Source organism: Artibeus jamaicensis, unplaced genomic scaffold (genome assembly GCF_021234435.1).
Source record: "Artibeus jamaicensis isolate MK-2021 breed Jamaican fruit bat unplaced genomic scaffold, CSHL_Jam_final contig_354, whole genome shotgun sequence".
NCBI lineage: Eukaryota > Metazoa > Chordata > Mammalia > Chiroptera > Phyllostomidae > Artibeus > Artibeus jamaicensis.
Genome location: NW_026521803.1, coordinates 12021855 through 12265647, shown reverse-complemented (window position 1 = coordinate 12265647; position 243793 = coordinate 12021855). Strand labels below are relative to the sequence as shown.

Genomic DNA, 243793 nt, shown 5'->3' with positions numbered 1-243793 from the left:
CATCAGCGCAGTGTCTCACTATAAATTAGAATTGACCATGGAGTCAATGAGTGTGCTCCACAGACACCCACCCTTGGCCAAAAGAGTAGGAAGGGGTCTAACGGTCTCTGTGTTGGGAGCTGCTAGGCACTAGGACACTGTGAATTAAAACTATGTAAATGCAGGAAAGAGCAGGTAGAAATATTTAGTTTGCTTCCATATTAAACCCTGCAAAAGTCATTCCCAAATACTAGTTCCTGCGAATCCCAGTCACATGGACACTGAATACAGTGAGTGTCCCAGTAGATTCCCAGGCCCCACTCTTGCTGATTCTGTTAATTGTGCATTAAATTATCTCATTCGTTTGGGTGCCTTAATCAACCTGATTATTCACCAGCTCACTGTTTCACTTTGTGCACAGAGCATATCAGAGCTCCTGGGAACAATGTCCTTGGTCCTAACTCCTCTCTTCTTTCCTAAACGCTAAGACTGTCTCCCCTCTCACCTTCAGCAGTGCCCCTGCCCAAAACCTCAGGCTCGTGATGCTTTGTGCCTTTGTTATTGGGTTTATGTTTTTTTTTCTAAAAGCAAAAATTTCTGATTTTTCTTACCTATGTGGGGGAGAGATGATTTGGGGGAGAGTTGGTGAGGTGACCGAACAAAACCAGTTGAACGGTTAATGCTTTAACCTTGCGTATAATTTATACAATAAACAAAGTCACATGCTCCCCTAATAATTTAGATGTAAGCAAATGTTGATTTATTCAGGAAGGCTACTGCCAGAAGCACAGCCTGCAGCACTAAAATTTGAATTAAACTAGGACAGAAGCAGGCTAGTCTATAATAACATTTGTATAATTTTATTTTTGCCCTTGGCTCAGTTCATTTCCTCATACAGTAGATGCATGAAATTGGTTCTTCAGCCACCTTTAGCTGATGTTCATTGATACCCGGGCAGGCAAGAAAGCAAGAGAACGCACCTTTCTAAGCTTTGTGTTTTCAATCACAAGGCCTGGAATTCTGAGGTCATTTCTGACAATGATTATCTTTTCTCTGAATTGTGTTTTTGACAAATATCTCAGAATAGCTTCATTTAACCTCCAGACACAGCTTTCCCCTCTCCCTGTGAGGGTGCTCTTGGAACCGAGACTGCTAAATAGATGCAAATGTTGTGCTGTTTTTATTCCTTTATTTGAGCCTGAGCCCAAGCCCTGGGGGCATGAAATCTGAGTTCTCTTACTCTGCTTTCAGCAGTGAAAGAAGGGCCTGGGAGGAAAGTCTTTAAAAGATGGTGAAAATAAACATTAACTTGAAACAGTGAGGGCCCAACCCCCCTTCTACTATTAACCTTTGACTTAAATAAAAATTAGGAACTCTGTCTTACAACTGACCCTTTGGGTTAGGGACTGAGGCTCCTCTAGAGGAACCAGGTTTAAGCCAGTAAATAATGTGCAAAAGCTTCTGAAAAGTCGGAGTTTTCCATCCTAACAGAGCAAAATTCAGATTCTCATAGTGTTCCCCTGCGGTCCCACACCCACCGACACTCACGGTGCACAAAAGAAAGTATTCTCAAAACCCACAACCACTTCAAATGCCCTAGAATTTTTATTCAATCTCCTCCGTACTTTCATTTCAGGCAGAGTTACAACTCTTAGGGGGTCAGAAGGTCTGAAATAAAGAATTTCTTCCCTTAGGTCAGGAAATCAAATATGCTAAAAATTCTCCCTTGCCTTTTGTTTAGAGGGGGGTTAAGAAGAAGGAAAAAAATCTTGAAACTAAGAAAGAAAAGAATCGGTATTTGAATTTAATGTGAAATATGTATTTATCATTCACTTCTTCCAGCTGAGATGGTAACTAGCGGCCTTAGTGTTTTGGAGGCAAATATTGTTCTGTCCTATTCTTGGTAACAAAATCTGCTCTCAGGCCTTCTCCATCCTGTCTGATTGTGCCCTGGGGCTATTGCAGGCAGCCAAAGGGAGCCTTTCAGAAAATCCAGGCCGTGTTTTGACTTCATTACAAATTCCAAATAGAACAAGTTTTCGCCTGGCTTAGGCTTGCTTGTGAAAGTTTCCCACAGCTCTTGAAAATATACAGAATAATAAATGGCTGGGCAGAGAAATAGAAAGCAATAGTAATTCCATCAAAGGTTTCTAGTCACATCATAAACCACCAATGCAGAGCCTGAGGAGCTGATGTCACTAGGACCCAGAGAGAAAATGTTTTGCCTTGGGCCCCGAGGTCACACGCCGGGGCAGGAGCTTTGAGGTTCTGTCCTTTGTTCACAGGCTGGCGGGGAGAAGGGCAGTTGATCCCGGACTAGAAGGGAAAGGACGTGTCTCTCCCCTACCCTGTGGCCCCCTGGCCTTCCCTGAGGACACGCCTGCCACCCTGAGGCTCCGTGGGCATTGTGAACCCTCCCCCCAAGGGATGGCTGTGAAGCTTCAAATGTTTGTGGGCATGTCCAGCGTAACAGCAAAAAACAATGAGTTTCAGTGGGATAAGCTATGAGGCGCAAAGTAAAAATCCCTAAGGCAGTGGGTATGAGGAGGAAACTTTATTGTCTTGCTGTGGATTCCTTCTTTCATTTTTCTTTGTTTCCTTTTGCTAGTCTCTTTATTAAATAAGATGTTATATGAATGTACCAGTTAAATATTATATGCAAATTCTTCAGGGAATCTTTCCTCTCTGTTTACAGATGAGACTCCAGTTTGGCCATATCTCTGTTCTCCACCCTCTTTCCCCCTCCCAGCTCCTTCATTCTGGGTTCTCCCTTCATTCACCCTTTCGGGGAGGGGGGAGCAGGACACATAATGCAATGCTTTAATAACAAATTCTAGAAGGCCATATATTTTCTTATTTTAAAGATTTTATTTATTTATCTTTAGAGGGGAAGGGAAGGAGAGAGGGAGAGAAATATCAATGTATGGTTGCCCCTTGTGAGTCCCCTGATGGGAACTGGCCTGCAACCCAGGCATGTGCCCTGACTGGTAATCGAACCGTGATTGCTTGGTTCCCAGGCCCGCGCTCAATCCACTGAGCTATACCAGCCAGGGCATAGAAGGCCATATCTTGTGAGAACTCTAGTTTTGGGTCCTACCAGCTTCCACAGCCTGCCCTTCTTTTCACACACATTTCTATTGTAGAAAACATGCATAAAATACTCAAAATATCTCCAACAATGGGGCATTTACATTAACTGCTTTTCCAAAATAAAAGTCCATTAACATATATGTCCCTCCCTTGTCAATGGCAGACATCACTGACAAGGATTCCTTACTTTTTAAAAGCCAATATCTCCTAGCCTGACAATTCCTAATCCATCACGCTGACATCAGAGTGTGGTGGCCCATGGTTTATGACATCAAAGCAATTGATTATGGCTTTTTTCATATGTGGTTTTCAAAGCAGTGGTTCCCATTATCCATACATTATACCCTAGCTTTTTGGAAGCGATGTGATGAGACAGACATGCTGTGGTTAGTGATTAAAGACTGGACCAGAAAAAAAGGGAAAGAATTTTAAAAATGAAGAAAAAAAAAGACAAAGACTGGACACAAAATTGTCCCAAAACCCACTTTTGAAGTTTTTGGATGTGACAAAAATTTTATTATGAGCTTTGTCTGGGAAGAACACTACTGTGTCTCTATCTGTTTTCCACACTTAGTCAAACTTGCAAAACTCATCCTCTAGATGGTTTCCCTTAGTAGCCATAGACAACAGAAGTATTAGATAGAATCTATATGAAAGCGTTTATTCCTTTTCTATTTATACATCACCTGGTAGAGAATATACACCTTCAATATAAATAACAGTTAAGTAAATATTTCTAATTCGACTCAACGGGAATGTGAAGAGAAGGTGTTTTATTGGGAAACCTACCGTTTGCAGGGGACAGTCTGCAGAACCGTGTGCCCGGGTGCAGGTTCCTACATTGATTAGATGATGGAGGAAAGGCAGCCAGAAAAAAGGTGAAAAGAAGTTCATCTACTGTCTCAAAGAATAAAGATTTCAGACTTTTAAAATGAAAATATACCATTGGCATCAGATACTAGTCACAGGTAATTATTTTGAAACAGTTTCCTGAGTAAGACACACATACCCAGGACACCCTCAGGCTAAATGTGCACCTAGAGACTAAATTTGCCCTTGGTTGTATGTGAGTTGGTTGTCCTTACAGTGAATAAAAGCTGCTTTTCATAGTACTCTACTCTCCTGTTAAAAAAAATTTTTTTTAAGCCCTGGCTGGTGTAGCTCAGTGGATGGCGCACAGGCCTGCGAACCAAATGGTTGCTGGTTTGTTTCCCAGTCAGGGCACATGCCTGGGTTGCAGGCCAGGTCCCCAGTAGGGGACGCACAAGAGGCAACTACACATTGATGTTTCTCTGTCTCCTACCTTTCCTCTCTAAAAATAATTAAATAAAATCTTTTAAAATTTAAAAAAAACACTTCTGAAGATATGAATAAAAATGCATCAGATTTAAAATACTCCTGGGGGGAATCTGAATGGAAAGCTAAGCTGGGCGACATCAAATTAAGCCCCTTCTTGTAAAATACATCAAATTCAAAAAAGTACCTTTCTTAAGTCCTTCAAAAAAAGTACTAATCTTTCTAATGAACCTCCGACTCCATCAGTCAAACTACTTTTTTTTGGCAAGAACAGATTCTATCTATATAAAAGTCATCAAGGACTGGTTTAACAGAAAGCACCCAAAACATTAATCACAAGGTAAAATACTTTTCTATTCTTTGTCCAATGAAAAGTCATTGTTCAAAGAATTCTGAGCGAATACAACTCCCACACTAGAGAGGATGGTCCCTGTCAATCCTTGTTAGTGTAGGTCTCACTCCTGGACAAGTCATCGGCAGGCACCCTGAGAGTCCCTCAGTGCATCCCCTGTATCTTCAATAGAATGAGGGGCCATACCAGGTCACGTCCCCAAGACCCTTTCAACAAGCCAGCAAACTAACAAGGGCAATAGTTTCAGGAAATGATTAGAGACACAGCAATAAACGAACGTGGTGATACAGAAAGAGCTCATGTGAATGGAAAGGCCTCACTGGGGTAGGTGAAGATGTTGAGCTGAAACCTGAATGCCAAGAAAGAGCCAGTTGTTGTGAATCTAGAAAAATGAATTCTGCCTGTTTTCTTCATTGTGACATTTACTCATATTATTGTATAGAGCACAGGTGGCAAACACAAGGCCCCCAGGCTGAATCCCGCCCTCTGCCTCGTTCTGTCCAGCCTGGCACCTTGTTTCTACCCAGTGACAATGCTGAACTCTCATTTAACTGTTAAAAAGTAGATACATTTATACAGTCCTAAAATTACATTCAGCCCTTTGAAGGCAACCTTGAGGCTGATGTGGCCCCTGGTGAAAATGAGTTTGACACCCTAGATAGAGTATATACCCTCACAATGGTGTCTCAGAAAACTCATGTGATTGCAATCAGGAATTTTAAATCCCAGGCATAGAAGAACACTTACCTGTTACTTATAAGCAGGACAACCCCGGGCATTATTTCTCAGCTGAGGGCGCATTTCATTACCAAATGTTCTGCAAATGTCTTCTAAATCATATAGATAAGGCCATCTAAATGGTTGACTTTCAAGAGTATATGCTTCTTCTTTTATCATAGAAATGCCCATATTCCCTAATGAATTCGCATCCTCAAGGATCCATCATTAGTTCTAATTTACAATTATTTTCCTCACTTCCTCTAAACAACCAGGGACCCACAGAGTAGGCTTCCTTTACATTGTGAGATAACCAACTCCATTGCTACCTGAGCAGTGCTATGTGCTCAAGGTTCAGCACATAACAGCAGTTCAGGCGGCATACTCACCGTACCAGCCAGATTCAGAAAGGATTACTTGAGCTTGTGGCACACAAGAAAAGACTTTCTATCACATATTAATTTTTTTAATGTTTTCTTAAGCCCCTTTCAGCCTTTAAGGCTAACCCAAAAGCCAGGTAAAAAATGAATTAGTATATTATGGTTTTATTTGAAGACGTGCAAGTTTACCATTGCTTTTTTCCCCATGTCACATTTGGACACCTCCATTATGGTTACTTAGGTGTCTGATGGTTTGTCAGAAAGCTGGCCATAACTTAGGCGGAAAACTGGACTCCATTAAAAAAACATTAAAAGCTGAGAGGCAGGCAAGTCGATGGGGCATGGCTCCCAGCAATAAGGAAGCAAGAGTGCGTGCTGCAGCTTAGAAATAGAAAGTGATGTCCTCATAAAAACATAGCTCGAGGCTGGTGTGCCACTAGAAATTCTTCTGTCAGTTTAGAATATTTAGCTCTGAGGGATTTCGACTTTCAAATGTATCTTTGGATGCAAAACAGGCTGCACAGGAGGAGACAGCATTGAAGAAGGAAAAGAAGCATTTGCTCCCAATTATGATCGGTTTACATTAAATGGCAGATTTTTTTTCCAGATAGAATATTTGAGCAGAACGTGTGCAGGTGGGTTAGATCAGCTATGTCTCTGACATCAAGCGACCCACTGGCCTTTGTAACTAGAAAACCTTGCTGATAACCGATAGAGCTGAACAATATTAAAAGCTTCAGCACTACTGGTTATCAAGGGAAACTTTCAGCCTAATTGGAAAGCTCAAAGCTTCAGGCATCTAAAAGTTTTGGTTTTGGGCTCTTCTAGGGCATTCCAATGCAGTTTTTCCAATCAATAGCGTGATGCTATGCACAGCACCATTGCGAGGCTTATTACCTCCCCTGAGTTTTGTATTTGACTTGTTAAACTGTAAAAAGAGAGAAACAAACAGAAAGAGAAATATCTTGGTCCCTAGTTGCCGAAATATAAAACAATCAAATAAACAAACTCTAGTGTTCAAAGAAAACTGAAAAGGGAAATGGGAAACAAGTAGATGTGTACTTTCATGCACAAAACATGAGCATCTTGGTGACCTGCCTTAGTGGAATCTGTTCTTCTGGGTCATCTGTCCAAAGAAGACTGAATGATGTGTTAAGATTGCGTTATGACAATGTAGATTCCTGCCCTGAAACCTACAAACATGAGGGGTTTTATCCACAACAGAAGGTGATATTTTTCAGCCCAATTTAGCTACAAGCTGTGGGTTATGGATGCCACAGTTACAGCATCACAAGGAAGTCGGCACAATCAGTTCCTCAGAGAGACAGTCATTGGCACCTGAAATACTTCACAGTTTTCTTCACCACTCTCCTTGCACAAAATCTAACAGCAGACTCTCCATATTCTGGCAACTTGGATATTTATGGAATTGGGTGCTCCAGAGAACTTCCACTGGAATCATTGATCGGGGAGTGTTCAAACTGGAACAAGACAGGAACAAGGTCTTTCCTGGGTTTTGAATTTTCCCTTAGCCCCGAAGGTTCACCAAGTTGCCTTCATCAGAAGTTTCAAAAGGAATATAAGAGATATTAGTAGTTGAGTGAGAAATAAGGAGAGGAAGAAGGTGAAGTACAGATCAAGGCCAGCACCAGCTCTGCCCTTTGGTGTGAAACATCGACTTCTGGGACCAGAGGACAGAAACCTCCTCTGTGTCTAAGAGACAGATCTCAATTTGAACCTAAAGACACCCGTTTACTCACATTTCAGTGTTTCTGAAATCAGAATATATATTACGATCACTGTCGGCCAGCAAGAGTCAGCCGTAGTTGTCACTACCTGTGCACAGCATCAGACTCATGGAACGGTTCTGGAGGGAACCCAGCGGAGCCATCTTTCGGAACCGCCGCATCAGCAATGCTCCTGCTGGCCTGGCGGGTGAACCTGTGCAGCAAAATGTGAACATCGCTGACTCTGAGTTGTAAAATAGTTTCTGAGATTCACACTCTAAGTGTGAAGTTTTACAGATAACTAACCAATGTATTTCATTTACATTTTTCTTGTACATATGCACACATGAGAAAAAATCAATGTGAAAATCAGTTCAAGAACCAATAAGCATATAATGAAAACTCTAAGGCAGTAAGAAATTGGCACGCTACAGTTGCAGGAACATTTCTTGCTTTCTCAGTGGTACATAAAACATGGTGCATCCAACAACTGATGACATCTAAAATATAATGAAATAAAAAGTTTGTATGAGCTAGGATAGTTTACTCATAGCTCTGAACTTCAGATTTCTCTCTCTCTCTCTCTTTTTCTTAGTCCTCCCACTGAGGATATGTTAATTGATTTTAGAAAAAGAGAGAAACATCAATATGAGAGAGAAACATTCATTAGTTGCCTCCACTGGATGCCCCAACCAGGGATTGAACCCATAACCTTTTGGTGTATAGGACGAAGCTCCAACCAACTGAGCCACCTGGCCAGGACAGATTTATTTCCTGGAAATGGAGAGCCACATCCTAGAGAGAGGGGAGTTGACAGAGCTACTTTATGTGGCACATTATCTGTTCCAGGTCAATGGCAGTAAATATCCCTCTCTAATTATTTATCTGCTTCAACCAGGCCACAGAACAAATACCACAGACGAACTCATTTACTTACCCTGGTGTGCTTTTCTTTGTTTGTTTTACTCAGCAACCCTGCACCGGTGGACTAAAAAACGCCAGTCAGGCCTTGATGACAAGTGTGTTTTTTGGTGATCTTCTATGAAGCAAATAAAATGAATAATTATTTGGATCTAGTGTTATAATGATAGAATGATGGTGGCATCAAATCAGATATTTTTAAATGTCAGTCCAGAAGAATAGAAAAGAATGCATCGATCTCCCAGTGGGTGGAGAGAATCGTTTGGGTTTTTTATTTTTATTTTATTTCTTTTTAATTACATTTATTGGGGTGACATTGGTTAATAACACACTTTTAGGTGTACAACTTTATAATGTGACATTTGTAGACTCCATTGTGTGCTCGCCACCCAAAGTCTAATTTCCTTCTGTTCCCTTATATTTGACACCCTTTACCCTCTTCATTGTCCCCCTACCCTTTCCTCTGTGGCAACCGCAATTCTATTGTCTGTATCTATAAGTTCATCTGTTTGTTTGTTTTTTTAAATGACAGGGAATGAGCCAACTAAAAAGGTAAATGTTTTTAAGTTAAAAGGTTAAGCTATAGCTACTTTTCTTTGATTCTAAAAGTCTGTCTTTAAAAAATAAAAAAGAATGAACAAATGAGCAATCTCAACCTAAATTTTTAAAAATTTAAACTAGCTTTTATTTTCACTTGATTTTTCCTGTTTGAAAATCTGTTTTTAAGTGGCTATTTCTTTGTCAATGGATAAACAGAGAACCAGTGAACTTCCAGTGCTATTTTCTTTCCTCATCAGTATTCTCCTGCACGAATCCTGTCCAAGATACTGTGGAGACCTTCTTCCTGCTTGGTTAAGGTCACCACGGTGGGATCATAATACAGAAGAGAACAAATTAGCCAATTTACACCTTAACAAACATGCAACACTACGCTTTTAAAGGGCTGGGTGGCTTTTCAGGAAGATAGAAAGAAACCAAAATAGATAATATCTGGACAAGTCAGCAATAGTTAATGTATTCTTAAATGTATAGAATTTATTACCAAATTATAATCCCATTATTTAGGTGAATGTAAACCTCGAACAAAGAAAATAATCCATTTCTAACACTCAGGAAGGAAAAAGATAATATAAAATGTAACACCAGAAGAAATAATTATACATGACAGAGACCCACGGAAGAGTGAACTGAATAAAAAAAACAGGTGATCATCAGAATATTCAGCCTAAATTCATGATCTTTCCTTTCCCAGGGTTCTTGATGACCCTATTCAGAGAGAGCGATGTGGAACAGGAAACACCCAAAGACTGTAATTTAGGTCTTATACACCTCATAGTCTGTCACAGTACGCCCCCGGATATTTCTGGACTGAGTGTAAGAAAGTATCGGTAGAAGAATCAATGAGATGAGATGGATAGCCATACTCTCAAAGCCCCAGGCGCCCGGGACAAGAACTGGTACAGAGAAGGCTCTCTGGGATCCGTGTTCCGAGACCATTGCTGGTCCTGGGAGCGGGAACCTCCGGTTGACTTTAGGATAGAGGATCAGGGTCTGGCTCACGACTACAATAGTGGACCAAAAGACTCAAGATCTCCAGAATGTTCTGAGGCCCTAAGAACTCCAGGGAAATCCTGAATACTTTGTATATATTTGAAATAGGCTGAAAGATGGAGAGCTAAGGAGAAAGAAAGCCTAACAGTGATTAAAACTCTTTCATGTCCACTTGAAAGGAAATTGGGAGCAACTGTCACATTTCTAAAAAAGGAAATGAGAGGAGGAAGGGGGAGAGGGAGGGGAAACGGAGAGAAAGAGGGACGGGGAATGGTGGATGGGATGAGAGGAAGGGAGGGGATGGGAGGGGGAGATCCCCATGGAATAAAGACTGTTTAAGATGGGACACGCTAACTTTTGCTACCCAAGAACCAGCATCCAGAATCCCCTTTACCATGTTGCCAAACCTCAATAGCCCAAGTTGTATGTGTCTCAGAGGGGGAAGTAACTTACAGAAATTTTTTAAACCAAAACACTGGGTTTCCAAGCCTAATCACCCAAAAGACTCTTATTGTAAATATCAAAATACACATACCCTTAGTCACTGAATAGAAACTTGAGTTGTTAAAACAATAATAGTCATTAGAACAACAAAGACTCCCTGGGGTTCTTCCTGTGAAGCATTCTGGGTGTTTTCAGCGGAGGTGATATCCCAATGCTTTATAAACGACCCCTTCTTAACCTGACGTGTGTGTGTGTGTGTGTGTGTGTGTGTGTGTGCGTGTGCGTGTGCGTGTGCGTGTGTGTACGCGCACGTGCGCGTCAGTGAGTGAGGAAAGAATTCATCGCCTTGCATCACAGGTGGAAATCTGAGTGTGGAGATGCAGTGGGCAGCTAGATCACCACGAGAACCAGGCTCAATACTATGATTGAGGGTGGCTCCCGAGGAAGAATGTCTGTAACAGTGAACTTGAGGAAAAAGGGCAAAATCCGGGAATAAGAAGAAAATGGTTAATAGGAAGCGGAAGGGCAAAGACAAGCTCCACCCTCGGAATCAGCTGGAGGCTGGTTAAGGGACCATGTAGAGGTGGTTGAGGTCTCTGTGCCTCTGAGCACAAAACCAGCGTCTGAAAGAGGGAGGTAAATTGGAGACTGTTGAACAGAAAAATGTGTAGATTTATGAAAGCAGCCTTTTAAAACTGTACACTTTATCAGAAACTAATGAAACGGATCCTCTCCCATCTCCCTTCTATTCCTTTACCATTGCTAATCAAAAGGGCTGACCAATAAAATAAAAGATCTTGAAAATTGGAAGAGGGAGAAAGGCAGACAGGGAGGGGAGGATTCTATACACATTTGAAGACAAAAATCCTACCGGGGAGACTGGCGGCAAGAGTTTCCAATTACAAGGGAGGGTGAAGATGGCAGAGAAGATATGAAATATCATATTTGTGTTTGTTCTATACCAAAATTGAGGATCTTCCTACCTCAAGGACAATTTTCACAGAAAGCAAAATGAATTGTGCAGGGGGTAGGGACTCTCTACCTGTCCATTGTGCAGCCCAAACAGGGCTGATCCACCCGCCCACTGTGGTCAGTGCACACCAGGTGCCCAAACCCGAAGAGGCTTGGCCGTGGCCCTTATGGGTCCTTCACTCCAACAGCATGCACTGTTGGGACTGAAGATCCCACCACAAGCACAAACACATACAGCCACAAAGGCGTCTCCTTTTTTGTCAGAAGCTATTACAGTTCTTCTGACTGCTCTTCCCTGCTCACTCCAGTGCCTGACATTCTGATAAATCTGAAAACGATGGATCTTCTTTGCCCTTTCTACCACCCCAGGGAGGCTTCAAACTGCCTCTAAGGTTAACTTGGAATTACTGCACTTGAACTTAACATGGGTTTCAGAGAATATTACACTGGAGAATTGTGGGATGGGGTGGAGGGCTAAGGTGAGTCACTTAAAAAGCTTTATTGAAATATTTTTCACATACTGTAGAGTTCACTCATTTAAAGTGTACAGTTCAAAAAGATAAAGTGTACAGTTCAGTGGCATTTCACACATTTGCAGTGTGGTGCAACCATCACCACTATCTAATTCCAGAACATTTTCACCCCCAAAAGACCTCAAATTCATTAGCAGTTACTCCTCTTCCCTCCACTACCCACCCCATCCTCAGGTAACATGTTCCCACTTTCACTCTCTATGGATGATTTGCCTATTCTAGACATTTCACATAAATTAAATCATATAATTTATAATCTTTTGTGACTGACTGGCTTCTTTTACTTCGTTTTCAACGTTCACCCATGTATAGTATATATCAGCACTTCATTCTTTTCTATTGCCATATAATATTCCACTGTGTGAATCACCACATTTTTTATCCATTCATCAGCTGATGGACATTTGGGTTGTTTCCACATTTTGGTTATTATGAATAATGCTGCTGTAAATATTTATGTACAAGTTTTATGTATATACGTTTTCATTTCTCTTGGAATAGAATAGCTGGGTCATACAGTAGCTCATGTTTAATATTTTCAGGAACTGTTGAACTGTTTTCGGCATCCTTTTGCATGTCCATGAGCAGTATATGAGGGTTTCAATTTCTCCAACACTTGTTTTTGCCTAGGATTCACTTTGAAAAACATCTAGCCAATTTGTTTAACTTTTACTCTACACCAACATCTTTGCTCAGTGCTCTGTATTTGTTATCTTGCTTAATATTCAGAATACCCTAAGAAGTAAATGTCATTTTCTCCCCTTCACAAAGTGAGCAAGGATTAGAATTTAATGACTGGACAAAAACACCAGTGGTAGAGTGGGCACACATTTCCATCTCTGCTTCCAAAACCTGCTTTCAAATACGACCCTAGGTAACCTCCCAAGATGCCTTTCCAGGCCAACCCCACCCCCCAGGATCATTTCTTCTTTTAAAATGAGAGCTAGTTGGTAATGGTTTGTGTACCACTTGGTATTGTTCTCTGGTTGCTGCCTGTATAAAATGTTATTTTCCCAACCAGACAATCAACACTGTTGGCTGGAGTCACTCTTCCTTCATTTGGTACTGGAGAAATAAAACATTTAATGAGCTGACAACATTTTTGGTGAGTTTGACATGTCTACTTCTTTTTTCTAGGATGTGGGGGGTAAGTGAAGACATAATTTCCCTTTCAGCTTGTTTCCATGGTGTATGTGTGAAGCAAGAAGGAACAGACCGTGGCAATGCTTCCACTCAAACTCACATAACCCCCACAAAACTCTAGGAATGTGTGTTTCAGAGAGTGTTGCTTGGGATTTTTTAAAAGCAAGACTTTCTAATAGAAAGCTTTGGCTCTTCCTTTGGAATCCAAGATACACACATGCACCATACATACACAATATATACATATGTGCATACACTTGAGCGTTTTTTGCATGTGTATTATATACCAGGCCTTTTATATATGTCATCTCTTTTCCCTCTAACACAACTATGAAATAGGTATGAATTACCCATATTGTATACATAAGCAAACTCGCAATGCTCACAAGGTCACTTAAACAAGGTTACAGAGCAAGTAAATGACATTTAATGTTGGCCCTTCAGCTGACGTTCTTTTCACTACACTGCACAGCCTCTCTCAGATGTCCAGGAAGGAGCCATATAGCCTGGCCGTGGGGCTCTATCAGTTTGTCCTCTTATCTTCTCTCAGCACCTGCCCTGTGGCCACCGCCACCTGTCCCACATCGTCCAGCTCAATGTAATCCAGTGCCCTACTCCTATCACCACGCCCTGTGCACCCAAACATCCTGCTCAAACCCTGGAGATTTACATAAAAGCATTCTGGAATCAGAAGAAAGCGCAATTTGTGCTCATAGGCCTGGGTCTTCAAGTTCTGAAATGCTGTGCTAGGACTGGATGTTTTCAAATAAACTCCTAAAAACATGTTTAACCTCAGTAGATTCCAAAATGTTACCCAATAAATCCTATAAGTGTATGCGTGTTTGGGGGATGGGGATAATAGGTCCCACAAGTTAAAATGAGGTCAACTTGATCATGTTCTCATTAGTTATATCTCCTAGACAAAATACGAATGAGCATCATTAAAGAACATTCAACTGAACCTACATAGCTTGGTTTTAATCCAGTGTGACGTTAGTCACTTAATTTCCTTTTGCCTCTGTTTCTTCTACTATTTAAAAAGTAAACACTATTTGCCCTAGCTGGTATGGCTCAGTGGACTGAGTGCTGGCCTGTGAACCAAAAGGTCATCAGGTCAATTCCCATTCAGGGCATATGCCTGGGTTGCAGGCCAGGTCTCCAGTAAGGGGCGCATAAGAGGCAACTGCACATTGATGTTTCTGTCCCTCTCTTTCTCCTTCCCTTCTCCTCTCTCTAAAAATAACTAAATAAGGAACAACCATAAAAGACACATAGACAAAACCAAGGTGGTGGGGTGGAAGGAGAGGAGGGAGGGAGGGATGGCTGGGGGGGGGGAGGTGGGAGGGTAAACACAGACAACTGTACTTGAATGACAATAAAATAATTTAAAATAAATAAATGAAGTCTTTCTAAAAAAAACATTTGATTGAGTTACATGATCCCCCAAATCTCCTTTACTTGTGAAATTATATGATTCTTTCATAATGAAGAAAGGGCCTCTCTGGGAAGAAGAGGGTTGAAAAGAGGGTAGTGTATCTGGACTCTAAGAGGTGCTTCAGAGGGACAAGAACCCCCTGGAAGGAACATGGAAAAGTTTGCAAGATGATGTAGGATGAGGGAGGATTCACGGTTTCCTTGGGTTGTCAATAAAATTAGTAACTCCCCCAATTTGCCAGTGAGTGGCTCTACATTAGAATCGAACAGTGGTTGTGAAGAATTGTTTTCCACAGCAGACTGACTGAATACAGATGGTGGCATTCTTAAGGCCTTCTCTTTATCTCCTACAATTAGTACAATACAAAATATTTAGACAAAAAATACTGACTTAGCTGAGCTCTCTACGGTTTCTTTCCCTAAGGTAGAGAATGGGGCACATCAGTGTTTCTCGGTGTGTAATGAGGTTCACCTGCATCGAGATATTCTTAAGGGACAGTCTGAGATGCAGATTTTCACTATCATGGGCCAAATTTGCTGGGTGAGCTTTCCAGGGCTAGGGTCCTGGAAATCTACAGGGAATTTTTGCCCACACTCAACATGATCATTCTTTTTTTAAAAATAGTTTATTTATTTATTTGTAGAGAGAGGGGAAGGAAAAGAGAAAGAGTGGGAGAGAAACATTAATCTGTGGTTGCCTCTCATGTGTCGCCTGCTGGGGACCTGGCCTGCAACCCAGGCATGTGCCCTGACTGGGAATTGAACCAGTGACCCTTTGGTTCACAGCCCGTGCTCAATCCACTGAGCTACACCAGCCAGGGCAAGATGATCATTCTTCACTGGTGAACCAACATTAGAGATTCATGTATCACCCATAGTCCTTTGGGCACAATCTTAAAGAAGGTCTGGATTTCACCTTAAACCGTAATTGTCTCTTGGATTTGTTGATCTCTATAGATAAATGATGGATTACATCTGAGAGCCAATTAAACATACAAATTCAGAGAAAGTATTAAAATAGGACTATTGGTTTCTCCTAGAGATATTTCTAATTTGAAACAGCTTAACTATGATAGTTTAAATGGGATCAAAGAAGTTCCAGCCAAGATGGAGACATAGGTAGAAACCCTTTGCTTCCTTGCACAACCAATCTAAAATCAATAAGCAACCAAAAGTGCCAGAAAATCAAACTGTATCAAACTCTGACGACTACAGAATTACAGAAACAGTCAAACAGAACAACCAGACCAGTAAGGAATCGAGACGGACCAGCCAACTCAGAAAAACCACTGTGGACACTGGGAACAGAGCTGGCTGCCCGGCTGGGGGGCAGCTTCGCAGGAGGGGCTGACATAAGGAGACTCAGAGCTGACTGTGGGCTTCTGCTGGGGTTGCCGCAGTAGAAGTTTCTGTCAGTCTTACGGGAGAGGTGGTTGAAAAGTGCACTAGAGAAGAGCAGGCGAGCTGCATTGTTCCCTCTCTGGCCCCTCAGTTCTTCTCCACTCTCAATTCTTTTGGGTAGGAATCGTAGATTTGAGGATAGTTCTTTGAGATCTTGGAAACCTATGACAAAAAAAAAAAAAAAAAAAACCCTACTGCCAGATTTACAAAATCACCAACTCCCAAGTGAACTTATTCCACCCCTTACCTACCTGCTGACAATCTCAGTCTTTTTTCTCTTTCAGTGGTCTTTCTACTGTCTTTTCTATCATATTCATTCACTTATCATTAATTTCTTACCTTCATGAACAAGTACTTATTGGACAACGACTGTGTGCCAAGCACTATGTTAGGCCCTGGAAACAACTCATAAGAAAAAGCATATCTGGCTCCTATTTTACGGAAAGAGATGGTAATCAAATAATAAACAAATACACAATTGCAAACTGATTACTACCCTAAAGGAAAAGCCCAGAGAACTACGAGGACTTATAACGTAGAACACTGAGCTGGTCTTGAGGGGAAGTGAGGGTTCCCCCCACTTGAGGGGAAGTGATATTTGAGCTGAAGGATGCACAGAAGTCACTAGTGTAGAAGAGGGAAAAAGCATCCTATGTACAGGAGTTTCCTCCTGTGCAAAGGCCTTGGGGCAGTGAGCTGAGTGGAATGAGCTAAAGAAGACCCAGAGTATTAAGGGACAAGCCAGAGTGGAGAGAGAGAAGTCTCTTATGGGTGCGGAGGGAAACAGTTCAGATCGAGCAGAGCTTAGAGAAATTTTGGTCTTTACTTCAAGAGCAGGGAGAAAAAGTTGAAGAGATTTGCCTGTTTACTGAGAGTCTTCTGAAAGCCAGACCCTCTCTAGCAATGAGAGAAATCTATATCCTCAGAAAACACAGGTAAAGGAGGGTCCCTGTCTCTCTATACTGCGGCACGCACCCAAGTGTGAAGGGGAGAAGCAACCCCTCTGCATAACACCATGGCTATGGGGATAGTGGTTGACTGGCTTGTTTTCAGTAGTAGGAGTTGGTGGCTTGGACTCATACTCTTTTGAAACTTCTCTTGTTATTGTCCAGGCAACTAACTACTATAGCTGTGAGCATGGAGTTTAGAATTCCACATCAGCCAGGCCTTTTGTTGCCTACCAAGGACATGTGGAATTAAGCAAGCCAAGGGTAATCAATTCTGATGCTTCAGGCTATGAGACCACCCATGGGGCTTGGGACAGATATTTCCTTTTTATATAAAATGGTACAACTGGCTTTGTGTGTGAGGCACTCTCCTCTCCCTCACCCTGACATATTTATTACGCTGTGGCCTCCGCCAGAGGCAAGGTACCTGACTACCCAGATCAGGGTCCTATTCGGTTTGGGAAACCTTAGATTCATTAAAAAAAATAATGGAATTTGTTTCCATTTGCAGGAACCATTTCTTTTTCCTTCTTCAAAAGGAAAGGTGAATATCTCTACCTATGATTTTTATGAAATTGCACACACAGACACAGTACAGACAGAGAAAAGAAAACTAGCAGACTCAGAGAACTTTAAAGTTAAGCTTAGGCTTCTGCTGCATTTTTCTGTGATCTGATGCATGGGGGGGGGGGTGCAAGACCTTCATCTTGTAAAAAGTTCCATTGTAACTGAAGCTGGAGTTGGGTATAGTAATTACAGAGACAAGGAGCCATGGTTTCCTTTGGCTGGTAGCTGTTCTGTGCACACAGCTTGCTGCAGGGGAGGCAGTGTCAGGGCTCCCGTTAGGTTTATTCTCGTCTGATTAGGAAACATACACAGTCAAGTTTCTCAGAAATGAAGAGCCCTCTAATTAGGCTATGAAGATGTTCGGCTAGATCTTTCTTTGCTTGGGAAACACCTTTCGATTTATTTGTTACTGACAGAGATGAGGGGAGGTGCCAAGAAAGAGATGTGATGCAAGTTAGAAGTAAATGGGGATCAAGTATGAATGGAGTAGTCAACAAATGGAGACCTTATGTTCTGTCCTCTCAAGTCCTAGCTGTATCCACTCAGGCCTCCGGACATCCCCACATTGGACCCTGGAAGCTGAGCCAAGCTACAGGGATTATACCGTAGCACGGTTTTGCAGAGGTATGTATCGGCATAGCAACACGGGGAAGATATTTTCTGCTACTTGACTACGTGCCTGACTCCTTTGTTATTTCAAAAAATGAGGGTGGGCATAGGCTATTGAAAAACTCAACCACACCATTAATATACAGTTTCTCTTCCTTCAAAGCAAAGTCGGCCCTTTCCTGCTCACCCACAGGACAGAAAGGTCTTACTGAAGGTCATAAAGATAGCTGCACCTTGTCTGATGGTCTGAGATGTGGGTTTGACTAGCCCACCAATGCATCAGGGCATATACATTCCTCCCAGAAACCAGGCTCTGTAAAGAGATCATTATAGTATTTCAAGGGGATGATATTAGAACAACTCCAAGAGTCAAAGGCTTCATAGAAAGAGAAGGAATAAAAAGGAGGATGGGGAAGGATAGGAGGGAGATGTCACTTTCCTGTTTCGTCACTCAAACTAGGAGCTTGATATCCTATGGACACAGAAATTGGCTAACTGGATTCCTTTTGTTTTACTTACTAAATATTGTGGCATAGAACAAAAAAAGTTCATTCACTATGTCATTTTACATATGCTTCCTACAAGACTGCTCTTGTCTAAGCCAAAGATGAGTACATAGTAGGCATAACTGGGAGCAAACCACTGTTTAGAACTAATATGAATGCGAGTTCTCATTTAGTGAAAAAAAAGCCCCGGTCTTGGAATCAGAAGAAGGCTCTGACTTTTGTTGCCCCACTGTGGGGGATTGCTCTTTCTTTTTCCTCATATTCAATACAATTGGGATAACAGCCCTGCCTGGAAAACCCAAATGAAGCAATGGAGGTGACAGTGTTTGGTAAATTGTACAAATATAACTTTTCATTGTCTCAGTCTGAATAAGGAAAGCTAGAAAAGAAGAAAATCATAACAAGACTAGGTAGAATTGTGGCAGAGCTAGTCAAAGCCAAATTTATCATATATATTAAAATTTATCATATATTTAATAAATTTATCATATATTAAAACATGGGCTCAAATCTGTGTCAAGATGCTCCAAAATTCAACATGTTGCCTAAAAATGGAGATTGGCATTATCATCTTTCTTCTTTCTAGTTCTTCAGGGCATGGCCACGAGAACTTGTGACTTCTAAGAGTCCAAAGAAGGAAAGGGGGAAGCACATTTATTCATTCTCCACCACCCAACTCCACTCCTACTCCCCATGAACCTGCGGAGAAGTGGGGGGCTTGAGTTCGATCTTTCCCTTAATTTATTTGTTACCCATTTAATATATTTTCTTAAGTTTCTATTATAGCTTAATTTTTTTCCAGCTCAAACTTCTTTTGTTTCAGCTTCTCCATTTTGCTTATAATGAGCTTCTATGAGATCCAAGAAACGACTCTGGGAGGACAATTTGAATAATACCAACTTATCGAATAATGCCAACTTATCTAATGTTATCATAGTGAGCCACCCTGCCATTAGCCCAACCTTCCTTACAGAGAAACCAAAAGAAATAACAAAATACAAGTTCTGACCAAGATGGAAGTGTAGGTAAAGAGAGACCCTTCGCCTCCTGGCACAGCCAGAAGAGGACAACAACCTACCTGAAATCAATAAACAACCAAAAGTGCCAGAAAATCAAACTGCATGAAACTCCAACAACCAAGGAATTAAAGAAAAAATCAACCCGAACAACCAGACTGGTAAGGCAGTGGGACCAGCCAGCCAACTCAGAAAAACTGCTGCGTAGGTGACTGTAATTATGATGTGCCTTGGTTTGTTCCTTCTTGGGTCCAACTTCTTTGGGACTCTCTGAGCTTCCTGGATTTCCTGGAAGTCTATTTCCTTTGCCAGAATGGGGAAGTTCTCTTTTATTATTTGTTCAAGTTAAAGGGACTTACCTAAGAAAAAGAAGATAAAAAAGATGAACAGTGAAAGGACAGCAAACTCACAGTTATCAACAACCACACCTAAAACAAAAGCAAACTAACAGGACAGCTAGATCAGGAGCAGAACCATAGAAATGAAGATCACGTGGAGGATTAGCAACAAGGGAGTGTGAGATGGAGAAGGGGGGAGAAGGTACAGAAAATAAGTAGCATAGATGGTAGGTAGAAAATAGATGGGGGGAGGGTAAGAATAGTAGAGGAAATACAGAATCTAAAGAACTTCAGACAAGTGTTCATGAACTAAAGGAGGGGAATGGTGGGGGAGGGGTGTGCAGGGTGGAGGGGAACGGAGGAGGGAAATAGAACAAATGTAATGGCATAATCAATAAAATTAAAAAATATATTTAAAAAAAGAAAAGAAAAACGGCTGCGGACACTGGGAACAGAGCTGGCTGCCCAGCTGGGGGGCAGCTTCGCAGGAGGGGCTGACTTAAGGAGACTCAGAGCTGACTGTGGGCTTCTGCTGGGGTTGCCGCAGTGGGAGTTTCTACCACTCTTACAGCAAAGTTGGTTGAAAAGTGCTCTAGAGAAGAGCAGGCGAGCTGCATTGTTCCCTCTCTGGCCCCTCCTCCACAGGCAGCCCTGCAGCCCTGCCAGGAGGGCTCCCCTGCCCAGGTGAATTCCTAAGGCCCAGCCCCCTTACAACTTAACTGGCATGCTGAGACAAAAAAAAACATGGCCCAAATGAAAGAACAGAGCAAAACCTCAGAAAGAGAACTAGGAGAGGAGGAGATCACCAACCCATCTGATGGAGGATTTAAAGCCCTGGTAATCAACATGCTCACAGAACTGATTGAGCTCAGTTGTAAAATGAGAAAATGAATGAAGGATACCCAAAGTGAAATAAGGCAGAATGTTCAGGGAACCAACAGCTGACAGGAAGGAAACCAGGACTTAAAGCAACAATTTGGAACAAAAGGAAAATATAAACATCCACCCAGAACAAAATGAAGAAACAAGAATTCAAAAAAGTGAAAAAAGAGTTTTACAAACCTCTGGGACAACCTGAAATGTTCCAGTATCTGAATCATAGGCGTGCCAGAAGGAGAAGAACAACGGCAAGAAATTGAAAACTTATTTGAACAAATAATGAAGGAAAACTTCCCCAATCTGGTGAAGGAAATAGACTTCCAGAAAGTCCAGGAAGCCCAGACAGTCCCAAAGAAGTTGGACCCAAAGAGGAACACACCAAGGCACATCATCATTAAGTTACCCAAGATTAAAGACAAAGGGAGAATCTTAAAAGCTGCATGAAAAAAGGAAAGAGTTACTCACAGAGGAGTTCCCACTAGACTATCAGCTGAGTTCTCAAAAGAAACCATGCAGGCAAGAAGGGGCTGGAAAGAAGTATTTGAAGTGGTGAAAGGCAAGGATCTACATCCAAGATTACTCTACTCAGCAAAGCTTTCATTTGGAATTAAAGGGCAGATAAAGTGCTTCCCAGACGAGGTCAAGTTAAAGGAGTTCATCATCACCAAGCCATTATTATATGAAATGTTAAAGGGACTTATCTGAGAAAGAGAAGACAAAAATATGAACAGTGAAATGACAACAAACTCACAACTATCAACAAATGAACCTAAAAGAAAAGAAAAACAATGGAAACAAAAACTAAGCAAAAAAACAGAACAGGAACAGAATCAGAGAAATGGACATCACATGGAGGGATTTCAGTGGGGAGAGGGAAGGAAGAAATAGCGGGGAAAATGTATAGGGGAGAAGAAGCATGGTTAGTAGGCATAAAATAGACAGGGAGAGATAAAAATGGTATAGGAAAAACAGGACTCAAAGAACTTATGTGTACAACCCATGGACATGAACTACAGAGGTGCTAGAGGGTTGAGGGGGCAGGGCAGAAGGGGGTAAAGGGGGGAAATTGGGAAAACTGTAATAGCACAATAAATAAAAAAATATTTAAAAATTTTTAAAAGTAACAAACCATAATAAAGGCCAGTTTTTAGGTTAAATAGGTTTAAAAACAAGAGAGGAAATGGGGGGTGAAATGTGTTCTTACTCTTTAAAATCTAAAGATTTCTCTTTCTATTGTATGAGAATTAAAAATAATCAATTTCTGTGAAATAAAAGGATACCAAAAAATCTATGACAAGTTGTTGCTATGAAGCCAAAGAAACTGGGTATTTAGGCTGAATGAATGGATCTAAGCACCTTGAGTGACATGAGAAGTTATGCAGGAAAACTAAAGCTGTGGTTATAGGCGGTTGATCCAATTCAACCCAAACCCCGGGAAGAATTAAAAACTAAAAACAGATATCCAGTTTCATGAATTCTAAAAGGCATCCAGTTCTCTGATTCCCTTCTTAATGTGGCAAATGATTCAGTTTAATTATTTTACTAATCTACAAGCTGCTTTAGCTGTTGCATTTTTAGGTACAAGTCCCTGTCTACACAATGACAAGCACAGAGGGCACATCAAAAATATCGTGAGCTCTGGCCAGTGTGGCTCAGTTAGCTGGACACCATCCTGCACACCAGAAGGTCCCCAGTTTGGTTCCCAGTCAGGGCACATGCTTGGGTTGCAGGTTCGGTCCCCTGTAGTGTCTACAAAGGCAACCAATCGATGTTTTTCTCTCACATTGATGTTTCTTGCCTTCTCTTTCACCCTCACGTCCCTTCTCTCTAAAATCTAAAATAAAATAAAATATTTCAAAATAATATAAAATAACATATCGTGAAACAACTAGCTATTGGCACACATAATTCCAAGTATCCAGACAATTGGAAAGATGCTTTCTTTCTGATATCTCTTTACTACATAACGATGTTTTAAATGATATATTCATTGCAAACTGAAGATTTAACCTTTTCCACCCCCCAGAAAAATTTCTTTTTACAGACTTTACCATAGGAGGAAAAACTGGGAAATTTCACTAATTTCCAGGGATTTGACCTGACTCAGAATATTCAAGTTCTTATAACCCACTGAAGGAATCGTCAATGAATGGGGCATTTAGCTGATCTGGATACAGAATGGTGAAATGGCCTGTCTGAGCTCACTACTCAAGTTGGGTCTTCATTGCAGTGCATGGCCCAAAGAGAGAGCTGGGTTTTCTGCCTGCTTCTTGATAAGCAGCCACAATCAGTTGCAACTTGTTTGCCAAGTGTTATGGATGGAACACAAGTTAAGAAGATTGGAGAACTGAATACCTTGTTTTGGTTCGGTTTTTACCCCATTGTATCCACCCATTATATTTTTTAGAGATATTCGTATAGTTTTATTATCTTTTTTGTTGTGGTGGCGGTAGTAAAATATAGATATGAAAAGAAACTAGCCTTTGCTGGTGTGGCTCAGTGGATTGAGCACCGGCCTGTGGACCAATTTGACTCCTAGTTTAAGGCACATGCCTGGGTTGCTGGCCAAAGTCCCCAGTAGGGGGCGCACAAGAAGCAACCACAAATTGATGCTTCTGTCTCTTTCTCCCTCCTATCCCCCCTGTCTAAAAATAAATAAATTCTTTAAAAAAGAAAAAACTACCATTTTAATCATTTTAATTATATAGTTCAGTGGTATTCAGCACATTCAAGCTGTGTGTAACTTCTCAGATCGAAGATATGCACCAATTAAACAATACCGCCCATTCCTTTCTCTCCCACAGCCCCAGTAACTACGGATCTACTTTCTGTCTGTATAAATCTGACTACTCTAGGTATCTTATATAAATGGAATCAGACAATTTTTGTGATCTTGTCCCCATTATACTTTGACATGGCCAGAGAATCTAAAAAGTAGAAATAGCTAATCCCCAGAAATAATAAATAAAACTAAAATGACCTATCTACTACTGTCCATTTTCCAGGTTCTGAGTGAGATGTTTGCTTTTTGATATTTCTCATTACTACATAAAGGTAAATTTTAAGTGATATATTTGCTGTAGACCAAAAATCTAGGCCCTCCCGACCCCTCAAATTTTATTTCAGTAGGCTTTATTATAAGGAGAAACCCTGGGGAAATTCTTGCCCCCGACTTGGGTAAATGAGGATTAAGAGTATTACGATAATGTCTTACCTATCAAAAATCTCCTGAAGCAATAAAAATAAAATAAAGTAAAAGGCAGATAAGCTACGATCATTAACTTACAAGCTCTTCCACAGAGCTTTTGTTTGGTTTAGGAGTAACAACAATTAGGAAGGAAACAGACACACAAGCTTTGTTTTCTCAGCGGGAGCTGCTATACGTTCGGCACAATGGACATGCTTTTCAGTCTTTTAAAAAATTAAGATATCCATTATCTACAAAGCAACCTTACAGGGACAGATTGAGGATTTCATTTCAGAGTTTTATGTCTGATTCTCACTGCCAGATGGTCTTTACACAATGGAAACTCCCCACCATCCTTCATAACTGTTTCTTATCACTGCTATCATTAATGTTATTATTAAGAACAATCTCAAAACCATTTAAACGCCCATGTTTAATAGTCTTGATGATTTGTTCCCCTCCTCCCAGTGCCCATTTTAACTGATCAGGCTTATGCTCATTAAGACCCTAGAAACTGCTCTCTCTCTCAACAACTTTAAAGAAAACACACAGAGTCTTGCTTCCTGCAGCAGTTTGTTGATAGTGGCTCTTAATACAATTTGAAGAGTAATACATTTGTTTCTTGTTTAATTATTATTTTTTTGACCAGATATTTTTTCTTCTTGGCTTTGTTTGTTTTTAATTAGAGCATTTCATGATTCTTTTCCTTTTAAGCAAACCTTATGTTTTTAACCGCAGGATGATTCCACTGGATACGTTTTACAGGGTTGTTTTTTTTTCAGGAGTGGAGGAGGGAAAGGTTTTTTAAAAATTGAAATATGACATCCATATCATTAGAGTCTTAAAGTTAGTAATATGCTCAAGGCAGATATTTTATGGTTAGCAAAGCTGAGAGGTTCTGACACCCAAAGGATGCACGAGGAGATAACTTACATAAATGTATATGGTGCCCCTGAGGGACCTCAATTGTATTACGGGGATTCTCGTGAACAGCCTTGGTTCGGACAGAAGAACAGTGAAGTGCAGCTAAGTGGTTCTCTACCAATGGGCCGTGCCTGGGATGCATTACACTGCAGACTGAAGTATCTTTCCACGCCAGCTGGTTACTATGAGGCACTAAAATATGAAATAGAACAAAATGGCTAATGAAATGCATGTCTTATTAAAAATATTTCCTTACATTAACTATTGCATAACTTTAAAATGGATGGCCTACCAGATAACAGGAAACAATCTTGAAAATAATAAGATCTAAAGTTTGGGAAAGAAGAAGTTGCATAACTGGAGAAGGTAGAAAATTGGGGAATATAATGATCGATCGATTGATTAACTGAATTATTCCTTTGAAATCTGAATCTGCCTTGAACTTCATTTCTTTCGATTTTCAGATACACTTGTTTGTACCGATTCTATAATTCTTGAAAGGCAAAAAGCAAATAATTATGATGAAAGAAGTTCAGGGCAGAATTCTACTTGAGTCCCATTTCTTGTACCAGCAATTTATGTAAAATGTTTAACTCATTATTTTATATGTGTGAGGCAGCCTTGTCAAAGCCAAGGATCCTCAAAAGAACAAAAAGAGTATTCCCTAGTATGCAACACCACAGACATATAATTTGTCATAGCTAAAATTTACCTTGGAGTAAATCTCATTTTCCCTCATTATTTTACAGGAAAATGTGAGATGTCCATATGATTTCTAGATAAAAGAATAAAATGAGATTTAGTTATTATTCTTAAAACTGATCAGGCACAAAAATTTCAATAAATTAGGTATCTCATTGCATAAATATTTTTCTTCTGTGCTGTTCACTTAAATAGTAACAGTTTGCTAGGGATCATGTTACTCATTCAACAACTTCTATAAACCATAATGACAATAATTGCTACTGTTTGTTGAGAACTCACTGTATGCTAGGCACAATTCTAAATATTTTCTACATGTTTTCACATTTAACCTCAAAATAAGGCTTCATAAGAATTTTCATTCAGGCCTGGCTGATGTGGCTGAGTTGGTTGGAGTGTCGTGCCCTAACCCGAAAGGCCCATGCATTTGACTCCCGGTCAGGGCACACACCTAGGTTGCAGATTTGGTCCCTGGTCTGAGGGCACGTAGGAGAGGCAACCAATCGATATTTCTCTTTCATACCAATGTTTCTGTCTCTCCCTCCCTCCTCTTCTATCTAAAAATCAGGAAGCATGTTCTCAGGTGAAAAAAATTTTGAAGAATTTTTATTCCTGTTATACGCCTAAAGAAACAAAGGATCAGATCACACTGCAACTGAAGATATAATTACTTACACTAAATGTAGAATGTGAATGTCCACCAGAGAATATTAAGTGCCAGTGAGGAATATACGAGATTCACAACTCTTTCTTCACACAACTGTATCGTTGTCAGCGAAGGTATTTCTCTATTAAAGGAGACCACCTAAAATGGGGGGCAGGGTATCTAACCACAATTAAGCTTTATTGCTGGGTTTGCCTTCTATGCTGCTTTATAATGTGCAATTATAACTAGTACTCACATTGTACAAATAGAGGAGAAACTTTGATAAAAGACCCAACTGATTTAAGGGCCTCAGAGTAAGGACGGGGTATCTATTTTTATTCAGATGATGGGTGAGCTGAAATGGATCCCCGTCAGCAGAACCGCCACCTTTGGAGGACCTACCTTTTCCGAATGGGATATATTACAGACCCAACATTGACCGTGATGTACAAACCTAATATGTTTTCCAGAGGCTAATTATAAACAGGGGTGGTCGGAGCCAAACCACCAGAAATCACAAACCCATTCTGATTGAGCTCGTTAATGACGCCAGAGAAATGTGCATGTTCCACAGTATCACAGGAGTCTCAGGTTGGCTGATACAAAACAAGTGATTGTCTCCAAAAAAAAATGACTCAAAAATAAAATGAAACAACAGGATTTGCCTCCCTGTGTTGCAGGGCCTCTCCCGGTAATACTAGTGGGTCCTCCTGGAACAGTGAGGGAACTTCCGTACTGTCATTTGGTGACATGCAGGGAGGAAAGCATGGCAGCCTTGCCGTGGCTGGTGACATCCTTGCACACCCAGGTTGAACCCAAGCACTGAGGCTTCTCACTTTGTCCGATGAGAAGTGCAGTGGAATAGTCAACTTCGATCTGGGTGTCTGGCTTCCTCGGGGAAGAGCTCTTCAATTCCACATTTCACCTCAGCAACTATCATCCACATCTTGCCAAATCGCCACCAAGAATGGGCCACCGGGCTGCCCCTGAACAAAGCTGCGGTGTTCCATGAGAACTTGTGATTCGAGGGTTTAGTGACTAAAATGGTACCAAACCAGCTGTCCCCCCGTTAAAATTAGAAGGGGCTGCTGCTCCCCTTAAAGCACACCCCATTTTCTCTTCTTCGATAGTCATAGTGCTAACCTTTTTTCCACAAGCTCCTCCTTTCAATTCAAAATATCCTCTCATTGTTTTCATACTTTTAAAAATCGGTAGAGCTTATTTTGGTAGTGAGACCCTAGAAGAGCAACAGAGGTCTGTGTTTTCTTTCTGATTGTTTTCTTGCTGACAATCTCCACGTGGCTAATGGTATTTAGGCTGCTGATCTCACTTCAACTATTTAATGAAAGAGAAGGTTAGAAAGATTTTTAATATACTCTGTCCCCCCCAACTTCTTCACGATTGGAGAAAAAAAAGCACTGTAGAAATCACACAATGCAGAAGTTTTGTTGCACGGGTATTAATTAGAGAAAAAGTCCCTGGGGGGAATTTTACAATTGCAGGGGTTGATTGAAGTCAAGTTGGTAAGTGAGGGATCTTCTACTTGGCAAGATGCGGACCCTGCTTTTCACGTGCCATTTCATCAAAAACCTACTCTAAATTTTAAAACATGTTGTCATCACCTTTGATTGGAAGGTTGGGAAGTTTTGTCATTTCTTCATATTGCACGATACAAAATAAGATTCACTCTGAAACCCCACAGTCTCAACTTTCAGTCCCCTTCAAACTGAGAAAATTGAGATCCTCACCACAATGAGACCTCACTCTGCAGTCTATTTGCCAATGGGATCACCACAGATTCCTTGATCAAGTCAGTAGGTTGGGTCCCTTTAAACTGTCAATGACATAAATCTTTAAAAGAGCATCATTTTGTAAGTGTTATCATTCTGAAGTACTAAAAACACCTAACAAATAAACATTTCAAAACTCAATTTGTTCAAATGAACGTTATTCCCTTCAGAGCGGTTGTCTTGGAAAGCGAAGTTCCCATTGCTGATACTTTGAGAATTGTCTTTAGTCCATTTGGGAAATAATGAGAAAACTGGACTCAATGCTTCAAGTCGTATTTTCTTTTTTGACTCTCAATAAGCTAGACCATTTTCATCATTCACCTATATCCAGACCTGGTATTAATTTGGGGTGGAGAGAGGGGGTGTTCCAAAAGTTAAACATCAAAGGACAAAGGTGTGTTGCCCTCTGAGATATTTAAAAGAATGAGCTAACAGGTTTTTAGTACAATTCCAGAAAGGGATTTTGGAAAGTGCGGTTTTTAAGCCATTGTAGCACAATTTAGAACTGTGTGTAGTTCCTCAAGGTGAATGACTTCAGGGCACACCTCCCTCCTTTCTCCTAGTCCTGCCTGTTTGTGGCTTGGCCCTGTCAAGGCGTGCCTGGCTTGTGACCACCGTTAAGCTGCTTTAGTTTCCTCATCTGAAGAGTGATAGGAAAGACTAGATGCCCACAAAGAATCTTTCCAGCTCTATCATGCCAGGACAATGATACAATATTCCACAGACTTTAATTAAAAGTCACTTTAGGCCACCATACCTTCAATGTATGAAGTCATATCAGTAACTGAGGCTATCTCTTCCACCGTCTTTTTTCTTCTCACACTAATATATTAACATTTAGTGCTATTTGGGGGCAAAAACGAAGTTTAAATTCATTTGAATTTGGGGTATTATGGACATTTAAATTTATTACATATGAGGATGTAACTACCTTGTATGTGTGTGGGGAGGCAGAATGTACAAAGGATAACACAACTTTGTTCTGTTATTTTGTAAGCCATTCTTTTTTTATTCCTACAGAAGACTGATATTTTCAAATCAGATACCGTCGTCATATGAACTTGCTATGATAAAAAATCTACCATCGCCTGATTCTTATTCTGACATAAGTCTCTCGTGTCATTACGGCACAGATCTGATGATAATATTCTTCAAGGCTTGGCCTTCCCCGTTCTGCTGGTATTGCAGAAGTTGCTTACTTTAAAGGTAAAATGATGACTAAAAAACACTTCCTGTGAAATGCTGCCTATTGCAGATAGTCACAAGACATGTCTGGTTCTATTAAGGGTGTTCCCCCCCCACCCTTTTTTTTTTTTTTTTTAGTATTTTGGCCTTACAGGCTGGTCTTTTTCATAAGAAATGTCAGCAAAGTCTTTGAATTAATGAACTGTGAAGTGCTCAAAACACATAGCATTTCGAAAAGTATCCTGCAAGGATATAACACTAATGGGAGGTGACCTTTGAGTTACAACCAAACGTCCCACTCTAACTAAAAAGAATTACCAACTGGCTCCGGCACAGTCTCTTTGAACAAAGACCTAGACAGAAAGAAGTGATGAGGAGTGGGGGAGGTCAGAACTGGAGTAGCATCTGGGGAAATGTGTTTATGTTAGAGTCTCTTCAGCCCCGCAGAGCACTTCCGTTAAATAATGGAATTATACAACCCACCCTCCCATAAAAGATACCAGGTGGAGAGAAGCAAAGAGAAGGGAGCTGGGGAGGTATGTTCAGAGGGTTGATTAAACAAACCTAAATTGTAGGTCCCTGGCTACACCTAATGTAGGTTTTGTTGTCTTTAATTTAGCTATTTAAAAAAAAAAGGCAGTGTAAGTCCTTCAATCTTTTTGCAATTCTGCATGGTTGAACATTTGAAATGAGTTTGTGTATCACCCCCAGGCGCTGATTCAGACTTGATTGGGGCAAAGCAGATTGCATGTGCTTATTTTTATCCACGTCATGTGGGACGTTATGTCGCCAAAGGAACCAAAAATGTGCGGCTCTCTTGCCAAATTATCACCTATCCTTTGATCAGACAGGGCGGCGATCCTCCTCAACAAGTTGCGCGACCTTAGTGTAACAGCAGTGTCAGGTCAACTTGAGAAAGTGAAGAGAGAGCCCTAAACACAAATAAAAAGAAACAACCAACAATCCTTATAATTATCATCATCTGCTGCTTTTCCCTCTTTTGGCAAAGAAACACTCCATCCATTTGCAGAAATCGCCCGCGGAAACGTTACATCAAAACTAATCACAACGATTAAAATCAGCTTTTCTGTGCAAGAGGAGGGTAAAAAGCAAGTTGGAGGCTGGAATAAGACTGTTTTTCCACCAAAAAAAAATCTGGAAAAAAATTTCCTATGTATATATTTATCTATACGTATGTGTAGACCTTTATTTTTGAAGGAGATCAATTGTCTGCCCTGTGATCAGTTAATTTGATTTAAGTTTTATTTTGGAGATTGATTTAGACTGGAGGTAGAGGCATGAGCTAATTGTATCCTGATCCTTGCCTTGAGGGGTTTCAAAGCCCTGGAGCAACTCTTCTCTGTATTTTGTTCTGTCTACCTTAGCCAAGCTATTGCATTTCTCTCTGGTGTGGCGAGCCGAGCAGATCGCTGGGAGAGAAATCGGAAAAGGGGGGAGAGGAAAAGGAAAAGGGGACTTGGAGAGAGACTTTGTGCTTCAATGTTTCAGGTAAGATCTGACGGTTTGGGTTTGTTATTATTTGCTAAGGAGGGTATGGCTGGGACTTTGGGCGCAACTCGCTTTTACGCATGTGCCAGGCATGGGGCGAGAGCGCGGCACACTCGCGCACACACAGCCCGCCGCGGCGGCTGGGTATCCGCTCGGACCCGCGGCCGGCTCCTCCGGGGCAGCTCCTGCCGGTTTTCGGCTTTCTTCCTCGAGTGGGAGCGGGAGCGAGCGAGGCGGAATGGGCAGAAGGAGCGGGCGCGGCCGAAGGGGCCTGAGCCCGGGGCCGGGAGCCGACGCGTCGGGGCCCGGCTTCCGGATCCCCGGGCCCGGTTCGGGAACTCGAAGCGGAGCCGCCGCGGCTCTCGGAGCCAGTGCCCGCGCCGCCCGCCCGCCGCCAGCGCGCCAGCCTCCCCGGCGGCCGCCGTGCAGCGGCTCGTCCCCCTCCCGCCCCTGCCTCCTCCCCCCGCGCCCGAACCGCGCGCGTCCCTTTCTTCCCCGGCGCGGAGCTCCGTGTCTGAAAAGCGGCCCCGCCGGGAGCCTCCCAGCGCCGCCGGCGGCCGGAGCGCCCCCGCCGAGCACACCACCCTGCGGGGCGCGCAGGGGCGGCGGCCCCCGGGGCTCCGCTCGCTCGGCGGTCGGGAGGGGACCGCCGCCCCGCGCTCGCAGGCAGCCTCGGCGGCGCCCCGGGACGCCCCGTGAAAGACGCCATTGTGGCTGCCGAGCGGATCGGGCCCCGAGGCGGTTTTCTCTTCCCCTTTTGCTGGGGCCGGACCGCGCCGCTCCCCTTTGTGAGCGGCGGCAGTGCCCGGTGCCGTCCGCCGTCAGTCTCCGGCCGGGCTGATCCGGATTCACCGCCTCCGCCCACCAGGGCGCCTTTAAAGCCCCCACCCACCACCCCTCCCTTTCCTAGCCCCCCCCCCCATACACAGGCTTTAGATGCAAACGTTTCATTTATTTTTAAGAAGCTCTCATTCCTCTTCCTCCCCAGATAAAGGGCTTGGCACATGCTCCGAATTAGAAGTCTCCTTGGGAGGCGGGGACGGGGGAGGGGGCCCCGAGGTGGGGGAAGGACGCGAGCGCTGCAGGTAATGGCTGTGGCTTTGCCGCGCTCGTCTCCACTCCGCGGTGCCTGCAGCGCCAAGTCCGGAGCCCGCCTGCCTCCCCCTCTTCTGGAGGCCAAGGTTTCCTTAAAGGGACAGTTTCCTGGCCGCCACCCGTCTCCGCCGTCTGAACCGGCGCTGGGGGCACTAAGGTGGGCGGGAGGGATGCCGTTTGGCTTCTCGCTGACCTCTTTCCTACCCCCACCTCCACCCGCGCCGTCCCCTTTTATTGAAATGTGAAGTGTGCTTCCTCTCCCGTCCCCAAGAGGGACCTGGCTGGAAAATAAAGAGTCCGCGCCTCCTGGAAACGGAACGGGGTGGGGGGCGCGTTCTGGTGTATTCGCTTTAAAAGTGCGGCCGATCCCCCAAAACGTCCATCCAGGAAGATGAAAGCAGACCTGCGGTGCAGGACTCCCTTACCTGGACGCGAGCTCCCCGCCGCCGCCCGGGCACCGCAACTTCCCAGCTGGCGTGGGTCGGCATTGTCTGCCTTTGTGCTTTCGAACACTTGCACTGTCGTGGAAATGGTTTTCTGGTATCAAAACGTTTTCACTGTTGACTGTGCCTCGGCGGCCGGCTGGGCGGGAGCCAACTAAGTTAGTGAAGTTGGAAGTAGGGCTGTCGGCTTTGTGCGTGGAGGACGGCACGCAGGGACTGGCCAGTACGCCCGTGGCCCTGGCTGAGAGGCGCACCGCAGTGGGCAGAAGTAATTTGGTACAAATGCTACATTATCTTTTAGATCATAGAACTGGCTGCCTTCAGAGCAGATCCTCAACTCGTGTGGGTCTGTGTGTGTCTGTGTGTGCGAACCCTTGGTGGAACTGGGAGAGACATAACAGTTTAACATACTCATTCTTTAAGGAACGTTTGCCTTCTGTTTTCAATCAACTAAGCTGGCAGCTAGAGATACAAGTTTATTTGAGAATACCCTCTGGGTACCAAGCATGCTTGGATTGTTTTAGCAAATTAAAAATGAGCAAAATGCTTTTACCTTCTCAGCAGTAGACTCCTTAAGAGACCTCCTGTTTTGTGGGCATGTGTGTGTTTTTTAGAGAAGCATTTTCTGTGCGTATCTCAAATGTGCTTTTCATGTGGGAAAGGAGAAAATAAAGAATTTTTAAAGACTGAGTCTGATGCCATAGAATGATTTGTTCAGTCTGATTTTACATCAAGGAATTTGCCTGCATAGATGGGAATCTGTGGAAACGAAGAGCTAACTTTCGTGGTGAATTTGAAATAGTAGTGGGTCCATTTGTCTCCTGGATAATGGGCAATGTGCCAGTCAAGTCGTCGGGTTTCTACTTGTGTGACATTTGGCTTACCATGAGGAAGGAGCTGGTGTTCAGGGGACCGGGGACGGACTGCACCAGCCTGCCTGGCTCTGGAGCCTGGCTGCTGCTGGAATGGGAGGAAGTGTTAGCGATTGTTGGGATGGCCGTAGGTTTCCTGTTTACCAATTAGGGTGCAAAGGGGACTGCTGCGTTTTAAAACTTTGCATCCTAGGAAAAACTTTATTGGTTTAGGCCACGTGTTTATTTTAAAAGGTAACTGGTGAAGCAAAAATATTAGACATTTGCTGAGAAGACATTTGAAGTGAATTGAGCGTGAATGATAATTGGCAAAAAAAAAAAGTCTCCCACCACAGTATACAAAATGACTACAGTGATTTTGCTGTATTAATGATGCCCGAAGCACAATATGAAGTTCTCTCACGCACACTAGAGGTCTCTCTTCCAGCTGTAAGATTTTCGAGTCTGTAAATTCTTCACCAGGGCTTACCTACTAGGAATGCACAAGGATAACTTGGTTCATAATTATTGAAGTAATAGTGATTTACTGACCGTCCAGATTACTCTGATGTGAGGTACTTATTTTGGAGAATATGCAGTAATTACAGTGCAGATTGTACTAACTACTAGTAAAGTAACTGCAATAAGACTTCTACTAAATTATGATGCAAATATATTACTCAGCTTGTTAAGTAGTAGTATGGACCTTTTGGCATACAGTTCTTTATCCAAAGCAATCTGTTTCTAAATGTGGAAGTAACTGCTGAAAGATATCAGAAAACTTTCTGAAAATCAAACTTAGCTCTAGATTTTGCGGTCAGTTGCTTGCACAAATGCTTGATGTTTCTAAAATCAAAATAGTTGTTTTCTAGTTTTGGAATGTGGTGTTTTCTGCTAAGGTCTTTTTAAAAATTGACATTGCTTTTGAGTTATTTAAAGGATGTTTGTTTGCAAACCATCATTCATCAAGGCTTTTATTTAGATGAGTCCTCCACTGCATTTCTGAAACTTTGCAGGGGGTGGAGGGGGACTAACATTTATAATTTCCCAGACAAATGGAGCTTTTATTTTCTCTGTCTTTAGAATGAACCTTCTTGGGAATAAAAATGAGATTTCAGATAAAGCATGAATGCTTATTTTAATAGCTTACTCATGCAGAAGTGAGAAACACTTCACTTTTCCTAGGCACTGGAATGATGCAGTGCCTGGCTTTTCATTCATAAAAATGTGCTTGATGTAAATCACATTGTGCTTGTTGGTGAGTTTGGTTTGAGAAAATCGTGCAGAAAACAAAGCAGATTATCCTTTAAGAAAAACAAACCAGTATTTATTAAGTTCATTCAGTCAGTCAGCAAATACTTACTTGTGTCTGCTGTACGCGAGACACTGTACTAGATGCCAGAAACACAATGATGAGAAAAAGCATTCAGGGTCCCCAGTCTGTCAGAGTTTATGATTTAAACCCATAAACTCCAGAGACAGAAATTAACAAAGCCAGTTGAACAATACACAGACTCAGATTAGTGCTTTGAAGGAAAAGGAACAGGGAACTCTGTTAACATTAAGCAGAGAGGGGCAAAATGGTCAAGACTGGGGTCAGGGTTCCAGAGAAAGCGTTGCAAATTGAGATTTAAAGTGAGCGGCAGGAGAAGAAAAGAGAAAACGGAGTAAGTTCCAGGCAAAGGGAAGAGGAAACAGCATTTGCCAAGCCAGGAAAGGCATGGCAAAAGGAGAGAAACTCAAGGGTTAACTAGCTGGGGTTGAGGGAGGGAGGAGCCTGGGATGAGAGAACAGCCTCCAGGGACTGGCCCTTGGTCTTAACCCTGAGAGCAGTGCAGAGGGGTGGCCAGGAGGATTGAGATGGGGGCAGCAGCAGTGACATAATCAGATTTGTGTTTTGAAAAGATAATTATGGTGTCACTATGGGCAGTGAATGGAGGGACCCAGAGTGAACAGAAGCATAGCCCTTGGAAGGCTATTATAGTTCTCCAGGCGAGAGAAGGTATATTTGGGCTTAGGGGAGGGGAGAAGGAAACAGAACAATGAAAGAATTCTCGATCTCTTTAGAAGGTGAGTGGACAGACATAGTGAAGGGTTGGTTATGGGCAAACAAGGAGAAGGAGACAGGAAGTGGAAGCCTACTCAGGTCTCTGACACATTAACAAAACGGACACGAGGATTCTGAAGACTGGGGAGATGTTGTACCTTTCAGTTCATTGTTTGTAGCCAGAATGGGTGCCAGTGATAAGCCTGATTCAATCCTGTGAAACGAAATTCACCAGGGAAACCAAGGTCCTTCTTTTGTCCCTCCCACGCTGCCCAGGCGTGGATGGCGCACCTGTGGAGTGTCAGACACGATGCCTGCTCCTTTATGAACTGCACCGTGACATTTCACTTAACCCAGCTCCAGCTACGTTGGAATTCATCATTTGAATAGGCCTATGTCTAAACTTCTGAAACAAAATCAAGTCTGTGCCTTATAGTGCAAATTAATTGTGCTTAAAAATATTATAACATGCATTCAAAAACCATGAAAATTAACTGTTCGGCCATGCTTTTTTAAAAGGCCATTCACATACAAATCACTGGCACAATTATTGCAAATCACTCTGAAAAACTTTTAAGGACCTGAGCGTGGTCAGGTTTGTTTGGTCTGATTTGAGTTGACTCAGCTCTGCTTCCTCCCAGTCAGATCTCGCTGCTGGGATTTGTCCCTCATGTGTGTCTAACTTTTTGTACCGATCCTTGGAAGGTGTGGTCTCAGTGCAACATTTTCATACGTTTCTTAGGTGGACATTGGTTTTGGTGTTTCAATACCTTGTCTAACTCCATTTGCTGTCATTTCTCCAAAGCCCATTCCCTCATCTCTGACTTCCCAAACGTGTTTTGCCCAATAAATGTGTTATTCTTCCCCCAAATAACATTGGCTAATGGACTGTTAATTTTCAAACAACCTAAAATTAGGCATTAAGTCTCTCTCTCTCCGCATCCAAAGTTCTCAGGAAGTGGAAGACATCTGCCGTGAATGTTTTACAACTTCCCCCTTGGCTCCTTGCTCTCCTTCCAGGAAATTCCAGGTTGGAGCGCCTTCCAAGAAATTTGGTTTCAGTCACTTCCAAGAAAACAATTTAAATTCCACTCTGCATAGGAGTTTGATACGAATAGTCAGCTCCATAGGCTACTTTTCTTGGTGGTTCCTCGCCGGGGTGGACCTAAGGGCAGGCTCTGGCTGGAAAGCCCTTCTCATTTTTGCCAAGTCATGTGGGGATCCATTTCTCCTGTAAATATGGGAGTGATAATATCTCCCCCACCTGCTTTATAGGATTGTTGAGAGGAAAAACAAGTGTACGTGTGGCAAACTGACGTGCACACAGGACCATCAAGAAACCCTGTAGGGCATTTTTTGCCTGAAGAATTCATGGAAATTTGTGGCCCCTGTGGAAGCCAGTCTGGATCACTGAACCCCAAAGCAACACTGTGAGGCAACCCCTTCTTCCAGGTGAAGGAATGAAGGGTTAGAAAGGTTGTGGGACTTGCCTGAAGTCAAAGACGAGACTAGTGGCAGAACAGAGGTCTAGCCCAGCAGGCCGACCACTAATCCCTACAGACTCCTAGTTCTTCATGTCCAGCAGGTACTATTTGAGCACTTTCATTGGCACCTGGCACAGAGCGCTTTTCTTCTCTGCCGCCAGCTTCCACTCAGCCTGCTCTCTCTTCTCCCCCCTCTTCCATCCATCCTTCATGTCTCCCCGTCAACACCAGCATCTTACTCTTATACCAAGAAAGAAAGAAAGAAAAGTGGTTTGAGATTGTTACAGACATCTAAATTGTTCTCAAGCTCTTGCTGAGCAAATCATTCACTTACGTGTGCTCTGTCTTGCTGACCAAAATACGGATTTGTTTTCCACCCGATAAGAACTGACAGTAGTTCAGGCCCTGCTGCCGACACCAAGGCTGCTGTGGAGGAGAGTTATGAACTGAGGAGAATGTTAACTAGATCGATTTCAAATGCTTGCTAGAGAAAGGCATAACCTTCCTGATAAATCTTTCCCAAGCATCTACTGCTGTCATCACTTACTGTTTTGTACCACATTCTCTTTGCTGGAAATTTGTAGCAAATGTGTATTTACAGAAAATGTGTGTACAACAAGAGACCAGACTCTCTCTCTCTCTGTGTACACTGGGGGGTGTGGGGTGGGGAGGAGGACGTCAGTCCATGTTGCCAGCGCCTCTCCCTCCTCCACCTACCCCACCGGGAATACCTACCCCATATTCAGGTCCCATTCCAGTTCTTTCTAACTGTATTATCTTAGTTAAATTACTTAATGTCTCTAAGCTTCACTTTTCTGGGCAGTAAAGGAGGTAAGTCACCATAAGTGAGATATAATCTGAGATCACTATAAATGAGATAATAACAGACCTGAGTGAGGCGGTTCTGAGAACTAAATGGGAAGTAGAAGCCTGGCCCGTCACTTGGGAAACATTCACATGGTATTATTAAGAGCAGGGACTGTGTTCATTCATCCTTGTTTTCTCAGCTCATAATACAGTGCCTGGCTCACAGGACACGTGCTCACTCATTAAATAATTATTGGACACATGAACACAGAATTTCAGAGGACACAAGAATAAAGTCAGATGGTAATTTCACTGCCCTGTAAGCATTTTTGCCATTGACAGGAGGGTCCAAGTCCTTCCAGGTGTCCTTGCCTGATGGTTATGGGCTTTTCCTAACCAGTCAGAGCACACATTGGGAACAGACCAAGTTTAACCTGGGGAACAGCTATTGATGTTAAATGGGACCTTGCTTCAGAGATGTCATCAGTTTACCTTTTGACTATTTTCATGAAGGTGTCCCTGTGCACAGTCGTCATGATGTATCCAAAATATGCTGACATTTAGAACTGATGGTGTGAAATGACGAGCCACTGGGTGGTGAACCCACAGTGGGAATTGGTGAATTTGGTTCTTACACAGCAAAGAAACATTGGAACAGACTGATACCCATTCCATCCAGCAGATGGCAGCGCTATACATTCACGAACAAATTCTCAGAATAGCCTCTGGTCTTAAGTTCTCACTGATGCCCACCCTCAGTGGAAAAGGAAGTCTGAGCCAACTTCAAACCGAACCCCCTACCTGCCACCATCCCTACCCTGGGCTCCTCCTTTGCATGAACAACTGAGGTTCAATAGGGCCACCTGGAAGAATCACTCCTGGGAGTCACCCTCTTCCCCTGTGTGGTGGGGCAGGGCAGGGAGAGAAAGCAGTCACTTTTGTCTGTTAGAATCCACTTCCTGCCAGTTCCCAGAGATGCAAACAATAAGTCAGAGGTCTGTTTTCTTGTGCGCTTAAGCAAATCAACGGAGAAAAGTGATAGGGACCTCCATCCTCTAGGATGTTACCGCATGCTCTGGGTGGAGAGGACTTGATGCCAGTTAGAAACCAGGAGTCCCGGTAAGGATGATAACCTATTTTAGAGAGGCGTGTGATGCCAGGGAACGAACGGTGCCGTGTGTGACTGAAGACCCATCTGCAGCGGGGAAGCGGAATGCGCTTGGTCTTCCTGTTGCATGGAACCGTGCACTCACTATCAGCCGTGTGACCCCAAACCCTGGCTTCATTGTCTGCACGAATAGAGGTCATGACAGCCGCCTTAGAGGGCTGTCATAAGAATTTAAAATGTAACAGTACAGTGGACTTTGCAGTATATTACCTCGTATTGGTGTGCCCATTTTTGAGATGAAGACATCCAGGCACAGAGAGATGTACTGACCTGCCCGGGATCCTATGCTGGCGGGTGATAGAGACAGGATTTGGATGATGTATTCAGGCTTCACGTCTGTGCTCTTAACCTCCAGGCACTGCTGCCTCTTAGAATAATGATTATTACTAATAGCTGATAATTATTAGGCACTTTCCTTGTGCTAGGAACTTCACATATGTTAACTCCTCAAGTCATTCTCAGCCACCCTATAAGGTGGAAGCTATTACTTTCCCCACCTTATCACATGAGGAAAGATTATTTGTTTCTTACTCTGTAAGAAACGCAGAACAAATTAATGTCAAGACTCTAATATATTAAATTGCTAAATGGTGCGTCCCCCTGTAACAGCTGCAGTGACTTAGAGATGAGAGAGCTCGCCAATGAGACTGCAGTATACAGTATATGGAGTATACAGTTATGTCCCGATTAGGGAAGATATGGGAAAAATGTTAGATGTCTTACCCTCTAAAATTTACATTACAGGGTTGGGCAAAAGTAGGTTTACAGTTGCAAATACACAAAACATAAAGTTTATTCTCATGTCATTATTTAGTAATTATTTATTATTTGCCATACGAATAACTTGAAACCCACTTTTGCCCCACCCTGTATTTATAGCTTCAGATCATCTTCAGCAATGGCGAATGGCCAGTGAAAGTTGGGGCTGGTCGCACTGCTGTGTAACGCTGCTCGCCTTTTCTGAGAGTCACCGCTCGTCATTTAATGAGGAGGCAGGAGGAACCAGGTGCTTTGCTAACTGCCATCGCCTTCCTCCCGTACATGAGGGCCAGCTCTTAGTACAGCTGGGAACTCATAGAGTGGCGAAAGAAATTCACCTGCAGTGTGAATGAACTCGGCCTCTCTGATCAAAAATGCCACTCCAAATCTGGGACGGAAGGCAGGTTTTAGAATCTGGAGTCTAGCAACTCTGGAGCCTGCTTTCTACACTGTGCCTCAGTGAGATTTGGGAGGACACACAACTCTCTAAATGAGGAGCAGGTCTTCAGAAAGAAGCCTTCCTCAGAGGCTGACAGCAACTGTAATTCAAAGATTCAAAGCCTCTGAGAAATGGGTCAGTCTAAGGTTGCACAAGTCAAACTAGCTGTACAAGAATGGCAGGTGGTTTTCCATAGGAAAAACATCCTGATAGAAACCGACTTCCAGTGTGGCCTGTCCCCACTGAGCAGAAATAGACACAGGAGTTCATGACCGATGGAGTCTCAGAGACCCTGCTGGTCATGTGTATTGCTGGGAGACAAATGAGGTCTGAGTAATTAAAACCCAGAAGGGAAGTTCTACAAAGTTCCACCTTAAGAAATCAGGAACATTTCCGTCTTTTTTTTTTTTCTCCCAGTTAAGCTTTTGTGCTCATCCAAATCTTGGCACAATGTTAATACGTTCATTTCTGTCTTTTTGTCTAAACGCTTTCAAAATTAATATTTCCAGCTAAAGTACTTTAAGAAGCTCAATCATTTAGCTAGACATAATTGAAGGGGGCCTTCCTTGTTTTATTTTTCCCTGTTAAAGAAAATTCTGAGTCAAATGCATTTGAAGATGACACTTAGACTCAGACTGTACTGTGGAAAGTGTGCACCCCGATTCCTTTTCGAGCCACGTCATTTTTTCAGTTGTATAGTCAGACCATTTGTGTGTCTGGTTTCTTTTTTGACAGCTCTTCTGCAAACTATAAATGTATGATAAACACGTTTCCAAATTCTGCTAAGGAGTAGGACAGATACATTTTTAACACTAGAAAACTGTACTTTTTGATAAATTTGTATTAATGCAATAACCATTTATTATAGAAATGGGTAAAGCACTTCTGAACTGATTGATTTATAAACCTCTTTGCAAATAATTGCTTTTAAAGCCATTTTGTAAATATGAGTCTCTATAGCCACACATATAGTGCAGATACTTTACATCAGTTTTTGGTTACTCCAGAGCTGATGGTATAGTTTCCACACGATCTATTGTCTCTTCTTCTTTCCTCTGTTGTTTACCTTTTGGCCTCATAGTTACTTTTTGTAACTCTGCTAAAGAAGGAAAAGAGAAAAGAAAGGAAATAAATTTCAAGTTCATTACTCTTTCCTTCCCTCCCTCCCCCATATAAGTTGAAGAAATATGTTAGGAAGCTATCTGCTCTTAATTCATGCTAACAGAGGTACCTAACAGTATGAACAATCTAAAAAAATAGATAATCTGAAATAATTTCTGTTACTACTTGGATGAGATTTGTTAATGAGGCGACTATTAAATTTTGCAGTCTTCATTTGCACGTGACTCTTAGACACACATTTTTCTCCACATCAGCTCCTGCCGTCATACCATATGACATTAGCATGAACACAAATGACTTGTGCCACCTCTTAACAGCTAGTCTTTCCCAGGTATGAATGTGATCAGCCTTCTCCAAAGTATTTTCTAGCTCAGTGGTTAACAACTTCAGTATGCAGAGAATCACCTGGAAGTCTTATTAAAACACAGGTTCCTGGCTCTACCCTGAGTTTCTGATTAGATAGGTCTGAGATGGGGCCCGAGAACATGCATTTCTAGCAGGTTCCCAGCGGATGCCGATGCTGCCGCTTCAGGGACCACACTTTGAGAACCTCTGTTCACAGGAAACAATAGGCTTCGAGATGCTCCTGGAAGGACACGAAAAGAATTCATCAGTCAAACACATTTGGGAAACACTGTACCTCCTCTTGAAGTCTTATTAGGTATTTTAAAGAGTTGTGGAAGCCTTGCAGTGCATGAATCAGTTTTCTAACTCGTGTCTTCTAACGTGTTTGACCACAGAGCCCCTTTATTCTGTTGGTACCGATCAACTCTCAGGATGACTATTCCTGGGACACAAGAGGAAAGGCTGCCCCGCCTCGCGGTGCCTTGATGGGGCGAACCTTCAGTGCCTTCCACTTCCTGTTGGCAGCCCCCTGCCATGGACACCATTTGGACGCCTCTCCAGCCCACCAGTCTTCCACCACAGCATTCTCCTATTGACCAGGGCATCTTACTCTGAAACTCATTCCCACTAACCCTGCCTTTGGACTTTTCCTGTTTTCTGTTTTCCCAGCTCTCTGGTCCTTCCTCTTTCCCTCTCTCATCCTCTCTCCCTTCTCATTCAGCCAGGCTCAGTGGACCGCCATTTCCACAGTGCACTCACTAGCATCCTTAATTAACGCCCTTAATTCCTCCCTCATGTGGTCCTCTCTGTCATTCCCACCTTGCCAACGCTCAGTCCCGGGTAACATTTCTTCCTTCACTTTTGAGGGGGCCTGAGTGACACTAGTAGAATGTCACATAACTCATTGTTTTCTCATTGGTGCCATTGCAGCCCTTCATCCATTTACCCAGCTGGGACCCCTGTCTGTGCTGGGCACTACCTAAGCCTTAGAAACGTAGCAACGAGCAAGGCAAAAAGATGCAGGGTCACATGCAGTTTACATCCTAGGGAAGGAATGCAAACTGAATCAAGACACGATTAAGTGCTATGCAGAAAATTGAAACACGGCAGTCAGGTGAGACCCCCATACCATGCTGACATTGAAGCTGACGTCTGGGTGGAATCATGTCAGTTAGCTCTGCTCGCTGGTCCTTTGCTATTGTTTGGCGGTGCCCAGTCCATTTCTTATCCCGTTCTCCACAGAAGCTGCTCAATCTTTTTACTCTCTTTAGGAATCAAGCCCTTTCCCATTTGTCAGATAAGCTGGCCTCGTGGTTTATTGAGACGTTGTCCCGTTCATGGCTCCACTAGTCCTCTCTTGCTTTCCTTGTGTCCCCCTCAGTGTCTCTTCTTCCTCTTTCCATTGGCTTCTTCCCTTTAGTCCTTGACTCTTTGCAAAACAACCCATCTGTTTGCGTCCCCCAAAATCCTATGTTGAAGCCCTAATCCCCACTGTGACTGTGTTTGGAGATGGGGCCTTCGTGACCATAATTAAGGGTGAGTGGGTGATAAGGGTAGGGCCCTGACCTGATAAGATAAGTTTCCTCGTAAGAAAAGGCACCAGAGAGCTTGCTCTCTCCTCTTGGGCACGAAGAAGTAATGAGAGCCCACAGCTGGAAGGCAGCTGTGTACCGGCCAGGGGGAGAGGCCTCGCCAGAAACCAAATCACCAAAACCTTGATCTTGGACATCCCAGCCTCCAGCAGAAATAAGTTTCTGCTGTTTAAGTCACCCTGTCTATGGTATTTTGTTTTGGCAGCCTGAGCCAACAAAGATGCCATCCTTCAACACGAAACAAAACCTCTCTGCCTCCCGCCTCTGCTTCCCTCGCTGCCCCTCACCGCCAGCACACAGCCTCCTGCCCACTGCTTCTCCCGCCTCCCGCCTCTCTCCCCTCCCACGCAGGCCGTACTTTTCAAATCACCTCTTATTTCAGTGTGTGTTCTTATGCCTTTTCAGAATGCAGTAGCATTGAAAACCTGCTAGGGTGTTCTAGAAGCCTTTATTTTTAACTGCTCTTGGGATTGGAACCTCTGCAGTGTTTGAATATTTCATGCCATTTAACTGACCTCAAACATCAAATTTAATGTGTACTTGTCCGTGAATCCAATCATATTTCTCAGTGAAGCTCCTCTGTTTGTTTTCTGGATGTTTTCTCAAACAATTGAGAGGAATAGGGAGCTCTGTTCAGTATGCTTCTACGTCAACACCATTGGCTTCCTACCACTGGCCAACTGAAACGGTAACATCCCTAAGCAGAAGTGGAATTGTAAAAGTCAAGATTGGGAAGATGATTTATTCTTTTTAAGGAAACTCTCGCTCCTAAACTCTGTCTTCTCTGTTGAATTTAATTAGATCCCATCAAGCTTTGCTTATTTAGTGTAATATTGTTACAGACACATGCCCTGTGGGCCCTGAATGTTGAGGGGAAAGTCAAGTGTCATTGCTTCCCCAAGTTCACCTGTAACATCCAGACCCTGGTCACTGTCCCTGAGGGAGAGGTGACAAGAGATCAAGGTGAGGCTGTATCTGGTCACCTCAGTTCATTGCTGCCATGGATTTCCTCCAGACCTTCTGTGCTGATCATGGAAATTTCTCAGGTTGATCCCCAAAATACCCCCAAAAGGAAAACCAAAAGTTCCTACCCAGCATTGCAGTGATTCACTAGCCACCCCGAAACTGCAGGGCATGGAAGAGCAGAAGGCAGGGAAGTGGCAACCAAAGAAGCCATGTCCATAAAGCACTTCGCATGGTGCCTGGTGTGTAGCAAGTTCTTGGCAAATGGTAGTTTTCGTAATTACTACTGTTGCTCTAATATACACATGGACACATAGGTATATACATGTATACACAGGTATATGAGTGACGTTTCTTTCCTGGCTCTACATCGAACCAACAAGGATTGAAAGAACGCACGATGAATCCATGAAGCTCTTGGTGGAGATCTGCCATGGCCATTAGAGCCGCCCAAGGACTGGTGAGACGTTGTCGAGTTCTGTGCTGAAAGAAGGGCCGTGGAACAGACTGGCAGTGAATGTCAACAGAGAGTTAAGTGGACAGGCAAACACAGCACATGGGAAGGGCTGCACCATGGGTTCTAGGTAGGGGTGGTCGTAAACTGGAAGTGAAGGAGATCGGGGGACAACCAGTGTAGAGACCAGTGGGGAAATGAGAAAGAGAAGGTGGACATATGAGTCTCAGCTCCTGGACGGCCTGTGAGACCTTCAAGTAACAAAATGCCAAGCCTACAGGGAAGACTCTGCCATGGGAAGAATTCACAAAGCCGAGACTGAGTTTTAAAAGGCAGAGGAGCTTCTGGTGTGCAGAAAGTAGAGTTATAAAAACTCCAAGTAAAACGATACACTCTGTGCTGAGGCTATAAGCAACAGATTAATCAGCACCTTGTCACTGGGCACACTCGGGCTCCGAGGAGGGCGGAGCCCCTGCCCCAGATGTTTGGAATCTTGGGAGGAGACAAGGTGAGTGACAGACGGGGAGGAGGTCAACAGCCGAAGGCCCAGTGTCCAGCAGGTTGGGAAGACTTGCTGGAGGAGGTTCAGCCAGGCTGGAACAATGAAGCAAACCAGAGAGGAGCCTGTAGAAATGAGCCAGAAAGGGCAGTTTGGGGAGGACAGCAGGGAACCCAGCAATCTCTTCCTGCTCCCGACCTGTCCTGCGCTGCGATCTTTGTGTGACGGCCACCCTGCGAGCTAACTCCCCGACTTTCCCGTCCTGCATCCCTCAGCTCCTGTGCAGGTGCCTCCTCTTTTCCTTCTGTCTGTTCCCAGGGAACCTCCGGCCCCTGGACTCTAGCGTGAACCAGTGTAGCTGACTGTCCTCTTTTTTTCCACCTGCGTGGCTCTGTGGGCGTCCTAGTGAATGCACCCACCTGCGGGCAGCACCCTCTCACCAGGTCTCAGGAGAAGCCATCAGTCCCCCTCTTGGTCCCTCAGATTCTTCTCCCTCCTAGAGTGGCTTTAGAACAGAGCTGTTTAGCACACGGAGTTTTCCGCCTCCTGAAGGTCTCTGGCTTGCCACCTCCTCCCCACCCTCCCTGCCATGGCTCCGCCCCGTTCGACTGCTGTCGCAGCAGCAACTGCGAGGCTTCTCTCCCTCCCACCACCCCTTCCCAGGGCTGCCCACCTACACAGTGCCTTCACGAGTTCACCAGAATTCTTTTTAAAGCCCGCTGTGGAACATTAGGATGCCAAACTCTATTTCAAAGAAAATTTTACTTCTCTTCTCGTATGTTGTGTAGGTTGTGTAACTGTCAAGCAGCAGCGTGGCCTCGGGCTCAGAGGGGGGGACTGGTGCCCAACGATCTGGTCCGAAGCCCAGCTCTGCCACTTGCCAGCTGTGTAGAGCTGCTCAACGCTGGCTCATCTGTAAAAGTGCATAATAACTTTGTCTGCAGCGTAGAGTCGTGAGGATGACATGAGGAGCGCTCTTGCAGCAATGCCCGGCGCATGGTAAGAGCTCACTGCGCAGCGGTGAGGACGAGAGCGTGGGGGAGAGAGTAAGAAATAAATACATTCATGCCATCAGTGTCTATCTCTGGGCCATAGGGTATTTGTTTTCTAATTTTAATTTTCTGTATTTTTCCAGTACTCTGTAATAACCGTAAAATCCTTCTATGACCAATAACCGTAAAATCCTTCTATGACCATTAAACTGATTTTTTCTTTGAAGGTTACCTGATGTAGCATCCTTGCTTAAAAATGTTCAGTGACCTCCCACTGCCTCCAGGCTAAACATAAGTACGGGCTGGCCCAGGAAGCCCACACACCAGCCTGGGCTCCATTGACTCCTGTTGCTTCCCACTGCCCCACTCACGCCCCAGGCTTCAGCTTCTCCGGGCTTCTCTGCCTCCTAATTCTGGGTCCCGCCGTCATCTTCCCTCCATTGGGTCCTTTCTTCCCGGGGACTCTTGTCTGCTCTGACTTGAACGATCCCCAGCCAGATCACTGTTCACAGGGGAGACAGTCTAGACCTCAGCTTCCTGGAGGCATTATGTTTCCCCCTCTGGGTTCCCCTTGTACCCTGGGCCTCATCACGTCCCCTTCCCAAGTCTCCAGGCTGGGCCACAGCCCTTTTGGCCTCTCCAGATATTCGTAGGTTCCTCTAATGCTTGAAGGCAGGTGGAAGGTTGTGGAGGTAAAATAGGGTGAGAAGAGGAAGGGGAGAAATTGGGAAGCTCTTTTCTGCAGGGCTCTAAATGCAAGACGAATCAAGAGGGATTTTTGAAGACTTTTTTGAGTAGAAGGACAACATGATTAAAAAGAAAAACCCCATTTTAGGAACAGAAGTTGGCAAGAGTATGCAAAATGGAGAGCGTGAGGAGGCCAGTTCAGAGGCAGTTTGCAGGAGTTGAGGCAGCAGGAGATGGGCTGGCCAGTGAAGGCAGCTCCCCGGGGCCGCCACCGCTCCAGAGCCTGGGCCCTGCTCTGTGCCACCCCGCCGAGCATTTTTCCCATGGACCCAATGACCCCCACGAACCTAGTGCCAGGCACTAACGTCACACCCACCTTACACATGGCAAGCAGGGGAGATGTGATTCAAACCTAGACCCATGGGACCCCAAAACCAGGGCCTCTAGCTGAGCTTCCCACACCCTAAACAGCCCACAGAACACCTTCAGAACAGCAACACTGAGGGTGAGAAAGAACACAGGGCAGGTGCGGTCAGCCCTGGGACGCTCTGGCAGATGTATCTTTAACCAGTCTTAGAGTTACCGGAAAAACGGTGGGGAGAGATAAATAAAACATTAAAGCGGAAGAAGAAGACATTCGAGTGTCAAGGAAATTATGAAAGTTAGGAATAGTGAACTTGGGCCAATTTGCCCTTAAACTGAGGGAGGGAGCTTTTGCATAAGAAGCTCCTGTTCTACATGCAGGCTGCTTCTCTGAGGCTGCAGAGCTTCTGAACTTTATTCCTTAGGGATGATACAGGCTGAAAATAGAAAACAGGTACAAAAGGTCTGGATGTATTGATAGATTTGCAGCTGATTTTTTTTAAACAGTTGGAATCTGAACATATGTGGGAGAGAGTTCCCTGATGTGTTGAAGTGGCACCAGGGAAAGCCAGCCCGGGACTTCGGACTGCCCTCCGTGGGACAGTCTGAGACACAAAGAATGACAGCCACAGCCACAGTGTGCTCTATCCAGACACTGCACCAGCGCCAGCGCCATCTTACTCAGAACTCACGCTAACCGTGGGATGAAGGCATGATCATTCCCCGCTTTCAGATGAGGAAACTGAGGCAGGGAGTGCTTATGTAACCTTTACAGGCTTGCACAGCTAGTATCCTGACAATGCCGGGATTCCAGTGAGGTCCGTCGACTCCAAAGTCAGTGCTCTTTCCATTACAGACACTGCCTATAAGGTGGATTGACTACCAAACACACACAGAGGAGCCTTCCCAGTACTTTGTGTTCTGGAATCCCACCGTTGCAGGAAACTAATGTGACAAGGCCACCTCCCTCTGCTGAAAGGACACTGGGCCTCTTAGCCACGGCCCACCCTCTCTCTGTTTCTAGCTCTTGAACGCAGCCGGGGGAAGGGTGGCCACACTAGGTGGGCTGCCCTCACTATAGAAGACTTAACACATTTCACTTTCCTGCCCACTTGGAGGCACCTCCTCCTCACAGCTAACCTCAGCACCACCCCCAGCAATCTGGATAGGCCCTGTGGCATTTGAGAGAACACTCTTAGTTGTTCACAGCCTCTGGTGTTCACAGAAAGCCAGCGTTAACGCTCTGGAGTGTTGCCATCATCCTGTGACAAAGCTGGACTGGGGCAGAAGTTTCAGTCCAAAAGACAAAAAGAATCAGGAGGCAGTACGCAAAGAGCAAAGTGGAGATGCATGGCGATGTCCGAGTGCCGTGCAGGAAAAAAGCACATTCAAGACCACTTCATGTGTCTGAAAAGCAAGAGCAGGAACATCAGCGGCATGCAGGGTACAGAGGATGGGGCCTGAGTCACTGCAGGGAGGGTGGGGGGGTGGGAAGGGGCCCTAGGAGCTGGGGCTGGGGACGTGGGAAGGGAGTGAGTGGGCTAGAGCACCAGCCTCAGGAGTCCCAGTCCCTGCTTTACCACCCATGCGCCCTGGAAATGGAATCACTGGGTGGTGGTGGCAGGGGTGGGGGCACTGCTTAACTTCTGTGACCCTCCATTTCCTCTTCCTCACGAGGGGCAGGCGTGATAATACTTGAGAAAGTGAAAAATGCCCCTGGGAGTAGCCAGCTCGGCTGTAATGGGTCCAATCCTTGGAGGTGTTGGGCTCCAGGCAAATATTTTTTATAAGGCGCCGTCTATATAAACAATCTGAGTGGGATCTTAGGAAAAAGTCAAAATCATACAGAGAGTACAAAAGCAGTGGCCAGGCACTGGGGCTCGGCTCATTTGCAGCTGAAAGATGAATGTGGTCTGAGGACCTAGGGCCCAACGTGTGGCCACTGCAGTTGATAACACTGGGCAGGGTCACTGAAATTTGTGAAGAGAGTATAACTTACATGTTTTCTCCGAAAAAATAAAACAGCAAATATGTGACGTGATGGACATGTTAATGAACTAGATGGGAGGAGTCCTTTCACAATGCGTTAACACATCAAATCACCACAATGTACACTTTAAATACCTTACAACTTTGTCAACCATACCTCAAAAAAGCTTGAAAAATTAGTAAAAGTTACAACATGCATTGAAATAAAGCACCACATGTAAGAAAAAAGCAGGAAAACAATCAACGATTTGAGTCACTCCACATCAGTGTGTGGGCACCACCCCGGCAGCTTAGCCTCACACAGTCTGAAGAGGGTCCCGCTTCAGCCCGTGGGACCCTCTGCTGGCCAGGCTGCCCTCCCGGGGTGGGCAGGGGTCCAGACACAAGGCCCCGAATGACCACACGGGCACGAGCCCTCCAGCCGCTCGGGGTGTCGCAGCGACCCCACACTCAGGGCGGAGCTCAGAGAGGGCTCTGAAGGTGAGAAACGGGGTCTGAGACCTTCGTAGGTGGCAGTCCCGGCTCCGTGGGCCCTGGTGTGATGGCCTTGCCAGCCATGGCCAGTCTCGAGCACTGGAGAGGGACACAGACAATCCCGGGGAACTTGCTCCAACACGAGGGCCCTCCTGAGGCACAGGGCCGGGTCCGGACAGCACTGGCTGTGATGTCCCTAAAGGAACGTAAACATCAGTCACAGAATGAAAACAATCATCAGTCAAGGTCATTCCATGACTGTGTTGGGACAAACCAGTCACAAGGCCACCCATGACTATCTATGACACCAAACAAAGAGAAGGGCACTCTGTAGCCACAAGCATAATTAATGACCCCCTCTTTGAACTAACTTGTGTGACTACTGCTTCTCTATCATGGCAGTTCTGTCTGCCCCAAGCCTCCATCTTCCCAGACGACCCCCACAAAAAAAATTACCAAGATGCCCAATCATCAAATTGCCTTGTGCCCAGATGGTACCCAGGCTAGAACTGGTGCCCCACCCCTTAGCCATCCTGAAACTCCCCCAAAACAAGCCCAGATTCCCTAGCAAACCTCTCTAACTCCCTCACATGGCTCCTTGGTCTGTGTTCTCTTGCCGCAAGCTGAATAAATTCAGCTTTGTGTGACTAGAAGTGTGTTCTCCATGGTCTTTGGGTAGTGGGTGGCAACCTAGTAAAACTCACCTACAGGGCTGCTGTGAGGACTAAAATGCCCACAGCGATGCTGGTGCCCTATCCTTATTCTGGTGCATTTTAGTCTTTCTGGCACATTCACCATGTACCTGCCAAGCACCAACCACCTCACTATTCAAAGTGAATGAGGTTAGTGCACCAGTCTTATGAGTGTCACCGGGGAGCAGGTCAGAGATGCAGCCTCTTGTGCCCCAGCCCAAACCAATCGAGTCCAAGTGTGGCATTTAACCAGATCCCCAGTGACCTGGCTGCATATTCAAATTGGAGAAGCACTGCTCTCAGGCACAGGATGGCGTGACTGATGAAGGCTGCAGGCGGCTTCCCAACAGCCCTCCAAACAAAGACTAGAATGACAGGGGGTTTCCAGTGGTGGGTGATGGGGCAGGCCAGGTGTGTGTCAAAGTCCAGGGCATCCAACCCGCTTATCCCGAGCAACTCTGATCGCAAGAATAGGTACATTTTACAAGCAGTATCTTATTCATAGCTTCCTAATTTATTTTGCCTACATGTTTTTAATGTGGTCAGTTGCCGCCTTTCTTTTATAGTCTCTGTGTTTTTCAATCTTGTTAAGGTTTCCTTGTCCCTAGATCGTACACAAACTCTCCCAGATATTGCTGCAATATTTTTTCATTTTGTTGTTTACTGTTAAGGCTTTCATCTCTGGGGAGTGTACTTTTGTATATGGTGTAAAATAGGAGTTTTATTTTATTTCAGATGTATAGCCAGTTTTCCTAGGATCATTTTTGAATAATTTATTTTCCCACTAAGTCGAACTACCATATTTGATATATAGTGTATATTAAACTCTCATCTACAAGACTGTTTCTAGATTCTCTTTCTTTTTACCACTGACTTACTCCTCCTTCTCACACCAATACCGTATCTGTTTCGTAACGGCTGTGTCGTACACGCTGATGTCGGGTAACAATTCCCTTGTCGCTCTTTTTTTTTTGTCCTTTTCCTGGTTATTGTTGAGCATTTATTCTTCTATATGACGTTTAAAATCATGTTATCCAGGCTTCTCTGCCAAAAAAGAAAACTGTGTAATTATTGTAATGGTATCGCATTTATATCTTCCTTTTGGGAGAATTAATAATTTTGTGATATTCCATCTTCCCATTGAAGAGTGTGTTGTATCTCTCTCCCTTTGTTTATACTTTCTTTTATGACCTTTAATAAGATTAGTTTTCTTCATATAAATTTATTATTAACTATATTTCTTAATATTTTTGCTCACTCTTTTATGAACAGAGTATTTTCCCTTTTCAATTTCCATATACTAATTATTAGAATAATTAAAAGCTAGTAATTAATGTGTATTTCTCTTATTTTTTAATTCATAACTTACATTCTTAAATTCTCTCATTAAATCTAGTGACGGCATGGGGGGGGTGGGCTGGGATGGGAGTAAAAACCAGAAAACTGTACTTGAACAATAATTAAGTAAATTTTGGGGAAAAGAAGAGAATTAATAAAATAGCAAAAAAAAATCCAGTGATTTAGAAAAAACACAAGAAGCCCTGTGGTGTGGCTCAGTGGGTTGGGCATCATCCTGCAAACCCAAAGGTCACTGGTTTGATTCCCAGGCAGGGCACATGCCTAGGTTGTGGTCCAGGTCCCTGGTTAAGGGAGTGTGAGAGGCAAACAATTGATGTTTCTCTCTCACATCGATGTTTCTCTCCCTCTCTTTCTCCCTCCCTTCCCCTCTCTCTAAAAAATAAATAAATAAAATCTTAAAGAAAACACAAAGATCTCTTGGATTTTTATATCAGCAAAAATACATAGCATTTATTTCTCTGTTCAAGTGTTTGTTCCAGTTATTCGCTTTCTTTTCTTATTACATTCACTAGAACTCCCCAGATGTAGTCAAATTGTAATGGTTGTAACAGGCTTTCCTGTGTAGATCTTGAGTTTAAATGCAGTGGATTTAGTGTTGCCATTAAAACATTTGATGGAGTATTTCTTGGGAACTATTTTTTATATATTTAAGTGGTTTCCTTACAGTTATATTTTAGCGAGAGTTTTATTAGTCTGCTATATTGAATCAAATGCCTTTTTTGGGGGTAAAAAAAACACATGCCTTTTGAGCATCTATTGATAAAATCATATTTATTTTTTCCTTTAAGTAATATTATGTTTACCAGTTTCCTAATATTTTAATACTTTTGCATTCCTTGAATAAACCCTAATTGCTTTGTTATATGGTGGTTGATTCTAGTCTAATTAGAAGTTTTGTATTTATATTTATAAATAAAATACTTTTTCATAAAGAAGTTTTTGATAAATTTCTGTGAAACAATTAGTGAGTATAATGTCTGACGGGTACCTGAAATATCATCACCATCAATCTTATCAGGAAGTATTTGTTAAATATTGGGAAGATATCAAGATCACCAGTAGCAGATACAAGTTTTCCACAATTCTAAACTTTTCTCTTGAAAGCCTGAATTTTATTTGTCACAACAAAGACTGTCAGTTGTCCTCCTTGACGGGATGGGCATCCTTCATTCATTTTCAAGAAAATGTGTGCCAGTTACCCAAGTCTTATTTACAATACTGCCTGCCAATTTTTCTTTCAAGTAAAAGTGGCCTTCCATGTAAAGGTGGTTAGCACAGCTCCCAGCTCATGCACACAAATGTTTTTCCTTGAGACAACCTTCGTACTTCAGTTTGCGGCAGACATGCTTTGTACATCCCCTCTAGTTAGCAACACAGAATACTAAAAAGGCATGTACTCAAGGGCTGAGATGCAGCGAAGCTAATGAATTTTACCACCTCATCAAGGACGTTGTTGAGTGAACAGGCGTTTTTTAAAACTGGGCGTGCAGCAGTGGAAAACAGCGATGTTTACTATCAGTAAGTCACCCGCAGTTTTACCCACTGTTGCTTTTTCACCATTTGTGTAAACGTCAAGTAATATCTCAGTGTTATTATGAATGTACTTTTGACCCTGCTGACCTCCTAAAAAGGTCTTCAGGACTTTCAGGGTTCTAGGGACCACACTTGGGAACCATTGCTCTAAACAGATTGAGTTCCTTTTCTGTTCCTTGCGAGAGCCACGCTCTTCCTCACCTCGGGGCTCTGTTCGTGCTTGTCTCTCTGACTGGATTGCTGATCCCACAATGCTGCACCAGGTCAACTTTCCTCCTCATCCTTGAGGTTCAAGTTTAAACATCTCTTTCACAGGGAAACTTTCCCTGGGCCCGCTACGAAACCAGGTTCAGTTCTCATGTCCTGTGTCTTCAGTAAACCTTGACAATTCTATCATAGCTCTTATTACAGTGTTAATATAATATTTGTAAGCTTATTGAGTGATGTCTGCTCCCCTAAGAATATAATCTCCTTGGTTCAGCGCATCTTTTCTGCCTCAGTATCCCCTTCACCTAGCACATTGCACTCAACCAAGATTACTGAATGAGTGAGTGAGTGAGTAAATGATCTGTTTTAGCTTAGATCTTGCCTTGAAGGGCTGAGGCCGAGGTCATGGGTGGACCTACCTTAATTCTTTTCCCTTTAGCTACTTCGGTCATCAGCTTCCACCCCCCAAACCCACCTTGCTGATTAACTGGGATGACAGGCACGTGTGAAAAGGCCTAATTCACCCCCATTAGCAGGAAAGGCATTCAGAACTTCCTCCCCAGTCATTCATTGTGGATTTGTTGTCATCGACAAACTCAGAAAGACAACGGCAGCAATTCCTGATCATCTGAGACCTACTTAAACTTCCCTAGACTGTGAAATCTTTCTTATTTCTTCATTTATTGAAAGTCCCCTGGTCCCCCAGCAAATACCCAGGCCCTGCAGAACCTTGAAAAGTCATCGGAAACTTTCTGGCAGTTATGAGCCATAGTTTGAAAATGTCTGAACTAACAAAATTATCATTCCGCCCCAGATTTAAACGGAATTGTGGTGATTATAGCGTATACTCCGCAGTTCTGGTTGAGAGGGCAATTTAATTAGAAGCCTCTATCTTGAGGCTTTTATAACTCTACCCCAGATGCACCCCCCAAAAAAATTCTTTAGGATGAAATTTCTAATGTAGTTTCTCAGCCTAAAGGTATGCTTTCTTATAGAAAGTTGAGTAAGATTCCATGTAGGCTATTTTTAAAACTCAAGGAGCAAAGAGGGGATTTCACCACTTATGAAATCACTCAGATGTTTTTTCACTTTTTTTTTTCCCAAATGCAAACTGTTTCCTTTAGAACTTTCCAGTTGTCCTTGTTAGTACTGCCTTTGGCATGTTTAGAGAAATTTGGCTGAGATATAATGAAGTTGTTCACAAAACGTGTATTGCTCATGTGAAGATTTATTTCTACTCTTTCAAAAGAGCTCTCATGGAGTTTACACATGGGGAATTATAATCAAAAGCAGAGTTCTGAATAAAAATATGTGTCTATAACAGGTATTAACACCTTACCAATGAAAAGTCACTGGTCAGTCATATGGTGTTTGCTAGAAATGACTTTAGAAATTGATTAGTCTGGGTCCTCATTACAGGGGAGAAAACTGAGGTCCAGAGAGTTATCTCAGTGTTTGGGTCCAGATAAAAATGAATGATTAATTCTGAAAATTGTGCCTTTACATAGAGAACCCAGACTCATAAAGCAAAAGTTAAATCTACAGCCACTTTACCATTCTGGAGGGCAAGGAGGACCCCAAGCCCAGGGAAGGTTCTAGATCTTACCACTCCTGGCAGATCCTGTGGTAGGAAATGGGTTGGCAGCCAATGGCATCGTCCCGGCAGCTATGTCCCTTTGGTGTGGTGGGTGTGGGGCAGTGGCAGGGTCTCTTTTGTCCTCTTTCAGTCAGGCACAGGAAGACCGTTCCCCCAGCCGGTTCCTGGGCCCAGAGAGAGGACCCAGGGATTGCCTCCTTTATGGGTAACTGGCTACAGTCATGGCTTCTATCTAAAATGGCCAGTAATTTCAGGTCTAGATAACATATTCACCAAAAGTCATTGCTCTTCTCAAATCATCAGTAATTTAAATGCAACATACAAACCTCTTCAGACAAATACTACATTGCATAGTGGGTTTTATTGTTGTTGTTGTTATTGTTGTTTTTTAAATAGGGGGCATTCAGTTGATCAAAAGATACATTTCATTACAAAGGAGCATTTCTTTAAAGGGCCCAGGTTTCACAAAGGGAGTTGTTTTAGAACCATGACCAATGCATTTGCCCTGGCCAGTGTGTTTCAGTTGGTTGGACATCATCCTGCAAACCAAAAGGTCACCAGTTCCATTCTAGTCAGGGCACATGCCTGAGTTGCAGGTTCAGTCCTCAGTCTGGGCACTTATGAGAGGCAACCAATCGATGCTTCTCTCTCATGTCAATGTTTCTCTCCCTCTCTTTCCCTCTCCCTAGAATCCATAAAAGGAAAAAAATAGAAAGGTGATCAATGCATTTAAATATTAGTGGCAGAATTGGACTATCATGTAAAGACGATACTATAAATATGTCAAACCATATGAACTTGCTGATAGTTTTTATTTTTCACCCCACCCCAAATAATTACAGTTCTGTATTTATGTTTCAAATACACCCTGGTAGGGAAGCAGTGAATCTAGAAGCACAGTGAATTTTTACGGCACTTATGGCTACCAGTGTTGAGCTTTTGTGATGGGCACATTAAAAACATAAGGTGCTTCAAAGACAATATTAAATTAAGGAGAGCCAATAAAATCACAAGAAAAAAAATGGAGCACCCAAGAAGACAGTACATGACAGCTACTTTCCAAGTCCCAGTTTCCAAGTGCAAAGGATGTCATGGCCTGGGAACACAGTAGTCCAAAGGAGGAGCTCAGTCTGGGCAAGTTCGAGAAGTAGGTGGGGCATACGATAGACCTTGAAATCTTCAACAGATTTCTAGAAAGAAAGGGAGGTAATCAAGGGAACAAAACAAGCATCATTGTCTTGTACTATTCCCCACCTTTGCTCAGCCACAGAGCTTCCTGTTTGTTCCTGGAACCCACCAAGCTTTTTCCTGATACAGAGCCTTTGTGCTGGCTGTTCTCTTTAGAATGTTCTTCTCATCCACCTTTGTTCCTCATCAAATATGACTTCCTCAGAGAATCCTTCACTGAGTACCCAATCTAAAATAGCCTTCCCTCTGCCCAATCTTTCCCAATCATTTTTTTCTTCATGGAAGTTACCAATATATAAACTTATCTTTATTTTTGTATGCCTCCTCCAAGCCCCGCAGTAGGAGGTAGGCTTCATGAGAGCAGAGGTCTTGCTGGAACCACACTTGGTAGACAGTAGGCTTAGGCGGTTAGGATGTTCTCAAGTGCAAACAACAGAGAGCTCCAATCAAACTAGGTTGAGCAGTAGGGGTTTTACTGACTCATGCGAACTGTAAAGTCCAGTGTTCTGTGTCATCAAGGAAGAATCCAGTTTCTTCTCTTCACTCTGGTCTCCATAGAGTCAGCTTCAGCCCACACCTCCTGGTGGCAACATGACCAGAACAGTTCCAGGCTTCATATTCATGCATATATCATCCAAGACAGAGAACATCTCTGTTCTGCAATCCAAGAACCCAAAATGCACTCTGATTGGTCTGGTTTGGGTGGCTCCACATGCTCTCCCCAAAGTATGGTGGTAGCCCGGGAAAGGGGACGTGCTAAGCAAGGGCGGACTTTGTGGAGAAGTAGAAACCAAAAGGAAATGCTGGGTCCTGTCAGTAAGGGGGGTGGGGACACACAAGGCACCCACTACATCGCCACTGAAGCTCCGATGCATGAAGATGCTTGGAACTGTGAGATTTCTCACAGGGCACTAAGGCAGATGGCTAAAATAGGGCTGTAATGGTGAGGATCTTAAAGGAAGAGAAATGTAATCATTATTTGATAGGCAATAGAAAACCAGTGAAGATTTTAAGTGGTGGCATGAAAGAATGAATGTAGTGCTGAGAAGACCAGTTAACAGCAGTTGACAGACTTGGTGAGAAAAGAATGTGGAAAGTGGAAAACAGGAGCTGTGGCTGGGGAGGGGAGAGAGATCTAGGGCCAGGGGACCCAGTTAAGAGATTGTCTAATCATGATGCGGTCTAATCTAATGACATTAAAGATAAAAGGATGTAGGAGATAGAAAAGATGCTCAAAATAAGAATTAATCAGATGTGATGACTGATTGTGTATAGACGATGAATAAGATGAAATGAAAGATGACCTGCCATCTTCCTTTGAACAAAACCATCCATGGTTGGCCGAAAGGACCTCATGGGCCTCTTCCACCTGTGTCTTGCCTCTTTCTCACTCACTCACTAGCCCCACATCACATAGGTCTTCTGTCAACTGCAGCTGCCCCTCAGGCATGCCTGCTTCAGCCCCAGGGTCCCTGCCAGCACTTCTCCCACCCCTCTCTGCAACCCCGTCCTTCTGCTTCAGGTCTCAGATGTAGTGTCACCTTCTCTAGCTACCCAAATTAGGTGCCTCTCTCTCTCTGTCATAGGCACATTAACACAACCACATTGTGTTACACTAAAAAGACACATGGTGACAGAAGGAGACTTGTCTTTGGGTGGTAGACACACGATGCAATATACCCATGATGTATTATAGAATTTTACACTGGAAACCTATATAATTTTACTAACCAACGTCACCCCAGTAAATTTAATTTTAAAAGTATCCTTTTTTTCTTTATAGAACTCTTCCCCATGTATAATGACCCATGTATTTGTTAATCCTTTCACTGTCTTCTCCAGCTGACCTTAGCTCTAGGATCAGTGGCTGGCAAGGACTAGGGTTTAGGTCTAGGTGAGGAGGATGAAGTTTACTATGCTATCAGCAGGCAAGGATGCTGGGAAAGAGAGATGGTTTATGGAGGGAAGACAACAGCTTCAATGTGGGCAGGCTGAGTCTCTGGCAGATATCCAAGTGGAAATATAAAGTAAGAAGTACTAGAACCACCAAATTTAGAGCTTGAAGAGATCTTAGTCCAGGGGCCTTCCCAAAATGAGGCACATCTTTCTCAACCCAAGCCCTTTCACCTCTACCATTCCTCCTCCTCCTCTTAGTTTATCACGACCTGGTTCCTTTCAGCCCTTCTCACCCCTTTTCTTCTTACTTCTGCAGTATTCAGTCGAGAATTTAGCTAGCTCACAACCCACTTTTATTGGATTGAGTAATGTGAGTCCTAACGAGTCCCTTTGTTTTGCAAATAAGAAAAATATGTCCCAGCAATTCAAAATCATCTACTCAAAGCCACACAGCTAGTTAAAGAGAAAACCTGGACTAGAATTCATGGTTTGGTTTTTTTGGTGTTTTGTTTTTGTTCTTAATTCCAATTCAGTTCCCTTTCATTAGCCTGTGCTCAGTACAGAAGTGTAGGTCAAGCCTTGGGAATGGATTGCCTGACATCCATGAACTTCTCGGTTCCTTTCTGGAACCAATTTAATTCCCCTACAAAGAAGCCACAGAAAGTACATGAGGACACTCAATGCACATTTTGTTCCTATTTAATATGGATTAAAATGTGCTTGCTGACAACACAAGAAGTATGGTCAGTAGTACTGTAAGAATTATGCATGCTGCCAGGTGGGCACTAGAAATATCAGGGGATCGCTTTGTAAAGTATACGATTGCCTAACCACTGCACAGTACACCTGAAACTAATACAAGATAATATTAAGAGTAAACTAATTGAAAAAATGCATGATGACACTGCTAAAGAAAGATTAGACTATTCTAGTGCCTTTTTATAAAAGAAAGTGTATTTATAAGCCAACTCTGTATTAACAGGTATTATTTAAAAGTCACATTACCAGAGATCAAAATATTCCACAGGTTGGCATTCGCCACAGCTCTGGCCCACCCCATGTGCGCACTCCGCATACGGACTCCACATCCGTGTATTTGTCAGGACAGCTGGAGTTGGAGGGAATCTGTATTCTTGCTGGATTCTTTCCCTCTGTGTTCCCTCTTCCTCCTCTTGCCCCCCCCAGCATCATCCCTCCTTCCAGCCTTTCTCCACTTACAAGTAACAGAAACCCAACTAAAAGGGACTTAAATAAGAAGGCCACTTGTCATGTCACATAACAAGAAGTTCAGAGCTCGCATCGTGGAGCCCCTGAATTCATCGAGAAGGGATGTTCTCTTCCTCTCTCCACTGCTATTCGCAACACTGGCAGTGTCTTCCCTTGTGATCGGAACACGCAGAGAGTGCCACCATGGTGAAGAAGGGGTATTTCCTCTTACGCTTCCATTTTCAAGCCCCCGCACCGCCACCCCTCCACAGACATCTCTGGTCCCATCACCCAGGCCTTAAGGCAAGCAGGGACCCAGCAACTTGAGACCTGGAGAGCGGGCACCAGCCAGCCTCCCTCAAGTACAGCATTGAAAAGACTGAACACAGCCAGGTTGTAAGGGCAATGACAATGAAAATGTTCTTAGACAACCTTGGTACCAACCACAATACATGCCCACAAACAGACAGACGGCATGTGCCAAAATATTATTAGTATTGCTGGGAAGTAATATTATGCAGAATTGTCATCTTTTTCACTTTTTTATTTTCAAAGTTCCAAAGGTGAGCACGTAGTCTCTTTATAATCAAAAGTAAAATCTATTTTAAAAGTTAAAAGAAAGAAATGAGCACTACTTCTGGACAATTGTTAAGAAAAGTGGAATAGGAAGAAACACAAGTAGCATCTGATGCATCTCCTGTCCAGAAGGAACTTAGGACACGCTGAGTAGTCTGCAAACAACTGAAAGGTTCACACCCAATTCCAATGTGTGTGGGTGTGGGGGGGCAGGTTCCCACACCAACACGCTATTCTCAGACACCAGGTGGGCATCCTACAATCTAACTCAATTCCAACATTATCTACCCAAAGAGAGCGTCAGACCTTACAGATGAAGGGCTCAGTCCCATAAGACTACCCCCTCCCCCTTCGGACCCCCTTTGGCTTTAGATGCCTGTCACAATTCTGGGTTGTCAGCTGTGGTTCTGACCCACTGGCTATAGATTTGAGGTTCCCCTGACCTCCTCCTTGGGCTCAATTCATTTGCTAGAATGGCTGACAGACTCAGAGAAACATTTGACTTATTAAATCATTTGTTTATTTTGAAAAGATATCACTCAGAAACAGGCAGATGGAAGAGAGGCCTACGGCAAAGTATGGGGAAAGGACTCAGAGCTCCCATGGCCTCTCCAGGTGCCCTGCTCTCCCAGCACCTCCATACCTTCAGCAACCTGGATGCTCTCTCAACCCCTTCCTTTTGGACTTTTATGGAGGTTCCATTATCCTGGGCTACCTATTCAACCTTCAGGCCCTCTCCCATCCCGGGGGTCAGGGTGATAGGACTGAAGGCTCCAACCCTCTAATCAACCTTCTAATGGTTGGGTCTCCTGGCATCTCTTCAGGTGAGGTCCAAAAGTGACCTCATTAACACAACGAAAGGCATCTTTATTATTCCCAACACTTGAGAAATTCAGTGGTTTTAGGAGCTCTGTGCCAGAAATGGGGGTGAAGACCAAATACTGTATACATTTCTTATAAATCACAATATCTCGACAACAAAGGCATATATTCACAACACATGTAGGCTAACTTTTTTAGTACTGAAAATTAGAGACCAGGACAGTATCAATTATGCCAGTTCTGGCAAATAGATAATAATTATGCAAGAATTCAAGGACTACAGAGGATGTGTGGAACTTCCATCTATGGCAAGAAGAAATAGGCACTGGGTTTTTATGGAGGATTGTAAAATGCTGTTCTTCCTCTTCTTAAAGAAACACTGAAAAGGGCAGCATTCAAACAAAAATGCCCTTCTTCTATGTATAACTTCCCAAATGTCAGTAGAAGCACAGCTACTTTAATTCTAAATAATAACAACCCTAACTTGGAAAACACGTGAGACAGAACACTGAGTGGATTGGCAGCACATGGATACCTGCACAGGATGGTAAATAAAAGTCAGTGCACCCGTCTTGAAACACTTTCTTGCCTTCAAATCCTTCCCCATTCACATTTATGTTGGTCCGAGGAAGATGAAGACAGAGGCATTGTTTATACTGATAATCTGTGGCCTTGGACTCTTGACTTTTGGTTCTCTAAAGATGGAATTAGAGGTGGTGGTGAGATGCACCCAGTCTCTGGAGTGTGAGCTCCAGTCTGCGCAGTAGGGTTCTCTGAGGTCACACAGACAGCAGAACTCATCATGAAGGAGAACTGGCAAAATGAAGTATGGCTGCTTCATCTTCCTGCGCCACTCAGTTAGCTTCCTTGAAAGTAGATCTTTTGAACCTGTGGGAACCCCTTAACTTGTCTAACACTTGACAGTTTCCAAGGGTGTTCACCTAGTCTGCACAATCCCTTGTAAGAGGTGTCCCACATATTGTACAGAAGAGAAAAAATAAGATTCAAAATGATTCAATAAGATTCAAACAGTTGGTTCAAGGTCAATGACCTTAAGTTGGTAAAGTTGATTTTTCTTAACCAAGGTGTCTGTACTCATCCAAGCTCAGAGGTTTGTCCTCGATAAAACAGTTTTGATACACAAACATGGGAAGAACCAGTCAACAAAGACACACTGCACATCTGGACTGTCTTCACATAGATTTTTTGTTTTCTTCCTTTCTCTTCTGTCTTGGTTTTTTTTCCTCTTTTCTTTTTCTCCTTTCTCTCTCTTCCTCCCTCCCTCTTTGTCTATCTTTCCTTCAGTGTTTAACACCAAGCTCTCCGCTGTTTGGGATAAAAACAACTACATTAAGCTAAGTTCTCTCTTGCACCCACGGCCTCTTATTGCCCCATCCAAATGCTGGTTCTATTATACCAAACTTAAGGGAGACTTGAACACCACATTCTAAATACCAAAATCATTTTCTACCACATAGGAGACTGTGGCATAGTTTGAAAAATCAAATGCACTAAAATTATATTGTTGGCTACTTAAAATACCGCTCATCATTTATAAAACATCATCCCCTTTGGTTTCTCATATTTTTAGCTCAATACATATCCAGTGGACCAAAAAACTCTTACTTATCTTTATTTTCCCATATCATATTTCAAAAATTAAATTGTTAGTCACCATGACTGTGGAGAGACTTTCCTCCCCAGACAAATCACAGGAGAAAAGCATGGGGGTGAGAAGCTTCAGCTACGACGCCCACCTTCACACAGGCATTGGTAGCATGCATTTCTCTGCCTGACATAACCAGCTCTGTGGGCGATTGCAATGCCTGTTTCTTGACCCTCAATGTGACAGCACTCAAGACACAATCTGTTTTCTTTTTTTAGCCCGCCTTATAGAAATGACCTTGAAAGATTATCTCGGAATGGCCAATTTGTGTAAAATGCATGGGTCCCCCACTTGAAGGTATTAGGTGAGCAGAGAAAGGCAAACTTGGCAATTTCCATCCTCTTTGCCCTTCCTTATTTGACCAAATAAGAGTCAGGCAGAGTACACTTAACAGTCTAATAATAATAGGGACAAATTTTGCTTGGTGCCCACTTCAGTAAAATACAAAGAACTGGATTTGTATATGAACCTGTACAGGACATTGAGCATCCCCTTCCTTGGGAACTGGCCTCGCACCGGGCCGTCTCGATCGCATCGCTGGGGAATGGGTAAGCAAAATACGGTGGAGGCCTGGGTTGCATTAGAAATAATGGATTAGATGTAAACATATGAGTAATATAATGGATGGGCCTTGAAAGAACAGTACAAAGTGAAAAAAGAAATAAGCACATAAAGCAACAATCCATACCTGTACATGTAAAAACATGTACAACAAAGAAATTCACCTTAAAACTGAGGAAGGAAACTTGTGAAGGGGAAGGGCAGACGGGGTAGTTGATCAATCAGTCAATCGTGCAACCGATTGAGGGCCTGGCGCAGACCCAGGGTGACGAGCCGCGAGTTGAGGAGTAAGATTAACTCCAACTCAGCACTTGAGGTCCAAATGGGAAAGAAGAAGGCATGAAAAGGAACAATTTGTTTTTACATAGAAATTCTTGTTTCCCATGACAACTACAAGCATTGATAATACAAATTCCTATTTCTGTTGGCTGGTGCAGGAATGTTTTCCTAGTTCTATTCCTGTCCTTGGGATTTCCTTATGTTTCTGTCTAACAAAAACACTCCCATTTTGAAATAGATAAGTGTTCATGTTCTAATCACCGTGCAGTAGGGAACCATATCTCAACATTTTTAAGTGACCAGTACTTTATGGGGACAGGGGACAGACAGTGGAGGGACTGACCCAAAGCAGATATTTCCTTGACATCTCCTGTCCCAGCTTTAAAACCCAAGTAGATTTTTCATAGCAGATCTTCATTTGAACATTAAAATGTTCAATACTGTTTATTTCTTAACTTCTTTCGCTCTTCTTTCTTCCTCCACCAAAAGCCCCCTGCCCAAAATTCTGATTAAAACTAACAAATCAGCCAAGTGGCCACATTGATGCCATGGTTTCCAGTAGCCCTAACATAACCTGCTTTAAAACAAAAATCCTTACCCGAGAATGTGCTTTGGGAGAGCAAGGAAAGGGGAGAGAGAGAGAGAGAAAGAGAAACATTGATCGGATGCCGCTTGTACGTGCCCCAACAAGGAACTGAACCCGCAGCTTCGGTATGTGCCTTTTGGTGTATGGGAGCAATGCTCCAACTGAGCCACCTCACCAGGGCTGACATAACCTGCTTTTGCCCTAAAATGAAGGGACAGAAAGAGTGCTGACCTGATTCATAGGTTTGGTTCAGCCCCTGAGCAGCTGGGAGCCACTGATGTAGTCGTTCTCATTCCATCCGGCTGGGCCTCAGCTTCTGCAAAGTGGTGGGATTGGTTTGAGCTGGATGGGGGTGGACAGGGAAGGAATGGGAAGGGAAGCTGTTTACTAAGATTTAATAGGCTGTAAGGTTTCAATCAATCCAGAATGTTTCCCTGCTTGGGTGGGAAATCTGTCCAGCTTAACTGTTCTCTCTCTCTCTCTTTAAAATTTCATTTATTAATTTTTAGAGAGAGAAGAAGGAAGGAAAAAGACAGGGAGAGAAACATCTGTGTAAGAGAGAAACATTGATCAGTTGCCTCCACAGGCACCCCAACTGGGGCCTGAACCTGCAACCCAGGCATGTGCCCTGACTGGGAATTGAACCAGATACCTTTTGCTTTGGCGACAACAACCACCACGGAACCACACCAGTCAGGACTGGTCTCTCTTTCTTATATAGATTCATTCTCTTTCTTGCATCAAATTCACTGGGCCTGTGTGACCAGATCCAGAAGCTTACTCAAAAAATGCTGTTCCCATTTACACAGAAACATAAATGAAGATCCCATGAAATGTAAGCTGATTATTAAAAAGAAAAAAAAACTAAATAAATCGATGAGCAAATTGTCAGCGAAAGTTTATAAGGACTCCTACAGGTGGCGGGACACTTTCACAGTGTGCAACTGCTGTCAGTGAAGGCGTCAGTACAAATGTTCAGGAGAACAAAACAAGCGCAGTCACCGTATCAGTGAGTTCATGCCGATGTTCTGGTGTGCTGATAAACATCCTCCTAGCTTCTTGGATAGGAGGTGGACTAGCTAAAGATGGCTTTAAAATACTAACTTAACTCCTTTAAGTTAAATTCCAAAAGCCTTTGCTGGCTTTCCATGATCTAGCCCATAACCTCCACTCTCATTCCGCATCCTTCTAAACCTTCAGAAGCCCAGCCCCGCTTGTCTCCTGTCAGACCTGCCAAAACAGACCTGCCACTCCTGAGGTCCACGGCCACTCACACTGTGCCTTCAGGCTGGACTCCCCAGCCGTCCCCTCTCTGGTAAGGGTCATCAAACTTCTGTAGTGAGGGCCATCTCAAGAACTGCTCTGCTTCTCTGCACCCCCCCCTTTTTTGTTCTTTTGAAAGACATCGTTTAATTCATTATTCTGCTTTATAGCATAGTCCTGGGGTTTTGTGCTTGTTCTCCTCCTGGAAGATAAATTCCTCGAAAGGATCGGTATGATTCCTACCATATCCCCACCAGTGCCTTTGCACAGAACAGAAAATCAGCGATTATTTGTTCATTCATTTAACAAATATTTATTGAATGCAAACTGTGCACCAGGCACTTTTTAGATGCTGAGAATACATCAGGAAAAGTTTCTATGCTCTTGGGTAATATGCTATATATAGTCAGGAAGGAAATAGAAATAAATACATGTATATGTGTTAAATATATAGATGCATAATTTTACTCAACTGTCAGGTGGTGATAAATGATTGGAAGAGGACAAAGCAGGGTATGTGAAGAGAATGTCTCGTGGAGCAGAAGTGGGGTGCTGCAGTGCTCTTTCAGATCGGGTCATCGGGGGGCCTTGCCAAGATGACCTTTGAGCTCAGGCTTGAAGGAAGTGAGGGAGTGGGCCTTGTAGATATCTAGAAGGAGGGCAGTCCAGAAGGTATGGTACATGCAAAGGCCCTGAGGTAGAGACATGCTTGATGATTATTCAGTAAATGTATACAATTGTGTTATTAGCACAGTCTGCCAGCCATCTGGTCCTATGAAAGTACCTCTTCTTTCTTTGTTCAAAGTGGGACAAAAATTCCTGCCTGCCCCATAAGTAATATATTAATGCCATGAATCTATATCTATGCAACTCAAACAGCTCATACTTGGAAAATCTTAGGCCAGAGTTTCTCATCATATCCTGCCTTCCCATGGACACCTTCCTTTAGCAGTACAGTAAAAAATAAGTTCATTTGAATCTCTGGAATGAAAACAGAAAATGTGATTCTGTTTTTCCTTTTATGCCCCTGTCAGAGAAAGCCTGGATACCAAACAGTTTTCTATCCTTCTTTGAAAAGAACTGAGAGACCAACAAAAAAAACGGCAGGCAGGAAGTCCAGAGGAGCAGAGGCAAGCTGTTCGTTTACCCCACGGTCTGGGTGGTTGGACCCGGGAATTCTTCCACAGCTCCGTGCTGCACTGCACATGGCGGTTAATTCAGAAAGGAAACTAGAGAGAATGTCACTTCTTAGAAAACAAGATAGGAACAAATATATTTGGGTTTCACGCTATTCTTCACTCACTAAAAATACCAAGTTGAATAGAAATTTCACAGCCAATGGTTTTTTCATTATGAGTCAATCCTTAGTGTGCTGAGTCTGAGGAACCCGAAATGTGCTATGTCTCGCAGATATGGATAACGCTCCTATTGTGCGCAGGGCCTTAGCCCAGGCGCTGTGGTTGGCATATGGCCTCCGATCTCAAAGTTTATAATCCCATCAGCAGCCAAGACCTGGTGGCAGGAATGTTAAACAGTGATAGTGGACACCGTGCAATTAAAGACCAAATGAGGGAGGACTTCTGCTTGTAGCCAAAAAGTAACAGAGACCAGACTTCCCCTTCAACTTGAAAAAACAACCAATAGCAAAGATACCGGTTTTTAAGGCCTGGCTATCAGACAACAAAGGACTGTGATCACTGAGACAGGAAACGAACTCAGTCCACCCTACGATTGTTCCAACTTACTGCTGTGAGAGAGTTTCAACTACTGTGCAGGGAGGCTGTATTCACTTCCTAGGGCTGCCATACAAAGTATCCCAAACTAGTGGTTCAAACAACCAAAATTTATTTTATTTTATTGGCCACAGTTTTAAAGTCTAGAAGTCCAAAATCAAAGTATTGGCAGGGTTGCTTCCTTCTAAAGGTTATGAGGAAATAAGCGTTCCAGATCTCTCTCCCAGGTTCCGGTAGCCTCAGGCATTCTAGACTTGTAGGTGGCATTCTCCCTGTGTCTTCACATCCTCTTTCCTCTCTTAGTGCCTGCTTCCAACTTTCCTCTTCTTATAAGGATGCCAGTTATACTGAATGAAGCCCCACCCTAATAACCTGATTTTAACTTGGTTACCACTATAAAGACCCTATTTCGAAATAAGGTCACATACTGAGGTAGTGAGGATTAGGACTTCAACATTTTGGAGTAGACTATGGATTCAGCCCATAACATGGAGGGGCTCCAGAGAGAGCCTGGTGGATTCCCTGAGTTGAGATGAACCAAACGTTCAGGAACAGCAAGGCTGGTACGGTTTGCAGGTGAGAATACCAGAGAGGAGAAGCTGCACGGAGAGAGCCCTGGACATCTGTATCGTGCACCCTGTAGTATTTAGCAGAATAGGATCAGCACACGCATGTGAGGGAACTACACAAGGCTGGGGAAGACCATTGAGAAGGTGTAGAAGGAACAGTGGGCAGGGCTCACACGGGCCCAGGTGTACTGCCTATTCCTACTGGCCAGGGTGGAAAAACGTAATTCACGGGGCACTGGGTAGATTACAGGGGGAAGTCTTGCCTTACTGTGGTGAATGATCAGCCTCAGCACCGCTACAGACACACCTAACGAATCACAAATGCAGGGCCCAAAAGGATCAGACAGTTTCCAAATAACTGCATCCCGGAACAAAGCTCCAGAATATTTATAGAAATACAGAAGGATCCAGCACCCAACAAGGTAAAAATTACAATTTTCTGCATCCAGTTAAAGATTACCAGGCATGCAGAGAAATGGGAAAACATGGCCTACAGTGAACAGTCGATCCATCAAAGCCAGCCCACAACTAATACAGATAGTAAATGAGCAGATAAGACATTGACACAGTTATTATAACTATTTTCCACATGTGCAAAAACATGAGACCTGGAAGATGTGGGAAAAAAAAAAGACCCCTATTGAATTCCTAGAAATGACAATGATAAGGTTTGAGATGGAAAATACACTGTGTGGGATTCATCGCTAAGTATATGTTGCAGAAGAAAAGATTACTGATCTGGAAATATAGTGACAGAAATGATCCAAAATGAAACACTAAATTTAATTTTTTTTAAAGTTTTAATTAAAAAGATAAAAATTTGCCCTGGCTGGTATAGCTCAGTGGATTGAGTATGGGCCTGTGAACCAAAGGATGGTGGTTCGATTCCCAGTCAGGGCACATGCCTGGGTTGCAGGCCAGTTCCCAGCAGGGGATGCACAAGAGGCAACCATACCTCCCTCTCTCCTTCCCTTCCCCTCTAAAGATAAATAAATAAAATCTTTAAAAAAGACAAAAATTAATTTTTAAAAAATGAAAAAAAAGCCTGATTGAGCTATGGGACAACTTCAAGCAGCCTGATATACTTGTAGTTAGAGTCCCCAAAAAGGAAGAGAGGCAAAATGATAGAAAAAAGCAATATTTGAAGCAACATTTGAGGAATGGCCAACACTTTCCAAACTCAATGAAAACTGTAAACCCACAGATCTAAGTAGATCAATGGACCCCAAACACAAGAAACATGAACAAAACTTCATCAAAACATGTTCTAATCAAATTGCTCACATCACCTGCAAAGAGAAAATCCTAAAAGCAGCTGTAGAAAAAGGACACGTCACTACAGGGCGAAGGTGAGGGTGACAGCGATCACTGCTCAGAGAGCACAGCGGTGATGCCACAGGGGTGTGCACGCCTGATTGTTGACAGACACAAAGGCATTTCAGCAGAGAAAAGGCAGGGTTTTTTTTTAAAATGGGACCAAAAATTCTATAAAATGAAAAATATGCAAAAAATAGAACTTTGAGTCCTGCCTCACCCTGTGCACAAAATGGACTATATACTAAATAGGAAACCTAAAAACTTCTAATGAAATAAAATCACAGTGACCTTTGGGTAGGTGAAGATTTTTTTGTATAACACCAAAAGATCAATCCATAAAACAACAAATTGATAAATTTAACAAAAGAAATTTCGAAGTTCGGATTTTCAAAATGACAGCTGAGATTTTAAAAACTACCCTGCAAACTATAAGATATTTGTGGAGCATGTCTCTGATAAGGGGCATGTATCAGACTATACAAAGAGCTCTCAAACCGATAAGAAAATAAACAACCCCCCAGATTGCCAAAAAGATCTGAAAACAATACTTCACAAAGGAAGATACTCACATGGCAAATAAGCACTTGAAAAGATACTCAATGTTATTCATCATTAAAGAAATGCAAGTTAAAACCACAATCAGATACCACCGTACACTTACCACAATGGTTTAAGTCTAAACAAGTGTCGGTAAGGATGTAGAGAAACTGGAACTCTCATACAAAGCTGGGGAAAATGGCCCCGGCTGGTGTGGCTCAGTGGACTGGCCTGTGGACCAAAAGATTGCTGGTTTGGTTCCTGGTCAGGCCCAGGTTCCAGCTGGAAGCGTTTGAGAGGCAATCAGTTGATGTTTCTCTTGCACATTGATGTTTCTCTCCCTCACTCCCTCATAACTGGTGAAAATGTAAAATGGTACAACCAGTTTGGAGAATGGTTTGGCAATATCATAAAAAGTTAAACATATACCTATCCTGTGATCCAGCCATTTCATTCCTAGATAATTACCAAGGAAAAAATTAAAGCATATATTCATATAAAGACTTGTTCATGAATGTCCATAACAGCTATATTTATCAAAGCTCCAAACTGGAAATAACCCAAATGCTATCAATAGGTTGTAAATGGATTAACAGAATTTGGTATTTTTGTACAACATAATAGTACTCAGCAGGAAAAAAATCAATGAACAGTTAATACAACAAATGAATGAATTTCTGAGTAACTAACCTGAGTGAAAGGAATCAGACCCCAAAAGATACATACTGTATGATTTTATAAATCTCTAGAAATTGCACATTAACTTATAGGTGACAGAAAACAGATCAGTGATTGCCTGAAGAGGTAGGAAGGTGAGTGTGAAGATGAGGTTACAACAGGGCAGAAGAAACTTTCGGAGGTTCATTATCTTGATTGTGATGAGGATTTTGTGAGCATAAACCTATGGAGGAACATCACGTTGTACAGACTACATACGTACAGTGCATTGCAGATGAATTACACCTCAATAAAGCTGTTTTTAAAAAAGAATCAAACAAGTTGTCCAGATAATGAACCTTAGCAGAGGTCAGAGAGGTAAAATGCTGAGGACTAGAGCGAATGGGGAAGGTCTTCCTCAAAGACAGAGACTTAAAGGGTAGGTAAGACCTGAATAATCATAAAGGGGGAGGGGGGCTCCGGACGGGGAGCACAAGCAAAGAGGGAGGAAGGGAATTAGTGACTGTTTATTCATGGTCTCTTTAGGGGACTCCAGTGAGGATATAATTTATGTGCCAAAGTCAGAATCTATATTTATTGTGATAATACCCATTCTAATTATTATTTTTTCCTCCTCTGTTTTGGCTACCTATTGTTGTGCAGCAAACCATCCCAAATGTAGTGCCTTCAAACATCCATTCGTCATTGCTTGTGATGCTGTGGTTTGAGTGGATGGTTCTTCTGCTCTGTCCGGTGGATGCTGGGGTGTTGGGAAGGCCGGGGTTCGCTGGGCGACACCATCCAAGATGATTTCCCAGCAGCCTGGGGAGCTCAGCTAGGCCTGGCCCCTGGAGACCCTCCTTGTGGCCTCTCTGTGACTTGGGCTTCTCACCAAATGGTAGCTGACTTCTGAAAGGGAGTAGCCCAGGAACAAGAAACTCAGGAAATCCAGGTGAAAACAGCAAGGCTTTCTATCATCTAGCTTCTGAGAAGCCTGCTTTGGATCAAGGCAAGTCACAGACCCGGGCCAGATTTAAGGAGAGGGAAAATAGACCCCATGTCACTACACCATGTCTTCCCTGACACTCACCAATGTGCATTCATATTTACTCACTCACAGCGTCATCAGGTAAATACGAACTGGCGCCACACACATCTTATGCCATACCTCATTCTCTTGGATTCTCAAAATCAACTCTGAAAAGAAACATTTTTGAATAAGTTGTTAAATATTCAGTAGATAAAATACTCACAAGGTGGATCTAGGCAAATAGCCCCATTTTGCAGCTCACAGACCCAAAGCAGCAAATTGGCATAATTTATGTGTTCTAGGGAGGAAATCTAGCTCCCTTTTTTTTTAACCTCACTTGAGGATATGTTTATTGATTTTTTAATTTTTTTTAGAGAGAGAGGAAGGTAGAGAAAGAAACATCAATGTGAGAGAGAAACATGGATTGGTTGTCTGCCATACACCCTCCAACCTTAGGTACGTGCCTTGACTGGGAGTGTAGCCCACATGACCTTTTGGTGCAAGGGACGATGCCCCAATGTACCAAACCAGCCGCTTAGGGCTCTAGCTCACTTTTGGCAATACTTAAAAGTTTACCATGGGAGCCTTTGAATCTGAATGAACATCCCAAATGAAATACAATTAGTTTTAGCTTGTAGAAGTCACATTTTGAAAGCTCTTTCTAGAATCTGAAGGCTGTAATTTCAGCCACTGAGAAAACAGAACATCTTGTTGATGACTAGACAGGCAGGTATGTTGACGATGAGTATTGGAGTCACTTCAAACCACCCCATTTAGAGCTCAGAGGCAAGGTTTCCATGCAATTTTGAGAAATAATAGGGAGCAATTTAAAAAATAAATTGCATCCAGAACTCTAAAGAGCAAAGAATTTCACAGTGAGGCAGCCCAGACTTCTCAGCTGTTGGTAACACACAACTTTTAGGTGTCGTTTTCTGTCCCCTGGCAATACCGTGCTATTAACTTCCTGCAGGCTGAACTTGGTACTTGTGCGGGATGCCTTTTGCCTCAGTGCAGTGGCCAAATTTGCCCGTATCGTAGCAGCATACCACACAGGAGAGCTGGAGCTGGATTCATTTTAAAACCAGGGCCCATTGAAGATAATTAGGCCAAGCACTTGAAATGTTTATGCTTTTCATTAAATTTTTTATTAAATATTTAATGCTTACAAATTTTTATTTAAATGTATCATACAAAATGCAATGGCTGATGTGCAAGGCTTATCCATTGCATTATATGAGTTCTTGGTACTACTTTAAAAAATATCCTATGAGCCCAGAGATCTAGTGGACAGAGGACGTAAGTTATAGCCCCAAATTTGACATTGTCTTCTGCAGCCTTGCGCAAGTCACGCATCTCTTATCTCTTATCAATAGCTGTAACACAAGCACCATAACTTACTGAGCCCCACCAGAATAAAACAAAGTATAACTAATTAGTGTTTACAGTCTGGTTTGAAGAAAGGCATTACATGTTATCATTGCTGGGTTATTATGTAAATGATTGTTGTTAACTTTGACTTCAGAAACAATTGGCTTGTGACAGCAAAGCTTTCTGATGAAAATCAGATCCTGCAGAAGGCCCACAACACACTTGCTAGTAGATGTCCTTCTTCAAAATAATTAAGTATACGATATTCGATACCCGGTCAGTGAGGCACCCCCATGCACTATAAGATATAGGACGTGATCGATTGCAAACTGAGATGTCCAGGGGCTGCCACATAAAATACAACAAAGAGTAGCCAGGGGCTGCAGGGGCTGCAGGGGCTGGGGTGGCGGCACAGAGGATGGAGAGCAGCCCGCGAGAGCCTTCCCTGAGTGTGGTCTGCTGCTTTCCCCCAGACTCCTTCCGGGAATGCTACAGTGACAAGAAAAATCATTTTTGTGCCTTTCTTCAGGTCCTTTCTGTCAGGACTTTACCATTTTTCACTAAGGACTGACAAGTGAGCCATGTCCAACTGGCATATGACAAATGGATATGTGAGCGAGGTTTAAACGGAGGTCTGGGTTGAAATTTAAAGATCTCGACACCACAGGTGGTAAAATCCTGCCTTGTTGCCAATAAGCCTGTGACGAGAACCATGTACTTAGCCATCTTCACTCTCATTTAGAAACAGAAAATCAGTGAGGCAAATAAGATGAGCTATCAGACAGGGTGACTTTTAATCACTTAGGAGAGCTGATGGCAGGACATTAAAAGCAAATGGTAAGGCCCTGGCTGGGTAGCTCAGTTGGTTAAGAGCATTGTCCCAATACACCAAGGCTGTGGGTTCAATCCCCAGTCAGGGCACATACAAAAATCAACCATTGAATGCATGAATGAGTGGAACAACAAACTGATATTTCTGTCTCTCAAATCAATTCTTTTTTAGAAAAAAGCAAATGGGTGAAATTTTAGTCCACTTATAAAGGTAGTAATGAATATGGTTGAAAATTAAATTGAATGATTAAGAAACTTGGGGAATTTGAAATTTTCAGAGTATTTGCAAATATCATAACTGCCCAATGGGAAAAATTATCAAGGAAAATATGAGACTGCATGGACTTAAAAACCACAAATGGAGAATAAAAGAGGCGCAAACACATTAGCCAGTATGTGACCTATGACTGAAATGTGGGGGGAGCATCGCGTAAGGAAGGACCTAGGCAAAAAAAAAGAAGTATATTTATAGTTAAGAAGAAAGAGAAAGGATTATATATGCTTAACACCCTAGCATTTATTTATTCTTTCATGCAACAAATACTTTTGGTGTACATTATATAATAGGTCATTCTTGCCCTCAACTAGCTCAGCCTAAAGCAGAGATGGATGTGGGAATAAGTAACTCTGTTGCATGCTGTAATCAAGGTGTAAAGTTCATGGAAGGAAGTGCCCAGACAGGGACAGGAACCTTTCGCAATTAAGATTATTTTTTATCTGAGTCTTGATAGATGGATTCAGAAGATTACTAGACTGAAAAAATAAAGAACAGAGAGGCATTTCAAGACAAAGGACAAACATACAAAAGTACTGTGTCCTTGAGCTACTGCCACAATGAACACTGCAGACAAGCCTGCCCAAAGCTTGGTGGCTTAAAACAGAACCATTCATTATGTCTCCTGAGTATATGTGTCAGTTACATTATTCTTCTGATCTGAGTGTGGCCCGACTGATCCTAGCTCGCTGGCTCATAAGTCTGAGGTCAGGCGGCAGGTCAGCTGATGGCTAGACGGCAGAGTTGGCCTTAGCTGGGGTGACTCAGCACCACTCCACGTGGTACCTCATCCTCCAGCAGGCTAGCCCTGGCTTGTTCTGACGGCAGAGACAGAGGTCCCAGAGACACCAGAAGTACACGTGGCAGCTCTGGAGGCCTGGGCTCAGCACTGGCACACCACTGTTTCAGATGTGTTCCGCTGGCCAAAACAAGTCCCAAGACCAGCTCAGATTCAAAGGGTGTGAAAATACACCCCCATCTCTTGATGGGAAGAGTCACTTTGTAAACAAAGAGGAGTAAAAAACTGTTGTCGTCAATCAATTGTCCATCAATCTACAGTTACTAAGATGTAAAAGAATGTCATAGATTCAGGAAAGGGCCAGGATTTGCATGTGGCTTGAGCATAAAGTTCAAGTAGAGGGAGAAATGAACAGGAATGAAGTTGTAAGTGCAGACTAGAGCTAGATCATGAAAGGACTTGTAAACCACACTTAGGAGTTTGGTGCGTTTTTGGTTTTTAGGTAGTTGAAAAATTATGTGATCGATGTAATCACACTGTCATTTAAAAATATATGTATAAAAGAAAAAATTCCTAGAGAAAAGGGAGACTGGAGTTAGAAAGGTCAGTTAAGAAGTACTCCGGCTAATCTGAATCTGAGAAGTGATTAGGGTTTGTACAAAGGAAGGGGGAATGGAGAAGAAAAAGGGGGTGACAAATTTGGAAAATTGTTGGAAACAGAATTGAAAAACTGAATGTGTGGTAGTAACTACTTGTACCTCTCCTGTTTTCTCATGATAATAGCCCCCCTAATTTTTATGAGTCCAGGTTGATTCAAAATAATGAACACATTTCCCAGCTTCCCTTGCAGCTAAAGGAGACCATGTGAATACAGGATCCTAATCACTGAGACCGGTGTGTCATGAAGCAGTTTCCTGGCACCTTCACTAAAAGGCAGCTGAGGCATGCTCTTGGCCTACTGCTTTTTCCTTGCTCAGTCCTACTGCTGGAAATGCAAACACCCATTTGGGGGCCAGGAGGATAAGGGCTGCACGCCAGGGATGGCAGATTGGTGAGCTGGAAGGAACCTGGTTTCCTAGAAGGTTAATATAATAGAGCCACCACATGAGCCCTGGATGCCTACTTCCTGGTTTTTAAGTAAAATAGAAAGAAACCACTGTCACATTTAGGCTTCTGTTATTTAGGGGTCTTTGTTATTCACAGCCGAATCTGAACTGATACAGATGTGGATGGATAATTTTATGTTTGTTTGGATCATGAAATTATTAGACCAGAAGGAGGAGGAAGGGAAGTTCATCCGTTTTGTAATGTAGCCAATAAGGTTATAATGCCTGGAGAAGAAACAGATAAAGATCTTTACCTCTGGGGAGTGTACAGGGTATTGAAAAGACTAGTACTAAAAATATTTTTGTATCTTCGATATATATTTGTACCATTCGCTTGTTTCACCTAAGCATAAATAATTAAATATCAATACTTACCAAATACTTCCAGAAAATAAGAGAACACTTTCTAACTCATTCTATGAGACCAGTATTATTTCTGATACCAAGACAAGACACCAGCATCACATGAAAACTGCATCGATATTCTAATAAATATAATGGCAGAAATCCTCAAACAGAATCTAGCATATACAACTAGGATTTATCCTAAGACTGCACATGGTTTAACATATGAAAATGTGTAATATACCATATTAATAGAATAAAAGACAAAAATCATATGATCATCTCAATCAATACAGAAGAGTCCTTTGATAAAATTTAACAACACTTCATAATAAAAACAAGAAACAACTTCTTCAACCTGATAAGAGGCATCTATTAAAACCCTACAATTAATATCATACATTATGGTGAAAGATTGAATGCTTTCTCCCTAAGATCAGTAACAAAACAAGAATTTTTTACTCACCACTACCATTTGACATTATACTGGAGGTACTAGCAAGCGAGATTAGATAAGAAAAAGAATAAAAGCAGCCAGACTAGAAAGAAAGAAGTTGTACAATCTCTATTTGTAGGTGACCTGATTTCATATATAGAAAATACCACCCTGGCTGGTATGATTCTATGGATTGAGTGCCACCCTGCAAAACAAAAGGTCAACAGTTAGATTCCCAGTCAGGGCACATGACTGGGTTGCGGGCAGGTCCCCAGCTGGGGGCATGTGAGAGGCAACCAATCAACATACTCTAGCATATTAATGTTTCTTTCCATCTTTTTCTCTCTTCCTTCCCCTCTCTCTAAAAAGTAAATAAATAAAATCTAAAAAAAAGTTTAAAAATAAAATACTAAGGAACCCACCAAAAACTATTAAAATATACAAGTTCTGCAAGGTTGCATGATATAAGATCAATATACAAAAATTAATCATATACACTAGCAATGAAAAATCTGCAAATAAAATTAAGAGAACAATTAATTTACAATAGTATCAAAAAGAATAAAATACCTAGGAATAAACTTAATAAAAGAAGTGTAAGATGTATACTGAAAACTATAAATACATTGAAGGAAATTAAAGAAAAACAAATAAATGGAAAAACACCCCAACTGCAAATTTCCCTATTTTATCTGTTGAGTCAATGCAATGTCTATCAAAAGCATGCTGCTTACATTACAGCAATTGGCAAGCTAATCTTGAAATCATGTGAAAATACAAAGAACTCAGAACAGCCAAAATAATCATGGGGAAAAAAAGAAATAAAGTTGGAAGACTCACACTTCTCAATTTTAAAACTTAATACAATGCTTCCATAATCAAAACAATGTCCTACTGACAAAAGGATAAGACAGATTAATGGGATAGACTTGAGAGGCCTAAATAAGCCATTATATTTATAGTTAATTGAAGGGTGACAAAATAATTCAATGAAGGAGGAATAGTCTTTTCAACAATTGATACTGCTGACAAGTGGATATCCACATGCAAAAGAAGATGATAAGAAAATGAAATAAAAGATATCCTACCTCACAACATATGCAAAATTATGTATATATACATATATATATATACACACACACAATACAAAATGACCATATGTAAAAGTTAACTCTTACAGCAAAGTGTAAAAGCTAAAACAATAAAACTCTTAGAAGAAAACAGAAATAGATCAGATTTGGCAATGATTTCTTAGATATGATAACAAAGACTCAAGCAACTAAAAAAAATAGATAAATTGTAGTTCATCTAAATTACAAGCTTTTTTCCTTCCAAAAACATCATAAGAAAGTAAAAAGAACACAAAACAAGAGAAAATATTTATAAATCATAACCAGAGAAGGGACTAGTGTCCAGAATGTATATAAAAAATTTTTACAACTCAACAGAATAAAAAGAGAAATAAGCCAATTTCAAAATGGGAAAAGATTTGAATAGGTATTTCTTCAATGAAGATATACAAATCACCAATAGATACATGAAAAGATGTTCCATACCATTAGTCATTAGGAAAATGAGAATCAAAACTACCAGATACCACTTCACACCCTCCAGTATGGCTATTATCGAAAACACAGATAATAACTAGTGTTGGTGAGTCTGCGGAGGAACTGGAAGCCTCCTACCCTCCTGGTGGGAATATAAAATGCAGCTACTTTGGAAACCAACTTAGCAGTTCCTCAAAGCAAGAGAGAACCCAAATGTAGATCTACCTGAATTCAAAGGATGAGTTGTTTAATCAGTAAACTCCCAAGCTAGAAATCCCTTACTGGGCGCACCAGTTAGGATTAGGTTACTTTACACATTTACCTTGAAACTTTGAGGGTCTAATTAAAAGTAGATAAAAGCCCAAGAAATCTGGTGGTGGTGATTTCGGGTGAGTGAGGATGCCCGAGTCCTTGGCACCCAGTGTCCTTCGCGATGGCTCCACACTGCACGGCTGCTCCTCCCAAAGCCACTGCATGGAGATCCAGCCATAACATCCTCATTCTGCCTGCAAGAAAGAGGAAGAACAGTGCCCCCAAACTGGACAGAACAGCTCCTGTTACATCTCGTTTGCCAGGGTGTAATAACATGACAACATAACCTGCAAGGAAATGGAGTCTCTTCCAGGTGGCCAAGTGTTCACCTAACGAGCGAGGATTCTGTTTCCACCAAATAATGGAGAAAGGTTCTTGGCAATACACTAGTGGGTTCTGCCACACCAGAGAAGAATGAAGGAATCCTAATGAAACTGAGGGCTGAATTGAAGATGGAAATAAGGAATGTATAGTGATGCTCAGCACCTATCATGGAAATGGGGCAGGGCAAGAGGGGAAGACCCTCGTGCCAGGCCTGATATCGTTTATGAAGGTCTTCCAATTTAGACTTTCAGCTTCATGTCTAAATACAGCTATACGTAGCTTCTTTGTTAGGTAGGGTTCTCCAGAGAAATAGAACCAGTCTGATGGAAAGAGGAAGAGACAGGAACAGAGACACTGAGGCACTGACTCATGGGATTGGGAGGGCTGGCCTGCATCTGCCAGTAGGGCAAGTGAGCCGCCTAGAAATTCCAACAGTTACGTGGTAAGTAGTGTTGAGTTCAAAGGCAGTCCGGAGGCAAAATTCCTTCAAGTCTTTGCCCTTAAGGCCTTCAACTAATTGAAGGAGGCCCAGTCACATTATGGAAGATAATGTGCTTTATTCAGAGTCCACTGATTTAAATGTTAATCACATCCCCAAAGTACCTTCACAGCAACACCTAGACTGGTGTTTGACCAAACAGGGGGGCGCAGCAGCCCAGCCAAGACAACACAGGCAATGAATCACCCCAGGATCAGGAGGTTACTCAGACAGGGTTGAAGTCCACTCACCCGAAGGGTTTGTGCCGCGGTCACCCAGGTCACACTGCCTCGGGTACATTGTGATTTTTGTTTCAGTTTCTCCATCATGTGGAAAGTGCAGTCATAATGCACTGCACTTCAACTTTACAAACCGCATCTGTTAAAAACGAACTCTACGATTTTTAAGGGAATCCATTAAAAATTATTTCTCTTCACCAGACTTTTAAACATCATTGAAGAAATAAGTCAGTGTACCGATGCTAATATTTAACCTTTACTACTAAATACGCTTCTATTGGAGGCCGCAGCATTCAGCTGCAGGTAAATGGGCTTCCTAATACCGACTTAGGCAAACTTCCCCACCCCGGTCACTGGCAGCCCCTGACCTGGCCCTCCCCCATCGAGGGGGAGGAAGCGACCCTTGAAGACTCTGGTGTGGAGGATCACTGGGAAATGCCTGGAAAACAAAAGAGGAGGAGCTGTCTTGCTTACTTTCTGCTTCCAGACTCACCTGCCAATTAATGGCCACTTATTATGCCAATGGATCTCAGGGCCAGGGAGAAAGTATTTCCCCTAAACAGAAACGTTTAAATAGTCCACCGTTTTTTGGCATTTCTTCTCCTCCTTCCTTCTCACCCTTTCTCTTTCTCCTCTCCCTGCTCTTCATCCTTCTCCTTTTATTGCTCCCCATCCCCCATCCTTAAGTAAATAAATGAGAAGTTTCAAAAACAGGAATGCCCAGGGCTTCCTGGATAAGCCGAATGTCCTCAGCAGCCAGAGAGCAAGAGTGAGCTATGAAGTATTACCCCAGACCAAGTGATGGGACATCCCAGGGCTGATGGAGAGTGAATGAAATGACTGACCTTGAAGCCCAGAGGGGCATGAGAGACTGGAAGGGTCACAAGACCAGCACTGTCTTTGAGATCTAAGAATAGGTATTAGGTGTAAGAACTAGAAAGAAGGAAGGGGAGGGGAGAAATTAGCTCTACTGAGCATCAACTAAGTGTGTTGCTTGCTGCTTTGAGTCTCAGGATTGCAACCACATTACAATCCCGAAGAATAGGTGTTGTTATCCTTCTTTCACAGATAAGGAGTAGGAGGCTTAGAAATATAAAGTCATTTGCCCGAGGTCGCATAGCTAGCAAGTGGCAGAGGCATTAATTAAACCAAATTCTCTCTGGCTCCAAAACCTGTGTTTTATTTGCCCATTATATCAGCTGCCTCCAGAGCCAAGAGAAAAGTAGAAAATAAAAAATCACAGAGAAAAAGAGATTACAATGTTTAAGCTTTCAGAGCAGAAGAAGTTTCAAGTGAAGATAAAGTCAAGGGTTGTGGCCATGGGTGAGTGGCTAAAGTGGCATGGCAATCAACATCTTTGGAATACAAAAGGCCAAGAGAACACGGGGCTTGTGTTGAATGGACCATGGCCGCTAAACTTTTCTAAGAGGCTTATTGGAATAGAGGTAGACTAATAAGCCTGCCTGGTAGAAACCTCAACTAGATGCTGGGGAGAGAACTAGAGATTGGTAAGCATGGAATTGTGGGAGGCAGTTAAAAGGCATGAGTGTAGCAAGGATGATGGGCCAGATACAGAAGCTCACCAGTGGGGAAAGTTCCGGGTGCCTAGCAATGAGAAAAACTAGAAAAACAAGGACTTCACCCCCAGGTTAACCTTTCTTTCCCTAATATGTCATTGGTCATGTGGTTTGGAACCTCCCCTGACCTTTCCTACCCTGGCATATTGGTAGCCATGAAGGTTAGACCCCCCTCCCTCCACCCTTAGAGGGGGAACAAACAAGGGAGCCGGAGAGTAGCCCTTAAGCATTAAACCCCCAGAACAATGAGGTTCTGATCCTCCTCAGATGCATGTAGGCTTCAGCTGTGTTTCAGCTCTGTGTTGCTGCTCCAGAAAAGCAGCAAAACCAGACAAGTGACACCATGGCTGATTTCGGGACCAGCTGCAATGACTAATGAACCCATGCCCTGGCACTGACCAATCAGTAGAGACCACAGCCCTGAAAGGGCATACCTGGAAAGCCGATGAATATTCTATTGGGACCCTCCCCTGAGACCTCCACACAAATATCCTCAAGATGAAGGATATTCTCTCTCACACCCAAGCTGTTTCCCGCCCCCTCCCCCAGGAGCATTTTCCTTGCCTCTTTCTCCTAAGCTCCAAGGGCCCTCTTTTTGCCTCTGTAACTCGTTCCCTGAGCCCACACAGTCCAGCTGGCTCACTTCTTCTATCCCTGTAACTTTCTAAATAAAGTTTTACTTGTATTTGAGTCTTGGCTCTGAGTTCTTTCTTAGCCAGAACTCAATTACCAAGGTTGCTGAACCGAGGTCCAATCTCCCGTAACATTTGAGTGCAGTTTCACCACCTACAAAATGACAAGCACAAAACCATTACAATTTGATGACACAGTCACCATGGAGATATTGTAAATGAACAATCCTAAAGTAACTGTGCAATTCTGGGTTTTTATACTTTTTGTATCTCTGCCATTTCACAGGACCAAGGGATATTCCTATACCTCATTGTGGAAACACTAAACAGTGTTGCAGGATAGTTTAAGTTATTTTTCCAGCAAAGGGAACAATAACAACAAAAACCCTGTCCATTTTTGTAGTAGAAGGAATTGTTTTAAAGGACGGTTTTTAAGAATGGAGACATTTCTACTCTTTTTTTAAAATTTTATTTAGTTATTTTTCAAGTACAGTTTTTTGTCTATCTCTCCCATCCCAGCCCCCCCAGCCCCGTGCTCCCCCACTTCCCTCCCATTTCCTCCCCCCCTAGTCCTCATCCCTGTGTCTTTCATACTTGTTCCTCAAAATCCCTCCCCTTTTTCCCCCTTAAATTCCCTCCCCTCTCCCCTCTGGTCGCTGTCCCCTTGTTCTCTATTTCAGTGTCTTTGTTTTTATTCTGCTTGCTTGTTTGTTTTGTTGTTTAGCTTCCTGTTAAAGGTGAGATCATGTGGTATTTGTCATTCAACGCCTGGCCTATTTCACTCAGCATAATGCTTTCCAGTTCCATCCATGTTGTTGCAAAGGGTAGTAACTCATTTCTACTCTTAATAAAGAGAAACTGAGCACTTAATCCTTTTGTTACTAGAGTAACAAAGTAACCAATAGTTATGGTTCCTGTGTGAGTCTGTGACTTTAGGAATGTGAAAAACAATTCATTGTCCCAGGGTATTTAATTCTTTTGATAGGGCTTAAGAGTAACTGGAGAATTTTTACAGTTGATTACTAGATATGGAGATTATAGAAGTCTTTTACATCTACCCTCTCTTCTGCTCACCATTTGAGTAGTCTGCTACTTACCAGTTTCCACAGGCAGGTGGCAATGGTGAAGTTAAAGGAGTAATTCCAGCAATTTAGACTGACTTGGGGGTACATCTGGGCTCTGCCATCAGGTGGACCCACAGTTCAAGCCCAGTTCAGGGCCTTTTTTTGACCAGCTGGGAAAACTTGGGTAATATGCTGTATCTTTTATCTTCAGTTACCTTTTCTGCAAGAGGACAAAATAGCCCTAAAAGATGACTAAAGGAGGTTGAAAAGAATTTAGTTTTGCAAAGTATTTTCATATGCATTATATAATCATAACCATTGATCTTTATTTTCTCTTCATGTGTATAACCAGTAATTAGCTCTTCTGGCCTCTCAAATAAACCAACAATGAGTTTACCTTTGGGACTCTTGCACATTTAATTTAATATTATATATTAAATTAAAATAATTTAAAAATTACTTAAATGGTTCTCTTTTTAAATTAGTCCCTGTAAGAGGGACAACACAGGACCTAGCTAAAATCTACTGAACCCATGGCAAAATGCTATATTTGATGTTTATAATAGATTCAGGTTTCTGGGCTTAGAAATACCAAAAATGCATACAGGCCTTTTTGTCTAGAACATAAATAGTAACCTAAATAAGTGAATATTTGCAGCTGCCTCATGTAACCTTTTAACATTGCTCTACAAATAGCTCTTCTTTTTTTTTTCAGCAGGTACAATGGTGCCAGACTAGCAAAAAAGAAAGCCTAATTGAGTTCATGGTTTCTAAGAGAAGTTTTACTAAAACAAAACAACTGTACATTTTAAGGTCTGGCTCGGTCAGCTACTTTTCTAAGTAGATAGGGCAATATAAGTGACGTGCCATTTAGAATGCTTTGAGTCGCAAATAAGAAGAGATTCAAAATGGTCTAATACATTTATAATAAATAAGAAAAACATATTGCCACTTAAGTGTAGAGGTCGGGTTGCGTCAGGGTTTGCTAATGCAGCAGCTCAACAGCAAAAGCTCTGTCTCCTTTCAGTTCTGCCTTCTCTGATGGGCTCCTCTCGCGGTCACGGGATGGCTGCCACCGGCCCAGGTGCTCACGTGTAGTGGATGCGTGATGTGGGGAGAAGGGCTGTGTCTTCCCACCCATCTCTGCACCAGCAGGAGCACACACATTACCCCTGTAAACTTCTTGTCTCTCACTGGCCAGAACTGCCATGTGCGCCCATTTGTGAACTGGCAAGGGAATGAAATCACTCTGCTGGGCTCAAACCAGTCAAGACTGACCTTCCAGGGCCAGTGAGGGGTCCGGGCCCACCCTCCCTTGATGCACATGACACCAAACACTGAATAAAATTGGGATTCTCATAGCAAGAAAGGAAAAGAATGGCCTATTGGTAGGCAACTAATAACAACTACGCCACAGTCCATATTTTGAAAGCATGGTTGGCGTGTTTTTTGTATTTATTTAAAGTCAGAAAGACTCTGTTTTCTTTCTTTTTTATTCAATTTTATCGTATTCTTTCCCATTACTTTGTGGTCACCCAGCAATCCCCACACCATTGTCCATGTCCATGAGTCCTTTTTCCTTTTTGCTCAATCCCCCCACTCCCCTAACAGGCCCCCCCACTAGCTGTCATCCTGCTCTCCGTGTAGGACTCTGTCCCCATTCACATTATGCTAAGTGAAATAAGCCAGCGAGAGGAAGATAAATACCAAGATTTCACTCTTATGAGGAATCTAGTGAGCAAACAGAAAGGCTTTATATGACTACCTGTCCTTGAGAATTTTGGAAACTTGGTGTTAATATTATCTTAATGTTTATTTTTTAGAAATACATGATATCGATGACCAGAACAATACTTCAATGACTTCTCTAAGGCTTTCTTTAATTACCTATTACTTCAGAATTTTTAAAAATCAAAATCTTGCCCTGGCCGGTGTCTCAGTTGGTGGGAGCGCCATCTGCACACCACAAGGTTGCAGGTTCAACTCCTCCTCAGGGCTCATACGAAGGTGGGGGCGTGTCCCTCACACTGACGTTTCCCTCTGTGCCTCTCCCTTCCTCCCTCTCTGAAAATCAATCAACATATCCTCAGGTGAGGATTAAGAAAAAAATCAAAATCTCCTTCTTCGGCTTTATTGAGGCATCATTGACAAAATTGTAAGATATTTAAAGTGCACATCATGTTGCTTTGGTATCCATATACATTGTGAAAATAGTCCCCCATCTAGTTCGTTAACATGTCAATCACCCCACATATGTCTGTTCCCCTTTTCTGAAGTTCTACTCTCTCGGCAAACTCCAGTTCCGAAACGCAGTGTTGCCAGCTGTGCTCCCCACGTTGCACCCTCGGTCCTCGCGCCTGGTTCTTCCCCCGCTGAAAGTTTCTCCCTCCATCAGCCTCTTCCCATTTCTCTGCCCCGCACCCCAGCTCCTGGCAACCGCGTTTCTATTCCCTGTTTCTATGAGCTGGAGGGGCTTTTTGTAGTTTTTGTTTTGTTTTAGTTTTTAATATTTTATTTATTCACCTTTAGAGAGGGGGGAAGAGAAAGAGAAAGAGAGAAATACCAATGTGGGCTGCCTCTCACACACCCCCTTACTGGAGACTTGGCCTGCAACCTAGGCATGTGCCCTGATTGGGAATTGAACTGGTGACCCTTCGGTTTGCAGCCTGTGCTCAAGCCACTGAGCCACACCAGCCAGGGCTGTTTTCCTTTTTTAGATCCAACATTTAAGTGATAGCATGGATTCTTTGTCTTAAAGTCAACTTCTGTCATGGTGGCTGTGGCCTGGTTACACCTCCACAGCGGTGTCTCCAGCTCAGACTCTGCTGTTCTCGACTCTCTCCTCCCGCCCCAGGACGCCTCCAGCGGGCTGTTCCACAAACACTGAGGGTTGAGTGTTGAACACATAGCTCTCCAAGGGAAGGAACCACCTCACTTCGTATATCCTGTGAGGCACTAGTGGGGGGTTCACAAATATTTGTTGAATGGATGGTTGGAGGAATGGAAAAAACAATGACCTCATCACCTTCCCTCTTCAACCAGGACAGCTTAGTGCTTAAGAATAAAAACCCCAGGGTCATCTTACCAAGTTCAAAGCCTGGCTCCACCACTTGCACCTATGCCCCCTTGTACCAGTTACTTAATTTCTTCAAGCCTCAGTTCCTGTAAAATGTGGAAGGTAATAATACCTCATAGAGGTTTTCTGAAGGTTAAACAAGATCATTCTTGGAAAGTGCTTAATAGAGTGCCTGGCATATCGTAAGCATTCGATATTAATTATTATCTTCACTCTTCACAGTGCCCTCAGATGGCCAAATGGCCGGTGCAGGGTCCAAGGCTCCGAGCCCCTGTCTGCGTCCCATCTCTCAGTTGCCATCCTGCCCTCTAACCCCACAGCCACAGGTCCAGTCAGAGCCTTCGTTTACAACACAGCCTCCAGCAGACATGCCTCTCTTCCCAATCTCCGTGTACAATCTCCTTCACACATGGGCCCATGGAGGGAACCTGAGACAAAATTTACCCGGCTCCGCTCACTGTTTACGGTTAAATCAGTGGTTTTCCTGCCACTTTTCCTGGAAATCCAGGAGCCGGAAGCCATTCCTCAGAGCAAACTGGGCCTGAGCAGGGGACAGGAGGAGGACTGAGGACACCAGGTCACACCAACGCCTTCCCTACTTCAACCACACTGTTCCATACTATATACACATTGGGGCTTCGTGTTAGATTCTTTTGGAAAACAAGTTCCACTCCTTTTAGAAGGTCTGAAAAGTGATGGACCAGAAGATCCGGCCAGTGGGCTGTCGGGAACCTTTCAGAAGCTCCCTTGGCTCTGCACAGTTTCCTATCTCATGCAGACCCCCTGTAGCTTGGAGTCCCTCCCCAGCCAGTTCCTCTCTCTCTGTTGTGCTTCCCTCACCACCCACCTTTTCCTCGTCAGTCTAGAAAACTGCACACATCCGCTACCCTGTTTATAATGTCACCTGCCGTCCAGGCCATTGTCACCCTCGGTGCTGTACCCAACCCCTATATACCTGGCCCTTACGGCCAATGTTCAGCCACTGTTTACTAATCGGTAAGCTTCACTATGTTCAAACTCTCTGTCTTCCGCAGAGTACAAATTCTTTTGAGCTAATCTCTGGCGGGAATTCTCAAAGTGTGTTCCAGGGACCCCTGGGGTTCCTCAGAAAACATCCAGGGGAGCCTGTGAATTAAAACTATTTTCACAATACTAGATATTATTCACCTCTTTCTCTTTCATTCTTTTACAGTTGTGAGAGTGGATTTTTCCAGAGACCCCATGACATGGGATGTCAGTACAGACTGAATGCAGAAGCAGATAGGAAAATATAGCTGTCTTTATTCTATTAAGCCAAGCATTTAAAAGATTCATAAAAATGAAAAACAAAGCCACATTTTTCACTAAGCTTTTTGTTTGGAAAAAATATAACTATTTTCACTAAAGTATGCCATGTATGCGAATATAACCAGTTTACTATTGTTGTTTTAAAATACATTTAAAATAAATATTGGAACGTTTTCTCAGTTGAAATTTCTTAAATGGTCACTAGCGATAAATATAACCCACATAAAGAGCTTTGGGGGTGTTCAATAATATATAAGAACATAAAACGCAAGCTGATACTAAAACGTTTGAGAACCGCCACTCTGCTCGCTGGCCCTTTAGTGTTGCCCAGCGCAGCGCGCTGCGCCTCCCACAACGGGAGCCCCGCCACTGCGGCTGCGCGCCGCTCGGGCGGGACACCCTCCCTCCAAAGCTCCTGGAAACTCTACTGGCTCAAAACCCTGCTAGTTTTGTTTGCTTATTTAACGCCTTTATAATGTACTTTCAGTGAAATAAAGTACTTTTTAAGTGTTAGCCACAGTTAATCAAATTTGGTAAATTTAAAAATGATCAGGAACAGTCTGTCCAAGGGGTGCTCTCATTTTGGCCATTTTGCTTTTAAAAAAATAATCAGATGCGTCACACGGCTTAATTCAATAAAATGTAACACTGAATAATAGTTGTAAAATGTGTAATTAGTGCTCGGACTTGGGTTATTAAGCTGAATGAAATCCCATTTTTGCCTTCCTGCCATTGTACCTGGGTTCTTCCTCATTAGGTAATTCTTTATTAGTGTGATGCCAGTATCCAGGCCCTGGGAAAACTGCGTATGCAGTTTTTAATTTTCTAGCGCCCACCTGCAAAAAGTCAAAAGAAACAGATGAAATTATTTTTAATAACACATTTTGTTTAGCTCAAATATCCACATGGCCTCAACTATAAAACATGATTAATGAGATATTTTATTTCTTTAAGTCTCCAAACTCTAGTGTGCATTTTATACCTCGGCGCACATCTCAATCTGTGCTGCCTTGTTTCAAAACCAGTGCTTTGCTACTGGACGGTCTAGGCAAATTTATGCCAAGAGGTTTCTGTCCAGGATATTACCAGTACACTCACCGCCCATCACGGCTCGCACTGCAGTCACGAGGTTGCCTCAGAATCCTGGTCTGAAAGGCCAAGAATGACCTCAAGTTAGACAAAGCCTTCCAGGCCAGCATCAAACCCATCTGGCCTCTGGAAAATACAGAGGCCACTGTGTAAGACTTGTCCCTTGACCTTTGGACTAATGTTGTTAACTTGAGAATATAAAGCAACAAGCCAGACTTAAAATTGAGGTAAGCCTGGCATTCATTCGGATGAGAAACTGAGCAGCAGTCTTCTGCAGTAAGAGATGAGATGCCACTCTGAGATTCTCCTAGTCTTCTCCCAGGGTCCTTAGGAGTTAATTTTGTATTTTTACAAAATATTCATTTATTTTTAGAGGGAGAGGGAGGGAGGAAGAAAAAGAGGGAGAGAAACATTGATGTGAGAGAGGAACATCGATGGGTTGTCTCTTATACCCCATCCAGGAACCAAACCCACAACCCAGGCACGTGCCCTGACCTCGAAATCAAACTGGTGACCCTTCCTGTGTGGGACAACATCCAGCCAACTGAGCCATTCTGGCCAGGGCTGATTTTGTATTTTAATAGACTTCTCTTAAACAACTTTTCCTAAACAAAAAGGATATTTTAAAAGTGTCTAAAACAACTGTTAAGAAAATGTCATGCGATCAAAAACATAGCTGGTGACCGAGAAGTGACTTCACTGCATCTTTGCTGTGCTCAAGATTTGTAGGATGACAGAATCAGATCAGAGAACGTTTTACCCATTTTTATTGAACTTTATGGCCAAATGCTTTTGAATTCTGCAAGGCAGAGTACATCAGAGAGTGCCATGTACATAAAACAAAGTAGCCAGTGCAGCCAAGTTACAGATTTTAGGAGAGTGGCCATGGTGGTAGCTGCCGTAGTAAGGCTTATGCTCTGAACGAATGAATAGCAGCACATGCTCACTTGTGTTGCCTTCTGTCTTCTCTGTGGTTTACTTTACCGTTGCTATATCTAAGCATTATTAAACACAGTACTATACAACTTAAAAGGAAAGTTCCCCATAATGCTCATTGCACATGTCTTTAAATTTTTACTATGTATATTTGGCGTGTTTTTCAAGATTTTTGAAAATTTCCATGTTCATGGTATTTATTGACTATATTAAGAGTAATACAAGGCAGTAAGTAAAAGTGAAGCTCCCTTCCCTCCTGTTCCCCAACCAAATAGTTCCCTTTTCAAAGGCAACCACTGTTACCACTTTCTTCTGTATTTTTCTAAAGATAGACTCTGAAAGGAACCCCATGTAATTCTTTTCTTCTTCTTCTTTTTAAAACAAATGTATCATGCCATTGATATGTTTTATGCTTCTTTCACTTTGGAGATCCTTTCGTAACTATACATGAGAAAGTGCCTCATTCTTCCCTAGGGCTGTGTGGCATTTTTTAGGCTGCACAAGTTATTTCTCCTACTGATGGACATTTAAGTTATTTCCAGTATTTTAAGATTGAAACAATTGCCACAATAAATAACTGTGCAATTGTATCATTTCAAATGCGAATATTTCTAGAGGATGACTTTCTAGAATTAGAATCACCAGGTCAAATGGAATATGCATTTTAAATTTTGGTTAGATACCATCCAATTGCACTCCCTAGAAAGTTTAGCCAGTGTACAGTTCCATAATGCCTGTGTCCTCATTAGTGGAGAGGTGGGAAAAATAGGGTCATTCAGTTTAATTTGTTTTTCCCTTATAAGTAGCTTGATCATCTTTTCATCCGTTAAAGAGGCATTCGCCGTTCCTTCCCTGGGAATTGCCTGTTGATACTCTTCGCCCACTTCTCTGTTGGGTTGTTGTTGGTCATCTTCTTGATCTGTAGAAGCTCATTAGGAAACAGACTCTTGATGCTTTTTTGAGGTTTATCATTATTCTGTTGATACTTATGGTGACCTTGCCATGCAAAAACTAAGAGATATATATTAGTTTTTATATAGCCAAACTTATACATCTTTTATTTTATAGTTCCCTAGATGTTATGTTCACTCAACAAATATTTATTGAAAGTATACCTATCAATAACTTGGGTCCCAAGATTCTAGGTACTGAAGACACAAGAGGGAACAAAACAGCACTCATGGCACTTATGCTACAGTGGAATATTGACGAGGCCAAGGGGATTGCACTCAATTGTTTTTGTTTCATTTAACATTATCACAAACATCTTCCTGTGGCAACAAATGGAGATTTATCTTTTTTTTCCATAGCTATAGTATTCTTTTTTTTAGCACACACCCTAAATGTAACAGCCAGTGCCTTGCTGAGTCCATAGTCTTTCTCAGGGGTCAGCAGACATTCTTAGAGGGCCAAATCATAAATATTTTAGGTCTCGGGGGCCATTCAGTCTCCGCACAACTATTCAACTCTATTATTGTAGCACAAGGGCAGCCACAGACAACACCTAAAAAATGAGGGTGGCTGTGTTCCAATAAAATGTTATTTATAAACACTGAAATTTGGATTTCACATACTTTGCACATGTCACATAATATTATACTAATTTTTCCCAGTCGTTAAAAATATACAAATTTTTTAGCCCACGGCCATATAAAACAGGCTTTAATAAAAACAGACATCAGGCAGGACGGATTTGGCACGTGGGCTATAGTTCAACGACCTCTGCTGTGCTCCATTCTGCTGCATTGCCTTCCTGATGTTCTCCGAGCTGTAAGTTTCAGTGGTCTCTTTTAGCATCGGATCAGGAAACAACGAGAATTTCATTGCCAAGGCCAACAGCAGTAATAACGGTTATAGTTTATAACACCACTAACAGATCACATCCTCAACTGCAGAAAAAAAGGCCTAATCCCAGCCACTCTTTGTCCTGGAGTGTAGATTATCACAGTGTGTCCTGTCCTTACCAAAATGTAGATTAGGTTCAATGATTAAGGTGCCAGGTTCACTCCAGAATCAAGGCTCACTGAGCCTTGCAGACTTCGGGGCATCGCAGGCTCCGCCTTTACCAGCGACAAGCCCCTCCCACTCCACAATACCTGTCCTTGGCTCAACAGCTCTGTCTGATAACCCTGCTTTGTTTTTCCTCATTACACTCAGGACACCTGATATTACACGATGTTTATGCGTTTGTTGTTTGTCTCCCCCCACGAGAATGAAGGCAGAAACTTGGCCTGCGGTGCTCGCTGTTCATTCCCAAAGACTAGATCCGGGCTCAGTAGATATTTGTTGGCAGAATGAATCACCCCTCTTTGTAATTCATCCACACGGCATTGGGCAGGTGGAGCCTGACCTCTCATAAGCATGGGAAGTCTTACTGTAGATGGGACGTAGATGGAACATATCTGCCTCTGACAGAATCAGTGAGGGCCAGGTCACCGTGGGTCACCATCTCTGTCCAACTGGAGAGACAGAGGAGAGGCAAATGCGGGGCAGCTCACAGGTTCTTCTCTGTCTGCACTTCCTCCACGACTCAGGATAAACAAGGCTCCTTTCCATTTCCCGAGAAGGAAGCACCAATGATGAAACAGTTCAGAAATGGCCAAAGCAGAGCCTGAGGACCATAGGTAGGTACCTATGTGCTGTTTTTTTACTCTGAAGCTGAGAAATTGCTTTGGTTTTCTTTTTCCAGCTTAAGAATCAAAAGCAAATACTTCGGTGCCTACCTATGGTTCTCAGGCTCTGATTTGGCCATTTCTAAACTATTTTATCCTTACTGAATATTTCTCCATGTTACCAACGGATGTAAACATGATATCTTCATGGCGGGAAATAACTTCTGAATGTTGCATGTAATTTATGAAAAATTGAGTTTTCCAACAACTGTTTCTATGCAGTATTTGTATTTTAAGTCAAACACAACTGAGAAGGACATTGAGCTTCCTAGAGCAAGCAGTACAGAAAACATTAAGTAAACTTTATGTAATCAGGTCAAATACTCCAGATGACAGTCTTTGAAAAATGTAGTTTTCTCTATAATTACTTGCAAAATAGTTGTCTGATTTAGTTCATTCCTAAGGTCACACACAATCACCAATCACCAAAACCATTGTGATTGCCCAGTGCGTGGGACAGCAGTAAGTACAGGAGAAGTGGGGGCAGATACAAGAGGCCTTTGCATGCAGGATGGCGACAGTCATTTATAAGGCATAAATGGAGATTAGAGAGCACCAGCCTAGGAGAGGGGCATTTTGGTCTTGTAGTCACATTGTCACATTGAACCTTATTTATGCCTATGGTGCAATTGGGAGTGAGGTGAGGCAGATTGTTAATCATAAAGTATTTCTAGATCCATACGTTTTCATACATTTAAATACCACCCTAGCACATCCAGGCCTTTGAGTGCTGTGTGTGTGCATTGGCAAGAAAAAGCCCTCATTTAAAAAACCATTAAATTTCTTTCCAGTGTAGTTATTAAAAGGATCTATAAGTATGCTTAGAGCACCTATGAAGGGCACAACTACATCCTGCAGACACAATGGAGTGAGACAAACACGGAACTTGCAGTCTTATGTTTCCTAGTCCTTAAGTCTTTGCCTTCCATGTGTAGTCAGTATTATTTGGTGCAGTAAAAACAAGCACACAAACAAACAGGTGAGAACAGACCCCGTGGGAGATATATGGGACATAAAATAAGCTTGGCTTTGTTGAAAAGCATTCTTATTTCCTATACAATTGGCATGTGGTAATTATATTTGCTTTCTAATTCCTAATGAGCACTTCCGAAGTAATTGGCACCCTGTTCCTGCTTCCCAGTACTAAGAATTAACACTGGATACCCCACAAAAGTGCTGTGTGTGTAATTTGATGAACTGAAAGGGGAAGGCATCCACTATAATTGAATCAGTTTCCCTGTTGCATTTAATATGGGCATTCCAAGAAGGGGAAGAGGAGTCATGTATAATTATGACCAGAAGGGCGTCTGTCAGCATTTCAAGGGCTCCTTCCTAAATGACCTGGGTAGGAAACAGGTAAGTAAAGCCGTGCTGCCCCCCTGGCATAGAGCCAGCAGTCTGCAGCAACGTAGCAACCGAAGTCGATTCCGTGCAGTTCAGCAAACCTCGACAAATGGCAACGACGTGACATGCACTTTGCTGCACACAAATTTATTCTTTTTTTAAAAGAATAAGATGCAGCCTCCAAAGTTCTTTGTAATTGTTCAAAGAGTTTACTAACTACTTGGGTATATAGGACGTAAGAACAAATGGAGACAATTACACAGTTTGTGATACAAGCCATTTTGATTCCTTGATAGCGTTCTAACTTCAGGATAACTATATTTTCATTAACGCCAGCTTAGGTCTTTTTAAAGTTGTATTACAATATCAAAGTCTGTAAAAGTGATTTATGTATTTTACCTGATTACTTATAGGAGCACTTGCTATTGGTGCTTATTTATTAGGAAGCAAATTAGAGATGAGTGAATAGGAAGGCTGAAGTGAGTAGCAATGATAGCAGGGAGGTAATAATCATGAGTGACAGGTTTTCAATCTTTATATTCTTTTTTTATCCTCATCTGAGGACGTGCTTATGTACTTTAGAGAGGGGGGTGAGGGAGGGAGAGAGGGAGGGAAACATTGATCCGTGGACTCTCCCACGTGTCCACACCTGGGATCAAATCCACAGCCTAGGTATGTGCCCTGACCAGAAATCGTACCCATGACTTTTTGGTTTACAGCACAATGTTCCAACCAACTGAGCCACACGAGCTACAGCCAAATCTGTATATTCTTCCTAACCATTCAAATCGTGTGCACAATTGCATTTAAGAGCAATCAGAATTAAGAAGTGCTAATTAATTTATCAGAAAGAAATAATCACATTCAAGAAAAGCAGGAGAGCCCAGATTATCGGCTAAGAATTTGTCTCTACTATCTGCCCGAGCCCCATCAAGATAATGAAGACGAAATCCTGAAAAAGAATTGGTTTATAACAACTTTAACAACGTAATAGGTGTTATCGGCAGACAAGACATCTCAACCAATGGATGCCAAAAGCAGAAGCATTGCACAGAGAATATGGAAACTGTTAAGCCCAGATACAAATATAGACATTGACTGCAGCTTAGAGGAGTTTGAACAAGTGGAAGGAGAAGGAGGTGTGGATGCTCTAATGTCCCCAAAACACACAGCAGGATGCCAGTAGCTGCCGGCTGCAGGTTATGGGGCAAAGAGAATTTTAAGGACTTTATATAAGGCCAACAGTGTAACCACTGAAATAACTAGACATAAGGACAGAAGGAAAACCAGGAGGTGGATGGCAGAGGAAGGCTGAGAAATCAAGAAGTCATTTGGAGTTGTTGAGATAACAACCCAAAGCAGTGAAACTAGGCCCAATTACACGTATTGACCTCTGAGGTTTAGAATGGCCAAGAGGAGCATGTGTACTGTCTGCACTGTTTAATTTTTTAAAGCAAGTGTATTGAACATTTTTATAGTGAACAAATAAGAATATGAACACCTGAACAAAGATGTAATCTGAGCTTATAAAAAATAAGAATGAGATTTTCTACATATTTGGTAGGAAAAAAAGAGAAGACACAGGAAAATACCTAAAATATAATTGTTATGTCTTTTAAAATATATTTTGACTTATTAAATATATGTTTAGAAATACTAAGAAAAGGCATTAACAGGGAGTTCTTCTGGGGGAAAAGAGTAGAAAAGAGACTCATTTTTTTTTAACATTCTTTATTTACTTATCTTTACAGGGGAAGGGAAGGAGATAAGGAGAGAAACATCAATGTACGGTTGCCTCTCGTGAGTCCCCTGCTGGGAACTGGCCTGCAACCCAGGCATGTGCCCTGACTGGGAATCGAACCACAATACTCTGGTTCACAAGCCCGCACTCAGTCCACTGAGCTACACCAGCCAGGGCGAGACTCATTTTTTTACTCCATGTGTACTTCTGAATTATTTGAAATGGTTACCGCAGCCTCTGTAACCCTTTTGTTAAAACCCTCATCCAAGGATATTTTTTTATTATCTATTAAAACTAGACATGAAACCAAAAAAAAAAAAAAAGCCATTTCCCCAAGTCACACAGATGGCGGCTTGCAGAAACAAAACGGACCACACTGTTTCTGGCTCATCTTTTTGCCTGGTGAGACCAGGCCCCTCCCTCACCCCGGAAGAGACCGGAGGAGAGGAAAGTCACGAGTGGGTTGTGGGGGTCTCAGAATTCCTGTTGACAAGCCTTCCTTGCCGGCCGTGGCTGCCTGCGATTTCCCGGGAAGGCAGGCTTTGGCACAGCCCCCGACAGGTCAAGTCCGCACGAGCATCCGAGCTGCCGCGGCCGGCCATGCTTTTCTGGCGTGTTGGTTTTACCCTCCACTACTTTCTGCTGGTTTTACGGTCTTTACCACCAGCATGAAGGTCAATGCGCCGGGAATTCAAACTTTGAAACAGTCTACTCTGTTGCTGAGATATCGGCATTCAAACTTGTTTCTTTTTGCAACAGGAATCTCAGCATTTAAGACAAGATAAATGTGATAAGACAATAGCAGAGGAAATTGTGGGTTTATGTCTCCAGGTGGGCTAATTTCCAAATTACACTAGAGAAAATTACTCAGGATAATTTCACAGGTTTCCTCCACGGTTCGTGGTGGCAGGGTTGTTGCACCTGCAAAATTTAATTACACGTTTATTTTTTTTTCCGCAGCAAAGATATCACTATAATTGGGGGGTTGCTTGCCTTAGCCAAACTTGTTTCTTGTAAGGCCCAGGAGCAACAGTTTTATCCTGGGAATGAATAAATGATGACATGAGGCTATCTGACATAATTAGTCTGCAGATTTCAGGTTGCTTCCTTTTATCTGCAGTGAAATCCCTGGAAGAATAACCTACGTAAAGAGTTTTGATCTTCACTAGGACTGACTCATGTTTGCCTTCATTGATTGTGAGATGGTGATGTACTCGAAAGTGAAATATGGTCCACTAAAACTCCATCTGAACCAGAGGTATGGAAGCAAGGGTATTGGATTAATTCAATATTGGTCGTTACCATAAATATTTTACATGGACCGATTCAATTCATTTCAACAGATATTTATTGAGTGACTTCTGTGCTCAAGGCTGCGTGGGAAGCGCTGTGAGAAATGTGAAAAGGATGGCACGCCTTCGAAACACTTGCATTCTGGAGCACTGCGAACTTTTTTAGTTTAAAGATCCAGGGAGAAGTATGTGTTAACTCAGACTCACTTTGACTGGAGCCATTTCAGGACCCTGCTCTTGCTTGAAAGACAGCGGGAGAACTCCCAGTCAGCTGGCACCAGGAATTCATTTTTAGAACCATTATCTGACATCCGCTCATTTATTTGCCAGCTTTTGTAAAAGCAGAAAAAGGAATGTCTCTTTAAGATTCTCCATCATTTGCTTTGCAGCTAATTGGGCAACACGGTGAAAAGTCATTTCATTATTTAGTAATTCTGATTGATAAAAGACAAGCAAACTATGAGTTACAAGCATGAGGGAGTCATAGTGCAATGAGGAACCTGAGACAGCATTAGCGAGAGGGCAGTTGCCTCTGGAGCACCAAGCACGGTCAGCATTGGTCAGTGGCTCTCAAGGAGGGGCACCGCAAAATCTGGGGGGACTTTTGGTTGTCACGATGGCTATGGGGGACTCCTGGTATTTGGTGGGCAGAGGCCAGGGATACGAGATGCCCTGCAGTGTGAGGAATAGTCTCGAAACACAAAGACTTACCCCGTATCCTTCAAAACCCAATACCTATGTGGAAAAAAAAAAAAGCTGCTTATAATTGTCTAAGAATCCAACTTTGTTTTTCATATAAACACAGTGTACCTTTTACATAATTCTAAATATGCTGTTTTCCCAAAATGGAACTACCATATATATCAGGAGAAGAATGTATTTTGTTTTGTGCAGAACGTCCCAGACTCAGTCACCATCTGATCAATGCCATTCCCAGAATCCCTTGCTCTGGAAACACGCCTATCAGATCACTCACATCCTGGATGGCCACAGGGAGTATGAATTCTCTAGCAGCCGCCTCCTTAGTCTTCTAGCACAGTCATGCCCAAGCACTAACGTTTTGCTGTTCATATTATTTGGGAAAAAATTTACTTTCACTTCATTTCTCTTTTATATTACAAGTCAGTATAATAATTTTTTAAAATTGTGGTAAGTAGACATACCAGAATATTTCCCATCTTAACCATTTTACGTGTACAATTCTATGGTATTAAGTACACTCACCTTGTTGAGCAACCATCACCAGTGTCCATCCATAGGACTCTTTTCATTTTGCACCAGTGAAACTGCTACCGTTAAACACTCCCCAGTCCCTCTTCTCCCCACCCCACAGCCTCCAGCAACCATTGTTTTACTTTCTATTTCCATGAATTTGACTACTTTCCTTCTCACAATTTAATGATTTTCGAGAGTCTGTTTGTATGTGTAGCTAGATTATACCATCGATAAATTTCACTGCAAGGGCAGTAAAGAGCGGTTACGAGGCATTACTGTATTTTTTGGACTATAAGATGCACTCCCCCTAAATTTGGGAGGAAAAGGAGATGCGTCTTATAGTCCAAATGTAGCTTACCTGACTTGCTGTGGGGGGAGGGGCAGATGGCAGTGGAGCAGAGTCACAGGTTATTAAATATTTTACCAGTTTTTGCTTCACAATTTTTCCCTATTCTCCTCCTCTAAAACTTAGGTGTGTCTTATGGTCCGTTGTGTCTTATAGTTATAAAAATATGGTAGTTATGAAAAGCAGGCACTGAGTCTTATAGGGTTAGAACTGGTGGTATCTGCGAATCAGCAAACAGTACATATGCATGATCTCTATTTCAGGAAATCAACCTTTAGCTTAGCAATATCTTTAAGATAAAACAATTTCCTCCAAACCTGAGACATCTGAGGATGCCCTTCATTTATGTGAGCTTTTCCAATATTGTTTTAATCCCTACACTAGCTTGACCTCATCTGCGAAACACAAGCACCATCTTGAGTTTGAATTCATTGTAGTCGACAAAAATGGCATCTTCTTTTTTAGAGTGTGGTCTACTTTAGTTACTGTCTCAGAGATTACCACTATGTGTGAAATTCCTGGACAAATAATTGTTGGTTGGTTGATTGAAGAACATTTTATTTTATTTTTAATATATTTTATTGATTATGCCATTACAGTTGTCCCATTTTCCCCCTTCATTCCCATCCACCCTGCACACCCCCTCCCCCCACATTACCCCACTTTAGTTCATGTCCATGTGTCATAAGTTCATTAGCTTCTACATTTCCCACACTACTCTTGCCCTCCCCCTGTCTACTTTCTCCCCACTATCTATGCTACTTATTCTCTGTACTTTTTCCCCCTTCTCCTCCTCCAACTCCCCTGTTGCTAACCCTCCATGTGATCTCCATTTCTGTGGCTCCACTCCTGATCTAGCTGTCTGCTTAGTTTGCTGTTGTTTTAGGTGTGGTTGTTAATAACTGTGAGTTTGCTGTCCTTTCACTGTTCATATATTTTAACTCCTTTTTCATAGATAATTCCCTTTAACATTTCATATAATAAGGGCTTGGTGATGATGAATTCCTTGAACTTGACCTTATCTTGGAATCACTTTATCTGTCCTTCCATTCTAAATGATAGCTTTGCTGAACAGAGTAACTTTCTATGTAGATCCTTGCCTTTCATTACTTTTAATACTTCTTTATATCCCCTTCTTGCCTGTAAGGTCTCTTTTGAGAAATCAGCTGACAGTCTGATGGAAACTCCTTTGTAGGTGACTGTCCCCTTATCTCTTGCTCCTTCTAGGATTCTCTCCTTCATTTTAATCTTGGGTAATGTAATTATGATGTGCCTTGGTGTGTTCCTCCTTGGATCCAACTTCTTTGGGATTGATTCTCTGAGCTTCTTGGACTTCCTGAAAGTCTATTTCCTTGGCCAGATTGGGTACGTTCCCCTTTATTATTTGTTCAAAAAAGTTTTCCACTTGTTGCTCTTCCTCGTCCCCTTCTGGTACCCCTATAATTCAGATGTTGGAGTGTTTAAAGATGTCCTAGAGGTTCCTAAGCCTCTCCTCATTTTTTTGAACTCTTGTTTCTTCATTCCTTTCTGTTTCATTGGTTTTTTCTTCCTTCCGGTCCACTCCCTTGATTTGAGTCCCAATTTCCTTCCCGTCGCTATTGGTTCCCTGTGCATTTTCATTCATTTCACTTAGTGTAGCCTTCATTTTTTTCATCTAATTTTCATCTAAAAATCAACCAGTTCTGTGAGCATCCTGATCATCAGTATTTGGAAGTGTGCATCTGATATGTTGGCTATCTCTTGGTTGCTTAGAAGTATTGGCTCTGAGGCTTTGATCTATTCTGTTCGAGCCATAATGTTTTGGTCTGTTTGAACCTGTTATGACATATGAAGAGAAGAAAGCTGGAGTGTTGGCAGCCCCACTCCCAGTGGCTCATCAGTGTCATTCTAAATCCCAACTTCATGGTTCTTGCTTCTGGAAGCAACCAAGTACCTTATCTGGCATCTGACCCACACACTGGTCAATTTTCATAACAGTGCCTTATTGTCACTAGATCGTCTCATTTTATCCGCAGTAAAATTACTGGAAGAATAACCTCCATAAAGAATCCTGATCTTCCCTCAGATGCACATTCGTCTTCATTGATTGAACAATGATGGTACTTGAAAGTGAGATATAGTACATATTCTGATAACTCTGGCCCTAATAAAAATACCATCCGAACCAATAGGGCCATGGCACAGTCTTTACTTGCTTATACCAGGCCTGTGACTTCTCTTTTCTTGATTACCTGAGATACTCACACTAAGAAAATCCCAGTTGTTATTCTGTAATGGTGTCAGGCAGGAATAAAAAAACTTTACTATTTGGATGAGGTTCAATTGAAAAATGAATACAGAATTAAGCACCGTCTACTTCTTTGTAAACTTCTTTGTAAACAGTAAACTCACTGAGTGGGTTAATTTGTTCTTTGCAACCATATTAAACACTTCATGTTTAGAGGCAATAAGGAACATTAAATATGTAGGTACATTTTAGCAAAGCTTACATTTGCTATCGTGTGATTTTCTTTTAAGGAATGTCTATTTGAAATGGGTTACACTGTGATGGCCAGTTAATATTCAGAATCACCATACGTATTTCTAAAATACCTACCCACATATAATGCTATTTATTCTTGAACAGTCACTTGGCTATAGATATTTTTTAAATTTCTTCGATTTTCTTTAATTTAGTTATCTTTAGAAAGAGAGAAAGGGAGAAAGAGAGGGAGAGAAACACTGATGTGTAAGACATATATTGATCTGTTGCTTCTCACATGCTTCCAGCGAGGGACCTGGCCCACAACCCAGGTATGTACCCGGGCTAGGAACCCACCAGCGGCCTTTCAATCCTCAGGCCGGTGCTCAGTCTACTGAGCCACACCAGCCACGGTGATATGAGTACATTTAAAAACTGTAGTATGGAATGTTCTTGATTATGTCTCTTTTTGTCGGGGCTATGGCAGTTTCCCACAGTTTCAAGAACTGGAACTTTCTCATTCATTGACTTCATTCATTCAGTCCTTCAAATGTGTGTTATATTTACTGGCCTAATATACACGAGGGACAACACTGGTTCCTATTAATGCAAAAATGAGACTCAGTCCTTGTCCTCCAAGTAGTGAAAGATCTGTTTTCAGTGGTTACTTGGAGATTTACTATTGGGCCCTTACATTCTATAAAAGAAAACTGAGGAATTTTAGATGCAAGGCATATTTACCAGCAAATGTATTTTATTAGTAGTAGCAGCAGAAGTGAAGAATTTGGAAATTTCATCTGGCAAAAAGAAAATCCTTAGAACCACGGAAGTGCCTGGAGCACACTCAGAGAGTAACAAAGTTAGTATGAGTAGGCACCTTGACCGAGGAATGGAGCTGTGCACTCAGGGTATGCGGGACGTCCTCAGAGAGTATGAGAGAGTTATGATGATAGTAAGACTGGAGCATTCTTAGAATAAAGTTATACTCCCTCGATAAGGAGAATCTCTGAATGTGTTCATTTTTTAATTTCCTCACGTCAGTCCACTAAAGCACCATTTCCCTGGCCCCAAGGAATGAATCACGGGGATCACAGAATTCTTTCATGTTAGAGGAAAAAGTCAACTTAGTTATTTTTGAATGAAGGAACTAAAGTCCAGAAGGACATGATCATTTTCCTGAAGGTGGAGTTCTCATAATAAATTAAGGAGGGGCACTCAGGCGAGATCCCGGCTGCCCTGGCGGCGATGTCCTCATTAGGTTCCTCCATTCTAGACGCTGCTCCTTCCAATGTTCCCGAGGCTTCCCCTTTCCTCATCTCTGGTTCTCCTATGCATATTTCTCCTCCGAACTTCTCTGCACACTTTTAAATATTGATATTCCAGGAACACAGCTGTCACTCCTCAGTGTGAGATATACAACTAAGGAAACACTTCCTGAAAGGTAACACACAGGCCCCCGCCTCCAGAAAGCCTTCCTGGATTGTTCTAAAACGTATTTATTAGAACACTCCCTGTTCGGAACTCACTTGCTTTACTACCTAGCATGTGAGTACAGCCTGATTTGTGTCATTGGGCGGTGACTTTACTAATACAAGTCCTTTCTCAATATTGAAGTCAAAGACCCTTTGGATGCAAAGAAGATTAAGTTCTTGCTGCAAACCTATTATCTGTTCTTACTCATGGGCCCTTGGCTTCCCCCATAACTTTGGCTTGCCCATGACTTTGGTTGAACTCGGCACCAAATCTACCTGGTCTTTTCGTTAATTGACTGCCGATAATTCAATTTTTCAGACAATATACTACTTCCAATTATCTGGAGGTGAATAACTTTATAAGGCACAGGTGGCAAGCACAAGGCCCTTGGGCCAAATCCGGCCCTCCACCTTGTTTTATCTGCCCAGGCACCTTGTTTCTACCCCGCAGCAGTTTCTACCCCAAGCTCTCTCTTAACTGTTAAGGAGTAGCTACATTTATACAGTCCTAAAATTACATTCGGCCCTTTGAAGACAACCGTGAGGCTGATGTGGCCCCTGGTGAAAATGAGTTTGACACCCCTACTATGGGTGTCTTTTTGTCTAAAACTAAATTCCAATCCGTGACTTCAGATCTGAGCCAGGAGAGGGTTACCATCACTTTAGAGGGAGATACTTTCTAACCAGGGGTGAATTGGGGATTATCTGTTCATCGTGAATAATCTGTGCCCCTACTTCCCTCTGAACAATTAATTTAATGGTTTAGTTGTTATTGCCATGAGAAATCAAGGCAAAGTGCCCCCTCCCTCCTTGCTCCCTCCCCAAATGCTTTGCAGAAAGAATCTGACAGTCTGAATAGAAGAGCTGTCGGGGGTGGGAGAAAGAGGAGAGAGGTAGGAAGTGTTTTTTCCATGACATTTGAGCTGTGAGTTGTCAGGAAGGGATTTGAGTGGGTTTTTATCAGTTACCGAGTGAAGCTCTGCTCAGAACTCTAGGCTGATTTCTCAGAGCCCCTGGGGTGGTACAATTTTATTTTATTTTTTAGGTGGTAGCCTTAGTGTAGTGAAGGAATACCGCATTTGGGATGGACATCCTGCATTCAATTCTTGATTCTGTATCTTTTTTTAAATGTATTTTTAGAGAGAGGGAGGGAGAGAGGGAGAAAAAGAAGCAACAGAGAGAGAAGCATCAATCAGCTGCCTTCGATGGATTGCCTCTACAAGGAGCCCCAAGCAGGCACCAAACCCACAACACAGCCATGTGCCACAGCCAAGAATTAAACCTGCAACATTTTGCTTTGCAGGACAACACCCAGCCAGCTGAGCCACACCAGTGAGGACTGGACCCTATGTCTTAATACCTGGGTTAAATAATTTGGGGGCAAGTTGTTTAAGGGCTGTCTACCTCAGTTTCCTTATCTGTCAAGTGGGGAATAATAACAGCACTTTCCCATTCCTTGTTGTGAAGTTTGGGTGAGATAATACGTATGAAAGTGTTTTCATAAACTCTAAATCTCCACACAGAGGTCAGTTACATACTCTTAAAGGTGCCTCGGCTCAGTCCTTATGCTAAAATGCTGCTTATGCAGCGCGATCAATTAATTGGTTAACTGTCTCTTTTAAATGTTAAACAGTAACTCCTCTCCCTTACCCTTAACCCAAACCAAATTTCATGCCAAAAAAATGTAAAATAAAAAATAAAAAGAAAGAAAAGAAAAACAACACTTTATTTTCATTAGGAATGCAACTTTAGACTTTTCAGCAATACTGACAAAGGTCAGTCTAGCACAAGAATATACGAGGGCTGTTTGTTCTCTTTCTCTCTGTCTCTGTCTGTCTGTCTGTCTGTCTCTCTCTCTTTCCCCCTCTTGGACACATTTTATTACATGACGGGGACTGGGCTCAGTCCTTATTGGCTGCCGGCTGCCTTCCCCAGGCCTGCAAGGACATTGCTCAGCTGCCCTCTCTTCTCCTTGGTACGATGTGTGCCCCACCCTTTTCGTGATGAACTTCAGGGCCCTCTTGTCCTGAGAGACCTTGAGCAGCTCCATGGCACGCTGTTCGCCAGGGACAAAGTCACACACATTCTTGGATCATGTCCCACATGAGCTTGGTGCCCTTGATGAGGCACCTGCAGAGGTGGTGGCTGTGCCTTGGCTTGCTCACGTTCTGTCACCTGGTGGCCCAGGATGAGGCCCACCGCCACGAGGTAGTGCACAGCCATCGCTGCGGTCCTCAATGGCTGCTGTGACGGACTGCTTCCATTCTATAGCGTTCAGTCTCAAAAAATGTGTTAGTGGCAGCAATTACTTAAAATTAACAGGGGCCAGAGTGTTGGCCTTGATTAAGCTCTCAATGGATCACGTTAATTACTCCATTTTTACTTGTATTATTCTACAGTGTAACGGTTTTAAATGCAATGATTATTCGACTGCCTTTACATCCTACTTACCTCATTTTTCTGGTTCTTTTCTGTTGAAGGAAAAATTATTTAAAAATTCATGAGCTGGCCCATTATATTTGTTAACTCCTCCACTCCTCGCCCTGATCATCCCACTTACACTGCTTCTGCTGTGTTTGGAGTTTCAGTTACCATCTCTTTATGGGACCTGTTCATGATGCCAGTGAGTACATAGGAAATAGGTAGGGAATACATTTTCACGTGCTCTGATAAGAAAATAATCTAAAACGTCCTACTTAAAATCCTATAAATGTTTAAGGATGTAAGGTCTTGACGATCTTGATTTTGGGTTGCGTAAACAATATTTTTCTGAAAATTGTAGGTTATCTTCCAATTGGTTCAGAGAGAGAGAGACAGAGAGAGAACTTCTTTTTTTTTTTTTTAGCATAGATTAGAAGAAATCCATCCTCTTCAAGGTGCGTATTTAATTCCTATTTGCTATGGTGACCTGTGTCTCTAGAACAGGGGTATCAGACTCATTTTCATCGGGGGCCACATCAGCTTCTCAGTTGCCTTCAAAGCGCCGAATGTAATGTTAGGACTGTATAACTGTAACTGCTCCTTAACAGTCAGCGAGAGCTCAGTGCCACTGCCAGGTAGAAACAAGGTGCCAGGCCAAATAAAACAAGGGGGAGGGCCGGATTCCAGCGGGTGGAAGGGGGGGCTTGTGTTCGCCACCTGTGCTGTGGAGCAACGGCAGTTCCCTCTCATTCCCACATCACCCCACAGGATGGGTCTTCCCTGGACCTATAACACCTATTCTACCCACTACTCTGAAAGAGGCCGGTTGCAATGGCAAATCAATTCCAAGGTATGTGTATGTAAATAATTTCCTGATTTCAACATTTCAGAATTAGTAACTTAAAACAGTGAGAAATGCTTGGAGAGATCTTAGCAGAAACTACCCAATGCTTGTCCTGCAGGATGTACTAAGAGACAGAGACCTGGGTGGGTGGCATTTGGATGTATCTCTTTAAAAAAATAATTTGTGGAATACTAGGTAATTAGTATCGAGGGAAGACTGACTGGCATTTGGACTCCGGTGGGAGAGAGGAGGTTTGCAGGAGAGCCTCACACAGTCACTTGTCTTCCTCCCTTGCTCCCACAGAGCCTCCTACAGCAGAGAGGCCTTGTTCTTTTTATCTCCGGAAGCACTCCTTTCTGGTAAAGCCGATGCCCGAACCAGCCTCAGGACACGGAGGCCTAGATTCCTGGGTGGAAAGAAATAGATGGCTTCCTCACAACCCCCACCTCTTCCCCTCAAAATCTTGCCTCCAAAACAGAGCTTGGAAATTACTGTCTAAGGTTCTCAAGCCATCAAGGGGATATGCCAGTTATGTTGGCTGTGACTTTGGGATGAGACTACTGAACCTGCAGAGTCCAGTAGAACCTCCAAGTCCCAACCCTTGAGCATTTCTGCACACAGGCTGCTTCAGCAGAATGTTCATGCAGGCGCTCCGAGAACCAGCTCCCTCCCCGAACTGCGAATTCAGACTTCCCAAACAATTTTGTGGAGTTTGAAATCTCTATATATACCCACCCTCACCCTCTGTAGGCAGCAGCAATTTCAGAGCTGTTTTCTCAGTGAATTGTTAACCAATTCAGAGGCTGGCAGTGCACCCAGAGTGGGAAGCTTGTGTTAGTTTGCTTCAGGACAGCCAGAAGGAGCTCGGTGGGACTGGTCTGGTGCCTCTGCAGTGCAGGTGTGGAGCTGCTGGGGTAGGAAGGGCAGCCAGGGGAAACACAGGTGGGGGTCTGGGCGGACGGGACTGTCCTTACGGAATCTGGTTTCCTGCTTCCCTGCTCAGGCTGCAGGTACAACACTGGGATCCTTGGGCAAACAAACCATGAAACCGAATATTGGAGTGTCAGGAAGAAAAGTGGTTAAATGTACCCAAATCCTCTGTTGACTTAATGGAGGGGGAAGCAGTATTTACAGCTATTTGATCACATCTCAGAGTGCCAAGCCATTAGACTCAACTCATTTCTTTTTTTAATGATTTTTTAAAGATTTTATTTATTTATCTTTAGAGGGGAAGGGAAGGAGATAGGGAGAGAAATATCAATGTATGGTTGCCTCTCGTGCATCCCCCACCGGAAACTGGTCTGCAACCCAGGCATGTGCCCTGACTGGGAATCTAACCTCGATACTTTGGTTCACAGGCCCGTGCTCAATCCACTGAGTTGGATTGAGACACTATCCAACTAGTGTCTTGACACTAGTGTTTTGACACTAGCCAGGGCTTAGAATCAACTCATTTCTACCGATGATAGTTGGTCCTACTGTGTGCCTGGGGTATAGACTGAGGAAACAGACAGACTATGTCCCATAGGGTTCAGACTCTACTAAGGTAAAAAAGCTGTCTTGGGTGAGAAATGTAAAGAATACTTGTGAAACATATTTTCCCTCAATAAAACTTAAGATGTCATAAATCCAGACAGAAAATTATTCAGGAATGAAATACTCTCTGAACAGCAAATTCCCGTAATAATAACAAAAGAGCAATGATATGTACACTTAGTAAAGATCTATTTTTTGCCTTTCATCTAATGATTTCAGAGAGTTTAGCAGCCGCTGCTGAGTTAATCCTTAGTACCAACCCTGACTCTAACATCTCCATTAAAAAAAAATTGGCACTAACACTTCAGCATCCCACAGGAAAGAAGTTCTGGAAGCAAAGAACACTCACCCCCTCACAAGCACCAAGCAGCAAATAAAAGAGTCTAATTTTATTCAGAAAAAATAAGTAGGGGCCCAGAAGAGTCAAACCAATGCCCACAAAATGAAAGTCACTGAGGAAAAAAATGCAAGTTTATTTCTTGCAGGTGGGCAAGAAAACTTTTTAATGCACCTTCGGGCAGTCTTGCTGAGCTTTCTCCATCTCTGTCAGGTCCGGAGTACATCTGGGAAGTCTTGCTTCATTTTCAAGGAGAGAATTACTTCCTCCCATTTTCAAAACAGAAAGGAAGACAAAGATTTCGTTTCCCTAACATAATATATAAAGGCCACATGATTCAGGCCATGATTTCTAAGTCCTTTGATGGTTCCCCTCAGAACCACATTCATATAAAGGGAAAGGTTGTGAGTTAAAGAATTCAATTGTTTGCAAAAATAAAGGGACACTCTGCCAGAGATGGAGAAGATCTGGAACAGACCTGATCCCTAATTACATGGTAATCCGATACCTGCCATTTGCATCACCTGGCAGTCTCCATCTTCAAAGGACCTTACCAGTGCTAATGAATTCTTCACCTCCTTTCCTCTCATCTACTCTCAAAATAGCTGCTCTTTAAAGAAAAGTTGTTCTAACTCTGAGAAGACCTGACTTACATTACCATATCTCTTTAGGATACAATCCCAACTATCTTTGTCTTTTTCCTGCTTTGGGGTGTTCCCCTTTGTCTTGTTTTGAACAGAGAGTGCATATTCTATGACCCTATAAAACTATTCCAAAAAAAAAGAAAGAAAAGAAAAGAAAAACCACAGGCACACCGGAGCCTCTCTGTGGGAATATTATAATAAAATAATATAGAAGCATTAGCAGAGGACAAAGAGCAGGGAGGCTTCATGAAAGCCTCTGAGATATGTGAGGTGGGTCCTGACAGGTAAGTAGGAAGGTGTCGCGTACATAAGAGGGGGAAAGCATCCTAAGCAGAAGGGAACTGCATGGACAAAGGCCCAAGAGGTGAGTGGGCATTGATGGTCCAGAAAAAGGCACAGTGAGTAAGCTAAAGCCCAGGATGGAGGTGTGGGTCAAGGTCATTGGAATGAGACTGGAAGGGTGACTTGATCAAGGTTACACAGCTAGGAAGTGAGACAGCCATGTTTAAACTAGGCTCTCTGGCTCTGAGTTCATTCTCAGTCTAACTTGTCACCTCACTGCGCTTCCCTATACAAAGAATAAGATGGATACAAGGAAGTCACCACTTAATGGATGTTACAGGCTAGTAAATTCACAAGTACAATACATGCAACTGACATCCACTGAATATCTTCTATGTTCCAGCAACTGTACTAGGCAAAGTGAATACGAAAGAAGAGGGAGGAGAAAGAGAAGAAGAGAAAAAAATTAAGTTTCTCTTTTTTAATTAAGTCCAAGGAGTCTGGTTAAGGGGAGAATAGTCATTACAACAACATGCAACTGCTAAGACATAGGTCTGTACAGAATGCCAGGAAGCACAAGGGAGACCGGCCAAAGGGAGTCAGACAAGGTGCCTCAGAAGGCTCGTAGTTCCGGGGACGGTGTCATGGGTACTGCACAGGATCATGACAATTGCTAACATTTATTAAGCACTTACAGTGTATCAGGCACTATCCTAAGCACTTTTTTTTTCATCTTAACTCATGTAATCCTTGAGACAATCCCCCATGCTGCAAGCGAAGTCACAGACAGAGGGAGGTGAAGAATTTTGATCCCACATCATGCAATCAGGAGAGCCAGAATTTGAACCCGAGTTGTTTGGTGTGGAGCCCAACCACTATGCTATGCTCTTCCTGTGGAGGATAGGAACTCCACGCCTGCTGAAGTCAGGGAAGGCTTCCAAGAGGAGGTAACATGTGCAGTCATTCCAAAGTATCTCTGGGAGTTCAGCCATTGAGTGAGGGGATTAAGAGGTTGTCAGGACAAGGTAGTATGAGCCAAAGTATGCAAGATGAGAGATGAATGGTATCAAGGAAAAGCAATTACTTCTGTTAGCTGGAGGGTAGGGTGGGTGTTGGGGATGATGAGTGCCACTAAAGGAACAGGCAGAGAGCATGTTTCAGTTGGGCTTGTTGGTTTTTCAATGAATAGACACACAAGGTCAAAAATACAAAGGAAACCCACGGATATCCAAGGATAAACTAATCACAGTCTGGGCACATATGGAGCTGCTCCCTCTTTTGTGGGTGGTACAGTCTCAGTCTCAGCTTCCCCCACCATGTTCCCTGCCCCAGTCACAGGATGAGGAGGTGGCCTGAGGGGTGATGCCACTGGGTCTGCAGAGCAGGAGCCAAATGGGGCAGGTTTGACTTAGACATGGGGAACCAGTGAAGGTGACTCCTGGGTTCCTGACTTGGGTTCACTGCAGAGACAGGAAATAAGGAATAAGGAGCAGGTGTGGAGGATGTTATGAACTGAACTGTGTCCCCCGCAAAAAAAAATCATATACTGAAGCCCTAACTTCCAATTTGGCTTTATTTGGAGAGAGGGTCTTTAAGGAGATGGTTAGGTTAATTGAGGTCATAAGGGTGGGACCCCAATCAAAGGGGACTGGTATCCTTATAAGAAGAGAAAGAAACCAGAGATCTAGCTCTCCCTCCACACACACACACACACACACACACACACACACGGGAGAAGCCATATGGGAAGCTGTGTACAACCCAGAAAGAGAAGTCTCACCAGAAACCAACCCTGATGGCATCTTGATCGTTGACTTAAAGCTTCCAACACTGTGAGAAAATACATTTCTGTTAATTTACCCAGTCTATGGTACTTTGTCATGGCAGCCTGAGCCAACTATTACAGAGGGAAAGACAGGTCACATTTGGATAAAGACACAGTAGATGGATTCAAAGCAAGTCATGAGTTAGAATTGGTAGGGCTTGGTGCTTCCATGAAAATCTAAGGTAGAAAGTATGGAGGAGGAGGAGGAAGAGCAGGAAGGGATGTTGTCCAGGTTTCAGTCTTGCATAGAGCATAAGTTGTGATTCTCACTGAGTCTGAGATTTAGGAGCTGGACCTGTGCAGATGGTGAAGGTGTGGTTAGGATTTCTTGGATGTAAGCAAGGTCAATTTAACTACAGAAATGCAGGGGGACTATAATGAAAGTGGAACCTCAATGAAAACCAAGGTCAGGATTTTTTTCAATAAATGAACTCATACTTTACATTCAAATTCTTTACCCATTTAATACAGTGCCTCAGAGATCATTTCACTCAGCATGCACAAACCTACATTATTCTTTGTATCTACAGCTACTATTCTGTTGAATAGATGAGACATAATTTATTTATTGACCATCTACCTATAGATTGTATCTAATAATGCTTTATTACAAACAATGCCTCAAGAACATTCTTGTATATTTTTCTGTGTTTACAGACTAGATTCCAGTAGAAGTGAATTGCCAGGTTTAAATGGATGTGCATTTTGCATGCTGACAGCTACTGCCAAACTGTGCTCTAAAAAGACTGTACCAATTTATCCTTCTAGCAATAGAGGATGCATGTACTTGTTTCTTCATATCCATATGTATATTTCTTAAACTATTTTGAGTCATAGACCCCTTTAGATTCTGCTGAAAGCTATGAATCCTCCTTCTAGGAAAATACACAAATGTACATAGTCAGAACATTTTGCCTGCAATTTCTGTGGGTTTACAGACCCCCCAGAAATCCCAAAGCTTTATGTAAAGGACCCCTAAAAAGAGGTATTGGAATGGGTCTCCCAGTCTAGGCCAGTGGGTCTTACTCTGAGTTGCACATTGACATCACCTGGAGAGCTTTGGGACCTCCCCATGCCCAGGCCACTTCCCAGAGCAATTTGAGCAGATTCTCTACGGAAAGGATGTAGGCATCAGTCATTTTTGCAAGTTTTCTAGGTGATTCTAACATTCATTCAGTGGCAAGAGCCACTGCCATCTAGGAGAGGCCTGTAGAAGGATTTTTTAAAAGTAATTTGAAGGTAGAAAACCAGAGAGTACTCAAGTGGCTCTCGGGCTTCAGAACCTGGCTGCAGGTGCTTTTATGTTAATGACTGGGTGGAGGGGGTGGGGACAGGGATCTGGCACTGATAACGTTTTTTTCATTAGGAAAATGTTCCTGGTGATTGTGAGGTATGGCCAACCTTGAAAGTCACTGCGCAGTGTGATATCTGCTGAAGAGAAGGAACCCCCGAGGGGTGAGAGTGGAAGGAAGAAAAGTCAAATGCAACTCAAGAACTTGCCACTTAACCACCGTAGCCAAAAGCTCTGCTATTTAGTTAGCTTCCGGCTGCAATGGTGGGAGGAGTCTGCATGGAGAAGTAGGACCTGGAGCTGGGGCTTAAAGAATCAAGACAAATTTGATCAGTTGGAGGGGCAGAGAGGAAGACTTTCCCAGTCAGAAAGGCAGCCTGTAGTTAGGGCTGGATCAAGCCTCCTCACAGCTCCTCCCATCGTTGGCTCGGCCATGGACTCGCAGGAAATGTTCCCTTCCCTGGTCCCGTGGAATTGACTCAGCGAGGCTCCCTGGGCCCTCAACCCCGAGCCCCATCTTCCCTCCTTTCCTGTGTTGGTTCTTCCTTTGGGGTATGTTTCTCTTTCTCCTAGACCAGCAGGGTCCAGGAACCAGTAGCATCAATGTCACCCGAGAGTTTGCACATTCTTGGGCCCAACCTGAACCTGCTGCATCAGCCTCCTGGGGGTGGCCCAGCACTCTCTGTTTGACAAACCCTCTGGGGAATTCAGATGCAAACTCAAGTTTGAGGGTCAGTGTTCTGGAAACTCCCAGCCGTGCATCCTCCCCTTGCAGCTCGGTCCTCTCTGGAGCCCAGTCCCACAGAAGGCTGGACTCAGAGAGAGCAGTGAAGAATGTTGGGAAATTAGACTGTAGACCAGATACGAGGAGTTTGGACTTGAAACTAAGGAAAGGAGCCATGACGACTTCTTGGCCAGGGAGGCAAAGCATTAACATGGTGTTGGAGACCAGGTAACAGTATTTTAAGAATGCAGGATGATCCCAATCCCCCTGAAATTACAGGCAAAACTGAGCATAGGCATCTTTTGAGAAAGAGGTTTCATAACATTCCATTTTCAAATGAATTCAAAATGATTTAGTAGTCACCGCTACAGAGGAAATTATTTTATTGCTAAATTATATTAGCTTTTGAGGCAATGTTTCTTAAAGTGTGGTAAAATTGGTATTAAATTGTCTGAGCTGTGTGTTAAAAATGTACATTTTTGGACTGTGCCCTAGACCTACTGAATCGGAATCTCTGGAGCCGCACCCAAGAATCTGCATGTTAAAAGAAGTTCCCTGGGTGGTTCTGGTTGATTCGATGCACTGTAAGGTCCATGATCTGCCTCAGGCTTTCAGTCTCAAAAGCCAGTGGTTCCAGGAAGGCTAAGTTAGCAGTGAATTTAGAAAGCATGTGAGCCACTAAAGTGTGGGGCTGGGGCACAAAAAGTCTTTCAATGACCAAAACACCACAGAACTGGGGACACGAGCCAGAGTACACATTCCCCTGGCATTTCGGTGATCATCCATTGAAAGCTGTATTCCACAGGCCTTTCCATAGGGACAGCAAAAGAGATCTGAAGTGAGGCTCACCCTCAAACTCTGACAGTTCCACTCCCCTTCCTAGAGCTCGATGGAGACTAGGTTAGTGTGCTTTTCTGTGGCACATGGCTATGACTACGAGAAACCAGAAGAACTCTTGACCACATGAACCTGCCAGAGGTTCGCCCCTCCCTGGAGTCAGGCCAGGCAATGCTCCTGGAGAGAATCTTCTGGGCTTCCCGCCTCTTTGCCTGTGCTTGGCAGGGTTTGCCCAAATATCCACTGATTACATATTTTGACTTAGGAATTTTGTAATATGTAGTACTTACACAGTAAAGCATGTGGGACTGTATTCATGAAAATGCACTCCAATGTAAATAATTTTCTTCTGGGCAGTGGAAATGGAACTGAAGCACCTGGTCTGGTAAAGTGTTAAGAAAACGTGTGTGCTCCGGAGTCCCACCCCCAATGGCTGCGTGATGTCGGGCAAGTTATTTAAGTGCTCAGGGTTTCTACTCATCTGAAAAATAGGAGCAATCCTCACATATACTCATGAGAACAACTTGAGAGTGTTCATGTAAAAGACCAGGCCCATGATGAACATTCACTCAACATGAACAAAAAAGAAACATGGCGCAAATATATTTTTCCAGATTTCTGTGCTTTCCGAACCTTCTCCAGTGAAGACTGACTACCTTTGGAAACAGGAGAGAATGAAAATCACAGTTTTTCTTTGCTTTTTATATATGAGAATGAGCCACAGTGAGAGAAAAGACAGGAAAACAAACAGATGCAGTCATCATCAGGGGAGGCTGTTTTTACTTGGAGTAATGACAACCCGTGACCCCTGGGGGACCCAAGTCAAAGCACAGACTGTGGGGAGAGTAAGTCTGAAGAATTATGAGTACTGTACTGGTATCGGCTGTGCCCTGGCTCTGCACACTTGGATCCCAGCACAGAGGGGCTAGGTCCTCTTCCATCAGGTGCAAAGCCTGGATCTCCAGCATGAAATTGAAGAAATAGAACAAACACATCCCAGGGCTTCTTTAAATATTCAGATAAACCCATGTGTCTCTAACAGTTAAATTAAGCCTTCCTAAGAAAAAGTAAGTCAATTAGTTCAAAATGTGGGTTAGTGCTTCTGGGTATTTAAAAGGGGATTTTTTTTCCTTTTTAGTTCATTTAGAAACATAGCCACAGGGCAGGAACATACCCACTCCTCAGTACATCCTGTAAATCACTACCATATACCTAGATACCAACTTCTGCTATCTAGAGCTTCAAAATCTGGCCCTCAAACTTTCTCAAAGTTAGGAAGACATTGAAATAGGAGCTTCCAGATTTTCTTGCTTTGCCCTTTGAATTTATATCCTTTATCTTCACCATCAATACCGATAGACATCAGAGGGTGCCTGACATCACCACAAACACCATTCACCCTAATTGAATTCCTTCCTCCACTCAACAAGCACTTACTCTCTAAACTTTTGTAAACAAGGAAGGTCTCCAAGACATTGTGAAACGCAGTTCTGGAGCACAGTTTGTGACATGCACTTCAAAACTCCTCTGCCCAGTTTATCTAGATGCAATAAGCCAAACTTTGCCAGAATACAAATCAAATTAGACACTCTCAAGAAGATGAATTGCCAGAAGCAGTGACTGGGTCATAGAATATGAACATTTTCATGGCTTTCTTAAACAGCGATCTTACTTGGTATCAACAATAAAAATATGAGACTAACGTTTTCAGACCAATATTAGAGTATAAACTGCGGGGGTTTGTTTTACATTTTTGTTTGTTTTATTTTGCTTTTACTAAATGGATGGGCTATTTTTAAGAAAAATATATAGCAGATAGTTTCAGGAACATTCCTGACCTCTGAGCCACACGTAAATAGCTTTTCCACTATTTAAAATATATGTATTTGCTACATGGCATTAACACATATCTTTATCTCCTTTTCTACCTTAATTAGTATTGCAGTGACACTGCAATAAACATCATTTAATAAGACTAACATCTACTTCAATCCCATATATCTCTTAAAGATATATCACTATAAGATAAACTACTATCATTATTAATTTTGATTTAACATTGACAACTTCTGCATTTGACTTCTTTACTAACCAAGTAAAGTTTCATTATTAGAATATTATAACAGATAACACACTTTTAGGCTCCATAAAAACACCACTGACTTATGGAAAACTACACTCCCCTAATTCATTACTTGCTTTAAAATTTAACGCCTAGGAGACTGATAGGTGAAAAGGTTAAGAATTACAGTTACCAAGCAGCAATCAGAAACCAAAAATTCCACTCGTATCACTTCTTGTGTGAAGTCCAAGCTGACCTGTGTTTGACAAAGCATCAAAGATAAAAACAGGTAACACCCTCACTGCGCCCAGGAGACTTGGGCAGAACAGCCCGGGATTTCAGTGAAAAACACTCCATTCTAGTCTGGTTCAGTTTGTGGGCATTCCTTTGCCTCTAACTCTTTTACTGTCAGTCGTCTAAGACACTAACTGGTCCTTACTTCCAATATTCCAAGAAAACAGTACAGTGTTTTAGGTGCCAGGGGACCAAGGTGACGCTGTTTCTTTGGCCGTACCCACAGTGCTCCCCCTTCAAGGCCTCACTCAGATTAGAACTGTTCTGGCTTTCAAAGATTCCCAAATCAAATGACACACTGATATATTTTAAGGAAATTGTTCCCTTGCAGGGTTTTTTTTTTTCCATTCTTTGGTTCCTAGAAGCTGGATGTGGTCAAGAGGTTCAGGCACGGGCTATGGAGCTACGCTGTCCTGCCCTACGAGGTCGTGGAGACGTGGGCGAGTGGCCTGACCTCCTGGCCTCGGTTTTCTTGTTTATAATCAAGATTTAAAAAGTAACAGCTGACAGCTGAATGTTTCGGAATGTTCCAGGCACTGTATTACATCCTTTGCTAATACCAATCCATTTAGTTCTCACAACAATCCCGCAATGTAGGAGCTATTATTATTATTATTATTATTATCCAGATAATAAACTGAGAGAACTGAGACATGAAGGGGGAGCAGCTGGTAAACCCAAGCTAGCAATCAGACTCAGGTAGTCTGGTTTCAAAGATGAAGCTTTTAATCTCTCTGTTACATAACTTTTCATGGAGGTTAGTTCTCTCTCCACACACACATATTTGCATATTCATTGTCTACCATGTGCCAGCCACTCTGCTAAAATATGCTACAAAACTGTACTGGAAAGGAATCAGACCTGCAATAATCAGCAAGGCAGAGTTTGGGCTCTTCTGGACTTTTCTTTTCCTCCACTTTGTAGAGTTAGATTGTACGGGTTCTGTTTTCATCCAAGCTCAGAAAAAAGATGATCTTCAATTGAACTCAATAGAATTGAGTGGTGAAATTCAAAAACAAAGATATGTCAAAATAGCTTCAATCTGAATTCATATGTGACCTCCAAAATACTTTAGGAATTTTTTCATAATCAAATGAAGAAAGCCTGATTTACACGTGATAAACTGAAAACAAGTGGTAAACTAAAAAGTGACTTTAAGTGATGAACCAGAAGTGGTCCTGGCATCTGCCACCATGAGCCCATACCATTCCTTGAATTTACCAGTTTAAATCCTCCCCAATCCCTTAACACATAGTTACCTATCTCCATTCCCTGACTTCTCACTCACTTCTGCAATAATTTCCTAGTGTGTTCTACTACCAAGGGAATTCCTGGTAAGGATATAGTAAGCCAAAACAGTCATTACATCATTTTTAACTTGTAAACAATAATGCTGCCTTATAGTTACCTTTCATCCTGATTTTCAATATGGAAATTCAGAACTATGTTATTTCAGGCTTTTCACAAAAAAAAAAATGTTATTTGCTAAACACAGGATTTCCCTAAACACGGAGCCTGTTCATTCACTCCTTCAAGGTCAATGACTGGAGTGCTCACTGGGTGCCAGGAACCAGCCTCAACCACAGAGGTACATGGGTTTAGTAGAGGAACCAGGTAGCCAAAACGCAACTATGTCAACTACATAGCAGATGATGCTCAGAAGACTGGAAGCCAAGAGGACAGAGAGCTGAATATGTTTCTGGATAACGTAACCTTTCATAAAGTGTGAATCTGAAAAGGGTGTTAGGTGGTTATACAATGAGGGAAAATCAGTTGGAGGGGAAAACATTTTTCCTTCTGAAACAGTCATGTCACTGCCTTCAAGTAATCTAAGAAGCGGAGAAGCCCACATACGTAGATGGTCCTTTATAATTATGATGGTAGAGAAATATGGTGCATCTTGTTGAAGTTGTAAACATCACCAACATCTTAGTGTTGCTTCTAGTAAAGAATTCTGACAGTTAAATAATTGCAACAAAGGTTCCATACAGCACAGGCATCGTTTTATATAAAGAAGTGATGTATTCTGCACAATAAAGAAAGCTTTCTGACAAAGAGGGAAGCTGTCAGTTTTAAGTGGCGGGCTGCAGGGACTTCAGGATAGGGCAAAATCAACGGGGAGGACTGGGCTGATAGGCAGATGCCAACCAATACTACCTCTCTACCGAAAAAGAGAAAGCTTTTTCAAATTAGCTTAGTTCGGAACTGTGTATATCGAAGCACAGGATGTTTTTAAGGGATCATGTCTTAAACCTCCCCTGTGAACTCAACTGTAATTGTGTATTGTTGGGGTTTAAAAATTAAGCGACTTGGCAGTGGTGGCGGGCGTTGGGAGAGGTGGAGGTTTATAGCTGCTTGGGCTTTCTGGGTGTTCTTCCTGGTAAACACGAACCTAAAGAGGTAGGTACTAACCTAAAGAGGTGTTTTCCAATATTTGATGACGTATCATTACGGGCAAAAAAATGTAGCGTTTCAACAGCCGGTACCACGAAGCAGATTCGGTCTCCCTATAGTGAGCCCAAGACATATTTTCCCAGGTCCGTTTTTCGTATCTAACAAAACCGCGAGTCCTGCGGGTGGTTTGCAAACTGTCCAGGCAGCATCTGAAACTGCTGTTTTTCCAAGTCCGTTAAAACGTTATTTGCGCTTGGATTTTTTTTTTTTCCTGCTATCCTCCTCCCCTGCCCCCTGGCTTTTTCCCGTGGAGACCTGCCCTGGGGGATATTTTGTCCCGGGAGCACAAAACTATTTTCTTTTCTGAAAGTAAGTTGACGTCAACTGGGATCTGTTTTTGGTTGCTTTGTTTCCCGGAGCGTCCAACCCAGAACTTCGCCTCTGGTAAACTGCTAACAATTCAAAGCAGTTTGTCCGGCTGCGAGGAGAGCTGGGGGCTGGAGTGACCCCCGCCGCCCGGAGAAGTGGGGAGACCCGGGGAGCCCCTTCGCTTCTGGGCTGGAACGTAGGCCTGAGTCCCCGGTGGAGCCGGGAGCACAGCCCCTCGGCTCACTGCTCTCGTGGCGAGAGCCGCCTGGGAGCAGCCCCTGGTAGGTAACCTGCCTGGCTCCCCACCTGAGTTCTCAGAAAGGCTGACATTTCCAGCCGGAGCGTCCTGGAGGCCAGCAAACCTGGGAGCATCCCGGCACAAAGGGCCAGCCTTTCAGAAGTAGCCTTATTCGACTAGTGTGTGCCAGCCAGCTCCTGTGCGCGGGTCCTGTGCGCGTGCAGCTAACTTAGTTGCGTACTGCTCTGGGCTCCGGGGAACAAACACTCCTTTTTACATACCGGGGAAGGCGGGGACAATGAATGCAGTTTGAACAAAGCCTGCGGCACCTCGGGGACGATTCCCTAGGAGTGTAACCTCTGAATTCCTAGCCACCCGAGACGGTTCTCTGTAGAGAGAAGGGCGGGTGTGTGTGTGCGCGTGTGTGTGTGCGCGCTCTCGCGGGAGGAGCGAGCGGGAGGGGGCCCACGAGGCTGGAACTTGCTCCAACTTGTTCACACCTGGCGTTGTTTCCCTTACGCTCCGCGCCATCCAAGGCCGAGAAGGCACGCGGAGGACCAGGGGCTGATCCGTGGAAAAGATACCATCAACTCCCACTTAGACGCTCTCGCGGCACAGGGACCTCGTCTTCCTTCTTTACTTTTTCTGTTTCCTTTTTAATTATAAAATGAGGGGTGCGTTTCTATTGACGCGTAAAATTATAAACTGCCCAGGAGAGGGCAATGGGCAATTGACAAAGACTCCCACAGTCGAACTGCACAGAATTCGGGCTGAGAGGCAAATGCGAGGGCGCGTTCGAGGAGCTGGAGAGGCTGCCCCACAGGAGGGCCGGAGTCGTGCTTCTCAGACCTCATTCCGTCGGTTCCCCTCGCCCTTGGGGCTCGAAGCTGGCCAGCGCGCCAACTCGGGCAACCGGAGGAAGAGAAAGTTAGGATGCAGTACGAACTCTGGAGGTGGCCTGCCTGTGCCGCCAGAGTAAACAGCCGAAATCTCTGGCAGCTCTGGGGGAGCTGCCCCTGGGCCGGGACACCGGGAGGCGGCGACGGAAGGGCGCAAAGCCTGAGCATGCCGGGGGCGGGCGTTTGGCTGAAAACGGGGCACAGTCTTCTATGGGAAAGTGGGACCGGGCGAGCTCTTTGGCTGCCTTTCCAGTTTCGCAGGTGTCCGCCCCCGTGCGCCGGAGGCAGCGCAACCCTGGGGGCAAACGACTGACTGTTGGCAAACTTGGAAGGCGAGCGCACTCAAGATCCGAGTTGCCAGAATTGTGGCAGTGGTCGGAGCGCCTGGGACTCAAGTTCACTTTTTCCGCCCGCCAGACAGGCTTAGGGACGGACACTGCTGTAGGCTCCAACCAGGTGGAGCGCCTCTCCCGTAGCAGCTGTGTCTGTCTGCTCTGAGACGGGGAGGGCGGTGGCCTGGGCTGGTGAGGAGGGGTCCCTGGGGTACCCAGCGCCTCTCTCCACGTCTCCACTCCCAATCGCCCCTCCCAGTCTCTTTCTTTCTCGCTCCTTCTCTAGGCTGGCTGGACCGGCGCGGACTTGCCCCAGACCTACGGGGAGCGCCCCAGGTCTTTAATGACAGCTTAAAAGTGGCTGTTGGAAAAGTCGAAAGGGATGAGGCTGACGTAGGGCGTGTTTCGCTCCTTTGCAAGACTCGAAAAGGGAGCTGGGAGCTGTGCGGCTGGCCCCAGGCCCCCGCGCCTCGCCGCCAGCAAGTAGGTGGGGGAGCCGCCGCCAGCCCCATCCCGCTCCCAAGCCTCGCCCGCTGCGCCCTGGCCGCGGGCGCAGAGAGGGTGCGGGGCATCGCCGTGCCTTCTCCACCCTGCTCATTAACCTGCCGGCTCCACTACGCTCCGCGAGGCCCCAGACTCGAGCTTCTCGAAGCAGCACCCGCGGTCCGCTCGGCGCAGCCGCCTCTCTGAACCCCCGGCTCCGGGGGGCAATGAGGGGGCGGTGGAAGGGGCACTGCTCCTCGGGCATTACTTAGAGAAGCGAGACCGCCCCGCCCTCCCGCCGACCCACCCTCTCTCCCGCCCGGGCCCGCGCGCCACTCCGCCAGAGGGTAAGTTGGGAGTTTTTCACCCCCATCGACAGCTCTCCCTCCCCTTTCATATTTTTACCCTTCAAAGTTTTCCTAGGACTGGGGAGAAGGGTGGGGGAGGAAGAGGGTCCAGCCATCCTCCGTTCTCACTCTCTCCCTGTCTAACTTTCCCCACCTCCCCTCCATCCCTTGAGCGCCGCTGCCCCTCCGGAGCAGCGCTCCAAACTGACAATTGGAGCGCGGCTCCTTTAAGAGCCCAGCTTTGCCTCCCGGTAGCTGAAGGTCATTAAACACAAAAGCTCTCAGCGCTGCGGTCCAATATAGCGCATGCGCCCTGCCCGAGGACTGGCAGAAAGACGGCAATATGGCGAGAATGCCTGGCAGCGGGGACTGTAACACCAGCGCGGGCGGCAGCGCCAGCGCCGCCGCCGCCGCCGAGAACAATGGGGAGCGGGGCGAGGGCGAGCGCGGTGCAGGGGGCCGCGGCCGCCGCCACGGCCGCCCGCACTACTGCAGCGCGGGCGAGGAGGAGGAGGAGGAGGAAGAAGAGGAGGACGAGATCCAGGAGGTGCGGATAACGGGGGACGAGGAGGACGGAGGTGGGGGGCTGGAGGACGACGACGAGGAGGAGGAGGAGGAGATGGGGCTGGACTGGGACGAGCCCCTGGAGCCCGAGGACTCGGCCGGGGAGGAGCTGGAGCCGGAGCCGGTCCATATGATCAATATGGACCAGAGCGCCGCGCTGGAGCCGGAGGCGCCGCCGCGACTGCTGGCGCCCCGGGCCCGCGGCGGGCCTCCCGGGGACGGCCCCGAGCTGGACCCCGACGTGCTGCAGCGCCCCGAGCGGGCCCGGCTGAGCGAGAACACCCGGCTGGCCACCCGCTACGCCGTGCGCATCTTCCGGGAGTACCTGAGCGAGAAGGCGCAGAGCCCGGACTTCGAGACCATGGACAAGGGGGCGCTGTGCCGCGTGCTGCGTTCCTTCTACGCCGAGGCCCGCTCCAAGAGCGGGCAGCTCTACAGCAAGTCGTCGCTCATCAGCATTCGCAGTTCCCTCAACCGCTACCTCAATGAGCCCCCGTATTGCCGCACGCTCGACCTCACCAAGGACCCGGAGCTGCGCAGCGCCAACCTGACTCTGGCCGCGGTCATCCGTAAGCTAGAGGAGCAGGGCGCCGGGCCGGTGGTGCAGAAGCAAGCCATCACGCGCGCCGACCTGCGCAAGCTCTACACCTCCAGCGTCTTCAGCACCAACACGCCCTTCGGGCTGCTCAACAAGGTCTGGTTCGAGACGTGCATGTATTTCTGCACGCGCGGCCGCGAGAACCAGCGCGAGCTGGAGGAGGACTCTTTTGGGCTAGCCATGGACGAGGATGGCCGCAAGTTCGTCTACTTTAAGTCCCTCGGGCCCTATCACAAGTCGCGCTCATCGTCCTGGAGCAAGAAGCGCGCGGAGAGCAGTGATGAGGAAAACTTGCCCCGCATGTACGAGACGGGCACTGAGTTCTGCCCCTATGCCAGCTTTGTCAAGTACCTGTCGAAGCGCAACCCCCTCTGCAAGGCTTTCTTCCAGCGACCACGGGACCACTGCAGCGAGGGCGATGTGACCTGGTATGAGAACAAAGCCATTGGCAAGAACTTGCTGGGCACCAGGATGCAGATGCTCTCCAAGGCGGCCAAGCTCTCCAAGACCTACACCAACCATTGCATCGGCGCCGTCTCCATCGCCACGCTCAACAGCATCGCGGGCATCGGTACCAAACTGGGCTCGCCCGCCCTGCAGGGTTGCTATGCCGAAGCTCTGAACGGGGCAGCTCGCCACCACTCCCACCACCCCCCTACACATCCCTCCCATCACCACCGCCCCCAGCCGCCCTCGCTGGGCAACACCTATATCCTCCCCAAAGACAGTCAGATCGGGCCGGACGTGAAGTCTGAGGCTGCGCCCAAGCGCGCCCTGTACGAGTCGGTGTTTGGGTCGGGGGAAATCTGCGGCCCCTCTTCCCCCAAACGACTTTGTATTCGCCCCTCGGAGCCTGTGGATACGGTGGTGGTGGTTTCCGTGAAACACGACCCCCTGCCTCTTCTTCCAGAAGCCAATGGGCACAGAAGCACCAATTCTCCTACCATAGTTTCACCTGCTATTGTTCCCCCCACCCAGGTAACCAAACTAAACTCTATGCATGAAATGTTTCTTTGGTACCACTTGGGAACTAACTTGTGCTAATGCCGGTCTGGGTTGGAGGAAGTTTGAAAAAGCAAATATACTGAATCAGATTCGATTTCAGCCTTAGAAGCTTAACTCTTGGGTTTTTGTTTTTTTTCGGTTTTTTTTTTTCAGCAAAGTTTACACCTCACCTTAAAAGAGGTGAGGGAAATCGCCCTAACAATCACTGCTTCGCAGTAACGCTAAAATCTTGAAAGTTCCCAGAACAAAAGCAACCCTAACAGCCTCTCCCTAGAAAGCATGAGTTTCAGAAGGTGAAGAGTGCAGGAATACATATCAAGGAAGCAGTTACTGAGAATGTATTTGAATAAAGTAACCATTAAAATAGTCTGTTACATATTCACCATAACTTATGAAGTTAGAAAAGCAGTTATACATTATTAAAGAGAAAACATGCCAATCCCACTTCCTGTAGGGGGTGGGGAATGGAGAGACTGGCAGTTGAGTGCCAATAACATGCAGCTGAATATCAAGAGACGTCGGGTGTAGTTTCCATGAACTGAAGTCAGTTGTTGAAGTTACCAGCTGGAAAGGACATCTGCCCTACCAGCCAGGCTCTGACTTGGAGCACGTGTCCCTTGTCCCATGGAGCCCACCGTCTAGGCGGTAGGTAAGACTTACAAATGTAGATGATTAAGACAAACAGCACAGGAATGTGGCAAAAAACACCCAAGAGTCGTAGCCCAGAAGCTGAGCCACTTGGGCAAATCAGTTAGTTCACCTCTCTGGGCTATAGTGTCCTCATCAAAGATAAGGGGACTATTTTGACTTTAAAATTATTCCATTCTAAGCAGTACCAAATTCTAGGTCGAGACTGAGGGCTTAAGTGGATGTTTCTTACGATGTTTTCCTGGAGGAATATATTTGCATTATTAAAACGATGCTCATCTTCTGGGTATTCTTCCCTAGGGGCCAGAAACCAGAGGTCTTTGAGGGCTACTCTGTGTTCTGCAGGCAGGAGTAGCCCCTGGAGGTTTTGCCCCTATGACCTCTCTGCCATCAAGGAGAAGCAGGCATTTGGTCTGTGAGTCTGGAGGGGCAGTGCAGGCCTGTCAGGGAACAGATGTCAGGTACCCCAGTGCTTTTTCCAAAGGAGATATTCCAGTTCTGGACAGACAGACCCTTTCAGACATTCACCAGGCAAGCAGCAAGCCCCAGGGCCAGCCGTGAAAGGGGCTGTGAGCAGTAACATAAACACAAAAGTTCGCTGAAGTACAGGAGACCTGTGGGCTCTGTGTCTGTCTCCCTGTACTTTCAGTGTGTGCAGTACATTTCCGACAGACCTGGAGGTTGTTTGGGGGGAGTTTTAAGGACAGAGGGGAGAATTTTCTCTTCTTTGGAGAATTTGGGTTTGCTTTTTCTTTGAAAGGCAAAAAATAAATATTCCCATTCCTCTGCTAAAGTAAAAACCCTTCAAATGTCCTGGTTCCGAATAGCATCCGATTAAGAACGAAAAGCCTAAGGGAGTTTTTAAAGTATACATCTGCTTGGAATCATAATGAAACCGTGCGTCTGACACCACTGTTGTTATAGAATCAGGACGTGACATCGACAAAAGTTAGTCCAGGTCTGCTTCGGCTGTGTTTTGTTCTAAGGAAGGCTGCGGCTCTGTCCCAGTCTTTTATTTTAACCAAGTGAGGTAAATCAGTTCTGTAAAGCGGGATACCGATCCCTTTATTTTTCTTTAATTGTCAGTTAACCCCTGAGTTACGTATAGATTTGAGGATCCATATGTTGGTTATATTATCACTCTGGCTCTTGAACTAAGTCCCCTGTAGTTAAAATGCTACAAAAAGTTGGGCTCCTTGCACATATTTAATCGTCTGCTTTTCATTTATGTTAAAGTGGGTTGTTTAAGAGATTTTATTTATTCATTTTTGGAGCAAGGGTAAGGTAAGGAGGAAGAGAAGGAGAGAAACACCAATGTGTAGTTGTCTCTGGCACGCCCCCCACTGGGGACCCGGCCCCCAACCCAGGCATGTGCCCTGACTGGGAGTCAAACCAGCAACCCCTTGGTTTGCAGGCCTATGCTCAATCCACTGAGCCACACCAGCCAGGGCTAAATTGATGTTTTTAAATCAGCGTTAAGAAATTTACAGGAGCTCTTTAGTAACTCCTGTAGAACTCATTTAATGAAGTCTGAGAATTCTGAGTGTAAGACAAATGTTTTAAGTAAAGAGCTGGTATGAAACTTCTACTTACTAAAATCACTGTAACAATTGAGGTCCAGGGCATTTCCTGGGGATTAGTAACTGGCCCAAGGCGTTGCCCTAGGTTGTCGGCTCCTCCAGCCGGCCACTCCTCCCCAAGAAACGCCATGTGCACTTCAAGTTTAGTCATTATTTCTTAATCATAAACATAGGCTGTCTAACCTTAATCCTCACCGGACCTCTTCAAGTGGTGCGTCTCCGAATTCCAGTGTTGACCATGTTATTCTAGACTTCTTGATAACACAGGGACACCCTGATGATGCTTTAATTCTCTTCTAACATGGCAAGTTCCTCAAAAAATGAAGAGCCTGTTACTTTAAATGCATTGACTCTCTGCTTCTTGAGGACATTAACAAGTGTGTCATTATGGTTGAAAAAATGAATATACTTGAGGAGTAACAAAGGTTATGGAATTCGTGGTTTTTACTCGTGTGAAGTGTGCGGGGTTTTACTTTTTATTGGGGGAGGGGGTTGTGATGGTTGCTTTAACTGATTCACTCTTTTAAAAGAATATATGACTTTTTTTCTTTTTCTTTTTTTACTTTTATTTATTGATTTTTTTAGAGAGGAGGGAAGAAAGAGAAACATCAATTTGTTCTTCCACATATTTATGCATTTGTTGGTTGATTCTTTTATGTGCCCTGACCCGGGATCAAACCTGTGACCTTGGCATGTCAAGATGACACTTGAAACTGATTCACACTTTAATTCGGTGAATGGCCGTGTTCAAAGTAGAGGGCAGTCTCAGTTCCTTTTTCCCCAGTGAGCTATTGTAATTTAAGATGGTCCAGTTATTGGTGTAACTTCCTAGCTCCCAGGTGATCATTTAAAAAGGTTTATCAGGCCCCTCCTACAACTTTATACCTCTTCTCTTTGCATGAAAATACAGCCTTTTTCCTGCCTCAGAGAACAGTACTTCAGCTTAGATGGTAGAGATTTCTAGTCTTTATGATTTACACAAAAATAGAATACCTATAGGAGCTTAGATTTTTAAATATAGTTTTGTTGCTTAAGTTTGTATGGACTGTGCCTCTCTCAAGTACCAAACAAAAATGTGAAGTTTAGCTTCAAAGCTGCAAGTTGCACTCACTTGACCCTAACCCAGATTATTTCCAGAAATACTTTTAAGGAATTCTGAAAGTAGAAAGTCCGTTAGTGGAAAGATTCTGGAGTCAGTGGTGCATGTCCACTGTTGCTGTTTCATTGTCTTCACTGGGGGCCAGAGTTGGTCCTTACAGTTTCCAAGCTGAAAATTGGAACAACCTCCCTGTGGGGCACAGGCAGTCAGTCTCTCTTGACCTTGCCTTTGAGAAGGCAGATGCTGATAGCACTGGGAAACCCGTTTTCATTCAGATTCAGGTGCTGCAGTGACGAGGAGGAAACAGGAATTTTCAGTCTGTTTACTTAATGGGTTTATTTTTGCGTTCGGAGACTAGGCAGAAGGGATACTCCTGTCTTACTTTAAAGGTGGATACAGAGTTCTATAAATTTGAAGGGAGTAGTGTGTTTCACAGTTGTAGCAATTGTAAGAACTTTTTTCACGATGGTTATCTGGAGCTATTAGGGTTAACTGCTCTGTTTACATGGGTATTTTCCTGATTTTTAATGTTACTTTGTGGCTATATTAATTTTTCTGCTGCAAGAATGTTTGCTCTGCTTTATGGAAAGTTCAGATTGGTGGAGAAACTAAATGTCATCAACATTACGTAACTTTTTTCATTCATTCAGGAAACAATTACTGAGCACCTACTAATCTGGCTCTTGTGCTAGGAATCTCTATAAATTAATCTATTGTCCACTTGGCAAGTAGTCACATTGGCAAAATTGTGGCCTCATTAAGTATTAAAACTAGAGCAAAATAAAGAAAGTTAAAAGGTAATGCACTCAATGTTTTGCAACAGTTATTTGGGGGAAAAAAATCTGTACTTTTGTGTTGCAATCAACACTCAGGAGTATTATTTTAAACTGATACAAACCCACATGTATGTCAGCTCACTGTCTATTAAATCTGATCCAGGAAATAGAGAAGGAAGCATTTGCTGCCGAAGGAGAGCGTGGATCCCATTTATGTCCTTGTGTCATCCTGATTTAAAAGTCTGGGTCCCCTAACCAGTGACACCCAAAAGCCCATTCTCTTGTCACTGCTTATGGATTCCGAGCAAGAAGAGCCCCTTCTTCTGCTGGCGCTGCTAGCTGTAGATGAGATCACTTCGGCAGGGCCTCCTCTTGGCTTAGGCTGGTCAAAACTCTGCTCCAGTTATTTAATAAAAAATCCAGTTTCAAGTTATCTTCTGTTATCACAACTGCTATTTTAAAAGCAAAATTTATTTAGGAGTTACTGTGTAGTCACCTATGTTGAAAATCTTAGGGCCAAGCATACTAGTAATCTGTGAGTCTGTCCGACACTCAAACTTTAATTTCTAGGACATAATCTACTTCACTTGATTGATTACTCACTGCAGTAAACCAGGTAGTCAGGATGCCTTTTAAAAGGCTTTATCAGAGTATTTAGTTGGGCAGGGGGATTAATTAGTCCCAGAGGGTATACCAATTGACCTTGATAAAACTAAAATGAGAGGAAATAAAACTTTGGGATCTAACACATTGTACTGATAAGCTTTTTAGTGTTCTGAAGATGCTGAATTCAACTCAGCCACTGTTACTTGAGCCTCTCTCTACCCACTGAGTGTTGCCGAGAGGAGCAGGGACCAGTGGTCCTCATCCTTCCTCGAGGTTTTCGGAGGGCCAGCAAGTTTGTGGACCGCAAGCCGAAGTGATTCTCTGCTTCCTACATGAACATCACAAAGGAAACAGATGAACTTTAAACATTTTAAGCTCTACAAAGTTTCAGGCTCTGTGGTTTTTCAGATTGATACAAGTTTCGCTTTGCCTGCTATTGTCGTTTGAGAGGAATGGTGTTCAGTCTTCCTAACAGAGAATGAGCTCCTATTCTGTATGCTCCAGAAATCAGTGCGTGTGTAAGCCATGTGACCACACTACACCCCCCTATAAAAAGGGCTCTGGGCTGAGATTAAACCTGCCAGTGAGGTTGTATTACCTCATACTCATGTCTGTAAACTAAACAGCGGACCACAGTTTTATAACCCTTAGAACTCCAGGAAGCCCAACCCAATGTAATGTGTTTTAGGTTTTCAGTAATTCTCCAAGTCCTCCTGTTCAATACTCCCTTTACAGTTAGACTTCCTTCCTTTCAGCTTATACAACCTGACATAGATTCTTCTTGCACCCTAAAATGAGACATTTATATATGGCAGTAAACTTTCATTAGTGGCTGATGTATTTTTATTCATGTCATATCCTAAACTTTGCCCAAATCTTGACTTTCAATAATAATGGAAGTAGGAGCATCTTGGAATACTGTTAGCCGAGTGCCTCCGCTTTAACTGGAGTTTTCACCACAGCAATGTGCTTTGGGAATCCCCGCGGGAACTCTCTTCTCTTGGTAACCCTCTACATTCTGAGATTTGTGACTCTTCACATTCCGACTCTCCAGGCAGTAAGTTGGGTTGTTCTTAATATGTGGGGTACAGGGAATTCCTACATGTGCCCCTCACACCAAAGGAGCCACATGGGGATGGTAGTGGTCTCCCACGTTGAGTATATTTACTCAGGGTCTGGCACAAATAACGCCCCTTCTTTATGCCAAAAATCTTTCATTACAAAATCATAAGCATGTAATTCTGTAACATAACAATATCACACTGGACCACACCATATGGTATTTTAGGTGAAATATTCAAGTTAAACCTATAACTTATTACACCTGTCTTACTACCCTACCAAGCACACTCAAGCAGGCCTTACTTTTGCCAGACCCTGTATAACCTTGGGGAGATCTCAGGAGAGGATGGGGAGGCGCTGGAGCAGCTCAGTGGATCCCACATCGGCAGCCCCTTCTCCGCTCTCCCCTCCTGGGCCCCATCTCCACCGCAGCATAGGCCTGGAAGATCTGTGTAACGCAGACCCTCCCTGGGAGTATCTACCCTGTTGTGCCTTGAATTTCTGCTCCCCCCAGTCACCTGGTAAGGAGCACTGGAAGATAGGCCCTTTGATGCAGCCTGTGAGGAAGGAGGGAAAAACGCGCTACCTGAAAAGGCAGACAGATTTAAGAGAGCATTTGGTTGGAAGCTTCTGAGAAAAAAAGGAAAGGAATTTGGAAAGGAATGCTGAAGGATGACAGAGATAAATGTCGCTTCCTTTGTGAGTAATTTGATTACCAAATTAGAATGTCAAGACACTTTGGCAGATTGTAATCATCAATTTCTAGTTTCGCACCGTGTCTCCTGTCCAGGTTAACGCAGTTTAGTCAGGTGTCCCGCCATTGAATCCCCATTTTCCCTCTCTGAACACAAGAAAAAGGGAACTATTACTTGTGGCACCTATTCCCATTTGGGCACTTGCTTTTCTTTTTTCTTTTTTAATCTTTTTCTTTTTGGGGGGGGGGATACTTTCTACCACATGCCAGAGACCTAGCTAGTAGATACACTGTATATATTCAAATTTAATAATTGTAGATTTCTCTGCTGCCCCATCTGTTTAGACAAAATGTTCGAGGATAATATGTTCAGATAGATTTAGATACACAGACAAATTTGATTTATGAGAAAGTCCTCCATTTTATTATCATAGTCTGAGATATCAATGTCTAGAATGAGTTTCTTGAGCTTGTGGGTTAGTGTGATACCTAAACTTGCTATGGTTTTTGCCATGCAGTTTTTAAGGAACATAACTTAGAAATGTGAGTTACTGGCCCTAGTTGATGTGCTCAGTGGCTTGAGCGCGGGCCTACGAAATAACGGTTCGCCAATGCGGTTCTCAGTCTATGGCACCTGCCTAGGATGCGTGCGAGGTCCCCGGTAGGGGGTGCGCGAGAGGCAACCGCACATCCATGTTTCTCTCCCGCTCTTTCTCCCTCCTTTCCCCTCTCTAAAATAAATAAAATCTTTAAAAAAAAAAAAAAAGAAGAAGAAATGTGAGTTATTTCACCTTTCCTAGCTTCCTAGCTATTCTGTGTCAGTGCGAGGGCAGTTGGACCAGATCCGCGCAGGAGTGGTTGAACGCAGTGCTGGGTCCGTGCGGCTGTCATCTCAGCAGGCTGCAGTCTCTTAGAGATACACGTGAGTCTCTTGCTACAGAGTTGTGCGGTCCACTGTTCCATCTGCTCACAGGTCCTGTAGTTATGAAGCTGAAGGCAGTCAATAATAACTACCAAGATACACTGTGGGCTTTAGAGTGGTCCGCCTACCTAATGGCAGCCTCTGCATCGTTTGGGAGCTTAAGGATAAGGTAGAGTCTCACGCATCTGCTCCCCTGGATCAACACTTGCATTTTAAGAAGAATCATGGGCAATTTATGCACACAGAACATCTTGATGACCAGTGGTCTCTCATTAATCTTCACACAGCCCTTCAAGGAGTTGTGGCTATTATTTCCATTTTACAAAGCAGGACACTGAGGTGAACAGCTGTTGACTAACTTGCCAAAGTAACCATGTTGAGGGATTTGAATCCAGGTCTGTCTAATCCTGGAGTCCCTGCTTTTAAATCCATGGTTTGTTGATTCCCAAAGTCTTAGCACCTGTTCAAATGAAAATGCAGTAAGGGGGTGATATAACCTGGGATTCATATCACTACCTTGCATGCTTTTCTAGAGCAATGTAAGAAGAGGGAACTTGTTAAAACACAGGGAAATTCAAAACCAGAAAACAGTAGAGTATAATTGATCCCTGAACAATTCGAGGTTAGGGGCATCCGTCTGCACACCCTGCCACATAACACAATCGAAAATCCACCAACAGCTTTTGACTCCCCAAAATGTGATGGCCTACTGTTGCCTGGAGGAAGCCTTACTAATGACACACACAGCCGATTAACACGTTTTGTATGTTATGTGTATTATACACAATAAAGTAAGCTAGAGAAAAGGAAATATTATTAAGAAAGTCATCCGAGAAAATACATTTACAGTATTTATTGAAAAAAATCTGCATGTAAGTGGACCCCCGTAGTTGAAACCCGTGTTGTTCAAGGGTCAGCTGTGTCCCCAGTGTGTAACGTGTTCTTTCTGTGTTGCTGTGTGTGGTCCCCAGCCTTCACTGGGTCTGGGACTGTAACAGCCTCTTTTGAGAACCCATGTCTCGTAGTGGTTAAGAGCAGGTCAGATTGCCGGGGGCCAAATCGCAGCTCAGCCCAGAACCTCTCTGTGCTCCAAGAGTTCCTCCTCGGTCAGATGGGGTCTGTGGTGATACTTAGGGTCTGTGGTCTGCAGTGCTAAATGAGTTGTGTTTTGAAAAGTGCTTTAAAAGTTTTCCGTCACTTTATATCTTAGCATAGGATGTGTTACGTTTGAAAAATAGCTGATCTGGTGATCAAGTCCCAGTCTCAGTCTGCAGTTCTTCTCTTGTGAATACCTGGTCCAGATGCTAGGCAGGGCCTCTCTGCTGGGCCTTCCTCGGGGCGTCCAGTGACTCAGCTCTGCTGCCCTTCCTCTGTTCTGATAGATAGGAAATCTCAGGAGCCTCTGGCACCCTGGCTCACCCAGGCCCAAGTCCATCACGTGGATGCTTCAGTTCCCCCAAGGCCTGTTTGCCTCTCCTCTGCTTTTCTTTAAGGTTTGCAAGTGCCAAGGTCCTGGAGGGACTTGCCTCCATACCTGCTTTTAGGTTTGTTCTGCAAACCCTTCCCAGTTCTCTTCACTGGGCCTTGGCAAATTTCAAGTACTAAAGGGGATGGAGCCAGGGGGCTCTGGTGGGTGTAATTGCTGCCCAAACTCCAGCAGATTCACAAAAGTCAGAATAAAAATCAACAGCTTTGCACAAAAGATGAAATTTTATCTGGAGTGGTGTGGAATAGGGGAGCAATCCGTAACACGCTGGGCTTCTTAAAACATCTTTGACAGTGACAGCAGTAGCTTTGGTAAATTCTAATTTCTGTATTCCAGGAGCAGGGCCTGTGTTTGGCTAGGTCCTGTCTGGTGCATAGTTGGGCTACAATTTTCTAATACTTGCCTGTTTTCTTGGAGACTATATACATCAGTAGAAGTTCCACTTAAAGTCAATGTGTACTAATACATATTTTAAGTAGACTTCAAAATCAGGGTAATTGGTTGGTGTTTTGATGTAACATTGCTGACCAGTTACCCCTTTTGTGACTTGTTTTTTGTTTGACAAGGTGCTCTTAGAAAATAGAAATGACTGATATAATGCAGGATTTATTACCTCTAATTTAGTTTGCCCTTGAAATAGTCACAGTATTCAGCTAACACAGTCCTAATAGGATAACTTTGTGGGCTTTTATAATTTTAATTAATAATTAATAACTTTAATAACTCAATTAGTTTTATTAAGGCTGCTTATCTGGAATGTCATTTTCTACTTTTTGACATTCTTTCTGACAAAACTACATATGTGTAGATTTTCCATATTCCATCTTAAATAAGTATCTCATTGTTTTTTACCCCAGAAAAAGATTTACAGAATATTTACTTTTAGTGGATTGAGGTAGCAATTTAAAAACACGTTGCTGCAGAAACATACAAACATAAATAAAAGTGTAACAAGATTATTAGAAAACTGGTTACGCTAGCTTCATTTTCCTTTTATATCAACTTGGAGTTCATTCACATGTTAATATTTTATATTTTACAGTTTTTTAAATTTTATTTACTTATCCTCACCTGAGGACTTTTTTTCATTGCTTTTTAGAGAGAGAGAGAGAGGAAGAGGGAGGGAGGGAGGGGAAATAAGAGAAACTTTGATGTGAGAGAGAAACATGGATTGGTTGGCTTCTCAAATGCACCTGACCCAGGGTCAAACCCTGAACCTGGGTATGTGCCCTTGACCGGAAATCAGGCCCACAACCTTTTGGTCTATGGGACAACCCTCCAGCCAACTGAGCCATACTGGCCAGGGTTGAGAGAAAGATGGAGAGAGGGAGAAATAGAGAAAGAAAAACATCAGTGTGTGAGAGAAACAAAATGTGATCAATTGCCTCTTGCATGCTCCCCAACCCGGGACCAGCCCACAGCCCAGGCATGTGCCCTGACCCAGAATTGAACCAACGACCTTTCGCTTTATGGGACAATGCCCAACCAACTGAGCCACACTGGTCAGAGTACATGTTAATTTTTTTTAATTGACCTAATATCCTACTATTCATAGTGCTGGTGATTTCACTGTTTTCAAGATTGTTTTATAAGTGGATGGGGCGTGGTATAGTTTCAGGTATATTTCTCAAGTTTTTTTGTTATTTTTAAATATTTTTTTAAGATTTTATTTATATATTTATTTATCTTTAGAGGGGAAGGGAAGGAGAGAGGGAGAGAAAAATCAATGTATGGTTGCCTTTTGTGGGTCCCCTGCTGGGAACTGGCCTGCAGGGAACCAGCCTGCAACCCTGGCATGTGCCCTGACTGGGAATCGAACCGCGATTGTCTGGTTCGCAGGCCTGCGCTCAATCCACTGAGCTACACCAGCCAGGGCTCAAGTTTTTTTTTTTTTAATTTATGAAAAGAATCATGGAATCATAGGTTCTATTCCCAGCACTTAAGTGACATCTTTTAGAACCACCTCCTGGGATGTGAGTGATGATCTAAGAAGAGGAAGTCAAGGGGAAGGAGACTACAGAAAACCTCTGAACATAGTATTCTAAGCATTTGCTGTACCAGGGCAGGAATTTGGAGGTAAGGAATAACTTAGAAATAGTTGAGAGACAACCATGGAGAAACTGCACGGGAAAACATAGGGTGAGTCAGGAGGAGGACTGTTGGAGAGGAAGAAGAGGATCTTGTCTATCCAGGGACTGCTCACAGGTAAACCCTGGAGATTCACACTGTGTGTTACTGCCGAAGAAATGGGAGCAAAGTTGGCCTAACCCAAACTAAACATTTAAACCTAAAAGTGTGTAAGGAGGATGTGAAAATTTAGAAAAAATAAAATCTTGCCTGGTCAAACACTTGAGCTTCTCTTTGCTCTCAGATTGAGACCTCTTGGGAAGGCGTTAGTGTACCACTCTTGCAGGTGTCCCCGCACGAGAGGTGAAGTATTGTGCAATAGTCCAAAGAAGTTCAGAACTGGTACTGTGCCACGGTTTGCATTTTAATTATAGGTCTCAATGATTACTGAAAGCCTCGTTCCTTTGGAGGCCGACATCATTTCTGTCATATCTCAGGTCTATAGGAGCATACTGTGAGTAATGGATTACTAAGGCACTTGTGAATAGTGCTTTGCAGTTTGCAAAGGGGCTTTCTTATATGTGACTTCATGCTGAGGAAGCTTTGGAGGGCACTTCCTAGTGTCAGGTACTGGGGCAGATAGATGATGGGGGCATAAATAAACCCTCATCCTTGGTGACTCACTCACAGTCTTGTGGGGGAGAAAGACAAGCAACCTAAAGAATAAGCCCTGACAGTGGGATAAGTCCTGAGATAGTATGAGCAAATTGAAGGCAGAGGATAGAACAGAGATACCCATTCTACAGATGAGAAAAACTGATCCTCAGTGAGGTTAAGCAATTTCTCAACTTTACCTCACTACCAAGGAGCAAAGTTAAAACTCCAATCCCAGATCTAGGCCTCTCATATAGTGGCAAGGGGAAAGAAAGACATTGGGTTTTGTGTTTTCCCATTTCAGGAAAATAAAAGGGAACATTCTCAATGAGGGGGACGTGGAATAGCCCAGTCGGCCAAATGTCAGCACGTGTGCAAGGCGGAAGTGTCTGAAAGCTATTCTAATTTGGGGTCTCTTCCTCACATAAAGTCGAGCTCCCGGGGGAGCCCTTCCCACGGTGGTCAAGTGCTGGTCAAGTGCCGACCGGCTGCTCCTGGGTCCCCACTCACCAGAAGCAGGTGGCCAGTCCCCGTGGTGCTCATCTGCTCCCTGCCGTTGGCGACTGAAGACTTGCTCCCCAGGGCTTTCGGTCTTTCCCACTTTAAGTACTCGGAGCACTTAATTAAAAGAAAACAGAATAGAATACTGATGCAGAGTTATGACTAGTAAAAAACACCAATAAAAATGACTGTTAAGTGCTTGACAAATAGAGAATGTCTAATAATACTAAGGTGCTTTGTGGGGCAAGGGTTTGTCCCTTGGCACAGGATAACAGGCCTTTCTGTGGAGGTTTTCCCGGGATGCTGCTCCTGGCAGGCGGACGGTTCTGGCCCAACCAGAACAGGTGAGCAACATAGGTCCTGTGGTCCTGGAGTCACCTGACTTCTTACTGCAAGCCTGTTGTCTGGAAGTGACAATGACAGACCTATAGCTAATATAAAGTTATGATAAAGATGAAACTTTAGTGACACAGGAGCAAAAAAGGGCAATATAGTAGGGAAATAAAGGAGAGGGGAGGTAAGTAGCTAAGGTCCCTCCAGTCTTATGAGAAGTTTGAGCACAACCAACATGCTTTCTAAGTTTTAACTAGACTTTCTAAAGGGTAGACCAAGTTCAAGTTATGGGAATAATTAACCGGAATGGCCTTAGGCAAGTTACTTAGTTTCTCATCTGTTAAATGGGAATAGTGGGAATAATGCTGTTGGGATTAGTAAAATCCTGTGTTAAGTGCTCAAAAACTGATAACTTTTTTTAAGGTTTTATTTATTTATGTTTACAGAAGGGGGAAGGGAAGGCAAAACAGAGGGGGAGACACATCAATGTGTGGTTGCCTCTCACATGACTCCTGCTGGGGACTTGGCCCGCAACCCAGGCATGTGCCCTGACTGGGAATTGAACTGGTGACCATTTGGTTCACAGGCCAGCATTCAGTCCACTGAGCCACACCAGGCCAGGACATTTTTTAAAAACTTCTATTGGTTAGAGATTATTGACAGGCAGGTATTAATATGTCTTCAGTGTTTGATAAAACTATCCACGTCATTAAAATATATCCAATTTGATTTTTCCTGATTATCAGGAGTGAATTTGTAGAAATTGATATAGTTATTTATATTCTTCATTAGAATGTTGTGATACCAGTCAATCATTTTCTAAATTTATTTTTTTAAGATTTTATTTATTTATTTTTAGAGAGCAGAGAGGGAGGGAGGGAGAAAGAGAGGAAGAGAAAGAGCAATGTGCTAGAGAAACATTGACTGTTTGCCTCTTGCACACCCCCAGCGGGGGACCTGGCCTGCTACCCAGGCATGTGCCCTGACCGGGAATTGAACCAGCGACCTTTTGGTTCGCAGATTGGCACTCATTCCACTGAGCCACACCAGCCAGGGCTCTAAATTTATTCAAATAAACAAATAATCATATAGAATACACAAATAAGATCTTTTAAACATCTATCACTAAAAGTAATACATATGGCCAGATGATAAGTTATAGGGGTTTTTTGAAATATCAGTCTTTTAAATATTCTCATGGCCACTTTACAACCAGAAGAGACCTCATCCAGACACAATGAAGAATAGGAAACTTCCTGGCACCGCATTGGGTTGAACAGCCACACTCTGTTCAGGGGCTAATTTTAGAGATTGTGTCATTCTCTTAACCCTCTTTTCCTACTTGACAAATAAAATACTTGCTCAGTGGACAGAAATTACCAAATAATTCACATTTTATCTTTGTTTATACCAACTTGTTTAGAAATGAGGTCAGTAAATATTATCTGCATTGTGAAGCATGAATTGTAACTAGCGTATTAGCCTTCAAAGCGCTGCCCGGGTTAGGACACAGGAAAATGACAAAGCAGGGTGATCAGTCCCCCTGTTGAGCAGATCCTGGTTTCCAGGAGAACTGAGGGACATTAGCTTCTCACTCAGAGAAGAAAGAAGTCGAATTTCTTCCAAATGGGAGCAAGACTCCCCAGTAACCTTATTTGTCTTTTTGGCCTAATGTGTTTTAAGAGAACAACATAGAGAAATTCAAAGTCCACAGATAGAACTTTGCCGGGCATTCTTTCATTCTTTAAACTTCTTAGCCCCAGTATGGCACTTATTGTGTCTTGACACCAGAATGCCCTAGGTTTTAAGCAAAAATCAGATACATGATGTAACAGAAATGAATAAGGCCTAATCACATGCCAGTAAGGTATTTGAAAAGTTTCACGAATTAAAACATGGAGTTCCTTCAATGCAGGCAGAGAACCACGGTGGGAAAAAAATGGTGGCTTCAACAGTTTGTTCACATCAGAAGGAAAGTCGGGTGTGCCCAGCGTCCAGTGGATTAGCCGTGAAGAGAACCGCGCTGCCGATCCTGCAGATCAGGTTCGATGCACACGTGGTAGAAGGAGTAAGCAACGTGAAGACCATTTGTTTAATGCTTATGCCGTCAGTCACAGCCAGTTCGTAAGCCGTGTGGAAGTCAGGTTTGAATATGAAGACAACATTTCTCTCGTCACAGTCTGAGCCAGTTTGGGGAACTTTACTGGAGAGACTTACCAGGTGGTGTCCGTTGTTGAACCTCAGCTCAGGACCGTCTCCTTCAGGAGGTCTTCCCTGGCCTCCCCGGACGAGGCTGGGTGCCCCTCGTCCGTGGCAGGGACATTCTGTAAGATTTCTTCACACTTTCCTCATCTTATACCTTTCAGGTTTATGTGTCTCTCTTCTCAAATAGTATACTATAAATAACAACTAATAATTTTTAAAGTTTTCATTAATTATTCAAAAATAATGATAGCTGTTAGCATATTTATATTTAAAAATGACTTTTCCAAAAATAAAATTAGTGAAAAGAAAAATAAAATAATTAAATTAACACAAGACTAGTTTAACAGGAGAAAAACCAATTTACTATGTGCAGAGGGGAGAAGAAGAATATGATGCTCAGATCATAAAATGAGGCACAAAGAAATGATCAGATCAGGCACCTTTTAAAACTTTTTAGACAAGGATACAATAAATCTATGAGAAATTGACAGGACAAAGAAAGTTAGTGCTCATTCGAAAAGAATCTAGGCCAGGTTTACGGGCATCCCTTAGTGAAGAATTTAAAGGAAGCAGTAAATTAGAAAAGGGGCGGGAAGATCGGATTACGGAGACTTTTCAGTTCCAAGTGGTTCCACTGGAGCAGAGTGTCCTCCAGGTGCGAGGGCTCCCTTCACCAGGAGATCAGTGTCCTGTTGTCAAGGAGACAAGGGAGGGTCCAGACGCCCTTCTGGCCGCCTCTGCTCTTCTAACTTGAATTCCAAGTAATCACCGTGCCAGAATGGGATATTTGGGGGTGGCTTGTCATGGGCCCCAACAATATGTAACATGTTACTATACATCCTCTGAATGTTAGTAAATGGGAAACCCAGGCCTGCAACCCAGGTCTCTCACTCGTCCACTCATTCAACCAATATTTATTGAGCCCCTACTATGTGTTAGTCATTGATGACCCAGCGTAGAACACAATAGGTCTCATTTCTCAAGGACTTCACATTTAAGGGGGAGTGACAGACATTAAAACTAACAAAACTATAATTAAAATAGACTGAAGTGACTGGGTGACTCCTCCCTCCTGACATGCAGTCTCCTCCTCTGGCCCGTTGGCTCCCACCCGTTCAGGAGAAGGCCCTGCCCGCTGATCACGCCCTGAGTGGTCCCGTGTAGAGGCTCCACGTGGGTCAGAGCAGGTGCAGCTGTGACCAGCCTCCACTCTTCTACATCAAGTGCTCATTTTGGATGAGGCACATCAGACTTACTGTTTCCCTAATTAAAATATTAAGGGAAGGGTGGGTAGACTGTGTAGAATGAGGGTTAGCATAGTTCCTCTAAGAACTCAGAGTGGGTGACCACCCGACCACCCCACCTCAGTAGGTGGGGTGAGGCAGTGGAGGCCCAGAGAGACTGAGTAGCAGAACCTGGTCCGAAGTTGGGAACTGACCGTCGTCCATAGGCCCAGCGGGTCTTGGTCGACATAGCCCTGTGTCCTCACTTGCCAGGTTTTGTGTCAGCCTTACGATGAGATTGCTTCAGACTGGATTCTGTCGGTTCTCAGCCTGGCAAGGTTCTCCCTGCCGGGAAATACTGCCTGACTGGCTGAGGGGACGGGGTCTTTTGGGGGGTCAGAAAATCGGTGCCTTTCTCCCCACCCCCTGCTGAGGAAGAATGCAGGTAAACTATTGATGGGATCAGAAGGAAACATTAGCATAGGGAAGCACTTCTTTGTGAATGGAAAAGTCTGCATTTGTGATGGAATAGTCTGCTAATCCCACAGTTCTCTGGAATTAGCATTTGAGAAGGAGGGATCAGTCAGCCAGCCTCCTGCAGGCGATCTGGGGCTGAGCCGTGTCCTAACCTCCCTGGGCTTCATCGGGCGCCGGCACCTAAACCGATTTCTGGGAAGCCTTACGGGAAGCCCCGTTCTGTGAGGCGGCTGTTACAGGAATACCTGGTCCGGTGACCTTGACAATCCCTTCTCCCCTAAGAACCTTTGATTCTCTCCTGGCAAGAGTGTCTGCAAATCAGTTTTTGACAAATCAAATATTTGTAGATTAGAGGGCAGTATTTACATTGAGGGAAATGGTGTTTTTAGAGCCCTTGTTTGTCCTCGATATGGTATCAGGTCAGGCTGTTTAAAGTTACACATACCTTGGTATACTAACAGCGTCTGTTGCCATTCCTAGTTGGAACTTATGTTGTGTGTTGGAACTCACACACATGCACACGTGCTCAATCTTCTACAATATTCAGCTTAGTATGATGTGTAGAGTAATGAATCTGACCAAAGTCCACTCTTGGGACATTGCCTCTTTGGCTCACTACCTGTTACTGATGCCTGGCACAGTGGTTGACACACTTAAGGTGCTCAAAAGTATTTGTGGGAACATCCAAGTATTTTATAATAACATTCTAAGGTAAATGTATAATCTTTGCCCTCCTAGCCCTGTGCAGAAAGGCCCTTAAGTATTTTACCTCACTTGAAAAAATTATAACTAATTCTTTCTTTTTAAACATTTTATTTATTTATCTTTAGAGAGGAAGGGAAGGAGAGAAGGAGAGAAACATCAATGTATGGTCGCCTCTCGTGAGTCCCCTGCTGGGAACTGGCCTGCAACCCAGGCATGTGCCCTGATTGGGAGTCGAACCGCGATCATGTTCCACTGCGCGGTTCACAGGCCCGCGCTCAATCCACTGAGCTATGCCAGCCAGGGCTAATTCTTTAGATGTCAAGGTTAGAAACAAAAAGCTCCCCCAATAGCACTTACGTGGGAAAAATCACTTTCCTTAAAATATGTGTTACACACCTACTGTGTGCCGGGCGCTGTGCTGTGCCCTGAAGGTTAAGTCACGTTTCCTTCTGCGGAAGGAAAGGAGACATGTGTTCCAAATGTCCTTTTTCCTCTCCTGTTGGTTTGTCAGCACACGGTGGGGAGCACATGCGCCCAGACTCATCACCGTGCCCACGGGTGTGGGTCTGGCGGGCAGGCCGTGCCCTCTGGAAAGGGGAGGCGGCTCTAAGATCCACTTGCCCGCAGTCACCAAACCTGTGCTGCAGCCTCCTCTGTGCTTTCGGTCCGGACCAGGCTTCTCCCCCCTCTTTCTCTAGCCGACTCGGATTTTCTCTCCTTTCCCCGCCCCCCTCATTTCTCCTCTCCCTTCCCCTGCTCACCTTCAAGCCCATAGCAACTCAGAGAAACCCTTTTATGAAGGTGCACATTTGATTTCACAGAAGCATATTCAGTGTGTAGTATTTGCTCAAAGTATAGAATTAACATTGCAAGACTGAGAATTTCTCAGGGTGGGAACTCCAGCTTCAGGGGTCAGTGTGCTAGTTTTGGTTTAGGGAAAAGAGTTCCTCTGATTCTGTCTTTCTGCCTGTCCAGCTGTCAACCTTGGGTTGTTATGGCTGGTATTCGGCCTCTCCTCACTCTCCTGCGTTAATTGTATTAATATTAGGACACATCATGTACTGTTTTAAGAAATATCCATTACTTTTATGAGATTTGATCATGGACTCGAGCCGCCTTTTTGATTGTTCACAGCCATGGAAAATGAAGTCAGTTCGCTCACAGTTGTTCATGCTGTTTGGGAGCTCACATATGCTCCGGTTCAAGCACAGTCTCGTGGGTTCATTTTCATTTAAACTTAAAAAAATATGCTCCGAGAGGGCAAAGTATAGTTAAAGAAAGGATATAAATGTAACGGCCTGTTTTTCCTTCTTGGTAATTTTTTTCAGCCAGTATATTTTCTCTTGGTTCTTACCTTGTCTTCCCCTGGGCTTTAGTCCCTGTTTTCAGTTGAGTGGGGTGTGGAGAGAACAGAGAAAGGAAGCAGGGTTTCGATCTGAGAAACATGGTAGGGGTCAGTGCACAAGCAAAAGCCCAGAGACAGAAGAGAGCATAGATATTCCAGAACATTCCAGAACAGAGAGGAGGTGCGTGGTCTTTTGTGCAGAGAGAGGGCAGGGAGGCGGCGAGAGAGAAAGCTCAGCAAGGACCCTACGGTGTCTAGTCCACCTTACGGTTTCGAACCCCCTGTTGTGCTGTGGGCAGTTATGGAAGGCTTTCAGCAGAGGACGACGGGATGCACCTGCTTTTTTAAAAAGAACAGGTTCTACTCAGTGGAGGTGTGGTCCATGGCTGCAAAGGAACTAGAGCGAGGGTGACAACTATGCTGTCCAAGGACTGAGGGGGCACTGGCGGGCCGGGCGACTGGAGGTGCCGCCCGGTGAAATGGCTGCTGCAGCGGGGGCCGGGGTGGGAGGGGCATGGCGAGCTCTGCTTTGGGGGTGTTGATTTTGGAAGTTCACCAGTTTGTAGATGTTTTAACTGCAGCTACTTGGGGTGGATTACTTTACTTAGAAAGAAATTGCAGTGGAGAAATACAAGAAGACCCCCAAGAAATATGAATGTTCAGAGGACAGAGAAGGAGTTGCTAGCACAGAGCCACAAGGGAGGGGGCGGGCCGGCCGGCCCGGGGGGTTAGGAGGGCGCTCCCGGGGCCCAGGGAGTGATCGGTGTGGTTACTGCAGCCAAGCCTTTCGGTGAGAGGAGGCCTGGGTGGGTGTCCTCTGGCTTTACCAGGAAGCCTTGTGTGTGTGGCCTCTGCAAGGCAGTTTTGCAGGGTGATGGGCAGGGGGCAAAAGTCATCCTGGAGTGAGCTAAGGGCGCAGTGGGAGGTGAGGAAAGTTAGCAGCCAGCGGGAAGGGAGGGAGGGAGGGGGCTCCTCTCCCAGGTTTGACTGCCTGAGGGAGGAATAGAGGGAGGGGGAGAGAGGGAGGAGCAAGGGCGGTGGTTGGAGATGAGTCTGTTGGGTTTCTGTAGAGTTTGTGAGTTTTTAAGATGGGAGAGACCTGGACATGTTTACGAGCTGATGGGAGGGAGTCAGTAGAGGCCGAGAAGGACGGGTGGTGGCAAGATCTGCAGGACAGGTAGAGTGACTGGCTTGGGTTGTTCTGTGAATATTTTATTTCCTTTCTAAAACCACGGAAGGAAAGACTGGCCCAGGTTGGACTCGGACAGCTCTGCAGCCTCGGCTCCCCGGATTCTCCTCACAGCCCCTCCTGCATTCACTGCTCCCTGGGGAGTCCACATTCCTAGCCCTAAGAGGTCCCGCCTCCCATTTAAAGGATGGTCGTCTTTCATCCCTGTGCAGAAGCCGGACACACACCGAGGCCTCATCCCACTGGGAGGCTCAGTTGCATTAACAACACTGACCACACCCTGGGCCCCTGCTGTGCTGTACCCCCCCCTTCCCCTCCATTTCCCCCCAACCCTCAGGGGTGGCTCTGAGCCAGGAACTCCTCTGCCCCGCCTCCTCCCCATTTAGGAGGGGAACCTGAACATCCTTTGTATTTGAACTGAGTCAGTGACAAAGCAGAGGATCAAGTTCAAGGCAGAGGCCCATTTAATTGAAAGAAAGGCTAGATAACATAGGAACAATGTCTGGAAATGTTTCTCAGACCAGAGGAAGAACGGATGAGTTGCATTCTGTGCAGTGAACATGCTGGGTCTTGAGTTTCTTGGAATCCCAACAGGCTCTTGTTAGTATCATTTAACTGATTTGAAGTGTCACGCCTGTACGCCCAGAGACAGTTTCTAGACTTTGTTCTGCGTTGGGCTTGAGTAAAGTAGATGTTCATAAGGGGAAAAGACAGCCTTCTATTTAACTGGTTTTTCCTGGGGAAAAAATTACTGTGATTTACAATGTGGAATTTTTTTCTTAATTAATGAACTTCAATTTTTAGAGCAGTTTTAAGTTCACAGCAAAATTGAACAGGAAATTCAGAGAATGCCTATACATCCCCTGACCCGCAAATGTACTTCCTCCCCGCCATCAGCATCCCAACAACAGCGGGGTGGTACATTGTTAGTGGATGAACTCAGCACCCAGACTCCGCAGATCACACCAGGGTTCCCTCTCAGTGCTGTTCAAGCAGTGGGTTTTGGCAAGCGCGCGACAGCACGTGGCCACCACCGGCGAGCAGTGCGGAGCAGGCTCTCTGCCTGTGCATCTCTCCCTTCCCTGCTCGCGTTTGCAGCCGCCCTTTTCCGTGAGAGCAAAAATGAAGACCTTGGTAAAGCCTTAATAATAGCTTTGCTTTGATTACCTTCGTACACAGAGGAAAATTCAGTCACAGACCTGGAGTTATGACTTTACAGCGGTGATTTTCAACCTTTTCCAGCTCATGGCACACATAAACTAATTACTAAAATTCTGTGGCACACGAAGAAAATTTTTTTTTGCCCATGACAAAAAATAGGTATAATTTTGATTCATTCATACCCAGCGGCTATTGTGTTGGCTGTTGTGGTTTCTTATTTGACAGCCTAAGAGGAAAAGAAGTCAGTGCCCCTGAAAACAGTCAGGTATCGCGTGTTTTAAAAATTCTTGCAGCACACCAGCTGAAAATCGCTGCTTTAAAGCAACGATGTCTAAATTCCAGCTTTGCTCTTCTCTATTCCTTGCCCGCCTTTCTAAGCTTTCAGTAATGAACATTACACCTGAAGCTTTTTTTCTCACCTCTTTGGGGGATGGAGGAGAGGGCAGAGCGACCCGCCCTTGACCATGGCCTCCAGCTGAGGATGCTTCCCGGGCTGTCTTGTGGATTGCAGTGCACCTTTCTGTTCCCGGAGGGCTGAGGAGGGGAAACTGTGGCTTTTCAAAGGTACTGACATCAATGTTCATGGCTGGACGCCTTGAGAAAGAAAGGCCGAGAAAGGTGGTTTGGTGATTAAGGAGTTAAAGCACTGGAGTTTGGGGCTATGCTGTTTACTCATTGCGACTTTGTACAGAAAATGTGTTGCTTTAAAGCTTAGGGAAACTGGTTAACTGTAAATTCTGACTTTCAAAAGTTGCTGGGAAATGCACAGGGTAAATTGGACCAAAATACCAGTTCTTCGGGGAAGAACCCCCCTCTGCCTTAAGCTTCTTTGTCTGCATAGCGTTCTCATTACCAGCCTTTACCCAGCTCTCCTGGGTTCCCAGCATCCCTCAGGAGGCCTTGGAGGAGGCGCAGTGAAGCAGGAGTCGCTCCTCCAGTGTCACCGTGCACCACTGCCTGACCTTTGCTCCTTCTCCTTTACCAGTATTCATGTTTACCTGGTACTTTCCTACTGACTGTTTTAGGCTCATCAGATTTGATGGGCTGGGTATGTTTTCTAATGCTCGGTAAAACATACTTTTATATAAGTATTTAGAAACAGGAGAATAGCCACCTACGCGTGCCCTAAAATAACCCTGCTTCTCGCTGCTGGGGAACGGCCATCCGCCACAGCCTCCTAGAGCCAGCGGACCCCCCAGGTGTTCTGCAGGTGGTGGTGGGCGGCCCAGGAGGCTCGTTATGCAGGCGAGAGGGGGTGCCCCTCTTCCGGGAGCTGCAAATGTCTAGGGAGGGCTGCTCCCTTGCCGGGCTCGGGCTCTCTCCCATTCAACTCGCTCGGTTTTGTGCATCCTTGGATTTTTGTTTTCCACCCAGAAGAAAATGCTGTTAGTGGCTGTCCTCCTGCCCCCAGGACTGTGAACTGAGGGCCCCTGCCCTGAGGAGGGGGGATTAGAGACATTCGGATAATATCCGTGTATCTCAACTACCCTTCACTGAACACCTAGCACAGGAGCAGTGGTGGCTCTGGAAATGGCGGTGACCCACCCAACTGACTGACATCCTGGGGGGTGTGAGCCGGACTACAGGGGGAAATAGGCAACAGCAAGAAAATATGACACAGCAGTAAATGTCCTCCAGAAAAGAAAACAAAGGGACGTGACAGGTGGTTGTGGGTGAACAGGGCTGCTTAGATGGGGCCCTCGGGGAAGAAATCTCAGAGCCACGAAGAATCTTCCAGGCAGAGGAAATAGCTTGTGCAAGAGTTTTGGGCACTCCTTGGGAAATACCAAGCTAGTGCAATCTGACTCTAGGATGCAGAGAAGGGAATGAGGAGCAGTGGCCGCCTGGGCCTCCCTGGAGACGATAGGGAGTCAGGAACACTGGCTTTCACGGAGAAGTCTGACCCCGGAGGTCAGCCCAGAAACGCAGTGGGCTGCAGAGCAGACCAGACTGTGTGCGCCCTTGCAGTTGACCATGAGGCCCCAAGCAGGTGATGGATGCAGTCTCTTCACTGCATTTGCTCTGTGAGGATATTAGCAGCCCCGCCTCCTGAGGCAGGTGTCTGTGGGTCTACCAGTGTCTTCCTTAACCCCTAAGGCCTTCAGGAAAGTCATTACTGGTGGAAAGAAAGTTGCAGTGGGAAACTAAGCCAAGATTGTACAAGTCACTGTGGGGGATCATTCAGTCCCCCCCCCCCCCGGACTCCTGAGAGGCTCTGGAGACCAGTGACTGGATTTCCTAGGAGAGAGATGTTTTGGAGGAATGAACTCTTGACATTTTCTTTCTTTGCAGAGGACCTTTTGGGTGGAGTTCACCCAGGCAGTACTTTTAGACACTGAGATCTAGGCCTTTTGTTTGAGGAGGAATGGAAGTTGTGGCTGTAACTTCCATTCCTTCCATAACTCTGGAAGGGCATACGTGGTATGCCTTTGGATATTTTTAAATTTAAAAAAAAGTTTTCTAATTTAACACAGGTACATGTTAAAATGTTAAAGAATACCATGAAAAATAACCTTGCCTCCTACTCCTGACTCAGTCCCCCATTTCCTCCCTGGAGACAACCACTGCTACGTTTTCTTAGAAATGCAGATATTTAACATGCTTCTTCAAATATAGTGCATGCTTCCCATATGCCTCTTGAAAGGCAGAGCCTTCTTAACTGTTTGAGTGTGCGGCAGTTGCTCAAAGGTTCGGAAGGAGGAAAATGAGAGAAAGAAGGTAGAATCATGTCATGGGGATATTGATTCCTGACCATGAGTGAATTGGGGGGCTCACATAAATAATAGAAATCGTGGCCAAGGGAAAAAATAAAAATCATACACAGCTGAATGAGCTAAATCCGTCTGCAGAGACAGAATGTTCTGGAAATACAGTGGGATCTAGAATATTCTCGTTATGTATACTCCAGGGGAATCTTTCGGTGTCTTTTATTCTTGCTCTCACCAAAGCCTGAAATTGGTGGAGGACGCCTGTGGCACCTTTCCCTTGGTACCTCTGGCAGGCAAATGCGGTCTGAGAGTAAGGGGCACGTGCAGTCCCCGGTGACCAGCAGGATGCCCTGATAGAACATGGGCAGGTTACACCGATGAGGTCCAGCATCCTGATCCAGTTGTTGGTGTGAGCACCTCACCTCCAGGAGAGGGAAGCAGGGCCACCCCGGCATTCACATTGGCATTAGAAGCCACTCAGATAATAGTCAAGAAGCTCCTGAGTTAGCACCTCCCTGTCCTGGACTCCAAATAATGTCCAGATTTTCTTACCACAGCCCCTTGAGACGTTAAAACATTGATTCTTACCCACATACTATAGTTGTAGAAATTGAGACTTATAATAGGCAAACCCTTTGTCAAGTTCAAATAAAAAGGAAATCATTGTGCACAGTTCACTTTCCTCAGAGCAAGTGCTGGTCCGGCAGTCGTGGGGGTCGAGCTACACAGAGGGCTCCCGGGGCCAGCGAGTCTGGGAACAGTGCCATCATTTTGGAAGCCCTAGATGAAAAAGCCATTTAACTCAGTGTTTTCCAAGTTTCTTTGATCATTAACTCACCACCTTTTCCACCTGGTCATATCTAACAGTCCTATTCCTCATAACACTTTGGAAAACACAAGCCTATCACATCACCAGGAAAAAATGTAATTTTTTAGTAACCTAAAAAATATCTCTCTGTAAAAGTCTATTTATACTATTTAAAATAACTTAGCTCTAATTATTTTACCTACAACAATTTAGGACCTGCCGAAGGCACCCACACAGCCCTCAGCCACCAGTAAGATTTTCTGATTCATGGAGCAGTGGACAGACACCACGGGAGGTACCTGAAACCTGCTGCAGGTCTCAGCCACCTACCAGCTTTGCGACTGGACCAAATTACTTTACCTCTGTAAACCTCAGTTTCTCTCCCCACAAATGGTGTTAATTACTACCTTATGGTCAGCACAAAAATTCAATGAATTGATTCACATAAAGCACTTGGCATAATGCCTGGCATGTAGTAAATGCTCAGAAAATACTAACCTGTATTATTCATGAGCTCCATGCAAATTTGCTGTTCAGCACAGGCTGGTAGATAAGATTCTTGTCTCAGGGATGGATGCCATCGAGATTTGATTACACTTGAGAAAATTGCAGTTGGCTGTGGTGTCCAATCTTAATGTAACTGGAGAAAAACTGTGCCCTATTGTATTCGTTTCCTAGGGCTGCCATAACAACATACCACAAACTAAGTGGCTTCCACAGCCTGAACAACAGAAACGTGTAGTCTCACTGCTCCGAAGGCCGGAAGTCACACTGTCTCCAGGGCTGGCTCCTTCTGAGGGCTGTGAACTCAGTTCTGTTCCAGGCCTCTCTTCTAGTTTCTGGGGATTTTCAGGCCATCTTTGACGTTGCTTGGTTTATAGTCACATCACCCTGATCCCTGCCTTCACACTCACAATGGCCTTCTCCCGGTGTGCTTGCCTGAGTCCAAGTTTCCCCTACTTATAAGGACGCCAGTGTATTGGATTAGGTCCCACCCTACTCCAGTGTGACCTCATCTTAGTTAATCACATCTGCAAGGACCCTGTTTCCAAATAAGGTCACATTCTGAGATGCTGGAGGTTAGGACTTTAATGTGTGAATATTTGGGGACACAGTTCAATCCACAACTGTATTGTGGCAAGTTGGTCCCAGTAAGAGCATGCAAGAGAAAAGATTTGGTGGTACACAGCTGGGAAATTTTGTGCTTGCTTTTTTTTTTTCCTTAGAACTATTTCTTCAATCATCTTTATGCACCAGAATGCATCCATTTTAAGTGTGCAGTTCTGTGGGTTTTGACAAATGTATGTACCCATGTAATCATCACACCACCCTGATCAAGATGGAGACCACTCCTGTCTTTTCGAGTTTTCTCCTGTCCGACGCCCCAGCCTCAAGGGAGTCACTGTGGATTAGTTGTTGTGATACCTTTTCTAGCATTTCATATAAATGAAATTATACAGTATATATGTATAGATATTCTGTGTTGGCTGGGTTGGTTTGTGTTTTGGGTTTTTTTTTTTTTTTTTTTGCTTGTGTCTGCTTTTAAAGCAAGCCATTTATCTGCAGGAATATAATGTAGAAGTTTTTAGTAACCATAAACCCAGTCCTTAGAATTCTGTAACTAGATGGAACATAATGTTGATAGGCCTTTTAAAAACTTTATTATTTCCTTACTATGCCCGTGGTCCTATATTAGACACCTCATACCCTCATTAAGTCCTCACATCAGCCTTGTGAGGTAAGTGTTATCTCCATTTATAAAAAGAGGCATTTTCTTTGATTGCTGCTACCTGAAAAATGGGTTTAATTGAGGGAAAGTTGAACATTTGCCAAGATTAGAGCTTCATAATATGGGAATATGCCTGTAATAGTGTTTTTAGTGAAGTGCTACAAGGTCATTGTGCGGATGAAATGAGTGTGTGATGTCTGGTGTTGAGTATGGTGCCTGACCCTGAGGCCCCCAAGTGCCACTTGTCATTACCATTATTGGTGGACTCCGAGGCTGTCACGGCTGGAGCCCCTCTCTTATAACCCAGGCCCAGCTCTTCACCCCTCAGAGCTCGGGACAGTCCACTCTCCTCCAGAGCAGGGTGGACCCGCCCCCTCTTTCATTCTGTGCCCCTAGCAGGGCTGCCTTTTATGCTTTTCATTTGCAACTAAATCATAAGCTTTCCTTGGAAAGAAAAGGTTCCCCATGAGCAACTGTGGTCGCTGCCCTGGAGGAGTTCTGCCTCCTCGGTTCAGGACAGGAGAAGGTTCAGTGACCTCGGGCCTCTGCAGGCCGCTGCAGGAGCGTGGCACGCAGCCCTGCCAATGTGCAGCCTTCAGGAAATCGAGGCAGCAAGTGCCAGCCCACCGTGGAGCTACGGTGATGTCCTGGTTCAATGCGGGGGTTCAGTGTGGGACTGTTCTTACCTATCTCGGTATTTCCAGTGCCAGCCAGGCTGGAGTAAACGTTTGCAGGCGTACATCAGTTCTTTGTTTCACACTGTCTTGTTTGGGACACATAAAGCGTTTTAGAAGTAAAACATGGAATTGGCTAGTGCCATCTTTTTGGCAGTTATTTTAGTTTTGGGGCTCCTTTTAAGTTGTCATATTTTTTATTCTTTATCTTTCATATCACTTTTCCAACTCGTTTGATAAAGGTCTGTTAGCAGCTGTGTTGACATCTGCCTCAAACTAAGTCTTTGAATTGTCTTCATATAAATCTTGAAGAAGTAGTAATTTCAGCGTAAGTGGCAATTAAAAAGCAGGAATAATACTTAAGAACCTCTACAGGGGTACCTGAGGTTCTCTGTTGTGGAGCTGTAGCAAATACTGTTCACCATCAATAATGGAGATAGGCTGTTACCTGACTTCCGTTTGGTTGCACAAGGTTGCACAGGACTGCAGTTCTCTGTGGGGAGGTGGCGCGAGGAAACAGCTGGGCACGCGTGTGCCTGGAGGCAGAGACCACCGACCCTTCTCAGCCAGGGGCTCTGAGCTGTCTCCCTGAGCCCCAGTTTCCTTTTGGGGGGGAAACATCATGCATCAGCACGTTTCCAGTCCTGAGTTTAATAAAACATTAATATGCAGATTTTTGTTACAGAGCTACTAACTCAAATACAATCCTGTGTTATAGATTAACATTAATTTTGTTACGCGTATTGTCAGACTTGACATTGAGGACGTACGCATGCTGTAATTAGGACAGGTACAGTGAATAGACTCCTGCTAGAGAGCTGTCTCATTAAGACTGAATTGAATTGATTTCAATGCTTTCTTACAAATTTTTACATTAAGAGTAACAAACGGCAAATGGTTCCAAGTATATAGACTTTTACCTCAACAGCCACCGTCTCTCTCCACAATGGTTATTTTTACATTTAAAGTATGCTAATTTCTGACCTCATCCTATCTTCTTCTTTATTACTATCTAACTAAATTATATTAGTGCAATCAAAGATAGCTTTTAAGAGAGAATTGGTAATCACTGTTTAATTTGTTTAACATTTTAAGTTTTGTATACCAATTACATGAAATAGGATATCAAGAACACTATTCGCAGGTAAAATAATTCCAGTGATGGGATTTATTTGAGTCCCAGTTTATATAAGTGGTTGAGTGAATATTAACACTCAGATCACCTTCTCTGGGTGGTGGCAAACAGGCCAGCAAGTTAAGTGCTATTAGTATGAATCTCGTTTGATTACATTTTAGGGCAGAGTCTCCATTGGAAGGTCAGTGCGTTTTCAGTTGCAAAGAGTTAGAATGGTGTGTGTGTGTCTGTGTTTCAACGGAACCCTTTCCACAAAATATTGGACTGACTTAGAAATGAGTAGTTAATATTTCAGCATCACTGTCATACCAGAGTCTCATCTTTTGCACATTCGTCATACAGAAGCACTACGGAAAGGAGGCATGTTCTGTGTTTCCCAGGGCGCTTGCATTCACACACGGGTTCTTTAAGCAGTGGCCAAGGCCTTCATTAGAGTTAGGCATTTCTGAAGGTCTTTTAAAAACACTACTTGTGAGGTTTAACATAATTGTGAAAGTTTGGCAAAGTATTTACTGTCTTCATTGAAATAGAAGCTGTACTTACACAACTTGAGAGTAAAGTAAAAGCAGCTTATTATATTCCATGGTTAATAATATCAAACATTTATTGATACATGTGTATAACAGATAATGTGTATTATCTTTCTCAGCAGAAAAGGAGTAATTGTAGAGTTTACGCCTCTGGGTATAGTCACCCACTGGTGTCCATGGAGGAATTGGGTCCAGGAAACCCCCTGCTATAGGCACCAAAGTCCGTGGATGCTCAAGTGCCAGAGTATAGCTCGTTGCAAAATGGTGTGTATCAGTGCATACAGTCGGCCCTCTGCATCTGTGAATTCCCAACTGTGATCGAAAGTAGTACTTTCCATCCACTGTAGTATTTTCACATCCAATTTATGGATGTAAAGCCCGCAGATAGGAGGGCCAACTGTATTTGTGTAGCGCTGCACACTATGCAGTGTAAAAATAAGCTGGGATCTCCCGGCAAGTTCAGAACCACTAGAACAGAGGGAATAAAGAAATAAGAATGCTCCCTGGCTGGGTGGCTCAGTTGATGGGAATGTCATCCCGTGCACCAAAAAAATCACGGTTCCATCCCCAGTTGGGGCACGTACCTAGATTTCAGGTTCAATCCATGGTCAGGACATGTACTGGAGGCATCTGATTGATGTCTGTCTCTGTTTCAAATCAATAAATATATCCTTGGGTGAGGATTAACCAAAAAAAGAAGTAAGAATGGTTGCATGAGTATGTATGTATAGACTAGTATTTTGTAAATATTCCTTACAAATAAGCATTAAATTCTTTAAAAATAATTATTATTTGTAAACTCTTAAACTATCATTAAAAAATAATAGCTTACTTTTAAAAATTTTATTTCAGGCATTAGGTAAATGCTTTTCATAACTGTCTACTCTTTCACGTGTATTACTGATTTTTCATGATTACCGTGAAAGGCGTTACCCTCATCCTAACTGTGGAGAGACTGAGCACGGGGCAGCCTAGGAGCTCACAGCTCCATTCTGCCTCTGTAAACCATTGCCACAGTGTGTTCCAATTTTATAAGGAGTAGCTATCAATTCACGAGATTATACTATAAAATATTTTACTTCATTTAAAAATGTTGCTTTTATCACAGAATAAACGTCCACCTGAGTTACCTGTAACATGTCTCAGCGTCCCTGTGTTTGCATAAAGTGCTGCTGTAGTGCCCAGTTACAGAACATGGAGCATTCTGCCTGTTCGAACCCATTGCTGTGTTGTTTCCCCCTCTGCTCCTGTTCCCTGCACCAGAGTGGGTCTGATACCTTATATGGTGATTGGAGAGAAGGGAAAGAAGTCTCTGTGAAGGGAGGTGAGAGAGGGGGAACTCTGAAGCACGCACCTTCTCCATTCTCTCCTGGAATTCAGTAATTATTCATTCAGCAGTAGGGCCCATTGAATGCCAGGCTCCATGCTGAAGACTGGGAAACAGAGAACAAAACACAGTTCCCATCCCCACTGAGCCTGCAGTCCGGTTGATTTCCAGGGTGATTCTGAGTAAATTCCATTTGTGAAAACCCTTCATCCTGGATTGGGACTTGGTGGAGTTTGACTCTCTGATGCTGACCAACCCTTCCCTACTCGCCTGGTCTGTCCCTCAGAGCTGCAGGGATCCAGAGCCAGCCCCAGAGGGCTGGTTGGCTGCTGCCTCGTCATTTTTCTAAACCTCAGCAGTAGCAACACCCCTAACGCCCCACTTCTCGGAGTGTGGACGGCTGACCCTGGAGCTTCCTCGCAGCACAGATGTTTTTACCAGGCAGTGTGACAGCACCAGGCTTCTCCTCTGGGGAAGTATGAGGGGTTTATTTTTTAAAATCCCTTTCACTGTACTAGAGTTTAATTTTTCCTTAGTTGACATGTGTGCCTATTAATGCCATGAGATTGTTTTTCTTTTTATTTGACAGATAGGATGGGTAGGTAACAAATCAAACTACAGTTGAGGGCCGTTGCCCTACAGGGAAAAAAATCACTGAGATCATTTACTGGAAGGAGATCAGAGCACTCAATTATAGAGCCTTATAGACTTGCTTTGTCATCATCAGTACTGTTTATTCATTATCTGCTGTGTGCAAAAATAAAAAAGTATTTCATTAAGTACTGTGGGGGGTTGATAGGAAAAATAAGTAGCACTTACCCACTGACTTCATTCTGATTGTATCTGTAGGCTTTCAATGGATGCCTGTAATCCTCCATTCAACAGGCTAGAACCATTTATCTGTGAGCTCATTTGTCAGTGAACTTTCTATCTGGGTCAAGGATCTATGCGTTTTTCTAAAAATTAGGCTTCAGCCCTACGATCTTCAGACGAAAACAGTACAGAGAGGGATCATTCAGATTTGTTATCAAGAAGATTGTAGCAAATTGCCAGACCTGGAAAACCTTTTAACCCCCCCTCCTAAACCTCTCTCATAGCTACCCACTTGAAGAGATCAAGTAGATCCTACTACGGAATAAACAAAGGTTGCTGTGGACAAGTTCACAGGGATTTGAAACTGACCTCTGAGTAGTTAAGTAAATGGGTGCTTGGAAAATGAGATAAAACTAGTCCCATCCACCACACTTCCCTCAACACACATGGTTTCTTCTTGTCTCTCCTGTATTTTTTTCCCCATGTTTCTTCGTTTTCTCAGTTTCTCTTCCCATCTCCCTCCAGATCACTGGCCTTTTGTTCTCACTTTCTGCCCCTCTTCCATTCTTTTTCATTTTCTCATTTGTTTTCTTAGCCTCTGTACTTGAGCTATTTTCTGTCCCTTTCTTCTCTAGCATTGACCAGTTTCCTCCTTAGGCAAAATTTCATGACCCACCTCACTCCACCACCCCCGCCGTGGCATTATGTACCATGTCTTGTGGTTAAATAACCGTCTAATAAAGTCAAGCTGGGTTTTTTAAGAATACCAAAGACATTCTGCCACACGTTTTGCTTCCTGGAGCGGAAAGGCTCCGGTGTGATGCCGTCTGTTGCCACAGGCGAATGAAAGGCCTGTTTTCAGAGCGATCCAAGTCCTGGTGGATCAGACACCACCAGATTGCTGCAGTCTGAGACAGCACATTTGAGACAGGAGAACGCAGGCTTAGATCCCAGATATTTTCCTTCTCACTTTAAATCAGCTAACTTTTTTGACCTTGGGCAATTAGTCTACACATTCCTGCCTGTTTTCCTTCTTTGCAAAAGAGAGTATTGGCCTTGCCCTTCTCCCTCTCCAGCCCTTTTAAAAGACTTACAGGTTATGATTGTTCATAAGGTCTTTGGCATTCTGGGATCTCCCAGGTAACTACTTCATATGCATAAGGTGCTGTATAAATTCCAGGTATGATTTTTTTCCTAATGCATTTCCATTTTTGTACTATACTTTTCTTGCTACTCAGGTTGATCTTTAAAAAGTTGGTTTGTGCCCTGGCTGGTATAGCTCAGTGGATTGAGCGCGGGCCAGCAAACCAAAGGCTTGCAGTTTGATTCCCAATCAGGGCACATGCCTGGGTTGCATACCAGTTCCCAGCAGGGATGCACAAGAGGCAACCATACATTGATATTTCTCTCCCTCTCTCCTTCCCTTCCCCTCTAAAGATAAATCAATGAAATCTTTTTTTAAAAGTCCTCAAAAAAAGTTGGTTTGTTTTTTCACTCTTGTTGGTATTTATTTTTGAGATATTTCTCCCAGAACATAGATGTCTCCTTTATAGTGTGAATATTATAAAGAATGGCTTATTGCAATAAAATACCAAGGAAGATGATTACATCGCTGCTGTCTTTACTGCTCATTCACATTCTCCCTAATCTGTGCTTTCTATGCTACCTCCTCCCCTCTCTGGTCCTAAGCAGGAAGTTTCATCAGTCAATGTCCCATTGAAAACATCCCAAGAAATAAGCACTCAAAACAGGGCAAGCAGTTCAGCTGCAGGCACTGTTGGCCTCCCAGGGTCTCTGGCTGCAGTTGACTGACAGCAGACCCGGCTCTGGCCACCTCTTAAGGAACAGAGCCAAAGCAGCCCATCGATTCACTTCCACTTTTATTTCATACCAGTTTAGATGAGAATAATGTAATTCACATGGGAATAATGTAACCAAGAACCAGAATTACCCAAACAGCCAGAAGAGACTCATCTGTGGGACAGAGATGCCCAGGACCAGGTATCACCTAGGAGAGGCCTTGCCGGACCTGTGGCACGCCTGTCGACACCGCACCAGCCCCTGCTTCCGGTGTGTGATAAGCACTGAAACCACTTCCCTCAGTCGCCCCAGACTTTTATACTCTGTGTCTTTTTGAAAAGATGACACTGGTTCTGCATATAAGGGATTCTTACTTTACTAAAAAGCATCTGCTTTACATTACAACACCAAGACACTTCTTTTTCTGTTTTGTAGGGGAATCTGGAAAGAGATACCTGCTTGCAGACAGCTCTAGTATTTTAGAACAATGCAAGATATAAATAAATAAACAAGATTCTAATGAAATGGGATGAATCTGAAGGAGGCCTTCTGCTCTCAAGCAGCTTATTTTATTGGCCATTCCCTCCTGTCAGTGAAGGCAAATAAAAAGCAGTAGTGATTAAAATTAATCTTCCTAATCAGCAATCAATGCTGTGATTGTTGAGAGATCCCTCTGTGTTGGCTTCTTTGGGTTTTTTTTTTTTTCACTGATACTTTCGAATGGCTTTCATTTCATGACCACATCCCTCTTCTTTGAACGGGATTTTAATTTCCAGTTCTGACCTCCTAAAATGCTAACTTTCTTAAGACATTCGACTCTCTATGGTTGACACTTTTTAAAATCAGAAAATTGTAGAAAAATCAGGACTGAAAAAAAAGTGTGATAGACCAACTGATTCAATTGCACATATTATAAATGGGAAAACAAGGAGTGAGAGACGAAACAGTTTGCCAGGGCCGCACGGCTCATCCATGAGCTGGTCCAGGCTAGAACGTGGGGCTGTGTTCTCTCGAATCCTCGGGGAACTTTCCGAATTTAGAAACCTTGATGGATATCAACGCTATGAGAAGCACTGCAACGGCTTTCCTCTTTAAAAGGCAGTTGGGTCTCAGTTGGGAGTGTGATCCTTGTAATGTGGCATTACCAAATGTAGGTATGTCTTAATTTCAAATAACGTGCCCCGGATTCATAAAACTGAGAATGGTGTGTTCCTTGCTATACCAAACTCTTACTTGCCCCCAAGATGATTCCCTTAGGGGGATCAATAAATAATTTAAAGCATGATTTGATTTTTAAAAATGTTTTTTGCATGGGAATCTCCTGTCATCAGGAACTCCCTGTGTATGTGGCTAATTCCCACATTACACTCTTAACTCCCTAAATAGGTGACTTCCTCAGTGCCCCGCCCAACCACCAGAAAGAGTAGCTAGCCAACATTTTCTGAATGAATGAATGAACAAGAGAGCAAATAAACTTTTTGAACACACCTACTATGCAAGTTAAAGTGGGCTAGTGTATTTACAAGCCTGGGTGTCTTAATTTTTTATTTTTTATGCAAATAGTCCAATAGGCATCTAAGAATCTTAGGAAGAGTTTCCCAGGGATGCAATTAAGATTAGAAGGAATTTAGCTGTTGACACTGCTAGTCAAGGAATTTTTATGACCACATCCCAAAAGTCAATAAGCCAAGTTTATTGTCTGTTTAGAGGCAGATGTGTCCTGTAGTTAACATCTAGGACTAGCAGTTAAAGGAGTAAATAAAATGCCAGGTCTCTGTGGTGGGGAGACAGAGTCCATGGGGGGGGGGGGCAGGAGTTCACTTCCTGGGCCTGCTGGCTCTGGCCTCCTGTGTGACCACGGGACATCCTTCTAACCCTCTAGCCCTGTGTTCATCCTGGAATCGACCAACTGGACGAATGTGGATGGGCTAAGACCAACCTCTCCCTCGTCTTGTGAAGGCAAAGCACAGATAGCCTAGTAACGGAGAGTGGCAACCTCATCCTGGTACACAATGGCTAGCGTGTAACTCTCCCAGTCAGTTCATTACTGGCTAATTACAGGCTAAGCTACTTCACCTCAGAGTCAACTTCCTTCTCTGTGAAATGGTGATAATACTTAACACTGTGCAGAGGTTTCTGATTTCAGACTACAAAGCCCTCTGTGAGCTCTGGCTACGGCTTCATTGCCAGCCTTTGCTGCTTGCATCCTCCACCCGACTCCGTGTACAGAACGCCAGCTTCTCTAAACGCAGGTGTGCACGAATAGCTTTTACCACCTTACTCTTGCTGTGCTTTAGATCTGGGAATGGAGGGGAGCTGGGGGAGTGGTCAGATGAACAGATAGTGTGGAAACCATAGGCTGCAGCCCTTTTCTTTCGGTATCAAACTAAACAGACTTCTGTGTCAACTAAATATGACTTCCTGTGACCTGAGGTCCATTTAATTTTCTGTTCTGCCTTTTCCCTTTCTGGTAAGAAAGGAAAAGGAAAGGAAGCACTGTCCCTACATTCTGTCCTATTTCTGTATTTCTTTATTCGTTCATTCATTTAAAAATGTCCCCCCTCCAAAGTCCTGATTATGAAGGTAAAGTATAGCAGCTGAGTGTTAGTTGATTTAATTGGGCAATAAGTAGCATTTTTAAAAAGTTCAAAAGTAATAAATGTTCAACACCATAAAGCCCAAAAGAATAAAAACACCATCAAAATCTGCTTGCAACTTCATCACCTGGTCCTAATCCCTAGTAATATTAGGTGTGTTTGGTTCCAGAATTTTTTTATTGTTACGTACTCATACTTTTGCAAAAATGGCCTTTCTGTTTAGAGTCATTACAGAGACTTTCACTTCCATGCTGTTTTAATTGTTAAGAAATTAGTAACATTTATAGTTGAGCTAGAGTGTGTATTTAAAAATACTCTGAGCCCTGACCAGTGTGGCTCAGTTGGTTTGGTGTCATCCGCAAAGTGAAAGGTTGCTGGTTCAATTCCTAATCAGGGCACGTGTTTGGGTAGCAGGTCTGTCCTCATCGGAGAGTGAATGAGAGGCAAGTGGTCATTGTTTCTCTCTCACAGGAATGGTTCTCTTACTCTTCCTCCCTCTCTTCCCCTCTCTTTAAATAAATCTTCAGAAAAATAAATAAAAATACTGTGATGTTTCAAGTACATTTAAAAATGTCCAAGAGATGTAATTTAAAAATTAATCCAGCTATAAAAAACAGCAATATCTATCCAAATGTTCTCTTTTCAAGTTCACTTTCCTTTTGGGAAGAAAAAAAAAACAGAGAAATTTTGTCAGCAGTCACTCTTTTCATGGTCTCAGCTTGGTAATCTTATAGGCAGCTCCTCAGGTCCCTGTTTCGCCAGGAAGAAGAAGAGAACAACGAGCCACGTGCAGGGCACTCTCTGCATGTGGGCAGAGGCTGCGCCCGGGAGCGGATAAACAGTAGTAAGAAGAGTCACATTTTGCTATTTCACGTTACGATGTGATTGCAGATTAATTTAACCCAGTTGCAATCATTTTGAAACAACTTTGAAGCCTCCTATTTTTGATTTCTGGTTTTTTAAGCTATGAAATTAAGATTTTGGTCTGAAAAGAAAAATCAGTGCAGCTCGAGCGCCATTTCATTTTATAAATTTGCTGCCAAATTTATAAAATGATTCCATTCTCGTCTCTCTTTCATACCCTTTGTCCAAAGTGCATAACCAGCATCTTGCTCCGATCTATCCTATTGTTAGGATTTAACTGTATATCCCACAGTGTGATATGTTATCATTGTAAAATGCCATCTTTCTCCCTCATGGATCTTTGCCTTCCCAACTACTTTAAAAGTTCTCTGAATATCTCACTAGATCCATAGATGTCTCCCCTGCACATCCAGTTTCCTGGTTTGTCAAATTTCATTTTTCACGTGCAAAAGGAAACCAACTTACTTTATCCTTCGTGCCACATGCTGTGTTGTACACCTTCACACGCATGTTCCTTTCACTGCTGGCCTTACCTCTGTGTAGGGTGAGGAGATTCATCCCTGTCTTAGTGATGAGGAAACTGGACTCCAATACATTTGGTAACTTCTTCGGAGCGAAACCTATGCTCCAGCCACATCTTCAAATGCCAAAACCCATAGTGCTTTCTCTGGTCCCTTCCAGGTATTCTGTATAGGTGACTTTTCCAGCCATATGCATTGTTTTTTTTCTTTAAAAAATGTTTCCTTTACTCTTTTTTGGGCAGAAATCTTTCTTCAATAGTACGTTATATACTTGCCAATCTAAGACAGTTCAGGGTTAAGTTTTGGGATGACTTAATTTTGGTTGATTTTTGTGTGGGTGAAAAACCAGTGACCAACCACACTTGTTACGAGTGGATGAATTTAGAATCAGTAAGCTCTGTGAGTTTGAAGGGGGCTCCTGTGAATAAAGTGGATGGAAGATTTGCTATCAAATTTGGATGTTCAGAAGACTTTTCATTCTGATTCTCTGCTGACTTCAGAGGTTGACAGAACCTGTCCTCTAAATAAACCATATGTACAGTAGTCATCATTCTGAAAGCACTTCTGGGGCTTTTTTTTTTTAACTCGTGAAATTATAACAAGAGATTTTTTTTCTCTTTTCAGGATCATTCTTCTATTTATTTTTAACATATTTAATTGATTATGCTATTACAGTTGTCCCATTTCCCCCCATTATTTCCCTCCGCCCTGCACACCCCCTCCCACCCACATTCCCCCCTTTAGTTCATGTCCATGTGTTGTAAATTCTTTAGTTTCTACATTTCCTATAGTATTATTAACCTTTCCCTGTCTATTTTCTGCCTACCATTGATGCTACTTATTCTGTGTACCTTTTCCCCCTCTCTCCTCCTCCCACTCCCCTGTTGATAACCCTCCATGTGATCTTCATTTGTGTGTTTCTGTTCCTGTTCTACTTGTTTACTTAGTTGCTTTTGTTTTTGTTTTAGGTGTGGTTGTTAATAACTGTGAGTTTGCTGTCATTTTACTGTTCATATTTTTTATCTTTTTCTTAGATAAGTCCCTTTAACATTTCATATAATAAGGGCTTCGTGATGATGAACTCCTCTAACTTGACCTTATCTGAGAAGCACTTTATGTGCCCTTCCATTCTAAATGAAAGCTTTGCTGGATAGAACAATCTTGGATGTAGGTCCTTGCCTTTCATGACTTGGAATACTTTTTTCCAGCCCCTCCTTGCCTGTAAGGTCTCTTTTGAGAAATCCGCTGACAGTCTTATGGGAACTCCCTTGTAGGTGACTGTCCCCTTTTCTCTTGCTGCTTCTAGGATTCTCTCCTTAATTTTAATCTTGGGTAATGTAATTATGATGTGCCTTGGTGTGTTCCTCCTTGGGTCCAACTTCTTTGGGACTCTCTGAGCTTCCTGGACTTCCTGGAAGTCTATTTCCTTTGCCAGATTGGGGAAGTTCTGCTTTATTATTTGTTCAAATAAGTTTTCCACTCGTGGCTGTTCCTCTTCCCCTTCTGGTACCCCTATAATTTGGATGTTGGAGCATGTAAAGATGTCCTGGAGCTTCCTAAGCCTCTCCTCATTTTTTTGAATTCTTGTTTCTTCATTCTTTTCTGGTTGAATGTTTCTTTCTTCCTTCTAGTCCGCACCATTTATTTGAGTCCCAGTTTTCTTCCCATCACTATTGGTTCCTATACATTTTCCTTTACTTTGCTTAGCATAGCCTTCATTTTTTTCATCTAATTTGCAACCAAATTCAACCAATTCTGTGAGCAGGGGTCAGAGAGGGAACAGTGTCGCTTGCTCAGCTCTCTGCCAGTTTTCAGTCACTTCCCCCACTACCCACAATCAAATTGGACCCTTCTGGGGCTGGTTCCTGGGTGGGTGGGTTTGTGTACATTCTAGGACCCTGTGGGTCTCTCCAACAAACTCTCCGGTGAGGCTGGGAGTTTCTCCCACTGCTGCCTCAACCCCCACGAGTGTTTTCAATCAGTGGTTTGAGGCTTTATTTCCCCACACTGGAGCCCTGGGTTGCGCAGTCTGTTTTGCTCCCCAGTTGTTCCTCCTGGTTTATCTGCTCAAGAATGTGGGACCGCCCAGTCCACCAGCCATGGCCTCACCTGCCCTATTCCAGAATCCACCACCTCCCTGGGTCCTCCAGCTGCGGCCCGGCTGCGAGTCATCTCTGCCTGACTCCCCTCCTACCGGTGTGTCTTCTTTCTAACTCCTTGGTTTTCAAACTTCCATGCAGTTCGATTTTTCTGTCAGTTCTGGTTGGTTTTTACTTTAAAATTGTTGTTGTCGTTCTTTTGGTTGTGCAAGGAGACACAGTGTGTGTACCTATGCCTCCATCTTGCCTGGAAGTCAGGATCATTCTTCTATTTAGTTTGTCAATAGAAACCATAAAGCTCAACACCTGGTTGGAGCTCAATAAATAATACTTGAATGAATGAAGAAACAGATGAGGCCTCTTACAACATGTACTAACATTATGGTTGAGAGTCTCATTATATGATTAAGTAACTGTGGTCAGTAAAGTGATGTTTCTCTACAGAACTATTACTATGAGTCCAATAGGATTGTGTCAGTCCTGAAATAATACTCCCAAGGCAACCACAAATTAGCATCCTAGGAAACAGAGTTCTTGGCTAAGGTACTTTGATTACAGTTTTCATGCCCTAAATGGTTGACCAACTCTCCAGAAATAGAATTCATCAAAACACTCTATGCCCCTGACAGGCTGTATAATATAGGTGTTGCTCGAGTGTGTGGGTGTGATATGTGTGTGTGAACACATGTGTTTTAAACCAGGTTGAAATTCGTGGAAAAGTTATGATTTGTATTAGATTTCTCTGCTGCTCTACTGAATGATAAGAATTACAATATCAAAAGATATAGGTAAGTTCTTTACTATTGACATGCTTTTCTGGAAATATCCCTAAGAAACACTTTTCTTCCCCCAGTGAAGGAGATACTATAGTCCTACTTGGTAGTGAAACTGGACATAAGGCAGGGGCATACATTCACAATAAATAAAGTCATTAACACTTCCCATTTAAACTTCAGCTCCATTGTTCAAGGCAGTGCCCCTGGGGCTCCTGTTTGAATGGCACACAGCTAGGTTAGATTTAGGAGGCAAATTTTTCATTAGCGTTTTCCGAAGGATGCCTGAAGTCAAATCCACTGAAGGATTTTCCTGCCAAAAACTCATTGCCGCTGTGTTGGGTAGGTGAGATGCATGACTAAGCTACAAGGAAGCCGAGGAATAGAAAGAGCTGGGAAATGGGAATGTTGAGGATAAACCAGTCAACATGCCAGGAAAATTCATCCAGGATGAATTGGGGAAGGAGAATTAGAAATAAAATCTCAGATGGCTGTTTCACGTCAGAGTATTTTAATCATATTTGGCAAATCCTCTGAGAAGACATAATAAACATTGTTTTGCATTTCTAGAAAAAGCTGTATTTCACACAAATTTAAGTGAGAATCTGAACAGAAAAGTGTTTTGATTGGGAGAATTTTTTCCAAGATTACTTTTGATTGATTTTATTTTATTTTGATAAAGTACATTTTATTGATTATGCTATTATAGTTGTCCCATTTTTTTCTCCCCTTTATCCCCCTCTGCCCTGCACCCCGTCTCCCTCTAGCATCCCCTACCCCCACCCCCACTTAGTTCATGCCTATGCGTTGTGCATATAAGTTCTTTGGCTTCTCCATTTCCTATACTATTCTTAAGCTCCCCATCTCTATTTTGTGCCTACCATTTATGCTTCTTATTCTATGTACCTTTCCCCCCATTCTCTCCACACCCCTTCTCTGTTGATAATCCTCCAGGTGATCTCCATTTCTGTGGTTCTGTTCCTGTTCTAGTTGTTTGCTTAGTTTGTTTTTGTTGATGTTTTTTAGGATCAGTTGTTGATAGTTGTGACTTAGTTGTCATTTCACTTTTCATAGTTTTGATCTTCTTTTTCTTAGATAAGTCCCTTTAATATTTAATATTTCATATACTAAGTGCTTGGTGATGATGAACTCCTTTAACTTGACCTTCTCTGGGAAGCACTTTATCTGCCCTTCCATTCTAAATTATAGCTTTGCTGTGTAGAGTAATCTTGGATGTAGTTTGTTGCTTCTCATGATTTCAAATACTTCTATCCAGCCCCTTCTTGCTTGCAAGGCTTCTTTTCAGAAATCGACTGATACTGAGAAATCAGCTGGTAGTCTTATAGGAACTCCTTTGTTGGTAACTCTCCCCTTTTCTCTTGCTGCTTTTAATATTCTCTCCTTATATTCAGTCATGGGTAATTTAATTATGATGTATCTTGGTGAGTTCCTCCTTGGATACAAATTCTTTGGGCCTCTCTGGGCTTCCTAGACTTGCATATCTAGTTGCTTCACCAGATTGGGGAAGTTTTCCTTTGTTATTTTTTTAAATAAGTTTTCGATTTCTTGGTCTTCCTCTTCTCCTTCTGGCACCCCTATGATTCAAATGTCGGAAAATTTAAAGTTGTCCCATAGGTTCCTAAGCCTCTCCTCATTTTTTTTGAATTCTTGTTTATTCATTCTATTTTGGTCAAATGTTTATTTCTTCCTTCTGTTCCAAATTGTTGATTAGAGTCTGGTTTTCTTCCCTTCACTGGTGGTTTCCTGTATATTTTTCTTTGTTTGCATAGCCTTCACTTCTTTCTTTTTTGTGACCATACTCAATAGTCACTGAAGCCCTGGGTTGCACAGTCTTTCTCATTCCCCAGTTGTTCCTCCCACCCAGCTTCTCCGCATATGAATGTGGGACCATCTGGCCCACCAGCCGTAGCCTTGTCATGCCCCCTCACCTCTGGGCATCTCATCTCCACCCCTCCTACCATCTGGATGAATGTTTTTTCTTTAACTCCTGGGTTGCTGAACTTCCATACAGTTTGATTTTCTGGCAATTCTGGTTACTTTTTGTTTTTAAATTGGTTGTTATCCTTCTTTTGGTTGTACAAGGAAGCAAAGCATATCTACTATGCCTCTGTATTGGCTGGAAGCTCCAAGAATGATTTTTCTTTTAAAGTAGAACTTAGCGGAGAAAGGTGAATAAATCTTAGGTATCCATATAGAGACAACTGTGTAACCACCCAGATCAAGATTTAGAACTTCCCCGGCTCTCCAGAGTGCCCCTTCTTACTCTGTCCCGATCAGTACCCTGCCCCAGGTGGCCAGTGTTCTGAGCTTTGTCATCACACATTCACCGTCCTGTCTGCTACTTTGTGTGAGTGGAGTCACACAGAATGTGCTTTTGTGTCTGGCACCTTTTCCCAGCACTTTCTCTGTGAGATCCACAAATGTGGTATGTGCATCATCATTCTGTTTCCTCACTGTGTGACTATTAATTTCTTTTATTTTCATAACATCGGTAGAGAAGGGAGACAGTGTTAGAAGGGGAGAGGGAATGCATGCATTGCATTTGACTCAGTTCTAAAACACCACTCTCTCCATTTCCACATGAGTGATAAGCTCATGTTTGTCATGATTCGGGCTTCGTGTATTAACAAACATCCAAGCAGAGTTTACTAGGTGGTCCAACATAACAGCCACTAGCTATCTATGGTGGCCTAAATTAACATTTAAATTAATTAAATTAAAATTAAAAATTCAGTTCTTCAGTTGCACTAGCTGCCCTTCAAGTGCTCAGAGAGCCACAGGTGGCTAGTGGTTACTGTACAGCAAATGTAGGTTTTTCCATTATTGCAGAAAGTTCCGCTGGATGGTTGTTTAGAAAGCTGGCTGTTAGCTCCCTTCCTCGTCATCTTACTCTTTTCCAGACCTTAAGGATGTTGCGGTGGGGTTTTTTATTGTAAATTATCATTTATAACTGACCCTTGAACAATGTAGGTAAGGACCACTGACCCCTCTGCAGTGAAAAATTTTATTATAACTTTTCACTTTCCCAAACTTAAGTTGTCTCTTGGTATCCATGGGGGATTGGTTCCAGACTCCCCATAGATCCCCAAATCTGAGGATGCTGAAGTCCCCTATATAAAATGGTGGAGTTCAGTGCATATAGTTGGCACCCCACATCCGAGGACTCCCAGCCACAGATTAAAAACAGTAGAGGTATTTATTGAAAAAAATCTATGTGTGTATTGAACTGCATAGTTGAAATCCCTGCTGTTCTACTGCAGTTCTGTGATTCTCAGACCATGATGTTACAAGCTTCTGTTCCCTGCATTGTCCCTCCACCTTGGGAAAAAAGTATACTCTCCCACTTTGGGGTCTTGGCAGTGGTGCTTGGAATCCTGCTTCCAGTTTCCCACTGCGTGTGGACTTCTCATTGGTCATATCTCAATATAGACTGTTTCCAGGGGACCTTCCCCATCCACCTCCCTGCCCTCAAGCCCGGGTTACTTGTCTCTTTGATTAAGAAACTGTAAACCTGGCCTCCCTGCCTGGTAATAGGTGCTTGTTCTCTCCCACTGAACAGCAAGCCTAGTGAGGCCAAGGACCAGTCTGTCATCTTTGCCGTTGTATATCCCTCCCTGGCATGTAGGAGATTTTCATAAATAATGTGGAAAGAGGGAACACGGACCTGCACAAGGAAGGGGTGGTAACTGAGTGGCTTACTGTTAGGGCGGGGCTCCTCTCCCCTGGGTGAGGAGCCCATTTCGGAAGGGGGTTCATCAGACACAGCCTTCTGTGCAGCCACCTTTCAGAATACACATCAGTGCTCCAGGCTGTTTCTTCAGGAGTAATGGTGCACATCTAAATCATCAGCACCCCTTCCTGGTTAAAGTGTATGGTTTTCATTTTGTGAGAAGTAATAATGAAGCACATGCAAACTGAGATGATGATGGGTGAGTGATTCAAGGGAAGGACCGATGGGGAAGTAGGGTTGAAGAATGGTGATAATATGATAGAAAATTCTGCCTCATCTCCCAGCAGCGGAGTCAGTTGGGCAAAACAGATCCAGGCGCTGCACAGGCAGCAGCCACGCAGATCCCAGGTGCGGGCTAGCTACGGACGGAACCCAGGGGAGAGGCGCTGCTGGCTGTCTGCAGTCAGTCACGCATTTGCACACAGATAAACCAGTGAAGAGGCGAGTGTTGAGACAGATCTTGCAGGCCCCAACGACTGGCACAGGGTGGCAGACTCGCACATTTGCGCTCGGATAAGCAGGCGGGGCGAGTGCTAAGGTGGACTGGGCGAGCAGAGAGGACCGCCATTGCTCCCGCTCTGACCCCGCCCCCACATACAGCAACACAAACCTGCGACCTGGGTGGCCCTGCCCCGGTAAACACCAAGGCACCTCTCCTCGTAGATAACGGGCACGAACAGATCAAAACATGGCTCCAGAACAACTCAGAGCCCCAGAGCCCATAAATCTAAGCAATGCAGAAATAGCCAAACTTTCAGATGCATAGTTCAAAACACTGGTGATCAGGATGCTCACAGAACTGGTTGATTATAGTCACAAATTAGAGGAATATATGAAGGCTAAACTAATTGAAATGAATGGAAATGCACAGGAAACCAATAGTAATGGAAAGGAAACTGGGACTCAAATCAAAGGAGTGGACCAGAAAGAGGATAAAATGACCAAACAGAAAAGGATGAAGAAACAAGAATTCAAAAAAATGAGGAGAGGCTTAGGAACCTCCAGGACATCTTTAAACGTTCCAACATCCGAATTATAGGGGTACAAGAAGGAGAAGAGGAACAGCCACGAGTGGAACACTTATTTGAACAAATAATAAAGCAGAACTTCCCCAATCTGGCAAAGGAAATAGACTTCCAGGAAATCCAGGAAGCTCAGAGAGTCCCAAAGAAGTTGGACCCAAGAAGGAACACACCAAGGCACATCATCATTACATTGGCCAAGATTAAAATGAAAGAGAGAATTCTAGAAGCAACAAGAGATAAGGGGACAGTCACCTACAAAGGAGTGCCCATCAGACTGTCAGCTGATTTCTCAGAAGAGACCTTACAGGCCAGAAGGGGCTGGAAAGAAGTATTCCAAGTCATGAAATCCAAAGACACCCAAGATTGCTCTATCCAGCAAAGCTTTCATTTAGAATAGAAGGACAGATAAAGTGCTTCTCAGATAAGATCAAATTCAAGGAGTTCATCATCACCAAGCCCTTACTATATGAAATGTTAAAGGGACTTATCTAAGAAAAAGAAGATAAAAAAGATGAACAGTGAAAGGACAACAAACTCACAGTTATTAACAACCACACCTAAAACAAAAGCAAACTAAGAGGACAGCTAGATCAGGAGTGAACCATAGAAATGAAGATCACATGGAGGGTTAGCAACAAGGGAATGGGAGAAGGAGAAGGGGGGAGAAGGTACAGAAAATAAGTAGCATAGACAGTAGGTAGAAAATAGATAGGGGGGAGGGCAAGAATAGTAGGGGAAATATAGAATCTAAAGAACTTGAGACACGTGTTCATGAACTAAAGGGGGGGAATGGTGGGGGAGGGGTGTGCAGGGTGGAGGGGAACAGAGGAGGGGAAATAGAACAAATGTAATGCCATAATCAATAAAAAAAAGTTTAAAAAAAATAAATAAAATAAATTTATTTTCCCAAGTAACAGAAACCTTGAGGTAGGAGGCTCGGAGTTGGTTGATCTGGTGTCCCCACAATGTCAGTGAGAACCCAGCTCTCTCCTGCTCTCAGCCAGCCCTTCTGAGCATTGGCCTCATCCCCAGGCTGGTAGGGAGATGGCTGCCACCGGGAAAGGCGTCCCATCCTCATGTCCAGATGAAGAGAAAGCGTCAGCTCCAGTCACAGGTGAAGGATGGGGGTTGCCAAAAGCGTTACCTAAATCAACTGCAGTAGACGCAGTAGATACTGCGTAGCCTCTTGCATGCACCATGACCTCCCAGCCCCAGGTATCCCTCCCCAACCTCAGCCTGTGGATTTTAAAAGTGCTTTCAGCCTGCACCAGTACAGAACGTACTGAATGAAAATCGACTCCTTTAGTTAATACCAGTTAATGCCTTAGAAGTGATCTTAACTAAGGGGACAATACAGAACAGGAAAAGCTTTCAGAATGGAAAGGGGCTTGGGAAGAGCTGCCTGGGCTCACCAGAGACCTGGGCAGCCTGAGCCCAGCCATTCAGGAAGGGCCCTCCTTGCCCTCAGGGGTTAACTCCCCTCCCCAGTCCCAGCTAAAGAAACGCTGGCTTGATCTTAAATTTAGTAACATCCATACATTTATGATTTACAATGTAAATGGTATACAGTCTGAGAAATCTGGAATCCTTCAACCAATCAGTTATGCTTCTTTTCCTCCTCCTGGATAGACCTCGCAGTGTTAGAGCTGTGTGGAATGAGGTCACAGTCGAACTGCAATATTAACCCTGCAAATCTGTCCATTTTCGCCCAGGCACCCTCCGGCAGGATAGAGAATGTGTCCAATTGAAAAACTATTACAGACACTGCAGTGGGCTGTGATGGGCCGAATTATAACAGGGAGGGGTTGGGGGAATCGCAAGCCAGGAAATCATTTTCTGAAAGGAAGTTAGGGAGTATGCATCTCTTAAAAGTAGAGGTCACATGGTTGCACTTTCAAAGGAAAGATGTGTTTTCCGTCACCCCGATTTTAAAATGCTGCTTTTAATATTTCCATGCTTTAACTTTTTTATTTCCTGCCAACTACATCTTTGTTTTAGTTTTTCCCCCTCCTCAATACCTCTTTAACTTCTCTGTGTTACAAACTTCCTTTTGGGTTTCTTAATATGTGTTTTGCATTATTGAAAATATTTAGGAACAGATAAAGAATAATTAGTGAACACCCACAAACCCACCACTCGATTTAAGAAACAAAACATCCACTCTTCCTCTGTAACTGCTCCTGGGCTCTGTTTAATTCAGCGTGGCGACCAGCACCACACAGGTGGTGGACATGTAGGGAAAGGCCCAGTCACCACTCGGCTCCCAGCTAGATTCCCGGTTCCGGAAAGCATGGGCCTCTGCCGTCCTGCCCGGACATGTGGTTAATGCTAAGTAGTCTCACAGTCATGCCCCAGGTAACTCCTAACACAGTTTCAGATCATAAAATCTATGATGTTTTGCAAATTTATACTTTATCATGCTGGGTTGTAAGTACAGAAATTAGATGACTTCCCCTTTGTAATCTCCTTCAAAGGCATGTTTTAAAATCCTTTTATTGTGCCTCATCACTGGCTTGGGCACACATTGTTTGCATGTTTGAAGACAGTCCCTGGCTACATCATGAGTCTGAGGGTATACTTGTGGTGTTCAGAATTCAAACGTAAATGCTATTTTAGCTTATTCCTCAATCGTAGACTTTACGTATGTGACGCCGTCTTGACGTGCCGGAGATCTGACTCGACTTGTCTGTGGTGTGGGCTCTAGAAGCAATCAACTCTGTTTGGACAGTGTTTGAAATACTTCTATTGTCTCCATGGAGAGGATGGAATATTTCATTTTCTCGGAGAGTGCAGTTTCCTCTCCATGTTCTTGCTGCCACCATGGATCTCCTCCACTGTCCACATTGTACCTTTGCCTGTAGAACTAAACCTGCCGAATCGACATCTGCCCCCACGGCACCTGGGGAATTTGATTCCTTCAAGAAGCTGGTACAGAAGAACAGCTTGCTTGGGTCTTGTAAGCACATCCTTATCATTGGAGCGTACAGTAGTCCCCTTAGCCATAGGGGACGCCTGAAGTTGAATGTAGTACTGTATATAGAACCCTATATATACCGTGTTTTTTCTTCTGTACATGTTAATAAAGTTTAAGCTATTCTTGTCCTTCAAGGCCATTAAATAAAATAGGGTTACTTGAACACAAGTGCTGCCATACTGCGACAGTCTATCTGGTAACTGAGACTACCCGGTAAAGCGACTCATGGGTAGGGAGTATCTACAGGGTAGATAAACTGGACAAAGCGATGGTTCATCCTGTGTGCCACACTGCGGGTTGGAGAGAGATTTCATCATGCTACTCTCGATGGCGCACAATTTAAAACTTATGAACAGTTTCTTTCTAGAATTTTTTTTTAAGATTTTATTTATTTATCTTTAGAGGGGAAAGGAAGGAGAGAGGGAGAGAACTGGCCTGCAACCCAGGCATGTGCCCTGACTGGGAATCGAACCATGGTTGCTTGGTTCCCAGGCCCGCGCTCAATCCACTGAGCCACACCAGCCAGGGCTTCTTTCTAGAATTTTTTGTTTTATATTTTTGGACTGCCGTTGGCTGTGGGTCACTGAAACTGTGGAAAGTGAGACCACAAACAGGAAGGGCTGTTGTACACTTTTTCAAAGCATCCCCACATCCACACCCTTAACAGGGAACAAATGATGGAGCGTGGGTAGGTTTTTTTCATCTGTTGACAGATAAACTTATGGTACGTATTTACAAGGTTGCTTTGAGTATGTGAGCTAATGGGTAAACCAGCCATGCCCTCTTTGTCTTGATTTGAAAAACAGCAATTGAAGAAAACATTTTGTAGAACACAGGTGTTGAAAACTCTATATTAACCTCAACTGCATCACATTTAAGGCATTTTCAAAGAGAAAGATAAAGCATACATACTTTATTTAGATTTGTTTTGTTTTAAATGTTGATCAGCTTTTCATTTGGAATGAGTAATGCTTCTCCACATGCCACTTGCCAGTTGCTAAATGCGAGAATTCATGAGTAAAATTTGTCATAGTGCTCAGAATGATCTGAAATGAACATTAGTTCTACTCCTTGACTCTGAGCATAGGAAGTTTTTCCTTTGTTACCAAATTTGTTTTTCCGACATTCATTATAACAAAACTGAGCTTGCTGGTTTTATTGCCTAGTGCGTGTCATCAGCTCTAGTCACTGGCTTATTCTTTATGATGTATGTGTTTCCTTTCTCTCCACTAAAAAAGGAAAACGTGTCTAACTTGCTTCTCTCTCTGTAGGACAGTCGGCCCAATATGTCAAGACCTCTGATCACTAGATCTCCTGCATCTCCACTGAACAACCAAGGCATTCCTACTCCAGCACAACTCACGAAATCCAATGCGCCCGTCCACATCGATGTGGGCGGCCACATGTACACCAGCAGCCTGGCCACCCTCACCAAATACCCTGAATCAAGGTAACTCAGAAACGCATATGTTTGATGATCTAACTGTTTCTCCTTTGACCAGCATAGCAGCTTGGCCTGGCCCCGGGCGGGGTAAGGACATGAAAGCACAATGCGGGCCACCCTGCTCTGGAGGCTGCCCTCAGACGTGCTATAAACCTTCTGCGCATCAGGGCTTGACGCACAGCTTAGTCAAGGATACGTAGAAACATCACGTGAGGATGGAGGTCTGTGCTATTTCAGTCTGCAAAGATCTTCACATTTTTTAGTGCAGTACAAAAAGAACGGTGGTTTCTGCCCTGGACCTTTCCTCTGTCCTCCTCTTCTACAATGTACCTGCTTCTCAGTTTTCAGTTTTATAGGTGATCACTTGTCCTACCAACTTATGAACTAGGGGAAGAAAATAAAAAGGACTGTTATCAGTGAGGCAGTATATTTAGAACAGTATGCAAAAGTTCAGGAAGCCCAGATAGTCTTGTTTAAAAAAAAAAAAAGAAGAACAATGGAACTTATGAGAGTTCAAGGCCCATAAGTAAATATAGAAAATATATGAAGGAGGGGTGATTTACAAATAGGCAGTATACACTGTGCTTCTGAGCCAGGTCCTTCCGTGACCCCACCCTGCCGCTGGTGAAGGAGTTCCATGGGAACAGTTCACTTTGGTCCCCTGCTGGGACAGCCGCCTGGCCCTGCCTAGATTGGGGGCTATGCCCAGGTCCTGTAAGGGAATTTATCCTCACCGGCTCCTCTGGTGCACAGGGGAGTGGGCACAAACTCCTGTGGGCTGATGTCAGGAAAAAGGGGACTTCTCTCTGTCTGCTCAGGTGAAATGGAAACATACCACTTGAGGTTCCGGAAGGCACCACTTCATTTTTAAGTCTCTCTTACAAAATGTCAGATGGTTTACAGCTTGTGTAGATAGCAGTGACTTAAAAATTACTGTCATCTTGATAACTGCACAAAAACTGGTATTTTTGTTTAGTTAACCTCACTATTATCCAAAATAACTAATATTTGCAAATGAAATGATAATGTCAGTCACTTAATGTTATTGAGTCCCCACCTTAACCTGAGATCATTGTGGTGGGTCTACAAAATCATATTACACAATAGTTGTATTTCTCAAGAGTATTATTGTATAAGTAGTGACCTTTTTAAAAAAATGTCTATTTGCATTTCTTCTAACCTTCTGCCAAAGCAGCGTCAATAATAGAAAATCGGCGTGTCTCTTCAGACAAACACTTAATTCTGGTGGGCAAGTCACAAAACATACATAATAATCAACAAGCAAATCCTCATCTCAGAAAAATTCACTGGTCTGGCCTGATGGCCTTTTGCTTCGGTCTGATTTTTTAAAAATCTATTTTATTGATTATGCCATTACAGTTGTCCTATTCACCCCCTTCATTCCCCTCCACCCTGCGAAAACCTCCCCCACCATTTCCCCCCTTTCGTTTATGTCAATGTATCACAAGTTTTTTAGATTCTATATTTCCCATGCTATTCTTGCCCCCCCATCTATTTTCTACCTACTGTCTATGCTATTTATTCTCTGTACTTTCTCCCCCTTTCTCCTCCTCCCACTCCCCTGTTGCTAACCCTCCATGTGATCTTCATTTCTATGGTTCTGCTCCTGTTCTAGCTGTCCTCTTAGTTTGCTTTTGTTTTAGCTGTGGTTGTTAATAACTGTGAGTTTGCTGTCCTTCCACTGTTCATCTTTTTTATCTTTTTCTTAGATAAGTCCCTTTAACATTTCATATAATAAGGGCTTGGTGATGATGAACTCCTTGAATTTGATCTTATCTGAGAAGCACTTTATCTGTCCTTTCATTCTAAATGATAGCTTTGCTGGATAGATCAATCTTGGATGTAGGTCTTTGGATTTCATGACTTGGAGTACTTCTTTCCAGCCCCTTCTTGCCTGTAATGTCTCTTTTGAGAAATCAGCTGACAGTCTGATAGGAACTCCTTTGTAGGTGACTGTCTCCTTATCTCTTGCTGCTTCTAGGATTCTCTCCTGCATTTTAATCTTGGCTAATGTAATTATGATGTGCCTTGGTGTGTTCCTTCTTGGGTCCAACTTCTTTGGGACTCTCTGAGCTTCCTGGATTTCCTGGAAGTCTATTTCCTTTGCCAGATTGGGGAAGTTCTGCTTTATTATTTGTTCAAATAAGTTTTCCACTCGTGGCTGTTCCTCTTCCCCTTCTGGTACCCCTATAATTTGGATGTCGGAACGTTTAAAGATGTCCTGGAGGTTCCTAAGCCTCTCCTCATTTTTTTGAATTCTTGTTTCTTCATATATTTTTCTGTTTGGTCAGTTTTTCCTTCCTTCTGGTCTGCTCCCTTGATTTGAGTCCCAATTTTCTTTCCATCACTATTGGTTTCCTGTGCATTCCCACTCATTATAATTAGTTTAGCCTTCACTGGTCCCTCTAATTTGTGACTAAAATCAACCAGTTCTGTGAGCATCCTGATCACCAGTGTTTTAAACTGTGCATCTGAAAGTTTGACTATCTCTTGGTCGCATAGAATTATTGATTCTGGGGCTTTGAGTTGTTCTTGAGCCACAATGTTTTGGTCTGTTTGCACCTGTTATGTATGAGGGGCGGAGCCTTAGGTGTTCACCAAGGCGGGGCAACCCAGGTCTCTGGGTTATGATGCTGTATGTGGGGCGGGGTCAGAAAGGGGCAATGGCGTTTTTTCTGCACTCTCTTTCAGATTTCTGTTTCCTCTGCTGCTTCCCACAAGCAAATTGGGCCTTTCTGATGCTGGTTCCCCGGTATGTGGGCTTGTGTACCCTCCAGGACCCTGTAGGTCTCTCCAACGAACTCTCCCGGCACCTTGACCCCAAAAGTCTTTTCAATTGATGCTTTCAGGCTCTAATTCCCGTCGCTGGGGCCCTAGCCTGAGCGGTCTGTCTCACTGTTCACTCCTTCACTTGGTTTATCTGCACTCAAATGCATGACCACGGTCAGCCTGCTGCCCTGCGCCAGGCTGGGTTCACCCGTTGCCACCCCACGCCTGGTATCCACCAACTGCCTTGCACTCCTGTGTTGGTCCCAAAGATTTTTCCTGCCTGACCCTGCTCTGCCAGTCACTGACTCCGCCCCTCTTACTGGTCTGGATGAACGGTTCTTGTTGTCAGACTTCAGTACAGTTTAATTTTCTATGTTTTGGCTGCGTTTTTGTTACTAAAACTTTGTTGTCTTTAAACTTGGTTATGTGAGGAGGCACAGTGTTTCTACCTACGCCTCCATGTTGGCCGGAAGTCCTGCTTCAGTCTGATTTTTAAACTCTAATCCAGGAGGGAAGTTAATAATGATGCCATTTGCCTGTGATGTAAGCAGTAGGTTTTCTAGTGCTCACTGTAGCCGAGTGGGTGTCTTTCCACGGACTAAGGCCCCACAGGGGTTTAAGCCTTTGGGAAGCTCCCAGGTATCATTTGGCCCATTGGCAGGGGTTAGAGGTTTATTCAGTTCCTTTCTCTGAAATAATTTGCCACTTTAATCACTTTGGTGCTCCATATTATTAAAGACCTTGAATAGTGTCTCACTGGGAGAATCTTTCTCTGGCCTCCTCTCCATGGTTATTTTCCCCACGTGGGTATTTTTTCATGGGTATTTCTAAGAGTCTACTTTTTGTCGCTTATCAGCCACACCCCAAGATATCTTCAATCTCAGTACTTGGTATCTGGGTTGCCTCGTGGCAGCCACTGGCCACATGCCTGTGATGATCATTGGAAATGTGGCTGGTTCAAACCAAAATGTCCTCTAAGTGCAAAATGTGCAAAACATCCTCTAAGTGTGAATTTTAAAGAGTACCCCAAAATGTAGACTATTCTAATCATTTTTATATTGATCTCCTGTTGGAATAATAACATATTAAGTTAAATAAAATGTCATTAAAATTAATTTCACTTGTTTCTTTTTACTTTTTAAAAAAGATATTATTTATTTACTTTTAGAGAGAGAGGAAGGGAAGGAGAGAGGGAGAGAAACATCAATGTGTGGTTGCATCTTGCATGCTGCCTACTGGGGACCTGGCCTGCAACCCAGGCATGTGCCCTGACTGGGAATCAAACCAGTGACTCTTTGGTTTGCAGGCTGGCAGTCAATCCACTGTGCCACACCAGCCAGGGCTTCTATTTACTTTTTAATGTGGCTACTGAAAAACAAAATTATGTAAGTGTCTCACTTTTTTTTCTGTTGGACAGTGTTAAACTACACAGATTTTTAACAAATCAAATTAATTCTACCTGCCCCCCCAACCTGATACTTGTGCATCATATATTAAATCTTTCTTTCACCAACTTAATTAGAAAAGATCAACTTGTTCATCTTCTTTCCCCAACCTTCCCCTGTGCAGCCTTGTCACCAGTGGGTCACAGTATCACAGGAGCAACATCAAAAACAACTTGTAGCTCATCAGCCCTGTCTTTGAGTGTTGATGCTGCCATTTATCCAATAGTTGTTTGGCCACAGAAGGGCCCAATTTCTGAGCGACTGTCTTCTCTCTTGTAAAGTCAACACAAATATGCCTTAACAAAAGGTGATCGGGAAGATTAAATTTGATTACAAAAAGCACTCCATGGTCATACCAAAGAGATTATTGCATTTATACTCAATCTTCTGCCAAACTCAGCAATTACTTCTTTTAAAATTGCCTTCCAAATTCCAAATATATTTCATTCACTCATATCCTAGATGGTGGAAACAGCCTTACTTCTGGAGTCTTGCTTGAATTACTACAGGCTCAGGGATTCCTCACCTGCACCTTCTGGCACCTTATCTTAAATGCCCCCATGTGTCACAGAGCTGCTCAGCCATTCCAAGATGATCTTTATCGTTAGGAGATATTTTTAAACATATGTCAAGACTTGTTTTTGAAACAGGTGATGCTGGTTTAGATATTGAATTGACTGCTGTGTTGCCTTGCTCCCTCTTGGGTTTTTATGTTTTTTAGTTTTTTTAAAAATATATTTTATTGATTATGCCATTACAGTTGTTCTGTTTCCCCTCTTCCGTTCCCCTCCACCCTGCACACCCCTCCCCCACCATTCTCCCCCCTTTAGTTCATGAAGTTCTTTAGATTCTGTATTTCCCCTACTCTTCTTACCCTTCCCCCTGTCTATTTTCTACCTACTGTCTATGCTACTTATTTTCTGTACCTTCTCTCCCCTTCTCCTTCTCCCACTCCCCTGTTGCTAACCCTCCATGTGATCTTCATTTCTATGGTTCTGCTCCTGATCTAGCTGTCTTCTTAGTTTGCTTTTGTTTTAGGTGTGGTTCTTAATAACTGTGAGTTTGCTGTCCTTTCACTGTTCATCTTTTTTATCTTCTTTTTCTTAGGTAAGTCCCTTTAACATTTCATATAATAAGAACTTAGTGATGATGAACTTCTTGAATTTGATCTTATCTGAGAAGCACTTTCTCTGTCCTTCCATTCTAAATGAAAGTTTTGCTGGATAGAGCAATCTTGGTTGTAGGTCTTTGGTTTTCATGGCTTGGAATACTTCTTTCCAGCCCCTTCTTGCCTGTAATGTCTCTTTTGAGAAATCAGCCGACAGTCTGATAGGAACTCCTTTGTAGGTGATTGTCCCCTTATCTCTTGCTGCTTCTAGGATTCTCTCCTTCATTTTAATCTTGGCTAATGTAATGATGATGTGCCTTGGTGTGTTCCTTCTTGGGTCCAACTTCTTTGGGACTCTCTGAGCTTCCTGGATTTCCTGGAAGTCTATTTCCTTTGCCAGATTGGGGAAGTTCTGCTTTATTATTTGGTCAAATATGTGTTCCACTTGTGGCTGTTTCTCTTCACCTTCTGGTACCCCTATAATTCGGTTGTTGGAGTGTTTAAAGATCTCCTGGAGGTTCCTAAGCCTCTCCTCATTTTTTTGAATTCTTGTTTCTTCATCCTTTTCTGTTTGGTCATTTTTTTCCTCTTTCTGGTCCACTCCTTTGATTTGAGTCCCAGTGTCCTTTCCATTACTATTGGTTTCCTGTGCATTTCCCTTCATTTCAATTAGTTTAGCCTTCATATGTTCCTCTAATTTGTGACTAAAATCAACCAGTTCTGTGAGCATCCTGATCACCAGTGTTTTGAACTGTGCATCTGAAAGTTTGGCTGTTTCTTCATTGCTTAGATTTATCGGAGTTGTTCTGGAGCCATGTTTTGATCTGTTCATGCCTATTATGTATAAGGAGCAGAGCCTTAGATGTTCACCAGGGTGGGGCCACCCAAGTCGCTGGTTTGTGATGCTGTATATGGGGGCGGGGTCAGAGAGGGACAATGGGGGTCCCCTCTGCCACTTCCTGCAACTGGGGCCTGCACGGTCTGTCTCACCACTCGCCCCTTCACCAGTTTACCTGTGCATGAATGTGTGACCATAGTCAGCCCTTAGTGAGTCCACCGCCTTGCGCCCACAGGGTGTCCGCCCACTACTCCACACCTGGGATCCGCCCATGACTGCCAGCGTGCCTGGGTCGGGCGCCCAGGTCGGTCTGGTGGATCTTTCCTGCCTGACCCCACTCTACTGCTGGCTCTGCCCCTCTTACTGGTTTGGCTGAAGGGTTCATTGCTGTCAGACTTCTGTGTAGTTCAATTTTCTGTGATTTGGCTGTGTTTTTGTTGCTAAAATTTTGTTGTTTTTAAACTTGGTTGTGTGAGAAGGCACAGTGCTTCCACCTATGCCTCCATCTTGGTGGAAGTCTAGTTTTTATTTTTGTAAGTAATTTAATATCTATTTCAAAGCAACCATCAGTTTCATGGGACCCACATGCAAAGTTACAGAAAAGAAGCCCTGGATGGTGTAGCTCAGTGGATTGAGCACGGGCCTGTGAACCAAAGGATCATGGTTCAATTCCTAGCCAGGGCACATGCCTGGGTTGCAGGCCAGTTCCTAGCAACCATACATTGATATTTCTCTCCCTCTCTCCTTCCCTTCCCTTCTAAAGATAAATAAATAAAAATCTTTTTAAAAAGTTACAGAAAAGAAATAGTTCTTCGTACTGCCCCATAGATACCAGGTGCTCCTACCAACTTCTGGGAAAAGCTCCTGCATATCAGCAGCCCTTTTGGAATAAAGCCTAGGACACTAGAATGCCCATGAACACAGAATTACAGAGTCTCCAGTTCCGGTTCTCTAGATTCCAGGTACTGTGAGCCCTCTCACCTGCCAGGAGCATTCCCTGCCCCATCCCACCCCCCCAGCAGCACCCTGGTTCCTCTCACCCACCCTTTCCTTGGTGTAGCCCAGGGGGGAGGAGGGCTTTTCCTCAGCTCCATTTTCTAGGATTTCAAGGAGAGACTTGTAGTATAAAAGTACTAATTTGTTTATAATGCATGATCTTAAAATATGTAACTTCAAAGGCCCTGCAAATAGCCTTTAGTCCATTTTGAAATACTGTGATTCTTTTATTCTGTCTCTATTACTCCCCTCCTGGCTAAAGACCATCGTAGAATGCCATCCCCAGGAAGTGGTACGATGAACCATGTGGCTAAACATCAGGAGCATTAAAAGGCCACATGAGACCCTGCCCCAAACAAATAAAATAGGAAGCTCTGCAATTTTCCTAAGAGATCCTGATTTTCACCACCTGGCTTTGAACAACAGTAAAGTATATGGTTTCTCCAAACGAATATAGGCCTCTTCCTTAAAAAATATTTCATTGATATACTAATAGCCATTCCACCAAAATAAAATACCTGGATCTTCATTTCTTTAATTACCACAGTTACCTGGGTCTACTGTGTGTGCACCTGTGTGCTGTTTTGGCTTGTAAGGCCTGACTGAGCAGGAATTCACTTAAGCAAGTTGACTTTCTTTAACTCACAACAAGGTTAACCACTCACATTGTTACTCACGTCCATCATCAGGTATTTTTTAGCTTACGGGACTGAAATTTTGACATTAACTGAAGTTTTGCGTATATTAGTGACGTGTCCTGTCTTTATCAGTCTTCTGTGTCAAATGTGAAGCCATCTTTGGCAGTGATTTTGAGACAGGCGCCCCGCCCTGAGGGTGAATGCTGTTCCCTTACCAAGGGGCCTCGAGTCTCCAGTTTTGATTCCTGTTTTGAATTGTAATCACCAGGAAGAATATTCAGCTCAGATCTGCAATAATTTTACATTAAATAAGTAAAACAAAAAGTCAAGAAAAACATATTTCCCTCATAAAGGGATTTTGACTGGATATGCAAAGAAGATAAAATGTATTTTATTTAACAGCTTGATTAAAAGTCATAAATATGAAGACATGGGAGCTGGGTCTCACTTGTACTCTCCTGACCTGGCCCTGCAAATTTTAAGGACAGAGCTTATTATATTTGATTCAGAAATCATTGTTAACAAAAAATCTAAATAATTTGTCATAAGTAATTAATATTGGTACCAAGTTACATGGCCTTCTTAAAATATACTGTTAACACTCTGAAATATCTTTGGAGCCAAATGTGCATGTGATATTGAAGACACATTTTATGACCGCCTTAAAAGTAGGCACAAGTCAGACCTCAAAGTTAGGTCTGTTTTATCCTCTGCTGTCACCTCGAACAAAATCAGTATTAATAACAGTTATACTGATGGTGGGCTTTTCAAAAACAGGAAGTGGACTGATACTCCTAATTAACTAGGCCTGTTGGGTGGTAATGAGACAGGGGTCTCAGGTAAAAGAGCTGACTGCCAGCCAGTGACCCAGAGATGAAAAACAAGACCTCATGTTACAATCCTGAGCCATCCATCTGACTGCTGGACAGAGCTTTTGTGTATTTTCAACCGGGTACATGAGTTAACTCCCACATAAGTAGAAGATGCCAAATTGGTCTCTCCTAAATAGCAGCAGAGTTACTAAGCACACTCTCATATGGAAGTAATTGCAAAACTCAAGAGACTCAGCCTTGCCGTCGACACCCATGGCCACCCAAGGGGTGTGGTGTGTGCAGTGGGAACTGGGGGATGGAGACACTCTCCCAGCAGAGCTCTGGCTCCTGCTTCCCTCTGCTGTGTCAGCCATCCCGCCTGAGAGGAAGGTTGGATGAGAGCAGGATTTATTGAGGGATCCGCGCGCACACTCTCAGGACCACTGAATTCTAACGTCGGGGTTTCCACAGCACCACTGCGGGCCAACCCAGGGAGTTTTCTGTGATCCTATGCTAGGGCTGGCGATTCTATGCTGTGACTGTGGGACTTCACAGTTCCAGTGTCACAGTACCATCCCCAGACGTGAGCCCAGCAGCATCAGACCCATGTTTCAGATTCTCAACAAAAAAGCCAAAAAATAAATGCATCCTAGTTGCCAGACAGTTCCTTGAGCTTTCATTCAGAATGATTGCATGACACTGAATAGAAAGCTTTTAGTTCTAACCCGTTCCTTTGATCATCGTGATTTATAATTCATGATGCTCTGTCAATGTATATGTCAAGCGAACAAGTCCCAGAATGGGTTTCAGGGTTTGTAGATGAGTAGAAGTCAACCTGAGGGCTACAGTCGCCACACGTGTGGACAGAGAAAGTGTGTCCTTGTGGCTGGGAAAACGTCTATGGAAATGCGTAAAATCAGGACAGTGTGACTAATGGTGAACAATTTTGATTGGTAAGATTGGTTAATCTTTTAAAAAACTAGTTTACAGCCCTGGCTGGTGTAGCTCAGTGGATTGAGCGCAGGCCTGCGAACCAGAGTATCGCGGTTCAATTCCCAGTCAGGGCACATGCCTGGGTTGCAGGCCAGTTCCCAGCAGGGGACTCATGAGAGGCAACCACACGTTGATGTTTCTCTCCCACTCTTTCTCCTTCCCTTCCCCTCTCTCGAAAAATAAATAAATAAAATATTTTTTAAAAATAAAAATAAAAATAAAAAACTAGTTTACAAAGGGATTTAAAAGGAGGAAAATCCCCTAGCAAATGAAAAATGGAAAGTTTCTTCAGGGTCGTAGGAGAAATGTTGCTCTCTTCCCTGTTTCTTCATCTGGCAATATTGCTTTCCTAAAATTGCTCCTCAGCTAGATAGGCGAAGAGTAAGTGAAACCAGCTTCAAAAGCCTTTTTTTAAAATGATGAAACTGAATTTTCTGAATGCCGAAAAGCGAGTTCTTCAGTAAACACTCCTGAGCTTCTGGTACATTCAGCAAACTTCCTTTGCCACTTGGGAGCAAAACAGGCCTAACTTGTAAAGTAATGTAACTCATGAAGTCGTGTCACAGAGCATAATTCAAAGGAAAGTGCAGCCATACTCCAGTGCCTGTAGCTTTTCCCTGTTAACGTCCCTTCATTCATTCAGGTGATTTCGACGTGCCCCATCAGCTAGGGCATATACTAGCCAACACGAGTCTTTGCTCTCCTGTAGCTTCCTTGGGAGAGGGGGAAGACAGATAATCAACAAGCGAACAATCAATTAACAATGTTTGAATTAGTATCAAGTGAAGTAGGAAGTGAGAAAAATAACAGAAGAAATAGGCCCACTCTGGGATATGGTCTGCCCTTATTGTAAGACTAAAGATAATTTTATTCTTTTGCTTTTTCAAGAAACATCTTTATTTGTTCATCTATATTTTCAAGACAAAAATCTAGTTTACATTTTAGTTTAAATTTAGAAGCAGGTTTTTGTCACTTCAGTATTACAGATCATCCTTAATTTATGGTCCATTGCCTGTTCTGAGTTTTATTATTCACCTCCTGTTACCTAATGTGTGGCAAATACAGATGAGTATATCCATATACATTCACCCTGCATTTCAGTGGGAGGGAAATATGTGATGAAGTTTACTCTCTGGGCCACAGACGTGGGACAACTCAAGGTCAGATCATCTTCCCGTCACCTCACTAGTATATTAACCGTAATACTGGTACATACCCTTTAAAGTTTCATTTGTTGGTCAGTGATGTTATATTTGGTCTTAACTAAAGTAAAATTAAAAGATGTTGAAATCAGTGCAGACAGAAGTTCCTCGGAGGCCAGCGATAGACAGGCTGGTTTACCCTTAGCCCCTTCCTAGTCAGAGAGGAGGAAGGTGAAGGCACCGTGAGCGTGCAGACCTTGTCCCTGTGCCTGTGACAGCGGAGCAGTGACAGCAGGGACAACTCTGGGTATCTTCTGGGACACAACTCAGGGCAAGACTGTGGGTCACAGTCTTGATTTTTATTAACTTCTCACTTATCAAGGACTTGGCCTCACTTAGACAGAAACCCACTCCCTGGAGAGCTCTTTCTCACTTAGTGTCATTCTTGTATTCTTGGTGCCCAGAACTGCACCTGCCACAGAGTGGGCATCCAAAAGCTTCTTTAGCATATGAATGAATTAGGGGGTATAATATTGTAGACAGAGGCCGGATCCTCAAAATAATGAAGGGCAAGTAATCGAGTACACTTATTTAAATGGAAAGCAAGTTTAAAGGCTGCTTCGGGGGCATCATCCGTGTTTTCATTTAAGTAGCCTATTAGGTGGGGGCTGTGATTGACCTTCGCTTACAGCAGATGAGAACACTGAAACTCCTAAGAGATAAGCAGCCTGTTTAGTCATATTCAGCCAATGGGGAAGTGCACGAATTCCAGCTCCCACATTGATTCCAGGCCCCTTGTTTGTCTCTGTTTTATAGCCGTGCTTCTCAACTCCCCAGGGCACGGTAGAATCAGCTGGGACCCCTTGTTGAAAAACCTGGCTCTGCCCACAAAGGTTCTGATTTTATTGGTCTGGGGCAGGGCTGGGCCATGGGATTTTTTTTTTAATGCTTCCTGTGTTCAGCCACATGGTCCGTCTCACCACCTTTTGGAACTATGTTCTAAAGGTGGTCTTTAGCCAAGAGGGCAGACCACCTACAGTATTTCAAGCCACTCTATTCTCATGATGGCCTTTACGTAACCCCCCTCAGCCCCTGAGGTACCTGGTGCTCTCGGGCCAGTCGCCCCCAGCCAGGAGCAGCCTCTCTTGTCTGCCGTGGTCTGTGTGCCATGGCTCCAAAAGGTCCGAAAAGCACCGCCTTAACCTGGGCAGTGGGATAAGTGGGTCACACTCTTATTTGCCTGTGGATTCCAGGAAGTTCTTTTCAGGACCCAGTGTCCAGTGTACAATATAAAGTCTGCCCACAGCAAGGGACAAAGTTGGCCTTGGACCAGTGACCCTGCCACTTGCTGATGGCTGCTTGGTTGTACCTGTGAAGAGAAAATCATTAGCAGAGACCTGCGCTGGCCCTAGCAGGCTGTGCCTACCCGGAGGAGAGGCACACTGGGCCACACCAGGATACGGAGGGCTGCCAGCCACATTGGGGGTGTCTGGACCCATGGGTCATTGGTCACCCACTTCCTGCTGGACACATCCCTTCCCATTGCTAATAGAACAGTAGACCCCAGAGAGCCCACCAAGGCAGATAGACTTACCTCAGGGTTCACACCTGTGCATAAAACACATGCATGTACCAATGAGAAAATAACTGTAAGGACTTAAAATTCATTTCTGAGACATGCCTTCTGAATCCACACCTTAGGTTTTTAACAATTCAAGATCCACCAATAGTCTTCAGGACCCTGCCCACTGCGCATGGCCAGCAGCAAATGCGTGACGAGTATTCATTGAATGTTGCGGAATGCGTTTTGCTGTGATCTGGGCTGCCGCAGTGGGAAAGTCAAATATTTTGAATCATCAGGTGCTAGGGTGATGCTAGGACATAATAGCAGGCCCCGTGCAATCTGGGCAGCAAAGATTTATATCCTTTTTCTTCAAGGCAAAGCCTACAAAGGGATTTTCTAGTTACCCTGAAGGGAAAAATTAAGGAGAAGGGAATAAATCGACTCAGACCCCAAGGAAACAGATTAACAGAAGGGCAACACCTGCCTTCAGTGTACCTCCTCCAACGGGTGCCGCCTCCCCAATTCCTCCCATCAGGGGTCACCTGGAGGTGCTTGAAAATGCAGATTCCTGGGCTCTTACCACCATGCACATAATCTGTATCCCAGGATGTGAGGAACATCTGCCATTTTCATCGACCCCCGGCGACCCACCTACATCTCAGCGCTGGGGCCTGGATTCGCAGAGAAGGGTGGGGACAGCTGTGGTGTGGCAGGGGACAGGCTGTTAAAGCAAGGCTTTGCTTGTTGATTCTGGCTTGGTTCTTATCACTTGGACAGTAGCACTGCTGTACTCGTTTTGGTCCGTCGTGAATAGTGTCAGCTGTGCCAAGGTCATTTTGCTCTTTTGTTTCTTGATCATATTTTCCTGCTTCCCCTCATCATACAAGAAAGAGCTTTTATAATAATAAACTGTTTTACTTACTGTTTAAGAAATTAATTTCATAGATTACAGTAATCTCTTACAAGGTGAAGGTGGGAAAAATACAGTCTACTGTGTTTTTGAGAACAGTTTCATCAAAAGGGCTTAACATTGACATTGTTATTTCATAGCCCCAGCTCCCACATCTCGTGACTTTGGCCCCTCGAACCCGTAGTTTCTGTCAGTCACATGACCCTGATGCAGGTTTAGCCCTTCATCTGAAAGCTTCTTTATGGCCGGTGAGGATTAACTTTAAAACACTTTAGATGAATTTCCAAAAGACAGACTGCGTTTTGGCCACGTAGAGAGCTTTGTGGATGGGCGTGTTACACGCCAGAGCGTTAGCCTTGTGTGCGCTGTCTAGTCCGATATCACCTTCCCAAGCCACCGTGATGTGCTTCACCTACATACGAAGTCTTGTATCAGAAGGGAAGCTCCCTTGCATCAGAACACAGCGAGGTATCTGTGCTGGGTGTGTTCTTGCTGAAATAAAACAGTGCGCAAGTTATTCTCAAGTCGAGGGGATCCCTTTTTATTAAGCCAGTGCAGAAAATAGCTTTTGCCTTCTTAATCTCCAAACAGAAGCATTTATTCACAACCAAAACTCACGATGGTATAACTTGCATTTATACTTTGAGGACCCCCCCCAAAAAAACAAAAACAAAAGCCTCTGAGCAAGTTACACTGAGGGAGGCCTTAGGGGCCCACTGAACACAGAGATGCCCTCTACTGAAACCGGAGGTGTGTTCATAGAAAAGTTCAGTTCACTATGTCTGTCAGACATTTCAGTCTATTGTGTAAAATAAATAATCCATTAAAATGCCATTTCTTTTCATTAGAAATGCAGGATGTAGAGCCTCAAACAGATAAATTATCAATATTCTGCCCAGAGATAGAAAGTAGCAATAACTCATCCCCAAAGCCGCACGCTGAAGTGGGTGCGTGGTGTTTTACGGGCTGGGCTTCTGAACGGCCCAGGGTAGTCCTGGAGGGAGAACGAGGGTGTGTGATTGGTGGGTGGAGGGGGAGGAGTCCGTTGTCCCCTACCAGGTGTGCGCATTCCATGTGTTCAATGCCAAAGGCAGATACCCACAAACTCCAGTCTGGTGGCAAAGACCCGTATTCCAGCCCCACAACTATTCTGGCTATTTGCTGGCCTGTCTGAATCTAATCGAGCGGCAGTTCAGTGGAAGTGGCACTGTCACTGGTTAATGACTTCTCAGTGCTGCACGTGCCAGTGTTCTTCATAAGGACATTGTTTGCTGTTTATCTTTCTTGTTGGTAATGATTATTTTTACTCTTGTGCAACTTTTCCTATTGTGTTCCCCATATTCAGAAGATAAAGTACAGCTGTGCCTAATAGCCAACCACCCCTTTCAAACAGTGGGAAGCCTTGCCAGGTGGAGAGGGCTGCGTAAGTGAACAGTGAATGTGAGCTCGCCCGGACTTGTTTTCGGGACGTGAGCTGACTGCGCTCCAGAACTCCCACCCAGCCTCGTTAGGCTTGGCTAGGCCCCTGCTGCCCCTCCGAAAACAGATTTTTTAAGCAACGGCTTAGAAAGTCCTAAGGGCTTGAGAGCTCACCTAAAAAAATGAAAAGTCTCCCAAGCCTCAAAGCAGCGCAAACAGTCAATACCAAAGAAAAAAGAAGGATCTTTTAAGTGTATCCCAGTAATCCATAATCTTGGGAGCCCTAAGGATGGCACTTTATCAAAACATCATTCCGATGATACATTGGGGGGGGGAACAAGAAGGCATGAAGGGTGGAATTCAGAGAAAATTGCTGGACACATTCAAATGCACTGGAATAAATTCATAACAACCCAGCAAACCCAGGGCACCATGTTAAATTTGAATAAAGCTCTGCTCTTCACCATGGCAAGATGTCTGACGATTAGAAAGCCAAACGGTGACAGTACAGTTTTCCCAAGCACAGGTCCTATTGAGCTCTTGAAGAAGCCACGTGTAATCTTTTATGTCGATTTTTAAAATGTGTTCATTGGAAAGCAGAAGTGTTCATTGGAAAACTGAGATTTGGCTTTAGTGCACTTGTCACACAGCATTTCCAAACGAAGTGAGAGGCACAGCAAGAAGGGGAGAGAATGGCATCCCGTGACCACTGAAACGTGTCCGCTCCCCGAGAGGATCATCTGAAAAGGAACAGAAAAAAAGAGGAATTCTTGTTATTAGCTGGGAAACTCTTTTTCTTAATGTTTTGCAAGTTGGGGCTTGGTTCTGTGTTTTTGTTGAAAGGGATAGGGAGAAAAATCAATAGATACACCTACCACCCAACGTGTCTAGGGACCGGCTTGGTGCCTCCGGGTAAATTCTTGAACTATGATAAACCAAGCCTGAGCCCCAGAAGGGTGTCGACGGTTACACCAGGTTACACAAGACGCACACCCACGACAGCGCATTGTTGGCTGTGGCACAGCCAAAGGCAACGTGCTGTCAGCCGCCGCTTTCGTTATTTCCCAACCTCACACACCCGAGAATGTTGTCTTTGAATCATGAGCTGATTTATAACTAATATTTTGCACATCATTTTGATTTGGTGACTGCTTAAGTAATCTTTCAACATAAACTTGAGATCTTAATTATGCTTCTCAGAGTATAAAGCCAACGAGGCACATCATCCGTTGTGATCTGAAGAAGCAGCTAGACGTTTCTTTTAAGTGAAAGGGTGGTATGATTTTATATATTCTTTAAAATACTTAAATACTTTTGGAGCTGCATAAATAGAACTCTTCTCCACTTTTCAGCTTTCCTCCCTTCCTCTAAGGAGTATAACACACAGTCCTGTGGCGAAATCCCCTTCCTTTGGCTTTGTCCTCATAAAGCCCAGTTTCTGAAAGTGTTCTGAAGCTTCCTAGTCATTCTGAAGTCATGCAGTGGGAGAATAATCCATTCGTTTTCACCCATCCAACCACCTTTTGACCCTGGACCATCAGAACAGTACTTGTTGCTATTGGAAGACCCCCGAATGGTGTCAGCAGTGTGTGTGTGTGTCTGTGTCCAGGGGGGAATGGGTACAGGTGCACTGGGGTAGATTCACTTGTTTTCTCCCACACAGCTTCTGTTAGGTTTTTGAAAAGCATTTACCTAGCCTCTTGGTAAATTATATTTTTCTTGTTCTTTCTTTTTTACTAAGCACTGTATTAAGCCTCTGGTCTTCCACTTGTAGGTACTAAGCAAGAAATGTACGTACTCCACTGTAAGCTGCTGCTTTCTGGCCCCATTACAAGGAGGAAGAAACTGGTACATTGAAGACAGAGACAGCCGGCTTTGCCATGGTCCTGTCTTAGTGTCATATAATTAATATGATGCCTTCGTTTGAAGTGACCACTATGACATTGTAAGCAAATCCCAACCAGCTCCCAGAGTAAAGTCCAAAGGAAATGGGGACAGGTTCCGTTCCATGTCCTGTTGTCACTGATAATCTCAAAGTACTGCAAAGAGTGGGGCCACTGGGAGAGCAGCAGTCATGGGGGAAGGGCTGAGAGTCCATTCCGTTTATTAAATCTATGGCACAGATGGAAGAAGAGTCAGGAACGTGTCCTCGGATAGGAAGGCACTGGTTCAATACTTAGGGCTGGTGATGCTCAGGAGCCCAGGAGTAAGATCAGTTACTCAGAAACACAGTAAATTCAATGAGAACATGTGTCAAAGAGTGTACGTGACAAGAAATTATAAAACAGGAGCTGAAGCGCAGCTGCAAGATGAAGAAAGACTGGCAGGAGGTGCTAGAGCCAGAAGGCGGCTGGGAGGCCTGGGGCAGCTGGGTACTGGGAGTCAGGGACAGCGTGCAGGGGCAGCCTCCACTCTTGGGGACAGAGAGACTGCATAGCTTGGCAACCCTTGACAAGTTATCTGATGGCTCTGCACCTTGGTTTCTCCATCAGTCAAATCAAAATGTTATGTGTAAATACTTCACAGAGTTGTTGTGAGCGTTAAATCAAATCATCTGTAAGCTTAGCAGAATTTCTAACACAAACAAAAAAATGTTAGCTATTATTCTCCAAATAGTAATTATTAGTGGAAAAATTATTCTAGAGTTTTAAATCAGGAGAAAAACAGAGTTTGCCAGAAATTCCTCCAAATATAGACAGACTATTGGGAGGCAGGTGGAGGTGAGCTACAGGGTAGGCTCTTGTGTGTGCGTGTGCCTGACGCCCCAAAAGAAAGCAGGAGGGAACCTCAGCAGAAACCAGTGGAGCCGAAAATACTGAAGTGGGCTCCTAAGGGAGATTATGATGATCTGATCCTGGACCAATCTTAGAAAAACAGTCCTTTTCCCTAGAGATCATATTTAAGCAGGCACTTGCTCAAACCAAAGGGCAGGGCTAGGCAATCTTAAAAGTTTCCTTCCGATTCCAGATGCATAGCAGGATTGTATTTGCAGTCAGAACTCCGTTTTGGCATAGCACACACTCTTCGGAGGGTGAGACTCTGTCAGCTTTTACTGATCCCGTGCCAGGCCGGCACAGTGTTTAAATAGGAGCAGTGAGGGAGTCGCTGGGCTGTAGGGTGTGGCTCCCAGCTGGCTCAGCAGTCCCACCACCTGATGGTTAATTCTGGCCTCAATGTTAATTAGTTGGCTGCAGCGTCTTCCTCTGTGCAATGGGGATGATAGTATTTACCAGGGAGAGTTGTTGTGAAGACTCAGTACCATGTCCTACCCGTAGTGAACACTCAGTAAACGTAGCTTTTATTGGACAGTCATTTATTCCTCCGAAGAATTCTTTGGGCGCTATAGTATCTCATTTCTCAGATGACAAAATCAAAACTCAAACTGATTTAGTCTTAAAGATGTAAAGCCAGGTCCAAACCCAGGTCCCTTGAGTTTCCAAGCTGATGGTGCCAGGGGCTCCTAAGACATTACTGAAAGCTCCATACCTAAGCTCTTGGGAATAAAGGGGCCCTTACAGGCTCTGCTGAGGTCAGCACTTTGAGACAGATGCTCTTCACTTGCTGTGTCCCCACCTCCCCCATCACGTTCTTTCTTGCCTCAAATCCCTTCTCCAAGCCCCTGTGTGCCCTTCTTCTTATACCTAGTGATTGTTGAAGCCCTGCGCAGGCACCCCTTCCTGCAGGAAGCCTTCCTACCTGCCCCAGGCTGGCTAGGTCTTCTCCTCTGTCTTGAGTGGCTCCCAGTGGGACTGGGTGATTTTCAAGGCCTGGCAGAGCACCAGGAACATGGTAGACAGTCAATAAATTCAAAAACTAAAAGTTTACTTATGTAAATGCTAGTGTTTTTTTTAAATCAGGTTAATTATAATAATACATTCTTCATAGTAAACAATATAACTCTGCTAATTAAAAGAAAAGTCTCCGGCCACAGTCCTGGGAGGACCCCGGGATTCCTGGAGGACTGGCAGTCACAAGTGGCCCTGGGCCCCCTCCAGCCCTCGGTGTCACCTTCGGTAGGTAGGCAGTTCTCCAAAACGCCGAGTCGGGAGTTGTTTTTGCTGTCAGATTTTTCCTCATATTTTAGACTTGTTTTTCCTTTCTCCCCCATTTTCTTCATTTCTGTACATCATTTAAGAAAATGATGCTGCCTCGGGGAACATACTGGAAACATTACTTCCCCGTAAGTAGATGTAATTTGTTTTGTTTGTTTTTACTTAGAAGGTATATTGTCTCCCTTCTCTTAAATTACTTTTATCCATTTCTCTAACAAGCTCTGAATTAATTTTTATCTGTGTTCATAAAATACAGATGAAATTTCCCAAGCGTGGAAACTGTAAAGACTTATTCCTGCCTTTTTAAAAGAGTTATAGTACTTTAAGCAAAGTAAATGCTGTTTCTGATCATTCAGACTTTTAAAACAGTAAGTTGACTGATGGTTTCTTTTTATTTTTTTACATTAAAATTATGTCCGGTGTAGCATTTCCTTTTTAAAATAGAAAAAATTTTTATTATGGGCATTTAAAAAACATATGTATATATATCAAGAAAATAGTATGAACCATCATATTTTTTTAAGTTTTTAAATATGGCCCTGGGCAGCGTGGCTCAGTAGGTTGGTGTCATTCTGCAAAGGTAAAGGTCACCGGTTCAATTCCAGATCAGGTCACATGCTTGGGTTCTGGGCCAGGTTCCTCACTGGGGGCCTGTGAGGGGCACCTGATTGATGTTTCTCTCCCTCTCTTTCTCCCTCCCTTCCCCTATCTCTAAAAATAAGTAAATAAAACCTTTTTAAAAATTAAAAAGTTTCAGCTATGAACGTAGCATTTCTCTTTCCACGCACCCATTTTGTTTCCTTCCTTTCCCGTCTCAACAGAGAAGAGGGAAAGGCCTCCACTGGCCGCAGTCCTGTCCCCTCTGCCCAGACGTCCCTCCCTCCCTGCTGTTCTAGTCCAGGTTCTACCTGCAGTGACAGCACTCCACACACCTCTGGCTCTTGTGCACACACAATTGTTTGTGCACAGACATGCCTGCCCTCACCCAGCCCTCCAACCCCACTCGCCAGCCTCCTTAGCTTTCACATATTAGGGCAGAAACTTAATTGGGAATCTACTAACTTGGATTAGTTAGACAGAAAAATGTACGAAGCTACAGCTGCTTCTGAAAACAAAAGTATTCAATGGAAAAATACTCTTTAACTTGGATTTTCTTTAAAGTGATGCCCTACGGGTTGGTGCACTTATGGCAGATTGTTTATCAGTTTTGCTGTTCCTTCATCCTCCATACTTTTCTAATTTTCAGCAGTGAGTAGGTGTCACTTTTGTAATTTAAAAATATCCCCGAAAAGTTGTGCTAAAGAAAGAAGTAGTTTGGAAGTTGCCTCTGAATTGCTTAGCAAAATAAATCTGGACCAGAAACGCAAATAAATCTTCTTCTTAAGTCCAAATGGTATTTTCCATGGCTTGAAAAACCCAGAGATGGAGAAAGAGGGCATTTCTTGGCCAAGGAGAGCCAGTAGGGGGAAAGGGCCTACACCCTGTGTCCTGCCCTTTTCTCACCATCGTGATCCCTGAGTCTTTCTTTGGCACTTCACTCCCAACCCCACCCCTGGGTAGAGTCTTTGCCACCTTCCCTGGGGCAGTGCAGATGAGCCCTTCTGTTACCAGCCTCCCGCCCTGTGTAATTACCATGTGTGCACCAGCTCTGGAGAGAGGGAATGATTAACCCTTGCCTCTGGGAAAGCAGGGCCTGGTGTCATGTAACATAGCATGGTGCTGGATGGACATTGTGTTTAGGCAGCTTAGGAGGATTGGGTGTGTTAGGAGGCTTCGGAGTGTGTGGCGCCTCCGAAGGTTGGAAGCCTCTTTAAGTTAAATATTCTTAGCTGTAAAGTGACAAGTCCCACAGGGGTTTGTCAGGATTAAATGTAGTGACACGGCACATAATGGAATACAAGATCTCAAGATAAACAGAGTTGGAACCTCATGTGTATTCCTCTCCCCAGAGAAGGTTTTCACTGTCCTAAGAATCCTAACTTCTCCATCCCTTGTCACACACTTCAGTTATACAGACTGTTTGAAAGTAACCTCTGAAGTCTTAGGGCGTTTTGGTTTGGTTCAGCTTGTAGTATCTTCTCAGTATACCCAGACCTCAAGTATACCAAGTCCCCAAGCCTCAACTTTTTACATCCCATTTATTAGGTAAATTAGTTTCCCTACAAAGCATATATAACTAAACTTGCTTGGGATAACATACATTGGCAAACCCTACTGAATTATAAAAATTGTGCAATTCACAAGGGAAGTTGTTTAGCTGTTGTCTTGTTTTTGTTGTTGTGTTATATTTTTGAAATTAGAAACAAAAAAAAAGCAGTATATTTAGTGGTCAGAAGCACAGGCTTTAGCATCAAACCCAGGTTGAAATCTAAGCCAAGTGACGACCATACTGGGCTTCATTTTCCTTGTCTATGTAATGGGAATATGGTGGCTACCTCACAGAATCGTTGTGAGAATGAAACAAGATAAAGCCCATCAAAGAGCCAGCTCATTCTTTAGCCCGTAATGCTATTCAATAAATAGTAACTAGCATTGGAGCAATTGTCCTGCACAGGCTTGAATGGGACTGTCCTCTGTCCAAAGGTGGCATGGTGGCATTAGAGGCAGCTCTGTGTCTAGCCAGCTGTGCGTCCTTGAGCATTACATATTTGGAACTACTCCATTTGTAAAACGGGAGGCTGAACCAGGTCATCCTGGAGATCTTTCACTTCTGAAAGTGCGGTTGGCTATTTAAGAAGTGCTGTGACAGTTCTTCGTAAATGGCCAACCACACTTTTGTCAGAATGACTAACTGAAAGCATCTCAAGGGGATGATGTTGACTTGCTCCTCTTTAGTCTCCTCACCCTCATTTCCACTGGTTCTCAGTTCAGCTATTCATTACACTTATTTGGGGAGTTTTTAGAATGCAGACAGACATGGGGACCCCATCCCTAACCTCAGAATATCTGGATGCAGGCATCAGTATTTTTTAAAAGGTCCCCAGGTGACTCCATTGTCTAGCCAGGGTTAAGAACCAGTGCTCTATGCAAATGACAGTCAAAGGCCGTGCAAAGGAGACAGGATGTAGAGAAGCCACAAGCTGCATCTGTGAGATGTGATTTCAGATATGGTATTTCAATTTGGTTTCACTTCTAAATTTATTCTTCTCCTTGACATTGCTGAGAACATAGCCTGGCATTAGTCCCCAACACTCTCGAAACCAAGTCCTTGACCTGGCTGATACAGCTCTTCATGATCTGGTTTCTGCTACCCCAGCCTCAGTTTTCAGTTGACCTGATTCTGCAGCCCAGTAGAGAGTTATCACATGCCAGACTTTTTCCAGCTGCAAGCCTTACCTCCCCTCTGTACTTGGCCAACTTCTGCTCGTCCTTCAGGTCTCCCATGAACTTTTTCTTTCTTCCCTGACTCCTCAAAATTGAGCTGGGCGCACTTCCTGTGTACACGCCTAGCTCTCTCTACACACCCAGTGACGCATGGCATCACACTACACTTGCTGTGTATTCCCACCCCACAGACTGTTAAATTCCAGGAAAGCAAGGAAGGTGGCTAATTCACGACTGTGGACCCTCTACTTCTCATGGTCAGGCTCAGTAAATAAAGAATGAATCAATAACTGAATGACTGCACTATAAAGAAAGTAAAAGAAATTTTTTTAAAAAAACTGAGTCACAGTAAATTAGAGAAACCAGGTCCTATAAATGAATGAATACGCAAGAAAAAAGAAATTCTTAGTGACTGATTCACACTGAGCCAGGTAAATCAAGCCCTACCCCTATACTGTCATTTCAGTTCATTTCATTAAAGACCATTCTTTCATACTAGACAGCAGGGAGCTACAGTGGGGAATCGGACTTACTTTCTGTCCAAAGGAGTTTAATTTCCTCCAGTATCTGGTTCTGCATTTTTTGTGCCATAAACAAGAATAATCAACAGTGTGGTAACATTAAAAGGCAAGAAAGAGGAATACATTTTATTATCTGTTTAGTTTTAGTGAACTTTTATAATCCTAGCAGTCAATGAAATATTTACAAATAAAATGACAAATGTTTGGAATTTGCTTCATAAATCCCAGCAGGGAGAATGACGCATGGAAGTGTAAGGTAAGACAAGACTGGCTAAGAGTTGATAGCTTTTGAAACTGGGTGGACACATGGCACTTTGTTGTATTATTTTCTCTGCTTTGGCGTAAGTTTGAAAATGTCCAGAATAAGTGTAAAAAATGAAATTGTGGGAGGAAGTTTTCCCTCAGCAGCGCCACATGGTTCAACGAGTGTTTAAAAAACAACGCAATGATACATCATCCAGAGCCAGCTTGGTCTTGGTCAGTTGAAAAACAGGAATGTTCTCCAAGGTTAGTAATCTGTAATCAGTTCCACACAGTTTTCAGGCACCAGGGTTTAGAAATCACTGCAGTTTTGATTTGTACATCCGTCCATTTTTAACATCCACAAGAAGCACAGCCTGGGTCGATTTTCCCCTTTATCTGCTTGGCCAAACAATGGTTTCCACAGCACATTCAGCCCAACCTCAAAACCCACCCGGGGCTCCTTTTTACGATCATTGACACAGCCCTGCCTTTCACATTGATTTTAGGACCCTAAACATTCCTGCCTTTCAAGTTAGCGAAAATCAGCACCACTGTATTTTCTTTGATTATTCTTAGCATTTGTTGCCTCAAACGTGGGAACTCTGTCCTCTCTGAGAGGTCTGTCACCTGAGTCAGGAATGCGTGGCAGGCGCGGCCCTCAGGCTCTGCCTTTCCAAGCCTTTAGTTCTTCTCACAGCGGGTTCCCCCTCCCCTCCGCGTTGCCCACACGGTTGTTTCTTCCCTGAGCAGGATGCCAGACGGCCTTACCCGCCATCTCCCGGCCTTCCGGGCCGCAGCGCATCTTCCCCGCCTGCTGCGAGCTCACGAGGAAGGTTCCAGGGCCTCAGCAGGTTCCGGGGCCCTCGCAGCTCCGCACACCAGACCGCCCTGCCCGGGTTCGTACCTGCCTGGTGGAGTCCAGTCTTTCCTCTTCGGCTTGTCGCGCCCTTTTTCCTTAAGTGATGACGCCTGGAGACTCCACTTCTCCCAGTATCTTGTGCAGAGGCCGCCCGCCCCCTCTCTGCTCACCCCCTCCTGCCCCCAGCTCTCAGTGCTTTGGGCCTTTTTTCAGATTTCCCTCCTGCTCTCTCCTTCTCATCTTTCCCCATTCCATCTAGGATGGGAAGGTGCTTCTGGCTGCAACTGTGCCCAGTTTCCTCTATCTGCCAGGGGTGGTTTTCGGTGTGTTTTGTTTTGGCATCCTAGGAACCGTTCAGGCAGCAGGTTTCTCTTACCTTAGAAAACTATAGCAGAGGCTTCCGCCAAGATGGAGGCGTAGGTGGGAACACTTTTCGTCCTCACACAACCAAATCTAAAAATAATAAAGTTTTAACAATAATAAACACAACCAAAACACACAGAAAATCGAATACGGAGTCCAGAAACCACAGACCACTCAGCTAAACCAGTGAGAGGGGCGAAACCAGCAGTGGAGTCAGTCAGGCAAAAAAAGATCCCGGCGCTGCACAGGCAGCCGGGGGCTGGGATCCCAGGTGGGGGCTAGCTACGGAACCCAGGGAAGAGGCGCAGCTGGCTGTCTGCAGTCGGTCGCACATTTGCACACAGATAAACCAGTGAAGAGGCGAGTGTTGAGACAGATCTTGCAGGCCCCAACGACTGGCACAGGGTGGCAGGCTTGCACATTTGCGCTTGGATAAGCAGGGGGGGGCGAGTGGTAAAGTGGACTGGGCGAGCAGAGAGGACCGCCATTGCTCCTGCTCTGACCCCGCCCCCACATACAGTGTCACAAACCTGCAACCTGGGTGGCCCCGCCCCGTAAACACCAACGCGCCTCTCCTCCTATGTAACAGGCACAAACAGATCAAAACATGGCTCCAGAACAACTCAGAGCCCCAGAGCCCATAAATCTAAGCAATGAAGAATTAGCCAAACTTTCAGATGCACAGTTCAAAACACTGGTGATCAGGATGCTCACAGAACTGGTTGATTATAGTCACAAATTAGAGGAACATATGAAGGCTAAACTAATTGAAATGAAGGGAAATGCACAAGAAACCAATAGTAATGGAAAGGACACTGGGACTCAAATCAAAGGAGTGGACCAGAACGAGGAAAAAATGACCAAACAGAAAAGGATGAAGAAACAAGAATTCAAAAAAATGAGGAGAGGCTTAGGAACCTCCAAGACATCTTTAAACATTCCAACATCCGAATTATAGGGGTATCAGAAGGGGAAGAGGAACAGCCACAAGTGGAACACTTATTTGAACAAATAATAAAGGAGAATTTCCCCAATCTGGCAAAGGCAATAGACTTCCAGGAAATCCAGGAAACTCAGAGAGTCCCAAAGAAGTTGAACCCAAGAAGGAACACACCAAGGCACATCATAGTTACATTAGCCAAGATTAAAATGCAGGAGAGAATTCTAGAAGCAGCAGGAGATAAGGGGACAGTCACCTACAAAGGAGTGCCCATCAGACTGTCAGCAGATTTCTCAAAAGAGACCTTACAGGCAAGAAGGGGCTGGAAAGAAGTATTCCAAGTCATGAAAACCAAAGACCTACAACCAAGATTGCTCTATCCAGCAAAGCTTTCATTTAGAATGGAAGAACAGATAAAGTGCTTCTCAGATAAGACCAAATTCAAGGAGTTCATCATCACCAAGCCCTTACTATATGAAATGTTAAAGGGACTTATCTAAGAAAAAGAAGATAAAAAAGATGAACAGTGGAAGGACAGCAAACTCACAGTTATTAACAACCACACCTAAAACAAAAGCAAACTAAGAGGACAGCTAGATCAGGAGTGAACCATAGAAATGAAGATCACATGGAGGGTTAGCAACAGGGGAGTGGGAGAAGGAGAAGGGGGAGAAGGTACAGAAAATAAGTAGCATAGACAGTAGATAGAAAATAGATAGGGGGAAGGGTAAGAATAGTAGGGGAAATATAGAATCTAAAGAACTTGAGACACATGTTCATGAACTAAAGGGGGGAGAATGGTGGGGGAGGGGTGTGCAGGGTGGAGGGGAACAGAGGACGGGAAATAGAACAAATGTAATGGCATAATCAATTTTTTAAAAGTTAAGAATAAATAAAGAAAGAAAACTATAGCAATACAGTTCAAGTAAGATAGTTCTTTTATTCATTCCTTAAATCCCATGTTTTTCTAGTGCCTGCAGTCTTCTAAAAACTGTTTTCACAGAAATTTTTGTTTACTTCGTGATACCTTCTGTTGCTCTACTCTTCTTGAGCAGCCATGACCCTATGTGATACTTTCATCAACTCCAAGAAAAAGTCAGTGCGACTTTATAGAAGAAACAGGCAATTTTATAATGGAAACGGAGTCAGAGAATTCATTTCACCCAGATTCCAGCTAGTACCTGGCCGAGCCTCACACTTCCCACATAGTCCCTGCCTCACTTGTCCACTCCACAGAGCCTCAGTAATCACTCGTTGTGTGCCAGTGGACGTCTAAGACTAGATTTGGGGAATGAGCATGTAAGTGTAAAAAGCATAAGGTGTATTTAAGAATAGAATATTTACTTTTTATCTCTTTACTAAAGTGATTTGCAATCACTGATACTAATTTTTCCAGCCAATAATAATAATTATTATACATGCTTGTGTTTTATTATAAAGCTCTTGCTGAACAAATATAAGATAAAAATAAAAACGCTAGACCAAAAGCTTTCATTAGGTGGTGGTAATTCTTTTCATTCCAGCCATTGTTAAGGAGGCCCCTTTAAGATCAAACAGACCGTGCACAAATCCCCCATCCTACTTAACTAGTTGGGCAAGTTATTCATTATTTTGAGCCTATTTCTTCGTCTTTAAAAGAAGGTTTTGTTACAAATATAAGATGCTTAGGATAGTGGAAGATATCTGGAAAGCACTTAATAAATATAGCTCCCTTTTCTTTCTCTGTTACTGTAAATTTGTTATTCACAGTAAAGGGTAAAGTGTTTTAATAATAGTCAAACCATTCTCATTCTTTCTCATCCTGGAAACACTATAAATAAGTGACTAAGTGTATTTTAGTTTCACTGCCTCTTTTTCACGTAGCCTACTGTTTGATTGATGTGTTAATGAGGAATGAATGACAAGGTAGAATGCATTGCTGCAATCCTGGGATGGTTGTAATCCACACCCTGGGTAATCACCCTCCATTCATGGAAAGTTGGATGAAGTACATTAGCTAAGAAAAATATATGTGACCTGACCATAATTAGTTTTTTTCTTCTTTGCATTTACTACTTTCAAGTGGGACTCAAATTTTCTAATTATATTGAAAGATATTTATTGAAACAGAAATTCACATGCCTTTCTTGGGAGGGAGAGAGGGACTGGAGCAGCTTTCCTTTTGTTTGTTGTATTTTAATTGGTGGAATTACTGATCTACTGTTACATCTCTCCCATTTCAACATAAGATTAAAAATGTATGAGTTCAAAATCATCTTCAAAGCAATGAGATGATATTCCAAATCAGAGATATGAGTTCCACAAAAGCTTGTCATCAAAAAAAAAAAGGAGACATTTTCTGCCTACATTGTTAATGAAAAGCAAAAAAAAAAAAGCGCCTTACATTTTATTTATTTATTTTTACTTATTTTTATAATTACTTGCATTGTAATTAGCCAGTCGTTTACTTTCTCATACTATAGATGTGACCATTTTCTCTTAACTGAGTATGTACTAACGTGTCTAGGTTCGGCCTCTGTAAAGGGTTAAGCGATAGTGAATGCACTATACTTTGACTGTAGCACACTGTTCAAATGTTTACTCTACAAATGGGAAAAACGTATGGATTGCTGTTGTTAAAAACTACCCGTAATCACTTATGTTTCAGAACCTAGGTCATATTTTTGGGTGGTCTAATGTATTTTTTATTGTATTTTGGGGGTGGTCAAATATGTATTTTTTATAATGATACCTGGCTGTTACAAATGATTTTTGCTGACACCTAAGAAATTAGACGGTATGTTGTTAATGGAAAACATATTCTCCTAAATGAGTGATATTTTTCAGTTATTCTTTTTTATAATTCAATGTAGGTGTTAGTGTAGAGGTATTATTCTGTTTTTGGAAAGTTTGGGAGTCATGGGTGGGGAAAGCTCAGAAAACAGATTCTTAAAAACAAAATTCATTTTTTAAAAATTCATTTAAAAGGCAGTTTGGAACAATAACATTTTTAAGTACAGAAAAGGCTGTTTTAAGTAACAGAGGGAAGGACTTGATCTGCCATTACACTGACAGCACTTAGCCATAATCACCATGTCAGGAACATTTTCTTTACAGGTAAAAGACAGTGACTAAAAGAATTTACTTGAGAAAGCCTGAGACTACTTTGAATTGCCTGGTCCTGAGATATTTATCAAGCAGGGACCAGTACTTCTCAAAGAACCATAGCTACTTAACGGGTGATTTTTCCTGCCTGCCATCTTCAAAACTGCTACCTTCAACAGCAGCACAAAGTGGTAGCTCTTAGTTTTAGTGGCTGCACAATTGATTCTAATTGTCTTCACTGTTCCCTCTTTTCTATCACAGAATCGGAAGACTTTTTGATGGTACAGAGCCCATTGTTTTGGACAGTCTCAAACAGCACTATTTCATTGACAGAGATGGACAGATGTTCAGATATATCTTGAATTTTCTACGAACATCAAAACTCCTCATTCCCGATGATTTCAAGGTGAGGGATTCATGTTAAATTACCGATAGCATAAATATATGATTTGTCTTGATGTATTCCCCCCACAAATATTTCTAATTCTACATTTTTGATAGATACCAACTCAAATGGCATCAGAGGTCTCTGACTTCATTATACTTTCTTCATGAAATAGAGTACATGGTCATTAAAGTTTTACATGAGCGAAAGAGAACTGCTTTTTATATAAAGAACTGAATTAAAATTCGTTTTAACCCATTGACAATAAGTTGGTTAAACTCATAGGCTATTTCTGATAAGTCTTAATGAGACAGAGAATAAAAGAAAATCTCCTTGGCTTACTAAAGACATTTTCTCTGAGAAATTTAAAGGAAACACTTACTTAGCAGTAAAATTTTAGCATTCTTCTCTTTGAAGTTAGTACCTAGGGTTAAAGTTAGTCCCACATTATGCTGGCAAATATGGGCAAAGGAATTAGATAAGAACAAATAGGAAGTGTTAATTAGAAGGGAATAGATAAAAATGTAATCAAATGCAGCTGTTAATACCTCTCTAAATAGAAGTTTCCAAAGAATTAACTAAATGCAAACAGAACTAATAATGAACTCATTAAAGCATCTAAATTCAGGATCGATATATTAGAGTCAATAGCTTTCCTGTAAAATAGCAAGAGCCAATTATAAGATATAAAGGAAAAAATACCATTCACAGTAACAACAAAAACTGTAACACCTAGGAATAAACCTAGCAAGAAAAACACAAATCCTGGTTAAGAAAATTGCAAATGGTTGTGTACAAGTGTAAAAGAAGAGTTGAATAAATGAAGGGGCCATCTGTGTCCCTGAGTGGGAGACCTCAATGTTGTTAAGATGTCACTGTCCCCAAATTACTCTCCCTATTCAGTGCAGGCCCATATTAGTCACAGATATTTTAAAAAATGAAATCTGATTCATTTATAAAGTTTCTGTAAAAGAAAAAGTGCTTAAGAAAAGCTAGATCAGTTATTGTAAATGGTGATAATGGTAGTAGTCATGGGCAGCGGTGAATGTGTTCTGCCAGATGTCAAAACATACTGTAGAGCAGTAGTCATTAAAAAGTGTGATTCTGATGGGGCTAAAATGTACAGATACAGCAGGGGAGAAGAACAGGGTGCAGAGGCAAATGTGTGTATATAGGAATTTGACATATTTTAGAGGTAGGAAAAGAAAGAAATGATCAGTAACTGGCACTGAGACAATAAGCATAAAGACATTCGGAAAAAATGTGAAGTCAGAGTGCTGCCTCATAAGTTCACCAATATTCTAGAAATAAACATGAAAATTAAAGCTATAAAAGTGTTAGAAAAAATTAGCCCTGGCTGGTGTGGCTCAAAGGTTGAGTGCTGGCCTGCAAATCAAAGCATTGCCAGTTCAATTCCCAATCTAGGGCATGATTCTGGGTTTCCAGCCAGGTCCCCAGTAGAAGGTGCGTGAGAGGCAACCGCACATTGATGTTTCTCTCCCTCTCTTTCTCTTTCCATCCCCTCTCTAAAAAATAAATAAATAAAATCTTTTTTAAAAGGTATTAGAAAAAATATAAAGGAATTCTAAAGGTATAATTTTGAGTCAGAGCGGGGCCTATGTAAGCAAGACTTAATACCCAGAAGGTATCCTTCAAGACTTTTTTAAAATTAAAGATACTATATATTAATAAAAGACAAGTGTCAGACTAGAAGAAATATTTGCAACAGAAGATCAATATCAATCATAAAAGAGCTCCTAAAATCTATGAGAAATATGCAAATGACCTGATGAAAACACTTTTAAATAGAGCAAAAATTTCCTCAAGAAAAAAATTGAAATTGCCAATAAGCATTTGAGAAGATATTCGAGCCTTTTAGTATCAGAGAAACAAAACCTAAATGAGACACCTGTTTTTAATCCATCAGATTGGCAAAAAAAAATTTAATTGATAATATACAGTCGGGAAATTTACAGTGTGGTGGGAGTAAAAATTAAACATTTTTAGGGCAATTCAGCAGTAATTTTTAAATTTTTAATTGTACATACTCTCTGAGCTAGCAGCTTCTTGTCTGTTATTTATCTTTTGGACATGTCCACATAAATATGCAAAAATATATGCACACAGGATGTTCATTGCGGTCATATTCGCAGTAGTAAAAACCGGACTCAGCTAGAAAATGTCCTACACTGGCAGATGGTCACGGATATCATCGGATATCCATGCTCAGGGAGTTTAAAAGAATGTGGTGCCCTGGCTGGTGTGGCTCAGTGGACTGAGCATGGGCCTGTGAAGCAAGGGGTTGCTGGTTCGATTCCCAGGCAGCGCACATGCCTGGGTTGTGGGCCAGGTCCCCAGTGGGGGACACAGGAGAGGCAACCACACATTGGTGTTTCTCTCCCACTCTTTCTCCTTCCCTTCCCCTCTCTCAAAAAATAAATAAATAAAATATTTTTTAAAAAAAGAATGTGGTAGCTCTATATCTGTTGGTCTGTGGGGGCAAAAATCACCACAATTTTATCAGTGAAAATATTAAGTTCAGAATATGTATAGTATGTTTTTTTAAGAGAAACATCAATGTGTGGTTGCCTCTCGCGCACCCTCTACCAGTGACCTGGCCTGCACCCCAGGCATGTGAATCAAACTGGCGACCCTTTGATTTGCCGGCTGGAGCTCACTCCACTGAGCCACACCAGCCTGGGCTAGTATGTGCTAATTTATGTAAAAAATGTGTGCATGTATGTGTGGCAGAGGCCACCTGTGGTGGCTGATGATGAGAATAAATACACAGGCGACAACAACCCTGTGTGGAAAAAGGGAACAGCACAGCTACTCTCTCAAGGGGAGAGTGCCTATGGTGCCTCGGCCACTCCCTCAAGAGGGGAGCGCCCCGACCCTGGCCTAGACAGGCTTTTATTGTTTTCCTGGGATCTTACACCAGAAAAAGATTTATTATCTATTACGTAGAATATTATTGTCTACATTTTAGGTACGATCAAGGAAATGAAAATAACAGGCAGAGGGGAATGGTGATGAGCTGATTAGCTCTGTCATTGGGAAAATTTACACAGGCTTTGGAAATTACCTTGAAGATAGACAATACACATTTGTTGTTTTAGACCAGGGTGAGGGATTTTTAGCAAGAGCAAGCCATAACAATCTGTATGCGTTTTCTAGGCCTGATTCCCACGGGAAAACTCGGTTTGAAGGTCTGGCTCCTGCCCACCACCTCGCTTCTGTAGGTTTTCCATACAGAGCTGAGTCACTTTTGCCAGGCCAAGACAAACCGGTCCCCTACATGTATGTGTAAGTGAACAAAAAAGATCAGGGGAATAGACCCCAAATTAATTAGGGGCTCAGGAAGCCTTTCATTTATCCTCTCCTTCAGGCTTTTGAGCAACAAAAGGGTGATTAGCCAAATGGAAAGGAATATAGAAGAGCTATATTATGTATACATTTATCTTACATGATAAGATAAATACATGAAAGTAACTATATACATTGGGCAAGAAAATGAAAGAAATAACTGCAACTAGCTCGTGCAGCCCCCTGCAGCCCTGGAATGAGCCTGAGGAAGACTCGAGACCCCGCTCTCCTCAGTCAGTGGCAGGTCCCAGAGCCCCTCAGAGTGTGCATCTCCCGGCGCTGACTGGGCACAGCTCCAGGATTAAAAGACATGAAGTTGGTTTGTGCAACTTGGCTCGTAAGTTAAAGTCCGCTACTTCATCAGTGATGATCTCTTCCAACTCAGGAAGGAAAATATGCTGAGGGTCTATTTCTAATATGATGCCTTCCTGGAAGGTTTTCAAGGGTAAGCTTCTGTATACCGTGTCCAGGGGTTCCGAACCTTTTTGGCACCAGGGACCGGTTTCATGGAAGACAGTTTTTCCCCAGACAGGGGCGGCAGAGGGAGACTGGAGGCGCTCAGGCGGCAATGCAAGCGAAGCTCCACTCACTCTCCCGCCGCCCCACTCCTGCTTCACGGCCCATTCCTAATGGACCACAGACCAGTACTGGCCCACGGCCCAGGGGTTGGGGACCCCTGGACTGTATACTCTTTCTTTCCTTGCCAACATTCAGACCTCTTTCTTCCCCTGATGCCACTTCGTTCATCCGGCAAGCATCTTATGCAAAGGCCAAAGTGAAGTCCTCTACCTTCAGTCCTCAGTCTGACACCTGGGGACACACCTGCTCGAGCTGGACTGCCGAGAGAGCCAGCTGCATTTAGATGGCAGGCCCTGAGGCTGCTCAGTCAACCAGTTGCAGCGTTGAGGACAGCAGGCCGCTTCACACACTAGCGGCAGGTGGAACGGGGGGCTAGGAAGAAAGTTAGGGCTGTTTCTAGCAAGTAGGTGCTGGCCCCAGGTGGAGACACAAGGGGCCTTCTGTCTCACAGGGTCTGCTGCTCATTGGGCAGGGACTCGGGCCCTGCTAATCAGACCCGGCGTCACCCATGTCAGGCCTGGACTCTGTCCTGTGTGGGAGAGCAATTAAGTGAGTAGAGAGAAAAGGGTTGAAGGTGTGATGTGGAGGCAAGGGAGGCGGCTGATGTGTTCTTACCAACTCAAGTTTTCCTAAAAGGAAGGCCTTGGAGTTGGGAAAGGGGGTGACGGGGAAGGGGGGGATTTCACTTCTAGTTATGTTTTAGGGCGACTGTGTTTTCAAATGCCCATTCAGAATCTCCGCCTGGGTAGTTCATTGGCTCCTTAAACTTAAGCTGCCAAAACGTGAGCTGGCCTCCCCTTCACCACTGCCACAGCCATGAACCCTGCTCCTCTTCATATTCTGTCTCAGTAAAAGATGCCAGAGTCCACCTGCCTGCTGCAGGCAGGAACCTGGGAGCCATTCTGCCCTTTTTCCTCCTCTCCACCTCCCACATAAGGCCCCGCAGTGAGTCTCTCCAGAGCACTTTGCAGATGCACCTGGAATCAGTCCACTCCTCTCATCCCCCCACCTGGTCCAAGGCCCAGCAGCTCGCTGGATGACTTGGAGTCACGTCATAATTGGTCTCCCCTCTCCCACCCTTACCCCCCTCATACACTCTCCAAGTTGAAACCGGGAGACACTTTTTTAATATTAAACTTATTTTGAGGTCTTTGTAGATTCTCATGCAGTTGTAAGAAATAAGAGAGAGCCCTGACTGGTGTGGCTCAGTGGGTTGGTCATTGTCCTGCAAACTGAAGGTTCACCAGTTCAATTCCAGGTCAGGGCACATGTCTGGGTTACAGGTCAGGTCTCTGGTTAGGGGTGTTTGAGAGGCAACCATCAGTGTTTCTCACATCAATGTTTCTCTCCCTCTCTTTCTCCCTCCCTTCCCCTCTCTCTAAAAATAAATAATGTCTTTTAAATAATGAAAAGTAATAGAGATCCGATGTTACCCAGTTCCCTGCAAAATGATGGTTCATCACAGCAGGGATAGTGACAGTGACACAGTTGAGGTCCATAGCGTTTCCATCATGGCCAGGACCCCTCCTGTTGCTCATCTAGCCACATCCTTCTATCTCACCCCCTCCTCCATCTCCCACCCTATCCCTCACCAAGGAATGCATTTTAAAAAGATAGTGTATCATAACTCTCTCTACTTAAAACTCTGCAGGGGCTTGTCCTTGTTTATGGAACAAAGCAGCATGCTCCTGTTAGAGCCCATGAGACCCAGAAGGCTGCAGCCCCTGCCCACCTCACCTGCCTCTTACCCTACGGACAGTGCCCTACAGAACGTCTCTTGGTTCCTCAAACACACCATATTCTTGCCCTCTTCAGGACAGACCATTCTGTCTGCCTGATACTCTTCCCTAAACAACAGAGATAGATAGTTACAAATACAATGTTTGTGACCACAGAGAATCAGGGTGGGTCCTGGCAAACCTAAGCCGACCAGGTACAAGGCGACTTAGTAATGATAATGAATATGATGAGCCTGAGTGACAAATAAAGACCAAGGAAAGAACGTCAGGCAGACAGAAGATAAAAAGCATGTCAGATGAAACTCATGTATCTCAGAGCCCTGAAATGTTTCCCACGGAAACTCTGGGTGACAGGCGATAAATTACTGGGCATTCTGGAACCTGGTGGAGCAGTAAGCTGAGGCGGCCTCTCAGCCCTTGTGGCTGATGATGGAATTGCACCCACAGCCCCAGTCAGTATGTGGAAATCACAAATACAGGCACACACACAGATGAGCTCTGAAGTCTGCCTGTCCCTGATGACGTAATAGGTTCTTTCTTCCTCATCGGAGTTTGTTTCCTGACCTTGGGAAAGGAACATGGGTAGCATTTGGCAGGTGGAAAGACTTTTACTCTCTGGATTTGCTAGGGAGAGCGTTCTTGGATTCCTGCTTCCCTCTCCAGCTAGCTATTTAATGCTGGGTTGAGCAAATGCATGACATCTCGAAATCACAGCGTCCTAAGCCTCAGAATCTCATTCTGCAAATGTGCTGACTGAGCTAGATACTCATTTAACAATTTAGATAATTTCATATTTCAGAACACCATTTGAGTGGCAGCTGCTGGTGCCCCGAGCCCACTGAAAGCTGTCGGAATCTGTTCTCTCCATTAGCTATTATAGAACTTCTCTGCAGTGTTTTATTATGGATATGACTGTGTCTCCATCTTCTCTTAATTCCCCCTCCTTCCCAGTTGTGCTGATCGGTTCATTGTTGCTTTATTTTCACTTACACGCATGCACAAACACACACACAGTTATGATTCTCATCGCACCAAGAGTCCAGAGCTTTGGTTCCCTTTTTGATGGGGAACCACATCATTCTCTCTCTGGCCTTTTATTCTGAACATCTTCGGTCAGTGTCCCCCAGGTTAATAGCATCTTTTGTGGTCTCTGGGTGAATGTCCACCCTCCTTAGATATAGAAAAATTTTCTGGCAGGCAGTCCGCAACTTACCTATCTCTAAGTGGCTTAAGTTCAGAAGTCTATTAGTCATTTTAAATAGTCTTAATATTATAGAAGTGCAAGGGGGGACCCAAACAACACAGAATTTATTTCTAAAAAATTCTGTATTTATTCTTTCATATTTAAACTTCAATCACCTTCAAAGCACTCTCCATTTGATGCAGTGCACCTATCTAGATGGTTTTTCCACTGCTCAAAGCAGTTTTTGAACTAGTCAGTTTTGATGCCTTTGAGTGCTTCTGCCGTTTTGTGTTTCACCTCTTCCACATCAGCAAACTGTTCCCCTTTGAGAACTTTTTTTTCATCTGGGGAAACAAACAAAAAAAAAAGCAGCTTGGGGTGAGATCAGGAATAGGTAAGGTGAGGCATGGGAGTCGTGCTGGTTTTCGGTCAAAAACTGCTGAACACTCAGCACCATGTGGCAAATGCTCATAAATCACCCATCATGAGATGGGCAAACACATTGAGTCTTCAAAAGAAATTCACTGATCCCAAATGCAGCCTCTTACAACAATACCAGCTGGTACACTGATACAGATGGGTTTCTAGAATACTCACTCACCTAGTTGGGGAAGCCAGGACTAGAAGGGGCCTGCCCTCCAGAAGATAATTTTGGGTTTTTTGGGGTCCCCTTCATATATGTACATTGCAAAAAAATTGAAAATAGTCAATCAAAATTAAAAAGTTTAAACAGAACAGTCCCACCACTCAGAGTTTGTCAGTGTTAAAACCTTAGTGCGTCGTCTTCTGAATTTTCTATACTTATTTCAGACAATAATCTCTACTTCTTTATTTTGATATTTTATTTCCTATAATATTGTACCCATACTCAAATTTTTCTTGTTCACCCCAAAATACCCTTTATTAACCTGGTTTTTCCAGGTTGATATCTAAACCAAGACCACATTTGAATCCAGTGATGTCCCTTCCTTTTATTATCTACCATGGTCTCTTTTGATACAACGCCAGCTTGCTGAGAGACCACGCCAGTTGCCCTGCAGAGCGTCCCACCATCTGGATTTGCACGATTGCCGTGTCAGGTGTAGTTAGTGCATTACTCCATCCTCCAATTTCCTGTGAACTCTCAGTTATGTCCAAAGACTTGGTGGGTTAAGCTGAACATTTTAGGAATATACCTCTAGTGATACTGTGCCTCATATTACATCACAGGGGCAAGCGCATATGGTTGAACCATCAGTAATGATGATGGGACTGACCCTTCGATCAGGCTGATTTATGTGTTCCTTAGTTTGCAACAAAAATGATCTCTGTCAAGCTTGGTTTCTCACACTATCAACATTTTGAGCCAAATAATTTTTTTAAAGATTTCATTTATTTATTTTGAGAGAGAGGGGAAGGGAGGAAGAATGTGAAACATCAATGCGTGGTTGCCTCTCATGCACCCCCTACTGGGGACCTGGTCCACAACCCAGGCATGTGCCCTGACCGGGAATCAAACCAGTGACCCTTTGCTTCGCAGGCCTCAATCCACTGAGCCACATCAGCCAGGGCTGAGCCAAATAACTCTTTGTGGCAGAACTGAAATTCTCTGTGGCTGTGCTGAGCAGTGTAAGCTATGGAGCAGCATCCCTGGCCTCTACCCACCAGATGCCATAGCACCCCTCTTCCCAGCGGTGACAATCAAGAATGTCTGCAGCCACTGCTGCAGTGCCCTCTAGGGTCAAAATAACTTCCAGCTGAAGACCAGTATGTGACTGAAGGAAAATGGAAGGCAGTATTTATGGGAAAGACACGAGTTTGTCTCACAGAACTAGTGGGAACGTTCTCTAGCGTGGAAACAGCAGGGCAGCAGCTCTGAGGACCTCGGTGGTGGGAGTGTGCGGGCTCCTGCAGCAAGCGCTGCCCTGCAAATGGCTCCGCGCCAGCCGTGCCCCGGGCCTCTTTCTCCTTCCTCAGCTCCGCAGAGAGACCATCCGGTTGGCTCCGGTGCTTACATTGCAGTCAGTCAGCTGTGGCGTGGCTTCTACTTTCCCACTCCCGAGGGCTGAACTTTCTCAGGGAAGGCAGAGTGGGGAGCTGGGGAGACCCGCAGGAAGTTTCTTCTTCTCGGTACCTGACAGTGAGCCCACTGAGAACGTCCGCTGCAGCCACGGTCTCTGCTGCCACAACCTTGAATTGTGTCCCCGGTGCCTAGACTGTACTCCTAGTCCTGCCCAGTCCCTTTCTCTCCGTCACCAGCTGCCATCCCTCCGCAGCCCCTGCCCTCACCACACCCGGCACATCGGGCCTGACTCCTGCAGCACGGTGTCCGCGTGACTTGCCAAGCAGAGTGGGGCTTTGAGACACGGAGGGATCTGTCTTTGGCTCTGCCATCAGCACCCCGTCGTCGTCACCTGAGTGTACTTTTAGCCTTTCTCAACGAGATTGAGGTTGGGGCTGCAGACAGTGGCCAGGCAGAGAAAGGGCACTTTGCTACTGCTTCCGTTTCCTTTGATAGCCGTCAGGATATATCTCAGACTGGGTGTCCTTGCCCCAGAAAAACAAGAGTAGCCGGGAGAGGCTGGAAGTGGACGCCACCGCGCAGGCGGACACTGAAAAACTGCGGCGGCTCACCTCCCGCTCAAAGTCTCTAAAGGAAAGTCAGTCCTGCAGAGATGTGCTTTTTTCTTAAGGTGACTGCTGCTCGAGCGCTATTTTTGAAATATAAAATATAAAGTCTTTTCATTTCCCCTCATTTTTTTGGTGTCTCTACTCTGCAGGTGCCCTAATGCATACAAAGTCTGACACAAATAACACCCCCCTTTTTTAATTACAAAATCAGAAGCATGTAATTCTGTAACATAACATTACCACACTACAGCACACCGTATGACATTTTAGGTGAAATGTTCAAAGTAAAACTATAAATGATTACACCCACATTATCACCCTGCCAACCACACTCCAGGAGGCGTCACTTCTGCCAGACCCTGTGTGTGCCCTGCCTTCAGGGGAAGCAAGCGCTGCCCGGGGCCCAGGAGCAGCGGTAGGAGAGGAGCTGCTGGAGCTGCTGGGAAGACTTGGACAGGTTCAACCCTTTTTGTACCCGTAGTGCCCGGCATGGCATCTGGCACATAAACGGATCTTAAAATGAGTGGTTGAGTTGCCTTTTGAGTGTAAGAACCTGTCAACTACTATGTAAAACCTCAAGTACATTAGGCGTTTGGTGAGCCTTTGAACTGTGTTGTAGAACCAGAAATGGTGTGTGGTAAGCTGAATTATGGCCCCCAGAGGTGTCCATCTCCTAATCCCAGAACCTGTGAATATGTTACTTTGCAAAAGGGACCTTGCTGGTGTGATTAAGTTAAGGGTTTGGAGATGGGATCTCATCCCGGATCATCCCAATGGGCCCAAAGGAATCACCAGGGTCCTTAGAAGTGAAAGCGAGAGGCCGGAGGGGCAGAGGTAGACAAGGAGGTGTGATGAAGGAAAGGATGTGATTGCTGGCCACAAACCAAAACGTGGGCAGCCCCTGGAGCCTCCAGCGGGATGGCAGTGCTGCCGACACCTTGGCTTTAGCTCTGCGAGGTCCGTTTCCAATTTCTGACCCCCAAACAGGAGGAGAAGAAATGGGTGTTGTTTTAAGCTACCGAATTTGGGGTAATTTCTTACAGCAGCAAAAGGGAAACAAGACATTGTGTGTGTAAATATATCATTTTTCTCTTTCTAGGGAAAATGTCTGTACTCCAAATATTTAATCAAGAGATAAGCTTTTGAAACATGGCCCATTTGCATTTTGGAGTCCACCTGTATTTACTTTCTTGTTCCATATATTTATCTCCAGGGTCTTAGGGAAGCTCCATTTATTCATCTGTAAAGCGAGGTCTTGATCTTTCTTCCTTGAAAAACCATTGTAAATCTCTAAAAGACAATTATTTTAAAAATATGTCTTCTAGGATTTTAAAACTATTTAAACATGATAATAGATGCGTGAATAACCTGTTTCCCTTTAGCCGGATATGAGGCTAAGCAAAAATACGGGTGATGGCTTTCTTCATTCAAGAAGATCAAATCCGCATGGGAACAGAGAAAGGTGATGGCATCTAGAACATTCTGGACTTGCTTTGCTACAGGCAAACGTAGATGCTTTGGATTCATTCCTTCAAAGACGAGCAGGGGCCAAACCTCCTCCTGCCCCATAAACTCCTGCCTGTTCCCACCTTATACCTTTAGCATAAGAGACCAAGTCGGCTAGAGTTTGTAAAAGTCAAAGAAAGGAATGGTGGGCATTGTCAGACAAGAACTGAGCCTTAAGGAAAGACGATGTCAAAAGATGCAGAGACCAGAAGGAAATGAGCACAAGGCCAGAAAATCTCAAAGGAAACATGATCAACTCTTAAAAGTAGGGGATTTAGACAATAAAGTGAAATGATCCTGATTGAGGAGGGAAAGGAGGATGAGGCTGCTACAGAAAGCGGCCTTGGGGACCGAGTCTGTCCTGCAGGGAATTCTCTGAGGAGCCCAGGCTGGAAGGGTGCATTGGGAAGGTGAGGAAGACAAATACAAAGGAGCCTGCCAGAGAAAATGAACGGCCAGTGTGCGCTTAGCCGTGCAGAAAATGGTAACGGCGACAACAGGGACCTTTTTCAGTTCTCGGGCTGGCTGACGCTTGGAGGCAAGTCGGCACAGAAGCTGATGGCCGAGCGAAGCCCACGCTCCCCGGCGTCTGCTTCCCCCAGCACAGACCTGATAGAACAGCGTGATGAAGGAAGGGATGGAGCCCAGGCAGTCAGGAGAGTCAAGGAGCCAACCTCTGATGGCTTGGAGTAGGTCCAGGGTAGGCCCATGACATTGTGTCCCCAGTGCAGGGTGGCCTTGGGGGAGCCCTTTTAAATCTTCACTCCAATGATCACTAGCAGGATTCTTGAGAGATCACTGAGCAGGGCCAAGTCTAGTAAGGGCCAGTGCTTCTGTAATTTCCCAAAAGCAGATCATGATGAATGTGAACAGCCTTACGTAGGGAGGCACGCTTGTCAGTCCATGGCCAGACATCAGAGTGGATTATTACACATGTGGCTTGTGAACTCAGGAGGAAAAGGTGATGGTGAAGATTCAGAGTCAGCACAGGGGGATTTGTAGCTCCAAGTCCTGCTAACATTGCCTTTGGATTATGCTAGAAAAACTGGTAGATGAGATCATTGCCATGACACAGACTCACAGAGTATCAGGGCTAGGTGCACCTTTAATGTACTTTGAAGATAGGAGACTGGAGCCCCCAGTGGTTAAGAAGAACCTCTGGGCAATATGGAGACTTGGGCCCTCCTACACCTCTAGTCTTTCCCTGGGAGCCCCACACATACACATGGTATTTCAACAAGACATCTAGCAAAGGCCACAATTATGGGCCGGATGATCTTAGAATTACAGGTTTTGTAACTGCTTGAACAGCCAAAATCCAGAGTCTTGATTTACTACCTGAGCATCGGCCTGAACAAAGTCCTGTATGTAGTAGCCCTGTTCTCTCAAGACTTTAAGAAATGATTCACATATAGGAATGGAACACCCAGTTTGAAATGACATGAAAAGGAAAGGAAACCTAGAACATAGCATGAGAGTCCACATTTTTCTCAATACCTTGGAACAAATTCAGAACCTATGGTGTACAGTTTAAAGAGAGATAATATTGTACAGATACTGTAAGTGAAAAGTCACTTTTTAAAAAAATAAATAGATTAAATAATGGAGGTTTACATTTTTTTACAAATGCCGAATGAGGAAGACTTAGCCCAATACCAGCTCTTGTGGAAAAGGTGTAGGGATTTTACTGTCAGCAAAATGCAAAGAGAGTAATGGGACTGCCAAGAAAGCTAGTGCTGCCTTATGCTGTGTGGTAGATAGAATCCTGGCCTCCAAAGATGTCCATGTCCTCATTCGTAGGATTATGAGTATGTACCTTACATGGCAAAAGGGAGTTTGCAGATATGATACAATTCAGGATCTTGAGATAGGGACCCCGGCTGACCCAATGTCCTGAAGGAGGCAGGAGTGTCAGAGCAAGAGAAGAGATGTGACAACAGACACAGAGGTGGGAGTGATGCAGGACCACACACCAAGAAGTGCAGGGAGCTCCCGAAAGCTGGAAAAGGCAAGGAAATGGATTCTTCCCCAGACTTGCAGGAGAAACACAGCCTTAATGACCCACTCTCCACTTCTGGCTTCTAGAACTGTAAGATAATAAATGTGCGTTGTTTTAAGCCAGTACACTGGTGGTCATTATGACAGCGGCTGTAGTGAGCTAATACAGGCTGCCCTGAGCCTGGGTGCAGTGTCCAGCCAGCAAAGATTGTACGATGCACACGTTAGATCACATCTAAAATGTGATCACATCAGTTCCGGTCTGAGTTTTAGGAAGCATGTTGACAATGTCAAATACATGTCAAGTGTTGAAGAACTTTTATGTGGTAACAAATTAAAAGGAGCTGAAAAGATCGTGTATTTCCACCCCGAATAATGTTAAGACATAACAGTTGTCTTCAAATGTTTCGAGGGTTAACATGTCAGAGAAAGATTAAGATCAGTGAAACCCCAGAGGAAAGAATTAGAACAAATAAGCTGGAGTTACAGGGAAATTCAGGTCATTTTAACAGAAACATTTACACCAATCAGAGCTGCAGAGTAAATGCAGCGCCTTGTTAGGTAGTGAGCTTCCCATCACTGGAAGTACTCAGTCAGAGGCCGAGTGGTCACTACCCAGGTATGTTAGAAAGGGCCCTTCCACAGGCCCAGCACTGGTCCAGAAAACTGATCTAAGCACCTTTATGGTTTGAGGACTTGATGACTCTAGAAAGACAAGGCACGTTTTTCCTGGGGTCCAGGTCTTGTGCTAAAATTTGTAATTAAGTCTCATGGGAAAATAAAAGGCGGCAGTAGGGGTTCTCACTTCTGTTCCTTGTGAAATTCTCAATACTATTTTTAACTCTCCTCGAGAGCCATCATCTTGATTAATAAGTAAAATACTGAGGGCAGCATCTCATATCTGTACTTCAAAGACAGCAAAATAGCAAGGTCACCACGGGGGTGGGGTGCGTAAGTCGACCAGGAGGAACTGGCTGTGTCCCCATTCCAGCCCTCAGTTCTACTCCATTTTAACAGTGGCCACACCTCAGCTCGGTTCTCAAGTCCTCAAATCAAACAGTGTCGCCTGTGGGTCAGGAGGCTAAGCAGGGAGCAGTACGTGAAATGAAGATGATCAGAGCAATGGGCTGCTCTCCCGTAGGGAAGGAAGGCGCCAGTGTATAATGGAGTTGCAGGGAAAGACAAAGCAGCAGCCCATTCCGCTGAGTGTCAGTGGTAGTGTCTTCCACCTGGCCCAAGTTTTTCATGATAGAAAGTGGATGAGTCAGCTAGAGACCCACTGGTGCTTTCTCTTCCCTCCACGCCATTTTTTCTGGACGTCTCCATAATGCTGCTGCTTGATGTACAAGAGAAATAGCAAAATGCCCAATGAAACCAGTTCTCCTGTGGTCATCCTGCCCCCGTGCTCCACCCATGCGCAAGGCAGAGGCCCGGCACCCAGCATCCGCCCTGCCGCAGGCACCAGGCACGCCTGCCAGCTCCCGCCCCGGGACAAGGCAGAAATGCCTATGTCAGTTGATTACAATGTTCTCAGTCGACGTGTCCGGACAGGCATCCACTTACCTCACACCCAGAGATGATTGTGGCCATAGCTACGTTTAGACATAATATTGACCTGCCTGATAACATTGTTCCTAAGTTGCTGCTTCCCCCTCATCCTGCTTTGTTCTCCCCTTCTGTGGCTTGTGTGTGTGTTTTGATACCTGTTTGCTAGATTTCTGTTTTAACTCAAATAGATTTTTAAAAGCAAGAGAAAAGGAAGCCATGCCTAGAGACAGGGTGATGGTGCTTTCAGAAATGGACTTATTTCCTTTTCTGCACCTCTGTCCTGCAGGGGTCAAGGCCCAGTGTGTTTGCCTCTCTCACTTTCCGACCAACCCAACCGCAGCAGGGATCAGTGACCAAGGGCAGCGCACCAGCCCCCACATCTCCATCCACCCCTCCCCCCACACCTCACAGATCAGCACCTGAATCTAGGTGAAAGCAGCCTGGCCTCCAGGCACCCACCCACCACTTCTCCGGCTCCGCTTCTACCATCGTGCTGCCCCCTTCTCCTCTGCAAAAAGTTCTCGTGTTGCCCCTGAAGGCAACAGGGAGTACAGGCTTCCAGTGAACGAAGCTCGGCTGTGTCTCCTGCACTCAGCTGGTGGGGGTGTTTCACCCGAGAGGATATCACCTGTATTCCCACCAGTCAGACTTTAAATCCTCAAAGGCATTTCTCTACAAAAAGAGAAGAGTCTTGATTGCATCTTTGCAATCCCACTTTTCTCATTTGCAAAATGAGAATACTGATGACTTCCAAGTCACTGGGCAGTTAAGGGGGTTATAGGACTTAATTCATGTGAAGCACTTAGACAGGGCCCACCTGGTCCTTTATACTCTTCGCTCCTTTTCTAATCACTGAACAAGTGAATTGAATGAGTAAATGCAAATTGAGTCCATACAAATGTGTTATAAGTGAAAAATTTACACCTAGGTTTAATTATTGAAATAACAGAGGTGAAAAATTCACATCTCATATGTGGACGTTTTGGTACTTTATGTTTGTATTTTGCACTGTGAAGTGGTGTTTTTTTTCCAGGACTACACTTTGTTATATGAAGAGGCAAAATATTTCCAGCTTCAGCCCATGTTGTTGGAGATGGAAAGATGGAAGCAGGACAGAGAAACTGGTCGCTTTTCAAGGCCCTGTGAGTGCCTAGTGGTGCGTGTCGCCCCAGACCTCGGAGAAAGGATCACACTCAGCGGTGACAAATCCTTGATAGAAGAAGTGTTTCCAGAGATCGGCGACGTGATGTGTAACTCTGTCAACGCAGGCTGGAATCACGACTCGACGCACGTCATTAGGTTTCCACTGAATGGCTACTGTCACCTCAACTCAGTCCAGGTACACGGTGATTTCATGCACTGTGGCATCGAATGCCACTCCTAATGCTGTTGCTTACTTACCCTTGCCTTCACGCGGCGCCTGTCCTCCAAAGAGCTGAGAAACTCTCTCGTGGTGACACTTCTGTTGGGTTGGTAAACCTGTTCACCCCTCTACAGCATTCATTCAATCATTCCACATTTATTTATTGAACATCTACTATGTGCCAGAGGCTGGTTTGAGCACTGGAGATAAGAAAGACAACACAGAGGCAACAGCTCCATTTCCATGGAACTTACATTATGTGGATGGAGTTGAGGGGGTGGTGCAAATAGTAACCGACATAAACTTGGTCAGGCAGGGAGATGAGGATATCTGGGATCGCTCCTTCTAGCAGTTGCCAGCAAGTTCTGAAGGCCCTAAGGTAGGAGTATGTGTGGAATATTGAGGAGTATCAGGAAAGCTAGTGTGACTCGAAGAGAGCAAAGGCAGAGGGAGTGCTAAGACCCTGGGCCAGTGGGTGGCCAGAGACAGATTGTGGGTTGCCTCGTAGAGGGTGGAAGGCACTCTGGAATTTTTGGTTTTGTTTTTCTTTGGTTTGGGATCATTTGCCGGTGTGAGTAAATGCAAAGCCATTTGAGGATTTTGAGCAAAAGAGTGACATGATGCAACTCGTATTTGAAAATGAATACTCCAGCAGCAGGTGGAAGACAATGGAAGGAAGGAGGCCAGTTAGAAAACTATGGGCCAAGCAAGAGCTGAGAGGTATCCTGTTCTGCCTACCACCATACCACCCTAAACACTCCCTAGCTCCTCTGATCTCCGGTGCTAAGCAGGGTTGGGTCAGGTTAGTACTTGGATGGGAGAAGTGCCCCAATTCTGAATATCTTGAATGTAGAGCTAATGAGGCTTTCATTTTTTTTAACAGATTTTATTTATTCATTTTTAGAGATGGGGAGGGAGGGAAAAAGAGAGGGAGAGAAACATCAATGTGTAGTTGCCTCTCGTGCGCCCCCTACTGGGGACCCAGCCTGCAACCCAGGCATGTGCCCTGACTGGGAATTGAACCAGTGACCCTTTCTTTGGTTCGCAGGTCGGTGCTCAGTCCACTGAGCCACACCAGCCAGGACCTAATGAGGTTTTCTGTTGATGGCTGCAGGTTTTAAGACAGAAGCCAAAGATGACTAAAATTTGTTGTCATTTTTTAAATAATATATATATGTATATATGTATATATGTTTGCTTTTTTATTGATTTTTAGAGAGAAAAGGGGAGAGAGAGAGAAACACTGATTTGTTGTTCCACCCATCTACGTATTCATTGGTTGGCTCCTGTATGTGCCCCTACAAGGGATAAAACTGGCAACCTTTGCACACCAGGCCTAGAAGCACCCACTCTCTCTTTCTGCTTCTTGACGAGTATTCCGCAACTGTTTGTAATTGTTTAAATGAATGAACAGATGTTTGAGAGCAGAACAGCAGGAACTATTGGCAGTACTGGGCCCTGGGCATGCTAGAGAAGGTCACACACTCACAGGCTGCCAGGTTACCCAGGTCTGGAGGTGCGCCCCACACCCGGGGAGCAGGGCAGGGCCTTCCTGACAGCCCCGCCCCTCTCACACACCCTCCGCACTCTCCTCTCCTCTCCACAGAGGGAGGGGCAGAGTCAGGGTTGCAGTTCATCGCTTCTCTAGGGCTCCATCTCTCCCACACAAACCCTCTAGTCCACCCCTCGGTCCACTGAATAACTGTCCTAAAAATCCTGTGCCTGAGAAGTTTCCCCATCATTCAAGTCTGAGCACATGTGGGATTTTTCACCTGCATTCATGTCATGATATAACTTTATCATGACACACTCCAGCTTCCTACGCCACTGACCAAAAACTAGGCACTGTCCTCTAGGCCTGCAGAGGCTTTGAGACAAGGCACTTGAGACCTGAGACCCCATGGGGTGATTTTAGTATTCTCCAAAGAGAATAATATTCTCTAATGTTCTCAAAGTTAGACTGCTAACTTTGGGGAACTTTTAAGTGTATGTTTAAAAAGTAATGTCCAAAAAGCATAAGCTATTTCCATTCTGTTGGAATAAGATTTGACCATGTCCAAGGTAACATTGGGTCGTATTAAAAAATCATCATATTATGCATATTGTACCCCCTGGGGAGGACGCTTTGGGACTTCCTTTTTAGCAATTTAGCAGCTGTAACAGCGTTTACAGACAAAAGAAAGATACCAGAGTTCAGCTCTTTCTTGTTCAAAGCTTCCTCTACTTTTATAATTCCCCTCCTCATCATGGCAAAAAATCCTTTTTGAGGTGGTTTGGCCCAGCAAATTGGGGTTTTTCTTGCTGACAGATGACATTCCTGCCTCTGCTGGGGAACGTCTCCTAGAGTGAGCCGTTCTTCACCTTCGTCTTCACCAAAGCCCATCTCAACTGTGCACTCGGGCATGTCTTCTCTGTCTGGCCCTTTGTCGCCTGGCATGCACACGTCGTGAGTGTATCTCCAGGAGCAGAGACATGCAGGGTAGAGGATTCATTTTTTTCTCTCGTGAAGACTTTTTTCTAACTGGCCAGCAATTGAAGTTTTAATTTTCAGAGAGCTTACTCTTGTTTTCTAATCGTGTCTAGCTAGCTATTTTGCGAGATAGCAGATCATAGTCCATATAAAGCTAAGTGACCAAAAAAGAATAATAAGTTTAAAAAACAGGAAGGATTCACTTTTACATCGATTACATTTTGAAAGTTATTTAGTAACATTTTCCTTCATTCAAAAAAAATTGAGCCAGATAATATTTTTTCAAGTTATGATTAAGCCATCTTGTCTTGCAAGTGGCATAGAAGCAATTCACTTATATCCAGAATCCTGGCAGGGAGCATTTGCAAGTCTAATCGTTTGTCAGTTTCCTAAAGAAACAGAATGCTCTAGTTCAGTTTTCTGTATTTTTGCCTAAGAGTTGTAGGAACTGTTTCTGGCATTTAAGAGTGTCAGACATGCAGTGACAAATTCAGGGATTTTTTAGGCATTAGGTATTTGATTTCATTAAAGAATAGATTAGGTGGCTTATGTTTATTGAACATATAGAATTTATTTTGGATACGTGTTCTAATATGTCACCATCACATTTATTCTTGCCTCCCTGCACGCTCACAAGGCGGTAAGCCTATTTCAGATGCCACCGACTCGAAAACCTGTAGGTAAACCTCAGCTGTCTCCAGTTTGTTCTGCTTTCACAATGACATTAGTCTTCCAAGCTGAAATATATTAACTCGGTATCGGGAAATTCAAACAATGGCAGGGTTAAGAGGGAATGAGTTGAGTGAATCACTGGCTGAGTAAATTCAAATAATATCACTGACTTTCCTTCACCTTATAGAATATATTTCAGCGGCAAATGAGCTTTGAAATGTGAGCCATTTTTCCTCCAGAGAAAGTAGTCACACATTGCAAAAACCATAGGATCTGAGGCCAAGCGGACCTGAGTTGGAAACCCAACGCCATTACTTACTGTGAGCCTCAGTTTTCTCATCTGTGAAATGGGCTAACACCACCCATTATTCCAGGATGTTGTAGTGATTAAATGAACTTGGCACATGGAAAACCAGCATGTAAAGGCACATTTTAAATGTTACAGATGTTTGCTCCCTCCCTTCCTGCCCTTTAATCCAGTCTTCATTTGAAAGCAGAAACTTCAAGAGACTTAGGGGTTGGAGAAGCTTGGTCAGAGCTGTTTATGATTTTAAGCTTTCGGACAGTTCTTTGGGCTATTTCTGTGGCCAAAGGACACGTCTTGCCCCTAACTGGATGCTTGTCTTGGCCCCTCGCAGGTCCTCGAGAGGTTGCAGCAAAGAGGATTTGAAATCGTGGGCTCCTGTGGGGGAGGGGTGGACTCGTCTCAGTTCAGCGAATACGTCCTCCGGCGGGAACTGAGGCGGACGCCCCGCGGTCCCTCCGTCATCCGGATAAAGCAAGAGCCACTGGACTAAATGGACACATTTCTTACGCAAAAAGGAAAAAATACACACCCAGTAACGCAAACCACAAAAAGGGACATCTGTGTGCAGTTGGGACAGCAAACCAAGTCCTGGACCTAAAATTGAATAAAAGACACATTTATATCCGATAGAGACCACACCTGTATTCATATGGGAACAATTGGAATAGTGATATCTTCGAGGTGTAAAAAATATATAAATATATATATATGTCAAAAGGTAGGAAATGCAAAAAAAAAGTGGTAGCTACAGTTGGTGCTGTGATGGCCGTGAAGTGTCCGGGGCCTCCCGAGGCCTCTGACCGGTAAACAAGCCATGAGCAGTGAGGACGCGTCCTTGCGGTTTCCATTGCCAACAGCCATCCGTGGTTTCTTTTTCCTTTGTCTTTCTTTTTTCCTTTTTTTTTTTTTTTAAAACACACACCTTGACTCAGCATCTTTGCATATGGCGGTTTCATGTCTCCTTAGGCTGGGACCAGGCAGGACTTCAGAAAAACTCATGAGCACATTGCATTCAAAAGACGTTAGACATGAAATTTTAAATGTAGTCTGTACAGAAGTCACACTTTTTTGTCTGCCTCACAGATGTGAATGTTACTTTGTTTTTAAACTGATCAGTTTTGCAAAGGGGCCAGAATTATTACTTGTTAGAGTTGCACCAGTTTGAGTCTGCTGCTTTCCTACAGTTTTTCAAATTTTATAATGTATTAAATACAATAAACTCTGTTTAAAAAATCAGGTCTGTGTGAAACACATGTTGGAGTGAAGCTATATTAAAATGAAATTTTCCTTTTTAAAATTTTCTGTGTTGAGCATCAAAAAGAGGCCTAAAAACTAAGGCCAGTGTTGAGGTTGAAACCCACCGAAGGGTGAGGGCGTTGTCGTCACCTGTGCTAAGCAGTCCTGTTCCCACTCAGCCACTGTCTCGTCCTGCGCTTTGTTACTCTGCACTGGGGAGCAAGATACATCCTGCTTCTTTTGAACTCCTCCTTTATAAATATCAGTTACCTATTGCTGCAGAGAAAACCACACCAATGTAGCAGCTTGAAACATTTTCTCGTCTCTTGTGACTCTGGTTCTTTTGTGTGTACTGGCCTTCATTGGGCTGCGGCTGCTGCCTGTGATGTCATCCAGGGTGTGACTGAGCTGGGACACCCAAGATGGCTCCCCCACAGGGCTGCCAATTGATACTGGCTGTCAGCCTCTCCAGTGGCCTGGGGCCCTCCCAGCATAGGAGCTGGCTTCCAAGAGGGAGTGTCCTGAGCTCAGGTGTTGCAGGAAGGAGGAAGCAGGAGCCGCAGCCTTCTGAAAGGCTAGGCCTGGACCTGTCCCGTGCACTTGAGCAGCAATCTGTTGGTTCCAGGGAAAGGGAAATAATATCCACCTGCTGGAGAGATGGGCAAAGAATTTGTAACCAACTGGAACCTGCTGGAACACCTGTGTAAAAGATGCAAAAAGTAGGGCATCATGGCTTTGGAAGAAGTAAGGGAAAATCTCAGTGCCAGAGTGAACACTTGCTTATTAGCCAGAGAGGGAAGAAATGGGAAATTACAGTACCACTTTGGGATTAAGCCCTCAGCTTTTCCAAGGCAGAAGTGATTCGGGAAGCTCCTCCGTCAGCCCCGCCATCACCTCTCTGCCCTACTTCCTCTTCCTCATTCCAGACCCTCAAAATAAATCTGGCATGACGATAAGATTGACAGGCAAACTACAGTGTCTTTCTGCTACAGAGATGTTCCTGTGGTGATAGGCTATTTCCCATCCTGAACTTTTTTTTTTTTTTAAATTAAAAAGTCTGTGCCTGAGGACACTAGTAATGAAAATATCTCTGGCTTCTGAAACTAAAAGTTGTTAATGGCTCCCATCACCCCTGAAACACAGAGACGGTCCGAACACTCAATTACTCTAATGACTGCCAGCCAGGCCTCCGTGTGGTGGTTTAATTTCCCTTTATTTGAAACTAGCACAGCACTGGTTCAGACGGAGACAGCCAGGGCTGCTCCCACGGGCTGCTTGGTCATCCACGCCCTGCTGAAAGGAGAAGGTGATTGCTGTATGATTTTACTAGCAATCCACTCTCATTAGGCAAAATTTTCCCAAATCAAGAGCCCTCACCTTGGGACACTCTGCTGGTGGTTGTCATTCGTTAGCATTCACCCAGCACTCCCTGTATACACAAGGTTAGTACTGTCCCAACCAATCACTCCATTGAACTCTATGCCTCAGCTAGTACCATTCACTTTGTTCTTTTCTGAGTTCTGTGCCCATTTATTCAACTTCGATCCAACTGCACATTCTCCTTTCTCTGGATTTTTGAAAATGAAATGCATTGGGGTGACAAATGGTTAATAACATCAATTGCAAGTCGCACAACTTACGGTATGACATCTGTATGCTCCAGTGTGCCGACACAGCTCAGAGGAGCCACCGTATCTCAACCAATTTTCACATTTTTAGGTCTTAAAATACACAGATTCCCACATACCAAAGCACTCCAGGAAAAAGCTGTCAATCACAATATGTTTCCCCCTGCCTTACTGCCCAATGCACAGCCATACCCAGACTTCCCCGGCTGCCACGATGAGGACCTTTGCAGCCCTGCTTATTTTCCCTGGAGGATCTGACCAAGGGTGATGTGTGGCACTTATTAATAGTGTCTTCTTAGACTCCAATTTAGAAAGGGTCCACCCCCCTGTTTTTGGTCTTCTACGACATTGATTTATATAAAGAGTCTAGGTCATTTGTTTTGTAGTTTGTTGCACAATCCGTATTTGTCTGGTCGGTCCCTCATTGGTAAAGTCAAGGCAATTTTTTTTTTTGCAGGAACACAACACAGGTGATGCTGTGTCCTCACTGCGTCACATCACAAGGGTCTGTTTGGCCCATGATGGTGACAGTAATGTTTTATTTCTATTTTGGGTTTTTTTGCTATTATAAATCTTACTGCATGTTAGTTGTGGTTTTTCTTTGGTGATTGTAACCTTGACCACTTGGTTGAAGTGACAGCTACCAAATTTCTCCAACGTAAAAGTAGCTTTTCCCTTTGCAATTTAGTAAGTAGTTGACTATACAAATATCCTGTCCCTCAACACACTTTCACTGGTGACTTTAACATTCATTGGTAATCTTTTCCAGAGTCAATCATTTACCTTGGTGGTTATGAAAGCATACTTAAAAAAAAACTATTGTCTGCACCATGGGTATTTGAAAGAACCTTTTTTCTCTTTTTTTTTTTTAGTAAAATACAGCCCTTTAGGGCACACAAGCTATGATCCCTGACCTCTTTTCTATGAAGTATTTTAGAAAGTAGAGTGAGGCAAGGTGTCTCTAAACTGATTTCTAAATATCCAGTGAGTCTCTACATAGTCATAATGGTGGTCATGCACTTGGTGTTCGCTCCACGCCAGGCACTGTGTGAAGCACTTCAACTTGCATTAACTCACTGAATCCTTATGATCATACCAGAGGTTGGATTATCCATGCCTCTCAGTTAAAGAAACTAAAATTCTAAGACATCAAATAATGTGCAGCTAAGCTTTATAAGGAGGGCCCCAAAAGCAGTATTCGAGAGAAAGTAAGTTCTCCTGTTGTACTGGGATGGGGAAGAAGGAAGATTATTCATTAACAACATTTTCTCCTTGGAATGGAAATTTATTCCTGTATTTATATATTTTGAGCACCATTTACAATGTGTTGGGCAATCAGTTCTGGTGGCACTGTGATGACCATGACATGGCTTCTGCCACGGGCGCTGGGGTGGGTGGGGCCAGCACAACAAGCGGCAGGAGGAGGGGGTGTATGTAGCTAAGTACAGTACGAGGCACTAGGGCTATGTGCCATTTGATAGTCACGAACCACAGGTATGGACATACCAAGTAATATGGGATCACATCTAATTGGGGACATTAGAAAAGCACCACAGGGAGGGTGGCACTTGAAAGATGGCTAGGCTCTCCCAAAAGAAGGGGTACAGAAGGAGGGCTGAGGCTCAGCTGGGGAAGCAGAAGGCAGGCTCAGATCATGGTGTGGGGTGACGGGGGGAGGGCAGAGAACATGCTACAAAAGGAAGGTAGAACGGGGCTGGAGCAGGGCTGCTCTTGAGTGTCAGGCTGGGGATCTGACTCCATTCAGGAGTTGCTGGAGAGGCAGAGGTGGGCTCCATGAATAGTCACCTGAGGGTCTGCAGACTTGATTGGCGGGGACAGTCTGTTGATGTGGCAGGCAGTGAAGTGGCCATTTTTCCATTTTATCCATCATGACCTACCTAGCTAAGAGCTGACAATCCAAAGATATATAGGTGAATAAGGCATCACCTTGGGTGTAGGGGGTGACAGATTCAGATGCCTACAAGGACCGGGTGAGTTGCATCAATTAGGAGAGAGACAAGCAGAAATATGTGCGCCCCATTCAAAGGGGCAGCCCCCACTCAACTCCACAGGTTCTCCAGCAAGAGAACAAGGCTCCTATACACTTAACTAGATTTCTGTGAAATCTCTAGATATGCAGATGTTGGAACCAATTCATGTGTTCAAATTCACAGGCCAAAGAAGACATCTGCAGAGTTGGTAACTGATGAAAGTTATGAAAGAATAAAACAGTTTTAGACATTCTAGAAGAATCCCACTTGGATGGAATCATATCTGCTGAGAGAAGAACTAAATTGTTTGAGGACATAAGTTTTATAAAAAGTGAAAATTTGAGGCAAACTCTTAGGAATAATACCATTTGACTGTAAAGAGTTGAGTCCAGCTATAACCGACAGTAGCAATAATAAGCTACCCTCACTGAATGCTCACCATGTGCCAGGCACCGTGCTAAGGGATTTACAGATGCTCTTTCCTTCAATCCTCATAGAAACCCTATGAAGTTGGCTTTTATTAGTATCCCAATTTTATAGATGAGATTACTAGTAAGTCAAAAAATTCCCAAAGTCCACAAGAAACGTGGAACAACAATGACAGCGTGCACAGTGTTTGATTAATACCTGTACTCAACTTTTCCTGGTTTCCTAACTCATGCAAAAAATGATTTTGCCATCACTGGCAACTGCAGTGTACTTTATTCCAAGACACTAGACAAAAATGTCACTATAGTAACTTACTGGTTACAGAGTAGGAATCTGTGAGTAACAGAAGCCCCGAGAAGACAGTTTTCTCTGACTTTCTGACAGTCAAAAGCTGTTCACAGTAAAATTTGTATTGGTTATATCAGGGTCCCCTAAACTTGCCTGTTTGGAAGACACACAAAAGGCACTTGTTAAAGTTATAGATTCTAGTCCATCAGCACCCCCACCACCTCTTTTCCGCAGAGATGTCCTGAATCTCAGTTTCCAACGGAAGAGCCTGGGAATCTGTGTTTTAACAGTGCGCACCGTAGGCAACTCTGCAATCAGGCAAGTTTGGGAAAGAGTGGGTAAGTGTGCTTTATCAACCCAGGCTGAGAGCAGTAGACGAGAAGATTCTGGGAGTACTGCTGTGGCGTACCTTTGTATGACTTCGTTGATGTCTGTTAATAAACAACGGTTGGCTTCCCCTGTTCTTTTAAGGACCTGATCCAGTGCATCAGATGTAGTGGGATGGAGAAGTACTTACCTGAAATTTAACCCAAGGACCTTCGTCCTTTCCTGGTTAAGTAGAGAACTGCCCCATCTCATGCAAAACAGTGCACCAGCTACAGCATTCTTCCACCTCCTTTTCAAAAGCTATCAGAGACATGAATGAGCAGAGACTTTACAAACAGGAAATAATTACAGTAGCATCTACCACCTGTAAAAATACCTTACTGCAGGTGTGCTGGAATCCCCTTTCCCTTTATATTTTAATTTGTCAGTATCTTTGAAATGTAAATCATTTCAAACTTTAGAATTTGAAGCAGTGCGTAAACCTGTAACCCTAACCATTTACCACAATGCACACGCGTCTCCTTTTATTTGCTTTGATGCGTTAGATTCAGAGAGCTCCCTCTGTTTCCCAGGACTCTGAGCTCATTTTCCCTCTCTCTGTTTCTCCTCCCCCCTCACTCTCAGTGTGAAACCCAGTGTTTCCTCACCCCTCCCCATCCACCTACCAGACTGTGTTTGTCTGAGTAAGGAACAGACAGTACGGATATTAAATTATGCTGTTGATGAACAAGACGGAAAAAGCCGGAGAAGCACTTGCTGTGTATGCCATTCAGACTTCGGAACTTGATCTGGAAAGCCTGGTCTGGACGCTGAAAACCAAATCCTCGTCATGGGAGCATCACATCAGTTGGAAAAGAAGCTAGACCAGAAGGGAAGTTGAGTACCTCCAGTTTGAGGGGGACTAGCAGGGTCATCTAAAGGTCTGGCACTTGAGTGGCCTACGTGATGAAGCCAGTTTTCCTGTTAGTCAGCAGTAATGGGCAAGGGGATCGGCAAGAGGCAATGGTGTGGTGAGAAGCAGATCGCTCATAGGTTAGCTGAAACTTGTATTTTTCATTTACCATTCTTTGTTGGAAACATTACTTTATTATTTACGATATTGTTATCCTATAAGTCACATTCCCAAATACTTGATCTCTTAATATCTATAGATCCCTCAAATTTGGGAATTCTGTTTAGTAGGTTACATAGTCATGAAAATAATTATTATATGTCTTACTTCAAGCAGAATAGGTGTGTTTCTAAAATGCAACATTGACCTTATAGTCTTTTCTCTACTGCCATTATCATTTCAAAGTCACAGTTATTTCCCATAGCTACGAGGGGGGAGGGGAGAAGACAGACTACGCCCCCCGCCCCGCCCAGCCCTTCCCTCCAGTAGGTTTCTGCTTCTGTCCAGTCTGCCCTCCACGCCCCACTCGCAGCCCCGCCCACCCCTCGGAGCGTTCTTCTAAGCAAAGCTAGTCAGGCGATGAGTTGAAATGATCTCTGCGCAGTCATTAAAAGCTTTTTTGTTAAAACTAAAACCTACGAAGGGCATGACTTCCCTGAAACAGAAACACTGATGAAGCAGCAGGACTGCACCCAGGTGTCATTTCACAGGGCCCCTGGAAGAGCCATGTGATGCTGTGAGGCCACAGGTCACCCCTTTCTCAAATGCTCACCCCAAGGTGTGAACATCCTTTTCCTGTGCGTCACTGCTCTTCTCGGTGTCCTCTCTCTCTCCCTGAGTGATCTCATCCTTCGGTGGCTTCCCTGTCACCAGTGCTTCAGGCCTGACCTCTCTCAGAGCTTCAGGCAGAGTAGCCAGCTCTGGAGACACAGTGACAGTAAGACAGAATAAGATCATTTCAATATATCTGGTCAAAAGCATTGACACATAAAGGGTCTACGAGATGTTTTCATTTGACAATACAGAACTAAAATTACTCTGGTCCTAGGCCTTTCCTTTCTCCTTTTAGATTTCCTGTCTCGGTTCAAAATGCTCCTTTCCATCCACACCAGGCATCCTTTTCCTACCTTCTCCACTTTAGTTGGTCACCAAGTTCTACAGAGAGTGTCTCCCTCCTAAACGTTTTCCAAATTGGTCTCTTCCTCTCTGTTATCAGCAACTCTTATGTGGACTATTTTTGTAAGATCCCAGTTCGTTTTTCACCTGGGAATTGGGAGTGTTACCCCTGAAACGCATCCTCCATGTTACAGCCTGCTCACTGCCCTGTTAAAAGCCCAACAGTATTTCCTTGTTGCTTCCAGAACGATCTTGTCCCCTTAGTGTGTGACATCCAGGTCCTCTTCCATCTGACCCTGCCTACTCCTCAGCCTCGTCTGTGGCCGCTCCAGCTTTCTGCATGATGACATTAGCTCCCCCGTGTGTCGTATTGTTTTAAGTCTCCCTGCTTTGGAATCTGCTCATATTGATCCTCCTCATCACTTAAACACTACCATTCACCCATCAAGACCTCCGTCACCTACCACCACCTTCCCATGTGTACCTCACCTGGCTGACCCTCTCCTGTGGTTCTAACTCACCCTATTTGTACTTTTATTATGGCACTTACCACATAATGTTGAAATATCTACTTCCATATCTATACTTAAGGACCAAACTTGTGTCATCAATGGGAGAAATCTGACTTATTTATATGTACATCACACCTAGTAGGTGCTACAGAAATGTTTCGTGATGATGGATTAAATAAATAAGTGAAGTCTATTAGTCCTAGAACAAAGCAGAGTGCAGATTTCATGTGACTAACTCCTTCACTTGGACAGCTTGTCAGTACTCATAAAAACTAGATGAAATGAAGATGTACGTAAAGGAACTAGGACGTAATAGGGACTCGATGATCAATTATTAGCAACAGTAAATCCTCAAGCACGATTTTTTATAACATTTTCTTTGGATTTTGCTCAATTAAAAGTCATGGAAGACTTCGACACTTAACCAATTTGGAATGACAAATCTACTCTCCCACCTGAAACAACTAAAGAATTGGACACAATATATGAAACAATGGTTTTCAAGACACTGAATACTAAACCACAGAGCACAGTGATCTCTGAGAGGTGGGTAAGAGTTGCCCTGACAAACTGCCTTAAGGAAGTTTCCAGACATAGTGCAGGGAAGGGAAACCAAGGCCAAGGCCAGTGGTCTCCCTGGGCTGAAGGGGCAGAGCTCGCAGTCTAGGGAAGCCAAGACAGACAGCCTTTACAGAGTGGAGTAGCAGAGAGGGGCGATCGCACACACAGGTGACCAGAGAACTTGAGAGTGATTCGTGGAGTATTCTGCTAAGTACTAACCGGTGCATGTGTCTGAGGAAATTATCCAAAGCAAGGCAAAGACCTATGTAGGAGAATCAGCAAAACCACAACCCATAGCTCACACCGAGCCAGCAAATTTTCCTATTCCCATCAGCCAGACTAAAAAGCCTCTTACCTAATGGGTCACTGGCCAGATAACTCAGAATGCCTAGGTACTGGGGAAAAATAGCCCTCGGCTAAACATAGCACAGCTTTCACCTAACAAAGCTTAAAAGGAAATCCCAAGGGATGAAACTACTTCCAAATAACTCAACCTCATGGGAAAACAAAGCTCAGGACGATTTATAAGAATACAGGGAACTTCCGGACAAGATAGAAGCACAGGTAGAGACACACTGTGCCTCCTCACACAACCAAAATAAGGACAATGAAAATTTAGAAACAAACAAACAAAAATAGCCAGTACTGACAGAAAACTGAACTGTACAGAAGTCCAACAACCAAGGAGTTAAAATAGACACATTTATCCAGACCCGTGGGAGGATCGGAGTCAGGCAGCCAGGCCGAGAGGGGTCAGGGCAAAAAAGTGGTGGCTGGCAGACCCTGGGCATGCAGGAGGCGGCTGGGGGACCCCTGGTGCAAGGCAGCAGCAGGTGGACCCAGCGAGATGGCGGATTGTGGAGGGGCACTGAGCACAACTCGGCTGACTGACCGGGTGCTCCCACATTCGCACGCAGATAAACCAGGTGCAACAGGGGATCAAGACAAACCACGCAACCCAGGGCTCCAGTGCTGGGAAATAAAGCCTCAAAACACCAATTGAAAACACCCGTGGGGGTTGAGGTGCCGGGAGAGACTCCCTGCTTCACAGGAGAGTTTGTTGGAGAGACTCCCAGGATCCTAGAATGTACACAAGCCCACCCACCTGGGAATCAGCACCAGAAGGGCCCAGTTCACTTAGGGAAAGCAACAGAAGGGACTGGAATCCAACAGAGAGCAGGATAAGCACCATTATTCCCTCTCTGACCCTGCCCCCACATACAGCATTAAAACCAGTGACTGGGTTGACCTGCCCTGGTGAACACCTAAGGATCTTCCCCTCCTATGTAACAGGCACATAAAGACAAAAAAATGGTCCAAATGAAAGAACAGATCAAAGCTCCACAGCAAACACAACTAAGCGATGAAGCAATAGCCAACCTACCAGATGCACAGTTCAAAGCACTGGTAATCAGGATGCTCACAGAATTGGTTAAATTTGGTCGCAAATTAGATGAAAAAATGAAGGCTACACTAAGTGAGATAAAGAAAAATGTACAGAGAACCAATAGTGATGGGAAGGAAACTGGGACTCAAATCAATGGAGCGGCCCAGAGGGAAGAAAGAAACATTCAACTAGAAAACAATGAAGAAATAAAAATTCAAAAAAATGAGGAGAGGCTCAGGAACCTCCAGGGCATCTTTAAATGCTCCAACATCCAAATTATAGGGGTACCAGAAGGGGAAGAGCAAGAGCAACAAATGGAAAAGTTGTTTGAACAAGTAATAAAGGAGAACTTCCCCAGTATGGCAAAGGAAATAGACTTCCAAGAAGCTCAGAAAGCTCAGAGAGTCCCAAAGAAGGTGGACCCAAGGAAGCACACACCAAGGCACATCATAATTACATTACCCAACATTAAAATTAAAAAGCAAATCCTAGGGACTTCCACCAAGATGGAGGCGTAGGTAGAAACGCTGTGCCTTCTCTCACAACCAAGTTTAGAAACAACTAAATATTAGCAACAGAAAACACAGCAAGAACACAGAAAATTGAACTTTTCGGAAGTCTGATAACAACAAATTCTTCAGCCTGACCTGTAAGAGGGGCGAAACCAGCAGCTGTCAGAGCAGGGTTGCACAGAAAAACTTGGTCAGACGGACTCGGGCGCGCGGAACCCAGGCGCAGGGTTGGACCTAGTGAGCGACCCAGCAAGCGACCGTGGGGAAACAGCGAGGGAGCAGGGCTGCGGGTTGACTGTGGTCGCGCTCTCCTGCGAGGATAGACAAGCAAGAGAGTGGGCGGTGAGACTATGGGACTGAGTAGGCCCCACGGGGAGCAGCAGCACAGGGCGCCGCCATTTCCCTGCTCTGACCCCGCCTCTACATGCAGCATCATAACCCAGCGACCTGAGTGGCCCTGCCCTGGGGAACCACCTAAGGCTCTGCTCCTCACCCAGCGGCAGGAAACAGCAGAGGGTGCCGCCATTTCCCCGCTCTGACCACGCCCCCACATATAGCATCACAACCCAGCGACCTGAGAGTCCAAGGCTCCGCTACTCATACTTAACGGGCAAGAACAGACGAAAAATGGCTCAAGAAGATCTCAAAGCCCCAGAGCCTATAAATCTAAGCGATGAAGAAATAGCAAAACTCTCAGACGCACAGTTTAAAACACTGGTGATCAGGATCCTCACAGAACTGGTTGATTATAGCCACAAATTAGACAAACATATGAAGGCAAAACTAATTGAAATGAATGGAATTTCACAGGAAACCAATAGCGATGAAAAGGAAACTGGGACTCAAATCAATGGATTGAACCAGAAGAAAGCAAATAATGGCCAAACAGAAAAGAGTGAAGAAGCAAGAATTCAAACAAATGAGGAGAGGCTTAGGAACCTCCAGGACATCTTTAAACGCTCCAACATCCGAATTATAGGAGTACCAGAAGGGGGAAAGGAACAGCCACCAGTGGAAAACTTATTTAAACAAATAATAAACAAAAACTTCCCCAATCTGGCAAAGGAAATAGACTTCCAGGAAATCCAGGAAGCTCAGAGAGTCACAAAGAAGTTGGACCCAAGAAGAAACACACCAAGGCACATCATCATTACATTAGCCAAGATTAAAATGAAAGAGCAAATCCTAGAAGCAGCAAGAGATAAGGAGAGAATTACCTACAAGGAGTTCCCATCAGACTGTCAGCTGATTTCTCAAAAGAGACCTTACAGGCAAGGAGGGGCTGGAACGAAGTATTCCAAGTCATGAAATCCAAAGACCTACATCCAAGATTGCTCTATCCAGCAAAGCTTTCATTTAGAACGGAAGGGCAGATAAAGTGCTTCTCAGATAAGGTCAAGTTAGAGGAGTTCATCATCACCAAACCCTTACTATATGAAATGTTAAAGGGACTTATCTAAGAAAAATAAGATAAAAAAACATATATAGTAAAATGACAGCAAACTCACAATTATTAACAACCACACCTAAAACAAAAACAAACTAAGCAAATAACTAGAACAGGAACAGAACCACAGAAATAGAGATCAAATGGAAGGTTAGCAACAGCAGGGTGAGAGGAGGAAAGATGGGGGAAAAGGTACAGAGAATAAGTAGCATAGATGGTAGGTAGAAAATAGACAGGGGGAGGGCAAGAATAGTATGGGAAATGTAGATGCTAAAGAACTTTTAAGTATGATACATGGACATGAACTAAAGGTGGGGAGAATTTGGGTGGGAGAGGATATGCAGGGTGGAGGGGAGTGAAGGGGGGAAGTGGGACAACTGTAATAGCATAATCAAAATATCTTTAAAAAAATTTTTTCAAACAAACAAAAAAAAGAATACAGGGAGAGTTGTGGCCAAGATGGAGGTGCAGGTAGAAACCCTTCACTTCCTCTCACAAACAGAAGGGGGATAACAACCAATCTAAAGTCAATAAACAACCAGAAGTGCCAGAAAATCAAACTGTATGGACCTCTGACAACCATGGAATTAGAGAAACAGTCAAACAGAACAACCAGACCAGTGAGGCAGCGTATGGAGAGAAACCGCAGTGAGCTGGTGGACTGCGTGGGTGGGGCTGACTTAAGGGAAAACTGAGACTCAGAGCTGGCTGTGGACTATGGCTGGAGCTGCTGTGGTGGGAGAAACTCCCAGTCTCACAGGACAGTTTGTTGAAAGGTGAGCTAGAGAGGAGCAGGGGAGCTGCACTGTTCCCTCTCTGGCCCCTCCCCCACAGGCAGCACCACAGTGCAGCAAGGAAGGTTGCCTTGCCTGGGTGAATTCCTAAGGCCCTGCCCCCTTACAACCTAGCGGCTGCACCAAGACAAAGAAACATGGCCCCAAAGAAAGAACAGAGCAAAGCCTCAGAAAGAGAACTAAGTGATGAGGAAATAGCCAACCTATCTAATGGAAAATTTAAAGCCCAGTAATCAAAATGCTCACAGAACTGATTGACCTTAGTCAAAAAATGAAAGATACCCAAAATGAAATAAAGCAAAATACTCAGGGAACCAACAGTGGCAGGAAGGAAACCAGAACTCAAATCACTGATTTGGAACAAAAGGAAGAAATAAATATCCAGCTGGAAGAGAATGAAGGAACAAGAATTCAAAAAAATGAAGAGAGATTTTTGAACTTCTGGTACAACCTGAAACATTCCAATATCTGAATTATAGGGATGCCAGAAGGAGAAGAACAACAGCAAGAAATTGAAAACTTATTTGAACAAATAAAAAAGGAAAACTTCCCCAATCTAATGAAAGAAATAGACTTTCAGGAAGTCCAGGAAGCTCAGAGAGTCCCAAAGAAGTTGGACTCAAAGAGGAACACACCAAGGTACATCATCATTAAGTTACCCAAGATTAAAGACAAGGAGAGAGTCTTAAAAGCAGCAAGAGGAAAGGAAAGGGTTACCTACAAAGGAGTTCCCCTAAGACTATCAGCTGATTTCTCAAAAGAAACCTTATGGGCAAAAAGGAGCTGGAAAGAAGTATTTGAAGTCATGAAAGGCAGGGACCTACATCCAAGATTACTCTATCCAACAAAGCTATCATTTAGAATGAAAGGGCAGACAAAGTGCTTCCCAGATAAGGTCAAGTTAAAGGAATTCATCATCACCAAGCCATCATTGTATGAAATGTTAAAGGAAGTTATCTAAAAAAAGAAAAGGTCAAAAATATAAATAGTAAAATGACAACAAACTTACAACTATCAGCAAACAAACCTAAAGAAAACAATGAAAATAAAAACTAAATAAACAACTAGAACAGGAACAGAATCAGTGAAATGGACATCACACAGAGGATTCTCAGTGGAGCAGGGGAATAGGGGGGAGGTACAGGAAAGAAGAAGCGTCATTGGTAGGCATTAAATAGATGGGGAGAGGTCAAAAATGGTATAGGAAACAGAGAACTGAAAGAAATTATATGCACAACCCATGGACATGAACTAAGGGGGGGGAGTTCTGGAGGGTTGGGGGAGCAGGGTGGAAGGAGGATAAAAGGAGAAAAATTGGGAAAACTGTAATAGCATAACCAATAAAATATACTTTAAGAAAAAGAAAATATTTATACTTCATAAGGGAAATAAATTAAAAGCACCAAAAAAGAGAAAAAGAATATAAATATATCCAACCCCCCAAAAGATAAAATTCACAATATCTGGCATCTAATAAAAAACTGCGAGACATGCAAAAATCAGGAAAATACAATCCAGAGAAGAAAAGCAATCAGTCTAAACCAACCTAGAAATGACAGAGATGGTAAAATTAGTTGACAAAGACATGAAAACAGTTATTAAACAATATTCCACATGTCCAAGAAGCCAAAGTAAAGACTAAACATGTGAAGTGGTAACATGGAAAATATTTTTTTAATTCTAGAAATAAAAATTATAAGATATGAAAATGACACCTGATAGGATTAACAGCAGCTTACACATTAGAGAAGAAAAAATATATAGTGAACATGAAGCCAGGGCAATAGAAATGACCCAACCTGAAACACAGATTTTTGTCAAAAGCTGAAACATAATGGACTGAGCACCACTGAGCTCTGGGCCCACTCCATGCAGCCAAATGCACATGTGAGTGGAGCCACCTCTAAGGGTAGGGAGGGGGGACAGGAGCAGAAAAATATTTGAAGTAATAATAGCTGAATATTTTCCAGATTTGAAGATGACTATCAATCCACAGATCCAAGAAGCTCAGTGAATTCTGAACAAAAGAGATACTGTGGATTTGTAGCCTTTATAGAAGTAAACTGTGCAACAACAGCACAGGGAAGGGAGGAACGGAAGTCTAAGGTTCTCTCGGGTCAGGTGACATAACATCAAGGGAGGCAGCAGACCGCCTCGTGATGGAGACGAGACCATGAACATGGCGCAGCCACTGAAACAATGCAGCCAGGAGTCCCAGCTGGTACTCCCACAGGGATAAAATGGAATAATGAAAAAATACTCATTTTGCCCAAGAGAAGCCAGAACGAGAATGAAAGCAAACAAAGTATGATCAAATAAGTAATAAAAAAAAGCACCCAGATAGAATGAAACCAAGTCACATCAATAATCACATTAAATGTAAATGGCTTAACACCTCAAATGAGAGACAAAGATTGTCAAATGAGATGAAAATGTAACATACAACTCTACGGTGCCTACAGGGAATGCACTCTCAATCAAAAATGGGTTAAAAGTAAAAGAATGGAAAAAAAGGTACTGTACTAACACTAATCTAGCTATAGAAAGCTAGAATGGCTACATCAATATCAGGCAAATTTCAGAGCAGAGAATATTACTAGGGATAAAAAGGCACCTCATAATTATAAGATGGTCAGGAGAAGATACAGTTGCCTTTTTTTTTTGCCCATAGCAACAGAGCATTAGAATAGAATACAGGAACTAAACATGGATAGAATTGCATGGAAACAGAGGCAAATGACAATTATCATCAGAGATTTCAACACAAGAATTGATAGGAAAAGTATACAGAAAATCAGTAAGGAAACAGATGACCTGAATAACCCCAACAACTTCAAAAAGAAATGAGTTAAGTCATACCCAGGATGCTTTCCGACCACAATGGTATTAAGCCAATAACAAATCAATAACAAAAAGATATCTGGAAAATCCCCAATTATTGAAAACTCAGTAATACATTTTTAAATAATCCTAGGTCAAAGAAGAAATCAAAAGAGCAATTAGGGAGTATACAATGAAAATAAAAACACAACATATCAAAATGTGTGTGGCTCCTGCTAACATAGTATTTAGGGAAAAATTATAACATTAAACATTGACATGAGAAAAGATGAAAGGTTTCCAGTCAGTAACCCCAGTTTCCACCTTAAAAATTAGAAAAAGAAGAGCTGATGAAATCCAAAGTAAGCAGCAGAAGAAAAATAATAAACAGCAAAACAGAACTCAAGAAAATAGAAAATAATAAACAAGAGAGAAAAGCAATGAAATCAAAAGCTGGTTCTCCGAGAAAACCAGTAGCACTGTTAACCTCCAGACACTCCAGATCAGGGAGGAAAATGGGAGACAACACAGAAACTTGGTAACTGGAATGCGCTAAGCAGTGAGTTCAAGAAGGAGCCCAGATTCTCAGCCAGGCCTGGCCAGCCGTCACCCTCCTCGTGGTTCAGAGCGCCACACCAGGTTGACCAACAGGTTGGGTGCTGCTCCTGTAAAGTAAGTTTCCCTAGGTCCATAAAAGGGTCTCCAACAAATTTCATAACCTTCCAAATTACACATTTGCAACCCAAACACTGCCCAGCAAGATGTTTTTGTAAAAAAAAACATTACTCTTTAGATGAATGTGTAATGAATTTCTTTTAAGTTATTTCTTCTTTATTAGAAAAATTATTGGATATTACACATTCAAAAAAAATTTTTAAGTAGATTCTTAAACTCTGTACTCTTTTTAAGCTAAGAATATTTGCCAGAAAATCAAAAATAATTACGACTTATATTTCAAAGATACTTTATGCCTGGCAAAATACTTGAATCCTAGCTCTATTTCAATAGGGTTGCCTCCTGTCCTTAAAAGCATTTGGAAGTAACTATAGGGTTAACCAGAGCAATTGGATGGGGCGGAGAAAAGAAACTTCAACTGTCTGATCTTTCCCTCCGCCTCCCCAGCCTGAATGAGGCTGATAAATGAGTTCACCTACCACACAAAATAGCCTTTGTTTTACTCTGTGGCTGACTGTCTCTCCGATGCTGAGAGAGGTAATACGTTTTGCCTCAACTTGCCTACTTACCATGGGAACTTTTCATTTTTAGGCTCATGCTAAAGTAAAAGTATTTCTTGAAATTTGCCTTTATTTCTGCGTTAACCATTTTTGCCCAGACTTTCACTTGACAATATTGGAGCCTCCAGAGAAGTTGAAACAATAGTACAAATCACAACATACGCCCTTCACTTAGATTCATCAGTTATTAACCCTTTGCCACATTTGGTCTCCCCTCTCTCTGTGCGTACTGTTTCTGCTGAGCCATTTGAAAGTAAACTGCATGCGTCCTGACAACCCATCGTAAGTCCTCCAGCATGAATTTCCTCAGAAAAAGAACATACACCTACATGAGAAATTAACCTGATGTAACCGACAATCTCCCCCACACACACAGAGTCAATATTCAAATTCCCCCAACTGTCCCAGTAATTTTTTAGCACTGTCTTGTTTCGTTTGCAGACCCAGAAGCAGTCTTTTATTGCATTTAGTTGTCATATTGCTGAGCATTTTTTACTTCACACTAAATGTCTGATTTGCCACTCACAGCAGTTAGAAAATCTCAGTTAAGTGGAAGCTTGATTTTGCAGTTAATTCAGAAGCTATTACCCTGGAAGTAAAGTTCCAGTAGGAGACACATTGTTTCAAAAGGCAGAAGGAACTATTTCATTAAATCTTCCTTTTGAATAAATGACATAGTCATTGAAAAAACGGTGCAGGGCACTGGAGTCAGGGAAAACACTGTCCTCCGGCCCTCACATCAAATATGCCCCTCACGAGCTGTGCTGGGGTTTACTGGGGGGGGAGGGGAGCTAGTGGGGAACACTGGCATGTGAGTCTGGTCCCAACCTCTCATCATCTGGGAAAGTCAGAAACACAACCTCCTGCACAGGACGGCAGCCCCCGTGGGCATCCTCGCAATCAGACGTTTGGAGGGGGTGAGGGGAGGAAGCATGAAATGCCTCACCCCCACGCATCCCTGCCACGGCCTTCCAGCTTCCCCTTCAGCACCTTGATTCCGGGAAGCTCAGGGGGTCCATCAGACCGGAAGCCAGAACACCTGCTCTCCAGTTTCAGCTGTGCAGCTTGTGAGCTATGTGACCTTGCAGGGGTCACTGAGACACTGTCCGTTTTCTTTAGCTGTAATGAGAGAACATCATCGCCTGCCTTGACTCTACCTGAAGGCTCTGTGAGGAGCAAACAAGAAAGGGAAGATGGAAAGTGAGGCTCTGCACAAAGGTTAAGTCATTGCTGCTATCAGCCACAACTTGCCCTTGTTACCTTGGTCGTCTTCTCCTTGGTCCACTGTCCTTCACCGTTTGAAAAAAGGCATTCGAGCTGCCCTTAATATTTTCTTCACCAGATGAAGCAGTCCCACTTTCTTCAACTAAAATGCCCTTTATCTCGACACCACGGTCAAGCACTTAACAACTGGAAGTTAGGGGTGCCGACCCTCCCTCCCCCACAGAGTTTTAAATCCACTATAAATTTTCACCCATTATAAACTCTCAGTCCAAGGGGGATTGGTTCCAAGGCCTCAGCTGATATCAAAATCCAAGGATGCTCAAGTCCTCTGTATAAAACAGCCACAACAATGCATACAGTCAGCAGCCACTCCCCACCCCCTACTCTATGTCTGCACATTCCCAACCTCACATTGAAAACACTGTTTTTGAGCTACGGTTGTTTGAATCCATGGATCTGAAACTCAGGAATGCAGAAGGCTGATGTATGTTTGTTGAAAAAATCCTCCTGTAAGTGGGCCCACCCAGTTGAAGCCCATGCTGTTTAAGGGTGGAATGTATATCCAGCTTAATGAAACCCAGGAAGCAGACACCACCCTGAGCTGGACTTCCAGCAAACCAGGTGTCTCGTATCCCTTTAGCAATCGGTCATTTATAACCCAATGAAGAACTTTGGCACGAGCCTCAGCAAGATTTCACAGAACTGGTGTTTCATTCCTGCGTCTCACATCTTCAGGAGCCCATTCTCTCTTCTTTGAGTCTTGAGGCATCTGAGAACCTTGTGAGCGTGGCCTGTCCAACCAAAGCGTGCCATCAGAGTTCTCAGTCCTGGGTGATGCCAGACCATTAAGCAATATTTTGTGGGGACAGGTGTTCTTAACAGCTGTGACCTCACAGGACTGTGCTATCACTTAACCTGGGTCATTCATTTGTTCACTCAGTCACGGAGCACCTGCCACAGACCAGCACTGCATATGCACCAGCCACTCAAAGGCCAAGATGAAATTGATGCCCTTATTGCTTTCCCCCAACAATATCATCCTGATTATTATATTTATGTCATTCTCCTTGTCCACCTATAGGCCCATCAGAAAGGAAGTGACTTCTTCTAAAGGGGTTAGGCATGTCTGGTTTGTTGTTTTGTTTTTTTTTATAAACCACTTATAAACATTTAGTCCAGAATCTGGCAAGAAATTGGGATGTTAGTTTAGACCCCACCCCCAACTAAGAACAGTTCCCTGCCCCTCTGCCCTGTGAACTTACCACATACACTCACCCCCTCCGCACCCCACTCCCACTCATAGGTGGAGCAGCTCTTTTTACCCAGGACCTTCCCTGCATTGATCAGCCCAGAGTCCTTTACTTTTGAACGGATAATTGGGTCCAAGAGACTCTGGTCTCAGTCTGGCTGGGCTCTCAAGAAAAGGAGCATTCGACCCGGGCTCTGCAAGCCACCAAATTCACGGCCAAGAGAAAACTGAAAGACGAATGTACAGCGGAAGCAGCAATGACAGCAATTAATTCCCTGCTTCTGGTCACTCTGGAGGCCTGGACCCCTGCTCTCCCCTCTGTGAGACAGCTTCGTAAACTCATAATAACCTCTACTCTGTTGAAGCTGTTTCAAATAGTTTATGGCATTTGCAATTTAAAAATCCCTCCTAAGACTTAATATAGAAAAAGATGCCATTGATGGTCCACTTTTAGATCCTTTTCGATTATTGACATTCAATTTTATTCGCTCCCCAGAAATCTCACTGGCTAACACATCTACAAGTCCCTTCCTTATCTGGAAAGTATGTCATCTAAACCTGGAGACCTGAATTCATGTCAAACTGCCAGGAGCCAGCCCATGTTCTGCACCAATTCCCAAGTCCAGTTCCCTCCCTATTAGGTATGTTCTACAAATCCCAACCTGGAGCCCGTCCTCTGAGATCAGGAAGGCAGAAGCCAAACAGCAGTGCTGTCTATCTACCTTCTCTCAGCCACAAGTAACGTCGCACTGACTCCTCTCAGCAGCAGGCCTCTCCCTCCTCCTGCCTTGAGGAATCTGTGCACAAGGGGTGAAAGGGAGGTTTATCTCTGCCCTCTGCTCACTGGCTATGCAACCTTAGAAAACTTGGGTAACCTCTCTGTGCCTCGGGTTTTCATCTATAAACTAGCGGTGATGGTAATATCTACCTCTTGTGAAGATTTGAATAATTAAAGTGAATATATGTAAAGAGGACAGGGATCAATAAATCTGCAATATTATTTTTTCTCTTCTTATCCTGACTAAAGCTAAAAGATTCTCTCGTGTGTCCAAAATTCTTATAAGCTTCACTTTTAGTCTTCTTGTCATTTTTCACTTACAAATTTTTTCTAAGATCTTCCTACTTTCTTTTTTAAGTATATTTTACTGATTATGCTATTACAGTTTTCCCAACTTTTTCCCCTTTATCCCCCTTGTGGCCTGCACCCCCCCACTCTCCAGCATTCCCCCTCCCTTAATTCATGTCCATGAGTTATACATATAAGTTCTTTGGCTTCTCTGTTTCCTGTGATATTCTTAACCTATCCCTATTTATTTTATGCCTACCACTCATGCATAGGTTCAGTTGTTGATAGTCATGAGTTTGTTGTCATTTTACTGTTCATAGTGTTTGATCTTCTTCTATTGCTTAGATTAGTCCCTTTAACGTTTCATATAACTAGGGCTTGATGATGACGAACTCATTTAACTTGACTTTATCTGGGAAGTATTTTATCTGCCCTTCCATTCTATCTTTGCTGGATAGAGTCATCTTAGATGTAGGTCTTTGCCTTTTATGACTTTGAATACTTCTTTCCAGCCCCTTTTTGCCCATAAGGTTTCTTTTCAGAAATCAGCTGAACTCTTTTGTAGGTAACTCTCTCCTTTCCTCTTGCTGCTTTTAAGATTCTCTCTTTATCTTTAATCTTGGGTAACTTAATGATGATGTACCTAGATGTGTTCCTCCTTGGGTCCAATTTCTTTGAGACTTTCTGGGCTTCCTGGAAGTCTGTTTCCTTCACCAGATTGGGGAAGTTTCTCTTCATTATTTGTTCAAATAAATTTTCAACCTCTTGCTCGTTTCTTCTCCTTCTGCCACCCCGATGATTCAGATGTTAGAGCACTTAAAGTTGTCCATAGGTTCCTAAGCCTCTCCTTATTTTTTTTGAATTCTTGTTTCTTCATTTTGTTTTGGTTGGATGTTTATTTCCTCCTTTTGTTCCAAATCATTGATTTGAGTATCAGTTTACTTCCCTTCACTGTTGGTTCCCTGTATATTTTGCTTTATTTCACTTTGGATAGCCTTCATTTCTTCCTTCATTTTGCAACTGAGCTCAGTCAGTTCTGTGAGCATCCTGATTACCAGTGTTTTGAACTCTGCATCAGATAGGTTGGCTATCTCCTTGATGTTTAGCTCTTTTTCTGGAGTTCTGCCATGTTCTTTCATTCGGAACATATTTCTTTGTCTCAGTGCTCCTGTTCCCTTGTAAGGGGACGGGGCCTTGAGTATGCGCCAGGGCAGGGCACTCCTTTTGCTACATTATGGTGCTACCTGGGGGGGAGGGGTCAAAGAGGGGACAATGTCGCCCACTTACTCTGCTCTTAACTCTTCGGTTGTTGGAGTTCCGTGCAGTTTGCTTTTCTGGCACTTTGGTTTGCTTATTGGTTTTAAATTGGTTGTTTTCCTTCTTTTGGTTGTACGAGAAGTAAAGTGTTTCTACCTATGCCTCTGTCTTGGCCGCAAGTCCCCTATCTTTCTTGTGAATAAGAAAATAAAACCACTCTGGTGAGGTGGCTCAGTTGGTTGGAACATCATCCTGTACATTAGAAGGTTGCAGGTTTGATCCCTGGTCAAGGCACAAACCTAGTTTGTGGGTTGATTGCTGGTCAGGGTGCATATGGGAGGCAACCAATCGATGTTTCTTTCTCACATCTCTCTCTCCCCACTTCCCCCTCTAAAATCAGCAAACGTGTCCTTGGGTGAAAATTTAAAGAAAAAGAAGAAGAAGAAAGAAAATAAAACCAAGGCCAACTACTGAGTTAAAAAGCCGAGCCCACAGATAAGAACTCACTCCTGGAATGTCTCACCACACCCTCCAAATGTGTGCTTGACCCTACATTTGTCTTTCCAAACCACCCTATCCCCCCAGACGGCCCCCTCCACTGTCCTGGGGCTCGGCTGCTGCTACCCTCCCCATGTCACAAAAGTGAGTCCCACAGGTGGTGCCCTGATGGGGGAAAAATGAACGTTACCCTCAGGAACCAGGAAAACTGTCTCAGTGGGGCTTTTCCGCTTGGGAGTTCTTCACAGAGGAATAAGGGAACCTCTTATTCCACCCAAATAAAACAGCCTTGGTAGGCAACAGAGTTGAGAAGGCTTTTGGAGGAACAAATAGGAAGGACACAGGGACGAGAACTAAGGGGGGGGGGGAAAGGGGGGGGGGGGGGGGAGCAAGGGGGGGGGGGAGGCTGGGATGGGAAAAATAGACAAAAAACTGTACTTGAAAAATAACTAAATAAAATTAAAAAAAAAAAAAGAGAAGGCTCACATGGGAGGGAAGCCTGCAATTCTCTTCCCTATTGACCCTCCTTGACCCCACCTTAATTTTCTTCTATTGAAGTAAAAGAAATAAGTGAAATAAAATTTAGCAAAACTGACGCAGAGAAACCGGAGGCCCTGACTGGAAGCACCATTCACAGAACTACACTCGGTTTTTGTTAACTATCAGAGCGCTGATGGCCCCATCTGACAAGCGGTGCTTGAAGCGAAGAGAGAAGGAAGAAGTGAGGTCCCTTTGTTCACTCATTGCACAGCCAAGCACTGAGTGGGGCCGGCGTGCCAGGCACATGCCAGACACCGAGGATGCAGGCGGGAAGAGGTGGCGTCCTGCCTTGGAGGTGGGAGGGAGACGCCCCCGGCAAGCAGAGGCAGGTGGCCTTGTACATATACCAGCAGAGTTGGTAAATGCCCTGATGGGGCAGTGGGCACACTGTCCTAGGAACAGGAAAGTGGGGACGACTAATTCATTTTAGGGATCCAGAGAAGTCTTCACAGCTGCAGGCAAGAGTGGAACCTTGTTAGGGGGACCCCAACAGGAAGACAAAGACGGGGGAATGGGAAGCAGAGGGGGTTCCAGGTGGAAACAATAGTCCTGGCAAAGCACAGGGCTGGAGGCCAGTGTACTAAGAATAGCGAGTTCCTCATGGGCCAGGAGCAGGGACAGGGGAGCGAGCTGGAGACCCTCCTCGGCAGTTAGGAAGGGAGCTCTTTTGACTGCAGACACCCACTGGGCCCCATGACTGACACTGAAGCCCTGGGGTAGGCCCCAGAAATCTACCTCCAGGTGACCCTAAAGCCAGGTGGCTCCCGTGTAGAAACCAGCTATGAGCGTTTTTAAGCAGAAGAGTGGTGTAACTAGATTTGCTTTTAAGAGATGCTATTTTTCTGGCAGAATGGAGACAGAAGTACAGCAGAGACTCAAGAGATAAATCAGGAGATTATTCCAGCTGTCTCATGGAGCTATGATAAATGAAAGCAATTGGGAGGTAGAAAAGGGGGTGACTCCACGAGATAGTTCCAAGGGAGAAATGGCAGAACTTGATGAGCAATTAGATGTGGGTGGTGAAGGAGAGAAAGGAATCAAGAATAATTCCGAAGTTGCTACCTCAGGCTTCCGGGTGGGTGGGGAGATCTTAGGAGAAAGAGGGAATGGAGGCCTGAAAGAAGCCTGCATTTGTGAGGCAGGTAAAGGGGTCCCTGCCTCACAAATGGGTTTTCGTTGTGAGTTTGTGGCAAGGGAGGTGCTTGTGGGCAACCTGATGTCCAGAGATGGGGGCACTGGCAGTCAGAGTGGGCAGTGGAGGGGAGGAGCTGAACCAAACACATGACTTTGGAGTGGTGACTGACGAGACATTGCCCACGATGCCAGGGAGAGTGTGTAGGGGCTGCGGGCCTTGCCTGGAGAAGACCCCAACTCTCAGTGGCGGGTGGGTACCCAGAAGGAAGAGCCCAGAGGGAGGAGAAAAACCGGTGTTAAATGGGGTAGGGCGGATGGAGAATTTCAAAGAGAGAAGGAGAGTATTCCAATGCCTGAGAGAAGTCAAATAGGAACAGGACTGAAACCTGTCCATTGGGTATGGCAAAGACAAGGCCACTGCCAACCCTGGAGGAAACCGTTGCCAGGGGCTGGGATCCAGAGCCAGACCCAGCAGGCTGAGAAGGGAATCAGAGGTGAGGAAGTGAAGACAGCAACTGCAGACCATTCTTTCAGAACTGGTGAAGGGTAAGAGAGCTGGGGCAGTAGACTGAAGGAAATGGCAGAACGACGTACACAGATCCTTTTCTTTCTTTTAAAACTCTTTCCTTCATTAAAATGGCATGCCTTAACACAGGTCATTTGATATAGTTACTATTTTCTGCATTCTACGACCAAGACTTGTTAGAAATATTTTCTCCTGCATCAATTTCTAACAATGTCTTTGCAGAGGATAAAGGCTCAGCAAATTAGAGTGATAATAGTTTTCAGTTTGAATATTTGAGAACTTTATCTATGCATACCATCTCATAGGTTTGCTGTAAAACATTAATACCAAAGTTATGAGTGCGTTTACCTAATGTGTATAAGAAGGAATGTAAGTGATAAGAATGAGGTTCAAAGTCCACACTTCCTGCATAACTCTTGCACCATGGACAGATGTGCTGCTGTGAACAGGATGTAACCCATTTAATCCTCACAGCAGTTCAATAATAAATTCATAACAGCAAACACAGTCTTCACTATATTCCAGGTAATATCCTAAGTCCTTCAATATATGAACCTAGTCATTATAATTTGGTTATATACTCATGTGAATATATTAAATATATATATATATTTCCCCTGGTTTTTACTGTTTGGGTAATAAGGATTGAAAAAATATTAGTACCACATGAAGAGAACCCCAACCAAAGTAATCTGAAATATATAATAAATGACTTTTTTCTTTTTTCTTCATTCTGGATGCTAGTGCTGAACTTCCCAATGTTGTAATTAAAGAGGAAATTTTATACCCTTCTTATTTATTTCTAGAATGTGAGAGGATAAGATTTTTGCTTTCTTATGTGACTATATTTGAAAATATTTCACTATAAAGTTTCTCAAATGTAACATTTTTTACCTTTGAAGGAAAAAGAAACACAACAATCTTATATAAAAAAAGATTGTTTAATATTACTTTCCAATTTTATAGATATGGAAACTGTAGCTCAGAGAGCTTTAGAACCCCAATCAAAGTCACAGATCTAGTAAGTGGAGGTGAATGTTTTTAATGATTTTATTTTATTTAGAAATAAAGGGAAAGCATCCAGATGTAAAAGAAGTTAAAAACACAAAAAGCCCAAAACCTAAAACAATCCAAATGTCCTCCAACAAGAGACTCTAAATAAATTCTGGTCTATTCACACAACATACAAAATACAATCACTCAGTGATTAAAAAGAATGAACTACCCCGAGAACCACAATGACATGAATGAATGTCAAAAAAGTTACATTGAATGAAAAACTGGGCAGCCGAAGGAGTACATGCTGTATGGTAACATTCACATGAAGAGCCAGAACTGGGAAAACTAGTTTCCAGGGATGGACGGCGGAGTAGTGATTCCCAGTTGCGTGGAGGTGAGGGGTGGGGGCTAATGGCTTGAAAAGGTCCGGGGGAACTTTCTGGGGCAACAGAGACGTTTTCTATTGAAGGCAGTTGTCCCAAGTGTAGTCATATCTAACTAGATTTTAGAAAATAGGAAAGGGTCCAGGGACAATTGGTGGAGCAAGGCCAAGAGCAGGCTGAGAGGCTGGGTTAACAACCAGAGATGGGCTTAGCTCCAGAGGCCTGTCTGCAGGCCAGAGAAGGAGGGCGAGTCAGCTCCAGGGCCTGGACGGGGGCCAGCTGAGCCAGTCAGCATCAGAGGGCTCATGCGTCATTCAGCTGGAGGAATGAGCACAGGGGAGTGTTCTTTTCCAAGGGCACGTGTTCTTGGGGTTAAGGACATTAGGGCTGGAGAGAATCCCCCCTTTACAGATAAGGACCCAGTGTTAGCGATTCATTCCCGGTTACACAGCTAATTAGCCACAGAGCCGGGATTAGCACTTAGTGCTTTCACATCAATAGGATAAGTCAGTTGGAGAAGTGTCTGGCTTCCCTTTCTTCCGCTGCTGT

The 243793-nt window shown here is 43.7% G+C and overlaps 1 protein-coding gene and 2 long non-coding RNA genes across 6 annotated transcripts; 1 reads left to right on the top strand and 2 right to left on the bottom strand.

The window, feature by feature from the left end:
* Nucleotides 1-8522: 8522 nt before the first annotated feature.
* Nucleotides 8523-32362, bottom strand: LOC119036178 (uncharacterized). Its single transcript, XR_005079938.2, has 4 exons — nt 32266-32362; nt 25626-25688; nt 24923-25105; nt 8523-8580 (listed from the first exon to the last, which is right to left on the bottom strand). It is a non-coding gene; the product is annotated as an uncharacterized LOC119036178 (long non-coding RNA).
* On the top strand, nt 30655-218478 carry KCTD1 (potassium channel tetramerization domain containing 1). 4 transcript variants are annotated; one of them, XM_037127850.2, is made up of 5 exons: nt 30655-30745; nt 169254-169432; nt 197729-197873; nt 213415-213720; nt 217525-218473. In XM_037127850.2, the coding sequence occupies exons 1-5, from the start codon at nt 30737-30739 to the stop codon at nt 217681-217683; spliced, it is 798 nt and encodes a 265-aa protein (XP_036983745.1). In that variant the 5' UTR covers nt 30655-30736; the 3' UTR covers nt 217684-218473. The 4 variants fall into 4 exon arrangements, with proteins under 4 accessions (XP_036983745.1, XP_053520332.1, XP_036983746.1 ...); XM_053664357.1 differs by lacking the exon at nt 30655-30745 and adding an exon at nt 116916-116936; XM_037127851.2 differs by lacking the exon at nt 30655-30745 and adding an exon at nt 118413-118954.
* Nucleotides 142273-145204, bottom strand: LOC128627274 (uncharacterized). Its single transcript, XR_008391427.1, has 2 exons — nt 145151-145204; nt 142273-142448 (listed from the first exon to the last, which is right to left on the bottom strand). It is a non-coding gene; the product is annotated as an uncharacterized LOC128627274 (long non-coding RNA).
* Nucleotides 218479-243793: the final 25315 nt, after the last annotated feature.

Excerpts from the sequence above, each read along its gene's own strand:
- KCTD1 (XM_037127849.2), top strand. The coding sequence starts at position 119,298 with ATGGCGAGAATGCCTGGCAGCGGGGACTGTAACACCAGCGCGGGCGGC. Across the intron at positions 197,874-213,414 it reads TCATTCCCGATGATTTCAAG|GACTACACTTTGTTATATGA; the intron begins GTGAGGGATTCA and ends TTTTTTTTCCAG. Across the intron at positions 213,721-217,524 it reads GTCACCTCAACTCAGTCCAG|GTCCTCGAGAGGTTGCAGCA; the intron begins GTACACGGTGAT and ends GGCCCCTCGCAG.